Source organism: Meles meles, chromosome 7, assembly GCF_922984935.1.
Source record: "Meles meles chromosome 7, mMelMel3.1 paternal haplotype, whole genome shotgun sequence".
NCBI classification, from domain to species: domain Eukaryota; kingdom Metazoa; phylum Chordata; class Mammalia; order Carnivora; family Mustelidae; genus Meles; species Meles meles.
Genome location: NC_060072.1, coordinates 109377206 through 109664455, shown reverse-complemented (window position 1 = coordinate 109664455; position 287250 = coordinate 109377206). Strand labels below are relative to the sequence as shown.

The window sequence follows — 287250 nt, the reverse complement described above, 5'->3', positions numbered from 1 at the left end:
CGCTCGGACCCCGCCCCCCGCCGCCCGGGGCGCCCCACCCCCACCCGGCTCTCGGGGCTCTCGCGCAGCCGTGCTAGTACCGAGGTTCTCTGGGATTTGTAGTTTTCGCCTTTGAAGCATGAAAGGGATTGGGGAGGAGGGAGCCTACGAATTCCGTGATGCTCTGTGGTTGCTTTAGCCTGATGCCTCATGGGAGTTGTAGTTTTCTTTGGAAACCGCCCCTTCTGGAAGGCTGATGGGAGCGTCACCGTAGGTCGCTAAACCCCATCCTTAAACGCTAGCTAGGAAAATCATTATTTAGGGTTTAATTGTGGAAAAAGGGCCGGAAGAAAAAAAAAAAAAGAGGGAGGCAGAACGAGAGGAGACACTCCCATCATGCTCTGGTGAGGCGAGAGAGCTCTAAGAGGTTGCCATGCGATGAAAGATGATCTGTTGTTCATCTTTAATGGAGAGAACCGCAGTAGTGTTGAGTGACTGTAAGGGTGTGGGGGTGGAGGAGGAAAGCAAAGCAAAGAGAACCAGAACCTGCGCCCAGAGAGCCAGAGGGGCTGAAGACTCCTTCCGTAGGGTAAAAGAAATTTGTGAAGATTGTGCATGGGATTAATAGTGATTAAATGGGTTGGGGGAGGAGACAGGGAGTATTACCTCCTCTCCTCTTACCTTCCATAACAATTAAGGCCACACTCTCAGCTGCAGCCCCACGATAGATATTCTGGCTCTCAAAGATGGGCTGCCCTCCTGAAATCCAGGGTCATAGCGAATCCAGAAAAAATTAACGGTACGGTGAGCGAGGATTCGAGAAAAGAGATCTTTGCGTCTATTACCACAAACTTGAGAGAGCAGAGTTGACTTTTGTTATGTAGCCGGTTGAGCTTCATTTCCATCTTTCATTTGCTTGAGGGCTTAGTAAAACAACATCCCGTTTCTCTAGAGGTACCTAAATGTACACATGTAATTTATACGTGGCTTTGGACATAGAAGAAATCTAGATCCAGGTGGTTCACAGTAATGGAATGCTTTTCTTGAAAGCATCCTTAGGCTATCTGGACCCCTTTGCTCCTCGCAACTACTCGAGATTGTACAGGTGATGAGCACCAGGGGGCACCAGACAGAGTGGGAAGCCAGACCCGTCAGATGGCAGTTAAAAGTAAAGCTCTTATCCCACCGGGTCAGAGCGGGAAGATCTTAAACGTATGCAAACGCCGCAGAACGTCCATAGGCCCCCGCCTCTGATCAGCGCCCGCTATCGAACGAACTCAGAAGCACACTTCCTAGCCCAGCGCCCCGCAAAGAGTATGAGTAGTTTGGAAGCAACCTGACAGAAGATTTGTTAGCACCAGCTTCCTAGAAAATGCCCACAACTTATCGGGATAAACTCCACCTAGAGAAGATTTGCTATATAATTTATATTGATTCATCTGATATGTAAAATAGTTAGACTATTTTTCAATTTTTTCCTCAAAAGCTACACTTTCAGATTTACAAAAAGTTTGTTGGTTCTAAAAACAAAGGCTGTTAGGTTTCATGAAGCTGACAGAATATGAACACTTTAAAATATGAATTCAGGAAGGGCAACTAGAGTACATACTATCAAGGTCCTTGACAATCATGCCTTATCAAAAATTTTTTTCAACAACAAACAACTAAATTCATTGTAAATAATTAGCTGTTGAGGTAAGCCACCCTTACCCACCTGACAGCTTCTCCTACCAGTGTAACATTAGCTTTACTATGAAAACAGGTACAGGGGCGCCTGGGTGGCTCAGTGGTTTAGGCCACTGCCTTCCGCTAAGGTCATGATCTCAGGGTCCTGGGATCAAGTCCCGCATCGGGCTCTCTGCTGGGCAGGGAGCCTGCTTCCCTCTCACTCTCTCTGCTTGCCTCTCTGCCTACTTGTGATCTCTCTCTGTCAAATAAATAAATAAAATCTTTAAAAAAAAAAAAAAAGAAAACAGGTACAACTTTATGTTGAATATAACCACATTGTGTACAATGGTTGGATTTAAAGGTTGAACTGTTTATCATTTGCCAAGTTCCCCTTTTAATGCTTACTATCTTCCAATTAACATGATATTTTCTGTTACTTATTACTATAATATCCCTAATAGTACCTTCCCTTTCTCTGTCATTTCAATGATCAAATAAAGAATTGATCCCCCTGTAATCCATATAAAACATCAAGTGACAGAAATAGAAGCAGCAGAAAAACTCAAGATACCATGGATGCGCTAAGCTCAGAGATTTTAGTTCCTGACAGGTGGATCCCCAGTATTTTATTGTCTCTAACCATGTTCTTTGTTCACTTTAGTCCTTGTTCATTTTCTCAAACTGAATCATGTTTCTATTTCCCATCAACTCACAATTTATATAAACATGGTCCCTGCCATTGGTGTCTGGCTAGTAATGAAACCAGAAACAGCTTTGATTTAGACAGTGGCTGAACATACAAAATCTACCTTATTTTTATGTGGCATAATCCACAGGGTAGCTTCTTGACGTATAGGGGAAAAAATACCATCTTGAGAACATTTCTTTTTTTGTCTCCTTTCGTTTCCCATGCCTATGGATATTTTTAATTTTACCTCGCTGTCCTGTGGAACTCAAGGAAGAAGGAAGAGTCAGGCAGTTAAACAATGAAGAAGAGACTTTTTTAAAACCTTTTTTATTAGTAATGAAATATTGGGGAAGGTAGAACTTGCCCTATATCAAAGCACATTATAAAACTATAGACCAGCTGTATGACATTGAGATAAGCATAGACAATGAAACAAAAGATAATACAGAGTCTTATGTGTAGATAGGAATTTTGCATATGAGGAAGATGGCATCTCATGTCAATGGAGAAAGGTTAAATAGTGTTTGAATAACTAGTTATTCGTTTGAAAAACAAGTTGGGTTCAATATCTACCCCTCACCCTTCACAAGATTAGTGTTCACATAGTTTAAAGACTCACTTTTCAAAATAAGCTCTAAGAATTTTTAGAGTCTAGGAAAACATGGGATAGGAAGGGACATCAAAGAACAAGCCAACAGACATAAAGAAAATATTTGACTATTTCAAAATTGATAGTTCTGTTCAATAGAACACAAACAATGAGCTGACAGAAAAATTTGGAAACCTGTATAGCAGAAGACTAACATTCAAAATATATATAAATAACACCTTAAATCACAAAGGAATACAATCCTATAGAAAAAGGGGACAATTGACACAGGAGGAAATCCAAATGACAAAAATAAGCTTTAAAAAAATGGTGGGGGCGCCTGGGTGGCTCAGTGGGTTAAGCTTCTGCCTTCAGCTCAGGTCATGATCTCAGGGTCCTGGGATAGAGCCCCAGATCTGGCTCTCTGATTGGCAGGGAGCCTGCTTCCCCCTCTCTCTCTGCCTGCCTCTCTGCCTACCTGTGATCTATCTCTGTGTCAAGTAAATAAATAAAATCTTTTTTTTTTAAATTAAATTTAATTAAATTTTAAAATGGTGAAACTCAGTAACTAAGGAAGTGCAAATTGAAACAAGATATATACTTTTCCCTTATAAAATTGGCAAAATTTTTAAGCATTTAAAATATCAAGTACAGGCAAAGGTGTAGAGAACTCGTGCTATTAATGATAGCATAAATTAGAAGAATTTCTAATTTGTTAATACTTACTGAAATGTACAATGTGCACAGCCTTTGAGCTAGCAGTTTCCCTTCTTGGGAAACTTCCCTGCCCTTCCCTTCCGTTCCCTTCCCTTCCCTGCCTTCTAGAAACACTTTGCATGTATGCACTAAGAAATATCTATAAGAAGATCCACTATAGCTTTGCTTATAACAAGAAATTGAAACAATCTGCATGTAGTTAAACTATAGTATATCTAATTTTGGGAACATCATGCAACAGGAAAAGAGAAGGAGGTAGATATATATGTGGTGGCATAAAAATAGTAAGTGAAAAACTCAAGTTGCTGAATAGTATGTACTAGATCATATGTTTTATTTTTTAAAATTTTTATTTCTATATGTATTTCAATGCACACAATAAAAGTATGGGCAGTATACACCAACAGGAAAAGCAGGAGGTTACTTCTGGGGAATACTCTTATCTATATTGTATGAATTTCCTAATATATTCTCACTTATTGCAGACAATTTGAAAAATACAATAGAATATGAAAGTACAAATTCCCAGCAACTCTATTAGCCTTTCAGATATCAGCTTTTGCATTTGACAAAATATAGCATTGGACATTATATTGGACAGAACTATATTGCATACAATACAACATTACATTGGACAAAATCCATTTTTGATTTAAAAAAACCTCAACAGAGTAGGGAGAGAGGGAATTTACCTCAACATCATAAAGGCCATGTACAAAAGGCCCACAGCTAATACCATCCTCAACAGGGAAAAATTGAGAACAAGAACAGGACAGGGATGTCACTCTCACCACTATTATTTAACACAGTTCTGTAAGTTGTAGCCTCAGCAATCAGGCAACAGAAATAAAAGACATCCATATAAACAAGGAAGAAGTAAAATTTTCACTATCTACAGATGACATGGTACTTTATGTAGAAAACCTGAAAAACTCCAGCAAAAAAATTGTTAGATCTGATACATGAATTCAGGAAAGTCACACAAGATATAAAATCAATGTACAGAAATCTGTTGCATTTCTATATACTAATAATGAAGCAGCAGAAAGAGAAATTGAGGAATCAATCCCATTTACAACTGCACCAAAAACCTTAAGATACCTAGGAAGAAACCTAACCAAAGAGGTAAAAGATCTGTGAAAACTTATGAAAGAAATTGAAGATCACACAAAGAAACGGAAAAATGTTCCATGCTCATGATTTGGAAGAATAAATATTGTTAAAGTGTCTCTGCTATCCAAAGCAATCTACACATTTAATACAATCCTTATCAAAATACCACCAGCATTTTTCACAGAACTGTAACAAACAATCTTAAACCACTAAAGACCCCAAATAGCCAAAGCAATCTTGAAAAGAAAAAAGAAAAAAAACCTGGAGGCATCGCAATTCTGGACTTCAGGCTATATTACAAAGCTGTAGTCATCAAGACAGTATACTATCAGCACAAAAACAGAACATAGGTCAGTGGACAGAATAGAAAACCCAGAAATGGATCCTCAACCCAATGGTCAACTAATCTTCAACAAAGGAGGCAAACTATGCAATGGAAAGAAGACAGTCTCTTCAACAAATAGTGTTGGGAACACTGGGCAGCAACATGTAGAAGAAAGAAACTGAACCACTTTCTTACACCATACACAAAATAATCTCAAAATGGATTAAAGGCCTCAGTGTGAGACAGGAATCCATCAAAATCCTAGAGGAGAACATTTGACTTTTTGACTTGGCCATTACAACTTCTTACTAGACACGTCTCCAGAGGCAAGGGAAACAAAAACAAAATGAACTATTGGGCTTCATCAAGATAAAAAGCTTCTACACAGAGAAGGAAATGATCAACAAAACTAAAAGGTAGCCTACAGAATGGGAAAAGATATATGCAAATGACATATCTGATAAAGGGTTAGTATTCAAAATCTATAAAGAACTTACCAAAGTCAACACCCCAAAAAACAAATAATCCAGTTAAAAAATGGTCAGAAGACAAGAATACATAGTTGCCCAGAGAAAACATCCAGATGGCTAACAGACAAATGAAAAAATGCTCAAATTCTCTCATCAGCAGGGAAATATAAATCAAAACCATGATGAGATATCACCTCACACCTTTCATAATGGCTATAATTAACAACTCAGGAAACAACAGATGTTGACAAGGATGCAGAGAAAGTGAACCTTCTTACACTGTTGTTAGGAATGCAAACTGGTACCACCACTCTGCAAAACTGTATGAAGGTTCCTCAAAAAGTTAAAAAATAGAATACCCAGGACCCAGCAATTGCACTACTAGGTATTTACCCCAAAGATACAAAAATACAGATTCAAAGGGGTACATGAACTCCGATGTTTATAGCAGCATTATCAACAATAGCCAAACTATGAAGAGAGAGAGCCCAAATATCCATCAACTGATGAATGGACAAAGATGTGGTACACACACACACATGCATGTGTGGGGGGGAATATTACTCAGCCATCAAAAAAAAATGAAATCTTTCCATTTGCAAAGATGTGGATGGAATTAGAGAGTATTATGCTAAGCAAAATAAGTCAGTCGGAGAAAGAAAAATACTGTATGATTTCACTCATATGTGGAATTTAAGAAACAAAAGAGATGAACATAGAGAAAGAGGTAGGAAGGCAAGCCATAAAAGACCCTTAACTATAGAGAACAAAATGAGGGTTGCTGTAGAGGCAATAGATGGGGGTTGGGCTAAGTGGCTGATGGGCATTAAGGAGGGCACTTGTGATGAGCACTGGGTGTTATATAAAAGTAATGAATTACTAAATTCTTCTCCTGAAACCAATATTATACTAATATGTTAACTAACTAGAGTTTAAATAAAAGTTTGAAACAATAAAAAAATTGAAGAAAGCCAGACATAAAAGAATATACACTACAGGGGCCCCTGGGTGGCTCAGTGGATTAAGCCGCTGCCTTCGGCTCAGGTCATGATCTCAGGGTCCTGGGATCGAGCCCCGCATCGGGCTCTCTGCTCTGCGGGGAGCCTGCGTCCTCCTCTCTCTCTGCCTGCCTCTCTGCCTACTTGTGATCTCTCTCTCTGTCAAATAAATAAATAAAATCTTAAAAAAAAAAAAAAGAATATACACTACATTATTCCATTATTAAATTTTTCAAAAATTGCTAATAATAAAATTATATTATGCAGCTATTAAAACATTTAAATATATTGGAAAGTGCTCATAATTTAATAAAGGACAGTAATATTTAAAAAAATAGATACCAGCCTTTGATATTTAGGTATCATTCTTTTCAGAATGGTAAAAAAAAATCTATAATTATGTTATAAGCATTTCCAATGTCATTAAATATTCTTTAGAAACATTATTTTAAATGGTCGCCTAGGATTCCATCGTATGATGTTACCAAGTTTAAGTTTATTATATCATCTAGAAAGAACATAAGGGAAAATGTTTACAAATACAGGAATCCCTATCATGTTTAGGCCTTAACAAGCTCTCACAGGAAGAGATTTATCAGGATCACCTAGGAAGCTCTTACAAAATATACCTGTTGGAGTTGTATTGTGTTGGTGTTACCACCACTACCCTACCCAACTCAGGTGAATATTTGGAGAGAGAACCCATTGTAAGTAGACCTACACTATAAGAACCGTTTTTTTCCTAAGTCTTCAGGAAAAGAAAATACTAATGGTTGAATTAATAAATTAGGGTTTTTTTAAAATTTTAAAAAGGATTTTATTTATTTATTTATTTATTTATTTATTTAAAGAACACAAGTGGGGATGTGGGGGCGCGGGCAAAGAGAGAGAGAGAGAAGTAGGCTCCCCTCTAATCAAGGAGCCTGATGTGAGGCTCTATCCCAGGACCCTGGGTTCATGACCTAAGATGAAGTCAAATGCTTAACCAACTGAGGCACCCTTAACACCCTTAAGGCACTCTTAAACAAGGAATGAGAGGGCCCCTGGATGGCTCAGAGGGTTAAAGCCTCTGCCTTTTTGATCCCAGATTCCTGGGATCCAGCCCCACATTGGACTCTCTTCTCAGCGGGGAGCCTGCTTCCCTTCCTCTCTCTCTGCCTGCCTCTCTGCCCTCTCTGCCTACTTGTGATCTCTGTCTGTCAAATAAATAAATAAAATCTTTAAAACCAAAAAAAAAAAAAAAACCAAGGAATGAGAAATGGAAAAATAAATATGTTGGGAAATAGAAAAGATATTTTATAGTTATATCTCAATAGATGCTGAAAAATCATGCAACAAAACTCAACAGATATTCATAAAAAACCTCAAAACTTCAGCTGACTGTAGATAAAAGGGAAATTTCTCAACATAGTTAAGTGCATCTACAAAAAAACCTGGTTCCACATGGGTGGCTCCATGGGTTAAGTGTTGCCTTCAGCTCAGGTCATCACCCTAGTGTCCTGGGATAGAGCCTCACATCAGGTTCCCTGGTCAGAGGTCTGCTTCTCCTCCCGCAGCCCCTCCGCACTGCTCATGTTCACACTCTCTCTCTCAAATAAATAAATAAAATCTTTTTAAAAATCCAAAAAACAAACCTAGAGTAACATCATACTTAAAAGTAAAAGAACAAATGCTTTCTAAAATGGCAAACGCAGTAAGACTATTCACTCTTTGGGTGCCTGGGTGGTGCAGGTTAAGGGTCGACTCTCAGTTTCAGCTCAGGTCTGATCCCAGGGTCATGAGATCAAGCCCCCCATCAGGTTCTGTCCTCAGCAGGGAGTCTGTGTGAGTTTCTTTCTCCATCTTTGCCCCTTCCCCCTGCATGTTCTTTCTCTCTGCCTCTCTCACTGAAATAAATAAATAAATCTTAAAAAAAAAAAAAAGAATATTCACTCTTGCCATTTTTCATAACATGGTACTGGCTGTCTGACTTGATGCAACAAGAGAAGGAAGAAGATGACTGACATGCAAACTATAAAGAAAGAAGTAAAACTGCCTTTATTCCTAGACCTCATGATGACATACATAAAAGATATCCTAAGGAAGCTAAAAAACAAACCCACTAGGGGCACCTGGGTGGCTCAGTGGGTTAAAGCCTCTGCCTTCGGCTCAGGTCATGATCCCAGGGTCCTGGGATCGAGCCCCACATCGGGCTCTCTGCTCCGCGGGGAGCCTGCTTCCTCCTCTCTCTCTGCCTGCCTCTCTGCCTAGTTGTGATTTCTCTCTGTCAAATAAATAAAATATTTAAAAAAAAAAAACCCACTAAAACTAATAAGTGATTTAACAATGACACTGGATACAAGGTTAAAATACAAAAATCAATTGCATTTCTATATACAAGCAATGGATGATTTAAAATTTAAAAATATATCATTTGGCTTTCAGACATTAGCAGGTTTTCTGTGGTTGACCCCTCACAGATACATGAGTTTGAACAAATATTGGCACGTCAAAATAACTTCACAAGAGCTAAGGATGCCAGGTGGGAATTATGGCACCTGGGTGGAGCAAAGAAATAAGAAAACATGCATTTCACATTATTCCTGTCACTCCTTCCTCAAGACCAGGCAGTCCAATACAGAGAGATATACCTTTCCAATGGGAGAAAGTGAGTAAAGCAAACACTCATCTTCAGTGTAGATGCCAGGACTGGGCCCACCCCAATGATAGGTGGCCCCATACTCCCTGATGGTTCCCCTCGCCCCAGCCCACAGACACATCCTAGTATCAGAGGGACCCCTGAGGCCCCAGGTTCCAGCAGAATCAGGGCCCTGGACTGCACTAGTAGTCCTTGGCACTGAGCCAGGCTCATAAGCCTAGCTGTAGAACTCTCCCCATAGGATCAGGCTCCAGGAGCATTCCTCCCAATGACTCAGGCACCAGTCTGGTCCCTTTGGACCTAAGCACAAAGCCTGCCCAGCTGCTGACCCCAGCACCAGATCTGCCTGACTAAGGATTCCAGCAGCAAGCCCCACCCACAGACCCAACCAGACAACCCACCCATGATCTCTGGATGGGCTGACTGGTAAAGGGCTTTCCCTGCTGAAGGCAGCCTGCACTTTTTAAAAGGCACATACACCAACATAGGGTCACAAGGATCACAAATAAGAAAACAGGATACCACAAAACTAAACTAGTAAAGCTCTAATAGCTGACCCCAAAGAAATGGAGATCTATGAACTATCTGACAAAGAATTGAGAAAAATCCTCTGAAAGAAATTCAGTGAACAAGAAAACATATATAGGGGTGCCTGGATGGCTCCTTGGCTAAGAGTCCATCTCTTGGTTTTGGCTCAGGTCGTGATCTCATGGGTTATGAGATCAAGCCCTTCGTGGGGCTCCCTGCTCAGCAGGGAGTCTGATAGAAAATTTCTCTCTCTGCCCCTCTCTACACTCGTGTGTGTGCTCTCTCTCCCTCAAATAAATAAATAAATCTTAAGGAACAACAACAAAAAAAAACACAAATAAACAACACAATTAGTGATTTCCTGGATATAACACCAAAAGCACAAGCACCAAAAGCAAAAATAAATAAGTGGGACTTAACATCAAACTAAAAAGCTTCTGCACAGCAAAGAAAATAATTAGCAAAATGAAAGGGCAACTTACAGAATGGAGAAAATACCTGCAAACCATATAGCTGATTAAGAGTTATTATCCAGGGTGTCTGGGTGGCTCAGTGGGTTAAGCCGCTGCCTTCAGCTCGGGTCATGATCTCAGGATCCTGGGATCTAGTCCCACATCGGGCTCTCTGCTCCGCGGAGAGCCTGCTTCCCTTCCTCTCTCTCTGCCTGCCTCTCTTGTGATTTCTCTCTGTCAAATAAATAAATAAAATCTTAAAAAAAAAAGAGTTATTATCCAAATATGTAAGGAACTCACACAACTCAGCAGCAAAGAAAAAAAAAAGGAAAAGAAAAAAATTTAATTTTAATTTTAAAAATTGGCCAAGGATCCGCCTGGGTGGCTCAGTGGATTAAGCCGCTGCCTTCGGCTCAGGTCATGATCTCAGGGTCCTGGGATCGAGCCCCGCATCAGGCTCTCTGCTCCACAGGGAGCCTGCTTCCTCCTCTCTCTCTGCCTGCCTCTCTGCCTGCTTGTGATCTCTCTCTCCGTCAAATAAATAAATAAAATCTTTAAAAAAAAAAAAAAAATTGGCCAAGGATCTGAATAGATATTTGTCAAAAGAAGACATCCAAATGACACACAGGTATATGAAAATGTGCCCAACATCACTAATCATCAGGGGAATGCAAGTCAGTATCTCATGTTAGAATGGCTACTACCAAAAAGACAAATGATAACATGTTGTTGAGATGTGGAGAAAAGAGAAGCCTTGGACACTGTTGGTGAGAATATAAATTGGTATAGCCATTATGAAAATAGTATGGGAGTTTCTCAAGAAAATTAAAAATCGAGCTATATGATCTAGCAATCCCAATTCAGGAAAGGAAATGAAATCCAAAGGAAATAAAAATAGGATCTTGAAGAGATATTTGCACTCCCATGTTTATTGCAGTATTATTCACAATAGCCAAGGTATGGAAACAATCTAAGTGTCCACTGACAAAATGAATGGATAAAGAAGATGTGGTATAAATATACAACAAAATATTATTCAGCCATAAGATAAAAGGAAATCCTGCCATTTGTGACAACGTGGATGAAACTTGAAAACATTATGCTAAGTGAAACCAGCCAGATAGAGAAAGACAAATATTGTCTGATCTAAGTTATATGTGAAATCTGAAAGAAAAAAGAAAAAAAGTCAAACTCTTAGAACCAGAGAGTAGTGGTGTTTACCAGAGTCTGGGGCAGGTGGCAATGGGGAAATGAGGAGATGTTGGTCAAAGGGTCCAAGCTACAGTTTCATAGGATACGTTGGTCTAGAAAGCTAATGCATAGGCATGATGACTATACTTAATAATACTGTATTAAACACTGGAAATATGCTAAGAGAGTAGATTTCAGGTGCACTCATCACAGATGAAAAATGGTAATCATGTGAAGAGAAGATACGTCCATTAGCTTGCCAGTACTCATCATTCTCTATGGATATGTATATCGAATCATCATGTTGTACACCCTAGATATATACAACTTTTATTTTTTTAATGTAAATAAAGAATTTTAAATATCCTTTAAGATCGTGTCAAAAAACATGCTTCAGGAAAAATTAAACAAACTATGCACAAGATTTTTATGTTAAAATCCACAAAATATTGCCAAGAGAAATTAAAGACCTGAATAAATTCAGAGATATTGCCCTGTTATGGGTCAGAACACTCAAAATTAAGATGTTAGCCCTCCCTAAAAGATTCAACACAATCTTAATCAAAATCCCAGCAGTCTTTTTAAAAATGGAAACTGACAAACTGGTTCTAAATTTACATAGAATACAATGAACCTGGTACAGCCAAAACAATTTGCAAAAAGAACAAAGTTGAAAGTCTTTACCCGATTTCAAGACTCAACTATAAAGTTGCAATCATTGAGTCATCTGTGTGTTACAGACATAAAAATTAACAAATGATCATTGGATCAGAATAGAGAGTGCCAAGACACATAGACAAATGTGCTAAGGTAATTCAATGGGAAAAGCAAATAACTTTACAACAAATAATGCTAAAAAAATTGGATGACCATATAGAAAAAAATAAACCTTGATCTTTTCCTCGTGCTATCCACAAAAAGTAACTCAAGATGGATCGTATGCTTAAATATAAGAGTTAAGACTATAAAACTTCCAGAAGAAAACATAGGAGAAAATCATTGTGACTTTGGGTTAAGTGAATAATTTTTTTTAGAAGATTTTATTTATTGGGGCACCTGGGTGGCTCAGTGGGTTAAAGCCTCTGCCTTCGGCTCACGTCATGATCCCAGGGCCTGGGATCAAGCCCCGCATCGGGCTCTCTGCTCAGCAGGGAGCCTGCTTCTCCCTCTCTCTCTGCCTGCCTCTCTGCCTACTTGTGATCTCTGTCTCTCAAATAAATAAATAAAAATCTTAAAAAAAAAAGATTTAAAAAAAATTTTTTTTAAAGACTTTATTTATTTATTTATTTATTTGAGGGAGAAAATATGAGCACAAGCAGGGGGAAGGGTAGAGGCAGAGCGAGAAGCAGGGTCCCTGCTAAGGGGGAGCCCAATGTGGGGCTTGATCCCAGGACCCTGGGATCATGACCTGAGTCAAAGACTTAAGTGATTGAGCTACCCAGGAGCCTCTGGGCAATTTTTATTGTACAGAAGTTTACCTCAATAAAGTAGATTTTTAAGGTGGCACATAATTCTGCCAAGATTACTGAAACATAAATACTCTACAAAGCATTTTATTCTGTTTATAACTAAACAGAATACTTAAAAGTCTACATGAACTAACTTTATGGGTAAAAATGAAAAAACGAGATTACTAGTTCAGTTAGATAAACCTCTAGGCAATGGTATTGTTCATCCATTTCCATTGGTTCGAGGGACAGGGATAACTATGAGGAAAAATACTGAAAAGAATTATGAACATAATCACTGCTCATCTTCTGAGTATCTTTTTACCGATAAATTGGAAGATAAGCTTTACAATTACATATGATCTCTCTTAAGAGTTTGCTTGCATTATTGCATTATTTGGTAATCTATGATCAAAGGAAATCCTGTGTACTACACCAATATCCATAAATTAACATTAGGTGATAATTTTCTGAATCTAAAGGTGATGATTTTACTGAATATACTTGGGTTAGTAACCTTCACAGATTCATTCTGCAGCTAAAAAGAGTATTCGGTAAATTTCCTGACAACAATAATGTTATTGTCTTCCAAATATATCTGCTGAGGCCAATTAAAGATAGCGTCTTAAATGTGCTTTCCTAGAACATCTGAGAATTAGGAATAAAGCTCCAACTTCTACATTGGGTAATGCACTACAGTAGGCAGAAGTATACATTCTAAAACACTAATAATAGTCCTTAAGTAGTAGTCTCATTTTTTTTCAACTTAATCACAAAGTTCATAAAATTATACACAATACAAGGAAACAATAGAGGAAAAAGATGAAGAAAAAGGAACCTGGGCCATTCAGTTTAGTAATGGATGAGACTTTAGCAAATTTCCTTTTGCAGAGCTGGGCCTTTCATTGAACTGAATTAATAATAAGCTGCTATTCCATTGTCAAGAGTGGCAGGTGACCTCAACCTACTCCCTTTGGGACTTCCTGTGAAGTTCCTTTATACCTTCTCTAGGAAAATTCTAAAATGATTATTTCTTTGCTACTCTGCTGCTTTCCCTTCCTCCTCCCTCTTCCTAAGATAGTTCTAAATTTCTTTTGTGTGTGTATCTAGATTATGTTCCCTCTGGAGAGGAAGTACGTTGGACCTTACATTTTGTATGTGCGTGATTTAAATTCTTTGATAAGGGTGCTAAGCAATAATAACAATCATGACGATAATCGGAAGCCAGGTTAGATAAGCATGTGGAATCTAAATTTAGAAGGTAGGGGTTTCCTAGAGAAAGACAAGATAATGTTGCCTTATAGCTTAATACATGTTGGAAGCAGCTTCTCAAAGTAGGTATTTGCAACTCCCAGATTGAAATTTTAGCTCTCTGTCTGAGCATCTTGACAGCTCTTATCACTTAGTTTTGTCACATTAAGCTATGACGGAATAGATTTGTTGAATCTTATCACTTGTCTCTGCCTGTAACAAACCAGGACAGATTGAAGTGTTGGGTTGCTACCCAAAAGAATCAGAACACAATGCTAAGTCTTGATTAGAAAAAATAAAGTCAAGTGTGCTAATTAGAAGGAGACCTGGCCCAAAGACAAATTTAAAATCCTGTAAAGATTTAACTCCTATTAGGGGCGCCTGGGTGGCTCAGTGGGTTAAAGCCTCAGCCTTTGGCTCAGGTCATGATCCCAGAGTCCTGGGATTGAGCCCCGCATCAGGCTCTCTGCTCTGCGGGGATCCTGCTTCCTTCTCTTTCTGCCTGCCTCTCTGCCTACTTGTGATCTCTGTCTGTCAAATAAATAAATAAAATCTTAAAAAAAAAAAAAAAGGTTTAGCTCCTATCTTAGGCTAAATCAATTCTGATTCAATTTTTTTAATGGAAAAAAAAAATGTCCTGCCTCTTCAGATGCCTGTGATGCATGGTGATTACCTAGAGATAGATAATATCCCCCCCCCAGCCCCCACAAGAAAAAGATTAGCTAAGATGTTTTCAAGTGTACCGGTGCTCTCCAGAGGCATCTTTTGGCCATCAACTTACATGAATGAAACATCATGTAATGACTCGTGGAAAAACACATCAGCTAGTCATGATGATTATTATTGATATTTCTGCTGGCTTAAGCCTTGTTTCAACAATCAGATGTAAGCCTTTCTGTAAACAAGATCTGTGCCTCATAATGAGTCTGTCCTCTACAATATCTGTGAGGGGGCCCTGGTCATAGCAGATGTTATCTATTGATTAATTCAAAATGTTAAATTTAACTTTGTGTATCCAAACCACTCCCACATATACAGTCATACAACAAACTACGTTTTTTAAAAAAATATTCTGTTCACTGTAACAGCAAAAGTCATATTTTAAATAATTACATTATTTTATCTCTTTAAAGGCAAGAAACTTTTTTATTTATTGCTGTCTTTAAAAAATGTTATTATTTTATTAGTCCAACAGTGTACATGTTCTTTTTTGAAAATGTAGAAAATAGGGCACCTGAGTGGCTCAGTGGGTTAAGCCGCTGCCTTCGGCTCGGGTCATGATCTCAGGGTCCTGGGATCGAGTCCCACATCGGGCTCTCTGCTCAGCAGGGAGCCTGCTTCCCTCTCTCTCTCTGCCTGCTTCTCTGCTACTTGTGATCTCTCTCTGTCAAATAAATAAATAAAATCTTAAAAAAAAAAAAAGAAAATGTAGAAAATAAAAATAAGCAGAAAAAGTAAAAACCACTCATAATTCTACAACAGAGAGATAACCACATTATCTGATATTTTCCAAAAATATTCTCCAGTATATTATCTATGCTTCTTATATGGTGCTTTATTTTTTTAACCTAAGAATATAATCATATTTGCACATTACCATCAAAACTATCATCAACTTTTATTTATAGTGTTATTTTAAATAACAGCATAGTGTAAACCAAGACTTACTTAAACTCTACTTCATTACTGGACTTTAAAATTGTTATTAATATTTCAGTATTATATGTAGTATGCTTTTGGAAGATTTGTCTCTAAAATGGAAGCTGTGAGCAGTAGGAAAACGAGATCGAGTAAAATGTGAACCGACTACATCCCCCCAGAGGCTTTCTTCCTTTCTCTCCGGCCTGCCCCTCAACACACCTTTTTTAAGAAAGATTTTTAAAAATTATTATTTAAATACTAAATATAAGATCTAGAGCTTCATTTGCTTTTCCTCTCCACTCCAACTGGACTCATCCAGTCATCTGATTTACACTAGTTCATCGTTTTACTCATTCCTCCTTCCCAGAATTTGGTTTCTCTCTTCACACTAACACAATGACTGTTTATTTCATAAGAAAACCACTTCAAAGTCTATGCAACCTGATAATCCTGTTCATTTTAATCATGTGTAGACGATATACAATCGGACTGGATATTATTACTAGAACATTCTCTTGAGGAGTTTAGGGGGAAGATCAAAATGAACATCTTGATGAGATTCTGTTTGTTGGTGCAAGCTTTGTGTTAAAGGTTTTTATTCTTACTGTTAGAAACTCTGTAATGAGCCCAAATGAAATACTTCAGTAAACGTATGTTAACTAGACTTGTTATGGGGATCATTCTGCAATATATACAAATATAGAATCATTGTTTTATACATCTGACACTAATGTTGTATGTCAGTTACACCTTAAAAAAAGAAAAGAAAAATAGTTCAGTAAGAAGGAGAGATGACCTGCCAGTCTGCGTTGTTTTGGTTACATTGAGGCACTCAAACTAATGTATTTTTTCCATGACCATTGAGAATAACAAGAGTTGACAATGGGGAAAAGGTGTGGAAGGAAATAAGTAGGAAATTGTGACAAATAGACACGAGAGCCAAGCTCCATTTTAAAGGTCAACAAATCCATTTAGATATTATGATACCTTGTCAGCTTCTAACACGCTATAAGCTTTTGGTATTTATTTAATATTCACTGGGATTTTTAAAAAGACCTTCCCACTCAGTTTTTATATATAGTTTTTCACGTAAAAATAAAGGCACCAGAGAGTGCATGTTGTGTCCAAATAAAGTTTGACCTGCCTAATCCTGACAACAGTCCGTTCCACAGTTAAAATCCCTCATCAGCAATAATCCCTAAACTAGCAGCTGGCAATTTATGTAACTTGTAATTTAAATGAAGCCAGCAGTCCTAATCCTCACCTTTAATTTAAGATTAAATAGTTTTCTAAGTGGGGGTGCCTGTCTGTGTTTTTAAAGGGTGATGACGCCATGGCCTACTCATACTGGTTATGGTAATTGGTCTTTAAGGGGTTATTGTTCAGGACAGATCAATTTTAACAGCATTTTGTATTTTCCCGGTATCTTTCAAAGTCAAAGCTCTTCTCAAAGTCATACTCGTATTTCCATTTTCCCACAGTCCCTCTGAGGAAGGAGAAGAATGGGACAAAGCAGATGGGAAAACTGCAACACAGAAAGGGAAGAGTTAGGCCACCCTGCCAGTGGTTAAACTGACCTAGTATGTTCTCTGGTGTTCGCATTAGAGATAGAGCCTCCGTGTAGACCAAGTCACTGGATCTTACTGAATCTTAGCATGTTTTCTCCTCATATTTACTGGTTAGAAAGAAATTTGCCTGCCTTAAGACTACTTTCCTGGGCAAAGAGCAAGTGTTAAGGATGCTCTATTCATTCTCTTTGACTCATTCGTGCGGTGGAAGTAGGGTAGAAATCATGAGAGAGGAAACTAAATTCACATGTGAATTCTCAAAAAAAGCAAAACAGAACAAAAACCTATCTGGATTCAAACCCCGACTGCCACTTAACAGCAACTTAACTTGTGCAAGTTCCTGAGCTCCCTCAGCATTCTTCCTTATCTGTAAGATGGGAATGACAACAGTACCCACCTCAGAGGTTGTTAGATCAAATAAATAAGTGAGTAGATACAAAAAAATTCAGAAGAGTCCTAGACTGCTAGTTGTTATTGATATATAATTTGCATAAATCTTCTTAGGAGGGCCACCGCTGCATAAAATGGTAGATATGTATCAACCTTGAAACAAACTCCTTGTAATAATTCTCATTTCATTTTCTTTTTTTTTTTTTTAGATTTTATTTTTAAGTAACCTCTACACCCAATGTGGGGTTCAAACTTACAACCCTGAGATCTAGGGTCACACGTTCCACCAACTGAACCAGCAGGCACCCCATCTCTTTTCCTTTTCTGACAGGAGTACTACCTTGATAAATTAAAAAAAAAAATGCCGTAATACATAGTGTCATTTTATTTTTATCAAAGCTTATTACAAAATCCCTTAGGTTATTTTTACGGACAAAAGGGAGAAATGTGAACGAAGAGGTATCAAAAGAATATAGGTGACATACTGAAAGGAGGTCTTCAGGAACATGCCACACAACTCTGTCCTTTGCCTGTACTATTCAACAATTTAATCAGTGTGTTCTGCAAACACTAAAAGAGACAGGAGCTAAATTTTCAGATGACATGAGGCCTGAAGAGATTGCCGATTAACAACAACAAAAAAGAAAAGGAAGAAAGGAAGGTAGGAAGGAAGGAAGGTAGGAAAGACTTCTTGCCAAAATTGACAAGCTGAATGTTCATTTTTTTAAAAGGTTGTATTTATTTATTTGAGGGAGAGTGTGGGTGGGGTGAGGGGCAGAGGGAGAAGCAGATTCCCTGCTGAGCCGGGAGCCCAACGCAGGGGACTCCAGGATCCTCTCCTGAGCTGAGGGCAGGTGACCAACTGACTGAGCCACCCAGGTGCCCCAACAAGCTGAATAATAGAAACCTTAGAATTTATCAAATATTCAGTTCAGGAAGGTGATGGACCTATTATATTCCATAAATACAATTTAATAACTGGGGTCTGCAGATAAAGGCTTTAGACAAGGCTCAGATTCACCCAACAGCCTGTGCAAATGATGAGTTTTTTGTCTACAGTTTTTTTTAAAGGAGAGTGTGCATAGTTTTCAGTGGAGCCCCACAGGCATGTCTTCGACTTCTCCCCCATCAGAGAAAAAGAGCTTAAGAACCACTAATCTATAATATAGTGTTCAGTTCTGAGCACTATTTTAAAAAAACTGATAAAACAAGTCCCAGTTAATAGAGCCCAGGATGGCAAAAGGCTTGGAAATCATGTCTTATAAAAACAGTGGAAACCTAGGAAACATAGCATGGATAAGAGACTTTGGGGGGGACATGATGACATTCTTCAAATGTCTGAAAGGACTTCTGTGTGTAAAATGGATTAGATTTATTCTGTGTGGCTCCAAAGGGCAGAAGGGTAGAAGTTACTCGGAGACAGATTTCAGCTTAACATAAGCAAGAATTTGGTAATGATTAAAGCTGCCCTAAATTAGAATCAACTGTCCTGTGAGCCAGTGAACTCCTTGTTACAGGAAATGTTCAAGCAGAAGATGAATGACTGATCTTCAGTCAGTGATATTGAAAGGAATTTCCACATTGGACAGTAGGTTAGCCTCGATGACCAGTAAGGACTCTTTCAACTCTGAGATTCTTTGATTCCCTGAACCTTGTCAATGTCAGACAAATTCCCTAGTACCTCTCCCTACCATCCCCAAATAAAAAGGAAAAGTGTTTTTATCTATATTGTGGTTTCTTGGTTTTATTTAATGAAGCATAGAGAATATTATCTTCCCTGAGGAAAAAAATGGACTTAAATAAAATAATAAAACATATAAATAAACTATGACCTAAGGAAACTCAATTATTTGTCCCAAGATTCTGACATTCTTTTACTAGCCAGGCATATTAAAATTACAATACTTTTTTTAAGCTGGCAAATGCTTATTGAATACAGAAAGCTCCCCAGTCCCAACAGTCCCAAATGCCATATTTGCATTAAACTTACTGGAGGGGTGCCTGGGTGGCTCAGGTGTTGGTTATCTTCCTTCAGCTGGGGTCGTGATCCCGGGGTTCTGGGATCAAGCCCCGCATCAGGCTCTGTGCTCTGCAGGAAGCCTGCTTCTCTGTCTCCCACTCCCCCTGCTTGTGTTTCCTCTCTTTACTCTCTCTCTGCCAAATGAATGAATAAAATCTTAAAAAAAAAAAAAAGTTTAATGGAGCCTTGAAGAAGGTTAATGTTTTGGTCAAAATATCTTTTGCTGTTGTTGTTACTGCCAGCACGAAATGGAAATAAACTGATAGCTGGGTTCAAGTGTTTGTACAACACATATTGGGAATAAAACTAGCTCTGTTCCTTCTAAATATTCAATAGGTGACTGAGAGATAAATAAATTTCACAACTATGTGTAAAATATTGGTGAACGACCAGGATGAAATTAGCAAGATGCTTAGTTAGAAAAAAATAAACGTAATGCAGACCAATAGCTGACATCATACTTAATGGTGAGAGACTAAATGCTTTCCTCTAAGATCTGGAACAAAACAAAAATGTCTGCTCTTGCCAGTTCTGCTCAACATTATCCTGGAGGTTCAAGCCAGGACAATTAAACAAAAATGGATAGGAAAGGAAAACTATGTCTATTTGTAGATGGTGTGCCTTACATATAAAAAATCCTAAGGAATCTACTAAAAAAACTATTAGAACTAATACTGAGTTTAGCAAGTTTACAAGATATAAGATCAATGTAGGAAGGAAAAAAAAAAAGACTATCTATTATTGCATTCTCCCCCTGGGATTGTGTTAATCAGGGTTCAGGTCGATCTACAGATTGGTCTTCAATCCAAGAATTGTGATAATTTTTTAGAAGGTTAAGCCTTGGCAAGAGCTGAAATGATTGGATATCTGCCCTTGACTTATAGACATCTTCTTCTGTGGGGATGCAGAGGGAAAGGAGGGTCCAAGTGAAACTCTGGCCTACTTCCGAATAATGTCTGGGAAACAGGTTGGTGGTAAAGTCATGGTCCACCCTTCCTTCAGAGAGGGAGATCTGATTGTGACATTTCTGTTTCCTTTCTGGTCTTTCTCTTGGTTAGAGGAGGAAGAAGTGGAAAGTAATTCTGAATAATGGTTGGTTCATATTACCTCCCTCTTACTTACTGGTTTTTGTTTTTTGTCCTCCCATTATTAGGGCAGTAGCCCTTGACCTGTCCTGGATAGGGTATGAGGGGGGCTAGGTCCAACAGGTGCCTGAGGGAATAACTAAGTCCTTTCTTTTCTGGGGTGCGAACAATCCTTACCATATAGTTGACATGGTTAGGAATTCTCTCTTTCCCTATCTTCCCTCTAACAGCAGAATTCCTTTCCTTCCTTCGTTCCTTCCTTCCTTCCTTCCTTCATCAATTAAGTATGTTGATCATCCTGTAATTCTACTATGTATCTGAGTGTGTGTGTATGGGGCAAAAGGGTTCTTTATAAATTTTTGTGGTTTATGGCTTTTTTACCCATACATTAGTTTCTACTACTTCATGTCCAGGGGTCATTGCCTGGCATTATCACATGCTGGGACTACTGGGGAAGTGTAGTGAAGTTCACCACTGTCCTTTGTTATTGAGATTATTTTTTTGCCTAAGTATCCGTCCTATACAGATTGCTAACTAACTGGGTATTTCCCTTGCTCCTATGGCTGCTGGTGTAAATAGAGAGCATTTCCCTATTGGTAAATGGTACTAATTAAAATTTTTAAATGGCTTTTTTTTTCACTTCAAGTTTTTATTTAAATTCCAGTTAGTTAACATATAGTGTAATATTAGTTTCAGGAGTAGAATTTAGCGATTCATCACTTACATACAATACCCAGTGCTCATCACAACAAGTGCCCTTCTTAATACCCATTTAACCCATCCCCCCACCCACCTCCCCTCCAGCAACTCTCAGTTTGTTCTCTATAGTTAAGAGTCTGTCTTAACTATAACTCTTTTTAAATAATTATTTATGGGGTGCCTGGGTGGCTAAGCTGGTTAAGTGTCTACCTTCGGCTCAGGTCATGATTCCAGGATCCTGGGATCATGCCCCACATCAGGCTCCCTGCTTAGTGGGGAGCCTGGGCTTTTCCCTCTCCTTTGTTTTTCCTCCTGCTTGTGTTCTCTCAAGTAAATAAATAAAATCTTAAAAAAAAAAAAAAAAGAAGTAGAGAGGAGCAAGATGGCAAAGGAATAGGAGACCTAAATTTCATCTGGTCCCAGGAATTCAGCTAAATAGTTATCAAATGATTCTGAATACCAACAAATTCAACAGGAAATCAAAGAAAAGAATAGCAGCAATTCTATAAACAGAGAAGCTACCACTTTCTGGAAGGTAGGATGTGCAGAGAAGTGAAACAGAGGTTATATTTGGGAAGATAGACCATGGGGGGAGGCAGTCTCCATCAGCCAGCTACTGGCAAGTGAAAAAGCAGCAGAGCACAAAATCAGAACATTAAGAAGCAGAGGAGTGGAGCCCTCACAGGCACAGTGTGGTCTCAGGACCCACGGGGTCACAGAAAGACAGGAGCGTCTGAGTGTGGCAGAGCTCCAGGTGTTGGAGCAGGAAAGCCTGCTACAGAGATGGAGCTGAGGAGGGGGTGCTCAGCTCAGGGTTACTTTAAACTGTGATCCAAGGCAAAGTTGGGCCACTACTCTTCAAGCAGGGACCCTATAACTGGCAGATCTGGGGAGACCCCCTCCTTCCTCCTCCAGAAGGAATAGTGTGGGAGCTCACTGTAGGAATCTGTTGGGTTTGGAGACTCCAAATGGGGTCATGCACCAGAGATAGAAATACTTGGTCACAGGCTGGGTGAGCTCAGAGTGTGACCGGAGACCAGGGAGAATTAACCACTTTTCTCTGAGGCTGCACTGAGGAGTGTGGTCCTGAGCTCTTGGCCACTCTGGGACCAGAGATTGGGTGGCCACCATTTTCATTCCTGTCCTCCAAAGCTGTACGGAAAGCATTCAGAGAACAAAAGCTCCCCAGAGCAAACCCAAGCAGATTACCTAGCCTGACCCCTGGCAAGTGTGGTACAATTTCGCCTCGGGCAAAGACACTTGATAATCACTGCAACAAGCCCCTCCCCTAGAAGATCAGCAAGAACATCCAGCCAAGCCCAAGTTTACCAATCAAGGAAAAACTGCAAAATTCCAGTGCTAGGGGAATACAGCACATAGAATTCATGCTGTTTCCCCCAGGATTCTTTAGTCTTTCAAATTTAATTTTATAAATTTTTTCTTTTTTTCTTTTTCTATTTTTCTTGAATCTTTCTTCTTTCCTTTTTCAACCAACATCTTAGCAATTCCTTTTTTAAAATCTTTTTTAATTTTCATTTTTACAGTCATATTCTATCCCTTCATTGTATTTAAACTTATTTTTTGTATATATACTTTTTGTATATATATACTTTTTTGTATTTATTTTTTGTGTATATATATATATTTTTGTATATATATATATAAGTTTTTTGTATTTATTTTTTGTATATGTATGTTTTTCTGTCTTTAAAATTTTGGGATACAGTTTCTTCCAACAGACCAAAATATACCCTAAATCTAGTATATGACTTTGTTCTAGTCTCCTGCCTGATTACAGTCTCTCCTTTTTTTTTCTTAATTTAAAATATTTTTCTTTCTACAATTCCTTTTTAAAAATTTTTTTAAATTTTCATCTTTACAATCATATTCCATCCTGTCCTAATATGTACCCTTATTTTTGTATATATATATATATATATATATATATATATATATATATATGTTTTTTTTCTTTAAAAATTTGGGAGGTAATTTCTTCTAACACACCAAAATACACCCAAAATCTAGGATGTGGCTCTGTTCTATTCACCAGCCTGATCATATTCTTTTTTTTCCCCCTCCCGTTCTCCACCCCCTGCCTAGTTTCAGAAATCTTCTGATTTGTGTAGGGTATATTTTTCTGGGGTCATTGTTACCCTTTTAGTGTTTTGTTCTCTCATTCATCTATTCTTCTCTGGACAAAATGACAAAATGAAGAAAACTCACCTCAAAAAAAAAAAAAAAAAGGATAAGAGGCAGTATTGACTGCCAGGGACACAATCAATATGGACATTAGTAAGATGTCAGAGCTAGAGTTGAAAATAACGATAGTAAAGATACTAGCTGGGCTTGAAAAAAGCATAGAAGAGACTGGAGAACCCCTTTCTGGAGAAATAAAATAACCAAAATCTAACCAAGTCAAAACAAAAAAGACTATTAATGAGGTGCAATAAAAAAATGGAGGCTCTAACTGCTAGGATAAATGAGGCAGAAGAGAGAATTAGTGATATAGAAGACCAAATGATGGAGAATAAAGAAGGTGAGAAAAAGAGAGAGAAATAACTACTAGATCATGAGAGGAGACTTTGAGAGATAAGTGATACTATAAGATGAAACAATATTAGAATAATTAGGCTCCCAGAAAAAGAAGAAAGACAGAGGGAGGCAGAAGGTATATTGGAGCAAATCAAAGCAGAGAACTTCCCTAATTTAGGGAAGGAAATAGGTATCAAAATCCAGGAGGCAGAGAGAACCCCACTCAAAATCAATAAAAATAGGTCAACACCCCATCATCTGATAGTAAAACTTACAAGTCTCAGAGACAAAGAGAAAATCCTGAAAGCAACTCCAGACAAGAGGACTATAAGCTACAACAGTAGAAACATTAGATTGGAAGCAGACCTATCCACAGAGACCTGGCAGGAAAGGGCAGGCATGATATATTCAGAGCACTAAACAAGAAAAATATGCAGCCAAGAATACTATATCCAGCTAGGCTGTCATTGAAAATAGAAGGAGAGATAAAATCTTCCAGCACAAAAACAAAAACAAAACAAAACTAAACTAAAAGAATTTGCGAACACCAAACCAGCCCTACAAGAAATATTGAAAGTGGTCCTCTAAGCAAAGACAGAGCCTAAAAGTAACATATACCAGAAAGGAACAGAGACTATATGCAGTAACAGTCACCTTACAGGCAATAAAATGGCACTAAATTCATATCTTTCAATAGTTACCCTGAATGTAAATGGGCTAAATGCCCCAATCAAAAGACACAGGGTATCAGAATGGATAAAAAAAACAAGACCCATTGATATGCTCTCTGCAAGAGACTCATTTTAGACCTGAAGACACCTCCAGATTTAAAATGGGGGGGGGGGGGGGAGTGGTATAAAACCATTTACCATGTTAATGGACATCAAAGGAAAGCTAGGATAGCAATCCTTAATGTCAGACAAATTAGATTTTAAACTAAAGACCATAATAAGAGATGAGGAAGGACATTATATCATACTTAAAGGGTCTATCCAACAAGAAGATCTAATGATTCTAAATATCTATGCCCCTAACATGGGAAGAGGCAATTATATAGCAAAATCAAATAAACACATTGACAATAATACAATAATAGTAGGGGATTTTAACACCCTGCATCACGGAAATGGACAGATCATCTAGGCAAAAGATCAAGGAAATAAAGGCTTTAAATGACACATTGGACCAGATAGACTTCACAGATATATTCAGAGCATTCCATCCCAAAGCAACAGAATACACATTCTTCTCCACCGCACATGGAACATTCTCCAGAATAGATCATATCCTGGGTCACAAATCAGGTCTCAACCAGTACCAAAATATTGGGATCATTCCCTGCATATTTTCAGAACACAATGCTTTGAAACTAGAACTCAATCACGAGAGGAAAGTTGGAAAGAACTCAAATACATGGAGGCATCCTACTAAAGAATGAATGGGTTAACCAGGAAATTAAAGAATAATTTAATTCATGGAAACAAATGAAAATGAAAACACAACTGTTCAAAATCTTGGGGATGTAGCAAAGTTGGTCCCAAGAGGAAAGTATATAGCAATACAAGCCTTTCTCAAGAAACAAGAAAGGTCTCAAGTACACATCCTAACCCTACACATAAAGGAGCTGAAGAAAGAACAGCAAATGAAGCCTAAAACCAGCATAAAAGAGAAATAATAAAGATCAGAGCAGAAATCAATGAAATAGAAACCAAAGGAACAGTAGGACATATCAACAAAAGTAGGATCTGGTTCTTTGGAAGAATTAAGATTGATAAACTCCTGGTCAGACTTATCAAAAACAAAAGAGAAAGGACCCAAATGAATAAAATCATGAATGAAAGAGGAGAGATCACAATCAACACCAAAGAAATACAAACAATCATAAGAACATATTATGAGCAAATATATGGTAGCAAATTAGACAATCTGAAAGAAATGGATGCATTCCTAGAGACGTATAAACTACCAAAACTGAACCAGGAAGAAATAGAAAACCTGAACAGACCCATAACTGGTAAGGAAATTGAAGCAGTCATTAAAAATCTCCCAACCAACAAGAGCTCAGGGTCAGATGGCTTCCCAGGGGAATTCTACGAAACATTTAAAGAAGAATTAATAGATATTCTCCTGAAACTGTTCCAAAAAATAGAAATGGAAGGAAAACTTCCAAACTCATTTTATGAGACCAGCATTACTTCGATCCCCAAACCAGACAACCCCATCAAAAAAGAGAGTTACAAACCAATATCTCTGATGAACATGGAAGCAAAAATTCTCACCAAAATACCAGTCAATAGGATCCAACAGTACATTAAAAGGATTATTTATCACAACAAAGTAGGATTTATTCCTCAGCTGCAAGCTTGGCTCAACATCTGCAAATCAATCAATGTGATACAATACATTAATAAAAGAAAGAACAAGAACCATATGATACTCTCAATAGATGCAAAAAAGCATTTGACAAAGTACAGCATCCTTTCTTGATCAAAACTCTTCACAGTGTAGGGATAGAGGGTACATATCACAATATCATAAAAGCCATCTATGAAAAAACCCACAGCGAATATCATTCTCAATGCAGAAAAGCAGAGCTTTTCATCTAAGGTCAGGGACACGGTAGGGATGCCCGTTATGACCACTGCTATTCAACATAGTACTAGAAGTCCTAGCCTAAGCAATCAGACAACAAAAAGAAATAAAAGGCATCTGAGCTGGCAAAAAAGAAGTCAAACTCTCACTCTTTGTAGATGATGTGATATCTTATGTGGAAAACCCAAGACTCTACCCCGAAACTGCTAGAACTCATAGAGGAAGTCAGTAAAATGTCAGGACATAAAATCAGTGCTCAGAAATCTATTGTATTTCTATACACCAACAACAAGACACAAGAAAGAGAAATTAAGGAGTCAATCCCATTTACAATTGCACCCAAAACCATAAGCTACCTAGGAATAAATCTAACCAAAGAGGCAAAGTGTGTACTCAGAAAACTATAGAATACTTATGAAAGAAATTGAGGAAGGTACAAAGAAATGGAAAAATGTTCCATGTTCATGGTTGGGAAGAATAAATATTGTGAAAATGTCTATGCTACCTAGAGCAATCTACACATTTAATGCAATCCCTATCAAAATACATCAACTTTTTTCAAAGATATGGAGCAAATAATCCTAAAATTTGTATGGATTCAGAAAAGATCCCAAATAGCCAGAGGAATGTTGAAAAAGAAAACCAAAACTGGTGGCATCACAATTCTGAACTTGAAGCTCTATTAAAAAGCAGTAATCACAAAGATAATATGGTACTGGCACAAAAACAGACACATAGATCAGCAGAACAGAAAAAAGAGCCCAGAAACAGACCCTCAACTCTATGGTCAACTAGTCTTTGACAAAACAGGAAAGAATGTCCAATAAAAAAAGATAGTCTCTTCAACAAATAGTGTTGGGAAAATCGGACAGCCACATGCAGAATGAAACTGGACCATTTCCTTAAACCACACATAAAAATAGACTCAAAATGGATGAAAGATCTCAGTGTGAGACACAGGAATCCATCAAAATGCTTGAGGAGAACACAGGCAGCAAACTCTTTGACCTCAGCCACAACAACTTCTTCTTAGAAACATTGCCAAACACAAAGGAAGCAGGGGCAAAAATAAACTATTGGGACTTCATCAAGATAAAAAGCTTTTGCACAGCAAAGGAAACAGTTGACAAAACCAAAACACAACTGAAAGAATGGGAGAAGATGTTTACAAATGACATATCAGAAAAAGGGCTAGTATCCAAAATCTATAAAGAAATTATCAAACTCAATATCCAAAGAACAAATAATCCAATCAAGAAATGGGAAGAAGACATGAACAGACATTTCTGCAAAGAAGACACCCAGATGGCCAACAGATACATGAAAAAGTGCTCCACATCACTTGGCATCAGGGAAATAGAAATCAAACCTCAATGAGATACCACCTCACACTAGTCAGAATGACTAAAATTAACAATCCAGAAATGACAGATGTTGGTGAGGATGCGGAGAAAGGGGAAACTTCCTACAGTGTTGGTGGGAATGCAAGCTGGTGCAGCCACTCTGGAAAACAGTATGGAGGTTCCTCAAAAAGTTAAAAATAGAGCTACCCTATGACCCAGCAATTGCACCACTGGGTATTTACCCCAAAGATACAAATGTAGTGATCCAAAAGGGCAACTGTACCCCAATGTTTATAACAGCAATGTCCACAATAACCAAATTATGGAAATAGCCTAGATGTCTGTCAATAGATGAAAAGATAAAGCAGATGTGATATATATATATCACATATATCACTATATATATATACATATATGTGTGTGTGTGTATATATATATATATACAATGAAATATTACGCAGCCATCAAGAAAATGAAATCTTACCATTTGCAATGAAGTGGATGGAACGAGAGGGTATTATGTTAAGGGAAATGATATGAGGAATTTGGAAAACAAGACAGAAGATCATAGGGAAAGGATGGGAAAAATGAAACAAGGCGAAACCAGGGAGGAGATAAACCTTTAGAGACTCTTAATCTCAGGAAGCAAACTGAGGGTTACTAGAGTGGAGGGGATAGGAGGGAGGGGGTGGCTGGGTGATGGACACTGGGGAGGGTATGAGCTATGGTGAGTGCTGTGAATTGTGTAAGACTAATAATTCACAGATCTGTACCCCTGTAACAAATAATATGTTAATTTAAAAAGTTTAAAATAAATAAATAAAATTAAAAAGAAAGAATGAATTATTTATTTATTTTGAGAGAGAGAGAGAATGTATGTGCATGTGAGCAGGGTTGACAGAATCTTCAAGCAGACTCCCCACTGAGCACAGAGCCCAACACAGGGCTTCATCCCATGATGCATGAGATCATGACTTGAGCCAAAATCAAGAGTTGGCCACTTAAGTGACTGAGCCACTCAGGGGCCCCTGCCTCCCTCTTTATAAAGTGACTTAAAAAAAAAAAAAGATCAATATAGAAAAATCAATTGTGGGTGCCTGGGTGGCTCAGTGGGTTAAAGCCTCTGCCTTTGGCTCGGGTCATGATCTCAGGGTCCTGGGATGGAGCCCCGCATCTGGCTCTCTGCTCCGCGGGGAGCCTGCTTCCCCCTCTCTCTCTCTGCCTGCCTCTCTGCCTACTTGTAATCTCTCTCTCTGTCAAATAAATAAATAAAATATTTTAAAAAAATTAATTGTATTTCTGTACAATAACAATGAACAAATTGAGAAAATTTCATTTACAACAGCATCAAAAAGAATAAAATAATTAGGAATAAATTTAGCAAAAGAAGTACAAAACTTATACATTAAAAATTATAAAACACTGTGAAAAGAAATCAAGGAAGACCTAATTAACAGAAAGACATCTCATGTTCATTAATTGGAAGAGTTAATATTGTTAAGATGAAATACTCTCCAATTAAACTACAGATTCACCGTCATCCTTTTTAAAACCTAAGGTGGCTTCTTCGAAAAAATTGATAAGCTGATCCTAAAATTTGCATGAAATCTCAACGGAATAGCAAATGATTTTGAAGAACAAAGCTAAAGCACGTGCATTTCCTGATTTCAAAAACATAGTACATAGCTACAGGAATCATCATAGGGTGGAACTGGCATAACAGATAAACATGTAAATCAATGGACTAGAACTGAGAGTCCAAAAAATAATCCCTTGCATTTATGATTAGTTGATTTTTTAAAGGTTTTATTTATTTATTTGACACAGAGAGAGAGAGAGCCCAAGCAGGAGGAGCCGCAGGCAGAGGTAGAGGGAGAAGCAGACACCCTGTTGAGCAAGGAGCCCAATGTGGGGCTTGACCCTAGGACCCATGATCATGACCTGAGCTGAAGGCAGATGCTTAACTGGCTGAGCCACCCAGGCACCTCTGATTAGTTGATTTTCAACAAGAATCCCAAGATCAGAGTGCCTGGTTGGCTCAGTCAGTTAAGCACTTGATTTCTGCTCAGTTCAAGATCTCAGTATCCTGAGATCAAGCCCCATGTTAGGCAACATGCTAGGCATAGAGCTTGCTTAAGATTCTCTCTCTACCTCTTCCCCTTTCCCCCCATATGCATGATTTCTCTCTTTCTCAAAAAAAAAAAAAGAATGTCAAGACCATTCAATGGGGAAGAATAGTCTTTTCAACAAATGTCTGGAACAATTGGATAGCCATGAACAAAAGAATGAAACTGAATATCTACTTCACACCACACACACAAATTAAGTCAAAATGGACTATACACCCAAATGGAAGAGCTAAATCTATAGAACACTTACTAGAAGAAACATAGGAGTGAATCTTTGTGACCTTTAGTTAGGCAAAGATTTCTTACATAGGATGCCCAGCAACAACAACAAAAATGGGTGTATTGGACTTCACTGTTGGTAGGAACATAAAGTAGTGGAGCTGCTTTGGAAAACTGTCACTTCCTCAAAAAGTTACACACAGAGTTATGATGCAATCCCCACAATTGGGGTGGAATTAGGCTACTTATATATTTGATAAATGGAGATCAGAAGGATAAAGAAGTTTACAAAATTTCACTTAAAGGTACATAGCCAAGAGAAATAAAACCCATGTCCACATGAAAACTTGTACACAAATGTTCATAGCAGCATTGTTCACAGTAGCCAACAAGTAGAAACAATCCAAATATCCATCAACTAATGAATAGATAAATTAAATGTGGCCTATCTGTACAGTGAAATCTTATTTGGGCATTAAAAAAAGGATGAAGCACTAATACATGTACAATATGGATGAAATTTGAAAACATTATGGATAATATACCATTAATTCCAACCAGTATAGTAATCATCTCATACATTATAGTTCTCATTTCTAAAAGTTCAGCTTGGTCCTTTAAAAATATCTTTCATGTGTCTACTTGATATACCTGATTTTTCCTCTAGTCTCTTGAACCTACAGAGTATAGTTACAGTAACTATTGTGATGTTCTTGCCTGATAATTCTTTTTTTTTAAGGTTTTATTTATTTATTTTTATTTTAGAGAGAAAGCGTGCACCAGTGGGGATAGGGGCATGAGGAGAAGGGCAGAATCTCTAGCAGACTCAGTGCTGAAGCCAAGTCCAATGCCAGGCCCAATCCCATGACCCTGAGATCATGACTTGAGCTAAAACCAAGAGTTGGACACTCAACTGACTGAACACCCAGGCACCCCATTGCCTGCTAATCCTAACATTTGCATCACTTCTGGGTCAGTTTGATTAATTACTTTCCTCATTATGGTTCAGATTTTCCTGCTCCTTTGTATGTCCAGTAATTTTTCATTAATGCTATTCTTTGTGAATTTACCTTCTTGGGGCGCCTGGGTGGCTCAGTGGGTTAAAGCCTCTGCCTTTCGCTCAGGTCATGATCCCAGGGTCCTGGGATCGAGCCCCGTATCGGGCTCTCTGCTTGGCAGGGAGCCTGCTTCCTCCTCTCTCTCTCTCTCTCTGCCTGCCTCTCTCCCTACTTGTGATCTCTATCTGTCAAATAAAAATAAATAAAATCTTAAAAAAACAAAACAAAAATAAATAAATAAATAAATAAAATCTTTGAAAAAAGAAATTGCTGTGTCAAATGTTCAGACAGAGCTTTTTCATACTGTCAACTTTCCCAGCAAAAAGTTTATACCAATCTACCCTCCCATCAGCACTGGGTATTAGTTTTCATTGTTGCAAAGCTGACAGGTGAAAATGGCATTTCACTGTTCTTTTAACTGGCAGTTCTTTGCTCAGTCCTGAAATCAAACATTTTTTAACAGACATGCATTCATGCAGTGGATATTTACTGAGTGCCAACATGTGACAAGTACTATTCTAGACACTAAATGTTTATCAGCCTTTTGTATTTTTTGTGTTGTGATTTGCTTATCCTTTGATCATTTTTCTACTGAGGGATTTGTCTTTTTCTTACTGATCTGTAAGAATTTCTTATGTAATAATGATATCAATTCTGTCACATAGTTAACAATATTTTAAAATTTAAGTCATCTCTCTTTAATTTTATTTTGACAGTTTTTGATGTACAGTTTTTTAATATGTTTAGATCAGATCCTTTATGGTTTCTCCCTTTGATAATGACATAGTCTTCTCATTTTTTAGCTGGTTACATCTTGCATGTTAGCCAGTTTCTGTTCAAGATTCACCAAATCGTATGTAAAAGTCAGCTTTTGGTACGGATTTCTTCTAGAGCTTAATCTTAGCCTGCTTTGTATAAGACTCCCAGGGCTGCAGGCAGCAATTCAAAACATGGTTTCTCCCAAAAGGCTAATTAAGAGAAGGAGTACATCTGCTGTGTTCACCAAATTCATCACAGACTTGGGTTATAAACTGATGTTCTGGTTGATGATGTTCTCTGATTATTAATTTAGAAAAATCTATAAAGAATGATATTAATAAGTCAGGTAGCAACACATTCACTTTTCTTCTAGAACATTTTAAGTTTTGGTTTGCTCTTATCTGCTAGCTAGTTTATTCCTTGGTAGTCCCAGGAGAAAGGCAAGAACTACTGTACCTACAAATGTAGATTGCAAAAGCTGCTTCTCTTATATAGACTCATTCAGCTAAAACAGAGATCCTTCTACCTTTTAATCTAATAACTTGCATATTTAGTAATAATAATAGCTGGAACATGAAGACTGTAGCTTCCTGGCGTTGTTAGAAGGGGCCAGCTGGGGTGTGCTGGTAGTTTTCCAGCCCCAAATATAATTTTTTTATAACCTATGAAATACACAAAACTTTCCTTCTCTTTTGTTTGGCAAAAGTGGAGTTCAATTGAACTTTCTGCAATGATGAAATGTTCTCTATCTATGCTGCTCAAAATGGTAACCATTAGCCACAAATGTGGCTACTGAGCCCTTGAAGTGTGGCTAGTAAGACCCTGAGATCATGACCTGAGTTGTATATTCTTGCTTCCTGTGTCATAAATTAATTGACCATATATGCTGTGTTTATTTCTGGGTTCTCTATTCTGTTCTATTGACCTATGTATCTGTTTTTAATGCCAATACTATACTGTTTTGATTACTATAGCTTTAAAATACAGTTTGAAATCAGGGAGGATGATGCCTTTGTTCTTCTTCCTCAAGATTATTTTGGCTATTTGAGATTTGTATGGTTCCATACAAATTTCAGAATTGTTTGCTTTATTTCTATAAAAAATGCTGTTGGAATTTTGATAGGGATTGCACTGAATTGTAGGCTACTTTGGGTAATACGGACATTTATACAAAATTAACTCTTCTAATCCATGAGCATAAGATACTTTTCCATTTATTTGTGTCTTCTATAAATTCTTTCATCATTAAACTGATTCAACAATAAATTCAAAGGTTTAAGCACCATGATCTATCTTTCTTTCTCTCTCTCTCCTTCCTTCCCTCTTCCTTCCTTCCTTCTTTCTTTTCTCTGTGGCATCCTTGTCTGGTTTTAGTATCAGGGTAATGTTGCCCTCATAAAATGAGTTTGGAAGTGTTCCCTTTCTTCAGTATTTTGGAAGAATTTTTAAAAAGGTTAAGTGTTAAATCTTCTTTGAATGTTTTGTAGAATTCACCAGGGAAGGCTTCTGGTCCTGGACATTTGTTTTTTGGAAGGTTTTTGACTACTGATTCAATCTCCTCACTAGTAATTGATCTATTCAGATTTTTACATCATTATGATTCAGTCTTGGAAGATGGTATGTTTCCAGGAATTTATCCACTTCTTCTAGGTTGTCAGTTTATTGGCATACAATTGTTCTTACTAGTCTCTTGCGATCCCTTGTATTTCTTTGGTATCAGTTGTAATTTCTCCTCTTTCAGTCTGTTTCTGGAGAGCCTTACTGAAGATGTAGGTTGCTGAAATATCTCTTAAGTAATCTTCCAGATTTTTAGGACAAACTTCTAGCTTTGTTGAGATGGGCTTTTCTATTGCTTGGGAAAAATGTGGCCTGAACTGCCTCTTTCCAGACAGATGGGGCAAACTTCATTGAAACAGGAGACTGAGCAGTTTCTGGAATGTGAGAGGACTTTCCAGGCCTGGTTGCATTAAGTGGGATGACCAGACTGGCAGGTGCCTGCAATTAATCTTCCTATTCTTCAGTAAAATGCAGATGACCCAATGAGATACATAGATCTCTAAATACCCTTGGGCCAATCCATCCTGGCCAACGAAATAGTCACTCATGATAGCGAAGGAATCCCAAGAACCAATTGCACCCTCTGCTAGAAATAATTACTCCTGTTTTCTTCCAGCAGGCCTCTCACTTATCCCTCTTCTCACCAACTTTTCTTGCAAGACTTAAATTTGCTCTTTGGAATCTTGGGAGTGGACCTTGACACCTCTGATTCACAGCCATTTAATCCTGTGGAATTTGACTAACATCTCTCTTATTGCCAGCTGTCATCCATTCATCTCTCCTTTGGCTTTGTGCCTTCTTTCAGCTTAGCTGCGAAGTGGGAAACAAGAGTAGAGAGGAAGGTAGTGCTTATATGCATGGAGTTCTTACTGTGTACTAAGCACTGTATTAGGTACTTCACATTATCTCATTAAACCTCACAGTAATATTAGAAGATGGATAGATAGATAGATAGATAGATAGATAGATATAGATAAAGAGATGGATCTTGTAAACTAGTAAGTACTATCTGAAGTTTAAAATAATACCAAATAGCAGACTCCTGGTGCAAAGTCCTAGAATATAGCATTATGAGGCTGGATGCCCATTGGGCATGATAATGTGCCTAGAAGATCAGTATAGGTTAATACATATCTATCCCACAGGTTCTGCTTTTCAGATGCATCCTCAAGAATCATTCTGACCCAGGCAAGACTTATTCTATCTATGTGACTTTAATCAGGACTAGTTCTGGAAAAGACTTCAAATTAATAACTATCAGCCACAGGTTAAGTGCCTATCATGAGCCCTAAAATATAGGTGTGGGAAATGATTAGAAAAAAATGTGTGCCTCTCTCAGAGAATTTATATAGTCTAGTTAGGAAGATAAGATTAACATACAATATACTTTCTATGACATTTATTGTTCTTTCTCCTGTTATAAAAGCAATATAAGTTCACTGTATAAAATACAAAAAATTAAATAGAAGAAAATAGGGAGCTTGGGTGGCTCAGTCAGTTAAGCATCTGCCTTCAGCTCAGGTCACAATCCCAGGGTTCCCTGCTCAGCAGGGAGCCTGATTCTCCCTCTCTTCCTCTGCCTCCCGCTCTGCTTACTTGTGCTCTCTCTCTGTCAGATAAATAAAAATCTTTGAAAAAAAAATAAACAGACGAAAATAAAAATCATCCCAAATCTCACTACCTAATTAACCACGTTAAAATTCCAAATGATAAATCATTACACACACATGCCCCTCACCAGCCCCCCGCAAACAGAAATATCACCTCTACTCTCCCCTCACACTTAGTCATAGGAGGAGGTTCTTGTGCAAGTGGGTCATAAATTCTCCCATTTCCTCTTTCCCTTCTAGAGATGTCTGCCTGGGAATGTGATTTGGCTTAAAGTACAGAGAGAGATTTTTTTTAAAGCTACTTCAGGTTCCCAGTGTCTCCATCAATCAACTGACAGCCCTGTAAAGTCTCCTGTTTCTTGGTCAGGGCTCCTGTTTCTTAGGGCTTATATTACCATTTAAGGTGAAGGGGAAAGGAAGTGACGGACACCGCTCTGCACCAACAACATAAAGCTATTCCCGTTTGGACAGAGAAGGTCAGTCAATACTATGTCACATATGGGGAAATGGTTTTCTTCCATAAAGTAGCTCCCAGACTATATTTGGGAGTTAGCATTACTCGGGTATGCATGCATGTACGTGTATAAGACAGAGAGAGAGAGAGAGAATGAGATTCTGGATGACTACGAAGAGGTCCTTATTCTACATCTCTCAGTGGCAGTATCTTTTTTTTTTTTTAAGATTTTGTTTATTTATTTGTCAGAGAGAGCGAGCGAGTACACAGGCAGACAGAGTGGCAGAGGGAGAAGCAGGGTCCCCACTGAGCAAGGAGCCCGATGTGGACTCGATCCCAGGACCCTGGGATCATGACCTGAGCCGAAGGCAGCCTCGTAACCAGCTGAGCCACCCAGGCGTCCCTCAATGGCAGTATCTTAAAAGTAAGTCTCACAGCCCACTTTGGACTCATCTGCTGAGGGAAGGCCCCCTGTGGTAGTAATCTAGGCCTAGGTAACCTAGGTCCTAAACTAGGAGCCCCATGTATATAGTGTTGGCCTGTACAGTGTTTAAAATTTAAATTAGTAGTCAGTGTGAAACTACCAGGAGATATCACATAAAATGTAAGCTTTCTAGCTTTTGCTGAAGGAAAGAGAAGTAAATAAATAAAAATAGATCTGACAATCTTGGGCTTTTTCTTTTTTTTTTTTAATTAAGAAGATTAGCCCTTCTGGGTATCATATTTTTTTCCCAGCTTGTTGTCTTTTAAATTTGGGTTTTTTTTTTTTAATTAAAAAAGATTTTATTTATTTATTTGACAGAGAGAGTGCACAAGCAGGCAGAGAGGCAGGCAGAGGGAGAGGGGGCAGCCGGCTCTCCACTGACCAGGGAGCCCAACTTGGGCTCAATCCCAAGACCCTGGGATCATGACCTGAGCCAAAGGCAGATATTTAACCGAGTGAGCTACCCAGGCACTCCTTGGGGAGCTTTTTAATTGTTGTTGTATATTTTTATTTCTGTGCAGAAAATTTAAATGGTTATGTAGTCAAACTTACCAATCATTTCTTTTATGGTTTCTGAATTTCATATCTTGATGAGAAAAATTTTAGTCCCCTGTATTAATTTGCTAGGGCAGTCATAACAAAGTACCACACACACTGTGTGGCAACAACTGAAGTTTATTTCCTCTCAGGTCTGGAGGCCAGAAATCTAAGATTGAGGGGTCGGCTGCAGGGTTGGTTTCCTCTGAGGCCTCTCTCCTTGGCTTGTAGATGGCAGCCTCCTCCCTGTGTCTTCACATGGTCTTTCTTGTCTCTGGGTCCTACCCTCATTTTTTTCTATGGACACCAGTCAGATTGGATTAGGGCCCACTGCAACGACCTAATTTTAAATTAATTACCTTTTTAAAGACCTTACCCCTCCAAAAAAGAGGATCTGAATTTATTTTATTTTCTAGAAGTAAGCTAAATGTCCCAATTCTATTTATTAATCATCTTTTTCTCCCAAGTCTTGAAATTCTTTTTTTTTAATCTTAGGGTCAATTTGCATGTGTACTAGGGTCTATTTCTGGATACTATTTTATACCACCAACCTGTCTATTCCTGTGCCACTACCAAACTTTTAATTACAGTAATGTTATAACATATTTTAATTTTCTAGGGCAAATTTTACCCTGTTATTTTTGTCTTTCAGAATTTTCATCACTGTTTTTGCATATTTGCTTTCAGCATTTACTTTATCATTGCTTTGACTTGTAAAAAATAATCTGACAATATTTTTATTGTGATAGGATCAAATATGTAGATGAATTTAGGAAAGACCTTACATGTTCATATTATTGAGACTTTACATGTCTATATTATTTCTCAGCATTGTATACTTTCTTGTACTGCTTACATTTTTAACCATGTACACGTAACCAGAAAAAAGTTAATTTCCATTCTAAAAAAAAAAATTAAAAGAATACAACAGGGGTAAACAATAATTAGCAGAGATAAATTTATCTGAAGAAGCCATTTGGGAGCTTCTTAAGTCCTAAACCCCACAATTATGTCCTCCTTTCTGTTTATGGATGTCTTGCTTTCTCACGGTTGGACTAGAAGAGATTCAGCAACACATTTTACATCGTCGGCTTGTTGTACTAATGAGAAATGTTAGTTCTCCCTTCTGCTCTGTCTCATTTCTTCAAATTCAGACGATATGCTACTCTCTCAAAGGTCGTCTAGGCTGAGAGAGGCAGACTGTAAACTTGGCAGGCTTCCCTAACATTCCCCAGCCAAGGCCGTCTTTGTCTGACTAAACTGAAAAGGGTCAAGTTTCTAGTGACAAAAGGGCAGCTTCAGGTCCTGCTCCGGCCTCACCAGCAAACAGCTGCTTTTCTCTGGTGAACTCAAGTGTCTTTCCTGCCCCTCCTGAAGGCTCGCACCCCCAAGGAGAGACCTGTGGTGAGCAATCAGGCACCTGAAGTGGGTTGCTATGCCTTTTAAATTCAGTGAGAATGTGGTCAGGTGTTACACTTCTTGTTAAGAGATCATTTCTGGCATTGTTTTTGGTTTCCAGGTAAGTGAAGGCCTCCTCGTTCTCCCATTTTCTTTCTGGCCCCATTTCCTTTCCTCACCTTCTCCCCTATATGGGTGAGGCATTGTCTGGTCACCCTAGCTAAAATGGTAAGCCCTGTACTCCCAGCCGCCCTCCCACCTTCATTTCCCTTCCTACAGCTTACCACTATCTAACATAGTCTAAGATGAGCTTCTTATTTACTATCTATCTCGCCTTACCAGAATATAAGCTCCCAGAAGACAGGAATTTTTGCCTCTTGGTTTTGTTGCATCCCCAGAACCTAGAACAAGGCCGGCTATAAAGGCATTCAGGGGCACCTGGGTGGCTCAGTGGGTTAAACCTCTGCCTTCGGCTCAGGTCATGATCTCAGGATCCTGGGATCGAGCCCCACATCGGGCTCTCTGCTCAGCATGGAGCCTGCTTCCCCCCCTCTCTCTGCCTGCCTCTCTGCCTACTTGTGATCTCTGTCTGTCAAATAAATAAATAAAAATAAAATCTTTAAAAAAAAAAAGAAAGAAACACTTGCTGAATGAATAAACAAATTCATAATCACTCTGTGTTGGGATAAGGGCATTCCTCCATCTTCCAGCTGCCTTTCCCCAAAGTCACAGAGGTTCTGGAGTTTCTGGTTCCGTCTCATAGAACAAGAGTTTGTTCTTGAAAAGAAAGGCTTTCATGAAGCCATTATATTAAGAGGTGGGGATTCCCAGAGGCACCACTGCCCTTAGAACTTTTTTCAGGGGAAATTGCTTTATTTGCAGAGTAAATAATTAAGACCTTTTAAAAAAAGAAAGCTAATAAACAGAATCTAACTTTGCCTACGTTCGAACCTTTCTTTGGTTAATGGGAAAGAAATCTCTTCTAGCCATGATGTATTTATTTATCATGCATTTATTGTCATTTGATACACAGTGCTACTGAAATCTATTTGCTTCTTAGTTCCCTTAATGAGGGTGTGGGGGAGGGTGTCCAGATAATCATTTATTCAACCAGTATTTATTGAGTCTCAATTAGAGCCAGAATCGGTATGCGGTGCTGGGCATAATTCTTTCCTTCTTAAAATTTACAGTCTAATAGGGGAGATAGACAATAAACTGATTAATAAATATATAATCAGAAACTGAAGAAAGCACACTGAAGGTAACAAGCAGAGTACTGTGTTAAATGGTAACTACATGGACCCTCTTAGGTACAGGTAAGGAAGGTTTGTCTGAGGAGATACTATTTGAACAGCAATTTGAGGATAAGGAGCCAGCCAAGACATACATGGAAACAGAGAGTTGGTGTGTTCTCAGAACTGAAAGGAGGCCAAGGTAACTGAAGTAAAATGAACAAAAAGAAAAGGACCCGAGGACGTAGAAGATGTTGAAAAGGCATGGCTAGATCAGGCTGAGGAGCTTAGATTTTTTTTTTTTTTTTAGATTTTATTTATTTGTTTGTCAGAATGGGAGAAAGAGAGAATGAGAGCATAGAAGCAGGGTGAGTGGCAGGCAGAGGGTGAGGGAGAAACAGGCTCCCCATGGAGCAGGGAGCCCAGTGACCTGGGCCTAAGGCAGACGTTTAACTGACTGAGCCACCCAGGCGTCCCTAAGGAGCTTGGGTTTTGTTCCAAGTGCATTTTTTTTGTTTTTAAAGATTTTATTTATTTATTTGACAGAGAGAGAGAGAGATCACAAGTTGGCAGAGAGGCAGGCAGAAAGGGGCAGGGGGCAGGGGAAGCAGGCTCCCTGCTGAGCAGAGAGCCTGATGTCTGGCTCTATCCTAGGACCCTGAGATCATGACCTGAGCTGAAGGCAGAGGCTTAACCCACTGAGCCACCTAGGTACCCTTTTCCAAGTGCATTGTGAAGCCATTTTGTAGTTATCAAGCAAGTGATGACCCAACCCAACTTATTTTAAAAAGATCGCTAAGGGTGGCTCAGTTGGTTAAGTGTCTGCCCTCTGCTCAAGTCATGATCTCAGTGTCCTGGTATCAAGCCCCATATCAGGCTCCCTGCTCAGTGGGGAGCCTACTTCTCCCTCTTCCTCTGCTGCTCCCCCTGCTTGTGCTCTCTCTTTCTGTCAAATAAATAAATACAATCTTTAAAAAAAAATCAGTCTGGTTCCTTGAAGTATGATAGCCACTAACCACATGTGGCTATTGTGCACTTGAATTACAGTGAGTCTGAATTGAGATAGACTGTAAGTGTAGAATATACATTATTTTGTGTATTTAAAATTTTTCAAAATTCAAAATTACATTAAATGTAAAATATTTCACTCATATTTCTATATTGATTGCATATTGATATATTTCATCAAAATTAATTTTGCCTGTTTCTATTTAGTTTAATGTGGCTACTAGAAAATTTTAAGTTACATATGTGGTCACATTATATTTCTATGAGACAGCGCCACTCTGACTATTTATGAAAAACAAGTTGAAGGGAGAGCAACAGAGGAAACGAGAAGACCAGGACTGAGACTATCATTGGAATTTAGAACTGATGAACTAGCTGGGTTAGGGTGTTATTGCGGGGAATGGGGAGAAGCAGATACATCTGTGATATGGTATTTGGCAGGGGTTTCTTTAAAGCTTACTGATGAATTGAGGATGATTTCCACATTTCTGAATTGAGCAATCAGTTACATGATAGTACTATACACTGAGATGTATAGTACTGGCTTTGATGGAAGGACTGGCTTTGAGGGTAGTAAAGGCATGTCAAGCCCAGTTTTGGACACACTAAGTTTGAGCTTACCCCTGAGCCATTCCAGTGGAGATGCCATGCTGGCAGATACTGATCTGGGACTGGAGCTCAAAGGAGAGGATTGGGTGGGACTAAAGAGAAAATTCTGAGTTCTCAGCATATACGTGGTATGTAGGGTTAGGAAAATAGTGTCAACAGAGAAGAGAAGGGGGCCCATGGACTGAGCCCTGTGTGGGTTAGTTAGCTCATATGCCATAGCGACTGTTGGGGTGTGAGTAGGAGACAAGGAGCCTGCAAAGGAGAGCAAAAGGAACAGAGACCTAAGATCAACACAAGGAAGTAATGGTGTCATTGAACCAAGAGAGGAGCTTGAAGAAAGAGTTCCCAGCTATGGCAAATGCTGCTCAGAGGTCAGAGAGATAAGCACTGAGCTGTACTCACAGGTTCAAGGCACAAGGAAGCCATATACTAGGAATAAGCATGACAAAAGCCATTTGTCCATGACAGGTAGGCCAGAAAGCAAGGTAGTAAATGGAAGATGAAATAGCAGTGTGTGAAGACTTCACTCTTTAAAGAAGTTTGGCTCTGAAGAGAGCAGAGACAAGAAATTCGCCCTGAGAGAGATGAAGAATCAAAAGGGAGACAGGAGTGTGGGAATGGTCTACGGCCATACCACCCTGAACGCGCCCGATCTCGTCTGATCTCGGAAGCTAAGCAGGGTCGGGCCTGGTTAGTACTTGGATGGGAGGAGTGTGGGAATGATAATAGATGGAATGAGTTTAATGAAGCAGGATAGGAAAGGCATAACCAGAGGAACAAAGTCCTTGAAAGCTGAGAGGAGTTGAGAGCTGGGACAGCAGTGAAGGGAAAGAAGGATTTACCCCAGAGCTAATGAAGCTGAAGCCTCAAGGCTCCTTACTTGCATGGGCCTCTTTCAAGGCCTAGTTTGTATTTGTAACTTTGAATTCTTTCTCTTAAAAGAGGCCTTCAGCTCCCCCTCCCCAAACCTGGTTTTGCTCTGGAGAGGAAGGAGTGACTTTTGTTAGGAAGAGAGATGGCCCAGTATTTCCCAAACTTGAGTGATGACTATAAAGTAAAACAATGAAACAAAGTCTCAAGACACCAAAAAATTTATCAGAGGAACTCCAGGAACTTGTGTTCCCAGTTTTGAGAATCACTGATCTGCTTGAGACATTCACATACCCGATTAAGAAATTGAAATCTGAGATCTGTGTCTGGCTTCACCTGTACCATGTGTGGGTCTAGCTTCATGGGTATGTGACCTATATAATCACATTGGGCCACATGCTTGGAAGGACCCTGTGCTTGGGTTAATGCTTTACTGTCACCATCTTGAAATTCCTCATAATATTTGAAGAAGGAGTCCCACATTTTCCTTTTGTATTAGGCCCTGCATATTACATAACTGGTTCTGGCCAAAGGTTGCTATGTGACTTTTTCTAAAAATTGAGACATAATTCACATCTGTAAGTACTTGACTTATTTGTGCCTTGGTTTCCTCATCTTCAAGTAACTGTCCTTCCTTCAAGGAGTTTATAAAGTTAATTGGGAGATGAAATCTATATAGTGTACATAGAAAGTTAAAAAGAATATGAGTTTTGGAAAAGAGTTTAGCAGTTTGGCAGTTCCTCAAAAAGTTAAATATGGAGTTACCATTTGATTCAGCAATTCAATTTCTAGGTATTTGCCCAGGGGGAAAGAAAACATATGTCCACATAAAAATTGTACATGAATGTTCACCGCAGTACTATTCATAATAGCCCAGGGTGGAAAAAACCTAAATGTCCATCAACAGAAGAATAGATAAACAAATGCAGTATATCCATAAACTGGAATATTATTCAGTCGTAAAAAGGAATAAAATATTACAGTACAAAAAGAAATGTAGATTTGATCTTTGTTCCTGCTTCCTGGCACAGAGTTCCTAATACCCTTGGAGTTTTCTATGTGATGGGGTGGTAGGAGAGTCTTTCATTGTTCACAACAAATCCCTTTCAACCATACCTGAGTTCACACTGATGGGGTGATTCTTGCTCCTAATACCCTTGGAATTTTCTATGTGATGCCGTGGTAGGAGAGTCTTTTGTTATTCACAACAAACCCCTTTCAACTATACCTGAGTTCACACTGATGGGGTGACTCTTGGTGGGCCCCTAGATAGCTTCACAAAAGGAGCTGGTTGCAAGCAAGATCAGCCATGATTAGAGTTGAAAGTTACAGTCCCACTCCTAACATCCAGGAGAGAAATAAAAGCTTGAGTTTAATCACGAGGTGCTAATCATTTAATCAATTAGTAATGAACGGCCCATAAAAAGCCCCTAAACAGCAGGGTTCGGAGGGCTTCCAACTTAGAGAACACATCAAAGTTCTGGAAGAACTTTGGAGCCTGCTTCTCCCTCTCTCTCTGCCTGCCTCTCTGCCTACTTGTGATCTCTCTCTCTGGGTCAAATAAATAAATAAAATCTTAAAAAAATAATAAAAATAAATAAAAATTTAAAAAGAAGAAGAAGAAGAAAAACCTCAGAAGCACTGACACATGGATGAACCTTGAAAACATTATGGTAAGCAAAAGAATCCACACAGAAAAGGCCACGTAGTCTATGATTCCTTTAATATTAAATGTCAAGAACAGACTGATTTTAGAAACAGAAAGTAGGTTCCTGGCTGGCAGGGACTTGAAGGAAGGGGAGAACTAGAAGTGGCTATTACTGAATATGGGCTTCTGCTTGGAGTGATAAAAATGTTTGGGAATTAGATAGTGGTGATGATGGCATCACTTGATGGATATACTGAAGACTACTGAATTGTACACTTCAAAAATAAACAAATAAGTAAATGGTTTAAAAGAACAAGGGAAGGAGTGTGACACGGATATACGTGAGAAGTTATCACACCAGCTCTGCCTGCATAGAGCAATGCATTGTGAAGGAAGCACTATAATGACATACAGGACAAATTATAGCTTCCAGTCAACTGACAGTGACTTCAAAATAGCTGATTCCATAAGGGCTATTTTCAGGCTGTTGCCTTAGCTTAGCCTAATACAGAAACCAAGTGTTTCTATCTTAATCACGTAGCCAGATCTTTGCTGACTCCCAACATCTACTTTCCTCTTCGTCTTTTTTAACTGGTTTAAGAAATATTTTGTTATTTTTAGCTAAAAATAGATATAAGATATATCAGAAGACTGAGGTTGTTGTATGAGGCTGTGCTCTACCTGGAAAGCAAGGGTTGAGACAAAGCCTCAAGTAAAAGTATTTGGGGTAGGGAACAGTGATCCCATAGAGTTAGGGAGAGTGAAATAGGGAAGGAGAGAAAACCAATACAGAGGTGTAATCTCAAAATGGTTGTTATAGGAAACTGCATCTATGTCTCTTTGGGCTTTTTGAGGAGCCACGTGAAATGACCTCAGACTTATCCACCTTAGATTGGGAAGGATTGGTTCCTGGTCACATTGGTCAAGGTTTGCTTGGTGGGGGTCACAGACTCCTCCTAGGCTGTGTGTGTCTGAGTGCTGGCTGGATTTTGCAGGAATTCCTTCACTTCAGTCTGAGTTCTGGGGCAGAACATAACAATTGTGCCAGAGAGAAGCTGGTTGCTTCTCCATGGGACTTACATCACTGGTTCTCCTGGGTTTTAGGCCTTTAATGTTGAACTGGACCTATACCACCGACTTTCCTGGGTCCCCATACTGCAGACAGTAGATAATGAGACTCCTTAGCCTCTATAATCATATACTCCCTTTGATGAAACTACTAGAAAACATCAAATGTACGTGACATCATGCTTAACATGCATCCTTAACTTGAACTTAAGAGAATAACAATAAGCTGTCCAGCAACTGAGAGATCATAGGAACCTCTTTTTTGGTCTCTTAGTTTACTCCCCCTCGGGATAGTTGGCTACTGTATTGTGAGGACATTTAAGCAGCCCTATGGGGTAGAGAAGACCCTATGGGGAAAGCCGATGTTTCCTACAAACAGCCAACATCAATCTGTTAGCAATGGATAGGGTGCAGTCTAGCAAGTAGACCCTCACTCAACGCTGAAAGTGCAGGCACATGATCTTGAACTCTCCACGCTCCAAAACTGTGAAAACTAAGTTTCTGTTGTTTATAAGCTAAAAAAAGGGGGTGGGGGCCTAGAGTAAAAGGTGAGTCAATTAATAATTTTAAAAATATTATAACACCTTAAATTTACCCAATGTTACTGTTAAATATATTTCGATTAAAAAATTCATGCAAAATTTAAAAAATATTATAGACAATGAAGACTAAGAGATCAGTAAAAGAATCATTTCAGGTTGCCTACATGGAGATTATAACAGAGGTGAAACTTGGATTTGTAACATTAATATAGCCCTTTATCATAGTTATCTGGTTTTGTTATCATATTTACTTAAGTATAATATATTTTACTTATATATTGCTTACAATTTAAATAGTTCTCACTCTCCCTACCATGCAGAAAGAATAAAACCCATGTAAACATAAAAGAAAATAAGATGGGGGAAGGACAGACTTTTCAACAATTAGAACTGGAAAAACTAAATATGCACAAACAAAAGAATGAAGTTGGACCTTTACTTTACACCATATATAAAAACTAAAAAAAAAAAACAACCCCAAAAAGATCAAAGACCTACATATAAGTGCTAAAACTATAAAATGCCTAGGAAAAAAAAACTGAAAAGAAATCATGACATTGGATTTAGCAATGATTTCTTGCATTTGACACCAAAAGCACAGGCAGCAAAGAAAAAACAAATAAATTGGACGTCAACAAAATTAAAGCATCTATGCATCAAAGGACACAATCAAGAGAGTGAAAGGACACCCCATAGAATGGAAGAAAATGTTTGCAAATCATTTATCTAAAGGGGATTAGTATCTAACAACTACAAAGAATTCCTACAATTCAGTAACAACAACAACAAAAAAAACACTACCCAATACAAAAATGGTCAAAAGACTTGAATAGATATTACTCTAAGATGGATACATAGATGGCCAGAAAGCACATGAAAAAATGATCAATATCACTAGTTATTAGAAAAATACAAACCAAAAAAGAAAAGAAAAATACAAACCGTATTAAGATACCACTTCACAGCCATTAGGAAAGCTACTATTTATAAAAACCCAAACAGCTGAAAATAACAAAAGGTGGTAAGGATGTAGAGAAATTGGAACCACTGTACTTTGCTGATGTGTATGTAAAATAGTGCAGCCGCCATGAAAAACAGTTTGAAACAAAACAAAACAAAACACAGTTCAGCGGTTCCTCAAAAGCTAAACATAGAATTACCGTATGATCTAGCAATTTCCCTTCTCGATAGACACCCAAAGAATTGAAAGCAACAACTCAAATAGATATTTTACATCCATGTTATAGAAGAATTATTCACAATAGCCAAAAGATAGAAAGAACCATGTGTTCGAAGATGAATGGACAAACAAAATATGATAAAATATTATTCAGCCTTGTAAAGAAAGGAAGTCGGTACAAAAAGAATGAACCTTAAAGAAGTACTACGTGAGCCAAGCCAGACACAAAAGGACAGATATTGTATGAATCTGCTTTTGTGATGTACCTATAGTAGGCAAATTCACGGAGGCAGAAAATAGATCAGAGGTTACCCAGGTCTGCGGAGGGAGGTATGTGGAGTTGTTTAAGGATACAGAGATTCTGTGTGGGGTCACAGACACGTTTTGGGAATAGATACAGGTAATAGTTAAATGACACTGTGAATGCAATCAGTGTCACTGAATTGCACAATTTAAAACGCTTAAAATGATGAATTTTCTATTCCATGTCCTTTGCCATAATAAAAAAAAAGTACAGGAAGGAAGGGAGGAAGGAGGGAAAAAGGGAGGGAGGAAATAATGCAAAAAGTTCTCCAAAGGGACCACTTCGGTAACATTAAGGGCAAATCTGTACCATCTTAAGTTCATAAAACAATTTTCAGAGGTCTCTGGGAAAGACAAGCAGGGCATTTTTGAGCAGGACAGGGAATTCTCACCTGTGTGTCAAATAGAACACCCATGGCTACAGGGGCTGGTAGTGACAATGCTTTGAGAAAAGTAGTTTCAGGCCAGACAGTTGGCTAGGGTTACTCTGAAATCGAACCCCTACAAGGTTTAGCTTTCCTTTCCACCTGTTTGTTTGGCTCCTCTTTCCCTGTCACGAACCAAGGCCAAGACCAAGGCCAGATAACCACCTGGCACCCAAGGAAGGGAGACTTTGATGCCCTGTCACAGCGTCTCTTCAGCTCCTGCCAGAGGCTGCCAGAACCTTCCGTCTGATACCCCGTCTGTCCTGTGCTGCCACCTTTGCTTTTAAAATGTCAGTCTTCGGGACACCTGGGTGGCTCAGTTGGTTAAGCAGCTGCCTTCAGCTCAGGTCATGATCCCAGCGTCCTCAGATCGAGTCCCACATGGGGCTCCCAAGGAGCCTGCTTCTCCCTCTGCCTCTGCCTGCCACTCTGTCTGCCTGTGCTCATGCTCTCTGATAAATAAATAAATAAATAATTTTTTAAAAAAACCCAAAAGTTAGTCTTCGACTCCTTGCAGGCATTTTTCTCCAGAGCTGCCCAATGGGGCTCAAGAACTGTTTTTCTGGTTCTTCCTGTTTAGCACCTGCTATTCTGATTGTCCTTTGAGATTCACAACAAAAGGTTTTTCCTAACCAGGTCCAGCTGGTTTGGAGCCGTGAACCCCCCCGCGCCCTCTCCACTCTCTTCCTTATTCTGCGTTCAGATCTTCTTTGTGGGACCCAAGAAGTGCCCGTCCTGGCAGCCACCACGTGTCAAATCTTGTGGCGGGCCCCCCTGCAGTTGGCACCATTTCCCCTGAGAACTTCCTGCTTGTTCTTTTCCATGATTCTTCAAGGCTTTGTCTTTCTCTGCTTGTATCCTGTGGGGAAAGATTTACCTCTCTGTTTCAAAGATTCCGGCTGCAGGATCTCAGATCTATGACCATTTTCGGAGAAATGTGTGCACAGGAAAAGTCTGAGCAATGTTCTCTTCAATGCTCCCTTGCCAAAATTTAATTTTGACATCTTACCACATGAAAGTTTTCTTTAACGGTTATAAAATTTATCACAAAAATTACCATCTTAGGGGTGTCTGGGTGGCGCAGTCAGTTAAGCCTCGGACTCTGGGTTTCAGCTCAGGTCATGATCCCAGGGTCGTGAGATAGAGCCCCATGGCCACTCCCCACTCAGCACAGAATCTGCTTAAGATTCTCTCTCCCCAGGCACCTGGGTGCTCAGCTGGTTAAGCGTCTGCCTTTGGCTCAGGTCATAATCCCAGGGTGCTGGAATGAGTCCTGCATTAGGCTCCCTGCTCAGTGGGGATCCTGCTTCTCCCTCTACCCTCTCCTCCTGCTTGTGATCACTCTGTCAAATAAATAAATAAATAAATAAATTATTTTTTAGGGTACAGTTCAGTAGTGTTGAGTACATTCACATTGTTGTGTAATCTCCAGAACTCATTTCATTTTGCAAAACTGAAACTCTACCCATTAAACAGCAACTGCCCTGTGTCATCCCCACCTCCAGGCCGTGGCAGCCACCAGTCTACTTTCAGTCTCTATGAATTTGACTACCCTAGGTACCTCATGTTAAGTGGAATCACACAATATTTGTCTTTTTGTCATTGGCCTCTTTTGCTTAGCATAATGTTTTCAAGGTTCATCCTTTTTCTAGCATGTGTCAGAATGTCCTTCCTTTCTAAGGCTGAATAATATTCCATTGTATGCATATATATTCCTTTTGTTTATCTATTCATTCACCAGTTTTGGCTATCATGACTAATACTGCCATGAGCATGGGTGTATAAATGCCTCTTTGAGACCCTGTTTTCACTTCTTTTTTTTTTTTTTTTTTTTCACTTCTTTTGGATATATATCCAGAAGCAGGATTGCTGGATCACATGGTAATTCCATTTTTAATTCTTTGAGGAATTGCCATATTGTTACATAAAAGTTTTAGAGGATAGCAAAATCACTCAGAAATGATGAATGGCTCCTGGGCTAAAGTGGTGCAAGATAAGCAGTGCCTGGGGGCTCACTCAGCTAAGTGTCCAACTCTTGACTTCCACTCAGGTCATAATCTCAGGGTTGTGGACTCGAGCTCCATGTTGGGCTCCACTCTAGATGTGGAGCCTGCTAAGGATTCGCCCTCTCCCTCTGCCCCTCCCCCCACCACTTGTGTGCACATGTGCTCTCGCTCTCTCTCAAAAAAAAAAAAAAAAAAAGATGTGATGCAAGATAATAAGTCTGGAATCTTTAAAGTTTATCATCAATGTTTTCTTTGTTCTTAGAGTTTCTGTAAGTCTGCCTCTTTCCTTTCATTTTAGTCCACAGAGTGAAGATTTTACTCTTTTTTATGTGCCTGAGGCCTATGACAACAATCTTAGTTTATTAGAGAGTGTCTTTGGGATCAGCAACTGAAGAAGAAAAGGGAAGGAAGTAAAATTGAGTAGAAGGAGAAGCTGAACTGCCATGCAGGTCTGACAACAGCCTCATCCCAACCCAGTGGGGGAAGTGTAGAACTAAGATGGCTCATCAAGTAATTCCATGTTTGGCCAACACAGCAGTCTTTATACTCTTCTTCATCTTTGGATATGGGCTGCCTTGGGAAGAACATGACCTTGAGCTAGGCTCAAAAGAGTTAGGCTCTCTGCAGTTGAGATAAGGTCTGAAACCAGTAGCTGCCTGCCACATTTCCCATATTGGGCCATAAGTCCATCCTTAAAGGGGGGGGTCTGGGAGGCATACCACCATATCCACCACAGTAGTTTTTGTGAAAGTTTGCTGAGGGAAGTTTCAGAAGCACAGAAAATCATGGGCCACAGGCACCAGTGCGAACGTGGCAGTGGGGTGCTAATGGAAGGTATATCATTTACTGTAAGAGGGTCTGTGTGTGGTAGTTAAGAGCATGGACTCTAGAGCCAGAAAACCTGGTTCGAATCCTTGGTCCTATACTTGCATGAGGTGAGCTTGGTAAGGTTACTTAACCTCCCTGTGCTTCAGTTTCCTCCTGGGACTCGGGGTCCTACTAGAACCTATCTCATATAGGTATTATAAGAATTAAATGAATTATTGTGTATCACGTGCTTGGGATAATGTCATGTCCAGAACAAGCACTCTATGGGTAACTATTATTATAGATACACAAAACTTTATAAAAGCTTTGAGTGAAGACAGGGGTTTTAGAACCAACAGAAACAGTGGGAAAGGAAGTTGAGAGATTCAGAGAGCTGGTAAAAAGAATAACAAAAAGAAGAACCAGAGGATGAGAAATGAGATATACAGAGAAAATAATAAAATAATAAATATAAAAATATATTAAAATATAATTAATTATATCAAAAATATAATAAAAATGAGGGAAAGCTGTCTAATTGAATACTAAAATCAAAGGGCAACAAATTAAATGATTTCAGAACATGATTGGGAAGTTGGTTCTCTGAATACTCTGAATATTTAAAGGATCCTACTTTCAGCAAAATTGCTTCTGATTCCCACTCCCTCTTCGCAATCATCCCACTATACTTCACCTTCCTCCTGCTCACTTTTCAAGTCCCAACCCGCTCCTGACCAATTATGAGGAACTGTCCTTGTAGGAATATTTCAAATGCAAACATAGTACACTCTATTAATAGAATGTGAAGGTTGCCATGAAGCAGGTCAAGCAAAAGATGAGACGAGATCAACACATGAAAGATGAGTATAAGTGCATCTTTCCATCAAGTGGTGTTTAAGGGCAAAACAAATGTAAGAGAAAACGGAATTTGAACCCATGAGCATACGGGCACCTGGCTGGGTCAGTCAGTGGAGCATGCAACTCATGATCCCACGGTTGTGAGTTTGAACCCCAGGCTGGGTGTAGAAATTACTTTAAAATATTAAAATAAAATAAAAATAAAAATAAACCAATGAGCATAATGTTGAGGAAATAGGCACTCCAGTCCCTTTCACACTGAGCCATCAAGTAACCCAGAGGAAAAGCTGTACCTAGTAAGAACATAATAGAACAACCAAGAGCCCACAGAATCTGGGTGTATATACATCTGTGTTTATATACATCTGATGAGGTATACAAAAATCACACATTTTCAAGCTAGAACATTAAAAAAAAGTACCTTGTATACTTAACTGACAATGATCTTTAATTGTTCTGACTCAGTGACAGTCCCGTCACCGTCTCATCCATATGGCTGGGCCTCTCCTCCCCAAATATCTTAGTCCTGCTGTGCTTATGCAGAGGACCGTGGGATTACATAGAGCGAACTCCACCCAAACCTCTGAGAAGAGGGTTCTCTTTGTTAAGTACGGTCTGAGTTTTAGGCCAATTATTTGCATTTTTCATATATCTATGATTCCGTGTAATATTGGATACTAGATTTCTTTCCCGAATAAAAGCACAACTTTGAAAAGTGGCTAAGCTCCTGAGAAAACTCAGACCCAGAAGGCAGGAGCAGGAGCTGATCCCCAAGTTCAGAGCTCCATCTTTAGCGGCTCTGCCAACAATGGGAGTATTATTCTCATCCCTCCCTCGGCAGGATCCATTGTTCTCTGGTTACAACAGGAGTGAGATAAATAGCAGCTGTGAGGCCCCTGCCCTTCCTCCCCCAGGCCCGGGTACTGAACATGCGGAACCTCGAATTAGTACAAAGGGTTCTGACAGTTCTCAAAAGACAGAATTGATGAAGATGTGGGCATAAATTCACTTTTTAAACACCATATCTTATCTGCAAGGAGACAGGAGGAGAAGGCTGAGATGTTACAATAACCATCATCACTAATATTTTCCTATATGCTGCATATGAAATAACCAGATAAACAACATCGTTTTGCCTGTAATTCATATACCTGTATTTGCATTTGCCAAGCTTTCCATAGTCTTTGAGCCAATTTTCAAGTTTTTCTCCTTTTTTTCCTTGTCTTGATTTTTATGGTTCCTTCCTGCACCTTACCACCTCAGATTCCTTACACTATATACTTAGTTCTCATTTCTCGTGGTAGATACGCTCTATGAAGTCATTTTGAACGCTGAATTAGTGAATACTGAAATGTCGCTCCTAGGGGAAATACAGGGTTTGGTTCCTGCAAGTTTCTAGTCACAACAGTTGCACTAACAGATCATTCATGTGTGTTTCAAGACATCTTATCTAATATATATTATTGATTCATTAACATTGAGGTTATAGCCAATAGTCGCTATAACTCATGCGTGAATAAGGCTTACCTAACACATTTTTTCTCTGTAAGGCAAGTCATATTCTCCCCGCACTTAGAAACACTAGACAGCACTTCAGCAGTATACTTAGAAGTCTTTTACAACAGCAAAGTCAGGGTGCCTGGGTGGTTCAGTGGGTTAAAGCCTCTGCCTTCAGCTCAGGTCATGATCCCAGGGTCCTGGGATAGAGCCCCCATCAGGCGCTCTGCTCAGTGGGGAGCCAGCTTCACCCTTCCCTCCCCCCCCTCCGCCCGCCCCCTTGCCACCTGCCTCTCCGCCTACTTGTGATCTCTGTCAAATGAATAAATGAAATCTTAAAAAAAAACAACAACCAGCAAAATCACCAACAAAGAGTACAGAACCCTGAAAAACATGGCACTACATGGACCTTGAATAGGACATTTACTTACAGAATGAGAGCTAAAACAAAAAGGAGGAACGTCACATCATTTGAACCCGGCTGGGATGTAACTGCTTCAGGCAGCTCAAATTTTTCACAGCTCTACATATGTGTACATGTGAACTCAAAAACATGGAGAAAGGGGGTAACTGGCTGGCTCAGTCAGTAGAGCATGCAACTCTTGATCTCAAGGTCATGAGTTCAAGCCCCATGTTGAGTGTGGAGACTACTTCAAAAAAAAAAAAAAAAAAGCATTGGTAGAATTGATTTGGAGGTTACAAATCAATTTTGGCAGATACACAAATTCACTCACAAGGACTCATCCTGTAACCGTACACATTAGTGAATGAGAGCATTTTGTTGGTGACATCTTGCCATGGAATCAGATATCAAGAAAACATGGTTCTATATGCTTTCAGAATGTGGAGAATTGTATTCTACATCCACTTTGGGACGTATCAGCCCTCCTATAGGAGAATGACCCTGGCACGTTCCTTAGGGGAGATGCTTTTCTACTCTTGGACATGTATTAACTCTAAGCCAGTGATTCTCAAGCACTGCCCTGAATGGACTGGTGGCAGCATCATCTCCTGGGAATTGGTTAGAAATGAAAATTCTTGGGCCCCATTCCAAATCTGTGGAATTGGAATCTCTGAAAGAGTTCTAGCAACCAGCAAATTGTTGTTTGCTGAGCCCAGCAAATTGTTGTTTTAAAAGACCCTCCAGGAGACTCAGCTGCACCCTCAAGTTTGAGAGCACTGCTCTAAGTTTTGCAGATTATCTGGTCCACCTCCCTAGCCCCCCACTGCCACCACCCACCAGCTCCTGCGAGCTAATGGCCCATTGTCATTGGTGTAGAAAGAGCCAGGGCTTGATAGAAGAACTAGGGTCAAATACCACTTCTGCCTTTTGTTGGGGGGAAGCATGAAGTTACTTAAATACTCTGCCCCCCCCCCCAGTTTCCTCATCTGTAAAACTGTGGAGATTAAAAGAAACAGTAGTAGATGAGAAAGTGCTTAGCACACAAAAGGCCCTCAATAGACGTCAGCATTCTTTTATTTTGCTCCCTTTATTATTCATTGCCGAATAAGACAAGAAGGGTGATGAAAAAAAAAAATCCCAGAGAGACAGTTTTCTTCTTTAGAACAGAACAGAATAGAGCTTGGGGTTTTTATCTCAGAGAAAACAATGATCATTTTCACCATGATCTGTCCTTCATCTCTCTGCCTTCCCTCCCCCTTCTCTTCTGTCTTCTTACTGAAGGAAAGCTGGTACTCTGGTCCCAGTGTAGCCACAGTGGGGAAATCACACAAAAGTTCCTCAAAGAGAACCCGGACTATTTCACTGAGTTCCTATACTTTGATATACTTACTTAAAAAGTAAGTCCTTTGGAATCATTCCATCCTTCTATTTCACTTCTATCTTCTACTTCCACCCGGAGACTTTTTGTTCTGCTCTTCCTTTAGCCTAAGACATGAAGGTTTCCTCTCAGTTGGTTTGGTAGGATCCCTTAAAGACTTTCTTTGAAAAATGGGTGATGAGTATGGGCCGCCAACCAGCCCTCCAACTCCCCCCAGATACAGCTGAGGAACCACTTGTGGTTCAACCTGCCAGATCTTCATCTTGAGTCATGCAGTCATTAAAATCAAAACAGAGCCCAGCAAATTGTTGTGTTAGGAGATTGTAATTCTGCATATTGTTGAAGAATTTTTTTCTTTGAAATTGCCTGTTTCACTTCCTCCCTAGAATTGTAGTTCATCTTCTTTGGCTGCTGGCAGTGACATTATCTTCGTGTAGTTAAGGTCTACTGGAGTCATCTCGTAGACCTGCAGTTGTGGCCAGTGCATAAAAGAGTTTGTCCCAATCTTGATTCCTTTCCCCTGAGCAATTGGTAATGTTCAATGGGTTCATCAACATTACGATGAGGAAGAAAGGGCATCAATACTGGAATTTTAATGGGAAAAAACAAGGAGAATTTAATGGTAAAAACCAGTTATTCTGTTTTACATCAGGGAAATTCCTTAGTGTGGGTTTCAAGACACACCTCTTCAGCTTTCCTCACTCCAACCTACCTTAACTTTTATTTAAAATATTTTATTTATGTATTTGACAGACAGAGATCACAAGTAGGCAGAGAGGCAGGCAGAGAGAGAGAGAGAGGACAAAGCAGGCTCCCTGCGGAGCAGAGAGCCCAATGCGGGACTCGATCCCAGGACCCTGAGATCATGACCTGAGCTGAAGGCAGAGGCTTTAACCCACTGAGACACCCAGCTGCCCCTACCTTAACTTTTTTAATCCTCAACTCAGACTCTGTTTCATCTAGACAAACCTCATTGCCATTTCCATCCCCGTGCAATTTTCTTCTTTGAAAAATGGAGCTGGAAGAAGCTAGGACCCAGAAAAGAGAAATGATTTATCCAGATCATATTTGGTCCAGGGCTCTTTCTCCGGCATAATACTTCCCATTCCTACTCCTAAGTCATTATCTTAGGCCTTCTTTATTACCCCAAAACTTGCTTTTTCCTTTCTACCAAAACCTGTGTTCAAACTTTTCAACTCTTTCTGAAAACTTATCTTCTGCAAGAAACGAGACATTTCTGGTCTTCATCTGGCTCTAATCACCCCATTTACTCTGAGATTTTTTTTTCTCCCCCAGGTATAGAATTATAGACTGTAGGGCCATAGAAATTTCTGACTTAGAGGGCCATCCCAATTTTTTAGATGAGGACCCAAACTAGCTAAGTCATTAGTCTGGAGATTGCTAACCTAAAGAACAGAGCCAAGTCTTTGAGTCCTTAGTTCAAAAGTCTTCTTTACTACATGATAATATCTATTTGTGCTTCTTTTCCTCTATCCATATTTTTACATCTTTCCATGAGGTTCATGCTTCTAATTTCTTTTGTCACCCTTACTATCACCGTAATCATAATCATCGTCACTCAACACATTCCCAGAACTCCTTGCACAGTGCCAGTGGGTACTCTATACCCATTACTGATTCCCAGATCCTGAACTCTTTTCCTTTACATCCCAGATGATTATAGCTTTATCACCCTGTGAGTGACCATCACCCTCAAGCCTCAAGGAAACCAGAGTTGGTACAACGAAAGAAACATTGCTACTGATACAGGAAATCATCTCATTGGAAACACCAAGTATCAAAATAGAACTAGCTGAACTGAAAGATCAGCAAAGATGGGGACCACAGGAAATATAATTTCATGGAAGTCTATTAGAATTCACAGAACCCAATAGCAATTAGTGTGGAGATGTTGGATTTCAGAAGAGCCCCTTATACCTTGGCAGTCATGAATATACTGGACACACTGGACAGCAATGAATTCCTGACTCAAGCGAAGCCGATCTTGTTCTCATATAAAAATTTTTTGAAGGTTTTTTTAATTTAATTGAGAGAGAAAGAGAGAGAAAGCGAAAGAGATCACAGAGGGAGAGGAAGAAGCAGACTCACCAATGAGCGGAGAGCCCAAAGCAGAGCTCAATCCCAGGACCCTGGGATCACGATCTGAGCCAAAGGCAGATGCTTAACCAATCAACAGAGCCACCCAGCTGTCCCTCTTGTGGCAGTTTGTAAATAAGACTTAGAATCACTGGTGCTTGTCCTTTAGGAGCCAGAATTGCTAAGGGTATAAGGCTAGAGCCCAGATGGTCTGATGATGCTCTGAGAGAGAGAGGATGAAGGAAAATCTCAAAGAAGCAGGGATGAGACCCTCAAAGAAACAGACAGCAATCCTGGGTCCTGATCCGCACTCCTGGTTCCACTTCTTTGTGATCTCTAAGAAACCCAGTAAATCCACCAAACCCCCTCTGCTTGTATTTCTTCCTCTTTTTCCCCTTGGCTTGAACCAGTTGAGTATGTTTCTTTTGCAACCAAGAAGTCTGAACTAAAGGCTTCTTCATAGACTCAACTGCATGTAGTTGGGAGATACGCCAGGCACCTGCACATTGTTGGGAGGTCAGGGAGAGGGTTGCCAAGGATTCGCAGGCGTTGTTTCCTTCTCTGTAGGAGGCAGTACTTGCCAGTGTGCGATTTTCTGTGATTCAGATCTCACAATCATAGATATTTTCCTTGACCCCACCCCCATCCCCATCCAGGTAAACACAGCAACCGTTGCCATCATTCAGCATTCACAGAACTTCATTTCCTCCCGTGCACTTCCTTCTGAAGAACCTCCAGGACACTTGTGTTTGGGTGGAGACAGAAACAAGCTTGAAGCCCTGTTACAGTGAATCCAACTGGTCTTTGGCTTTTTGCCTTTAATGTCTCTGTGGGGAGGTAGAAGGGGATAATGCAGAGATTGTCCAACTTCAGTCACTAGAACACTACCTTTATGATTTCTGATGTTTCCACATACCACCTATAACTTCCTTAATATTTTAAAAAATATAACTTAAACTTTTTGGCTCTTCCTCACCTATAATATTCATTAAGGATACCATGGGTTTGCTAGGCATATTATATTTTTCTAATATACATTGTTTATTTTTCTAATTTTCTATTAATTAGAAATTAATTTCTATTTTTCTAATTTATTTTTCTAATATACATTAAAATGCAAAACCATTGCGATACAAAACATCTCTCAGTGCCCACGATCATCCTATGTGCACTGCTTTGGGGACATCAGGGGAGCATGGGCTCCAGAGTCAGACAAGTCTTTTTCAGGTCTTAGCTCTGCTGCCAAATACCTGTATGACTTTGGACGAGTCACTTAATCTTTCTAAACTTCAGTTTTGTCATAATGAATTTGTCTTCATGAGGATTTTGCCGTGGCTTGAATGGGATGAGTTTAAATATAGTTGGTTTTAACTGCATAGCACAATACCTAGCATGGGGTAAGTACTCAATAGATGTTAGTCTTCTCACCATTGCCATACCCTCTACTTCTCCACTTTGGCTGCCCCTCCTTATTCCCCCCTTTTTCTCCTCTCCATATGTATTTGAAACAGGCACCAGCATGAAATGGGTTTGCTTGTTGAAGCGTATGGAATTTCTATAAATCCCTTCAGAGACCAGGAAGGAAAGCTAAGTGTGGAGCATTGTCTGGTCCAGATTTGTTGAATCTAATGGTCTGACTTATTATCCTGTTGAGCTGATGTGGTTGAGATAATGGCATTGTTTCTATAGAACCTAGTTTCCAGGGTGTTCAAAGCCCTCATGGACATTGTCTAATTTCTCCCCGTTAAATGTGACAAGTGCTATCTTCCTCAGTCTTCAGGTGGAGGAATCAAGACCCCAACAGGCCTGGCCCCGTTACTCAGCAACACTGACAGGCCACAGAGCAAGCGGCCAAGATACTGCCTTCACGCAGCATTCCCCACCTGACATGGAAAGGGTAAGTGCAGAAAGCGTTCTGTGCTCAAGTAAGATTTGTACAATGAATCCAGGGTTGAACAAATAGAAGCTTTTCTGCAGGACTTGTCAACCTTTAACGCCCTATGTGCATTACAATTCTCCAGCAGAGATGCAGAGAATACTTACTTTTCTAGATCGACCATTAGGTATATCTACTTAGCAATTCTTAAGATTGTTTTCTTCAGAGGACTATCTTGGAAACAGGGCCTTCGTTCGTTGATCCTACCAGCATGAATTCTACTCCACTAATTCCTCTCAGTTATAAAATCAAGCTGCTCTTGGAATGCTGAAAAATAACCATTTCTGAAATTATTCTGCCCCCACATCACCCTTGTCCCACCCTGGAGACTGAGATTTCATTCCTGTATCACAAGCCATTACATGCCCCGAGGAACTGATTTCCTCCCCAGCCTGTCTTTGACCACGTGCTTGCTCATGTGTCATATTTAACTCTTTCTTTGTTTCCTTGGTTCTTTCTGAAATGTGAATCATTTTTTAAATTTTGAGAACTTAAAGTAATATAAGAAAGCAATTATTCCTAATTTTTAAAGATAAAATCCTGAGAGAAAATTAGAATTAGAATTATATAGGAATGAAGCCAAATCCTACTGCAGCCAAGTCACACAATGAGAGAATCACAGTCCTAGAAATAGAAGTGAGGTACCCTGTCTCCTGGCACTAGGCTATTTGTCACTACTAATGTAGTGACTGCTGATTACTTACATTGACGGGTTAGGTGTCTTACTGAGCCCTTTGAATTATCTTGATTCTGTGTTTCCCATTTGGATGTTTGGTATAAAATACTGTGTGAGGGGGCGCCTGGGTGGCTCAGTGGGTTAAAGCCTCTGCCTTCAGCTCAGGTCATGATCTCAGGGTCCTGGAATGGAGCCCCTTGTCGGGCTCTCTGCTCAGCGGGGAGCCTGCTTCCCTTTCTCTCCCTCTGCCTGCCTCTCTGCCTACTTGTGATCTCTGTCAAATAAATAAATAAAATCTTAAAAAAAAATACGGCATGGGAAGGAAAGGAAGAGATAGTCGTAAAAACATCTGCTTAAAAAATATGAAGTAGGGGGCGCCTGGGTGGCTCAGTGGGTTAAGGCCTCTGCCTTGGGCTCAGGTCATGATCCCAGAGTCCTGGGATCAAGCCCCGCATCGGGCTCTCTGTTCAGCAGGGAGCCTGCTTCCTCCTCTCTCTCTGCCTGCCTCTCTGCCTACTTGTGATCTCTGTCTGTCAAATAAATAAATAAAATCTTTAAAAAAAAAAAAAAGAAGAAATATGAAGTAGACCCCAAAATATCTATCCGCAGAGAGAACCCCCTTATTATACCCAAGTGAGAGACCAGAACTAATCTCAGGTGATAGACTCATCTTGGTTATATTGGGCTTTTACTTAGCATAGTGGTTGTGCTAAGGATTGGTGAACAGACTGCTCCTGCAGTTGGGGCTCCCTTGCTGTAGGAGAAATAAAGCACAGTCAAAAGAAAGAGCCTATAAAGGAGGCAATCTGACAAAGAGAAGATTATTGCTTTTTGTTTTGTTTTGTTTTTTTAGGAAAAAATCTTTTTTAAAAAAATCTTTTTACTAAAATCTTTTTTAAAGATTTTATTTGGGGTGCCTGGGTGCTTCAGTTGGTTAAGCGTCTGACTCTTGGTTTTAGCTTATGTCGTGATCTCATGGGTCATGGGATCTGGCCCCTCGTCTGGCTCCCTGCTCAGTGGATAGCCACCTTGAAGATTCTATCCCTTTGCCTCTCCCCCACTCGTTCACATTCTGTCTCTCAAATAAATAAATAAATCTTTAAAAAAATTTTTAATAAAAAACAAAGATTTTATTTATGTATTTGACAGAGAGAGAGAAAGAGAGTATAAGCAGGGGGACCAGCAGAGGGAGAGGGAGAAGCAAGCTTCCAACTGAGCAGGGAGCCCAATATGGGGCTCGATCCCAGGACCCAGGGATCATGACCAGAGCCATAGGCAAAAGCTCAACCAACTGAGTCACACAGGCACCCCAAAGATTCATGCTTTAATCGTTTTTTTTTTCTGAAGAGGTTTTAGATAGTTTAAACAAAGGATATACATACAATAAAGTTAGTATCAGGATTGTTTTGAAGTAAGAGGAAGACTTAACTTTAAAACACCAGGAAGGTGACCATGCATACTGAGGACACATTTGTCTCTGAGCTTCCTGGCAACCATAGTGAAAAGGGAAACAAGTTAAAAAGAACGGTGGTTGCCTACCAATTATTCAAAATAGAAAAAGATTTTCCTGGAACTATTTTTTTTAAATTCTTTTTCTCATTTAGGGCTTTATTTTAGGGGCTATAATACAATCTAATAGGTGTTGTTGTGGATAGTAGCTTTATAACAAATGCAGAAAATCTTCATAGGACTATGAAGATTTGAGTTGGATTGGAGATTTGAGATTTGGATTGGAGTCAAAATTATTTTAGCAAGACCTAATGGCTATGGCATTTTTTTAAAATTTCAAGTGTTTTATTTAAATTCCGGTTAACATACAGTGTAATCTTAGCTTCAGGTATAGGATTTAGGGATTCAACACTTACATACAACACCCAGTGCTCATCACAATAAGTGCCATCCTTAACCCTCATCACCCATTTAACCCATGTCCCCACCCACCCCACCCCCACCTTGAGTATGTTCTCTGTAGTTAAGTTCTTCTTTCCCCCTGCCCCACCATGTTCATCTGTTTTGTTTCTTAAGTTATACAAATGAGTGAAATCATATGGTATTTGTCTTTCTCTGACTGAGTAATTTCACTTAGGATAAAACTCTCTAGCTCCATCCATGTCATTTGCAAATAGCAAGGTTTCATTCTTTTTAATGGTTGAGTAATATTCCATATATATATGTATATATATGTATGTATATATATATATCTACACTCACACACACACACACACCACATTTTCTTTCTTTCTTTTTTTTTTTTAAAGAGAGCACAGGGATGGGTTGGGGCACAGAGGGAGAGAGAATTTTTTTTTTTTAAGATTTTATGTATTTCTTTGACACACAGAGAGAGATCACAAGTAGGCAGAGAGAGAGGGGAAAGCAGGCTCCCTGGTGAACAGAGAGCCCAATGCAGGACTCGATCCCAGGACCCTGAGATCATGACCTAAGCCGAAGATAGAGGCTTAACCCACTGAGCCACCCAGGCGCCCCACACCACATTTTCTTTATCTATCATCATTCAGTGGACATTTGGGCTCTTTCCATAATTTGGCTATTATTGATGACTCTGTGAAGAGCAAGATACCTATTATTTCTACGGCTCAGTTTCCCCTCCTATAAAAGGAAGGAATATCCTTAGCCATCTGAGAAGTGGTAGGGAAACAGTATCAAATTCATCTGGAGTCCTTCCTTCCTTCCTTCCTTCCTTTTTAAGATTTTATTCATAGAGGCCAGGGTGGTTCAGTCAGTTAAGCATCTGCTTTCAGCTCAGGTCTTTGTCCCAGAGTCCTGGGATGGAGCCCCACATCAGGCTCTCTGCTCGGTGGGGAGTCTGCCTCTCCCTCTCCCTCTGCCATGCCCCCGCTTGTGCTCTCTCGTTCTTTTGCTCTCTCTCTCTCAAATAGATAAATACAATGTTTTAAAGGTTTTATTCATTCATATGAGAGAGTGAGCACACAAGCAGCACATACTCATACTCAAAGTGAATAGCTGTTAACGTTTAGTTATATGGTCTTTAGACCTGAAAAGTAAAAAGAAGGAATAAAACATTATAAGTAAAGTTGAAATCCCTGTACCAGTTAGGATGGGCTAAGCTATATTGCAGTAACATACAACCCCACACTTTTAGTGACTGAAAACAACAAAGCTTTATTTCTCAATTGTGCCTCATGTTCACTGTGGGTCATTTGGGAACTCGGCTATGCATTGTTCTCACTCCAGGACCCCGGATAAGGAAGTAGCCTGAAACAATGAAACCTGAAAAATCGCTGGTTGTTTTAGCATAAGGAAAAGAACAAAGCAAATTCTACATTTGGTTCTTAAATCTTCCACATACAAGTAACACTCTACTCACATTTTATTGGTCACGCCCATTTCAAAGAATGGAAGGAAGTACATCCAACCATGTGCATGGTAGGAACGCCAGAACATTCATGAACAGACCCAGTAACTATTGTAGTTCCCCATGCTTCTCTCCCCAGATAGATTTCCCTCTCTACTCAGAGGTGGCCACTCTCATGAGTCTGGTGCATATTTGGACCTTATTTTGTATTTTTACTATGAAATGAGCACTTATAAATAATATATAGTATTAGTTTGTGCATTTTATGAAATCCTTGTTAAAGAAATTTTCCTTTCATAATGTCCTACAATTTTTTAAATCCACTTTTTTCCCCAAGATTTATCTAAGATGAATCATATACCTGGTTCATTTATTTGAACTGCTGCATAGAACTCTGTACTGTAAATATGCTGTGCTTTATTTATCCATTCCTATGCACATAAACAAACTATTTCCAACTTTTTATTGTTACTGGTAGTGTGGGATTGTAAATATGTCTGAGAGATTCCTCGTCAATCTTTCTCAATTGGATTTAACGAGATAAATTCCAACATCATAATGCATACACAGTATATAACAAATTAACTTCTCTCCTCTGCATCTAGAATGATACTAGTGATGTGCTGTCCTTGGGAGAGTTGGTAAAATTGTGACTCAAATAATTATCTGTGTTTTGTAGTTCAGATGAAGGTTCTCATTTGAGAAAGGATGCTGGGAGAATAACCTAGAAATAGAGCCAAGGTTTTAAAATATGGACATTTTGGGGCACCGGGGTGGCTCAATCATTGGGGGTCTGTCTGTCTTTGCCTCAGGTCATGGTCCTGGGACCCTAGGCCCTGTTAGGTCCCCCCAAAAATGGGTACCCCAATAATGGGTCCGTGATCAAAGGAGCAAGACTGATACAAAGCGAAGGTCAAGCAAAGCTTTATTTCACACCAAGCATCATGAATCAGACCCACCGTCAAACAGACGGGTTGGGGTCGCCCCTTACAGAGGACGACCCCTCCCTGCTTTCCAGCCTAACTTTTATAGAACAAAGGCCATGAGGTTGGGCCTGGCCACACACAGGTGGCTAATTGAATTACGGTTCACTCCACAGTAGCCATGAAAACTAGTCCATTACCTTGGTAGCTAGGAGATGGTATGTACCCCCACTGATCAGATGTCTCCACCTGGCCTGACCCACCCTTGTATCTGGGCTTTGTTACCTGGAGCTGGTTTCCAGGACTTGTTTTTAAGTCCCCTGGGGGAAGGGGAGCAGGGACAGTTTAAGGGTTAACCAACAAAGTTATTGTTTAACCTCAATGGAAGCCTCTGGCTAAAATAAAAATATAAAATAGGTCCTTACAGGCTCCACATCAGGCTCCTGGCTCAGCAGGAAGCCTGCTTCTCCCTCTCCCACTCCCCTGCTTGTGTTGCCTCTCTCGCTGTCTCCGTCTCTGTCAAATGAATGAATAAAATCTTTAAAAAAATAAATAAAATATGGACATTTTCAACTTTTCTAGGTATCACCAAATTACTCTCCGAAACATACCTTGAAATTTCCATCAGATGTGTATGAGAGTTCTCTTTTCCCTACATCTTCACCAACACTTGTTATTGTCAAATGTTTTACTTTTGGCCAATCCCATGGGTGTGAAATAGTATCCTATTTTTGTTTTAAGTCGCATGTCCCTGATTATCAGTGAAATGGACTGTTTTTTTCATAGGTAGCAACCGAATTTCTGTCTTTTCTTTTTTTTAAGATTTTGTTTATTTGAGAGCTAGAGAGAGAACAAGAACACAGGGAGAGTGGGAGGGAGAAGCAGACTCCCTGCTGAGCAGAGAGCCTAACGCGGGGCTTGATCCTAGGACCCTGGGATCATGACCTGAGCCAAAGGCAGACGTTTAACTGCCTGAGCCACCCAGGTGCCCCAGCAACTTGCTTTCTTTTTCAGTGTATCAGCTCTTGAAATTCTTTGTCTGTTTACTTTCTGGGTTGTTTGTGTTTTTCCTGTTCATTTATAGTAGTTCTCTATGCGTTTTGAGTCTAATGATCTATCTGTTACATATGTAGCCGTATTAATCCAGATAATCCTGGTATATTTTCTACATACATTGCCCCCCCTACCTCTTCAACCACCACCTCCAATGTCATTTCTATCTCTATCATTTTGTGTATCTATGTCACGACTCGATAAAAATGTAATATATACCCAAACCTGGGAAATTTTAAACCAAGTTAGGAAGAGTTCTACTAAGTATATAGATGCATTTTATATAGTCCTCTACCCCTAAGTAACCTCTTCCCTGAACAAAAGACATATTCTGAGTTAGCCGGAATGGCAAAGAACTTTTCAATGGTGAGATCTGGACAGGGCTATGTTTGGGTAAACACAGTTATTGTTACCCAAAAATCAGCCAGTCCAAATGGTATCCTCAAAGAGGACTTTTTTTTACCTAGTGGGCAAAAGATCTTTTTAAAATAAGCTGACTAGTCCTTTAACAAAACTGGATTTGTGGTTACTTTCTGACCGACCAAGACAGAGCAGTCAATTCAGGAGCACAATGCCCTGTGCTCCTGAATTGGCCGTAGTGTCTTGAAAAGAGAACACTCGTTTAAAACACGTTCTAAATGCAAAAATAGTGTAATAATTATAGGAGTAAATGGAGAGTCAAATTTTTTCTAAAACATCACCATTATTAAAATAGCCTGTGTGCAGGAATGTATTAAGATCGTGAAGTTAGGGGCACCTGGGTGGCTCAGTGGGTTAAAGCCTCTGCCTTCGGCTCAGGTCATGATCCCAGGATCCTGGGATCGAGCCCCATATTGGGCTCTCTGCTCAGCAGGGAGTCTGCTTCCTCCTCTCTGCCTGCTTCTCTGCCTACCTGCGATCTCTGTCAAATAAATAAATTAAATCTTAAAAAAAAAAAAGATCGTGAAGTTAATTATGGTATATTCCCCCTTCTCCCTAGTGCTTAAATATTCTAGAATAGAATTATACTATATTAATAATTGAGAAATCATAATGAGAACCAAAACCAAAATGTAACTCACTGTGGTTACAAGGATTCTCAGTTTCTCAAGTAGGCGTTCATCTCAAGTTGGGGGAGACATCAAAGGCAGAAAAGTTTAAGGGTCTTTCCTATCTGCAAGCTTTTCAGAGTAAATTTGAAAGTGCTAGGCTTATCTAGGATCAGGGGGAGGAAGTGGCCAAATACTTTGACTGAGGAATGTAGAGACAAAGTACTGGTGGTGGAGTGGGGAACAGAATGGGGTGAGGAAGGAAAATGCAGCTCAGCCAAGTTCAGAGGGACCCGCACATGGTCTTCCTTTAACCACGGTTCATATGTGAGGGGAAGTGTGTACAGTGATAGGCCTTACTCCTTCCCCAGTTCCTGACCCCAGGGACCACACACATGATGGAAGTTTTCATGGAGGAATCAGGGCCTCCTAAGAAATTCTAATTTGTGGTAACCTAAGCTTAGCTCTTGGTTTGGAAATCACTAGCTCTGAGAATTTTAATCACCTAGTATGCCTTTTCTTCGCTACACTGTCAAAGGAGCTCTTGGGCCCTGAGTTATAGATGTGGCTACTGAGACATATTGAGATTAAATAAATTTCCCGGACCACAGAGTGATATATAGTACGGTTGTTAATATTGAGCTCAGACATGTAGCTCAGTGATTGTTGAGGGGGGAGAGGGTGAGTGCATACTCCCTATAGGGATATTTGAGTGTGTGTGTGTGCGTGTGTGTGTCTAAGAGGGAGGTTGAAATATGCAAAGAAATCGTCTTTAAGGTGGAGGACGTTCAGAGCAGGGAAGTAAGGTGTTCATACTCCGTTTATCTGATGGGGGAATATGGGTTAAGTCTCTATAGCCACATGTTTCTGCTTTGGCCCCATTGGTGCTTTATATTTAATATAAACCTGCAATGGAATTATTCTTAGTGCTTTGCCATCTGGAACTTCACTATTTCTTATGAGTAGCCACTATTCTTCTTCTCTGTTTAATGTCAAGTCTATGATCTGAAAGTTTGTGTCCCCTGCCAAATTCATAGGTTGAAATTCTAATGGTATTAGTAGATGGGGACTTTGAGGGGTGATGAGTTCATGAGGATGGAGCCCTTCTGGATGCGATTCGTGCTCTTATAAAAGCACAAATCTCAGGGCACCTGGGTGGCTCAGTGGGTTAAAGCCTTTGCCTTCGGCTCGGGTCATGGTCTCAGAGTCCTGGGATCGGGCCCCGCATCGGGCTCTCTGCTCAGTGGGGAGCCTGCTTCCTCCTCTCTCTCTCTCCACCTGCCTCTCTGCCTACTAGTAGTGATCTCTGTCTGTCAAGTAAATAAATTAAAAAAAAAAAAAAAAAAAAAAGCACAAAGCTCCCCAGCCCCTTCTGCCATGTGAGGATACAAAGAGAACTCTGTGGCCCAGAAGAAAGGCCCTAACCCAACCCTGCTGGCATCCTGATCTCAGACTTCCTGCCTCCACAACCATGAGCAATAAATTTCTTTTGTTCAGAAGCTACCCAGTCCGTGGTGTTTTCTAGACAAAGACGCAGAAGGAGAAAAAGGCACTCATGTTCTAAAATGGAAAATAATGCAATATAAGATTTTATATATATTATCATTTCAATTTATTAAAAAAATTTTTTTACTAGTTTATGTTAGTACCAGAAGCAGTACACTGTAGTTGGAGAAAGCAAGGGCTTGCAATCAGAAGGACTAAGGTGTGAGTATGATTTCCGCTACTGGCTGGCTCTGTAAGTTCAGTGAGCCTTATCTGCCAAATTGGGGGGGGGGGGGGTGAGAATTGCATTTATTTTAGGAAAGCTGAATTAAATTAGAACTAATTCAACTAAAACACCTGACACATGGAAAGCACTCAAAAAATGATTTGATTACTATTTTGAGGAGAAAGCCTAACGAGCCAGCTCTACGGTTGTATGACTGTGTAGTCACACAGGGTGTAAAGCAAATTGCATGCCTGGGCTTTGGAAGGGCTCTGTGCTTTGCCTGAATGCTCAGCTGTTGCCACCTTAAAATTCATCATAACTTTTGAACAAGGGGAGCGATGTTTTCATTTTACAGTGGGCCCTGCAAATTATGAGGCTGGTTCTGGGAAAACACTCACACATGCACATGCACAGGCACGTGCGTGCATGCACGCGCGCACACACACACACACACACACACACAGAGGAGAGATTGAAAAGCAATAAAGCAAAATGTTAAGAGTGTTAACACGTGGGGGGGGTTCTTACAGGTTCTTTTTATTTCTTCCTTGATTCTTCTGTATATTCTACATTTTTCATAATGAACGCATACTACTTTAATCAGAAAAAAAGCAAATACTTTTTTTTTGTTCCTTTAGAAAACTGTTCTCCCCATTTTGCAGATGAGTGAAACCGAGGTAACGGGTAGGAAGTGAGTCACCGAAGATCACAGAGCGGTCGATGTCACGTTATGACAAGGGCTCAGGAAACTGCACTTCCAGTTCTGAGCCCCACTGATGTGGGTCTGAGTTACCCAATGGGTTTGGGGAGCCCAGAAGCAAGCACACTCTGCAGACCTCTGAAGCCCGGGGTCACCCTCTCTGTGCTCATGGGCATGGGCTGACTGCCATGGAGGTTCAGAAGGACAAGCTCCCATCCCTGTTCTGGAAGGGCTTACAAACTAGCTGTATAGGAAATAGCGGTATCAATACTGTTGTGCAGATTCTAAATGTAAGAGGCGTTGGGAGGTGGGGGAAGGGGCAGGAACTGGTCTCAGCGGAGCAACAGAGGGCATTTAGCGCAAAACCTTTTCTCAGTTGGGCTATTTGCTCACAAAGCAAACCTAGGTGTGCTGGAGTTTTGCTCCTTTTGATTTCCCCCAGCTACTCTCTGTAGGGGTTTCCAAAGGTGAACGGTGTGAGGAATAGAGGATCTAAATGTGCAGGATGATTCAGTTGGTGCATTTCAAAGTTCACAGGATTAAAGATCTCTTTGACAGACTCCCACTGAAAAGGTCTCCTCATGGCCCATTCACAGTAGCTCAAGCGACAGCTCATGCAGCCCGATGCCGATACCCGTTGAGTTGATTTTTCCCTTCTGCACTTTCTCTTCCCCTTCTGTGTCTCCCAATCAGAGCCTTTTTGTTCTGTGGTCCACCTTGAGGCTTCTGTGAACATCCATGCCATTTCATCCCTACTTTGCCTAACCCTTCCTCTTTCAAGAACCAAACTTCGTATTTAAGTTCCTTTTAGCAGCACAGAAAATCTGCATGGCTGAATGCCTTTTACCGACATCTAGAACTCACCTCTGGCAGAATTATGTAGGCCCAGACTAGAGGTTCTGGGTTGAAATAAAGGAGCTCAAGAGAAAGACTCAGAAGGGCCATCCAGCCAGACTTATAAGGATGATATTCATATGAAATTTAATATTAGCTCCAGTTTTTAAAAGATTTTTATTCTCTCCACCCAACATGGGACTCAAACTCACAACTCCAAGATCATGAGTCGCGTGCTGTACCAACTGAGCCAGCCAGGTGCCCCAATATTAGCTCCTTAACGAGTGCTTCTTACTCTGTGCCAGAAAGGAAATCTGCTTTATATCCGTGTTCTGATTTATTTTAATCCTCACAATGATCTTTATGAAATAGATACTAAGGTCCCCACTTTTACTGGGGGAAAGGAGGCCAAGTGACTTGCTCAACAGCACAGCTCGTCAAAAGCCATAGGACAAATCTTAGTGTACACTCTGGACTTGGAGAATCATGAATTATAGGTTCCTGAATTATAACAAATGTACCATTCTGGGCCCCCATGTTGATAGTGGGGAAAATTGCATGTGTAGGGTTGCAGGATATTTGGGAACTCTCTGTATTGTCTCCTTGATTTTGCTATGAACCTAAAACTCCTCTATAAAATGGGTTCTATATTTTAAAACACACCCAGCTAGTAAATAGCAAAGCTGAGGGTAAAAATTTGGTCTGTCCCCTTGGGTTGATGATACGTTTTTCTGTTATCAACGGCCCACTCAGGCCCACAGCACGGGTGTCTGCTGAAAAGACCATATGGGCCAGCATCCCATCTGCTGCTGGGATAAGTGGCCATAATTTGGGCTGTGCTTTTTAAATCTTCCTTTCCTTTTATTTTTTAAATATGGCATTTCATGTGACTTATGATTGTGTAGCCCTAACAGACCCAAAGGCCTTGAGAGGCTTATAAACTATGCCACCTGCCCAAGAATACCAGTGGTGCCCCAGAGGTCGCTTAAGGGATAACTTGAAAAATAGTGAGCGGGATGAAAGTGAATATGACTTCAGGATCTGAGCAGCTTCACTTTAAACTGTTTTGTTTTTGTTTTTGTTTTTTTTTTTAAGGGTGGAAGGAGCAGAGGGAGATGGGGAGAGAGAATCTTAGGCAGACTCCGTGCTTGATCACACACCCTGAGATCCTGACCTGAGCCGAAATCGAGAGCAGGTTGCTTAACCAATTGGGCCACCCAGGAGCCCCTCACCTGCTTTATATTACCTTCTGCATAAGATTTTAAAATGAGGAAAGGGTTCCCTTGCTTTAAAATATTGAAGACCAGGGGCGTCTCTCTCCTGTTACTGAGATCAGTCAGCAGCCTCCTTTACGCCACCAAGAGAGTGCCAGGCACCTTTTAACTTCATCACAGAGGTAAGAGGTGGCAAGTGTTCCATAGCAACATGAAGAGGCTCCGTTCTTAACCATTCATCAAAGAGTGAGTCACAGTTAAAATCCCCCTACCCTGAATGCAAAAGCACAAAGGGAAATTTTACTCACCACAACCAAGAGCATCCCCGGGGCTTGTGGGGGCATTCCCATGAGAGCTGTGTGCCCTGGGTTCCTATTTATGTCAAATCAGGCTTTTGCTTGATGTACCTCTCTCAAGAGATGAGTGGCCAGAACGGGATTGTTAAATACGTGATGACTAGAGCTAAGCAGTGTTTTAAATATACTGAATTTTGGCCTAGAGCTCCATTGTCCAATATGGTAGCTGTTAGCTATTTACATGTAAATCCATTAAAATGAAATGGAAGTTAAAATTCAGATCTTCAGCCACGCTACCACATTTCATGTGCTCCCTGCCTACATATGGTTGACGGCTGCTTGGCTGAACAGAGAAGATGTAAATGTTCTTTAACACTTCAGTCACTGCAGAAAGTTCCAGTAGACAGGGCTAATGTCACCCAATCTAATTCTGATTACCATTTGGCCAACCTGGGCCCCTCATCAATCCCTGAATGGGTAGCTCCCTCCAAGGTGCCCCAAAAGTTTCCCTTTCCATCCATCCTGGCCCTAGGGTTCCTGGAGCAGTGAGTCTGGAAGTGGGTGAATTAATGTGTAAATGAGCATAAAGGAATTTGTGTATGAAGTGTGCCTTTACTCTAACTTCTATATCTTGTTTGTTCTAGGTCTGCTCTGCCTGCTCTCAGTAGCAGAGGTAACAGATAGAGATCATTTTTCCTAAAAATTTTCTAACTACATAGATATTCCATTAGTGAGCCTTAACTTTTACGTATCAAAATTCAGACCTGGATCTGGGATGTTCTACTGTCAGGCAGGAAGTGACTAATAGTGTTAATAGAGACACACATTAGAAACAGACTTTTAAGAGCTGAAGGCATCTTAGGACTCATCTTTTTTGACAGCTTCACTTTTCACAAAGGAGAATATAAATAAGACCCAGAGAAGTCAGGTGACTTGCCTAAGAACACACAGTAGCTCAGCACGAAGAGAGGAACCTACATCACCTGGTTTTCACCCTGGGGTTTTCCTCATTATTTACCATTGAGGGATCTTCTTCTTGCCAGTGTCTTCCGTACATGGCCACTCTTTGTTCCTCCTACCTAGTAAGACACCACTAGGGTCCCATCATAGGCCGTGCATTCCATGACCACCTTCTGAGTTGCTGTGAATGTTTATACCTCTATCAGTTTAAGGATATTCTAAAAAATATCCTCCCCAAGAGGCAGTTTCCCTAAAAATGTCCCCTGGGCTTCACACTGAAAAAGTCACCCTCCCAGTGAAGAAAAACAAAAACGTTTTCTATCTAGATTGGATAACCTACAGGTAGGGAGAGTTCCAGTATCACAGCCAAATGTCAGAACACACTTCACAAAGGTTAACTTTCCACGACTGCATCTCACAAGGGCATGTATTTTGTCATTCTGTAGCCCCATGGTTAGTGTTTAACATATTATCCTCACAGTAGTGGCTCAGCTGTGACCTCTCAAGTGGGAATCAGGTTTAAAAGACACGGTCTGGAAGACTGGACATGGCTGTGATAATTAGACCTCCAGATTCTCTTTCCATTTATATTCTAGAACAGAAGTCAGCAGACCATGACCTGTGGGGCCAAATCTGGCCCACTATCTGTTTTTGTAGATAAAGTTTTATTGGGAACACAGCCATACTCATTTGTTTATATACTGTCTTATGGCTGCTTTCATGCTACAATAGCAGAGCTGAGTAGTTGCAACAGAAACCATTTGGCCTCCAAGGCTAAAAAATATTTGCTCTCTGGCCCTTATACAGAAAAAGTTTACTGACCCCTAGTCCAGAGTCACAGTAGATAAACCACTTTCCAAATCCAAATTTACTTCCAAATGATGCTTATGAGGTTAGGAAAGGTACAAATCTGGAAAGGTCTCACCAAACCAAAACCAAGCTATTTCCTTTTGAAATCAATAGGAAATTGGGGGGTGGGAAAAGAATATGTTCAGAGCTTTTCTGTTTGGCATTTTCTTATTCTGATTTCCTCTCTATTTAGCCAGATGCACCCATATTATCTAAAGAATGATTGGGGTCGTCACAACAGAAATGTTGATATTTTGCTTCTGACACCCAAAATGAGATTTTTCCAGCAAGATGATATTTTGGTTGTGTTTTGTCAAGCATGAGAATTTTGTCAGGTTTTGCTGAGAATGGGGATTTTCTAAATTTCTTTATTTCCTCTTAGAATTATTTTAATAGAGCTCCATATAAGACGTGTCCCAACCAAACAGGAAGAGAAAGAAGACAAAATCTGCCTTTTCTGATTCTAGATTATGGGAATCATGGGAAGAACTAAAGTAGAGAAAGAGAAAGCAGGTATTCAGACATGTGTCTCCATCTCTCTCCTCGGAGCCAAAATCATGGATAAGAGCATAGACTCTGAGTCCTAATTGCCTGGGTTCGAATCTTGGTTCAACCTCAGGCAACTTCACCTCTTCATGCTTCTGTTTCCTCATCTGTAAAACAAGTGTAATAATATTAGCTGCCTTGCAGAATCGTTATGGGAACTAAGTAAAAGTTGAGTGTGTGTTAAAGCGCTTAGAATAGCACTTATCCCCTGGTGTAGTTTTGGGGGATGGGAGAGATGCTTATTACCCATAGATCTTTGAAGGAATGCTAAGAAGAGAGTTGGCTCCATCTGTCACTACTGCTTTGGAGTCCAGAAAGAGATCACCCTAAACGCTGCCCTTGTACTAGCTGGAGCAGCCATGTCAAAACAAATTCTCTACCAGAAATGGGGCTGAGCTTGCCTCTCACCAGTGTCTGTCTGTAGCTCTCAGTTCCCATGTAGCCAAGTGTCTGGTGGGAGAGTTTAGAAGGGATCGTCTTAGAGGGGGTGGGCCACTGAACTGGTACCACTGGGACAAGAGCACATGTGAGTCATAGCAGGTCTCTGGAAGATCACATCACCATGAGAGCTGAACAGGGCAAAGTCAACAAGGGAGCCCACAGGGTCTGGAAGAGCAGAGAGCATGGACTATGAGTTATCGGGCCATAGACAGCAGCAGGAGGCCCAGGAACAGACCAGGGACCAGGCCCAGTCTCTCCCCAGCAGTCCCCAACTCAGGAGGCAGCCCAGCACCTCCCCCCAGCAGCTCCAGAGCAGAAATTAGCAGAGGCTCCAAGGTACCTCGAAGAGCCATCACCCCTCCACCTCCAAGTGTATATAAATCATACCCCTTCCCCTGCGCACCCTAGATGCCGTCTTTGGGGGAGAGGATTGGAAATTGGAAAGGTGATGCATTCTCTCTAAACTGGACTGTTTACTGTTTAAATTAAATCCATCTGTGTTTATTAGACTAGACTGAAATGTGATCCTCATCCCGTTGACCGACCCTCCCACTCACCACATGTCTAGCGTGGTAGGGACATTACATCATTTAATAGAAACAAACAAATGCCCCCCCCACACACACACACACCCTGGGCAGCACATTTAAGTGTGGTGAGAGTAAATTTGTGACTGTTACTCTCCTCGTTTCCTTAAACTCTGAATTGGATGATTCCCATTTAACACTGTCCCCGTCCTGTGTGCTCGCAGACATATCCACGCCCACACGTCCACGAGCTAGTGTCTAAAACTAGCTTCAGGGACCAGCCAGAAGAGTTTTAGGCTCTAAGGTAAACAAGAGAAAGAAAAGCTTTCCCAAAAAAAGACTCACTCCCGGTAGTTTTATTTTAAAAGTAGAGAAAAATGCAACCACTTGCCTAAACAGAATTTGAAGGTATAACTTTTTCCTGCTCTCTTCCTGCCTGATCAAGGGAGAAAATGAGGACGTCAAATAACCTGTCAATAAAAGTGTATTGCTTACTCACTTTGTAGCACAAGGCTTATGTTTCGGAGCCTAATAAGTAAACTACATTTTTTTCTTTTTAACTTCTAGGGACAAGGGGACCAAGAGGAAGAGGTCGCTAAGCCTCAATCTTGAGAATATGCTGGAGTCCACCCAACCCTGTGGACTGGGGACCTTATTCAGCTCCGCCGATGCGAAGTCAGACAGCATCCTCAGGCTGTTTTTCAATTTCCTTGATAAATCCACAGGGTTTCTATGCCAGTAACTACAGCTACTAACTCAAAGCAGGCTAAGTGAGCTCGGCCAGCCCTTCTGGGGCTGGAGGGGCATTGGCGCCACTCAAGAAAATGATGCTGTCACTACCATCTCAAAAGGCTACCTATCAGTGTGCTCCCACCAGCCCCCAGAGTGCACACACATGTGCACACACACACACACACACGCCAAGGGTATGCATGTGTACACTTTCTGCAGGGGCTGAGGTCAGGACAGGCATCCCACAGCACATGGGTGAATAGCAGGTCTGTCTTGCCAGCTGTGTGCTCTCTCCCACCCAAAGAAAGCAGGAGAGACTCAGACAGCAGAGCCCGGAGTAGCCCACGCAGTCGGTTAACAGCAGCAGTGCGTGTGAAGGCCGGCGTTTGAGGGCAGCAAGATGGAATCAGAAAGAGAAATCATCGACCTCCAGGTAAGTTCTCTCTGGGAGAGAGCACGAGAGGGTGGAGATGGGGAGCAGAGGGAACATCGAGGGAAGGAAGGATTAATATCTTGGTCATTTGATATTCTCTCCCTCACCTCCCCCTCTCTTTCTTACTCACCCCCTTCTTCAAATATTCCCTAAGCTTTGTCTCTTTACTCTCATTCCCTTTCCCTGTCTGGTTCTTTGCTTGTTTTGAAATCCGCCAGAAAGGGATTGTTTAAATCCCTCTTGGCCTCTGCTTCCTCTTGTCAGTCAAAGAGCTAATTAGATGCGTGTTACCAGAAGATTATTTCAAGTTCGGCATAGCTCTTTCCTCCAAACCCCAGGACAGTAGAGACTTATTTGAGAGCTGCCAGGTGGTTCTCTAGAGACAAGGAGAGATGGGAGTTTCAGAGTTAAGAAGAGAGGCAGCTGGCCAACTTTGCATTTTACAGGTTGGAAAAAGCTAGAACCATTCCTCGGCTCTCTCCACAAAGCTCTCCTGTGTAGGGCAGAGTGTCTCATTTGGCTCAGGGTGAGGGGAAAAGAGAAAGCCAGTGTGATGTGTTAGGAGGAGGCAGAGATGTATGTCCTTGGCTACCTGGGACAGGCTTGGAGGGCATCCGAGGTTACAATCTATCATTGTAGGGGAAGGGGTTGGGTTGTTCTGGTGAGAGGAGAGCCAGGTCCCTGGAACCAGCATTCCCTATCTGTCTAGTGGATGAAGTCAACACTTCTGTAGGGATAATAGAGGTTGTACGGCAAAGTTCCACAGAGTTGGACAGTTACGGAGTGGAGAAGGACTTCTGAGACCAAGGATTTTTGATCATGGCATCTGTCCTTCAGGCAAAAGCTTCAACAACACCGTGGTGTGTGTTTCAGATGAAAAAGGAGTGCGTGGGGCATCTGGGTGGCTCAGTCAGTTAGGTGTCTGCCTTCGGCTTGGGTCATGATTTCAGGGTCCTGGGATCGAGCCCCGTATCTGGGCTCAGTGGGAAGCCTGCTTCTCCCTCTCCCACTTCCCCTGCTTGTGTTCCCTCTCTCTCTCTCTCTGTGTCAAATAAATAAACAAAATCTTAGAAAAAAAAAAGAAAAGAAAGAAAATAGAAAAGGAGTGTGTGTTGGGCAGGGTGTTGTGGGCCTGGCATTAGTCAAACCTCCACCTCTGGCTCCATCACCCCTGATACACGGCCAGGGAAATCCTAGGATCACCAGGAGTCCTGTGTCAAAGCTATTGGTCCAGTACAACCACAACACAGGGCCATTTTCCTTGATTGTCACACAGCCCCAAATGTGGTCCCAACTCAGGGCTTGCTGGCCCTTCTGTCTTTCTCCTAGTACATTCAGATCTCAGCTCGGCTGCTTCTGCCTCAGGGAGACCTTCCCTTTATTCTCTGCAGAGGAACCCTCTTTCCAATATGTCTTTATCATTTGTTCCATTTCTTCCATAGCACTGCTCACTATTTGAAGTTACAGTGTTTGATTACTTATCCAATCTAAGCAATCTCAGAACAGAAACGCCATTAGAAGAGGATCTCCTCTGTTTTTTTTCCATTGCTGTAGCCCCAGTGCCCAGGGCGATGCCCGGTACACAGTAGATGCTCAGAAAATACGTGTATGTGGTTGACTTAAGGAAACCATGAATTAGAGGGGATGAATAATAGACAGAAGGTGACTCAGACCCTGACAGAGTCGGGCCTCAACCCAGGTCTTCTGACGTTAGGGTGTATTTTGTTTTTAAGATTTTATTTATTTATTTATTTATTTGAGACCAAAAGAGAAAGCAGAGTGAGGGGTTGAGGGAGAGGGAGAAGCAGACTCCCCACCGAGCGGGGAGCTTGATGCAAGGCTCACTTTACAATCCCAAGATCATGACCTGAGCCAAAGTCAGACACTTAACTGACTGAACCACCCAGGCGCCCCCCTCGATGTATTTTCTTTTTACTTCCTCTAGTTCTTGTCTCCGTTGGATCCTTAGTAGCTAAAGAAGCGGTATTGCTCAATTTCAGTCTCTGAAGAACAAGTATTCTATGCACTGACGAATCAAACAGTCCTGAGTTATGGGCTAAGGATGCTACATTTGAAAGAACAGTTCAGACAGAAGAGGTAGGTGGAACAAAGGAAGAGAACATTCCTGGCCAGGACTTGATAAATGTCTTCATTTCTAGCAGGTAACTAAATTGTTAGGGTGCCCTTCTCTTCTTTATTAGTTATTCTCTCTTCTCCAATTATATTCTTTTATTCTGGTATCTTGTTCACACCTGCCTTTGGTCATTTAGTTTTTTGGTTGGCCAGAAGATCACCCATGAGTTTCCACATCTTTCTGTCCAGCTCTCTGGATCTGATTAGGTCTTGGACCCTTCTCAGGAACAGTCATTTCGGTCTTCTGGGAAGAAGGCAAGTTTGGATTAAGGAGAGGCAGAAACACCTGTTCCCTAGTAGTGTGATTTTACCCTCTCCTCACATGGCAGCTACCATAAGAAATCCAGAGGAAAGACATATATAAAGTCTCTAGAATATTATATACATAGTAAATATTAGTTCCTCTGTTTCTGAGAATGGTTTTCCAGGGATGGTAAAGATACATGGACTGTAGCTAAGCCATTTCGTCTACTAACCGATATTTACTAATCAATGACTCTCTATTTCCCTCTGTGCTTGCTAGGTCTGGAAAAGTGTTCATTATGGTGGGATGAATTCTACATGAGCTAAATAGTGTTACTCTGGTTTAAAGCCCCAAGACTAATTCTTAAACTTGCAAATGTATTATTTACCTTAAGAAAGACAGCTAGAGGGGCGCCTGGGTGGCTCAGTGGGTTAAAGCCACTGCCTTCAGCTCAGGTCATGATCCTGGAGTCCTGGAATCGAGCCCCACATTGGGCTCTCTGCTATGCAGGGAGCCTGCTTCCTCCTCTCTCTCTGCCTGCCTCTCTGCCTACTTGTGATCTCTGTCTGTCAAATAAATAAATAAAATCTTTAAAAAAAAAAAAAAAGAAAGACAACTAGAAAGTATGTGAATGATTTACTGTTTTCCACTCTAAACACCTCAAAACTCAAGTCCAAATAATGATGGCAGAGTATTTAAATTGGAGCAACTCTCTTTACCATATAAATATCCCTTATAATCCTGATCTTAAAGACATCATTTATATTAAGTATATAGGTTGATTCTTATTCCTCACTATCCCATTACCAAACCAAACCAAACCAAAGGGAGAACAAATATTTATTGAGCTTCAGCACTGTACGAAGCGCCAAATAAACCATGGTTCCTGACCTTTGAAAGCTTATAATTAAGTGGAAGAAATATACACAACTATAATATAGAGAAACTGTTCAAATAAAACAGTATTTCCCAAAAATGGGGTATAATATCACCAATGGGTAGTAAAGGGACTACCACTGGCTAATAATTTTTTATTGGAATGGCCATCTTTATAGTTATAGTGGGTGTTACAAAAAAGGGAACAGATCCATCAAACCTATGATTTCAAAATTTTTATTGCTAAGGGTGAAGCTTAAGTACTTTGGTGGAGGTGTTTCCAAATGGAAATTCCAGAAAATTCCAGTTTGGTGGTGTATATCAAGACACTTAAAGATGACCCAGAATGGGGTACCTGGCTGGCTCAGTCAGTAGAGCATGTGACTCTTGATCTTGGGGTTGTGATTTCGAGCCCTGAGTCAGGTGTAGTCAGGTTACTTTAAAAAATGAAATCTTTAAAAAAGAAAAATGACCCAGTAATTCCACTTCTAGAATGCGCCTAATAGCCAGACATGTGTTCAGATATGTAAGGATGTTCACTGAAATATTGTTTATAATAAAAAGGAGCATCCAACAATGAGGGGATGATTAAATACATTTTGGTACATCTGTAAGTTGATATCATGAAACAATTTTTTCCAGCGTTTAGGAATTATATTTAAAAGAGTACCAAAATGCTAATCATATGTAAATCAAAAAAGTAGGTTACAGAAGTATATAAACACTTTATTCCAATTTCCTTTAAAAATCATATAGAGTAAATATGTGCAGGAAAACTGTTCACAAGAAATACACCAAAATGTTAATACTGGTTATTTTGGGGTTATGAATGACTTACTTTCTACTTTTACTTTACTTTTATTTTTACCTTTTATTTCCTTTGCACATTTTCACCAATGCATATATTTAGAATAGGAAAAAAAAAAAACCCTGTAGTTTAAAAAAGAAAATTAGAGAAGCAGATGTGCCTATATGCAAATGAGTAAATCTGTGAGTATGAGCAGATATATACACACATATATATTTATTTCTGACTCTGATTACCATAGAAAATAAACAGCTGACTAGTCTTCTATGTAAGTAGGCATCTCCTTGTAAGTGGCCATCCCTCATTTTAAAAGTTTTATATAGTATCTCCACCCTTGTTTTTTATGTCTCAGTATGCTTCAAGAACAGACTTTAGGAATCTGAAATCCCGGGAAAAACCTGCAGACCACTGAGTTTCTACGCAGTCCCTTCAGAGGGACACAAGTAGGAGAGGGTGAAGTGGTTGTATCCTGATTTAATTAGATCTTATACCTAACAACTGCAGTAATTTGTCCTTCGATCATTTAAAGAAAAATACAAAATCATTTGTCTTAAGTAGAGAGAGAGATACAAAGATGATAGCTAGCCAGCTAGACAGATGACAGAAGGATTTGGGATGACTTCTTGGAAGAGGCAGTCATTGCTTAGACTTGGAAGGATGAGTAGGACTTTGACCAGTAGAAGATGGTGGTGAGAACAGTGACAACAAAGCCTGGAAGCAGAGCATCACAGGGTGTATTGGGGGAAGGATGAGTAGTCCCATTTGTCTAGGTGGGATGGAGGAAAACAGTGGAATTATGAAGTAGCTTTATAAAGGTAGGTTGGAACCAGGTCACGATGGACAGTGAAGGGCACGTTACTCTCCTCGAGGATGAGCTGACCAGTGACTGATGTTCTTTGCTCTGCAGAAGCACTTGAGCTCGCAGGTGGAGGTCCTAGAAAGGGCTGGGCAAGGAAAAGGAAGGAGGCTATGCCTCTCAAGACCTAAGGTCCCTCCCAGAATTGAGCTTCTTTCTATATGGGACTCAGAGGGGCCATTAGTCTGGTAGACCAAAGGTCTTATTTTATAGGAGAGAAAACAGTCCAGAGTTGTGATGTTTAACTAGGTCTTAGAATCCTTACATATGATTTGCCCAAAGTCAGCCATGACACTGGAAAGAGTATCCAATGGACAACAAAATGCTCAATATATACACTATATTTGTTGACTAATTTATAATTCAATTTGCCATGCACAATGAGAGGCTCTTCCAAATTCATGATGAAATCTAATCTTCCTAACCATCCAGTGGTCATTACTCCACATTTCCTGGAAGAGGAAATGAAGCTCAGAAAGGTCAAGTACAAGATCTCAGAGCAAGAAAGTGGCAGGGCGAGGGATCAAACCTGGTTTTTCCATTTGCTATACTCTAGCTCAGTGGTTTTCTCTCTCTCTTTTTTTTTTCTTCCAATTTTTGAATCTTTATTTTTTTAAAAAAATTCAATTAGATGACATATAGTATATCATTAGTTTCAGAGGTAGTGTTCAGTAATTCGTAAGTTGCGTAAAATGCCCAGCGCTCATCCCGTGCCATCCTTAACACCCATCACCCTCCCTGGTTTTCAAATGTCTCTGGAGCAGCAGTATACCATCACTTGGGAACTGGTTAGAAATGCAAATTCTCAGTTCCTCCTCCAGACCTACTAGATCAGAAACCCTGGGGATGGGGGCGCAGCAATCTGTATTTTAACCAGTCCCTTGATAATTTGATGCCCTCCGAAGTTTCAGAACCGCTGCCCAGAGACATTGCTGATTGCTGTGGGGGGCTGCGATGGAGGCTCCAAGCCTGGGCCCCTTCCTCCCAGGCAATCCTTGATAAGCCGGGGAGTAGTGCTTGTGCTTGCTTGCTCTTGCTTGCGCAGGACCTACAGCAAGGCAGGGACCGGGATCAGGCAGGGTTGCTGGCAAAGCAAGAGACTCAGGCTGAATGGGATGCCAGGCTCGAGGAGCTACCTGTCACTATCTGAGAGCACAAAGGATCTAAGTCTTGTAATATGGGGGCACTGCCACCCTGTCATGGCTACGACTTGCCTGTCACATACCTGTGGGGATTTTTACCCACTCTGATGAGAGGTGGTGTGGGCTGGCTCCAGCCTGGGGAAGAGTGTGTTAGACCAGCCTCAGGAGAGGAAGCATAAGGAAGGGCCCAGGTGAAGATGATGTCCTCACCCGGCCCTGCCTCACATGGAGGGAGAAGAGCAGCTGTGGGCAAGGATGGACCTTTCCCCCAAGGCACAGACACCTGGGGTGGAGGTGAGGAAGTACTCCCTTCCTGTAGGGGTGGAGCAGAGAGAGCTCAGGAATACAGGGCCTTGGGGATGGGAGGAAGCAGGGCAGGGGGCAGCGGCCAGGTGGGAGCAAGTTGCATCCTGCAATTCGGAGCGTCTGGGCACAAAGGCTTATCCGATTCCTAAAGCAGTGAGCCTTAGAGTTGGCAGTCCACCAGGCTCTAAGCCAAGGGATCGGAAAACCCTGGGCCTCTGCAGAGGTGAACTCTGCTTCCAAAGCCCCATTCAGGGAACTGGGACTGTTTAGCCCCAGGTGCAAGAATCTGGCCTTGGTCTTTGCCTGTGTGAGCCAGCCCGGTCTCCCAGGCACCGAGGCCAGGGACCCATCTTCTGCCCAGATACCCATTTTCAGCACTCATCTGTACACAGCTGGGATGGTGTCACTGGCGCGACCACGACCTCCTCTCCCACCGCGCTTCGGGGGCAGTTTCCTAGAAATGTGACCGCCCCTAGAAAGTGACCGCCCAGCGTTAGGATTCAAACAGGGCTCATCCGGAGGGAGAGCAGGGCAGGACAGGGCGGGGCTGGCAGTGCAGGACCTTTAGTGCCTCGCCCTGCCCTGTCTCTGTCTCCCGGTTTTCACCACTGTCTCTGTCATTTAGCACTCATCACGTGCCTTGTGGCAAGCTGCCTTCCATGGGGTTTGGGTTGGGAGTGGGGAAGCTGCTCTCCTGCAAGGCCCGGGACGTGTTCTGGTTGCCACAGCAGAATCTCTGGGAACCAGATCCCAGGCTGCTTCCAGCAATTGCTGCAAAGCCAGTGCCTTCCCAGCCCCGTGGAACCTCCAAGCTGCGAGTCTCCGTGCTTTCAGGGCCTCAGGGAGCAGGAATTGGACAGGAGCTCCAAATCCTCCATCCAAGTGGAGATCTCTCCTCTCCATATAAAAGGAAAACATAACCTGGTGGTTGTGGGAGGACCTGAAGAGGAGGCAGGATGGGACGGAAGGGAACGAAGGAAGACCCCAGCCTCGGTTCCTGCCTAAAGAAAACCCAACCAGGTCTCAGAATAATGGCACTATGTGGTAACAGCTGCTTGGATTCCAGGAGGAGTGTATTATGCCCAATAAGGGGTCTGAGGCTCAGAGAATTTAAATCACTTATACAAAGTCACACAGCTAGCAAGGAGATGCAGTTTCCAGTTCCTGCTCACTGCGGTTTCCAGTAGCATCCCGGACCCCAAGAGTTCAGTATGCCCTGTGGGGTCCCCACACGCTTCTCCCCATAGTAGTGGCCAGCAGGGAACTGCCGCTGAGACTGTGAGATGGAGAGACAGAGAGACAGAGATACAGAAAGGAGCCCTGTTACTTTGTTTTCCATTCTCCACGTGATGTGCAGTACTTTTCCTCCTTCCCATTAGAAGTCGGCCTCCTCCCCTACCATCCTGATGTGACCTACTTATCTACTCCCTTTAAAGGGAGGTGCTCTGGAAAGCATCCCAGTCTAGGGCGGTTCTGTCTGCTTCTCAAAGAGAAAAGCTGTCTCTTTAATAAGGGAAATCCAGAAGATGTAAAATCGGGGGTGGGGGCAAGGTAGTAGGGAGGTTAGGGAAGGTTGGGGAGGAAGGGCAATGGTGGAACCCGAGGAGAGCACGCAGTGGTGTGGCGTTGACCATCACGATGGAGTCGTGCCGTGACTAAGGGAAACAGGTTCTGGACCAGTCAAAGACTGGGATAAGACAGCAGATGCTGACGGCTGGAGAGAGTGCACATGCAGAAGTAAAAATAAAACAAAATGCCAGCTCTTGCAGGTCTCCAACTTTCTGCCCCAAGTTCACTGAGCTATCTAATCTCCGAGCCCGTTTCCTTATCTACAAAGTGGGGATAATAATTTCTACCGCAGAAAATGGATGAAAAGATGAAATTAGTGACCCTAGCCTCAGTTCCCGCCTAAAGAAAACTCAACCAGGTCTCAGAATAATGGCACATATGGTAACAGCTGCTTGGATTCCAGGAGGAGTGTATTATGCCCAATAAGGGGTCTGAGGCTCAGAGAAGTTAAGTCACTTCTACAAAGTCACACAGCTAGCTAGGAGCAGAGCGGAAGTTCACACTCGTGGCTGTCTGATTCAAGGGTGGACTCTTAAACACACCTCCCCTAGACTGTAGCCACCCAGCCTTAATGAGAAAGGATTTAGCAAAACTCTTGTCCCCAGATCTTAAGCAAATCTGGAATGCTGAGTCAGATAGGGACAGGAGGAATCAAACAATAATTGGGTTGTATAAAGCTATCATTTTCCGCTAATCTTGGCACCAAGGAGAGATTGTCTTGCAGTCTGAAAGCCTATAAACGCCTATCTGTCTCCTGCCACTGGCCCTCCAGTCTGGCCTTCCTCCAATCCATTCTCTTCACTGTAGCCACAGAGAACATTTTCCTGCTTCTATCAGTGGTTCCCAGCTGCCCTCAGGATTACATCCAAACCCAGTGTGGCCGGGGCCTATCTTGTCCTTAGTAGGCCGTAGGCTTGGGAGGCCCTGCTCCATTTTTATCAGATGTATTAAAAATACACCCCTATTGTTCACTAAATTTGAATTTTTTAATATGAAGATTTTGAAAGGATTTTTAATGATTTGAATGTTGAAATGACTCACTTAAACATTCAGTTTTTGCGTACTAGTGCCAATACATTTTTTTTTCAGATCTTAAATATTTGGGGGTGTTTGGAAAGCTCATAAATACTATACATATGGTGCCTAATAGGTGAAGCAATCCTTTCCTGCAGCCCCTGGCCCCTTTCCCTGCATGCCAGGCTTCTGTAAATACTGTTTCCTTGGCTTAGGATTGTCTTTCTTCTTCCACAACTGTACCTGCTCCTACCAGTCCTCCTTTCCCCATTGCCTTGCAGTTTATTTATTTGACCTTAGTTCATGCGGGTTTAACCTCTCAGCTGCCTTGTGTATAAAATAGTAATAGTGATACCTACTTTATAATGCCTTTAAGAGGATAAAATCAATTAACACACAAAGCCTTGCTATACAAAGTATGATTCATGCAATCACAGGGGAGCTGGTTAGCAATCATAGAATCTCAGCACCATCCCCCCCGCCCCATGTACTAATCTGAATCCTCCAGGTGACAAGATCCCCAGGTAACTGGAATGCATATTTAAGTCTGGATAGCACTGGACTACAACACTTAGAACAATGCCGGCTACGTAATAAACAATACATGCTAGCCATTGTTATTATTGTTATTGTTGAGCTTCTTAAAGGTCAGTTTTTTAATAATTGTCTCCAGTTTCCCTTTTGACCCTACTTTTAACCTCCAAACTCTAGTTCAGTGCTCTTCAAGTGGAGCCCCTGCTCCAGCCTTGTGTCCTGGGAGCTGGACCATGCCTGGCATTTCAGCCAAATGGTGAGGTTTCAGTCAAGATCGCTTTCCTACACTCAGGTAGCTTCCCTCCATCTGCAGAGGGAGATAGCTAAGGAAATTGCAACAGGCGGTGTCATAAGGACTACCAAAAAAGGCATAGAGGGGTGCTGTCAGGGACAGCTGACCTAGGCTTATGGGGGGGGGGGGCAAGGAAGGTGCTCTCCACTCTAAGACCTGAAAGGGGAGTTGGCTGGTGGTCCCTACAGTGAACTGGCTGCCCCAACAATGTCAAAAGGGCCTGGAAAGGCCCATAACTTGAGGGAATATCTACAGCCCTTGCTGTTTGCTCCCCCAAGCAAACAAGGGAACCCATGGGGGTTTGAGTCTAGATACTACTTGAAGTCCAGTCACTTAGAAAAAAACTATGGCTTCCAGTTGCAAACTTGACCTTCAGTAGTTGTACAATTCTTTCTCTCTCAGAAACTTGTCCCCAACCCCCCACCCCGTTCCAGAAGTAGGATAATGGTACCCCCTCTCCAGGACGGGGTAAGATTGGGAGGATTAGGAGAGAGAACAAAAGTCAAGTTGCAGGCACACAGTAGGGGCGGGATCAAGTATCCCTTCTCGGTGATCTGAGTGGCCGCCTGGCAGATTTACTCAGGCTGGGCTTCTGAAACCGTAAACACCTCTGAGTACTTGCAAATACCACCCTTCCCTCCGCTCCTTCAGCCGGGAGCCGGAGGTTCTGAGGTCCGCTGCAGGCGGCGGAGGTGGGGAGACACGGGGGTCAGTTACGGTCGGAGATGGGCTGGTTTGGGAGGGAAGAAAAGGCGCAGTGTTTGGGGGCAGCCCTCGGTGGAAGCTAGGAAAGCTCCAGAACAGAGCCGGCACAGTGTGGTCACCGCGAGCCTCGGGCAGCCGGCCTGCCCTTAAGAGGTGCGCCCACTGGCAGAGGCCGCCCAGGGAATGTGACTATTCCTTTCATAAGGAGACACCGCGTCCGTGAAGGGACCCCGGCAGAGCGCGCCGTTCCCCAACCCAAACTGGCAGCGGCGGTGGGCGGGGGGCGCTGAAGAGGCCGCGCGGCCAGGTGTCCGCTGATTGGCCGCGGGGGAGGCTCGCGCCGCGCGGACCCCTCACACCCCCAGCCTCGGGCGTGCAGCTCGCTTCGCCGCAGGGTCGAAAGGGCGGGGCCGAGGGCCGAGGGGCGGGGCGGGCTCGCGACCGCGACCGCGACCGCAGGTCAGCTGACTCTCACAGCGCCAGCGGAGAAGGGGGAAGCCGGACGGAGGGCTTGCTTCCCGCTCCGGTCCCGGGGCCTGCTGGGGTGGGGGTTGGCCTTGAGCTTTTGTTACGTGGCTGTCCCTCTTCCTTCCCCCGCAGAAGGCCGAGGGCCGACCTCACCCTCTGCTGAAGCAAAACAGCCCCCTGCCCACCCCGGCTCGGCCCAGCCTCCGGCTCGGATCCTGACAGTCCCGCGGCTTCGGGTCCGGGGAACGCCGAGGGCCCTCTTCCTGCTTCTCCCCCTCCCCGAGCGCACTTGCTGATCTCGGTGGGTGGAGCTGGGTCTGGACTATTTCGGTTCCTTCTTCGCCTGTAGTCCTCGGTTTCCTGCTGAGTTTCCCCTAGGCTTCCCTTATGTTATTAATAATAATAACTACCATTTTCTGAGCACTTTATATCAAGCAGGCACTTTACATATTCATTTTTATATTTCGGAGCAACTTTGTAGTTACCATTAACCCCATTTACAGATGAAAAAAGTTAAGTTCAGAGGAGCTAATCTGCTGAATGTCACAGCTAGCAAGTAGTTCAGCGGGGATCCGCTTCCCAGGCTGTGGAACTCCATCGCTGGTCACTTTCCCCCCTGTCCCCGGGTGAGGCCTTGCCAGGAGCATGAAAAGACTAATGGTGGGCAGCATGAAAAGACTAATGGTGGGCAGCTGAATTCTACCCTAAGGCCACATTGTCTCCCAAAACACTTTTGGGGGCCAGACTAGGAAATAACCTAGCTCTGGGGCAATATTAGAAAAGATTCCCCAAGAGCCTACTTCTTTAACATAGAGATCTAATCAAAGCTAGTGATCTGGAATTCTTTCCTGACTTCCGTGAGAGGCATCCTGGCTTAGGGCACATTCCTCCTCCCTTGCACATACCTCTTCCTCTCCCCTTCATTCTGCAGAGAAAGAACAAGCCATTGCTTTTGTCCAAAGCATCTCCAACTGGAACTGACCTGTAAACTCAGCATAAACAGAACCAGTCTTGAAAGGGGAAAGTGAGGCACTAGGAGCAACTGTGTACAATCACCTTCGGTGCTCACAGTGCTTGAGAAGGACATCAATTTCCCAGGTCCTATCCTTCTTTTGCCCCCCAGAGCAGACCCATCTCATGTCCTCAGAACTACTCCCTCTCAGAGAGAGGGTAGGACTGTTTGAGAAGCAGCTTTGAAAGCCAGAGAGCATTTATAAATGGAAGACAAGGATTTTTGTTTTGATGAGACATCAATAAGTCAAGGGCTGTTGTTCAGTATTTTAAGATAGTACAAGCCAATTGTCACATAATTCCACCTGGTAAACATAATTCCTTAAGTGAGAAGCCTGAAACCCATCTGGAGGACCTATCTCTGAAGATCCCTAGACTCAGGACATGCAAATAATTTATGAAGATCACTTCTCACCGCCATTTCCAAACTATAGCCCTCCATTCCTCTGCTACTGAAAGTGGAAAAAATGTGTAGCAGTGGAGCCAAGGGGGGCGGGGGTATGATTCTTTCTTCTTCTTTTTTTTTTAACATGTGAATAAACACAATACAAACAGGTCATTTAAAAATAAGGAATACCATTAAAAAAGGAGGATGAGTTACTGACTGTAGTTGAGCACAGAAGGTTCTGGAGCCATGAAAAGGGAAGTCTGAGCAGCCAACAGGGCTGTTTCTCTAGGGTGTATTGTACTAGAAGAAACCCACTTTAACTTTTCTCAGGCCAGAAGCCCTGCTATTTATCCTTTCATAAAGCTTCAGTTTCCACATTTGGAAAATAAGGACTCTGGCTGTAAGGGTTCTTAAGCTGCCCCCAACTTTGGAAACTTCTGATTCTGCAACACACAGATATTTTCATTAAATGATGCTCAACTCCTCCATCTCAATAACATGTTAATCATCTGACTAACTGCTCAGCTTTCCGGCTTTATGAGATCATCACTGCCAGTTCCAAGTGCATTTGGCTGCCAGAGAGCAAACATTCCATGTGTGAACTGGGGATACATATTGCTGTGATAATAACTGGCAAATTTGAAGCATGCTGATTTAATCTGAAACAGCACTAAGCTTCAACACACAATTGGGGACCTGGGCCTGGAGCAAAGCCTCCTAATTTGCTTTTAGGTAACATCCGTCAGAATGCCTCAGGGCTTTGAAAAGGTAAAACATGCCTACCCATGACCCTCAAAAAAGTTACCCTGTCCACGCCCCACCTTCCATCAGGTAAGATTCATTATACCTGGACCAACATCAGCCTTGCCTATGAGGCCGGGGTCCCATGTGTTGTGCTCCACAGTTTGGACTACCACCCTCCTTAGGAGGCACTTGCCAAGGAAATCTATGTATATCGCATGACTAAATACAGACATGGCAAATGGTCATGATCTCTCAGTAACAGCTCACACATAGTTTCCAGAAGGCATCAGTAGCTCCTTATAGGTACCTTGAAATTTCAAATCCATTGATGAGGCCATAGCTTAAGGTGGGGAACGGGATTTTTTTTCTTTCCAGTTAATTCTCACACAGTGATCTGCATGTCATCATTGAGGCATACCAAAGATGTAGAAACACAGAGAAGGTAGGAGAGGGGTGGGGAAAGGGGCCATTAACTGGACACCTTTAGCACAGGGGTTAAAAATACAGTCTCTGGAGCTGGACTGCTTGGGTTTGAATCCTGGGTCTTCTACTTCTTTGGGGTGCTGTCTAACCTAAGGCAAATTCCTTAACCTCTCCATCCCTCAGGTTCTTACAGGACTATTAATTCACATAGAACACAAAGAACAATGTCTGCTCCGTGTCAATGCTACATAAATGTGACATTATTGCAGCAAGTCCCATGTATTGTTTGGGTTTTTTAAAAAGATTTTATTTGTTTATTTGAGAGAGAGGGAGAGGGAGAAGTGGACTCCCTGCTGAGCAGAGAGCCCAACGTGGGGCTCGATCATAGACTCTGGAATCATGACCTGAACTGAAGGCAGATGCTTAACCAACTGAGCCACCCAGACACCCGTAGCAGTCCCATGTTAACTGCCGTACTACTCAACATTAACACGAGTTCTTTTTGAAAAGGAGATTACCTAATTCTGTTCCACTAATTATAACAATGTTTGTGACCAGGGGAATATACGAGGAAGGAAATAAACAGATAAGTGGGCCAAACCTTTGTTTCTTTACTAGTCCCTTCTGCATAAAGGGTTTCATACTGTACCTAATAGCTTCTTCTTTTTTTGACACATTCATATAAATTAGAAATCTTTCCATGTCGGAATATGGAGATCCGCCGCAGGATGGATATAGAATAGATTATTTACACAGTCCTGTATATTTCTTGTGTATCTCATGTTTACTGTGTACTGTACAAGATGTGGGAGGAACTATAGGTGGTAAAGTAGCGTAGACCATAGTTTCTCCAAGAAGCTGGTGGGGAAACTAGGGACTTAGATGAAATAATCCCAGGCCAGTACAAGAGGGTATGTAATAAAATACTAAATGGAATTCAAATACAAGTGTCACTGCTTGCCACTTAATAGGAAATAACAATACATTGTATATAACAACAGAGCCTAGAGCCTGCCTCCTGGCAACTTTGGCTGGGACAGAGAGGAAATTCACCCATTAGTTCTCAGTTCTTCCAGCCTTCTTGAAAAATGACTCAAGACAAGAAAGACAAGTCTACATTCCCTTAACAAGCTGCAACAGAGCAGGGCACGGGTGTCTCAGCTGGAGCTGGAATGCGCCAGGCCTACACGTTCTCTTGCAACGCCTTGGGCCTGTGGGCAGCACAAAGGTTTGTTCTCACTTCCCATCTCAGGTAGAGAGAGGCTCACGTTGTTCTCCTTGATTCCCAAGTGGTGCAGATAAGCTCTTTAAGGCACAGCGACTCTGCTCAAGAAACCTAAATGAAAAAAAAAAAAAAAGAAACCTAAATGAGAACTTTTTTTTTTTTTTTTTTTTTTTAAAGTAGGCTCCATGCCTGGTGTGGAACCCAAGGCAGGGCTTGAACTCATGATCCTGAGATCAAGACCTGAGCTGAGCTGAGGAGTCAGACACTTAACCGACTGAGCTACGCAGGTGCCCTGAGAACTCTCTTTCTTGAGATCCTCAGTCCTTTTGTTTGGCTCTGCTTCCTCGGGAAGAATTCACAGGGCTGTGAGAGCAGTTGCCCTATGGGACCTAGTTAGGGACATTCTGAACTTAGGTATTCATCAGCTTTAGCCAAGGCTGTATTTCTTTTACCCCACCCCTAAGCACTAATCACTACCTAAACCAGTAACACCTGGTTGCCACAGAGAATTAGATTGTGTCAAAGCCCACAGTTGATATTCTTTCTGCAAGGCCCTACCTGGCATCATACTAAGATCTTGGTTGGGATAAACCTTTTCCCTCTATCCTTGACCACCTGTACTTCCATGCTTGCCTTTCTGTCTATATTGATGGGAGAATCAATAGTCAATTAATAGAAAAATACTTCTCAGGCACTTACTATGTATTTAGCTCTGGACAAAGAATGGGATCGGGGATGCTGGCAGGGCGAGAGTTCTAAGAAAAGTGAGATGGGGTGCCTGGGTGGCTCAGTCCATTAAGAATCCAACTCTTGGGGCCCCTGGGTGGCTCAGTGGGTTAGGGCCTCTACCTTCAGCTCAGGTCATGATCCCGGGATCCTGGGATCGAGCCCCACATCGAGATCTCTGCTCAGCAGGGAGCCTGCTTCCTCCTTTCTCTCTCTTTGCCTGCCTCTCTGCCTACTTGTGATCTCTGTCTGTCAAATAAATAAATAAAATATATATTTTAAAGATTTTATTTATTTATTTATTTGACAGACAGAGATCACAAGCAGGCAGAGAGGCAGGCAGAGAGAGAGAGGAGGAAGCAGGCTGTCCGTAGAGCAGAGAGCCCGATGCGGGGCTCGATTCCAGAACCCTGGGATCATGACCTGAGCCGAAGGCAGAGGCTTTAACCCACGGAGCCACCCAGGCACCCCAATAAATAAAATCTTAAAAAAAAAATCCAACTGTTGATCTTAGCTCAGGTCTTGATCTGAGGGTCATAAGTTCAAGCTGTGCATTGACCTCCACACCAGGAGTGGAACTAACAAGGAAAAAAAAAGAAGAAAAAGAAAAGAAAAGTGAGACATGGCCCGGTCTTTGGGGGCTTAAAACCCTGAATGCCACACAGTAGATTCTGAAGCAGTGAAGGGCGACAGCACAGATGCTATGTGCTATGGGAGGGCAGAGAAGCAACCCTGGAAGTGAACGGAGGGCCCAGTGTCACTGTTGTTGAGGCACCTGGGTGGCCGGTTGGTTAAGCGTCTGCCTTCAGCTCAGGTCATGATCTCAGGGTCCTGAGATTGAGTCTAAAATGGGCTCCCGCTCAGTGAGGAGTCTGCTTCTCCCTCTCCCTGCTACTTCCCCTGCTTGGGCTCTCTCTCTGTCAAATAAATAAAATCTTAGAAAAAAAAAAAAAAAAAGGAAAAAAGAGTCACTGTTGTCAGGAGCATCTAGTCTCACCTCCCAAATACTCCTGCCAGCTTCTTCTGGCAGTCCTGGGGGGTCAGTTCTGTAAAACAGGATGATCCGATGAGAAACAGATCAACATTTTGCTCATGGATTCATAGAAAGTCAGTGTTTCCCTGATCATTTTGAAAGCAACAGGACTGGATTATATTTTTTCATATAATATTTTATTTTCCAATAAAGAAAAGTAGAAAAACTAGAACAATGAATATTTGGAAACCTTTCCTCTACATTAATCAATTTTGCTGTATATTTACTTGATCTCTTTCTACAGAGGCACCCTCCTCCCCATTAGAAAGGAAGTTGTAGACATCATCCCTAAATACGTCAGCATATATCTTCCAAGAAGTGTATTCTCCCACCTAATATAATTAGAATGTAATTATCACTCAGGAGAAATTTCACATTCTTGTACCATTTATATTCACTTTTCCCAATTGCCACACAACAATGCCCTCTAGAGCTCTTATACAATCAAGGATTAGTCATTGCATTGGGCGTCTTTAATTGGCAACAGCACCCTACTCCCTTTTTTGGTCCTCTCATCTTGACATTTTTGAAGAGTGCAGCTGAGTCGTTTTGTAGAATGACCTACTTTTTTTTTCTTTTCAAATTTTTTATTTAAATTCTAGTTAGTTAACATACCATGTAATATTGGTTTCAGGAGCAGAATTCAGTGATTCATCACTTACATATAACATACGGTGCTCCTCACAATAAATGCCCTCTTTAGCACCCATCACTCATCTAGTCTGTCCCCCATCCACCTCCCTCCATCAACCCTCAGTTTGTTCTCTGTCATTAGGAGTCTTTAATGCTTTGTTTCCCTCTCTTTTTTCTTCCCCCCACCCCCGTTCCCATATGTTCATCCGTTTTGTTTCTTAAATTCCACATATAAGTGAAATCCTGGGTATTTGTCTTTCTCTGACTGACCTATTTCACTTAGCCTAATAACCCTCTAGCTCCGTCAAGGCATTGCAAATGGCAAGATATCATTCATTTTGATGGCTGAGTAATATTCCATTGTATAGATATACCACATCTTCTTTATCCATTCATCAGTTGATGGACATTTGGGCTCTTTTCATCATTTGACTATTGTTCATAAAGTTGCTATAAACATCAGGGTGTATGTACCCCTTTGAGTCTGTATTTTTGTATCTTTGAGTAAATACCTAGTAGTGCAATTACTGAGTCATAGGGTAGCTCTATTTTTAACTTTTTGAGGAAACTCCATACTGTTTTCCAGAGTGACTGCTTCAGTTTGCATTCCCACCAACAATATGAGGGGGTTCACCTTTCTCTGCATTCTTGCCAACACCTGTTGTTTCTTGTGGTGTTAATTTTAGTCATTCTGACAGGTGTGAGATGGTATCTCATCATGGTCTTGATTTGTATTTTTCTGACAATGGATGATGTTGAGCATATTTTCATGTGTAAAGATTTTTTTAAAAAAGTATATTTAAGTAGGGGCGCCTGGGTGGCTCAGTGGGTTAAGCCTCTGCCTTCAGCTCAGGTCATGATCTCAGGGTCCTGGGATCAAGACCCGCATCAGGCTCTCTGCTCAGTGGGGAGCCTGCTTTCCCTCCCTCTCTGCCTGCTTCTCCGCCTACTTGTGATCTCTGTCTGTCAAATAAATAAATAAATAAAATTTAAAATATATATATATTTAAGTAATCTCTACACCGAACATGGGACTTGAACTTACAACTCCAAGATCAGGAGCTGCATGCCCTACCAACTGAGCCAGCAAGGAGCCCCCGGAATGACTCACAATTTGGGTTTGTCTGATTATTTCCTCCTGGTTGGATTCAGGTGCTATTTCTTTCTTTTTAAAAAATTATTGAGGTAAAGTATCTGTACCATGACAGTAACCATTTTAACCACATTTAAGCGTACAATTCAGTGGCATTGAATACATTCAAAATATTGCACAACCATCACTACTGCCTATTTCCAGAATGTTTTCATCCACCCAAACAGAAATTCCACACCCATTAAACAATAACTTCCCATGTCCTCTACCCCCAGCTCCTGGCAACTATCATTCTACTTTGTATCTCTATGAATTTGCCTATTCTAGGTATCTCATATAAAGAACATACAATTCTTGTCCTTTTGTGACTGGCTTATTTCACTTAGTATGATATCTTCAAGTTTCATCCATGTTACAGCCTGTGTCAGAAGATCCTTCCTTTTTAAGGCTGAATAAGATTCCTTTGTATGTATACACCACATTCTGTTTATGCACTCATCTGTTGACAGATGAGTGAGTTTGCCTCTAACCTTAGGTTGTTGTGAATACTGAATACTATGAACACTGGTGTACAATTATCTGTTTGAGTCCCTTTTTTCAATTATTTTGGGTATATACCTGGGACTGGAATTGCTGGATCATATGGGAAGCCCATTTTTAACTTTTTGAAGAACCGCCATACTGTTTTCCATAGTGGCTGCACCATTTTACATCCTTACCAGTCTCCAGTTCTCATGAGGTCTCCAATTTCTCCACAACTTCACCAATATTTTTTGTTTTGTTTTGTTTTAATAATAGCCATCCTAATAGGTGAGAAGTGGTATCTCAATGTGATTTTGTTTGTTTGTTTTTAAAGATTTATTCATTTATTTATTTGAGAGAGACAGAAAGAGCGAGCATGAGGAGGGAGGAGAGGGAGAGGGAGAAGTGGGCTCCCTGCCGATCAGGGAACCTCACATGGGGCTCAATCCCAGGACCCCCAAGTCAGGATCCAAGCCTTACTGAGCCACCCAGGTGTCCCCAATGTGATTTTGATTGTATTTCCCAAATGACTAATAATGTTGAGTATCTTTTTATGTCTTCTTGGCCATTTGTGTATCTTCTTTGGAGAAATGACTATTCAAGTTGTTTGTCTGCATTTGAATTGTTTGTTGTGGTTGTTGTTGTTGTTCTTTAAGTTCTAGAAGTTCTTTCATGTTTTGTGTTTTAATCCCTTATTAGATATATGATTTGCAAATATTTTCTCCCATTTTGTGGGTTCTTTTTCACTCCCTTGATAGTATCCTTCGTACAGAAGTTTTAATTTTGATGATGTCCAAATTGCATATTTTTCATTTGTTGTCTGTGCTTTTGTTGTCATATCCTAGAAGTCATTGCCAAGTTCAATGTCATGAAGTGTTTCCCTTACGTTTTCTTTTAAGAATTAGATAGTTTTATCTCTTAAGTTTAGGTCTTTGATTCATTCTGCCTTAATTTTTGTATATGATGTAGATAAGGGTCCCATTTCATTCTCTGGCATGTGGAAATATCCTGTTTTTCCAGCACCATTTGTTGAAAATACTGCCCTTTCCCCATTGAAGTTTTGTACCCTTGCCAAAAATCAATTATTTCTGGCTTATTATTTCTAACCCTATTCCATTGGTCTATATGTCTGCTCTATTCCATTTTAAGAAGTAATATGGTTTCTTCCAAACTCTTATCCTTGTACCCACTCCATCAAGGGGGGAATAAGGAGGAAAAGTCTTAAACACCAAAGGATTAAGTAACTAATGTTATGGTGCCCTGGATTTGAATGCTAGGAAGAATGCAACATTCTGGAGGTGCCCAATTTTCAGACTAGCATTCAAATTGTCAGTGTTGAGCAAGCATTTTGTTCTATTTTTAACCCATCCCTTGCTATCTTGGGCATAACCATTCTTTACATTTTTTTCCCCTGTGTTACCAAACTTAGAGGACCCAAATACGCTTGCAAGTTGATGCTGTTTTGAAATCCCACGTGATGGGAATGAGACTGATTCTGTGTGTGCATTCAGCCTTTAACTCATGAAAGAAGAATCGCTATTAATCAGCGGTTCTTCAATTGAGCACAATTTAGGTGGGACACTGTAACACAAAATTTTCATCCATTGTGGCTTCCAGTGCAATTAAGGAGGCAAAGCATATATATACATGGATAATCATCTAGAGATAGGAAAGATGAAAAAGGAAATAGTTGCCCAAATCTCCAAATGTAGGGTCTTTCCAGGATATTTAAGAAGGAAGAGTAAATTCAGTTTCAAGGGTTGAAGGGAAACAATATGGGGTATTAAAATGAAGGCAGGAATGAATACGCTAACTGGGGACAGTGAGAAGGCCAGCCCAACTAGATCAGAGGGTGTGTAGGGGAGAGCAATGGTGGATAAGTGGGGGTGGAGCTAAATTATGTAGGATTTTTAAATAACCAGGCAGAAGAGTGTGCACTTGATTTAGTAAGACAATAGGAAGAAAAGTAGAAAACAATAGAAAGAAGAAGAAAAGTAGAAGACAATAGAAAGAAAAGTAGATCTTTGCCCCAAGTCCAATGCCAGATTGAGGTGTGTTTCAGAACACTTGTTAATTGAAATCCACTGTTAGAAAATGCACTGAATCTAAAATCCTGTAAGATCTTGCCCAATTCAAGCAGACCCACTAATCTTTTGTGTTAATGGCCTAAAATTTCCACTCTGGGTTCTGGTTTGGTTTGGCGCTCTCCCCAGATTGCCTCACTGTGGTGCCATGTTTCCAAAGCTACCAAGCTATGGGCAGGGCTGTAATTTTAGTTTCCTCATTTTTACAAAAGGTCAAGTTTTCTAAAGCTATTAGTGGATCAACTAGAATTTGTGTTGAAAAGATCCACAAAAACTGGGAACCACTGCGGTTGACTTTCAGCCCTCTCATCTCATCTCCATTCCCCTAATGCTCAGCGGGACCTAGCACTTTCTCTCCACTCAGTGCTCTCCCTCAGCAACCAAAGATTACCTGTGATGCACATAAGTGGTCCAAGCTGCTCTGTCCCAGACAGGAATGTGGAGCGTTGCCAGTTGACATTTTGGGGGGGGGGGGGTCACAGGAAAAGAGAGGGTAAGCAGGAAGTGTTTCATGGGCTAGAATCATGGGATATGCAAGGACACCCCATGAACATTCCAGAGCTCAGTGCTAGACAATGGCATATGAGGAACCATTAGACTGATTTCCCCTGTGGTCAGAGGCTGGCAGCATTTTTATCCTTCCTCCCCTGCCTGAACACTCCCGACACTGGAATTTCTTCAGATGGCTACTGTGTGTGGTTTTCAACCAGGACAAACAAAAAAAAAAAAAAAAGAAAGAAAGAAAGAAAGAGAGAGAGAGAGAGAGAGATTTGTTTTCCTGTCTGCTTTTGCTCAATGGAATCTCTGATTCAACTTAACCGGTCATGCCTTGGACACCCTGCGGCTGGTTAGGACTTTTAAGCCCTAAGCACACAGAACTAGCTTGAATGACTCCTTTCCATCGCCCAAACCTGAGTACAAACTTCATCCTACCCCTCACCCCCAGCGTCCCTTCAAACTATGGTAATTCTGCAGCCAATTCCCAGCTAATATTCTGCCCACAAATTGCTATTTCAGGGGAACTTCCCCACACTTGAGCATCCTTACCAAATATTTTGGGCTTCCTCATGGTCTAGTTACTTTCTCATCTGTACGCTTTTCTGGTATAATTTTGAAGTGGTGAAAAATCTCCCCTCATTTTAAAAGGCACATAGCGGGTGCCTGGGTGGCTTTGGCTCAGGTCACGATTCCAGGGTCCAGCCTGGGCTCCCTGCTCAGCGGGGAGTCCGTCTCCCTCTGCGCCTCCCCCTGCTTGTGGGTGCTTGTGCACACGCTGTCTCTCTTTCTCAAACAAATAATAAATAAAATATTTAAATACATTCATATACACATACATAAATAAAGGGCATATAGTAAGCTCAGCTCCCCGCCCCCCAAGAGATGTGGCAGAAATCTGGACTTCCACCACTTTATACCTAATTCCAGCCTTCCAGGAGTTTCAGTATGGGATTTTTCAAACCTTTGTGCTTTGGTGTCTTGTTTTTCACCTTCTTTGTCCCCTGACTGAAAATGGGGTGAGGAGCAGGAGAAGGGATTGTGGATCACTGTGATTAAAAAACAAAACACACAGACAACTCAAGGAGAATCTTGGCCCCTCCTATTCCAATCCCAGGGAGCAGGAAGTAGAAGCAACTCTCAGGTGAGTAAATTTGCAGATGCCCATGCATGTCCAGAACATTCCCCAAGGGTCATTAGAGACTGTCCAGCGGGGGCGTGGAGGCTAGCCTTCCGTTTTGGTTTTCTTTCAAAACTTTCGTCCAGAGAGCATCCTGTTCTGTTATATACATCCCCAGTGCTTTCTCCAAATTGCTAAGTGGAGTACAAGACTCAAGTGCCTGACAGTGGATTAGAAATAGAAAATGAGCTGGCAAGACGCTGGTCCCAAGGCTGGGATGGGCTGCTGCTGAGTCCTCCCCCACAAGCCCTCTGTACTTCGCCCTTCCTTCTTCCCCTCCACAGCCCCAGGGCTGAATCCCGTCCTTGCTCAACGGTTGAAGGCATTTTACAATATTTTCAAATATACCCTTGATCCCTGCACACATTTCAGAAGCAGCTGTTTTCCCTCCAGAACACTAAGCAGAAAGTTGACCCCCTCCCTTTCTTCTCCCTATCTTCCCCCGGAGGGAAAAGGCTGAGCTGGAGCCTCTCTGTGGGGAGTCTGTGGCCCAAGGTGCACACACCAGCATTTGAGAAGGAAAAATCAGTGGGGTGGAAAGGCTATGCCCTTTGGGGATTGCATTTTGCAGGCTATATTTATTTAATTAATTAATCTATTAATTAATTCACTAATTTGTTTTTATTTTATTTTTAAAATTTTTAAAATTTGTATTTATTTTTTAAATTTCTTTTCAGTGTTCCAGAATTCATTGTTTATATCAATAACTAATTTTTAATTGAACTCTACTCCCAACATGGGGCTTGAACTCATAACCCTGAAATCAAAAGTCACCTTGCAGGCTATACTTAGAAGCAGTTGTCCTGCTTGTAGAAAGCAGTGGCCCACTCTAGCTATAATTATGTCCCTTTCTCTCTCTTCCTTCCTTCCTTCCTTTCTTTGTTTCTTTCTTTTTTAGTCACCTTCTTTCAGAAACTCAATTTTTAGGTGTTTACCATTTTCTGTAAAATGGAAAAAAAAAAATGTTGCCCTACAGGCAGGTGGTCCCCAGTGCATTCTCAGTCTCCTGAGGGAGGAATGGGGAGCAGTTTGGTAAAACTTCACTTGATGCTGGAGTTACCGGAGGATAGGAACTGAGGTGAGGCTTTTGGGACGACAGAGTCAAGATCTCGTTTTTATCACCTAGACATTGGTGGACTGATTCAGGATTCCTGGGTTCCCATTTTCCCCTTTATCAGACCCATGCTTCGTCCATCCAGGGAACAGCATGGTGACCAGGTTTGAATCCCACCCTACTGGTTGTAGGACCTGCTTACTAGTTATGCGAACTTGGGCAAGCTCCTTGATAACCGGATCTGCCTCATAAGATTACCGTGAGCTTTAAGCACAAAGTGGGTAGGCCAGGGACCAGCATACACTGTGGAAGCATTCCTGTGATTATGGGCTTTTTCCTCTCCTTGGCTGTAGCATGAGGAAGTGCTCGTAACTGTCATGTCGGTCATTCTGCACTCCCGACAGGAAGAACGTCCATTGTGCGCACTCACTCACTGTAAGTGTTGTTCTGAGGACCTGCAGAGGAAAGGAAAGATCTGGCTCCTACCCTCTGGGAGGGGAAGAGACTCCTCAGAGAGTTTCTCAGAGAACACGACTCACAAAGGGAAAGAATCCTGCACCCAGCTTTCCCTTGTGGAAAATGTCAGGACATGGAGGACTGTCAGAGGCTCTGGGACCGGGGTTCGTCAGCAGCGCCTGGGGAGCGAAGAAAGCCGTGGAGGTTGTCTTCACACCTCGAGGCCTCCTTCTGGCACAGAGTGTGAAAGAGGAGCAGGGAGGACAGACAAGACTGGGATTTGGCAGGGTCCCACGAGCAGCTGAGAAGCTCTGCCTCTAGGCCCCAAATCTGCCCCTAGGGGATTCAGGCTCCCCCTTGTGGGCCTAGGCCCACACTCAGAGCCCTGGTTCTGGGCACACTGGTGTCCTCCCTAGTGTGTGTGTGACGTGCCATGGCCATGCCCTTCCAGTCTTCCCCTGCCTCTCCTGAACCCCCGGCCCATTCTAGGCTTTATAATCAGAGTCCTCTTTACTCTGCTTTGTCCATCCAAAGCCTACCCAATCTGTTAAGGTGCACTTCAATCTCACCTCCTCCCTGAAGCCTTCCCTGACCACCCAGCTCTCACTGCCCTAAGTTCCCTTGCAGCGGAAAGTTGAAATGCGGTTAATTACATTCGCCCCAAATATCCGAGCACCTGTTGGATTGCAAGTCTCTGGGCGTGGATGTTGGGGAATCTATGAAAGTAAAGGGCAGGATCTTCTTTTATTAAGAACTTTAGACTCTAAGAGAATGGCCTGGAAAATCCCCATGCTTTGCAGGTCTGTTGTTATTATTTAACTTAATAACAACAATAATAATAAACCATTGGGGGAATACTTGCTATGGGCCAGTACTGTGCCAAGAGGCTTTCATGAACTATCTGACCCTTAATAGTTTTCCTGTAGGGGAAATGCTATTATTTGAGCCAGGCAGCCCGACTCCACTGTTTCTACTCCTCACCACGCTGCGGTAATTTTCCCCACGTGTTTTACCTTTTCTGCTCAACGAGCATGAAACTCTTTGAAGCCAGGCACCTTGTCTCATCCTCCCTCAGCCCCTGCAGCACTAAACACATTGCTGGTTTGGGAGGTCAGCCGCACTCGCCAGTAGTGAGCTGTCTACCAGGTTTCAGGGATGTCTCGGTGAGCAGGCCCGGCGGCAGAGAGGAGAGATTGCCCCAGGTTTCATAGTTCTGGGCAGCAGAGCCAGAAAAAGAGACGAGGAGTCCAGCGTCCACATACCGCTGGGGACCAACTCACAGCTCACTCGCTGCCTCCAGACCTAGACCAACATTACCACCAAGCCAGGCCCCTAGGTACTAGGTGGGCTTTATCTGAGGACCTCTTTACAGACTGCACATAGGTCCATTAGGAACAGGCCCGAAGGTTCATGGTTAATGTTTACCAAGACCCGGAAGTCCCCAACATTGCCTAGAACTAAAAATGTCTTGTCTCGAGGAGAGACTCGTATCATCTTCACATCTACAAGCCTCCAGCCAACCTTAGGATTTCTTAGCATTTCTGCTGAGTTAGAGTGATTGTATGTCCGAGAGCAGGGGCACTTGGGGCACAAAAATATCCGTCCTCATTCAAGGGGACAGATTCCTTGACGTTTAATGAAAATCTTTCTCCCGTTCTAGTTACTCATCTATCATGTTATCTCTTTCTTTCAGAGTTACTGATGGCCTAGATAGTATAAGAAGCTATGCAGGGGAAAAAAAACAAAAAGGGACACCTGGGTGGCTCAGTTCGTTAAGGGCTGCCTTCCGCTCAGGTCATGATCCCACGGTCCTGGGATCGAGTCCCACATCCTGCTCCTGGCTCAGCAGAAAGCCTGCTTCTCCCTCCCACTCTGCCTACTGCTCTCCCTGCTTGTGCTCTCCCTGTTAAATGAATAAGTAAAATCTTAAAAAAAAAAAAAAAAAAAAGCAGCTATGCAGGGGGTACCCTCTTGGCTCAGTTGGTTAAGCATCTGCCTTCAGCTCAGGTCATAATCCCAGGGTCCTGGGATCGAATCCTACAGTGGGCTCCCCGCTCAGCGGGGAGTCTGCTTCTCCCACTCCCCCTGCTTGTGTGCTCTCTCTCTCTGTGTCAGATAAATAAATAAAATCTTAAAAAAAAAAAAAAAGCTATCTAAGACTTAAGGGCGCATACCACAAAACTGGTTTCCCGCCCTCCAGCAGCTAATAATCTCATGAAGGAGATGATTCTAGCTCTATAAACACACGTATCTACAACACAAGTCATATGATGATTATCCTATCAACCGTTTATTAATTGCTTACCCTTTGCTTCTATGCTAATAATGTTTTAGCAGATGTTATCACACTTAATCTTTATAACAAATCTAGATGTAATTATTCCCATTTTAGGTATGATGGATAAAGCTCTGAGAGGCTGATTTGTAACAGAGCTATCATTCAAGCCAAGGTTTGTTGGACCCCAAAGTTGGCTTCTAACAGCTACGCTGTACCGCTCCCCTTGAAAGGTCCAGACAGTGAGCGCTAAGTGAAAACAGAGATCAAGGTCACTTTTGGCTCAGTTAACCAGAATTCTTCTCCTCTAAATGATACTTCCCACTGCCATAGCCCAATCCTTTTTTTCCCCTTCATTTTTTCCCCTACCTAGCCTTCACAGTACTACCAAATTAATATTTTTCTTTCCCTCTCTTTCTTTATGTTCATTCTTTTTTTTCTTTTCCTTCTTTCTCTCTCTCATTCTTTCTTTTTTTTAAAGTGGGAGAAAGAGACAGCGGGAGAGGGGGAGAGAGAATCTTAAGCAGACTCCACCCTCAGAGGAAACCCCAAGATGGGGCTTGACGCAGGACTCGATCTCACAACCCTGAGACCATGAAAGTTGGATGCTTAACCGACTGAGCCACCCAAAGCCTGACATGCAAGGTCTTCATGGGCTAAGTATATCCTGGCTTTCCAGCCTTTGCTCTTTCTACTTCTGTTCCCTATGTTTTTGCCAAATAGAACTATTTGCTATTCGGCATGTAGATCCACCACTATTGCTTCCAAGTTTCTTTCCATGCCTTGATCTAGAATGCCTTTTCCTCAGTTCGTGTCTCCAACTCTTACCTGTTCTTTAATGTCCAGTTTAAATGTCACTTGTCACATGACAGTTACCAAGTTTGGGATATATATATTATTATAGATATTATAGATATAGATATAATTTCCACGTATTATGGTTTATGAGTCTTTTTTCCTCTACTAGACAGCAAGTTCTTTGAAAGCAGAATCCAAATCTCATTCATTCTTATATTTTCCCATATCCCAGTCCCTAGTATCCTAGTACTTCTTTATGTACCTAGAACATCTTTATGGTCCCTCATATCCTCTATACCCTAATTAGATAGTCTCCCATATCCTCCATGTCCTAATTAGAAGTCCATAAATATTTATTGGATGAATTAATTTCTTTAAAAAGATTTTATTTATTTGACAGACAGAGATCACAAGTAGGCAGAACAGCAGGCAGAGAGAGAGGAGGAAGCAGGCTCCCTCCCAAGCAGAGAGCCCGATGTGGGGCTCAATCCCAGGACCCTGAGATCATGATCTGAGCTGAAGGCAGAAGCCTAACCCACTGAACCACCCAGGTGCCCTGGATGAATTAATTTTTTAAATCGAAGGATAAACTAATTAAGTGGAAGGATTTGAATGTGTAGCACCTTCCTCTGCCAATCTTCCTTTGAAGTACCTATACCCTTTCGGGAGCTGTGAAGATAGAGAGCTATAGTTTAGAGTCCTAGAAAGCCAAGATAGAATTGAACCTGGCAGGGTAAGATTCTAGAGAACAATGGATCATTTGCATGGTACATTGTAGAGGAAAAGGACAGGACATAGAGTTCAGGGTGGCGGGTAGAGGAAGGGCTGTAATAGCAATGAATTTCATTCTTTGAAATATTGCCCAACATCCTGGTATTTGGGGAATTTGCCTCCCTTGTCTGGTGCAAACTGTGGCATCCTAGCCAAGTCTAGCAGCCTGGACTCTCACTGGTGGACCTGTCGCTTCCCTGCCCCCAACCCCCACCCCCACCCAGCCCCTCCAGTTATATTGCCCTCCCTGTCATCCCAGAGCAAGTGTTAGGTGCAAACTAAGGCTAAGGTTGGACCCCCTTGGGCCAACTGAGCTTGGGCTCAAGTTGTGTAAAAACCACTGGACTTTCAGAATCAGAATGACATTTTAGGTGAATGGAAAAATCTTCCTTGATTTTGGCTTGCTTGTTCAGAGACTCACAGGATAGAGCAGGCTGGGCAGCCGGCCTCAGCAGGATGGCTTAGAAAAGGCATGGGCACAAAGGATGGGAAGGCGGAAGGACAGTCACACCACCATGGAGAGGGGGCAGGAGGGCTGGAAGCTGGGAGATCCTTCCCAGAGATGAGAGCAGCCTTCCATTTCAAGGACTACAAGTCTGCAGGTCCAGAGTTCCTAGATAGACACTTGTAAAAATGGCCCTGTCTGGAGGGATTCTGGACTCTTAGGTGGTCTCTGTTCCCAAACCCCTTTTATGCTTCCATTCACCTTATCCCAGCTACCCAGGGGAGCCAGCACCCAGATGAGGTCTGCATGAGCCACGCTCTGCCTTACAGCTCGCAGCCTTTTTCTGAACCAGGCTTCCCGAGTCTAAGGAGCCTGTAATGGCAATGGGAGATGGGACACTCAGAGGTCCCATTAAAAGTCTGGTGAGACTTTTAGACCTCCGATCTATAGAACACTAAGAGAAAGTAAACTTAAGCTTATTGAAAGCAACCCACACCAAGAGCAGGATTTCCTGACCTGAAGTCTCCAAATCCCAAAGGTGTCTGTGTGAATTCAGGGTGTGGGTGACCCACTGAAGTGGTGTGTAAAAATTATATATGCATGTATATGTGTGGCTGCCTTTGTTTCTGGAACGAGGGCCTGTAACCTTTATCACATTCTTAAAGGGTCTGTGACCTCCTGAAGTTAAACAAAACAAAACAGCGCATTTTTCTAGAGGATAAAGGTGGGAACTGGGTGTCAGGGGAATTTGGAGGACATTCCAACTCCTCCCACTTCCCATGTGATGCAAACATGTGTGCGCTGGGAAACAGTGACAAACACAGGGAAGTGACAGGTCACTTTGAAAAAAAAAAAAAAAGCCCTTCAGGCTGATAGAACCCCGAGGATGGCCCAGATTTTCTTTAACTCACTGAGCCACCCAGGCGCCCCCCTAGGCCCAGATTTTCTTACAAAGTCTGTCCTTCTCTTCTTAAATGATACGACTTGCTTACCTGTGCCCCCTCTCTTTCATTTTGTCTTCGCTGCCACGGGATTACCTGTTCTAGAGACTGCTATTTGTTCAAGGGCATTGAGCCTAGAAGGGGAGGCCTCGTTTGTTGGGCTGGCATGAAGAGCCACGGTCCGGGCAAGGTTGAGTGTGTCCTTCACCTGTTTCAGTGGAAGCCAAATTTGTCAAGCCCATACCCCTTTAAAACTTCTAAAACACTTGTGGATTCCTCACGGTAATTGTAATTGTACTTTCAGTATCCCTGAATGAGAAACTGCACGCTGATAAAAAGCAACAGTGTGGGTGATATTCCTTTAAATACATATTTGTGTGTTTGAAAAACAGCTCAGCACTTACATGCGAGATGAATTATTTATTGCATCTATAGGCAATGATCGGGAAGCCTCTGGATTCCGGAACTGCTCACTGTGGACCTTTTGAGGACCTTCTCCTCTTCCCTCAAAGAGGGAGTCACTGGTCTCATTTAAGCTCTTCGCTTTATAGATGAGGACACTGTGGTCTGAAAATATGAGTCTCCCAGTGAGGCGGGTGGAGCTCATTTGAGACCTTTCTTACTGCCGCTGGAGGTCTTTGCAGGAGGCCTGTGAGGCCACAGAATGCTCTCAGAGCCTCCAGTCTCCCACTGGCCCTGGAACTCTCCTCTCCCATATCCACACCTCCACACCCTCCCCTCACTAAGAGGACCACCTCTCCAAAGGGCACCTGAGGGAAGAAAGGACGCTGGCCCTCTGATAGGACTGCGTTGTTGCCATCAGGCGCCCCAGCAAACTGTAGAATGGACCCTTTCGTGTGGTTTGACATTAAATCAAGCAGTCAGATTTTCCCCTGCTTACCTGTGGAAGACGCGTTATTCCTTTCAGATTAGCAGACCTGAGAAACCATCAGACAAGTGAGTCAACCGAGGGGCACCAGGCTTTGGCAACAAACACAATGACTGCCATCAGCAGAGGGGCTTAACCCCTGCCTCACGTGGTCCTTACCACACCCCTGTATTATTCTCATCCTCATTTGACAGATGAGGAGACTGAGGCTTGAAGAGGTTAATGGCAATGCCACACACTTTCTAAGGGCTTCGGGATGGGATTCAAAGCCAAACCGAAAGCCAGAGCCGATGCAGCACTCTGTTATGCCAGGCTGACTGGGCCCAGGATTCTTGGGTCCTCGTTAGGACTAAATGATATTTTGACCCCTTTACTCAAGGAATCATTCTAAAGCCAGCCACAATTACCCAGTAATGCAGAAGCCCTTCTCTTCCAAAACTGGGAACCTCTTTGCCACATCTTCCAAGGACCCAGACGGACTCCATAAACAGTGCTCATCCATGAGAACAGAGGCACTTGATCTTTAAAGTTCTGATTCTAGGGCACCTGGGTGGCTCAGCTGGTTAGGCGACTGCCATTGGCTCAGATCATGATGCCAGAGTCCTGGGATGGAGTCCCTGATAGGGCTCCCTGCTCTGCAGGGAGTCTGCTTCTCCCTCTGACCTACTCCCCTCTCCTGCTCTCTCTCACTCTCTCTAATAAATAAATGAAATCTTTAAAAATAAAATAAAATAAAATCCTAATTCTAGCTCACATCTCCTGCACAGAGGAGGTCAGAAAGGGTGGAGTTCCTAGGCTCGTTCCAACCTCTGCCCAGGCTGTGCTCCACCCGGAAGTGTTTCCTCCCTGATCCACTCACCAACTAAGGCCTCCAGGCTGACTCGAAGATTTCCCTGGTCCACGAAGTTCTTCAGAACTATATGAATCCACGCTGATTTGTCTCATTCTTTCTGAAGGAATTTTCTCTTTGGCCTAAACGCAGCTTCTGCCTTTTGTCTCTTTGGACTCCTAGAAAAGCCTTAGTCCCCCAGCAAGCTCCCTGAAAGCAGAGGCCAAACGTATTCCGTATTCCGTATTCCGCGTCCCCTGCCCCCAAGCACCCAGCACGTGGTAGGACTGCTCGTCAGTACTTCCTACATGGAAAGCGGTGATCCTGAGAAATTCCTCCCTCCTGGACCATTCATTCTGGTTACAGCTCCCCTCCAAAGATACTGCTGGCTCCCACCTCCTACCTAATTCCCCTGAGGCTCATGACCTTTGAAAGTGTTGGGATTTGTTTTGCTGCCCTCATCAGAAAGAAGCCTGACCTTTTCTGAGAATCTTTTTGTCTTTGGGGCCCAAGGGGCTCGGCCTGGAAGAAGTGAGACCAGTTTTTCTGCACCTAAGCAGGGCTCTCGTTGAGCTCTAAGAGGCCATTCAAGGCTTTGGCGGCTCAGACTTTTAAAACCACCTGAGTCCAGACAAGGGGTTAAAAAGGCAAGAATCAGAGGAAGGTGTTTGAGTTTTCTTCTCTGCTCGTGTCTCTTAAGCGCTCTTCTTAACTAAGTGTGTTTGCCTTTCGCTACTCTGGGAGGCTGAGAGAGCCTCTTTTTCTCTGCAGACTGAGACAGAATGTCTGAAGCAGGAGGAAATCGAGCTCCTGACCCAATCCCCCCACTGCGGTGGAGCCCAGCACTCTGGCGAGGTGACGAGGCGCTGTTCTGACTGACCTTCACTGGGTCAACCAGGACAGCTCACTGAAGCCTCCTGGAAGTTGAGCCAGCCATACTCCTCTCTGAACCTCAGTTTCTTCATCTGTAAAATAGAGGGACTGGGCATTGATCACTGAATCCCTTCCTGCCCTGAATCATCACTGCCTTCTCAAATTTTTCCCTCCAAACTCTACCCCCACTCTGCCACTGACTTCCCAAAGGACTTTGAACCACACAATAGTCAGGGCTGCACCTTGGCCTTGCCCAGCTAGGAGTTCCTATAGGTTGAGATAGTCCTATTGACAGAACAGGACTGCTGCCATCCAGCGTCCTGGCAAACTGCAGAAGGGAACAAGGGGGTCTTTTAGGCAGTTTGACATTAAATCAAGAAATCATAGCCTCCCCTACTTACCTTTGGAAATGCTTTGTCCCTTTCAGATTACCAGTGTACTATTTTCCACTGAATAATTTTAATAACAATAATATCTGAACTTTTTACCTGTTCTTTACAGTTTATGAAATGGTTTTACATCTGTGATCTCTTTTTTTTTTTTTAAGATTTTGTTTATTATTTGTTTGAGAGAAAGAGAGAGGGAGAGCAGGGGGAGTGGCAGAGGGAGAGGGAGAAGCAGGCTCCACACTGAACACAGAGCCTGATGCAGGACTCGATCTCACAACCCTGAGATCATGACCTGAACTGAAATCAAGAATCGGATGCCCAACCAACTGAGCCACCCAGTGAACCCAGCAATTGCTCTCTTTTTTAATATGTTATATTTAAGTAATCAATACACCCAATGTGGGGCTCAAACTCAGAACCCCAAGATCAAGAGTCTGCACACTCCACTGACTGAGCCAGCCAGGCACCTCCCTATAATTCATTTTTAAATTCTCACAACAACCCCACGTAAAAGACAGGGATTATCTTCCTATGTTGCAGACCAGGTAAATGGAATGATTTACCTAAATTATCCAACCAGAATGACAAAGCTGAGAATGAATGTACTGTGTCCTACAGAGAAACCACAGGCATCTAGAAGCCAGGAGCAAATGCAGACCTGTTTAACGATGTTTACCTTACCACGATAGGACTCAGTGTGAACATGTGAAGGAGCAATATCTGTAATATAGAAAATATATGCAAATGATATGTAAATCTTCCTCTGGAGATTTTGAACCAAGAGTTTGCTTGGCGCTTTGCAAAGGAACACAACAGCACTCGTTCGATTCCTTCCCGTGAGCAAGAACCAGAGAAAGCAGAGGAGATGATGATAGGACAGAGTCTATTGGGTGATTTCCAGCCTGCTTTTTCTTCCTTCTGCTAATTTTTGTTGGGGAGGCAGAGGGTGGGAAAGAAGGTAAGGAAAGGAGAAAAGAGCTCCCTATGTTTGGCCCCATCCCCTTTTCAGGTCACAGCTCCTGCTCAGAGCTAGACAGGATGCGAGAGCCCTCTTGAGACCCAAGCTCCCTTCCTGCAGCCCCAGGGCCTCCCCCTTGGGGAGGGCAGTGATGAAAGCACGCAGTGGGAGGGAGACACAGGCTGTAATCTCTCCCACACGGTCCCACCTCTCTGAATCATGTAGGTCATGCCCTGCTGCGCTCTGAGGCTCCTGGTGGAAAGTGGCAGAGTGTAATTATTCTCTCCAGAAAGGGGAGGCTTTGGAAATGGTACCCAAATTCAGCAAGATCATCACCCATCAACAGGGCAAAGGAAAATGAGGTGATCCTTAAGGAGTTACAGCGAGAGCTTCGTACCTACAGCATGGTCCTGTCTGGAGAGGTCAATCCGCTGTAACATGGAAACCTCTCCTGTCACTTTACAGCCTGTCCCCTGGGCTGGGTCAGAAAGTACAGCTCCCCCGAAGCAGGAAAGGCACAAGGTCAGGCAGGAAAAGCGGTTCATTTGGGCTCTCCGAGGAAGACTTACAGATCAGAACCCAGGGCCCTGTCGACAGCATTTCTCAGAAAAGGAAACCACTTGGTCTGAGCTTACCAAAGCTGGGGCACTTTGGACAAATTCTCTCATCTGATCCTCACATCATCTCTGTAAGAGGGGAACTATTCTGAGCCTCATTTCATGCAGTATCAAGGTCACACGGCTAGCCGGTGGCAGGTCCAGGATACATACACAAGGATTCCGCACCCTTGACAAGAGCATGACACTGTCTCTACCGGGGCTCCGGGTGCGGACGGAGGTGCATGAGACCTCTGAATGACAATGCCCAGAGAAAGAGCGCTCAGGGAGCCGGGCAAGCAAAGGCCCAGGCTTTGGGTGACCAAGGCCTCTGGAGAGCAAGTGACTTCAGATCAACTTGTGAGGGAGCAGCCCTTTCCCGGGAAGCTGGGCCCTGGGCCGGCTGCCGCACGGTCATTGCCTAACCTCTGTGGCTAAACAAAGAGAGCTGAGGTGAGGAAATCAGAACATCCTGGGGAAGGAGCAGAGAACAGAAAACACACTGACGCCATGGGGCCGGGGGTGCCCAGGGGCCAGGGAACCCTGCGAGCCTGGCTGAGGGCCCTGGGGTGGGAGCCGCCTTGCTTGGCCAGCCGTGGGAACCTCCACCAGCAATAACCACCTTGGAGAGCTCAGGGAACCGTGAGAAACTGGTCCTTTTATCCCAAGGAGCTTGAGAGCTTCACAGAACCCCTTAATTACAAGCCCAGGAAGAAAGGGAGGGAAACGGTGCTTTGGCCAGGACACTTGCCTCATCGGCTATTGTGAATGCAGGGCTGGGAGGCCAGGGGAGGTTCAAACAGAGAGGCGGGCATCAGCAAGAGGGTGGCTCAGCCCACGGCCAGAGCGTTCATCGGAGGGAAGAAGCCTGCAAAGCCTCAGCCAGAGACACTGTGCTCGGACTTCTGCGTGCTCTCCCCCAGCGTCTTTCTGCCGATGTCCTCCTAGTTTGTGCCAGTGTCCACCATGACAGCCTTGGTCGCGCGAGGGCAGGGGGCTCAGCCCCACAGTAGAGGGTGACTACACCCTTTTAATGAAATGCGGGCAGTTTCAGCATCCCATGTGCCAGAGACTTGCAGCGTTTATTCTGGAAGGTAAAGTAAGGATTTGTAATCCTTTATGGGCCTAACTAGGAACACTTGTCTCTAGAATCAGGTCACCTAAGGGCTGCTGTAAGGAAGCCTGTTCCATTTTGGACAAAGCTTATAGGTATGAGAAAGGAGATTGTTATGCAGTTTCCTTGTATCACGCAGAAGTCTGGCTTCTAATTTATAAGCTGGTGGATAGACCCGTTTCATAAGTCCCCGCTCCTGGCATCTTGGCCTCCTGCCTATTTGGAGAGGGGGTGGGAGTGCTTTTCCTGATGAAAGCTGTAGCACTGTCCTTGTCATTGTCCCTCGGACAGGAGCAATCACGTGTTTCACTGTAATGATAAGAGCACCATGCAGATGTTTTCTGGCATTCCATCCCTTGAAAACCTTATGCTGCTATCACCAAGGGTCTGGACATTTACCCTCCCAAGATCAAGACCCCCCAGCCTACATACATTCCTTTCTTCCTTCATGCCATCTATAATTAATCAGCACAATGCAAAAAATCTTGAGGGATAAACCATAGAGAGCTGAGTAATTTATAGGTACGCAGCAGTCTGGTTATTCTGGGCATGTTGACAGTTAATCCCAATGACCAGGTTATTACCATTGCCTCCTTCCCTTTCCTCCTCTACCTTCTATTCCTGGTGAGGTCCACCTCTGCTCTTGCAGCTTTTTTGTTTGTAGGCCTTTCTTCAATCTAGGCCAGGCAACCAATCAGAATAGCAGGGTAGTCTTGGTTTCCCACCCTCAGAAATTTCCTGGGACATCTGGGTGGCTCAGTCGGTTAAACGTCTGCCTTTGGCTCGGGTCACAATCTCAGGGTCCTGGGATAGATCCCCACATCAGCCTTCCTGCTCAGCGGGGAGCCTGCTTCTCCCTCCCCCTCTGTACCTCCCCCTGCTCATGCTCTCTCTCTCTCTCTCTCCCTTTCTCTCAAATAAATAAAATCGAAAGAAAGAAAGAAAAGAAAGGAAGAAATTTCCTTGAATCAATCCTTTACCTTCCCAAGAAATTCCTCTGCTCCCAACAAAATTCTCATTAGGTCTTTCTAACCAATTGAGCATTAGCCCATTGAAAGTCCTCCTTTCTGAAGCCCTTCACAGTAGATAAAATCCCCTGTAACCTACACCCTCTCTCTCAGAGAATATTCCTCACTTTTCTCTTCCATCCTCTCGTCCCACATGCTTCCTATGCCAGCACCAACTCTCTGCCAGTCAACAGGATCTTCTCTTGCCTGTCGGTTGACCCTGAAATGGGTACAGGAAGTCACGTGAGGTGCATTTCCGGTGCTGGGGGTGGGGGGCAGCGTGCAGCCCATGGTGTAACGGGCTCTCACGTAGCCCTCAGTGATAGCTCATGGTACACGCTGTACTAGTGGGATGAACCAGGTGCTTCGGGAGACCTGAGAAAGCAGATAAATTAAGCCTATGGGGCTGAGGAAGGCTTCCCAGTTGAGTTGGGCTTCTTCAAGCAGAGAAAAAAACGGGAAGCAGTATGCCCTCTGTAAGGGTAGAGTCTGTCCTTTAAAAAAATCTTGCTCCTGGGGTACCTGGGTGGCTTAGTGGGTTAAAGCCTCTGCCTTCGGCTCAGGTCCTGGGATTGAGCCCCGCATCGGGCTATTTGCTCAGCAGGGAGCCTGCTTCCTCCTTTCTCCCTGCCTGCCTCTCTGCCTGCTTGTGATCTCTCTCTGTCAAATAAATAAATAAAATCTTAAAAAAAAAAAAAAAATCATGCTCCTTTGGAGAAATACAAAATGTTCCCATTGATTACTCTGGTCCCTGAGATTTGAGGAAACTTCCTAGGGGTCCTGCACTTTTCCTCTGAGAAGCGCTCCTTCACCAGAAGTAAGCGCTAACTACAGATTATTGTTTCTACAGTCCACAAGAGATCAGGGGTTTCCCTGCACGGCCCTTGGTACACAGTTACATAACCGTGCACCCTCGATTCTTCAGGGAGACCGTGGAATTGCAGAATCTTTCTGGAGTCCTGGCAGGGCCTCTGCAGGCACTATAGGGGACGTGAACTTGTACACTAAGTGGAAAAGGTCAAGACCTCAGACTTGCTTATGTTTTCCACAGCCTCTCCAAGCCTGGCAGCTTCCTCATCTGTGCATGACAGCTGTTTGTTTTCTAGAGGGTGCTGACCATGCATGCCACCCGGCATGTGGAGACACAGTCCTGCCCTCAGGCCTTTGGGAACCGGAGCTAGAGACTCAGCTCTGGATGCAAACACAGCTTGAAAAGCAGACAGGCTGAGCCCGAAGGTGTGAGGCCTTTGTTCCCTCCTCTGAGGGGGAAAAAAAAATGAGCAGGCTAGAGGAATTCTCTGAAGAAGGGAGCACACAGGGGTACCCAAGAGCTCCATTTGTGGAGGATAAGAGGGGAGGCTGGAATCCTGTTAGTGTCCAGGCACTAAAGAATGCCTAGGAATGGAGAAGGGCAACACAAGCCTGAGGCAAGTGGGAAACAGATGGAGGCCAGCAGTGAGGGAGGATGGGCCCCAGAGGGGAAATGAGAGGCCACCCTGTGAGAGGAGTGCCATCTGCCAAGCCTCCCTTGGCCCCACAGGCCTCACCGGGCATACTGCCCCTCCCCCACTAGGCCAGGGGCTCACAGCCCCACACCACACAGATCTAAATCACAGATGTAAATCAAGCCCTGCTGAGCAGGTGCCCATGGAGAAAGCTGGAAAGGAAAGGCCAAAAGGACTGGTAAAGATGGAACTTCAGGAGGCAGTCTGGTGTCGTGTAAAAGACACAGGGCTTTGAGCCAGACCAGCCAGGATTTCTTCCTTCCCTAGTTCCATTCCTACCAGCTGCGTGTCTTTGGCCAGCTGATTAGTCCTTCATAACTTCACTTTCCTCTCTGGAAAATGGCGTCGTGTAGGGCTTCAGTGACACAGCAGTAAAGTGTCACACACAAGTGCCTGGTACACGTTGAGGTACACTCGTTACTCTTTCCATGGAAGAGAAGACGTTCATTCTTTAAAATCCACAGTGAGATTTAGAATTAGAATTAGAATTAGAAAGAATGAGTTAGAAAGAAAGAGAAGAGGATCATTTTGCCTTCTTCCTGGGAGCCACAGAAAGGACAGATACGATATAGCTGCCCTACGGAGTTTGCTCATCAGCACGGGGGAGCTGTTTCTGGTGTGTCAGATTACCCCCAAAATCAACCAGCCTGATGGCAGGGGAGGTGGAGTGAGACTGGGGGGTCCAGGGCCAGGCGGGGTTCCAGTCCAGGCTCTGCCACTAAACCTCCGTGGCCAAACTTAGCTTGGTGCTTTTGACCCCCCCTTTACCCCTAATTCTGAGATACTACAAGGCCTGCTTAGAGTCCCTTGGAAAGTCCATAGACTGACCTGCTAGCCAATCAACCAGGCAATCAATCAACCTGACCATCCATTTAGTTCACCTCAGATCCCTCTATTATAATGATTAAAGGATCTAACTAGCATACCACCGAGTGGGCCACAGAGGAGGGGGCCCCTGGCTTGCAAGGATACATAGGTCTTTACAAGGATCGGAAGACACTTAGACACTTTCAGTTAGAGGTAACAGAAATGAACCTCAAGTATCTAAAACCAAAAGGGAGAATTTATTATAAGATGTCAGAGTCTCTCCTAGGAACCATAGGCAGAGTGATCAGCGAGGCCATACAAAGAAGTTCTGGAACCAGAAACCAGGAAGCCAGTACCAACCTAGGCAGCTTCTTTCACTCTGCCTTTCCAAGGATGACTGGACTTTCATTTCTGCTTCTCCTTGCGTGTCTTGTTTCATGCCATCATCACCGGTTGGATGGCAATAGTGAATCTCATTTGCAAATTTACAGGAGAGAGAATCTGATTGGCCCTGCTTGGGTGGGATGCCTATGCCTGGTCCACTCAGCCAACAGCCAGGCATTCACAGACCACTAGGATAAGCTCTCATAAATAGAACTCTCTAGGCTGTTCCTGGGTGAGTAGAGTTGGGGAATCTCAGAGAAGAGGAGGTTGTGAATGCCCTTACACCTCAAAGGGTGTTGTGTTAGTTAGAATATAAGTTTGGCAGCTCTGTCAAGACCCAATATAAGAAGGGCTTAGACAAGATGGAAGTTTATTTCTCTCCAGTGGGAAGAGTCTGAGTGTAAACACTGCAGGGATAATATGGTGGCTCCCCAGGGTTAGGAATCCAGGCTACTTCTAGCTTGTTACTATATTCTCAAGGTGTTGGTCTTAAGCACACAGTTGAGGATGGCTCACCATTATGTCCAGTCTAACTGGACTGGCCTTCCTTTTAAGTGCATGATTATTCTTGCTCTTTTCTTTTCTTTCTTTTTTTTTTTTAAGATTTTATTTATTTATTTATTGGGTGGGGGGCAGAGGCAGAGGGAGAGAGAATATCAAGCAAACTCCTTGCTGAGCACAGAGCCCAACTCGGGGCTCGATCTCATGACCCCGAGATCATGGCTTGAGCTGAAATCAAGAGTCATATGCTTAGCCGGCTGAACCACGCAGGTGCCCCTCCTGAAACTTCTTATTAGCCAGAGCGTGATCGTGTGGACATACCGCAAGAGAGATTGGGGAAGGTTGACTTTAGCGAGGTGGTCACGTGCCCAGTCAAAAATCCCACCCCTCTGTGAGAAGGTCAAATAGATACTGGGGGACGACCTCCTACAACAAACAAGAGTGGCCTTGCTTCCTGGAAGTTCACGGAAGTTTTCGTCCCTCCTGACTCTAGCCTGGGGAGGAGGTTCTTGCCCTGGGGGACAGATATGGCAGGCATGGAAGCATGGACACGGGAATGGCGAGGAGGACAGAACAGGACAAGTTTAGACTAAGCGACATCTAAAGCCCTTTGCCCTCTTAATGCCACTTCGAGAAAGCATGAGGATGACGGGCCTCTTCCCCTGTCTGAACTTAGAGGATAGAAACGGAAGTTCTTGAGACAGATTGCAGAAGTGAGCTGTCTAACATGGAGTTCTTTAAAGAACACATCTTCAGAGCTGCGGTTCTCCTGGGCAGAGCTCAGCTTGGCTAAACAAGATGGAGCTGAAGTCATTTCCTTTCGGCACTAGACCCACATATTATGCCCCTGCCTAGCAACCCCATCCTGCAGCTGTGCTGGGCGGAGCAGCTCAGAAGAGCTAATCCATCAGGAAACCGTGCTGGGCACCTACTGTTTGCAGGGCACAGTGCTGGCTGCTGCAGGAGACCCCACGGCAATGGTGGGGGTGCGTTTAGCAGAAAGTTGCGCTCACCAGCCCCTTCCTCTCTGCCACCAGACCGACCTTATCTTTAGCTGAGGACTTCCTGCCCACTGTCAAGTAATGACGGGGCAAGAGGCTTCAGTTCCGAGTCAGCGGGATGCATATGGTGGCTGCGGCTTTGCTGACTCTGCACTCAGACTCTCAACTCTGTGCTCTGCCCCAGAAAGGAGGGCTGCCAGAGGGGGCTGACTGTCAGCTACTCCAGCATTGACCTTGTGTTTTTCGGGGGTCCAGCACCAAACGTGTGTGCATGTGCGTGTGCGTGTGTGTGTGTGTGTCTGGACTTGTCAGGATGGGGAAGGCAGAACAGAGGTACCACATGACTGGGGGAAGTTAGGAACTCAAAGTGGACTTCGTAGCTTTTAGTCCCAGTGACGTCAGGATGAAGTGGGAGGGTCGGGAGCAGAGAGAGCCCAGAGCTAAGAGTCGACCTGTGCTCACACTCTGTTTGGCTACGACTGAACTGAGTGTTCAAATATCATTTCCCCCATTTTCAAAAACAGGGGTAATGATCGCATTGCTCAACTCCAGAGGATTTATAAAATGAAAGAGAATTGGCCCGGGAGCCTTGCAAAGGCGAGGTCTCTACTTCATTTGTCTGTGCCCTTCAGCACCTGGCACGGCACCTGGTACCTCTCCAGTGAGTCTTGTCCAGACCAAATCACTGAATTCACCTGTTCCACGTGACGTGTAAGGAAACCGAAACCCAGGGAGGGACAGCGACGGGAGATCAAACATGGAAAGTGCCCAGTACCTGACCTGTGTTGAGCACCCGATCCACGTAAGTGGCCTTCCTTTTGAAACGGCGGCACCAGGAGTAGACTCCAGATCTCTGACCTCTGACACCTCCACTCTTACCCCTCACCATGTTGTTCTGAGTTATCTGGCTAAAATCAGATCGTTTGTTTAAGGGTGAGGTGGGATCTGTTTGCAAGAGAGCCATTGCGGACACCTGCACCCATGATCTAAGTACGATGCACTGTTAAGGAACAGGGTCCCTGGAGCCAGACGGCCTGGGTTTGAATCTCAGTTCTGCCATTTACTACATGACCTCGCTTACTCTCTTTCTGCCTCAGCTTTCCCATCTGTACAATGGAGACTGACATTGTATTTAAGATCGCAAGGTTGTAGTGAGGATCAAATGAATTAAAATATATAATACACTTAAAATACATGAAATACACTTAGAAAAGTGCCTGGCACATAGTAAGTATGTTCTCGCTGCCAGTCGCAGGAAATGTTAGGCTCTGGTCACCATCATGGTGGCTACAAAGGTGGTACCTACACTCAGTCTTCACAAAGACGTCCATTTAATGATGGAGTTTGCTATTTCTGAATAGAATAAGGTTCCCATGGTTATTTTAAAGGACTGGAGACTCTGTTGTGTAAATTTTTTGAGGGCTGTGGTGCGTCTCCAGTAAGGACTCCCAAGGACTGAGTTCAGTGCCATACAATTGGTGGGCAATTAGGAAGCAGTGATCAGCAGGAACTCTCGGGGAGGTGCGGGCCTGGAGTCATCGTACTCGATCCACAGCACACTGATAGCTGAGATAGGACGCAGGTTTTCTACAAGCACATCTCCTTCTCTTAACATCTTTCCAGTCCCAGGCTTCATTCAGGTTTACTCAGCATTCCAAAGTCCCTGGAAGCCCCCCAGCATGAAGAAGGTGGCTGAACGCCAAAGGACCAGAGCCAGGAAAACTATGTGAGAGGCAACGTTGCTTCTGCCAAGAATGGGATGCGATTTCCTACCTCTACCCCCGCAGTGGGCCCCCCAACCTCCTGTCATTCCCATTCCCTATCCACCCACATCCCTATGGGCCACGGATTTCTGCCTGAAAAAGCAATTCAGCATTGCTCACTCAGGATATTTCCTCCTGACCTACTTCCTGAGTGCTGGGGCCGAAGGCTTGCCCTGCTGAGAAAGTCTGGGTTAGCTCAGCATTTCCCCTGCCAAACGTCACCCAGATGCTGAGTGTCTGTCACTCACTCCTAGTCAATTGCCACACCTGAGAGGTGGCTTTTCTTACTGGTTTCCCATGTTGACACCTGGACTGACTAACCTGACAGGTTCCCGGAACAGAGCTGAAACCTGTTTCCTGGTAGAAACGTGCTTTTGCCTTTTCTGTTGTGTGCCTGTTTTTGTAATTTGGTTCAGAACCACCATTTACTGTGGACCCAGGGACTGAGATGGTCATTCCTAAGTGTTCCTAGTTCCTTCTTCTCCCTCTTCTTTGTCTCCTTTTCCTTCTCCTCCCCCTCCTCTTCCTCTTCATAATCAATACCTTACAGGGCACCTCCTATGTGCTCAGGGATTCTACATATTACCTCTAATATGCCCAGTCCTTGACCTTATGAAGTAGATATATTAGGACAGTGTTTCTCAGACTTTAATGTGCAGAGGGAAACCTGTTATGATGTGATTCTGTTGAGTAGGTCTGGGAGATGCCTGAGAATCTGCATTTCTAACAAGCTCCACGTGATGTTGGTGCTTGCTGGTTCTAACTCCTTGAGTAGCAAAGGAATCAGGAAGGCTCTTTTGGTTGCAAGTGACTGAAATCCAGGGTGAACTAGTTAAGCAAGAAGAGGAGTTTGTTACAAGGATAGTGGAGTATCCCACAAAGCCAAGTATAGGATTAAAAATGTGCCTCAGGAAGAGTTGGAGCCAAAGGGGACCCCCTTGGTCTCTTGCCTCTGCTTTTTCCTTGCACGCACTTCATTGCTTCATTCTCCCTCCATCCCTTCCTTCCTTACTTTCCCTTCCATCCTGGTTAGGGTTAAGGCAGCTTTCCCCACAGTCCTGTGGCTTCCACATCTGCTTCCTTGATTTCCTGTCTTGGCTTGGTGGTGCACATCTTCCAGTAACTTCCTAAGAAAGTGAGCAAAGGAAGTAAAATGTTACTTATTAATATAACTGAAAATGTCTTTATACTGGATTGATAGTTTCCCCAAGTATAGAATTCTAGTTTCCAGAATGGCTGTTATAATACCCAATGCCATGTCAACCGTCTGTCCTCTTGAAGTTTTCGATTCTTCTCCCTGACCTCTAGTATTCTGGAAGTTCACAATGCTGTGCCTTGGGATGGCTCCTTCCTCAGTCATTATACTAGGCATTTGATGGGTCTTTTTGACCTGGAAATTTATATCTTTCTGTTGTGGGAAAAAAAAATTCTTTCGATTATTTCTTAAATGATTTCTTCCCCCCTCTTTTTTTGTTCCGTCCATCTGGACCTCCTGTTGTCAGGATATTGGTTCTTCTGACCTGATTCTTTGAGTTTCCTAGTTTCTGTATCTAATTTGCCATCTCGTTATCTCTTTGTTTTACTTTCTGGAAGATTTCATAACCTATTTTTTCTAACTTGTTGAATTTTCAATATTTATATTTTTAAATTCTCAGAGTTCTCTTTTTGTTGTTTGCTGAATATTCCTTTTTCTAATAGGCTACCATTCTTCCATGAGTGGAATATCTTCTCTTCTGTCTCCAGGGACATTATTCTTTTCCTTTTTTTGAACTTTTCTTCTCTCTACATTCTTTTCTCTGCACTTCTTACTTCTTTAATTTGTTTTCCGTCTTTCATATAGACTTCCCGTTTATATTAAAGAGTGAGGTACTAAACAGTTTACCAGCAGAGAACAAAGAAATAGCTGATGGCACTCTTCATTGCACCCTTTTGAATCTTTTGAATTCTGAACCATATTAGTATAAACCCTATTCAAAAAACAAAACAAACCTTTTAGAAGTTTATTTTAAGCTTTAGGTGCGTGGGTATAACTTATCCATCGAAGAGCTTCGCTGTAGAGATATTGAGATGGGGTGTCAAGCAGCTTTTTATCTGAAGAGACTTCAAAATGTCAACGTTTCAAAGTCTCTCTGGGCCATTAAGTCTTTGCTGATAAGAATCTTCTAGATGCCTCTCTGCGGATGGGTGTTAGGGGAGGGTGTAAGCCTACCTGACAATTTTCTTGAATGAGTGTGGGAGGAAGGCTGGATATCCTATTGTTGAGAATGAAGTTTGTTAACCAGGAGCCTCAACCCTCTCCTAACCATACATACAACTGGTCTGTCAGCCTCTAGGGGATGCTTCTCATGCTATCTGTGGTGAAGGACCAGTTTTTAAATCTGATCTTTCAGGGACTCACAAGTAGTTCTAATGTGCATGGCTAGTTCACATCTCCTACCACACATGATTTCCAACTGGAGTTCAAACATCCAAACTGGTCTACATCCTGTTCAGCAAGAAAACTCCACTGAGAACTCACTTGAATGTTGAGGCGATTTTAATTTTCTATGAAAATTCTAAACACTTATTTGTATTTTCTGTACTTATCTTATTAGGGCCAGTAACAAAGTCTGTGGGCCTAAAGCAGTTCATGGACCATGATTTAAGAGCACTGCTCTAGAAAAGAGCAAATCTCTAATCTCTTGCCGTGAGGAGGAGCTGTCACCAAGCTTTGAAGCAATGTTGGGGGGACATCAGAAGTATTGGACTTCTCTGAGAATAGGCTTTTAGCTCATCCCCCATTTCAACTCTGCAAGTCACTCCCACGTTCCTTGGTACCCTGTGTTTCCAATGATGTTTATCCAACTGAGCCACCCAGGCACCCCGAGAAGCCAGCAAGATTTTGAAAAGCATTTTTAAAAAAGATTTTATGTAAGAGGACCTTCTTGAACTTCTCATGTCCCATTATTGGTTCCTTTCTGCAGGCTTCGGGCCACAGCTTCTACTGCTTGGTCAAATCATTTACCCCTCCTTACTCTTTTTTTTTTTTTTTTTAGCTCTTTTACCTTTTTTTTTTTTTTTTTTTTAAAGCAATCTATACTTTTAAAAATTCCTTTCAAGGGCACCGGGTTGGCTCAGTTGGTCAGGCATCTGCCTTTGGCTCAGGTCTCAATCCCAGGGTCCTGGGATAGAGTCCAGAATCTGGCTCCCTACTCAGTGGGGAGCCTGCTTCTCCCTCTCTCTCTACCCCTGCTTCCCTGCTTATGCTCTCTTTTGCTCACTCTCTCTCTCAAATAAATACATAAAATCTTTTTTTTAAATGCTTTTCAAAATCTTGCTGGCTTCTCAGGGTGCCTGGGTGGCTCAGTTGGATAAACATCATACTCTTGATCTCAGCTCAGGTCTTGATCTCAGGGTTGTGAATTCAAGACCACACTGGGCTCCACATTGAGCATAGAGCCTACTTAAAAGAAAAAACAAAACAAAACAAAGAAAACAAACTGACTTCTTTGCACGGTTCATTGTAGAAATATGGAATTTCAAGGACACAGAATAGCCAAAATAATCTTGAAAAACAACAAGTTTGGGGGACTTATATATCTCAATTTTTAAACTTACTTCAAATCTGCAATAATCAAGCAATCAAGTGTGATACTGGCATAAGGATAGATCTACAGATGGATGAAATAGAATTGAGAGTCATAAAGAAACCTTTATATTTGTGATCAGTTGATCTTTGATAAGAATGCCAAGACAACTCAGTGGGGGAAAGAATAGTCATTTCAGTAGGTGGTGCCAAGATAACTGGAGATCCACATGCAAAAGAACAAAGCTGAACCCCTACCTCACACCACACCAGAAATTAACTTAAAATGGATCATAGACCTTAATGTAAGAGCTAAAAATTTAAAACTCTAGAAGAAAATATAAGAGTAAATCTTCACGAAGCAAAGCTTTCTTTGATGTAATACCAAAACACAAGTAACAAAGGAAAAAATAAATTAGTCATGAAGATTAAAAACTTCTGTTTCCAAATGACACCATCAAGAAAGTGAGAAGAGAACTTTCACAAGAGAAAATATTTTCAAATCATATATCTGATAAGGGACTTGTATCTGGGATATATGAAGAACTTTTACAATCTATAATAAAAAGGCAAATAACCCAATTTTTAAATGAGCACAAGATCCAAATAACATTTTTCCAAAGAAGATAAACCTATGGCCAGTAAGCACATGGAAAGATGTTCAACATCATTAGCCATCAGGGAAAGACAAACTCAAAACTACAATGAGATGCCACTTGATACTCACTAGGAGGCTAACATCACAAAGACAGATAATAACAAATGCTCTTAAAGATGTGGAGAAATTGGAACCTCACATTGTATTCATGGGAATGTAAAATGGTATAACCATTTTGGAAAACAGTCTTTCAGTTACTTAAAAAAGATAAACATAGATCATAGAACCCAGCAATCCCACTCCTGTGTATATATTCACACAATGAATGAATGTTCAAAGCAAAATTATTGATGGTAGTCAAAAAATGGAAGCAGCTCAGTCAACAGCTGAAGATGGATAAGTCAAATGTGGTATATCCATACAATGGAATTTTATTTAATGATAAAAAGAAATGAAGTACCCATACATGCTACAACATGAATTTTGGAAACATAATTCTTAGCAAAAGTCACAAAGTCACAAATGCTTCCATTTACATAAAATGTCCAGAATAGGGGAATCTATACAGAGAGAAAATAGATCAGTGGTTGCCTAGGATGGAGTCCAGGGGATGGGGAGGAGATGGTTATGGAAGTTTTTTTTCAGGGTGATAAAAATGTTCTGAAATTGATCATGGTGATGGATGCACGACTCTGTGAATATACTAAAAGCCACTGACTTTTGCACTTTGGATAGGTGAATTGTGCGGTGTGTGAGTTACATCTCAATAAAACTGGCATTTCTAGAGTCAACGCAGCTTGTCTAACTGCAAGTCTCCAGCATCATCACTCTTGAATGTGGAAGTCTCCAGCTTATCTTATGCACAGTGCTCTCACTTTATCAACGCATTAGATCCAACCTGAGGTGTCAACACTTGCTCTCAATCTGATAGTGACTCAAGGGATTGCTGTTGGCTCAAGGGATGTACCGAGAAATGGTGTTTATTGAGGTAGACAAATTAATAAACTGTGCCTAACTTGACACTCTTATTCCATAGAAAATAATTTCTTTGCTTTTTAAAAAGATATCTCCTTTTATTAACAGCCAATAGTACAAAAAGCCCCTCCCTACTTGCAAGGCTCAGAATGTGTTCTAAATGAGGGTGCAAACCCAGTTTGCTCATTTATTCAACAAATATTTATAGAGCATTCACCATGTGTTGGCTGCTCTGGCAGGTTCTGCAAATGCAATAAATGGCAGGCAAATTACAGAGAGGAGAGCTAAATAACTAAGCCTTGGTCCATGTGGACCTAAACCAGTCTGTCCTGAATCTCAAAGGGCAGAGGAATCGGGGGTGGTTAACTATTGAGGGATTCGGGGAAATGTCTACATATCTTTATTTCTCTTTGAGAACTCAGGGTGGGTTTTTTTAAAAATTACATAAATATTAGAACAATGCTAACAGAAATGGGGAACAAAAGAAGTTTAACAACAGTTCTGCCCCCCGCCCCTCCGCCAAATGATCTCATTTCAAACCCTTTCTCAGCTCCTACCCAGGGCTGAAGATTCTCACTCCATCTCTCCTTTGCTTTGGCCACCTCCATTCCATGCCTCTCAGAGGACCCAGTTCAGAGGACCTCCTAAGACTCGCTTTGAGAAATTCAGACCTGAGGCGTTGAAGCCTCTGGCAGCCAAGACCTCCCAGTTGCTCAGGAGGTAAAGGAGTAGATGTGAGTCCCAGTGCCAGTTTGCTTCGGGGCACATTCCGCAGAAGTCGGGCAGGGGAGGGCTGCTGAACTTCAGGCCTCTGCTAGCCTGGCCAAAGGACGGGGGTGGGGTGTTTCCTCAACTGTGTAAACCTTGGCACTGGAGGTGTCCCATGTTCAGAGACCGGCCATGTGAACAGTGTCACCATTAAGTCAGCAGGTGACATCTTAGGAATGTGAGCCCCCACTCAAGCTTGTTGGGCTGCAAGTCTGACCTCACTGATGAGAAGAGGCAGCAGGCTAGCCCCAGGGACACTTTTCCACACTCAGGGGGTGCTGGGGGTCCTCGTGCCCAACCCTGCTGCGGAGAGTTGTGTCCAAATGCTAGCAAAGCCAAGAATGTGTTGTGAGATCTTGATGTGTCTCTTTACCTCTCTGAGCCCATTTGTTGGTCTGTAAATGGGGATAATGATCCTCACCCTGAGGAATGCTGTAAGGGTTAGAGATGGCGAGAAGCCTAGCACAGTGCGTGACTTGCCACTGTGTCTAGGACACCTACCTATTCTTGTGGGCTACAAGCCCCCCTGAACTTCTAGGATTCAGCTTTGTTATTCTCATCTCTCAGTGAATAGAATTTTTTCAATATTAAAAAGTTTATTGTAAAATATGACTACAATGTAATGTACATGTTTATTATGCAATCTTTGAAAATTTCAGAAAGACAACACAAAATCAAAATAAGCCAGTAATCTGACTCCTCAGAAATAACCATAGCTAACATTTTCATTTTCATTTCAGTCTTCTTTTTTTTAAAAATAGCTTGTAATTTTAATAGTCGTTCCAATGTAGGAATTACTTAATTACAAAGATACAGCAATATAAGATATATCAATATACTCTTATTCTAAAACGAAGCAAATTCAGGGGCACCTGTGTGGCTTAGTTGGTTAAGCATCTGCCTTTGGCTTGGGTCCTTGTCCTGGGGTCCTGGGTTCAAGTCTGCATGGGGCTCCCTGCTCGGCAGCAAGTCTGCTTCTCCCTCTCCTTCTGCTCCTGCTCCTTTCTCTCTCTAATAAATAAATAAAATCTATAAAAAACAAAACAGAGCAAAAAACATAGCAAATTCAGAATTTGGAACTTTTTTTATAGTTTCAGGGGTAGAATTTAGTGATTTATCGGTTGCATATAACACCCAGTGCTCATTATTAGCAAGTGTCCTCCTTAATGCTCATCACCCAATTATCCCTCCATCCAGTCCCCTTGCCTCCAGCAACCTTCAGTATGTTTCCTAGAATTCAGTGTCTCCAATGGTTTGCTTCCCTCTCAATTTTCATCTTATTTTATTTTTCCTTCTCTCCCCCTCTATTTATCTCCTTTGTTTCTTAAATTTCATGTATGGGTGATCATACATATTTGTATTTCTCTGACTGAATTATTTTGCTCAGCATAATACCCTTTAGTTCCTTCCATGTTGTTGCAAATGGCAAGATTTCATTTTTTGTTGGCTGAGTAGTATTCTATTGTGTATATATACCACATCTTCTTTTTTTTAAGATTTTATTTATTTATTTGACAGACAGAGATCACAAGTAGGCAGAGAAGCAGGCAGAGAGAGAGAGAGGAGGAAGCAGGCTCCCTGCTGAGAAGAGAGCCTGATGCGGGGCTCGATCCCAAGACCCTGGGATCATGACCTGAGCTGAAGGCAGAGGCTTTAACCCACTGAGCCATCCAGGTGCTCCTATACCACATCTTCTTTATCCATTCATCTGTTAATGGACTTCTGGGCTCTTTGATTTATGTACGTAGTGTCATGAAGTACACACATTTACTTACTGACTTGTGTTCTACTCTAAGTATCTGTCACCACAATTCTCATACAATAACATTTAAAGTAACTAGCATTTAAAATACTAATAGCCCATAGTATGATTATACCATAAATCTTTAACCAACCCCCTATTGTTAGTTATGGCCTGTTCTCGCTCTTATAAATGGTATCCTCATGAATATTCGTAAAGCTAAATTTTTCACACATTGCTGATTATTTTTCTAAGATAAATTTCTAAAATGAAACTACTACCTCGAAAGGTAAACACGTTTTTAAGACTTTGAGACCCACTGACAAATTAACTAGACAGGAAAGACTTTTTAAATTTGTGTTTTATCTATTTTTTAAGATTTTTTATTTATTTATTTGACAGAGAAATCAGAGGCAGAGAGGCAGGCAGAGCGAGAGGGGGGAAGAAGGCTCCCCACTGAGCAGAGAGCCCGATGGGGGGGCTCAATCCCAGGACTCTGGGATCATGACGTGAGCCGAAGGCAGAGGCTTTAACCCACTGAGCCAAAGGCAGAGGCTTAACCCTCTGAACTACCCAGGTGCCCCTTATCTATTCATTTTAATATTTCTCTTTTTCTGCTTGTAAAACAAATACATTCTTGTCCAAAAAAAAAATCAAACATTATAGAGATATATACTAAAAAGGATTTCAAATTTCCCTTAATTCTGTTGTCCAGAGATCATTGCTATTAACAGTCTGGTGTACACTAGGAATACCTTGAATGAGTCCAATTAGATACTTAGATTCAGTTGATGACCATGTTTTAAGCATCTGCCTTCCTTTCTCTTCATTTCTTACAAGCCCAGGCTGAGTCATGAGTGATCTCCTTCTCTGAAGGTGGCCTGTGGCCAGGTCTACGCCATTCACACCCTTGGCACAGCCCAGTCTGGTTATCACAGGCAAGCTCAGGCAGCCACCTCAGCCTCTCTCCGGAATCCACTGTGGGTACCCTCTCCCTGGAGAGGAAAAGCAAGAAGGGGGTGCCAGAATGGAGCTCTAAACGTAGGTTCTGGATGCCCAGGAAGTGAGTAAAAACACCTGGGATGTAGCCAAGTCTAGAATCATCCCTGGGCATTCTAGAAACAGGTCATTAGCAAAGGACTATCTGAACATATCTACACACACAGGGAACAAACATCTGTGAGCTCACACACAATTCGGTGTGCCAGCAGCGGTCTCTGTATCCATGACCAAGCTGAGTTCTCTACCGAAGGCTTGTCTGCAGATGCTTGTGAGATGTGTTTACATATGAGAGAGTAAGTTGTTTCTGGAGGGGACCTCCCACTGCCACAGGAGCCCAGAGTTACAAAGAAAATCCTATTGGTGATAGCAGAACGTCCCTTATGCTAGAAGGGTTCAGCGGTATACTAGAGGGGTACGACAAGGCAGCATTCCACCCAAGCTGACCACACCCAACCCACCCACACCTTCCATTCAGGGCTAGCTCTATTTTCAGAGACACGGGCTCCTACGACACTTCTTAATGCTGACTGTTCATGGTAATTCCAGCCAATAAATTATCTTCTGTGGCTGCTACGATCCTTAAAAAAAGATCCATGAAATCTTCCTGGTCATTGGCAAGAGAAGTAGGAATTTCACTTGGCTCTATTTTGTCTCAAGGTAGATTTTTTTTTTTTTTTGAGACTCTGGTTCATCACATGTGTTTGATAATTCCTTGACTTTACGCAATGTGAATAATATGCATTAACTTTATTCTTTGAGTTGTTGGACCTATTTTCACATGTCCATTCCTTGTAACGTTTGTCTGTTGGTGTCAGTGTTCTCGTGCGTTACAATCCTTAACATCCTGGGTCACCAAATGGAAGCTCCAACAGCCCATGTGTAAGGAAACATATGATAATAATAACAATACTGGGGGGCTCTGGGGGGTTCAGTCATTAAGCATCTGCCTTCAGCTCAGGTCATGATCCCACAGTCCTGGGATTGAGCCCCACATCGGGCTCCCCGCTCAGCAGGAAGCAGGCTTCTCCCTCTCCCTCTGCTGCTCCCCTTGCTTGTGTTCCCTCCCTTGCTGTCTGTCTGTCTCTCTCTCTGTGTCAAATAAATAAATGAAATCTTTTTAAAAAATAATAATACTGGGATTTATTGAGTGCAGACCACGTGCAGGTCTCTGTTGTAAGCAGAGCTGGCATCAATTCATTTAGTCCTCACAACAATTCTGTCGGAAGACACTATTGTTATTTTCATTTTACATATGAGGAACTTGAGGCACAGAGAGGTTAATGACTTGCTCAATGTCACGCAGGTAGTAGAACCAACCAATTCTCATAAGCTCACGGCCTGTAACTGTCAACATTTTGCTCTTCAGCATTGTGTTTTTTTTGCCCTGGGTATGGAAAGGCACTTTGTTTTGCTTTAGAAAACTGAGGTCATAAATATATAAGTTTATTTACTTATAGACACACGTTAAGTGTGTCTTTGTTTAGGATATAAATTTGAAATATCTGTGATGTACCTTTAGATTTTATTTGCTTGTTTATTGAAAGAGTGCTCGAGTGCACAAGTGGGGAGAGGGGCAGAGGGAGAGGGAGAAAGAGAATCCCAAGCAGGCTCCGTGCTCAGCACAGACCCCCCCTCAGGACTCCATCCCACCACCCAGAGATCACGACCCGAACTGAAATCGAGAGTCAGATGCCCAACCAACTGAGCCATCTGGGCACCCCATGTACCTTTTAATTTTAAGAAGTTTTTCAAGTGGCAGAAATTTAACCTTTGTGATGTCTATTAATCTTTTCCTTTGTGATTTCTGTCACTTTTTTTTAAGATTTTGTTTATTTATTTGAGAGAGAGAGAGCACATGAGCAGGCGGAGGCACAAAAGGGAGACAGAGAGAGAACCTCAAGCAGACGCTGCATTGAGCTTGGAGCCCAACTCAGGCTCAATCTCACCACTCTGAGATCAGGACCTGAGCGGAAATCAAGAGTCAGATGCTTAACCAACTGAGCCACCCAGGTGCCCCCACATTTTTTATGTTTGGAAAAATCCTTCCCCATTACAGGATCACTATCTTGTCTTCTGTTTTTATTGTTTCTTTTTGACCTTTAATTATTATATAAGTTATTTGAAATTTATATGATGAACAATGTATCCCTCGCCCTGATAAGTTTGTGGTATTTCCTTAACATTCATTACGTTCTTATTTATTCTAAGATCGGTTTCAAAGTTGACTGATCTGCTTATTTAATAAATGTTCTTTTCTAGAGCAAGTCTTCCTCCTTTTTTCCTTTTTTCTTAACTATCATGCCTTAATGTTTTGCCAAATAAACAGTAGAATTACTGCATTAAGCAATATTATTGTTGGTTAACCTAACAACTTAATTTGAGAAGTTGATTTATTTAAGATATTCACATTTCTGGTTTTTTTCCCATTTTATTTTATTTTTTTAAAGATTTTATTTATTTATTTGAGAAAGAGAGAGAGAGAGAGAGCACAAGCTGGGGGACCAGAAGAGGGAGAGGGAGAGGCAGGCTCCACACTGAGAAGGGATCCCGATGATGGGATCAATCCCGGGAGCCAGGAATCATGACCTGAGTGGAAGACAGACACTTAACCTACTGAGCCACCCAGGAGCCCCAAATGAAAGCATTTAGCTTTTATTTTTTTTTAAGATTTTATTTATTTATTTGACATACAGAGATCACAAGCAGAGAGACAGACAGAGAGAGGAGAGGAGGAGAAGCAGGCTCCCTGCTGAGCAGAGAGCCCAATGTGGGACTCGATCCCAGGACCCTGGGATCATGACCTGAGCTGAAGGCAGAGGCTTTAATCCACTGAGCAACCCAGGCACCCCAGCATTTAGCTTTAACACAGCTTTTACTACATTCCATATTTTTTGATTCCCATAATTCCCATTACTAACTATGAAATCTATAATTGATTTTTTAAAAACAACATTTTTGGAATGTATATATCTATGTGTGTGTGTGTATATATATGTCTTATTCACCTGTTTAAAGCGTATAGTTCAATGGGTTTTACTATATTTAGGAAATTGTACCCTGAAACAAATAATACATTATATGTTAATTTAAAAAATAATTTTTTGAAAAGATGCTAAAAAAAAAATTAAAAGAATTGTGCAGGGGCACCTGGGTGGCTCAGTGGGTTAAAGCCTCTGCCTTCGGCTCAGGTCATGATCCCAGGGTCCTGGGATCCAGCCCCACATTGGGCTCTCTGCTCCGCAGGGAGCCTGCTTCCTCCTCTCTCTCTGCCTGCCTCTCTGCCTAGTTGTGATTTCTCTCTGTCAAATTAAAAAAAAAACCATTGACCAACCCAAGGTCACGAAGATTTACTCCTATACTTTCTCCTAAGTGTTTTACAGTATTAGTTTCTTAATTTAGGTCTATGATCCATTTTGGGTATTTTGTTTGTTTTAAGTTGATTGATTGATTATTGATTCATTTAAGAAATGTCTACACCTAATGTGGGGCTCAAGCTCACAACCCCATGATCAAGAGTTACATGCTTGGGGCACCTGGGTGGCTCAGTGTGTTAAGCCTCTGCCTTCAACTCAGGTTATGATCTCAAAGTCCTGGGATTGAGCCCTGCATCGGACTTTCTGCTCAGTGGGGAGTCTGCTCCCCCCCTCTCTCTCTGCCTGGCTCTCTGCCTGCTTGTGATCTCTCTCTCTCTCTGTCAAATAAATAAATAAAATCTAAAAAAAAAAAAAAAAAAGAGTTACATGTTCTACTAAGTGAGCCAGCCAGGCACCCCTCTATGATCCATATTGAGTGAATTTTTGTATGTGGTGTGAGGCCAGGTTTCAACTTCATCCTTTTACATATAAATTTACACTTGTCCCTGTGTCTTTTGCTGAAAAGATCATTGAATTGTCTTGGCATCCTTGTTAAAAATCAATAAATATGATCATTTATTTCTAGACTCTCAATTCTTTTTTATCGATCAATATGTCTATCCTTAAGTAAGTACTATGCAGTCTTGACTATTGTATATTTGAATTTTTAGTTTATTCTTTGGAATATAAAGGTGTATTGAAAGCATTATTTTTAAACTTTTAAGTTTTTTAAAACAGTTTTTTAGATTTTCTTTATTCATTTATTTTAGGGAGAGAGAGTGAGTGGGTGGGGGGCGGGGGGCATGGGGTGGTGGTGAGAAGCAGAGGAAGAGGAACAAGCAGACTGTGTTGAGCACGGAGCCTGACGTGGGCCTTGATCCCACAACCTCAAGATCATGACCTGAGCCAAAATCAAGAGTCAGGCACTTAACCGTCTAAGCCAACCAGGTGCCTCTAAAGTTTCAAGTTTTTAAACACTTAAGCTTTAGTGTTCTGTTTTATAGCATGTGGTCATTTAAGGCTTAATTTGCAGTTCTATTGCACTTTAGCTTAAAAAAATAAAGGTAAGAATTTCATGAAGTACACTGCCCCATTTGTAATTACTAGGCGTATGAATTATAATACTTAGAATTGCCCTGTCCAGCACAGTAACCACTAGCCACATGTGACTATGGAGCAACTCAAAATGTGACTAATGTAACTAAGGAACCGAATTTTAAAATTTTATTTGACATTTTCATCACCCTCAAAAATTTCCTCATGCCCAGCTGCAATCAATTTCCATTCCGCCCTTGTGGCAGGCAATCTGCTTTTTGTCTCAATAGACTTGCCTATTCTGGACATTTCATAATAATAGAATCATACAGTTTGCAGTCTTTTGAATCCAGTTTCTTTCACTTAACATAGTATTTTGGGGTTCATTCATACTGTAGTATGTATCCAGGCTTCATTCCTTTTTATTGTTGAATAGTGGTCCATTATATGGATATACCGCATTGTATTTCTCCATTTACACGTTCATGGACATTTGGATTGTTTCAACTTCATGAAATTTTAATTCATTTAAAATGTAAATACTGAAGCCGGTAAAATAGCTCTCCTTCAACCACCATTCTATTGCATTGGGAAGACTACATTTCTCTTGAACCTCTGAAAATTTAATGTACGAATTGAGATGTGCTTGTAAGTGTAAAATACACACTGAATTCTTCAGACTTAGAATTAATAATAGGCTTAAAAACATAAAGTAAAAGATTGAAAGAGGAAGAAGGAACAGAGACTATGAAGATAAATTTGAAAGATTATCAAAAATCACAAAACAGAGTTTGTAGAAATGAGGGTGGGTGGGGGGGTAAGCATTAAAAACTCACCTCTGGGGGCGCCTGGGTGGCTCAGTAGGTTAAGCCTCTGCCTTCAGCTCAGGTCATGATCTCAGGGTCCTGGGATCGAGCCCCACATCGGGCTCCCTGCTCAGCGGGGAGACTGCTTCTCCCTCCCCCTCTGCCTGCCTCTCTGTCTACTTGTGATCTCTCTCTCTCTGTCAAATAAATAAATAAAATCTTAAAAAAAAACACCTCACCTCTGAATACTTCTAAGGGTACCCCCTCGTATTATTTACAGACATTGCGCTATTTTACATGTATTATCTCTTTTCATCTTCCTGGTGACACTATCATTTGTTCCTATTTTGTGCTTGAAGAAACCAAGGCTCAGAGGGACTGAGCTTGTCCAAGCTCACTGGGCTAGCATGTAAGAAAGCCAGATCTGGCACCATTCAGACTTCAAAGACCGCCTTTGGACCCATTACAGATCAATGGAACGTTCACCAAGAATGCAAACCAGATGTGCCTTTGGCTCCAGCCTGGCCTTTAGCTTTAAGGAACAGTTGGCACAATGAACAGACCAGGAGAGGCAAGAGGATGACTTCGTAAAAATAGGGGGGCTCTTTGCTCAAAAGTGACAAGTTACTTCACCTGCCGTCAGCCAATTCAGTCTTTGAGAAGGATCTTCTGTTACAATGAGGCTCAGACCCTGCCCCCCTCATCCCTGAGAATTTCCAGAGCAACACCCTTGGCCTTCAGAGGCGGCGCCCACAAAGCCCGGCAGCACCCCCCAGCCCAGCTGGTCCATAAGATAACCCGCCCAAGGGACGGCGGGAAGAAGCCAGCCTGGTGACACCCAGCTGCTCCCTTGCTGATGTCTATCCCAGCAGACACCATGCCTCCAGGGCGTCCGGGCTCAGCCCAGAGGCCTCTGGTTCCAAGACCAGCTCTATGGAGCTCTCATAACACTGCCTTTCCAGAGCCTTCTGCAATCAGAATGGCCCCCAGCCTTCTGACCGAGGGTACAGCCCAGTCAGCATTCAGTCCCCGGCGGGAACTGGGGTGCAGGGGTACGGCGGGCGGGGGGGGGGCTGTCTTTCTTAGCAGAAATGACTGACAGCAAGAAAGGTTCTTGCCTCCCGAGAGTCAGCAGCCCCAGACTGCTGACCCGTGCGGGGCTGAGCACCGTGAGCCTAGCGGTGCTGTTTTTGCCCGGCAGAGCACTGTCAGCAGGCAGGAGGCGACTGGTGATGCCGCTGGGCTTGAGGACTGGGCACAAGGCTTTCTGAGCCTTGCTGAGGGCTGCAGCCCCACCAGCCTGCAGAACATAGGCCCGCCTTCACTGTTGGTTCACAAGAACCCCGGGAAGGGTCACGGTGACCTTTTTTTTTCCTCACTGCTTCGCTGTCATCTTGATCAGAACGCATTATTCCACACCTGCTTGGAAGAGTTATTGTTCACGGTTATGCTCGGCGGTGAGCATCCGTCAGAGAGGACTCTTGGCCCTGACAGACTTCCAAATGCCCTGCAGCAGCGGCCCGGGGTCGCCTGCCCTAATGGGCACTGTGCAAATAGATCTGTGCACCAGAATACTGGGGGTCCTCTCGCTTGACATAGGAGCGAGATTCCGGAAAAGTCGTCCTCATTCCACTGGGGCAAGATTCCAGATTATGAATGCACAGGAGTTGCTACCCTACCAGCAACACTGATGTCAATTTTATCTTTATATCTCTAAATATTTTATCTACATTTAATTTTTATTTAATTTATTTAATATAATTTGTTTTGTTTATTTAACTTAATGTTTATTTATAAAATATAATTATTATATATGATATTATAGTACATATTATATAATTATTGCATATTATATATTATAATAATTTTACATTATATATGTATTATTGTAATTATACTTATAATTATTATGATTATATAATATATAATTATATAAGATCATATAATTATAATTATATAATTTATTTCTATTAATATAGTATATATACTATATTAATATATTAATATTTATTGATTGATTTAATTACATTTTATCTTTACTTCTGTTTTTCCTGATTATAAAAGAATGACCTTCCGGTTGTCAGAAATTCAAACTGAGGGGGCACTGACTCAGTTGGTAGAGTGTCCAACTTTTTTTTTTTTTAAGATTTTATTTATTTGACAGAGATCACAACTAGGCAGAGAGGCAGGCAGAGAGAGAGAGGAGGAAGCAGGCTCCCTGCGGAGCAGAGAGCCCGACGTGGGGCTCGATCCCAGGACCCTGGGATCATGGCCGAGCTGAAGGCAGAGGCTTTAACCCACTGAGCCACCCAGGTGCCCCGAGTGTCCAACTCTTGATCTCTGGGCTGGTGAGCTCAAGTCCCACCCTGGGTGTAGAGAGATTTCTTTAAAAATTCAAATTAGGAAAATACATGACTTAGGGAAATTCCTTATCGTGACACAAATTCCTTCCATATTTTTTCCTGTGCTTTACAAATGTATGGTAGTCTAAAACAGTCTGAATTTTTTGTTTAATTTGTATCAACACAAGATCATAATCCTATTCGTAATGACTTTTTCCTCCACTAGATATGATTTATATACCTTGCCATGTTTATGCATAAGGATCTAACTCATCCTTTTTCTTTTTGATTTTTTAAAAGATTTTACTTATTTATTTGACAGAGAGAGAGACACAGGAGAGAGGGAACACGAACAGGGAGCGTGGGAGAGGAAGAAGCAGGCTTCCTGCCACCGAGCAGGTAGCCTGATGCAGGCTCGATCCCAGGACCCTGGGATCACCACCTGAGTAGAAGGCAGACACTTAACGACTGAGCCACCCAGGCACCCCTAACTCACTGTTTTTAAAAACATACATAATATTTCATTGTGTGGATGAAATGCACTCGGGAGAACATTTTCTGTGAGAGAAACTCCCACAAGTGCACATTACCTTATTAGGTAAATGGATGAGAATATTTTAAATTTTAATAGATAATTTCCAAATTGTCCTTCAGAAAAGAGTGTAGGAATCTGGGTACATTTGGTAGTAAATTACATTTGCATTCCACTATGTGTATGAAGATGCTTGTTTATTCACATCATCACCAACACTCAATGTTATCAAGTCAGTTAAATCTTTGCAACCACCGTAATGGGGACACACACACACACACGTGCACACACACACACACGGGCATGCATGCGTGCGCACACTTCAGCCATCTGCTTCCTCAGTGACCTGTTGGTTAGCATCCTTTATTTTTCTGTTGGGTTCACTTTAAAGACCTCTGTGTATATCAGAGAAACCAGTCCTCTGTCCTATGTGTTGCAATCATTTTTCTCATTTGTCTTTGTCTTCTGACATTTATGGTGGTGGTGCAGGGAGTGGCTAGCGCACGGGGTCTGAAGGCCAACTCCAGCTTCATCACCAACAAACGAGCCAAATGACCATAGTTTCATTACTCAACCTCTTGCTCCATGTCTGTAACTGAGGAATCAGAACAGCACTCAGCTCACGAGGTTGTTACCAGAATGAAATGAGTGCAGACATATAAAGTGTCCATCCTAGTGCTTGCGTGAAATCAGCACTAAAGTCGTATATACCATTATTATTATTATTATTATTATTATGCATTCCAATAGTTTTAATTTTATGCAGTCAAATTTATTGATCCTTTATGGTTTCTGGATTTCCTGTCATGCTTATGAAGGCTTTTCTCCATCTAAGATTAGAAAAATATTCGGGGCAGCTGGGTGGTTCAGCGGGTTAAACAGTAGATTCTTGGTTTCAGCTCAGGTCATGATCTCAGGGTTGGGAGATTGGGTCCCACTTTGGGCTCATGATCAGTGTGGAGTCTTCTTGTCCCTCTCCCTCTCCCTCTACCCCTCTCCCCACTCTCTCTCTCTCTCAAATAAATAAATAAAATCTTTTTTAAAAAAGAAAGAAAATTATTCATCAAGGGTGCTATTGAAAGGAGTCTTCAGGAGTCCATTCACAATATGAATTCCCCTCCCCCATTTTGTTCTCTTGTAAATTAATTTGGCTGTTCGCATACCAGGATTTTTTTCCCCAGGAAGATAATTTAATTTAATTTTACTTAAAATGGAGGCTAAAAGTCCAAAATCAAGGTGTCCGTGGGGCTTGCTCCCACCCAAAGTCTCTAGGGAAGACTCTTTCCTTACTTCTTGTATCGTCCAGTGGATGCTGGCAATCTTTGGCTTTCTTTGGTTTGGGATGGCATAAGTCTGATCTCTGCCTCTGACTTTGCATGGCCATCTTACCTCTGTGCGTCTAAGTCCCTGTTCCCCACCACCACCCAGTTTTATTGAGAAATACTTGACTCCCTGTATAAGTTCAAGGCATATGACACAATGGCTTGATTTATATACATTGGGAGATGACCACCACAATAGGCTCAGCTAACAGCCATCCTTCCGGTGCAGTCTGTCTTGGTCTCTGTGGTGCAAGGGAGTGCTTCAGACCTACCCCATGGTCTCGAATCCTCTTGGCGGTGTCTTATTCTTGAATAATGGTTAGCTGTTCTTCTTGGGAGAGGGAGTGAAGTCAGGAACAACCTAGATCACCATCTTGGGGACATCACAGCTCAGGAGTTTTTTTAAAGGGGAGCCCTGTTGCATTCAGCATGTGTGCAATGACCAAGTCGGGCTGTCTTTACAGTGTCTTGGTTTGGGAACAGACTGTGCTCGCTTTGTAATTTTATGTCCAAACAGTGCACCTGGCAGGTCATACCACCCACTCCCCCTTCATAAACTAAACAACTTGTACTTGTCAAAAGTGCCAGCTCCGTGCCAAGTCCCCGCCCTGAAGGACTTCACAGTCCAATGAGAGAACAGAAAAGTCATCAGAGGGAAGGTGTCATCAAAGGCCTTATGTTAGAAATAACATCCCTGATGGAAGAAAGAGCTCACTGGGTCAATACCAAGGAGGGGAGCAGAGGATATTCCAAACAGTGGGGACAAGATGTTCAGTTACTACTCTACAAATCTGTGTCTGCCTCTAACGGATCAGACTCTCTTGCTACCCACTCCACAAAGGCATGGAGAACGGGAGGATAACCTGTAGCACTGGAAAGAGGTGAGGGATGGAGAGTAGCTAGAGGCCAGATCCCAGAGCTTCAGACTCAGACTTCCTGTCCCAGTTATAACCTTAGAAAGCGGCTTCCCTCCTCTGGGGCTCACTTTGCTTGTCCTTAATGTGCAGCCTGAGCTCATGTCCTCAGGCAGCTGTGGAAATCCTGTAAGATTACACATGTGTAAACATTCTGTCCTGCACAATGTAAATATTTGACACCCTCAGGTTACTTTGATCTGCAAATTAATAACTGGAGTGGTTCCTACTGAGGGGGCTTCACTGTGGGTTCAGCCTGTCTGCATTCCCTAGGCCTCCCACACCTGCTGCCCGCAGAGGGGACAGCTTCCAGTGGGATCCCAACTCCCTGTCTACAGTCCGCCCTGGTCTCCTGAGTCTTGATTCCTGCCTCTCCTAGTCTTGTTGTTGACCTGGGTCAGGACCCCAATACCCTTTAACCCTGACAAAGATACCCCACAGGAAGGTCGAGCCTCTTCACCTGCTAGGTTGTTAGTAGCGGGATGGGAATCTGCGCCCCCACCCGGGGTACCTACTGTGTTCCTTTGGCCTTGTTTTCCCCAGCATTGGCACAGGCACCTCCCCGTCACTGGCGATTCTACCATCTGCTGATGAATAAGAGTTAAAGGCATAGACGTAGGTCAGATGCACATCACCCAGCCAGACCTCAACTCCTCCCCATGCTGCGAGAGCCCAGAGAACTGCATCATTCTAGCGATCTGAAGACCACTGCAGAGCACAGCACCCCGCAATCCTAGTCCTGTGCAGAGAGCACAGAAAGGCAGCTGGCCGCTAGAGGGTCTCTGATGGGAGTTAGAGAAACCTGTGATCCATTTTCAGCACTGTCTAGTTAATGGGACCTTGGACAAGTCCCTTCTTTGCTCTGGTCTTCAGGTTTCTCCATTTATAAAATGAGAGGGCGGGCCATAGGGCTGTCCTGTTGGCAGAGGGACATGTGCATGGTTTGAGGCTGAATGCCTTTAGGTGCAGCTGGCACTTCCCAGTGAGAAGCATTTGCCCCCACTTTTACTGCTGAAGGCATCTGAATTTGTGTTCTTTGCCACTCCGCAATCCTGGCTCTTGGGAAAGGAGCCAACAGCCCTGGGCTTTCGGGCACCATTATTTAAGAGGCAGAACACTGCAGTGGCCGCCAAAGGGAAGAGGTAAGTACAGAACCAGATCAAGCTAGGTTACCTCACCTTTTGGAGGTCAACCTTGACCCAAGATGCAAACAGTGAAGCAGTCACTGGGTTTCCCAAGGCCTGTGGTCTTCACGGCAACAAGAAATGTATCGTGCTTTTCTCCCACACTTACTAAGAGGCTGGCCTGGCTTCATAGGACCTGCTCAGAAGGACAAAGCACCACAGAGGGTCCCCACCTGGTTTAGTGCTCAGCTGTCGCCATCTTGAAATTCTCAATAATTTTGAACTTGAGATCCCATATGTCCATTCTGTACTGGGCCCTACAAATTACTATGGGTTACATTATACCCATTTGGCAACCTTTTATCATGTGTCTATGAGCCCCTCCCATTAGGGTACCGGTTCCTAAGACAGACTCCGTGATTACCAGAGGAAGAACATTCTGAAGGATTCTTCTTATCCTTCAAGGTCCGGCTGAGATGGTATTGAAGCCCATCAGGTCTCCTCTGACCTCCCCAATGGATGCTCTCCTACTTTCCCACTTTGTCCATATCTCACATGGCACCCATCGCTCTCTACAATTGATCACAAACTCCCTGTTGGAATTAGTCATTTCCACAGTACGCCCTCTGTGCTCTGACTTGTCCCCAGTGGATGGATGCTCACTAAGTAAGTGTTTGCTGGCTGACTGGAGAGCAAACAGAGCTATCTATTCAGTACAGAGTACGGGGCACTGCATACAGTGGGTGCTCAATCAATGTGCTGACTCATGCTCTGAGCAGGCCTGGTGGTTACATCCCATGGCCAGGCCCTCCACCAAGGTGAGAAGTCCCATGGACAATCACTGTCTCCCTTTCCTACATAGTGAGGCTAGAACCCACGAGGTCCAGAGCGGGACTTCTCAGATACAGCGTCTCCTGGTGTGGCAGTGGAGGCAAATTATCCCCTACCCACCTTTGCTGTTCCAAAAACCCCAGACACTTGCAAAGCACTTCGAAGTCTGCAAGCCACTTTCATAAACATTATCCTCAAACTGTCCTATAAGTCGGGACAAACACTTCAACCCCAGTGATGTGGTGGTTGTTTTAACATTTTTTTCTTTTACTGCTCATTGTTCATTCTCTTTTATTGTTCGCTGAGGCTCATTGAGGAAAAATTTTAAATTACAGAGAAAACAAAAAGGGAGAAATACTAGAGAGGACACTGTTCCCATTTAGTCCATAGTTTCTCAGATTCACCTAAAAATCGGATAATGCTAGCACTGTTTTGTGATCATGTGATGCCTGTTTTCATAGGTGGCTAACCGAGGTCCTGGGTCCCAGAGTGAGGGAGGGGCAGTGCTGAAGCCTGACTCCAGGGGTTATCAGAGGCCACTATCCTTATCCTGGAATCCGGCTGCTGCTCCAATTCTGAAGGGGCCAGAGAGACTGATTGCCCCTCTATTTGATGGCCGTAGGAAAGGAACCCTAGCAACAAAGTGATTGCTCTATTGGACTGAGGGGAAAAGACACCACAAGTGTCCCGGTGCCCCACCATTCACCAGGGGTGAGGCTGGGCGGGGCCTAGGCTGCAGAACTGGACTTTGTCTTGCAGTAAACAGCCCCAGGGATGACCGGGGTCGGCTCTCGGGCAGGGGGCCCAGAGGAAGCGGTGCTGGGTGGCAGGATCAAGCCCGTATACGACTGACCCCAGAGAGCAACTGGATATCTGTTTGGTAGCCTTGAACAGCCCGTGCCCTTTGTATTTTTAGAAAGGGAGTGAGGGCACAGCAGTGACCCAGCGGCTGCCTCATTGCCCTGGGGCATTGCCCCGGGCTCTGAAAGGGTCCTTCCAGGATGGGTCTGGGCCTGCGGCTCAGGGCAGGGCTAGCCCACCTGCCTGTCTTTCCTCCTGCCATCCTCCCTTCTTCCTTCCTTTCTTCTTCCTCCTTGCCCCAGCACACACTACTGCTATGTCAGGCACTAGAGGAAAAATTTCCTCAGCGATCTGGCCTTCCAAAGCTAAGCAGAAGCTCACAGAACAACACAGTGTTTAAGAGTTAGAGCTCTGGCCTCAGACCTGGGTTCCAATTCGGGCTCCGCTCTCTCTAGTTGTGTGACTCCATGTGACTTAGTACCTCTGAGCCCGTGCTTCTCCCATAGGGTTTCTATAAGAAGGGAGAAAATGCTTAGAAACACTCAGAAGGGCACCTGGGTGGCTCAGTGGGTTAAAGCCTCTGCCTTCAGCTCAGGTCATGATCCCAGAGTCCTGGGATCGAGGCCCACGTCGGGCTCTCTGCTCAGCGGGGAGCCTGCTTCCCCCTCTCTCTCTGCCTGCTTCTCTGACCACTTGTAATCTCTCTCTCTCTCACTCTGTCAAATAAATAAATTAATTAAAATCTTTTTAAAAAAAAAGGAAAGAAACACTCAGAAGAGTGACTGGAACACGGTGAGTTATGAACAGATGCAGCTCTTAGGAAGGAGGCCATAAATCTGGAAAACTTCTGGAATTTGGGCTGTTTAATCTGTTCAGCACCCACAGTGGATCTAGTTCTAGAGAATGCCTGAGGGCGGGGTGAGAACCAGCCTGGACCCACTGGACGTTTTTGCTAAGGGTTTGGCAGAGTTTGGCAGCAGTTTGTTCCTTCCACGTCTGTAGACCGGACCAGGAGCTGGGTCATCACAATGAGGGAGGAGGCGGGGAGCCTCTCCTTCTCCAAAAGAGGAAGCTGGAGAAACAGAGAGGTGGTACAACTGGCCCCAGGCCACGGAGAGAAGGAATGTCAGCCAGGCTCCATTCTGCTCCGAGCTCAAGGCCAACCATTTGCTCAACCTCTGTTTCCCCAGCCCCTGGCCCCTGGTGTCCGAGCTGTCGCTCAGAGTGCAGGAGCTGGGAATGGTGAGAATGTGTGATGCTGGCTCCTCCCTTCTATATTCAGACCTTGAGGATGGAAGGGAGAGCAGGTGTGAGAAGTCAGGCGGGGTCTGTTGCACCTGCAGGGCCTGAGCAGCAGAGCGGGGCTTCCCGGGGGCTCGGGCTGCAGGTCTCCCAGAAGGCTGGGAGACCTCTTTGGACTGGCTGAAGCCATCAGGGTGCAGTGACGCAGGGCTGGCAGACTCCTGACGGTGGATTCCACCCTAGCTGGGGTCCCTAGGGCTTTGCTCTGGGGACTCCTGTCTATATGCTGATCCCATCTGCCTCTGGGGCTGTAGGGAGTGTAACAGCATAGTTCCTTGCGAGCAGCTGGTCTCATCTATGCCAGGACCCAAGCACTGCAACCACAGGGACAGCAGACACACACACACACACACACATACACACACACACACACACACACACACACACACACAGGTGTACGCTAAAGTTGTAGGGAGGACAGAGAGGGGTAAGGAATCGACATGCCCATATAAGGGGCTCCAAAGAAGAGAGAGACCCGTGGAACACAATTCACCATGCTTCTGCCTCTCAAGCCCCACTGAATGAAGACAGGGGTGACGAGAGCATCATTTGTTCATTTGCCACACGGGGCTAGGTGCCAGTCTCGGGATATAGCTGGGAACAAGACAGATTGAGTCCTCGTTCCCATGACGTTGATCTGCTGGGGTGGGATTGAAAAGGTCTTTTTATCTCCTGGCTTCCCTGCCACCACCCCTCCACCCCCCACACCACCTTTATACACTTTACTCTCTGCTAAGCCCTGTCATTTTAGGGATTAGGAGAACAAGGATACAGGGAAGACAGGGCTCTCTGCTGTGTCCTAGATGCCTGGCATGTGATAGGGGCTGAAAACATGTTTGTTGAACTGAACTGAGTAGGAATATTGGCAGGCTCTCCCGGCAGGCCTGGGTGGGGTGGGAAAGGCACCACCTTCCCTTTTCCCACCTTGATGTCAGATAGGATCTGCTTCATGAGGTCTCCTCACCTGGACTGTCGCCAGATTGTGGGCACAGCTTTTACTGCTTCTGACTCTAATCGCCTGAAAGCCCAAGGAAATCATCCTCACCTTTGGGAAGCTCATCATCTAGTGGGGACAGGGGCGCCTGGGTGGCTCTGTCGATTCAGCGTCTGCCTTCGGCTCAGGTCATGATCCCGGGGTCCTCAGATCGAGCCCCAAGTCAGGCTCCCTGCTCAGTAGGAAGGCTACTTCTCCCTTCTACCTCTGCCCCTCTCTCTGTTTGTGCACTCTCTCTCAAATAAATAAATGAAATACTTTTTAAAAAAAAATGTATAATCTAGTGGGGACCTTAAAAACGCACACACAGGGACACCTGGGTGGCTCAGTTGGTTGGGCGGCTGCCTTTGGCTCAGGTCATGGTCCCAGCGTCCTGGGATCGAGGCCCACATCAGGCTCCTTGCTCTGTAGGGAGCCTGCTTCTCCCTCTGCCTCCGTCTGCCTGTGCTCACTCTCTCTCTCTCTGACAAATAAATAAATAAAATCTTAAAAAAAAAAAAAAAAAACCGCACACACACCATCATGTGGAACGTTGATACTTTGCTTTAGGATTCATGGTTCTGAGAGTCATTTTCACTTACTTGTGTTTAGGCTTCCAATCCGGATATATGACCCACCACAAAATCCAAGGTTCTACAAGACCAGGAAAGGCTCAATAAATGTTACTGAGTGAAGACATAAAGGGAACTTAAGGGTAAACCTATCAGACTCTTATAAATGGGCTCAGGAGGAACAGCGACTGGGCAGCAGTGAGCACTGGGTAGCCAGGAGCCGCCGGATATGCCGGCTGCCGGCGTGAAGTACAGTGGAAAGATCTAAGTATGTTATTTCTACATACTTCAGTGTCCATTCTTGAGAGGTTTATAGGGCCAATGCTGCCAGAGACTGCTGTCGCGGGTAAGCACCTAGACTCCAGAGCCTGCCTGGGTTCAAATCCCAGCTCTAATACTTAACGGCTCGGTGAGCCCGGGCAAAGTCACTGAATCGTTCCGAGTCTTGATTTTTTCCTCTGTAAAACAGGTACTGTTAAAAGAATTCAGGGGCAGGGGCGCCTGGGCGGCTCAGTCGGTTAGGCGTCTGCCTTCAGCTCAGGCATGGTCTCAGGGTCATGGGATCGAGTCCCGCATCCAGCTCCCTGCTTGGCGGGGAGTCTGCTTCTCCCTCTGCCCCTCTACCTGCTTGTGTGCTCTCTCTCTGTCTCTCTCTCAAATAAATAAAAATAAAATCTTAAAAAAAAAAAAAATTCAGTGACAGAATCAGTACCGAAGTGTCCAGCACCGAGCTTAGAAGACAGTAAAGACATTTGCCAGCCCGGTATAGACCAGTGACCATCCAGCCTGAGCTCGAGGGGGGGAAATCCCTTGAAAATACAGATTGCTGGGTTCCGCCCCCGAGTTTCTGATTCAGTCAGTCTGGACTGGACCCCAAGAGTTTGCATTTTTCACAAGTTCCCAGGCAGTGCTGCTGCTGCTTCCCCAGGGACCACCCTGGAAGAACCACCGTACAGAAGAGAGAATATCGCTCTAGGATTTTGACCATAGGACCATCCCGTACGTAGTATCCAGTGACTCTGGAGCCTCAGTGACTTCACCTGTAAAATGGGACTGTTCCCACCCACATCATGGGGGTCATGTCTAGCCCACAGCATTATCACTATTATTGTTCACATTTCAGCTCGATTTGTTGGCCCTTGAAAGATGAAGAGGCTTACAGGAAGTGGAGAGGGGCGGGGTAAGCCTGGGGAATGCTGCGGAGAACCCCAATGTCAAAGTAGGGCCTAGAGCAAATGTCTGGAAGCCCCGGAGCAAGGTGCTAATTCAGGAAGTACTCTCGTCGAGGGTATTGGGAGAGAGCAGAAAAATTCTTTGGAAATTTCTATGTGGCAAAGCCACGATTAACTTTGGACCCTAACTGAGATGACAGTGTTTCCTGAAAGCCACTGACAAGGTGACCTCTTACTAAGAAAGAGCAAACAGGCCCCATGGGGTTCCTATCACAACCTCTGTGCCTTCCTGTCCCTCCCTGTACACTCTCTTCCTTTTATATATAGCCCCCTTTTGTTAGAAAGCAACCCTGTCACCTCCTGAACTCATAGAGGGATCAAAAAGCACTTGGGCTCCCGGCACCTGGCAGGTGGAGCTAGCCTAGGACTCCTTGAGCTATTTCCTGGAGGGGGGCCCCTCGTGGTCAACAGTGGTACTGCAGAGCCAGGGGCGAGGTGGGGGCGCTCTGCCCACGTGGCCAGTGTTTGGGTTCTAAAGCCCTGGTTTGCAGCCTGGGCCAAGGGCTGGAGCTTCTCAGCAAGCCTGCGCCCAAGGCTTGGAGGAGATTTCTGGGTCAGTTGGGTATTATTATTATTACCGGAATAGCACGCAAGAGACACCCCACCCGAGGTGGTTTAAGACACTGTTGATTTTTAAGAGTGAGAGCCACTGCTCTTGGTACAGGACGCCCTCGGTCAGAGCGCTTGCCCCAGACCAAGGCCTCAGGGGTCTGGACTTTCGCAGTTTTGGCCTGAATATCAGTGGCAGCTTCCAATCTGAGTCATTCACTCCCTGAGGCCAGATACCAGCCTGGGGGAAAGGGCTATCCCTGGATTGGGGGCTTTTCTTTTAAAGGTCGATTCCCTGTCCAAACACTAACTCCTCTGCCCTCCCTGCCCAGAAGTCACTGTGCATGAAATCCCACCCTCAAAAAGCCTTTATTTTTACCTTTTAGGGGGAAAAAAAAAAGCCAAACCCTTTCAAATAAAAAATTCAATGTTCTCATCCTTTATTGTGCATTGAATGCAGGCAAGTCACGGAGCTAGGCCCTGGGAGACCCAGGTATACCTAAGATGAAATCCCTACAGTAAAGTAGGTGGCCAGAGGAGCCATCTAGAAAGGTCTAAACAAAGCCTAGGCCAGTATGGAGCAGGCCAGCCTTTGTCCAGGGTCTGGGTAGAGCGTGCCCAGGGACAAGTTCTAGAAGGGAGGGGAGGCTTGGGTGGAGAGGGCATGGGAAAGAAAGGCCTTACGTCCCAGAGCTGAGCAGGAGCAGGCCGGGAAGGGTGGGGTGTGTTCAGGGAACAGTGAGTAATCTGGTGTGGCCCAGGGCTGCTGAACATCACTGTGCCTGGCACCGGCAGGCCGGCCAAGTGAGTGGTCATAAGTAAGGGTTAGCTCTCTGCCCCCTCCTGGGGGTGGGAGGAGGAGCAGGCCACCAGCCTAGAGAGAGGGGTAGATGGAGGCCAGCGGTGAGGGCCTGCCCCACTGAGTCCCAGCAGAGACCCCAGAGACCCAGGGGAGGTGGGCTTGTCTGAGAATTCCCCTCCCAGATGGATGGGGCAGCTGGAAGGTGAGGCTCACTGGAGTGAGGACAGAGGTTGCCAAGTGGGCAGAGAGAGGCATTTCAAAGACCTTAGTGGTGGCTGGGAAGAAGAGTGATGCCTTCCTTGGAAATTTGGGCTGGGACAGGCCCTGAGTCACAACATATCATTGAAAAACGCCTCTAGGCCCACAGGTGCAAGTGTAATCCTGAGTGGGAGAGATTTCTCTCCCATCTCTTATTTGACTACGAGTTTCAAAGCCCACTCACCCACTTTATCTCACTGATGTTAAAATTGTTAAAAAGACAGCAGCTTTGTGCTAAACAGGGCAGACATTATTCCCATTCCACAGAGGGAGAAGTTTCCCCTTTGTTTTAACCATTGCCCTAGTTAGGGTGAACATTCGTTTTTGTCTTAAATTTATTATTATTTGTTCGATAGTTCAAATATGTAAATGGTTCAAAATTCAAAAGGTATGGGTGCAAATCTCTCTCTCTCAACTCTACCTTCCCCCTCTGCCTGGGTCACCTCTTGCCCGTATGAACCCAAGGCTTTTGACTTCTGCCGCACTGGGCAAAGGCTCAGGGACACTGTAGGTTCTAGAAAGCTGAAAGGCCAAGTCTCACTTGCTAAGGGTGTTCTACCTCCTCCTAGCAAGTATGCATATGTATCCTTAGGGACAAGTTGTCTTCTTTCCTCTTCATACACATCTTTCCAACCTAAACTCCTTGGAGGTAGGGAGTTTGCCTTCAACTTCTGGGAGCTGGTGGAGTAAGGATTTACAGTATAGGGTCTGGCACATAGAAAACGTGGACACAAACTGTGCTGTGTGACCTTCTGCAAGTTACTCGGGCTCTCTGAGCCTCCAGTTTTCAACTACACCGATCATGCCCTCACCAGCTTCCAGGGGTTCTCGTGAGGACTCGTAAGATGACTCATGCCCCACATTCAACCTTCTGCCAGGCGCGACGTAAGCCCTCTGTCAGTGGGAACAGCTAGGGTCCCCCGGGGAACTGAGTTTGTGCACAGTTAAGACGGACCCGAGGCACCCTCTCAAATTTAATTCTGACAGAGGCATCTAGGGCATCTAATTTAAAGCAAACTGGGGTGGTAGGTGACCCCAAGCCAAATGTTTAAGCAGTTCATTCTTCCTGGGCCGGCATCTGCTCTTTCCCAAACCAGCCTTCTGGCTCATTCCCATCTGCTTTTCAGGAGAGGCCTGGTCTTTCTGGACCATCAGTCCTTTTGAGACCAACAGAAGGGCCAACAGGCAAGGCTCCTCTGGGCCTCTTGTCTGCAGCATTGAGTAGGAGCGGATACACAAGGAGATGAGACAGACATGCATACGGCTTTTCTCAGGGCTGACAGGAATGACTCACTGGCGGGTCACCAGTGCCCTTGAGCTGCCTGGGGCAAAGTGACTCATTGGCTGCCTCTGGGCCTTGCTCCACAGCTGCCTGACCTCTGCCTCTCTCTCCGGGGAACGTCCTCAACCCCTGAGACTCTCAGACTGGGGGCTTCCCCACTCCGAGACATCACTCTGGGTTCGGAGGGACCCAAGAAATTGCGTATTCTAACCCTCCTCATCTCACAGATGGAAAAAAGCCGCCCCATGGTGGCGATTGGCTTGCTCATACCTCCAGCTTATAGTAGCACCAGGATTTGAACCCGGGGCCAGGGTGCCCTCTGTGATACTCTCCTGGCTGCCACAAGGCCGTATCTCCCGGCCCACTCCTTCCCTGCAGGGCATTCCCTGCCTGCCTCAGGCTCCAGGTCCCAAACATTCCTTTGTGGTAGGACAGTTACTTACCCCTTTGAAATCTTGTTTCTATGAACGGACAGAATGATCTCTTGGAGCCTGTGGTCCCCACTGACCATAACGTCAATGAACAACGTAAAAGTTTGTTTACTTTTCTGTTAAAACAGGCCTTCCTTTCCTATCCAACTCCAGTTTTGTAAAGAAACAAAAAGATAGGTCAGCAAGGATGAAGGTAGCCATAATTGTCTGGCAGAACAATGGAGCGGTCGGTGACTTCCAGGGCTGGAATCCACACCAGCCTCAGGAGCTGGACCTGGCAAGACAAGAAGGACAGTCCGAGTGGAAACAAGAGGGGAGGACAAGGAAGAGAGAGGAACTGATTGTGCTGGGACAGGCCCAGGAAGCCGGCAAACTGGGAAAACTATGGAGTGGATCTGGGCTGTCCCTCAAGCCCCCCTGCTCCATCCCACCTGGGTCAGCAAATCCACGTCCTCTTGGTACCCAGACCCCCATGGTGCTCCAGCATGGGACTCTGGATCTAACCCCATCTGTCCCCACACCCACCCCTGTTCCAACTTCCTACCAACCCCCAATCTCCTGGCGTTCAGGTGTCATTGGCTGGCCTGATTTTGATGGGTTGCCTTTCCCACAGGTATCTGCACTTTAAGCAGGGACTCTGTAATCTCTGGTTCGGTCTGCTGCTGTCCTCGGGTTGAGTGGGGTGGGCTGGAATACGACAGAAGATACTGAGAGGGTCACTGAAAGTCGCTGAGATTTTTCAGACTGAAGGAAAACATGAGAAGAGCTTGAAGTTCTCTTTTCTTTGGGAAGAAACAAGATGGAATGAGTTCTGTCTCCCCATAGCCTCCCCAGCTCCAGAGATGGGATTTTCCTCTTCTGTCATAGATGCAGAAACTGAGGCCCAAAGTGCCAGGCCTTGAGGCAGAACTGGGCCCCAAGGCCGGGAGCCCTAACCGCCAGGCCCTGGCCCTGCTCTGAGGAGCCAGAGAAAAGGGGCCAGGAGCTCGGTGGAGGACAAGCGGGCAGGAGGGAAGGGGAGGCTCGGGGCAGCCCGGCCTTGCGGGTTGCAGCAGGGGGCCAGGAGCGCAGGGGGCCAGGGGCGGCTCCGGGAGGGGGCTACGGCTAGGGCCAGAGGACCGTGGAGGCAAGAGCCAGGGATTCCCAAGTCCCAAGAAATATAAATGACTCACGCTGGGTGGCTCTGCAGGCCGGCCCAGCCCACATTCCCGGGTCTTTGTTCCCAGCCAGCCTGGGCCTGGCCTTAAAGGGCCAGCTCCTCGGGCAGCGGCCAGGCCGCCCTGCACCACCCCAAACTCCTCTTTAACCCTGACCCTTCGCGGGGCTGCTCCTGGACTCCGCGCTCTGGGTAAAAAGGGTGGCGTCCCGCAGGATTCAGGGGTTCATCCAGTTGAATCCTCAAACTGTAAGGGAGGGCCGTCAGGTCATTTCATCCATTCCTCTGCCTCTGCACCTGAACCAGCCAAGAAGGATTACGAAAAACCTTGTCCTGCTTTTTAAAGGTGTTACCTTGAGGGGACCCTTTTCAAAGCAACTTTTCCAGAGTCTCAAAGCAACTCCCCTCTCACACCGTCCCTCAGGCTGCAGCTTGGGCTAGAGGTTCCTCTGGGGGGCAGGGGTGGGGAGTTGGGGGAGGGACACTCTGTGCTCCCCTCACCCACCCCACCCCATCCCACCCGGGGCCCTGTCAGTATTGGTCTTTTCCTGAGCTCTCATTTGACACACGTGTTTGGTGGCTTTAGGGTTGGCCCATTCACACTTGTGAACCCGGATCCCCGTACTGGGCCTCCGAGGGCTCCGGGCTCCGGGCGGGTCCCGCGCAGCCTGCCGATTCCTCAGGGGAGAAACACGGTCCCGGCGCTGGCGCTGCCGGGGTGCCTTCAGGAACTTCTTTGGACCTCGTACGCCACCATGTGGACACTCTGGGGATTGGGAGCCTTCTGGGGCTTCCAGGGGGCACCCTGCAGACGTGCCCAACGCCACCCGACCAGACACTGGAAAAGCATCCTTAGGTAGAAAGTAGCCCGGAATTAGGACACATCAAAATAAAAGCAGGCCCTAGGTTAGAGGGGGAAAGATAGGCCTGCACCCTCTTCTGCTCACCGTGACTCATACATCCTCTGTGAAATGGCTTTCTTAGAGCCATTTAACCACAGAAGCCTCGCAGCTCTGTGAAAACTTAGAGATAGCGGTATTTTTTGTTAAAGCTTGGGGAGATATTTGTGTCCCCAAGTAAACGGCTCCTGCTATCCCCCAACCCCTCACCCACTTTTTGGGCAAAGCTCAGAACACAACACTAGAGCTGTTGGGTTTAAGCTTTTGTCCACTGTGTTCATAGGCAATTTTAAAAGAAGGGGGTCTCCTCTGAGGCTTTCACAGTAATTTCGAAATTTCTCAGATCTCGAACTGAGAGCCGGCTGCGGAGGGAGCAGAAGGTGCAAAGCTTGTGGCTACCGGGCACCCTGGAGGGTGGGATAAGGAGAGGAGGAGTAGACGTGGCCCACAGGAAAATCCGTGGGCTGGGAAGGCCCACTCACAGTTGCTCCTCAGTCAGAAGCACTGTGAACAGTGGAGAGGCCTGGGGACCGCTCCATAGACTCTGTCACTTAATAAGTGTCTTTTGTACCCTGAACAGACCTGTACCAAACGGGCCAGAGCCACAGGCTATAGCTTTGAGGCCTGGTCTTGGCATCCCTGGTCCTAGCCAACCAGGCCAGCTGGCTCCAGACAAGTCCAGCATCCAGAAGGAGCTTCCAGAACCCTCTGAGACCTGCCCCATCCACCCAACTACCCATCCACCCACCCCCCCAACACACACACTCAATAGATCACCTCTGAGGTCATCTGCAGGTCAGTTTCCCTACCTCCAGGCTGTAACATCTTCCAAATCCCCCTTTCCTCTCCTCTCTCACTTGCTCTGGTTCAGTTCCTTGTCCCTGGGACCCCAAATCAGACCATAATCTTTCAACGGGTCTCCCTGCTTCCGGGCCCTTCCGGGCCAATCCACCCCGGGTACCACTCCTAAATTAATCTCCCTAAAACATACCCAGGTTCTCTCGAGCGACCACAGATAGCCTGCAGCAACCCGTCTAAATTTCTGGGCCCAACCCTGAGGCCCCGTCCGTATGTTCTGTCTCGTCACTCCATCTTTCATAGTGATTGACATCTTGAGAACATGAGCTTTGTTTTCTTTTTCAAAGTCAAATCAAGGGTAAATTATGTGTTAATAAATCCTAGCAAAAAAATAAAAAACAAAAAACAAATTAAATGAGGCTCTTTTCACTAGTACACATTGCCATGTGGCCATACACACAGTCAGACACGCATTCTGACGAGCACAGCTGTGACCTCAGTGCCCTTGGCCACAGAGTTGAGTGGGCCCCAAATACAGCTCATGACCCATGTGCTAAGCCGTGCACCCTCCCTTGGGGCCACAGCATTTTGTGAGAAGAGGTGCCTTTCCCATTCCACGGGAGCCTCAGAGCTCCTCCTATTGTTTTCGAGATGCCTTCCTCTCAGAGGGAAAGAGAGGGGCCCGAGTGCCTGGCTCGGACAAAATAGACAATGAAATGAGGGTGCGGCGTCTCAGAAGCAGCTGAAAACTCCCCACCACCCCTCACCCTTCCTCAGATAGAACTGGGGAGACCCTTGAGAACCATAAATGACAACATACCATAATTTCAATGTTCAAAGGTCCTTAAGGGCTTTCTAGTCCATCCTCACTCTTTCAGGCTGCAGAACTGAGCAGGTGTTACTTGTCCTCAGTTTTTCACCCAGTTAAGGGAAAGCTTGAGAACCTCTCTCCTCTTTCCAGTCTCTCAGCGGCTTCCCTGCAGGAGACTCCTGGGTCAGCCTGCACTTTTTCTCTGTTTCAGCCTGGGAACCCCAACCCCCGGAGGAGCCAGCCCATCAACCTGAACCACTATGCCACCAAGAAGAGCGTGGCAGAGAGCATGCTGGACATGGCCCTCTTCATGTCCAACGCCACGCGGCTGAAAGCGGTGCTGGAGCAGGGACCGGCCTCCCATTACTACACCGCCCTCGTCACCCTCATCAGCGTCTCTCTGCTCCTGCAGGTGGTCATCGGACTCCTCCTCCTGGTCATTGGTGAGGATCCCAGGCCTGGAGGGGGCCTCGGGGCCCCCTGGTGGGAAGAAAATCCCCGACTGCCTCCCTGAGTCCCCCCTACTCTGGCACGCCAACATCTCAACCGTTGGTTAAGCTGGTGGTAGCCCTCCGCAGCTACAAACGCCCAGCTAACAACTCCTACACAGTGAGAGCAGGTCCCTGTCCTGCCTCCTGGTCTCCCACATAGTGGTCCCTCCACCATACCTGCCAAACGACTCTCTTCACTTACTTGTGGCAGAGGTCCTTATGGCCCTTAGCATGAGCGTGCGTCCCACTCATAAGATGCGGTGGAAGTTTCCAAATCCCAGTGAGGGGGAAGGAGGCTCAGCCCGATGCCTGCCACCTCCCTTGCTTTCTGCCACATGGATCTCCACCGTGCCAGACTTTCTCTGGCCTCTAGTGGATGCTGCGGGGGAGGTTTTGGGCTGTGAACCCACACTGACCCTTAGCTCCCCACTTGGTCCGCAGCACGGCTGAACCTCAATGAGGTAGGAAAGCAGGGCCAGCTTAACCAGCTCAACAACACGGCCACCAGCCTGGTGGCCATCACGGTCGTCATCAATGTCTTCATCACAGCCTTCGGGGTACAGAAGACGGGCTCCCTGGCTGCCAGGACCTCAAGGAATCCTCTCTGAACACAGCCTTGGGACCCAGGTGAGGGAGGAGGGGAAGCCCCCCCACCCCGATTCCAAGGGCTCCAAGTGACCCTTCTCCCGGCTCTGGGGGTTTGGGGTAAGAGCGAGATCTTTGCAAGCAACAGGGAAAAGATAGATCTGAGGGAAGGAGGGGATCTGAGAGAAGCACTTGGATTGGGGCCCAGAAAGGACCCTCCTGCTGCTAACAGGGGACTCTTCCTCAGCGGTCAAGCTGGGGTTTTTCTAGAGCCTGGGATGGGTGGGAGGCAGTGTGGTTAGTGCTTGGCTCTGCCCCTCTGGCGAGAGGAAAGATGCCGTATGGGATTCCTCCCTGGCACTGCCCAGCAGTCCCTGCTGCTCAAACTGGGGTCTGTGGACCAGCAACACCACCAGCTAGAAGGTTGCAGGACACGTGGGATATCCAGCCCCAGTTCAGATCTCCTGAATGGGCGCCTGTGTTTGGAAAAGTTTGCTAGGGGAATTGTGTGCACAGTCAAGTCTGAGGACCGCTGGTCTGGCCTGCCCTCCTCACCGTCTCGTCTCTGCTTCCCCCTACAGGTCCTAGGTCTGGGACAGCTTCCGCCTCTCTCCTACCCACTCTGCTAGGCTGAGGGGCCCTTTCCACAGCCCCTGGGAGAGCTTGAGAAGGGCAATGGAGATGCCCTTGCTCCCTACCCAGAGTATCTGAATGAAGATGTGCTATTTCACTGGTCTGAGTGAATCCCATCTTGGGCTGGAGTCCTGAGCTCAGAATGGCGTACTGCTGACCTCTCTTTCTGGTAGTATCTCCTGCACCTGAGGCTTGTCTACCTCAGGCCAAGCCTGCCCAGCTTCAGGGCTTCTTACTCCACCTCATTCCTTTCCTCCATCCTATCCATTCCCTCTGCTCCAGGTCCCAGTTCTCCCTTTTTGTAAAACGGAATGATCTCTATCTATAAAGTTTTCTGCAAATGCACTCTGAGTCAATCTTGATGCCTCCGGGCTGGTCTCTGGATGCCCTCTCCAGCTGTGTTCTGGAAAGGACTCGACTCCCTCTCCTCTGGGTCCTGCTCTGAGTCAGTTTTTCTGGCCGCACATACCTTGGGCTAATTACCATCTGCTACATCAATGGCAGATTAGTTAGTTCTGGATTGACCCATGTTTATGCACAATACTTTCTGAAAACCTGTTACAGCTTTCAAATTAGCACCTTCCCTTAGGCATGTGCTTAAGGCATACAAACTCATTTTGATCTTTGCCTTAGCCAATAGAACGAGGAAGGTAAATTTGTACCTGTAAAAACCCAACCAGGCATCTCTAGCTCACACAGGAATGATTTTTAGAGTGTCTTTTTTTTTTTGGTCTTTACCACCGCTCGCCAAGCCATCCTGGCCTGCATCTAGCTATCGTCCCCCAGGGTAGCCCTTCTCTACTGAAACCACCAATCTCCCACTAACCTGCTGAGCAGAAAATGCCCAGTCCGCTCTCAGATGGTGAACTCAGGCAGCTCCCCACAGGGCAAGACCAAACCGATGGTGAACAGTGGAGGGTGGTGTGGGAGCGTCCTGACGACTGAAGGACGGAAACATGCAACCTAGCCCCTCAGCCCAGCCCTCTCCCATCTTGATGGGCGATGAGAAGAACACATGAGCCACTTGGTTTTCTAAGAAGATGCTGTATTTAATCACTCCCCCCCCCCAACCCAACACATTTCCCTACAGAGTAGGGGCCCTCCCCCTTAAGGCAGATGGTGTGGAGGTAACAAACATTGAAGGAAAGGCACTGGCCAGAGTCAGAGGGGGTCAGAGCAGGGCAGGGGAGGGCCAGGCAGGTGGGGCTGGCTCGTCTTTAAAAGCATGGAGGCAGCAGAGCTGTCTCGGTCGGCTCAGGCCTACCAGTGCCACACCCAAGGGTGGCCCCAGAAAGCAAGCTGCCCGCCCCAGCCAGCTAATTGGAGCTCTACCTGTTCCATATAGTCCCTTCCCACAGGCAGTAGGCCTGAGCAAGGGCTGTGTGAAAAGCCAGGGCCCAAGGGGCGGGAATGGCATCCAGAAGCCACCCATTCATTGGAAAGTTTTGTCCTTCCTGATTTTTTAGAGGGGGATGAAGCTCTCTTCAACCTTCAGAAGGTTCTCAAGGCTTGATTCTCCTAAATGCCAAGCGTGTGCTCTTGGTGAATGCAGGGCCCACCAGGTAGATACTGGAGCTCTGAAAGCTGTGCCTAGGACTCTACCACAGCATGGAGCCTGGGCTCAGTGGCGTGGCCTCCTGCGCCCCGCGGCACCCCCACGAGCGCTTCCTCATAGCAGCGAGCCCCGGGCTCCCCTCCTTCCATGGACGCTGGAGTGCCAGAGCCAGCGTCCAATGCACCACTGGTCAAATCAGCAGCGGTGGCAGAGGCAGCAGCAGTGGCAGAAAAATCCCCAGCCCCGAAGGCACCTGAGGACTTTTAGTGCAAGACTAAGTGTGTGACCAGCAGGTGTGAGAAAGGGCAGCCAGAGGCTACAAAGGCCAAGGGCTAGCTTCCTGAAATGGCTCCACTTTTCAGTTCCTCCTGGCCCCACTCCTCTCCAATTAAGGAAGAGATCTCAGGGCAATGCCCTTACCTCCCCAAACCCATGGCCCTGCCCCTCCGCACCCTGGTCCCTGTTCCTCCTTGTCCACACCCCTTCCTCTTCTTCCGGGCAGGCCGGGGCTGGGGATCTCCCTGAAGGAGGCCAAGTCTGTTCAGGAGCAGGACTGTGGGGAACTCTGATTTTCCACTTTCCTTTCTCCCCTTCCTGCTGGATGCCCAACCCCTCTCCCCATCTAAGCCCAGGGCTTTGTTACATCTCCATCCTCTTTCCTCTCTGCTCCATGTTCTCTCCAAAGCTTCAGCCTGCAGGCAGGCCGGGCAGGGCCAGGCCAGGGGCTTCTCTTCCCTCCTTCTCACTGTGCCGGTCTGGCACCGCCTCTACGCCAGACACCCAGGAATGACGAGCCCACGGTCCACCAGCCCTCTGTCTCCCAACCCCGCCAAGGCACCATGATGATGCCAGTCTATGCTGGGCTGGAGTTAGCACCGCCCAGAGGAGAAGGTTAATGCCCTAATTGGCAGCCAGCTGTTCTGTGGCTCCCTGGGAGAGATGTGCATGTCTCTGGAAGGCAAAGCTGGGGTAGAGCTGAGAACGGATCCACGCTGTGCCAGCTCCTCTGGTTATAAATCAGCTGCCAGACCAAGGACTGAGGGACACATTGCGCTACACAGAAGTGGGTCTGAGGTATGCAAGTGGGGACGTGCCCTAAATGCATGACTCCATCCCTCTCTCACAGTCAAGGCTGGGTCTGGACAGGTACGGTTTTGGTTTTCTGTTAGAAAAAATAAAAACCCCAATAGAATATGTCCAAGAGAAGAGTTTCCAGGTCATGGTCACTGCTCCCCAGGAGGAGCCTGGTGGGGGTGCTGGAATGCACCTCACGGATAGGTCAGCAGCACTCAAACAGGTCTTTCCTTCCTTGACTGCACTGTGCTGCCCTTCCCAGGAGCCAGTCCATCTCTGTCAACTGAGTGAACGGCCCCTCCCGGTCCCTCTCCCGAGGTCCTCCGTTCAGAGGCCCCGAGGGTAGAGAGAGGGGCCTTGGCAGCTGTCTGCGTGAGGCAACAGCTCTGGGTGGTGATGGTGTTAGCTCTGAGGCCTCTCGGGGCTCAGCCATGGCTTCTGCCCCCCTTCCCCACTCCCCAGCGGCAAGCAGGGGCACTGGGGAGCCAGCACAAGTCAAGGAGCAGGAAGCACTCAGTCCAGCGGGCCGCCCCTCGGGATCACGGCATCTTCATCTGGCGGCGGTTCCACATGCCTCGCTTGGAATGGAAGTGATGGAAGAAATTCCTGAGGGAGAGACGTTCCACTTCCAGGCCCGCTTGGAGGATCCTAAATGGAGGAGGGGCGGGGTGAGCAACAGAAGCACAAGAAGCAAGTGGGAGAGACTCAGGCCCCTGAGGACCTCACCTCCCGCACCTACGTCACCCCCGGTCCCTGTCTTCCTCTGTTTCCTCCCCACAGGGCATGGGAGGAGGCTGCAGTTGGGAGCCAGCCAGCCTAGGTCTGAATCCCAGCCCCATACCTTGTAAAGCATGTCACCTTCCAGAGTCTCAGTCTGCCAGTCTTTTTCTCCTTTAGGGAGAGAGTGATACACAGCCAACCCTGGTCCTTTTTTCCTTTGATGTCTCTCTCCCAATCTCTCCTCTGCCTCCTCCCTTCAATCCAAATCTCAAGGTATCATCCTCTTTCCCTCCCCTTCTCTTGGCAACAAATTTCTTTCTTTCTTCTGTAACTTTTATTTATTAAAAAACCTCTACCCCCAATGTGGGGCTCGAACTCACGACCTCGAGATCAAGAGCTGCGTGCTCTCTCTATTGAGCCAGCCAGGCACCCCTCATGGCAGCAAATTTTTTTTAAAAAGCAAATTTCTTGAAAGAGGACTCTACTAATAGAGCTTCCGCTCCCTCACCACCCTACAGCGGAGTCCTGGCCCACCTGTGCCTGCCTCAACGCTGCCGCTACTTCCCAAGTCTGTGGCCTTTCCAGTGTTCGCCTTTCTTCTTCCCAGGGACTATTTCTTGCTCCCTGAAACGCCCTTCTCCCAGGCTTCCAGGGCCCCAGGACCTCCTGGATTATCTCACTGCCCTTTAATGGCCTTAATGTCTCTTATGCTGCCCCCAAGTCTTTCCTGACCCTTCATCTCTCTTGTCCATTCCCCAGCCTCAGCTGCCCCGCCGGGCAGTGGTGCAGAGGAGGAAGGCTCTGATCTGGAGAACACCCGGGCTGTGAGCATCAGCATTTACAAGCACACACCCGCGAGCTTCTACTTTACCCTGACAGCTCACCATGCACTCTAATCTCCATGCCAACCCTGTGACCCAGGTGGAGGCAGGATCATCCCCTTCTAATAGACACAGAGACTGAGTCTTGGCTAGGCGAGTAATAGGACCCCTGGTGAGGGGCAGGGCTTCCTTTGAGCCCAGGCATCAGGAATCTGCTGCCCCATGGCCCCAACCCCGGCTGATCTAGCCCTGTTCTCTCCCCGCAGTCCCTCTCAGACACCCTCCTCCCCCAGTCACCGGTCCAGCAGCTCCCAGTCTTCCCCGCCCCAGCGGTCTCGGAATTCCTTGGTGTTCATGCCGCCGATTCTGTCCAGGTCTGACTTGTAGATGCCAAGCAGTCCAAACCCATTCACCTCCCAGTAACCTGTGGCCAGACAAGAAGCCCCCCGTGAGATGAGCCAGGGGCCAGGAGGAAGCAAGGAAGGCTGCTGGGCTGCATTCCCAGAGCCTTCTCTGAAAGACAGGGGACGTAGGTGCCTGATGCTGAAAACCGTCTCATGCGAACAAGTCCCTGCCGGCACTCAGATTCAGGGTCCGACAGAAGGTGCGGTCCTATAGGGGGTGACTATAGGCCCTAAAACAGGATCTCGCAACGGCAGCCACTGAAGACAGCCGAACATGCTTTCCTTGTCTGTTTTCCTCCCAGAAGCAGGCAGCCTGTCTTCCCGTTTCTCTATCTGCAGAGGGCACAGAATCTGGCACAGAGTAGGTATCTGATGACTGAAAGAAGGGAAGATGGGGAGGAAATGTTCATCACTGCTGCTGCTGCAGCTGAGCACAGCCCTCAGGCACCTCTTCAGTGGGCTGTCCGGGGGCAAGAGGAGCAGGAGGGAGACCGCCATGGTAGACATGGATGTTTCTAGGTCTGGGATAAAGAACCAAGGCCAGAGAGGGCTCACCTACCCACCCTAGCCCAAGGCAGGGCTCACCCTCAGGCCATTGGGGGGTGGCCCCACAATGTAGCCTCATCACCATGGGGGCGAAGGCCATCTTGCCCTCCACACAGTGCTTCCGGATGGTATCGATGACTCCGGCTGGGAAGTGGATGTGAAGGTCACAGAGGAAGATGATGCTGTGCGGGTCCTGAGGACAGATTGGGGAGGCTCAGCGGACCTCACAGACCAGGGCTGGGGGTCAGGCCCCTCCCGAGGACAATCCTTAGGGTCCTTCCCATTAAATTCCTGGACAAACTTCCACCAAACTATTGGACAGACTTCCACAGTCCTGGGCATCAAGCACACAGTTCTGAGTCTGAGAATGAATTCTGACCCTCTCCTTCACGCTTTCGGGACCGCAGGCCTCCGGACAAATGCCCCACTGTCATTTGCTCGGTCTCACCCAGCACCCGCCCCGCAGCAGAACAGAGAGGACCTCCCGTGTCCTCATTCCTTCCTCCCTGAGGGGCTGGCTGCCTCACACATCCCAGATGTCTCCATCTCTTAACCAGTCTGTAACCGTGTCTCCCAGGCCCCTCCCAGGATATTACCTTCACCAGGTCTATGCCAGCCTGAAGCCCAGCCGAGCGCTCGAAGTTTCCACTCAGCTTCATATACTGGTACCTGCAGGGAGAGGAGAGGAAAGAGGGGCAGAACATGAGGCTCAGCGGCAGTGGTCCCTGGAGGACACTGGCGGGCCCAGAGGAAGGTGATGTGGCTTCCAGGGTGGGATCATACGCAGGTGAGTCATCTGGAGAAAGCCAGCTGGGACTTCAGGCTCTGCCCAGCACCCAGAAGTCCTGGGACTCCAGAAAGCGGGTGGTTCAGGCTGGGCACCAGCCGGGGAGCCCCCTCACCTCCGCAGCTTGGACCTCTTTAGGGCCATCTCGACGTCCATGTCCTCACTGCTGTAGTCAGTGATGATGATATTGAAGTGTGGGTCACCGGTGGCCTGGAACAGCTTTTCCATGTCTCTGATGAACTGCTGCACCCAGCGTGCCTGGTTCTTTACTACCACAGTGGGCAAAAGGGGGAAAGAAGCGGTAACACCGAGAACCGCAGCCCCACTGCCAGCTCCTGCAGGAGTCAGGGCCCCCCATGGACCTCCGCCACTACCGACCCATCGGCAATGCAGCAGGGAGGGGGAGGGGGAGCTGACCCATGAAAGGGGCCTCTGCACCCTGCCTCCCACAGAGCCTCCAGGCAGGGTCCCATGGGAAGGCCTCGGACAGGGGTTTGTCCTCGGCTCTCTTGTAGTAACCTGACCGTGCTCTCACACTCAAACCCCATTATCTGCCCATCCTAGTTGCACCCTTGCTCTTCTGTCTGTTCCCTGCTCTCCTTTCCCACTACAGATACCAGCTAAGCCACTCTATGTCTTGTTCCCAGAGCAGTTGCAAGCCCCGGTACAATGTTGTGGCCACAATCGCACCCCACCCTGAAATCTGGAGCAACAGGGAGCACCTGGCCTACTAGTTGGCATCTTTGCCAACCACAACACTCAGCCATGTGACCTCAGGTCTTCGACTGTCAAGTGGCCTCTCCCATGGGTTCTCGTGAGATCACATCAGTGAGCAGAGACCTGGGTGCTCACGGTGACTTTTAGGATCCCCTCTCTTCTGATAATGGCTGGGCTCAGCTTGAGGCTCACCAGGCACAACGAAGTGGACCACGGCTCGGTGATTCCAGGAGAAGCCCTGGGGCCAACACAGTTTGGGCTCCGGGGCCCGGACATTCAAGACATGTCTCCGGCGGTTGTTTGAGCCCCAAACCAGGCCCTGCAGGTTCCGGGCCTCGACCTCTTCCCCACCAGCTGGATCGATGCCCTGCCAGCCTCGTGTAGACACATACTCGGAGAGCCGCACTGGGCGCTGGCCTTGTTCCAGCAGCTCAAGCTCCAGGAGGTAGCGACCCCCTCGTAGCTGGTCCTGGCGCTTCTCCACATTCACGATGCGCTGTAGCTGGTACTTTCTGTGGCAGAGAGGGTGGGCAGCTTGAGTAACTCCTTCCCCACTGTCGGGGGTAACATGGTAGGTAGAAGCCTGTGAGGTCAGATGTCAGGGGACCCTGTTTTTTGTCCTAGTGTTGCCATTAGCTAAGATGCAGGTGCACCTGGCTGGCTCAGTCAGCAGAGCACGTGACTTGTGATCTCAGAGTTGTGAGTTCAAGACCCACGTTGGGTACAGAGCTTACTTTAAAAAAAATAATAAATATGTAAATAAAAAAAAAATAGAAAATAATTAAGATGCTTCCACCAGATGTTTAATCTCTAGTGTTCACTGTCTCCATCTTTAAAAATGCACCCATTGGGGCACCTGGGTGGCTCAGTGGGTTAAAGCCTCTGCCTTCAGCTCAGGTCGTGATTTCAGAGTCCTAGGATCGAGCCCCTCATCGGGCTCTCTGCTCAGCCAGGAGCCTGCTTCCCCCTCCCTCTCTCTGCCTGCCTTTCTGCCTGCTTGTGATCTCTTGTCAAATTAAAAAAAAAAAAAGCACCCACTGACCTGGGATGATCTCTAAAGTCTGTTATAGCTCTAAGATCCTAAATATATAAGGTGAATGTGTTTCCTTCAGAAACTGACCCTTATTAATAAACTACTCTGCTCACTCACAGTCCATAACATACTATGAGTTATTAGAAAACTACTGACTGGTTAGCTCAGTACCATTAATCACTAGGGAAATGCAAATCAAAATCGCCATGTGATATCATTTCACACCCAGGAGGATGGCTATTTTCAAGAAAGGAAAACAACAAGCACTGACACGAGAAATTGACACAGCTGTTGGGACCGTAGAACCACGCAGCTGATTTGGAAAAGAGATCGGCAGGTTCTCAAAATGTTAAACACAGAGTTACCATATGACTCAGCAACTCTACTCCTAGGTATACCCCCAAGAGAACTAAAAACCTGTTCGTGCAAAAAAATTATACACAACTGTTCAGAGCAGCATTGTGTTCATAACAGCCCCAAAGTGGAAGCAACCCAGATGTCAACCAACAATATGCGGAGTATTACACAGCAGTACCAAGGAACGAAGCGCTCAATACCTTCTGCAACCTGCAGAGGCCTTGAAAAAGTTTTGCTAAGTGAAAGAAGCTAGAGACAAAAGATCACATATTCCATTTACCGGAAATTTAACTCCGTTTGCATGAAATGATTTTTACAGGTCAATCTATAGCGGGAGAAAGTCAGGTAGTGGATGCTAGGGACCAAGAGCAGGGAGAAACGGAAGTAATGCTAACACGTGCAGGAGTCCTTTTGAAAAGTGATGAAAACACCTGGAATCAGATAGTGGTGACGGTTGCACAATATTATGAATAGGCCTAAAAACCACCAAATTGTACACTCTAAAACCATACACTCTAATATGGGGCATTAAATGTTACGTGAATTGTGTCTCAATTACAAGAATGTTGACTGGTTAAGCGAATGAATGCAAAAACAAGGAAGTCAGGCCCTGCTTTCCGCTCTCCCACTCCCTTCTGGCCCACACCTAGGGTCTCACTCCCTTAGATTCAGTTCTGTCATATCGCTTTGTTCCAGCTCCTTCCCTGAGAAAGGGGACCCCACCTGCCCAGTGCTCAACACATGTCCTAGGCCAGGTACCAAGGGATGTCAGAACCTTGCCCGAGGCTGGACAAAGATCTGACAGGTAGAGCTCATTCTCAGGAACAGGGGGTCCCAGGTGTGTGATCATCCAGAGAGCCTGTAGCCAGGGAATGGGTGACCACCCCCAGGTTCCTCCCCCCAGGCTAGCTGGCTGCTGTGCCCTAGCCCCGGTCCCAGAAAAGCCCTTTACCTTACCCCCGGCTCCTCTGGTTGAGCTTCTTCAGGAAGACCCGTGTGACCTCGAGAGCCTCCTGCTCCGGAAGCAGCAGGTTGCCAGATGTGTTACAGTTCAGATCGATCCAGTCGGTCCGCAGGGCTTGGAAGTCAAGGTTCCGAGCACTGAAGGTCTGGTCCCAGTTTACCACTGGGTCAAACATGGGCACATATTCGAACACCTCACTCATGTCCTCTTCCTCTTCCTCTTCTTCCCCCTCTTCTTCTCCCTCCACCTGCCCTTCCTGGCCTGCAGCAACCACGTCTTCCTTGCCATGCCAACCCCTCCTAGGGGCTGGGGGCTCCATCCTGTCTCCCCTTCTCTGCTCTGCGATGTATGTCTCAACTTGATTCAGCCACTGGGACTGCCCTAGAGTTTTCCTGGGACTGTCACCAGTGGGCCTGGGCCCCTTGACAGGAGGCAGTTTCCCTGCCAGATGCCCTAGGGGCCACTTCTGAGAGTAAGATGGATCCTGGCTGGGCTCAGGGCTGGGTCTTCGCTCCCTCTTCTCTGCTTGCTGGACTAGGACATCGCTAGTCCTTGCAGGGAAGGGAGCTGTGGAGTTCTGCTTGGAAAAGGGTGCCAGCAGACCGTCCCGGGGCTGAGCCAGGAGTTTCCGCAGGCTCCGGAGGTGGTAGTCAGTGACATCCTGCCCAGGGGGAAAGGTAGGCACTTGTCTTCCCTCTGGCATCCTGGCGTCCAGAACATTGGAGGCAAGGGTCTCTTCTGGCGCTTCTCCATACTGGGATTCTTCTAGAAGACTTTCCTCAAAGCCTGTTGTTAATAATAACAACCATTGCTCACATCAGAGTTTCTAGCCTTTCCCAAACAAGATATACAAGACAGCGGCTGATCCTATGAATGACACACTGAGTGTCAGATGGAGATTGCACCTGGGCTCTCCCACTGGCTTACTGCGGGACCTTGGGCAAGTTACCCACCTCAACCAATCCCAGTTTCTTCCTCTGCATAAAGGGAATAATCACGCATCTTCCATAGGGCTGTTGTGAAGATGGAGTGATATAAAATACCCAAAGCGCCTAGCAGGTGCCTGGCACACACGGGACCCAACAAATGGCCCCCGGCATGCCCTAATCCCTCCAGAAAGAAGGCCACAGGACGACAGTGTTTCTCTACAGCAGAACTTCTCCAGCAACATGCCAGAGAGAGCAATCCCTCCAGCAGTCCAAGTAATCTCCTCTGGGGCTCTAACTCTCCTCCAGCTGACCGCAGCATGCTGTTAAAAACAGTATCACTTTCCACATATGCGTGGGATGGAGAAGGAAGGAGTGCCACTCTCTACTCTTTTGGGTGTAGGGGAGGGGCTATGTGGGTCAGATTTTAAGCTCGTCAGGGGCAGGGCTGGCCTGGTCTGAACTTCCTGTAGAAACAGACCATGCTCACCCCTCCCTGCCTGACCTGGAAGCCTCAGCTGTCACACTGTACCTGGTTGCTCTGGCCCCTGCTTCTCTGGCTCGTCAATCTTGATGTACTCCTGAAAGCTGAACCTGCAGAAGGAAGGGAGAGGCAGACTGGCACCCAGAGCCCCGCAGGCTGCCGTGTGAGGCTCTGCAGGGAGCACCAACAGAAGCATGGAGTCATGCCCCACACTGGAGGGCAAGAATGTGTGTGCGTCTGTGAGTGTGTGGCATGCCTGGGAAGGGCCAAGACTACTTAGGCTAGAAGGGCATTTGTGGCCCCTCGAGTCCAGGCAGCTCTCTCGGCTCCTGGAGAGCCCCTCTGTAAGGCCATTTTCTTGCTCACCTATCCTGGTAGTACGAGTTTTCCTGGTAGAAGCATTTATTATGGGTCTCCATGTGGCTCAGACGGGTATAGTCATTGGGGTAAACGAAGGACAGATGCACCTGGAGGCAGAGAAAGCAGCAGGAATGAGAGGGTGGGATCTCAGTAAGAAATCAGCCACCAGGGTTAAGCCTGAGCCTCACCAGGAACACAAAGGGCTCTGAGGGCCCTAACCCTGGTGAGGGGAAAAGGGCTGCTTTGAGCTCCAGAAGAAAACATTTGTTCCACAGACCAGGATTCCCTTCTGCTCTTCAGGGCTCCTCTCTTGAGCTGTCTGGACCAAAGGCGACCCGACTCAAGCTTCCCAGTGCACACACCCCTCACTTCCAGTCCTAGCTCCTTCTGCCCGGTCGCAGCCAGTACCATTCCCTCCTCCTCCTGCTGTCTCACCCTCTCCTGCTGCCTCCAGACTTTACTTCAACCTCCCACGTCCCTGGAACAACCTCCTTCTGCTACCCACTCCACCGCTTCCTGCCCTCCTTACAGCTTCAGACAATGCCACCAACCAAATTCCCAGTTAGAGCCCACCCATTCTCTGACCCAGAGGACGAGTCCTGGTCACCTCTTCCAGCCTCAAGCACCCAAATCATTTCTAGATCTGGATGTATAGTGTGCCTTCTGCCTCTGCAGTTTCCACCTGGGCTACAGGTTCTCTACAACTAAGCTTCGCTCCACAGTTCACCTCCCCCGGTGCCTCATCTATGAGTTTAAGAACTGCTGGCTGATCGCTGGGTAGGACAGACGCAGGTAGGACAGGGTTGTGTGGCTCAAGCAGCCAAGAGCATAGGAAGCCTCAGGCCAACCCACCTCCCATCATCCTCATCACCGTGGCAGAGCTGGAGGCCTTCCTAAGGCCAAGCATTCATTCTTGCAGGTTATAGGGTGGTCCACTGGGCCGTGGACAACTTGGAATGCAAGTTCACCCAGCCCATGGACTGTGAGGCCATCCTGTCTGCTGCTATGTGGCCTGGGGAGGAGGAAGAGTCAGGGCCAGCACCTCTCCTTCTTAGCCCCAGGCCGCAAGCCCTCTTGACTCTGTCCCCACTGCCCAGCCTCAAGACTTACAAAGCGGAGTCCCTGGTAGCGCTGCAGGGGGAGCCCATCCACCAGGTAGCTGGGTTTGTAGGGACAATCGGGCAGGACATGGCGGAGATGAGTCTTGGGGATCGGAGGCACTGAGGACAGTAATGGAAGAGGGATGAGGGTAGGGACAGGAATCTGGAACAGGTTGGCTTCAAGGCACAAAGCTCTTGGCCGCAGGGGGTGGGGTAGGGGGGCAGGGGCTGCAGGTCGCAGCTCTGAGCAGGTACTTTTTTGTAATTCACTCATGGCAGACATGGGCAGAGTCCAAGTTCATCAGCTGAGGTTGCCAAACTAAGACTGGCACCACTCTTCTGGGCCAGGTGCGTTCAAGGAGCCTTGGAGGCCAAGGATTCGGATGCAGTCCCTGGTTTATGGCATGGGACTGCTGTACAGGACTAGCCTCAGGAAAGGTTCAGAAACATCCAAGAGGCCACTGAGTCTCATCTTAGTGCAGGGCCAATAACTGAACTTCCTCCCAGTTGTTGTGAGGGTTGCAGGGGGGCTGGGGAGGTTTTCTCAGCTTTTAAAATGTAAACGCTCCCAAGAATTTATGACTCCAACACCTTGGTGGGAACATACTTCTCTCATTGGGTTAGAAGAGTTGGGATCCACTAGGAAACTATGATATATGTGATTGTAAATGGACACGCAGGGGATTTCTGGGCTCTAGTTCTACTTCCTGTCCTGGGAGGTGGTTATACAATGTTTGCTGTGTAATGATTTGTGTAACTGTAAAATTGTGCATATATATTTTTGTACTTTTCTGTGTGCATATTATATTTTACACTCCTAAGGGAAAATGAAAATTCTCTGACTTTGGGATACCGTGGTAAAAGTGACAGATCTGCAGAGTCTCCTCTACTAACACCCATGGGCCTGAGTGTGTGGTCCCCAGACCTGGCGAGAAGTGTGTGGTCATGGTCTTACCTCGATAGAGGGTGTCCCGAGGGTCAGGACGCAGCATGTCTGCAAGGGGCGGCTCCTCTCTGCGAAGAGAGTCTTGGGAGCCTGCGTGGCTGGCTGCTGTCTGAGGGATATGGCCCACATCATCCATCCTTAGGACTGTCTCATCTGGGCTCAGGGAGGAAAGAACAGAGGCAGCTGTGAGTCCTGGAGTAAACCCGGAACACAGACCGCTGCCCGCCAGAGCCCAGGCTTGTGTATCCACCCCCCCCCCCAACTCCAGGGACAGTATGAGGTGTGTGTGATCCCTCTCCCCTCTAGCCCTGCCCCCTCACAAGTTGGGGGTTTGGCTACTGATCTCCGTTAGACCCACTCTACTAGCCCCATGGCTACCACACACCAGAACTTTGTGTAAATTGGGAAAAGACACCACTTCCTCGAAAGTGTTACTGCTCTCTGCTGGAAATCTGTCCTTGTAAGTCTGCTTCATTTGTCTCACAAACATGTATAGAGAACTTACTAAATAACCAGCCAGGCACTGTTCTAAGCATCTTATCTAACCATTTCATCTCCATAAGCACCATATGCCTTAGGTACTTATTAAGTTTTCCTACTTTACAGAATAGGAATTTCAGCAATGAGAACCTAAGTTATTTGTCAAAGATCACAAAACTGGTTGGGGGCAAAGCTGAATCTGGACTTAGCCAGTGTAGACTCAGCCTCCAGGTCATGCCACGTCTCAGACAGATGAGCCAGCAAGGTGGACCACTGTACGGCACTCCCTCCCATTCTCTGCAGCCCTGTTCCTCCTCAACGCCCCCCACCTCGACCCCCCCCCCCAACACACACACACCCCATGCCCCTGACCAGTATTCTCCCCTCCAAGTGGGACAGGCCTCCTCCGTCTGCTAAGCGCCCCGGCCACGGCTGCTCCCTGCTGTCTGGATTCATGTCTTCAGCCCCAGGTGGAGCTCTCCCTCTATACCCTGGGCCGGTTACCTCTGGCTCATCTTACTGGTTTCTTCCCTGAATTTTACTATGGGCCTCTTTCTTCTCATTTCACATTGCATCCGTGGACTCCAGCTCTGCCTTCTTCCTCTTGTACCTCTTCTTCCTCTTGTACTTCCTCTTGTACTCAGCAGCTCACGATCTGCCCCTTCTGCCTTGACCTCGTGGCCTCTAGCTTTGTTCACCATCAACCTCCTCCCACCTGTGTGGCCCACGCCACACCGCCCCTGTCCAGTGAACCCATACTTTCCTGGCCTTCTTGTCTCTCACACACTCCCACTGCCTTCCCAGTCTCCTCCCAGCATTCCTTGGCTTTCTCTTCCTCCCTTGGGGTTAGGGCCCTGCCTGCTCTTCCTACACCTGGGCCCACGTGGCCCAACCTGCTTGGTGGTGATTTCTCAGTGGGACCTGCAAATGCATAGGAAGTCATAAGCAATATACAGTACAACTGAAGAGTTCATTTACTGCAGATCTAAAGCAGGTAGAAAGTTTCTTCATGGCTGGTCATGGCTTTGCAAAGAACCATGGGACCCTCAACTGTGAAACAGAAAACTGGCCTCACTCAGAGGTTTTTCATCTGGAGTGAGCCTCATGGTCTCTGGAGGCCCCTTAAATTGTACACAAAATATTGTGTGTGCATGGACAAGTGCATTTTTTCGGGAGCGAGGTCTCAGCGAGCTTCTAAAGTGGTCACTAACCCTTGAGAGTTAAGGATCTCTGACTTAAGCTTTAAGTTCTGTTCCTTGTTCTGGACCCCCTTTCCACCTACGTTTCAAGCACCTTGAGCTTTAGCCTCCACCCTTCTCTTGACCAAATACCCCCCGCAGACTGAGCCCCGCCTGCCACCTGCTCACTTCTGTCTCCAGGGGAGGGGCAGAGCCTACTCACTTGTGAAGAGGGACAGAGAAGGGGAGTCAATAATGGTGAACTTGGCTCCAGGGTCATTCCGTCGCCACTGAAAGAGGAGAGAGGGTGGGTGTGGGTTGGAGAGAGCTGGATTTATTTATTTATTTATTTAGATTTTATTCATTTATTTGACAGAGAGAGATCACAAGTAGGTAGAGAGGCAGGCGAGTGGGGTGGGGGTGGGGGTAGCAGGCTCTCCGCCGAGCAGAGAGCCCGATGTGGGGCTCAATCCCAGGACCCTGAGATCATGACCTGAGCCGAAGGCAGAGGCTTAACCCACTGAGCCATCCAGGTGCCCCGGAGAGAGCTGGATTTAGAAAAGGGTTCAAGGGACAAGGGGTGAGGAGTGGTTCTGAGCTGAGCTGGGGGGCAGGAAAGATGGAGCTCTCACCGCAACTTCCACATGATCCGTGCCCTCGTCGTTCTGTTTGTGCAGAACCTCAAAATAGTACCTCTGGGAGGCCGCCAGGCTGGCAAGAGAGAGCAGACACAGAAGGCTATCTTCTCGGGTCCTGCGGTCACCCCAGTAACCCACTCTTCTGCCAGGCCACACCAGCTCCCACCTTGATCCTGCCACCCCCAGACGTCCTTGACCTTTTCTCTCTGCTCCCAGCATTCCAGGAGCTTTGGTTTTAATGCTGGCCTGGAGTCCCCACACTACTTCTTACTCACAGCGTGACCTTAGTTTTCTCTTCTGTGAGGTGGTGGTAATAACAGTATACACTTCACAGAGAAATCAGGACAATCAAAGGATATACAGATCTTCCTCAACTTACGATGGGCCTATGTTCTGATACTCATTGTAAACTGAGGATATTGTTAGTCGAAATGCATTTAATACACCGAACCTCCCAAATATGATTGCTTAGCCTGGCCCACCTTGAACATGCTCAGGACACTTGCATTAGCCTGCAGCTGGGCAAGACCATCTGACGCAAATCCTAATTGTAACGAAGTGCTGAATACCCTATGTCAGTTACTGAATGAAAATGGAAATGCATGGTGGTATGCATACAAAACGGTTATAAGTATATCGGTTGTGGACCCCGTGCTCAATCAATCACATAGCTGACTGGGAAGTGAGGCTCACGGCCACTGCCCGGCATCACAAGAGACTATTGTATCCCTTACCGCTGGCCTGAAAAAAAGCTCCAAATTCAAAATCTGAAGTACAGTTTCCACTGAATGCATATCACTTCTGCACCACTGTCAAGTCGAAACACCGTAAGTTGAACTATACAAGTCTGGCCATCCGTAATAATAATGCTTACAGAGTTGTTACTATGTGCCAGGCACTGTTCTAAGTGCTTTACACATACCAACTCACTTAATTCTTATTCATAGATGAGAACACTTGAGGCCCAGAAATCTTGAGCAATTTGCCCCCAAATCACTGAAGTAGTAGATGGTGGAGCTGGGATTTGGACGTCTGTGTCCACACGTCAGCTGCCAGGCGGAGTTAGTTACCTGTAAAGTGCTCACCACAGAGACTGGCTCACAGCAAGCGCTCTTCACGAACTACACTGTCTTACCGCTACTGACATCCCTGCTACCACCATCAAGCCGACGCATGTTCTTGCCTGTGTGTGCCGGCCACCAGGTGGCACTCTGAAGTTAGGCTAAGTTCCTCTTCCAGCCTGTTCAAGCAATTCCAGCCACTAAAGGCTGGGAACGGCCTGGTCTCCCTCCAGTGTCCCAAGGGATCACAGTGGTGAGGAACTTTCCGCAGCACAGGCAGAGAGCCAGTGTACAGGCTGTACCCCTGTGGACATCTCCAGGGATGGAGCAAATGGGAAGGGCAAGGACTAGGAGAATAGACCTATTTTGTTTTCTAGTCCTGAGTGTCACTAAATAGCTGTGTGACCTTCACCCAGTCACACCCTCTCAGTTTTCCCATCTGTAAGATGGGGAAGGATGGGCCAGACGGTTTCTAAGTCAAAGACTTCATTTATCAGAACACACGGGTGTCCAGGCACACTGCACCTCTGGGATAAGGAAAGCTGGAGAGCAGGGAGGGTACGACTGGCTTCCCTGACTCTGATTTGGCCTCAGCACTTGAGGTATGTTGGGTTTTTTCTGTCACTCAAAAGAACATCATGAGACTCCAAACTCACCTCACTGGCTTAGAAATTTGGCTCCGAAATTTCCCAAACTCTCCAGGGGCGGTCCACTCTTTTCCAGTCTAGAGATGCGGGGGAGCGAGAAGAGTCGGAAGGAGGAAGATGGACAATATGAAGGAAGGGAGGTGGGGAGTGCAGAGACAGGAAGGGGAGGAGACATGTGGGAGCAAAGAAGAGCAAGATGGGAGAGAAAACAGGAGAGGTGAGGGGAGTGACAGGTGACCGGGGCAAGAAGCACCTGTGCCTTTCCTACTCAGGCCCCATGGCATGCATACTTGGCACCATGCTAAGGACACTGGAACCCAAAAAGGGGATGTGGCCCGGTTCCCGCCCAGAGATGAATCTTCCTGAGGTCTTTCTGTGGCCTCAGACTAACTCCTCACTCCTCCCCAGTTTACACTCTTTCTATCCTTTTGTAAAACGGGGCATGAGAGAGAGGATGCTTCTCTTTTACACCTTTCCCTGGCTGTCATGACAGAGTCACTAAGGGTAATGAGGGTTTCCTGATGCAGGCAGGTGCCTCTTCCATGTCCTGGCTCCCGGGCTGGGCAGACCCTACCTTGCCCACACTGGCCAGCAGCTGAAGGCCTGACACCTGGTCGTCCCGGCTGAGCCAGAACTCAGCGTTGTCATCTGAAGCAATGGCAAACTGGATCTTCCCTGGGCAGTGGGGGAGAGAGTTTGCAGATGAGAGCAAGAAGGGCATTAGCATGCAGGGCTGAAGGCCTGTTTTATGTCTTAGCAATTACATTCTCTTCAGGGGCCTTGGTGCTGTGGCTTCCCTCTCTGTAAAGTGGGGGGGGGGGGGGTCCTCAACCTAGGAGACACCGCGAAGATGGGGAAGACTCACAGGGAGAGACAAGCTAGTGCCAGACTCTGTAAATCAGGGTGTGAAGCGGGAGCTGGGGGGGAGGCACCGGATGACACCTCACCATGACAAAATTTCCCCTCTAACAGGGTCCAGGGAGCCTAGTGTGGACTTACTTCTCAGCTACAGGCTTATGTTCTCTGGGTATCGTAAAGAACCTGGAGCAGGAAGCAGGAGGATGGGACTTTGGGGCTGGCCTCACCATCAGTGAAGGGGTGCAGGTAGCCAAAGATGCGGAGGCCATAGTTGGTCCATTTGGGGGACACAGCCAGCTTCCTCACAGTGGTGCGAATCTATGCCAAGAAAGGGGAGGGAAACCATTACCCAGAAGAGGGAAGAGGAAACTGAAGAAAATGGTTCACTCAGGGCGGGTGAGAAGACCGGGGAGGGGGAGGGAGACAGAAGGGACTGGGGCATGACTTGGTGAGTGGAGTGTAGGCAAGATTTCCACTCCCACTTGCTTCTTTGTCCATGTGACCTTGTACAGTGTACAACCAGCCCGACTGTATGTGGTGGTTCTGGCTAACCTGTATCATGAGCCACAAGGAGAGCCTAAAGCTGAAATGATGCAGAAGATGGCAGAGAACTCAAAGGAATCCTTGGGAAGGGAGCAAGAGTAATAATCATAGGCAGGAGAAGAGAGGACCTAAGATATAAAAGAAAGAAAATGAACTAGGAAAGAAGTCAGGCCAGATGAAGAATAGAGTAGACTGAGGGAGATGAGAGACAGGAGTGGGGCGAGAGACGGAAAAGAGGCGCGCCCAGCAAACACTCACATGGGGGTACAGTGGGAAGTGGAGGTTCCTCCTGAGCTGCTGAATGGAACTCCCACACCAGTCCTCAAACACATGCAGGTTGGCACGGCCCCGGAACTGTGCGGGGCAGAGAAGCAAGCAGGTGAGTGTGCGCGCGCCAAACCGGGCCAGCCCCATGGTGCCCCGCAGCTGGAGGAGGCTGGGTGGAGAGGCGACGCCCAGCTCCCTGCAGCCCCAGCCCCGGCGTTCTTTCACCACTGAAGGTCCACTTCAGTCCCATCCCAGCCGCACACCCACAGCTTTTCCAGCCTCATCGCCCTGCCCTGAGGCCTGGGTGTTTTTCTGGCCATACTTTATGTGTGCGCGCATGCGCCCGCGCGCAGGCACGCACGCACACACGCACGCACGCTGTCCTGGCTCTTTTTCTGCGGGAAGGGGGCTGGTGTAGATTCTCCAGGCAAGGGGGAGTAATAGCCATAAGAGAAAGGCAAAGATGAGAGAAAGAACTGGAAGGAGGGCCCGGCTGGGGTTTCAGCTAGACTTGCTCTCCTCCCCTCCCCTTCTGCCTAATAGTAAGCTCCACAGCTGTCTGCTGGTGAAACCTTATCTACCCAGTAGTCTTCACGCTTCTGGCTTCCCTTGTGGGGAAGCAGCTGGGAAAGCGCTGCAGGAGGTCTTTGGGGGGCCCATCCGGCAGGACCGCCTCCGACTGCTCCCTTAGGAGCTGGAAGCCTCTCTCGCTCTCGCTCTGCTCCTGCCTCTCCTGGCATTAACTACTCAGGTGCCTGGGACTTGGGCAGCCCTGGGAAGGTAGTAGCAAAGGATGTATGCACTCTCGTCCCTGGCTGTGGCGTCCATGGGGCAGAGACCCAGCTTAGAGGCCAGCAGCAGAGGGCCCCCTTCAGAAGACAGGGCCTTACAGCCAGCGCTGTGAGTGGGTGGGAGTGCTGGGAATTTGAGAGGGGAGGGGAAGCCTGGGGATCCTGTCCCAATTTATCCTGACAAAGAGTTTCAGATTACCCCATCTCAGCAATTTTCTCCTTCCCCTCCCCCAGAGCTTAATCTCCAGGTTGTGGGAGGTGGGGCCTCAATTACTCTACACAAACAGGCCCTGCCCTTCCCTCCCCACTGTGGGCCATCAGATATCAAAATCTGAGCTGCCCAGAGGAAAACAGAGGAGGAAGGGACACCCAGACTGGAAGCCCAGATAAAAGGAAATGGCATAAGGTCTTTAGCAAGAGATCTGGAGGGACGGATGATGGGGGGAGAAGTCCTGCACACCAAGGCCAAAGATCTGAGGTGCGGCCTCAGAGGAAACACGGCCCCACAGCTGGATCCAGAAAGGACACAGGAGCCTGTCACTCCCCGTCCCTTCAGCAGCCTGGCACTTCCTGGGCACACTGGCCTGGTCAAAGCTGAGCATGTGGGGCCTTGGGAAGCAGCCATCACACCGGGGGGAATATAAGTTGGGGGCAGGGATGGGTGGGAGAGAGAATGTGGGCTGGGTAGGTCGGGGGCGGGCTGAGGCTTCTTGGAAGGAAAGAATGGGGGCATTGTGCTACTTCTGGGGAAATTCTTTAAGTCCAGTTTACAAGACTCAGTTGTCTCCTACGAATGTCCTCCTCTCAGCCCCTCCCTGGGAGACTTTCAGGGCAGTGTGCTCAGATCCACAGCAAACTGGGGAGGGAGGGCATGCCACCAGAGAAATCTGTTGTGTTCAGCCAGAAGGCCAGAGGACACAGGGGGTTTGGGCAGGGGAAGGAGGAAGGAGCTGGGCTGGCTGCCTCCCACCTCCCACTCAGGGCTTTGCTTGCTATAGCAAGGGTAGCCTGGGATGCTCCAGGGAAGGGAAGGCAGGGAATGTGGGGGTGTAGGAAGAGGACTAGCCCTCTCCTCGGAGACCTAGGCCCTCACTCGGCATCGTGGCAGCCCTCAGACCATGCTTCACCCACTCTCGGGCTGTAGGTGGGGGGGTCTCTGCAGGACCAGTGGCCACAGTCTTCCTCCCCAGGCCCAGATTGGCAACCCCCATCAAGATTTGCATCTCTCCAAGGTTTGGAGATTTTGTATGTGGCAGGGATGAGGGACTCTTAGCTCACTAGCACCACCCTTTGCTCACTCCCTTCATGCTCCAGCTGGGGCTAAGACCCAGGGAAGGACACTGGTTGCTCCCATCACCAGGGTATGTCCACAGTCAGTGATGGATTTGGAACTTTCAGCTGTAAGTAGTGGAGAAAATATTTGTTGGAACCCTCTCATTTTAGAGGTGAGATTATTGAGGACCAGACAGGTAAAGTGACTCCCCCCCCAAACACACAGCAATTAGCCCTAGGGAAGTGGGGAGGGTGTATGGGAATAGGGATGCAGGAAGATAACGTCAGCCTGGTGGGTCCTCAGATGGGAATGTCCACTGTATTCCATTCCCACCACACTGGCTCTGCCAGGCCTCACTGGGCTTGCCAGACCTGCAGCAGAGCCTCTCACTGGAAGGAACCTTCTCCGCCTCCACTGATTCTTCACACTGCCTGCAAGACTGTCTTTCTAAAGCATAGATCTGATCATGTCACTCTGCAGCTTCAAACCTCAGACGACTCCCAGGAGGCTTCAGGACAAAACCTTACCCTGGCAAGTGAAGTCTTTTCGGCTGACCTATCTTCCCAGCCTCACCTCCTGCCACTCCCTGTCACACACCTACGTGCCACCCACACCCATCTCCTTGCCTTTGTCACGCTCCGCCTCTCCAAGTCTTTACTTCCCAGTGGGAGGGCTTTTTCCTTTCTCCCCCACCTGCCAAATCCTGCCTCATCCTTCTCTGACTTCCTCACCAGAGTTAACAGCTTCCCTCCTCTGTGTTCCCAGAACATCTTAATTATTTGAACAAACACATGCTTGCGGAAGCTAAGCTTGGAACCGTATGTTCCTTCATTTATTTGATAAGCGCCAAATGTCTGCTTTGGACCAGTTAAAGATGAAAAGAGATGTGGTCCTCCAAGGCGAGAGATGGGTTAACAAATGGTATCCCCTGTGCCAGGGGTTACTGCCGGGAAGTCGGGGGGCACCTGGCATGAAGGCAGGAGCAAGTCACCTCTGCCCACCAGGAGAGGCAGGAGCTGATCACAGAAAGGATCAAGAATGGATAAATAAAATGTGGTACAGCCATACAATGGAATAGTACTCAGCCAGAAAAAGAAATGAATTGCTGGTACAGGCAACCGCATGGACGAGCATGGAAAACGTCATGCTAAGTGAAAGAAACCAGACACAAATGGTCACATTGTTCATTTATATGAAATGTCCCGAACAGGCAACCCAGAGAGACAGAAAGCAGGCTACTGTGTGCCCTGGCTGGCTCAGTCGGTAGGGCATGTGATTCCTGACCTCAGGGTCCTGAGTTTAAGCCCCATGTTTGGCCTGGAGCCTACTTAAAAATAATAATAAAAAGGGCAAAAAAAAAAAAAAAAAAAGAAGCATACCTTAAAAAGAAAAAAGGAAGTAGATTATTGTTTGCGTAGGGCTTGTGGGTTGGGGTGGTGAGGGCTGATGGCTAATGGGTATGGAGTTTCTTTCTGTGGTAATGAAAGTGCTCTAAATTAACGGTCATGGATGCATAATTCTATGAATCCAGTAAAAGCTACTGAATTACACACCTTCAATGGATGACTTATATGGTATTTAATTTACATGTCAATAAAACTGTTACCAAAAAAAAAGTAAGCCTGAGAAGATGATTCTGGGTCTCAGCCCTTTCCTCAAGAAACCCCAGCTTGCCAAAGCCAGCGTGGCATGACCCAGGGAAATGATGACTTGCTTCGATCTTATTTTGGAGTCACCAAATTTCTTTCTTATAACTATTTTGGTTTTTCCAGATGGAACACCCTGGGCATCAGACAGTGTTTTGGTCAATGGACGTAAATAATAAATTGGCACTGAGGTCTGTAGTCATCAGCGGGGTTTGTGAACTAGCGTCAGGATTCGGGGTGCCATGAATTAAGTTTCTGAGGGCAGTTACCCCATGAAGCCCAGCCCCACAGCCATCCACTCTGGCAATCTCTCTGACACAGCAAAGAGAATGTCGATGGCTGCTTAGCTTTCCAGGGTGACTTCTGGCCTCAGAGACCCTGCACTGCCGGCTAAAGACTGGGTCAGGGAGACAAAGAAGAGACAGCTGTCAGCTTTCTTATCCTCTGTCCTTGCTCACCTTCAGAGCACGGCTGTGTCCTAGTGAGGCCACCTGGAGTAAGTGAACGATTTAACCCCTCTCTGAGCCATTACCCAAAAAAGGGGGATAACAGTACCACCTGACGGTCCTTGACAGCTAGATGTTCAATAAATGACATTTATCACTAACCTGCTGAAACGGTCTGTCAAAAGGGCAGGAGTCAGGTAAGGAGATGGGAAGGAAAGGCTCCAGCGGTGGGGGCAGGGACCACCATGCAGCTCTGTGGGGCAGACGTTATTTAGCCTTTCCAAGGGGCCTTGTTTCCTTTCTTGGGGAAATAAGATGATTGGATCAGTGATTCCCTGAAGATCCATGAAGTTTGTAATGAGGACTTTGTAAGGTACTTTTTTTTTTTTGGTAAAAGCTACTTTTTTAAGTAACTTTTTTTAGAAGAATGTATGCTTTTTTTTAAAAAAGATTTTATTTATTTATTTGACGGAGAGCAGAGCGAGAGCAGGAACACAAGCAGGGGAAGTGGGAGAGGGAGAAGCAGGCTTCCCGCGGGGCAGGGAGCCTGATTCCAGGCTCAGTCCCAGGACCCTGGAATCACGACCTGAGCTGAAGGCAGATGATTAATGACAGAACCACCCACATACCCCCAAAGCTACTTTTTTAAAAAGGATTTTATTTACTTGAGAGAAAGCACAAGAGAGCATGAGCTGGGGGAGGGGCAGAGGGAACAGGAGAAGCAGGCTTTGCACTGAACAGGACTCTGGGATCATGATCTGAGCCCTGAGTGGAAAGCAGATGCTTAACCAACTGAGCCACCCTGGTACCCTGGTAAAGCTACTTTTAATATTAAAAAAAAAAGTCAACAGAAATCAGTCATTTATCACCAAAAGGCCACACACACTTATGTAAAAATCAACTACTTTAAAAAGTTCATCCTAAAAAAGAAAGTTAATCCTATTTTAATCACTGTTTACTATTTGTTGACTGTTTTAATGTCATATATATCTCTCTCCTTGACTGGCCAAAAAAAAGTGGGAAAAATAATGATTAATAAATGCAGAATGTTATGCAGTCATAATCTTTTGAAATAATTGGGCTATTAAGAAAAATGATCTGGGGCGCCTGGGTGGCTCAGTCGGTTGAGCATTGGACTCTTGATTTTGGCTCAGGTCATGGTCTTGGGGTTGTGGGTTCAGGTCCTATGTCTTGCTCAGCACGGAATCTGCTTGGGATTCTCTTCCTCTGCCCCTTCCCCCCTGCCCTCGCTGTCTCTCTAAAATAAATAAAATCTTAAAAAAAAAAAACCCAGAAAGGAAAATGATCCCAACCATCCTCAAAGAATTCAAGGCTGGGGCACCTGGGTGGCTCAGTGGGTTAAAGCCTCTGCCTTCGGCTCAGGTCATGATCTCAGGATCCTGGGATCGAGCCCCGCATCAGGCTTTCTGCTCAGCGGGGAGCCTGTTTCCTCCTCCCTCCCTCTCTCTCTCTCTCTCTCTCTCTCTCTGCCTACTCGTGATCTCTGTCTGTCAAATAAATAAATAAAATCTTAAAAAAAAAAAAAGAATTCAAGGCTAGATCATCATTGGACCAATGGTCTTTAAGGTAACCGCTTTCAAAACACTCCAGGTGGGGTGGGGCATAATCACCTGATGACATCACCTAGTACAGGTGTGCCAGTGTTGTACTCTGTCCTCTCTCAGGGCTTTAAACAGGGGCAATTTCACAGCATGGATAACCCGACATCATATTTGGCACGATACTGCTTCCTCTTCTCCGGCCCCACAGCAAACGGGTGGATTAGAAATAAAATCACATAGGCTGAAGAGCTCAACCTGTGATAGGTAAGGATAAAGACTGGGCTGGCCAATGCCACCCAGCCAAGAAGAGGAATACATGTCTACAGGTTTTGGGACTAAAAGGCACTGATTTATGGGCAGGATGTAAAATATGAAGCCCATAAACTTCTCACCCCCAAAGCACCATGCTACTTACGGAGTCTCGGCATAAGCATTTACTCAAGGTAATCTGACGATGTCAATTAACCGCTCTACCCCTCAGTTTATTTACTGAAAGAAAAAGAATCTTTCAGATCCTATATAAGTGAAAGGTATCATAGCAACTCTTATTCACACGTTAAACCACTTCCTATAAAAGTTTTCTAAAGCAGCATTTCCTAGAGTATGTTCCTTAAAACACTAGTTTCATAGAATATTAAGAGATAGTTCACAGGATAAAAAAGGCAGAAGACCTATAGCTTTGGCACCTGGGGAGCTAAACCAAGTTAAACAGCTTACTGCAGAACTTCTCAGAACCTTTCCTATGTGAATGTGTATTTCTAAGAACTGAATGTAATATAAAGGTGTTTAAGCCTTCTTTGACAACGGACTCCTTTCTTCCTGGAATGCCTTATGAGGCTTGCTAGTCCAAGAAGAACAGTTTGGGAAGCCTATCTTTAAGAATGATGTGGGTGTAAAAGTCATGTAGCTTTCCTGAGTCCTGTTTTTTCTCACTTATAAAATGAGAACAATGACAATTACCTTACAGGGTCATAAAACTGATAAGGGATGAGATGAAAAAACCAGCACACAACAGGCTCGGAGCAAATGCTCTCCTCTAAAGGAAGAAAACTGAATGAGCCTGAAGCTCTTTTTATTTTTTCAAATTAGGTGAAACAAATTTTCAGGGGGCATGGGTGGGGGAGTAGAGAGAGAGATCGAGAGAGCGAGTGCCTGCAAGTGGTGGGGGATGCGGAGGAGAAGACGGGCAGAGGGAGAGAGAGAATCTTAAGCAGGCTCCAACCCCAGTGCAGAGCCCAGCCTTGGGGCTCAATCTCATGACCCAGAGATGGTGACCTGAGATCATGACATGAGTCGAAATCAGGAGTCAGACACTGAACTGAGTAGCCATCTAGGTGCCCCGGGTGAGAATTTTTAATAATAACCACCAGATGAAAATTGTCTATGGTCTCTGGAATTACCTGTGAAAACTGTATTTTGACTGTCTCCAAGAACAGGAAGAGTGGAGAACCCCTTACCTCTGAGAGCCAGGGGACAGGCTTATTCCACTTCAGGTAGCTGCTGTTACCACTCCCACCTCGCTCCAAGTCTTGGTCCTGGTGGAAGAGTGAAGAATGAACTTGGTGGGAACATTAGGATTGGGGGCCCCTTGAAAGTGCCTGTGGGGAAGTAGAGGGCTGGGAGATACAGTCCCTGCCTCCGGGAAACTTATCACTATAAGGGACACTCCCATTTATTATTCACCCTGTATCCCTCAGAAAGACACCCCTTTACAGTTTCATCAATGCATACTCTCCTAGGGTTCTTTTACTTTCCTGAATTTTCTGTCTTCCCATATGGAAAAATTTTTTTTTTTTTTTTTTTTTTTTTTTTTTTGGAAAACTAATTTCTATTTCGATCAGTCTTCTGAGAATAGGAACTTGCCTCAGTCTTCCTCTAGGACTCTGCCCAGGTCTGTCACTCATTTGTCTAACAAGTGGAAGCCCCCTGGGGACCTGTCAGCCCTTCCCTACCCACCGTGTAGATTCATGGGTTCAGTCTGGTTCTGGCCCAGCCTTGGAGATCCATGTCGGTTCTAGGCTCAGAGGCTCAATCTTAGGGTTCCAGACTGAATTAGACCCCAATTTCCCTAATTCCCACCCAGAGATCCTCCTGCCTCCATAGGACCACTGCCTCCTGCCTCCACAGGACTGACCACTGAAACACTATAGAAAAAATGCTCCATCACAAATCTGTCCTCCAGCCATTTGCAACTATATATGATGTCTACCTCCTCATCTCTACCTCTTAGCAGTGAGCATCTGGGATCATCACTAAGGCACCAGCCTAGGCCTCAGGCCAGCAAGAGGCAGGATGTGTGGTTCTACCTTAAGCCCTCTGCTACTATTGGAGATGAAGGCCACATGCCTGGAGCAATTCAATTCTGGGCCTCTTGAGCTTCATGAGGAAGGCTTTGAGGAGGACAGGATGGACATCTCTACCCCTCCAGCAAATGAGATCCTGTGATGTCTGAGTACCATTCCAGGAATTCTCTCCTTGGCCTCTCTTATCACCGAAAAGTAGAGGAATTCCCTTAAGGTTATAAGGTCATGGACAGCTGAGGACCCATGCTAATACACTAGAAGGGAAAATGGGCTGGCCCCACCACATACCTGGGGGCCCAGCCTCGGCGGATGATAAAACTGGAGATTTGGATCCACAGCTGGAATGTTCCTGTTGGCCAGAGCCTTGGCCAGTTCTCTCCAGCTGCCATATCCTACGGAAGGGAACGAACAGAGAAATAAGGTCAACAGAACATGAAGACCTCATAGGTCTGCAAGGTTTGGGGGGCGGGGAATAAAAGAGGTAAGCTCCTTCCCTTCTACCACTCCTCACACCTCTTCCTACGGTGGGCATGAAGTTGGGGGAGGGTCGAGAGAGAGTTACAACTTGGCCAAGGTCAGTAGCCCAGAGGGAAAGGAAATGAGCTCCTAGCCCATTAAAATTTGCTGTCTTCCATAATCAGAGAAGGAGCCAGGCCAGGTGAAAATGGGAGCACTATCCATTTGTCCATGGAGGGTGCCCAGCACTACAGGCTGACCCTTCCAGCCTTTTGAGGCCAATTTCTCCTGAAAGCCGCTGTGGGGAAATGGGCATTGAAGACAATGGAACTAAGCTTGCTCCCTTTCCAGCTCAGTCCCCTTCCTCCGAGCCCAGGAAGACAGCAGGATTGTCTTGCTGGTAGGGAAAGGGACATTGTTGGGGTGCTGGGAAAGAGTCATGAAGCAAAGCACTGTGTGGGTCAGAGCCCCCCACGCATCAAGGGGGCCACTTGGCCATGACTGTCAGACTTTGAACATGTGAAACCAAACCACTGCTGGCCAATGAACCCATATCACAGAGTTATCAGGAACTAGGAATGGCTTTCAAGATCGTCTGGTCCTCATTTCAGATGAGGAAAATGGGACCCTAGCTGGCCAAATGATATCTTTTGGCTCGTGTAACAAACAGTGACAAGGCTGAGACTGGCACCCAAGTGTCCAGATCCTCCACTGGGCTACTACTCTGTCTCCAACAGCTCCATCAAAATGCTCCCAGTGTGGTGGGCGCCGCACAGAAGAGGTTAGACTCAAGCTCGCGGACCCTTGGGAGCCAAGAGCTGGCCCAGAACAGAAGTGTTGAGAACCCCAATGTGAGTCCAGTCGAGACACAGCCAACCAGCCACAGAAGAAAAGAGCACAGTGTATGAATGTGAGCCCGCAAGCACGTGTGAGTGTTTATGTAATTGACTCCAGGAGGGGGACTGCAGTGGGGAGGTCGGGGATGCCTTTCTTCTGGTTCTGTTTGGTGGGGCTCTTTAATGCTTACTTACCATCTCACAGGAATTATCTCCTCTGAGCCTTATAAGGCTCTTATGAGAGGGGTGCCTGGGTGGCTAAGTCGGTTAAGTGTCCGACTCTTGATTTCGGCTCAGGTCATGATCTCAGGGTCATGAGATCCAGCCCTGGATGGGGGTCCACGCTCAGCACACAGTCTGCTTGAGTCTGCTTCCCTCTCTCCCTCTCCTTCTGCTCCTCCCCTGCGTGTGCTTGCATGCGTTTGTGCCCCCCGCCCCATAAAATAGATAGCTAGATAAATAGATAAATAGATAAATGAATGAATGAACGAATCTTATGAGATAACCCAGGTCTGATTACCCCCATTTTGCAGATGGGGAAAGAGCAGACAGACTTTAAAGTCACAGAGGGAGTTGTTTCGAAGCCAGGATCAGAACAGAGAGCCTCCCTGTCTTTTAAGCCAGCGTTTTCTCATTCCGCCTACATTTTTTCCTGTGGGCACTTTTTGGCACAAACTTTCAAGAGTCCCAGGGGCAGAGGCCTCAGCTGGGGATCTGTGCCTCTCTGGGTTTCTGCACAGACCTTAAACCTCTGCTCATGTTATGTTTATGGGACTTTTGCGGGTTTATCCCTCTGCCATCAAGGTCTCTCCTGTTTCCATGGCTGGCCAGCCAGCAGGCACGGACAGGTCAGACTAGCTCAGGGCGGGGGGATGTCCCAGGGAAGCAGGATTCTGGAGCCAGTGAAGTGAGGTGAGGATATGGAAGGGAGGAAGAGAAAGAATGCTCCCAGACCTACACCCTGCATTTCTGGATGAACTCAGGAGAGAGCAGTTTGTTCATCTGTTAATCCCAACTCAGACACATCTTATTTAAGAGCCCCCACCCTTCCCAAGTCCGAGAAGTGCTGGCTAGTGTTGGGGAGCTCAGGTGCTGGGTGATGAATGAGTCACACGGTGAGGAGAGGTGGGCAGGCTCTGCCTTGCTTCTGCCTCTGAATGATCAGGTTATTTCTTCCTTGACTTTGCTCTTACAACCAAAAGCCATCTACTTCTAGACAAAGTTGTGCGGAAATAATAAAACACTACTTCCCCTTTCGGTGGGAGTTACAGTATGTCTCAGATGCACATTCTATCTCATAGACTAGTTTTCAGCTCCAGAAAAATCCTTTGACTCTTGGAAATCACACCAAAGGTGAGTCAACCCAAGGTCAATGAAATGTCACTGGCATTTGCTGGGAATTGATGAAGACTCTCCTTTTTTTTTTTCTTTTTTTAAATTTTATTTATTTGAGAGAGAGATCCCAAGTAGGCAGAGGAGAGGGGAAGGAGGAAGCAGGCTCCCCTGCTGAGCAGAGAGCCCGATGTGGGGCTCAGTCCCGGGACCCCGGGATCATGACCTGAGCTGAAAACAGAGGCTTAATCCACTGAGCCACCCAGGCGCCCCCCCCCCTTTTTTTAAATTTTATTTATATGATGAAGACTCTCCTTGACCAAATTGTAGACAGGCTCTTCTGAGCCCTCCTTCTGAGTAAGCCTTGTTCTTGGGCCCTGTGTTTGGCTGGCCCAGCCCCGTGCTGAGGAAGAATCCTATTAGGTCTTTCTAGGACGAATCCCTGCCACCTCTGATACCTGATCAATTCCTCCTCTTCCCACCCTTGATATGTAAGTCCTCTGCCAACTTCTGGCAAGAATCCCGTTAAGCCAGTTCAGCAAGAATCCCCCCCACCCCAATGTCTCCTCTTGGTAATTTTCCATCTCCTGGCCCCCTCACTCTGCTTGCTAGCTATAAATCCCCAGCTATCTTTGCTGTATTCAGAACTGAGTTCAGTTCTCTCCTGAGCTCTCTTTCCCATATCATGATAGTACTGAATAAAACCCGTCTGTATCACCTTTAACTAGTGTCTGCCTCTACTTCTCTATAAAAGAAGGTAAGAGGTGGTTCTCTCCATGAACAAGCACAAATCCACTCGTGGGGGTTCGGGGGGGTGGATATCTGTGAGGTTAAAGCCAACCAGGCGCTGCACCTGGCACAGGTGTTGAGATGGCTTTGAGACACTTAAGAGACTGGGGTAGTCAACAGCCAAGCCTTAGTTAAGTTCAGGAGTAGGAAATTCCCTGTGCAGACTTCAGAGTATAGGAGAAAGATAAGCAAGGCTTTAGAGTCAGATCTAATTGTCTATCTATCACTTATAAATGGTGACTGCTTGAGGAAGTACTCTGACATACTGTAAGCACTCCTTCCTCAATGAGTTTGGGGTTCCAGACCTCGGAGTCAGATATGAGCTTAGGCCCCTTTATAATTTTGTAAACTGCAAATGGCCAGTAGTTGTCTTACTCTCTTCTTCCTTTGCTTACTGACCAGAGGAGAAAGCAGACTGTGGGCCAGCAGGGACTCAGGGGTAAAACAGCAATGGGTAACACACTCTTCTTGTCTGTTTCCCGGGTATTACTTTCCAGTCCTCCCCTCTGCCCATCCATCCCTGCTGTGAACATTCACTGAATGCGTATCAGGCATCAGGCAGCGTGCTGGGCATCTGGTAATTCCTCTTCCCATTTCTCTGGCTCTGTATTAACCCTGTGAGCAGATCCCCAGGCATTGCTCAGCCACCCCCCCCCCGGGGGGGGGGCAACTTGGCGCTAAAGACTGTGCTGATTTAACTATTGACACTTGTCACTTGCCCTCTGATAAGTGAACTGCTTCCTGCTCCTGGCCAGACCTCTCCTCCCAGAGTGCCAGCTGCCAGGGCCTGTTTCTCCTGCAACAGGTGTCACATTTGTGCCAGGAGACAGACACCCCGATCTCAGGTGACAGATAAAGTGCCACCATGGGCCTCACATTCTGCCCTCACAAAGCTGGGCTATCAAATTCACCATCAGCTGGAATTTCGCCAACATCTCTCTTCTGTGCAAGGTGAACTCTTCAAAGGCCTGAAGATGATCATGTCGGCTCTTTGTGGAAAATATGGGCTACATATAACCCTTGGTGCTTTTTTCAAAGACTCTCACGTTCACCATTTCACTGGATCCTCACAACCTCCCCATGGACTGTTGTCATCTCCGTTTTAGAAATGAAAAGACAGAAACGGACAGGTGAAGTCATCAGCCCAGGGTGACACAGTGAATAAGATAATCCACGTAAAGGACTTAGTACCTGGGACATAATCAGCAACCAGCCGGTAGCCGCTGATGGTTTTATTATTCATCACAATGGGACAGATCCGAAACTTACATCCATTTCTCCTGACCTCTGGCCTGATTCCCTTGGCAGGGTGTCATGTGGCCAGCAGGGACATTTACAGCGGGAGGAAAGGAAGTCCCTCAGGGCTCGGGCAGCTTTAGGAGAGATTTTAAAAGTACAGCTGACTCACTTTGTTCATGGATTGGATATAAGGAGAGGAATCAAGAACAATTTGAAGATTCTGACCTGGGCAGCTGGAAGGCCAGAGTTGCTAAGATGGGGAGCCTGGGGAGCAGGCGGGGGCCATGGAAATAGTATTTCTGAAGCCTGTCTCCAGGCTGGAGCAGGGCTTGCTCCACCAGAAAGGGCTGGCACCTTCCCTGAATCAAACACTCTTTGCAAGACAGGAAGAAGACTGACACTGACCCCCGCTCCGGGGCAGTGGGATGTTGGGGCTGAAGGAGGAGCCTAGGAGGGCTGGTCCCACGGGCTCCATCAGATGTGAGGGACCCAAAGATCCAGGGTGAATGCAGATCTGCTTAGAAGCCCAGCGTCTGTCCAGAGAAGAGGTGATGAACCCAGAGGACAAGAGGTTGCCAAGGGAATGCGAGGTCGTGTCACCCAGGGCACGCTTCCACAAATGCCAGCAACCAGCCCTGAGTCCTAGGACAAAAAAGCAAGACTGTGGCTCTGTGGCTCTGACCTTGGAGTGCCCTTTAGGTCCAGTCACATGTCCTCAGCACAACAAAGCCCCTATGTCTAGAAGCCAGCAGGGCCTGGAGACCCCTCCCCACCCCCCATTCCACCTCCAGCCAGAAACCTGCGGTGACACAGCCAATCAGGGATGAAACCGGGGACTGTCACCTGGGAGGAAGTCCCTGAGGCAAACAGAAAGCTCCAGTGGAAGAGACAGAAGGCTGTGCGGCTTAATCTTTCCTTCCCAGCTCGTGACACCATGATGCAAGAGAACTTATTATTCACGAAAGCTTAGCAGTTAATACTGATGTGTGAGGCATATATATATTCATATTAGATGCAATATAAAGTATTTCAGGAAAACAAGACTTGGGGTTTAAAAGTTTTGCTGAAAGCCAGGGGTCATAAGTGAAAGAGGCCAGTATTTGAACCGAGGACAAAAGCCCACGTCCTTAACTCCACTCGTCTCTACTGAATACACTTGAGAATTTCCACCACCTCTACATCACCATCATTATCACCTGGTGTCAGGCACTCATTTAGTCACCAAAGTGTCCCGTCCCTCATGACCTCCCCCTCACCACCCACACCTGCAAACCACCACCCCACCTCCCCCCCCCCCGACTATTTCCTTACTCTTTCTAACTTGGCCACAAACACCTCTCCATATAAGCCAAAGGAAAGCAAGAGGGAGCATAGAGACCTGGGTACCCCCAAACAGCTGAAAACTAGACATGAAAGCATCTTCATGTAGGCCTGCTCCCCTCTTCCTGGTCTCTGAGCCTCGTCCTCCAAGCCTGAAGGTAAACAAACAATCCAGCACTGTATCTGCGCGCAGGGTTTGGTTCAGAGGAAGATTAGAAGTGGTTTGCTCAGGGGGCGCCTGGGTGGCTCAGTGGATTAAGCCACTGCCTTCGGCTCAGGTCATGATCTCAGGGTCCTGGGATCGAGCCCCGCATCGGGCTCTCTGCTCTGCAGGGAGACTGCTTCCTCCTCTCTCTCTGCCTGCCTCTCTGCCTACTTGTGATCTCTCTCTCTGTCAAATAAATAAATAAAATCTTTAAAAAAAAAAAAAAGAAGTGGTTTGCTCAGGCTGCTCACCCTCCCTCACAGCACAGGTGTGTGCTAGGGGCCGGGGGTGGGGTGGGGGTGGGGGTGGGGGGAGGTTAATGAGGACCAGGCGCAAGGTGGGGTCCAGGTGTCTCCCCAGATCCTCCTTGATGAGCCTCTTCTCCTATTGCCCTCTACCTCCAACCCTCCCCTGCCCCCCCCCCCAGCTGCCGCTGCTTAGAGCGGAGCTCAGGAACCAGAACGGCCAGCTGCTCCCCAGCTCCCTGCCAAGCTAGCACCTGAGCTGCTGGAATGGTTTTGGCTTCTGGCAGGCTGAGGCTTGCCAGTAAGACACAAGGGACTGTACCTACTGCCCTGCTGGGTGCCACCTAAAGGGGGCCTAAAAGAGGGCACTGGAGCTAAGCCAACTACGTGCTTGTGTATTTCAGCTCTGCGTCAGTACTTCCTGTTCACTCAAGCGTCCAGACTCGAGCAAACAACTTTAAGGGGGTAGATGAGGAGAGGAGACAGAGAGGGTAAAGGCCCTTTCCATGGTTCTGCCACTGCTCCAGGAACGTAGGGTCTGTCTGCACACAGCCTAACTCGTAACTTTCCATTCCCGGAGCCACAGATTTGATCGGTAGAGGTCCCAGAAGGTTTGGCCAGGTCCCAAGGCACCCTTAGGATACTGTCATCATCATTATTATAAAACAAAAACAAAACCAAAAACCTCGACAACATGTAAGGCCCTATTTGCTAGTCAGTGTCGACAGGACAATTACAGCCACAAACACAGTTTGTGGTCCAGGACTTCTAAGACTGGTCCAAGCCCACTGCAGAGGTGTTTTCATCCTCTGGTGGACCTAGACAAGGACCATTTAGGTAGTTTCAGGGCCCCTCAGATCATGATGGAAGCCACCGGGACTGTTTCCCGTCTTGATTCTGGACTGGGACATGGACAAGATTATGAACATGGAGGAAAATGGGGAACAATCCTTTTCCTTCCTGGCAACTTTCAAAGAGGAAGTTTAGTGGTACTCAAGAAGAAGCAATTAGCAGGTTGGGAAAGAGTGAATAAATGAATCAGTGGACCAACAAATCAGTGGCATGTATTGAGCACTTGTTGTATACTCAGAACTCTGCTAACTGCCCTAATAGACAGAAAGGTACAAACTGAAGGGTGTCTGGCTGGCTCAGTGGGGGGAAGCATGCGACTCTTGAGCTCAGGGTTGTGAGTTCGAGCTCCATGATGGGTGTAGATTATTTTTCTTTCTTTTTTTTTTTTTTAAAGATTTTATTTATTTGTCAGAGAGAGAGAGGGAGAGAGAGCGAGCACAGGCAGACAGAATGGCAGGCAGAGGCAGAGGGAGAAGCAGGCTCCCCGCCAAGCAAGGAGCCGGATGTGGGACTTGATCCCAGGACACTGGGATCATGACCTGAGCCGAAGGCAGCCGCTTAACCAACTGAGCCACCCAGGCGTCCCGGGTGTAGATTATTTCAAAATAAAATCGTAAGAAACAAAACAGAAGGTAAAAACTGAGACATGAGGACCAAAATGTTTGTGGACTCGTGTGTGTGTTCCGGCACTCACACCTGTGCGTACATGCAGGGCACGTACGGGCCAGTCCTGCTCTATGCAAACAGACCCACATTAGACAGCTGGGCTAACTGGAGGTGAGTGATGGGTTACAGCTTGATGATCTTCCAGATTTGCAGGAACCTCAGGCAAGACGCTCTGCAAACCATTCTGGAATAAGGCAACTGGTCTTTAGGATCCCAGAGTTCAGGAGAAGCAGCACAGGTATAGGAAAACCCTGGTTCTGTAAAATGGCAATGGAGTCATTTTGGCCGAACTCTCCCCAGGACACAGCTGAAGGCTGACATTGCCTATGGAAGCCCTGACAGGTGGGAGCCGTAGTGGAACAACAGTCCAGGAGCTAGTCAAAAGACAGTGCTCTTTCTTCTACTTCTTTTCGGGAGGAAGGAGGGAGCAGCAGAGGCCCAGGATCCCTGAACTCTTTCCCAACTGGGTGGAGGTGGTGGGTGGAGGTGGCCCCTCCCCACAGGAGGGAGAGGCATGGTTTCCATAGTTATGGGTCTTGGAGGACCTTCAGGCTCATGGAAGGTGTTCTAGAAAGAAAAGAGTTGGAACCAGAAGGAAAAAACCCCCAGCCTGGGGGGAAAAAAAAGGCTAGGAGGGGAGAAGAGCTTTGAAAAAGAGAAGAGCGAGTCCCACCCAGCCAGGTAATGAGACAAGAGGGGAGAAGTGGGAATATTTGATAATAACTATGTTAATTATAAAGACTATGGGGTTACTACAGTAAAATGCCGAAAGGGACCTGGGAGGGGAACAACATTGTTGACAAAGCCCTCCTCCACGCATTAACCCACTCAGCCCACTAAACAGGTTAGTACCAAGTGCATTTAACAGAGAATAACTACAAAAGCTAATATCTGTACACTTGTTTAGGCTAGTCAGCGTGCTAAGCATTCACTCATTCACTCTTCATAACCATCCCTTCAGGTAGATAGTAATATTATTCCCATTTTACAGATGAGAAAATGGAGGCCATGGGCAGTGAGGAGCTTACATATCTGCCCAAACCTCACAGCCTCTAGATTGGAGAGCTGAGATTTTCAAAACCCAAGCACCTGACTCATCAAAAAAATTCTCTTAACAATTCTCTTATACACACCCTTTGATTTGGTGAGTGAAAAAAAAAAAAATGGGATCCAAAAGAAGCAGGAAGAGAGAGGAGCCCAGAGGCCAAGGAAGTTTTCTAAGGGCCACACAAGGACTGGGTTTGGGAAAAGAAGTCAGGAGCCACCTTCCACCTCCCTCTCCACCCAATGTCTCCTCTTAGAACACCACACTCTTTTAAGCATCTCATTGAGCCCGTTCTCTTTTCTGCACCAGGCCTGAAAATGAATCAGACGCATTATCTGATCTGACAGACTGCCAAAGGCTGGATTTGGGAGGGCTGATGAAGGTGACTTGCCAACGCCAAGTTGAGGTTGTTACGACCTGCTTGGGAGAAGGAGAGGTAATGAATGGGACAGGGAAGGCATGGGGGACAAGAGAGGAATCCGGGGACTCGACTCTCCTCCTTTCCACAACACATCACCGTTAATGGAGCCTCACAGGTTGGACCAACCGATGGCAGAGGCCCGAGTTGTATGTTTGTCCCCCTCCCCGTGTCACCATCCCACCACAACCATCCCAGCTCACGTTTTATATCAGAGCTCTTTCACACTCTTGGTCTCATTTCTACTTTCACCCCCATCCTGGAAGGCATTTCTGTGAGGCTGAGGGGACACGGAGACCCACAGATAGGTTAACAGACTTGTTTAATGTCAAATGGAAGCCAGTGCTAAGGCCAGGCTGGAGCCTGGGCCTTTGATTCTTGCCTCCAGGCTGCTCCTTCATGGCGTGGTGTGGGCCTGCAGCTGCTGGCGTTCCGTGGCACTCTGACGGAGGCCACGCGAGGAAAGGGCTGGAAATTAGCACCGTGCTGGCGGGGGCTAGGTCTTATTCTTCGTTGTCTTCCCACCGTATAAATCAGCTGAAAGGAGCAGTTTTAACATATGCCTGCTTCAGAGAGGGGTTAAACTACCTGGGCCTGATTTTATGTTCCCATTATAGAGGGCCGGCACTTCACTCATGCGGAGTGACTGACTGGCCGACTGACTGACTGGCTGACTGACTGAATGACTGACTGACTGAATGACTGACTGACTGAATGAACGACATGGAAGGTACAGGAAGGACCTGGCGTGTTTATCATCACAGAACTATCTAGGGGTTTTCTGGACTAAGGCTTGAATGAACTGACAGACACCAGCCCTGACATTCTGAGAAGCTGACCCACTGAAGGCTTTCTCAACACCCATGGGCATACGAGGCTACCTCTGAGAAAGCTCTCTTCGGGTGCTCAGTCTCTCTTTTCAAAACTTCAATGTCCAAGTCTCTGTATGTATGTGATGAAATACAATTAATATGAAATTTGCCATCGTAACCATGTTTAAGTGTTTCGTGGCATTACGCACATTCACACTGGTATGCAACCACCACCACCATCTCCAATATTTTTTTCTGTCTTCCCAGACTGAAACTCTGTACCCATTCAGCACTAACTCCCCATTCCTCTCTGCCCCAGGTCTCTGGCAACCACCGTTCTACTTTCTGTCTCTATGAATCTGACCATGCTGCGTATCTCATATGAGCGAAATCATACAGTATTTGGCCTTCTATGTCTGGCTTACTTAGCACCATGTTTTCAAGGTTCATCCAGGTTCTAGCATGTGTCAGAATTTCCTTCCTTTTTAAGGCTGAACCATATTGCATTGAATGTACAGACCACATTTCGTTTCTCCACGCACCCATCAATGGACATGTGCGTTGTTTCCACCTTTTGGCTATTGTGACTAATACTACTATGAACACGGATGTACACATATCTGTGTGAGTCCCTGTTTTCTTTTCTTTCATAAGGCACTCTCTTTTGAACTGCTAAAAACTTTTTCATTCTTCCAGAGATACGCCAATGGAGCTAGGCTGCTGTCCTCATAGTGGAGACAAGGCTGCAAACTTCTTGTTCGACTGTTGAGTTGAAGGAGGAGGAGGGGTGGGTGGGTGGGATCAGGTTGGAGCACTCCCAGCCAACAAGTTAGGAGGAAAAGCAGAACTTCTGAGTGGGCCCAGGGTAGGGCTTTCTCTCGGAACTGAGTACACTAGCCTATGTCGAAATCAGCAGCTTCAACATATCCCGACTTCAGAGTGAAGTTAAGTTTCCTGGGCCCCTAGAAACTCCAGCTCAGTGCTGATCCTAGTCCTCAGTAAGACAGGCACAGAAACTCAGAGTAAGCATTTAGAACCTTTTTGAACATCAACATGGGATAATGGAGTCATCTCACTGAACATGGTATAGGTAATTTTTGGATGTTCTGAATCCACATCCTGGAAAAAATGTAGCATGACCACATCAGTCAGTGACAGACTGGGAACTAAAAACAAAAACTGGAAAAACTGGTCCTTCACCATAGTTTGTTCCGGTTAGCATCATAGACCTGCCTGTCTTCCTTCCTTCCTAACTTACGCTACAGGTAACTCTGGAAAAGACTGGAGAGTAGCTCACAGAATCAGAGAGAACGACACAACCAGATCCCAGAAGGGCCGAGAACCAGGTAGTGGCTGCAATCTCCGCAGCCAGCCCAAGACTCTGCTCCAAACACCTTCCGTGTGTCTCTGCTCAGAATTCAAATTCCCAGGAAAGAGAACCTGAGTGATTTTAGCTTGGGTCCGGTGTCTGGGGGTGGTGGACGTGGGGGGGGGGCATGTTGTGTAGAGTAAAGATGAGACCCCAGAAAGCTCTGTTAGAACAGGTAGAGGGAGGGGGCAGATGTAGCATGGGGATTTTTCTGAATCTTCCACGTGAAAACAACTTAGCTCTGAACAACTGACTATTACTCCTTTATAAAATTATTTATTTATTTAAAGTAGGCTCCACGCCCAACATAGGGCTTGAAATCACGACCCTGAGATCAAAGGGTTACCTGCTTTGCCAACTGAGCGACTTACCGAGCCAGGGTCCCCTGACTGTTATTCCTAAGACAAAAGTGGAATTTGGGGTGCCTGGGTATCTCAGTCGGTTAAGTGTCTGCTTTTGGCTTAGGTCAGGATCTTGGGGTCCTGGGATGGAGCCCCGCATCAGGTTCCCTGCTCAGCAGGGAGTCTGCTTCTCTCTTTTTCTCTGCCTCTTCGCCACCCCCACTTGTGCGCTCTGTCTCTGAAATAAATAAATAAAATCTTTTTTTTTTAAAGTGGAATTTTAAAAAATTTCAAAAAAATAAAAAGTGGAATTTGTCAGAGAGTCATTATATTTTTAAAGCAGGGGCACATAAAATGCAGAGATAGCCGAAAGTACACACATGGAGTTAGTTTTCCAATACTTAAGAGACTTTATAGAATATGTAAAAGATGAGAGAGTTGATTATTTAGAATATCCTCAGGAAAAGTTCCAGACTCATACAGAGAGACAATGTTCAAAAACACATTTCTCAGAAAGAGAGGTAAAACAATCATTTGTCAGAGGCTTTGAAAGTGATACTCCATCTAATTCATTTTAACCTTAGTTTAAAAAAAAAAAAAAAAACCTAGGGAGAGAGAATGCAAGAGTTCTTGGCCTATGGGGGAGCTTAGAGATCATATTTGCTGGAGCCTCAACATTGTCCACTCTAGAGCGGGGAAACCTTGAAGACTGGGCCACTGGCTGAAGTGGCAAAGCAAGTTAGAGACAGAACCAGGATTGAATCCAGGTCTCCTCTCTTCTAGATCAGGAGTCTTCTGTTCAGACCACAGAACTAAGCTGCTAATGTGGGAGGTGGTTCCCAGGTTTTGGGCCTTCTGAACACAAACAGAGGTAAGGGTTCTGATGGGAGACCCTTTGTCATTTGGAATCCTAGGACCGAGCACAGCCACTCTTGTGCAAGCAGGGATGTGCTCTAGACAACCTGGGGAACAAGTTTCTCCGAGTATCTGAGAGCCTGCTAGTTTGGCTCCAGACCATTCTAAATCCAGAATGTGGCTGTTCTATAATGGAGGGCATTTGAGCTTTTCGGAAACAGAGGCTGTGTCACGCTTACCTTTGTCTCTCCTGTAGGCACACGTTTAAATATGGTGAATGTTCAATAAATGACTAATGGATTTCACTGAAATACCTTTTATTGTTTTTATTATATTTTGTTCTCTATTTTAAAAAAATTATTTATTTATTTGACAGAGAGAGAGAGATCACAAGTAGGCAGAGAGGCAGGCAGAGAGAGAAGGGGAAGCAGGGTCCCCGCTGAGCACAGAGCCCGACATGGGGCTCAATCCCAGGACCCTGAGACCATGACCCGAACTGAAGGCAGAGGCTTAACCCACTGAGCCACCCAGGCACCCCTGTTCTCTAATTATTTTTAAGTTTTTATTTATTTGAGATTGAGAGAGAGCATGCACGCATGCATGCATGGGGGCAAAGGGAGAAGGACAAGCAGACTCCTCCGCTGAGCAGGGAACCTGATGCAGGACTGAATCAGGGCCCTGAGATCACGAACTGAGCCAAAGGCAGATGCTTAACCGACTGAGCCACCCAGGTGCTCCTGTTCTCTCATGATTAAAAAATACTTAACCTACATATATATATATAACCACAAGCACATTAAATACTACCTTGTCATGCTATCTATTAAAACTCTACATGGAAGGGAAAAAATGTTCTTCTCTTGGCAAACAACTACTTTTAAAATAAATGGACAAATATATTTGGAAATAGGAAAAAAATTTCAACTCAGGAAAAGGCTGAGTAGAAGCACCGAGAGCTCACTTGGTATTACCTGTCTTCTACCTTCACAAATAAAAATCTGCTCCCTGGAATGCAGTGTCATGATTGAAATAGCTACTTTAGCTTAGACACTATTGGTCATAATCCCATACAACACCATACAATTTCCACCAGGCTACTCTTATCTCCACAAACGCAATAAAACACTGACGCTTAGGACGGCTGATTAAACTGTTTAGTATATGGTTTTTATAGCCCATACAAAGTACCAGCTCTATGTCTAAAGGGAAAAGTGCAGTAAGTAGAAAAGTGAATATTTGATTAAATCGACTGGTTATTTGATGTGTCAGCGACCATATTTTCTGAACCCCAAATCAGGATATGCGGTGTAACCAAGGCAACAGTATGTTTGAAACAGTTAATCTTTCCTGGAAACTCAGGCCAAACAGTCACATTGTTTATCTGACACTAAATCATCAGTTTCACAGAACTCTATGGTCCTTAGCCTCACCAAATTTGCTAAATTCACTAGTGAACTGGCCAAGCATGGCTGATCCATACAATTCCATCGAGCCCACTTACACCGGATTAATGAGAGGACTGCGTAAAGACGCCCAAACACTCGAGAGGATAAAAGGTCATTCTAAGGTCCTCCATCTCACGTCTTGCCTGCCTTTGACCCTACCCCCCAACAATTTCTTCCACCACTCCCATTCCCTGAGCCAACAGGCCAATCTACCACCATGTCTGGACACAAGTGACTTTGACCTAAACCATACACATTAGTGGAGATGACAGAATCGCTGCTAAGCCAAATATATTTTGAAATCCGCCCCCCACACAGAAGACATATGGAGCCAAAAATATGAAAGGGACCAACCTGGCAAATCAAAGAAAACTTTCAGCATTATCACGAGCACTACTGAAAGTTGAGTGAGGGCTCAACTTACCCACTTTTTGCCGAGTAGGCTGTGCTAAGAAGCTGGTCACTCAGCCTGAATGTGTGCCTGATTTAGCTCAAAGAACCTCCGTGAAAGAACCAATCAATGGGGTCTGGTGGAAACCAAAGAGGAACTCAAAGATAGCCAAAGAGATGAGCTGATAAAAACTGCTGAGAAATCCGGCGAACAACTCTGATCCTTTACCAAAAAAGAGAAAAGTCACAGATCCCTTTGGAGAAGCCGATGTTACAAGAAAGCTCCAAAGATTAAAAAGCAAGAGGGAGACTTAACTACCATCGAGCCGCGTGCTGCTAACAGTTTAATATTTCCACCTTTCCCATCTGTGCGGCTCTCATTTTACCTGTGTGATACCCGCATGGTTTCAGGAACATTCTCTTACTTCGACTATTTGAGAAGACAAGTGAGGCACAGAGAACTTGGATTATTTTTTGGCTTCCTGAGCATAAACTTTGATATTTAATGACCTTGACCTGCGATAGTGGTCGGTATCCTGGTAATACAGAAAACCCTTGGGAATCCATTAACTGTTTCGCATTCCCTGGTCTTAGGGGAATATGCTTTCGATCTTTCAAAGAGCCTGTTGTAGGCCGTCTGTGGAGGAAGATGCAAATATTCCCCAGAGCGGGCGGAGGCAGCGAGTTAGGTCTGCCTGGAGCTCACCCCTGTACAAAACAGAGCCGATTTCTCACAAAGCCTGCACAGTCTGCTGTTGGTTTTGAACTGGCTTCTGGGATCCGATTCTTAAAGTTGTGATGGCTGCACTAAATGGACCGTAGCGGGAAGGAAGCCTTAAAAGAGAGACCTAGGGATGGAAAGCGGAAGCTGCATGAGCAGTCTGTAAAACTAGATTTTACTGAGCATCTAGTATGGACATGGTGAGGCTTCACCTGGCTCTGGCTCTGGGCAGGTGGCTGACCATGCATTCATTAAAGAACCATGTTCAGCATCAGAAAGATCTAGAAATGAATCCTGGCCCTGCCACCTTCTGTCTGTGTGACCTTTGGCAAGTCTTTTCACCTCTCAGAGCTTTAGCTGTCTCATCTCCCTGACACCTCCCCCCACCATTTCCATTAGAAAGATCAATTCCGACCATGAATGAATTAGGCATCTATCTGTTCCCACATTCAGGCTCACAGGCAGCTCCTTGAGTAATTGGGGTAACAGCTACTTACTGACTGACCAAGCACTGACTCTGCCAGGCAATTTACATGGGTTAATTTCCAAGGGACAATAACCCTATAGGGTAAGTACTATTTCCCCCATTCTCCTCATAGTACATCTGATGTTTATTTTTTTTAATATTTTAAAAAGATTTTATTTATTTATTTGACAGAGATCACAAGTAGGCAGAGAGGCAGGCAGAGAGAGGGGGGAAGCAGACTCCCTGCTGAGCAGAGAGCTCGATGTGGGGGCTCAATCCCAGGACCCTGGATCATGACAAGAGCTGAAGGCCCAGGCTTTAACCCACTGAGCCACCCAGGCGCCCCACATCTGATGTTTAAAGAGTTTACATGATTGGCTCAAGATCCTGAAACAGCTGAACTGGGGTTCAGACTGGTTCTTTTGAGTTCCAAAGTCCACAGTCTTTCTCCACTGCTGCCCAGTTAATCCTCACTGCCACCCAGCACAAACCAGTATTCTGGAGACCCATTTACAGTAAGGAGATGCAGGCAAATGAACTAACCCAGGTCAGGAGTGAGAGGTCACTGCCGACAGCTCTGCCATCGAGGCTGATGTACCCTGAGGTGGATTTTCACATCCAGGTCTGTGTCCCCCCACCCCGCTGTGCTTTTTTCCGTGACACAACACTGCTTTGTACACGCAGGAAGGTTTGGTAACAGAACATGATGCGCAGTGAATCACCAAATAAGGCTCCCGTCGAGAGGAGGACTCTGGCGGTCAGGGAAGACTCGGTGATGAAGCAGGTCCAGAGCAAGTGTTTTGAGAAGCAGGTGGAGTTGCTGCGTCTGGGAATGGAAGTCAGTCACTGCTCCTGCAGAGACCTAGATTTTACAGGGCAATCTGGATTGTTTCCATTGGCCCTCTCCAAGCCCCACCCAGTCCCCCGACTGGAACGCAGAAGCGTTTTCTGAAGTAAAAGTAACGTATGAACACCATCCTCCCCCAAGGTCACAGCACAGACGTTCATGGAGCAGAAAGTGACCATCTCTGGACTCCCCACTCTCCTCCCTACAGGCCACCCCTCATTCCTCTTGCTAGGTGCTCCTCATTTGCCTACCTTTATACATGGTGTAAGCTACCTCGGGGCTCAGTCCGTGGACTACTTCTTTTTCCTGTCTACATTCCAACCCTTGCAAATCTCTTCTGATCTTTTTGAATACCATCAATCAGTCTGTCATGCCTTCCTTAGTTTCAGCCCTGACCCTCCCCAAGCTCCACATTGGTAGGATCTGACTCACTCACTCATTTCCCCACTTGGAGATCAGAGAGGCATTTCAGACTTCACAAGTCTTGACTTTTCCTGCCAAACCTGCTCCTGCCCATTCTCCCCATTCTAGTGAATGGCCAATTCCAGCCTTCCAACTGCCCAGGGTAGAAATCCGTGAACCATGCTTGATTCTTCTTCCCATATCCCAGTTCATCAGCAAGTCCTGTCAGCTGTACCTTCAAAAACGAGCCCACATTGGCCCACTTCTGACCCCTCGACTTCTCCTGCCCTCATCATACCCACCTCTCATCTAGTCCCTGAGCACACACCCTCAGACCCTACAGTCTAAAGCAGGAGGGACTCCACTAAAATGCAAGTCAGGCCATGGCAATTCCCTGCTCAGAATCCTGCAATGCCTTCCTAGCACACCCAAATTATAATCCAAGAGTCTCTGATCACCTAGAAGTGAAGTTGGCTGGGGACAGACTCAGGTCAGCGGCTGTCCTGGCAGCCTTATTAACAGCCAGGACTCACTGTCATTGGTGTCCCAGTTTGGACAACAAATGATACAGTCACCCATCTACTGGGGCCCTATCGATTAGATTAAATCCTTGCCCTGATCTCTTCTCCTGTATCTCTTCATCATCCTTCCACTCCAGCTGTTCCATGCCAGGTACACAGTACCTCAGGGTCTTTGCACTTCCTCTACCTGAAACACACTCCCTCATGTATGGCACACTTGCTCTTCTCACTCCAGTCTCTGCTCAAACATCAGAGGCCCTCCTGATCATTCTACCTACAATAGATGCTGTCTACCCCCAGCCCATCTTTCTCCCTTACCCTGCATTATCTTTCTTTTTTTTTTTTAAGATTTTATTTATTTATTTGACAGACAGATCACAAGTAGGGAGAGAGGCAGGCAGAGAGAGAGGAGGAAGCAGGCTCACTGCTGAGCAGAGAGCCCGATGTGGGGTTTGATCCCAGGACTCTGGGATCATGACCTGAGCCGAAGGCAGAGGCTTAACCCACTGAGCCACCCAGGCGCCCCCCTGCATTATCTTTCTTAATAGCACCTACTACCAGTTGACATTTTATGCCTGCATATGTATAAAATCTACCTTCTCCCTACAGTATTTTGTTCATTATGCCTAGCACAGAACAGACACTTAAGAGAATGAATGATGTCACTGTTAATAGCATCCATGTACTTTCACACGAAGGCTAAAAGCAAGAACTCTATGGGCAGACGTGGTAGTACCTAGGTAGGTAACCTTGACCTCTAACTTTGATTTTCTACTCTAAAATAGTGACATTAGTAGGATTTACCTTATTGGGGTTATTATGAAAATCAAATGAGAGCAGCATACAGTAAGTGCTCAATAAATACTGGAGGTAATAATAATATTAATAGTTAATACATTTAGCATTGACTATGTGCCAGGCAGTATGCTAAGCATTTTACAAATATTGTCTCATTTTAATTCTCATAAAAACTCTTTAAGATAGGTACTATTATTACCTCTCTTTTATAGATGAGGAAATTGAAATTCAGAGAGGTTAAGTCACTTCCCAAGGTCACACAGTTGGTAAGTGGCGAGGGAGGATCACAAGCCAGGGTCTCGGGCTCCAGTGTCTGTCCTCATCCTCTATTCCGCTCTGATTACAAACTCTATTGCATAGTTCCTGATTTCCTAAAAATTCCAAGTGTTCACCACAACAAGTGAACTACAGAGACATATTTCTTTTAACGTATCCCATCTCCTACCATCCCTCCCCACCCTAACTGATTAGTTAGATAAACATCCATACCTTTCTACTTGCTCACACACTAATAGAATTTCTTTGTTTTTTAGTTTTAGAAAATAGGTTCATATTGCATACGTACTACTCCAGAACTGCTTTTCTTACTCGCAAACACAGACATTTCTCTGGGCCAAAACATAATTCATTTTTTTAAAAACAGCTGCAAAAATATTCCATAGTATGGCTTTAGCCATACAATTTAGTAAACTAGTTTCCCGCTGATAGACATCCCAAATAATGCTTCAAGCATGTATGGCCGCTGTGGTTTCTACAGGTAAGTTCCAAAGTGAGATTGCAAGGTAAAGTGCATTTTATTTTTATTTATTTATTTATTTATTTATTTGTCAGAGAGAGAGAGACAGAGAGAGAACGATCACAAGTAGGCAGAGAGGTAGGCAGAGGCAGAGGGAGAAGCAGGCTCCCTGCCGAGCAAGGAGCCCGATGTGGGACTCGATCCCAGGATGCTAGGATCATGACCTGAGCCGAAGGCAGCCGCTTAACCAACTGAGCCACCCAGGCGTCCCTAAAGTACATTTTTAAAAAGTAAGTAATTGAATATTACTTTTTTTGGTTTAAGATTTATTTATTTATATAAATAAAGAGATATGAGAGAGAGAAAGCAACAAGCAGAAGGGGCAGAGGGAGAGGGAGAGAGAATCTCAAGCAGAGACTGAGACATGGGCTTGATCTCATGACACACTGAGATAGTGACCAGAGCTAAAATCAAGACGCGGATGCTTAACAGAGTCAACCAGGCACCCCTGAGTATTACTTTCTAAAACGGTCTGAAAACAACTCATATTGTCGCCAGTGTTATTTACAAGTTTCGGGACAACTTCACCAGCACTACATATTAATTTAAAAAATTTTTGCCAATCTAATGGCAGTGTCCATTTTTAAAACCTAGATGGGCTTATACTATACATCCTATCCTGCAACTTGCTTTTTTCTCCTTAACAATGCATCTTGGGCATCTCTTCAATAGCTTAAAAATGTCACTATTTATGTCCTACAATTCACCTCTTTGACCTGGAGCACATTTCTCTCCCACCTGGAACAGTTGATCTCTGGAGGAAATGGGGATGACAATGTTGACCTTCCTGCACTGACCAGAGAAGGTAGAAATTATTTCAAAACAAGTACAGAAGCACTCCATACCCACTAGGATAGCTATCATCAACAAGACAGACAGTAACAAGTAGCAAGGATGGCAAGGACGTGGAAGAAGTTGGGACCCTTGTATAGTCCTGTTGGGGATGTACAATAGTGGGACCTCTTTGGAAAATGGCCTGGCAGTTCCTCAAAACATTCAATATAGAGCTACCGTATTTCTACTCCTTGGCATATACCCAAGAGAAAGGAAAACATCAGAGCACCATTCTTTATTATAGCCCCAAAGTGGAAACCACCCCACTATCTATCAGGTGACGAATGGATAAACAAAATGTAGTATATTCACACTAAGGGATATTATTCAGCCATTTTAAAAACTGCAGCACCAGTACCTGGATGAGCCTGGAAAACATTGTGCTAAGTCAAAGAAGCGAGACACAACTTATCACATACTGTGTGATCCCATTAATATGAGATGTTTGCAATAGGGCAAATCCAGAGAGACAGAACGCAGAGTATAGACTGCCAGTGGGGGGTGAGGGAGAGGGTTTGAGAGGGTGAGGGAAATAGGGAGTCACTGTTAAATGGGTACCAGGTTCCTTTTGGGAATAAGACTGTTCTAGAATTAGAGGGTGATGATGGGAATATACTAAAACCACTGAGTTTTATACTTTTATCAACAAATAACACCCCCGCAGCCTTCAATTCTCTTTCCACCTCAAACATCTGGGTCTCTCTATTCTCCCTTCTCCCTCCAGCCCAGCCTCTCCACCTCCAGTTTAATTATCTTGATCCCTAGAGAGCAGGCAACAAGTTTCTTTTCAAAGCCGCCTAGGTTGGGTTTGTGCCCTGCCCCTCCCTCACAGACCCAACCCCCTCCTCTTTGTACCCAGATCCTTTACTTATTAAACCAATTAGATTAAATGACTCACAGTTGCACCCTTGGGCCGGAGGCGGGATAAACAGCTCACCAGAGTCTGACTTACACTGGAAGGGCCTGTTTCCCTCTCCTTCCAGGTTCCATCCCCTGCCCACTGCTCAGACTGCCCCAAGAAACCGGAGGGTAAGGGGGTTGCTGCTACTCCTACCTATTGAGCTTTCTCACCCAAGGAAGGCCAACACCAACCCCTCGAAGAGCTGACACAACAGTCTTCTTAGTTTATGGCTTCCAAGGCCTGCAGGCAACCGGCTCAGCATCCGGGCAAATGTTTGCAGAGTTCCTGGTTCATCAAAGACTTGTCATGTGCAAGATTGCCAGAAGGGTATCTGGAACCCTCCTGCCTGCCCTTTGCTGCCACATCTTAGCCTCAAACAGTGGTATCCCACTCTGGGTGCTCTGTGTCTGCCCGAACTCACTTGAGATGAATGCCTGGGAGATGCCATGCAGCTAACTCCTGAAGTAACCTGGGTCTAAGTGAAAAATAAGGGTCAGGATCTAGATTATTTCTCCAGGCTCTAAGACTGGTGAATTTTCAGTTTAACAAGCAAAGACTAAATTCTCTAGGTCCTGGAGGGGAACGGAGGTCTGTGCAGGGAAGACTCACTGAGCCAGGAGGGCAGGAGAGGACTGACACATAAGTAATCATTTTGATGTCATGCAGCAAGGGAGGAAATAGAGTACAGAGGCTCTCCAGGAGTGCGGAGGAGAAAGGTTTCCGGGTGTCCTCTCCTCCCTGCTCTGCTCCTACCACCCCACCCACAGTGCACGTTTCTGCCCCTGCAGCCTCAGGCGCTGGCAGGACACACATATCAAAGCTGTCAGGAGCTTCTCTGGGCCACAGTTAGAACTTCGAACGACTGGCTCTGCTCTCACACCTCCTTCCAAACACCACCTCGGAGGCATCCCTCCCGACAGCCTGGAATCCAGGAGAGAGGTGTGATTTGAGTCAGATCCTGTCCTGGAGAAGAACCACATCCTCCTGCCACCACCCCACCCCCCCACCCCCCCACCCAGGCATTTCCGTCCTTGTATATTTATAAGACTCTCTTAAAATAGGTCCCAGCAAACAGGAGCAGAGACCTGATTTGGGTCGATGAAATCAGCATTTGGGAGAGTGAAGACTCCCTCCTGAGAGCAAAGCTGCTATTTTTTTCTCCTATCCCATATCCGGGTTTCAGTATCATCCAAATCCCCCAGGAAGCCTCCCCTTCCCCCTACTCAGTGTTGCTTCCTGAGTTTCTCCTGCCATGGAAACCTCCCTCTCTCCTGTCCTCTCAGTGCTGATGAGTCTCCCCAAACAGTGACCCCAGACCACCTTCTAATGCTCTATTATTATTATATTACTTATTATTATTATTATTATTATTAAGAGAGGAGGGTGTGAGGGCGAAGGAGCAGGGGAGGGGCAGAGGGAGAGAGGGAGAATCCTAAGCAGGCTCCAGGCGTGGGGCTTGATCTCAACGACCCTGAGATCATGACCTGAGCCGAAATTAAGTCAGAGCCTTAACCCGACTTAGCTACTCAGGTGCCCCTAATGCTGACTTATTAAGCAATGGCACTTTGCAAACTACTTGTCGGCTATCAACCCTTTTGCTCAACAAGCCCATCCACCCACTCCTAAATGGGGTCCGAGTACCATAAAGGAGGGGGAGAAAGGGCACAGCAGAAGGTCTGCAGGTTGCAGGGGTCCTGAACCTACACTATCTGCCCCAGGACAAGCTGCCACCATCTGTGAAGAGTTGGAAAGCAGGCAGAGGTGGGGAAAGCAGTGTCATGGGAGTGTGTCCTAGATACCTGTGGAGACCTGGCAGATTCTGTTGTTGGGTGAGAAAAACCAGCTGAGTGTGTAGTGTCTACACCTTTCCCAAGTGGAGCACCTCCCTCGCAAGGCATTCGGAGCCTAGCACCTCTGCCCAGCTCGGGTCACACGCTGTCCTGCGGCCTCCCTGGGCTGCATGACTCCTTTCTGAGAACGGACTGATTCTAGTTTGCAGTGTGGGAAGCCTGCTGGGGGGGGGGGGGGCTCTGTGTAACAAGACAAAGAGGGCCGTCTAGGGGTTTCCTTCCTCTGGCTTCAGTCAGAGAAGGCCAGTCCCGGGAGTGCGTCTGTAAGCCCAGGTCCAGGGAGGACAGCCCTGGAGCTCTGTTGGGGTCAGAGGCAGAGAACAGGGGGACCGGATGGTGGTGAATGTTTAAGTCAGAAGGTGGGAGGCAGATCAGAGGCTACGCTGTTCCCAGGGACGTCTGCAGAAAACCAAGCCTCAGTGAAACAGGCAAAATGCTAAGATAAAGCAGTTGTTTCAAACTAGGGACAAGCCCTTCTGAGGTGACAGAACAATCTGTGAAGGGTGTGTAAGCTTTGTCTTCATCAGCTCCTATTAACGGGATGTCTAGCCTGCACAGCAGGGGAGAGCCCCCCCCACTGGCTGTGGGACCACAGGCTGCATGATTTGGGGGATCTTCTCTGGTTATAACTGATAACCACCAAAAATTTCCCTCACAGGTTTATACCAGCCTCCTACTCAAGCTCTCCTGACAGGTGACCACCAGAGCCACTGCTAGAAATAGCCAGTGACCGGGAATGTTCTGCCTGCCAAGGTAGCTGCCCCACTGTTGGTTCACATTGTTAACCAAATTCTTGTGTTTTGCGGGGCCTCCCAGAATAAGCCCTTCTTCAGCCAGAAGGGTCAACTCTCACACCCCCACCACACAGAGGCACGCGGTGGGGGGTGGGGGGGGAGAGGCGGGTGCCTTTCTCTGAGCTCTGTCAGTCCATTCTACCCAAGTTCTCTGCCTTCGAGCATGTCAGAACTCTGAGATAGCAGGAAGTGTCTGTCTAAGTCACGAGACAGCACCTAGGCTCAAGGACACTGTCAGACAGGTGCTCTAAGCCAAGGGCAGTGTAAAATGATGGGGTAGAGCCCTGCCATGGTGATTTTAAAGGTGGGTAAGGCCTCACTCGCTAACCCTGAAACATGTTCAAAACATATGGTTATGTGAAAAAAACGGCCATATAATGTTACCAAAGTGAAGTCATCTAAAAAAGTGTGTGTGTGTGTGTGTGTGTTTTTTAACTGTCACAGCGAAGAGGCGGCTAAGGAGACAAAAGTTAATATAATGGAATGACGGGGATGAGATCCTAAACAGGAAAAGGACATTTGAAAGGGAATAAGAATGAAGTATATACTTAAGTTAATAATAATGTATCAATACAAGTTTATTAATTGTAGCAAATGTTCCACACTAATGTTAAGACATTAATAATAGGGGAAACTGGATATAAGGTAAATAAGAACTCCCGGGGAGGGGAGGCCTGGCTGGCTCAGTCAGTGGAACATGCGGCAACTGATTTCCGTGGTGCTGAGTGCCAGCCCCACACTGGACTTCAAACAAACAAAAAATTCCTGTACTATCTTTGCAATATTTTGTGAATATAAAACTATTCTAAAAGAAAAGGTGTATTTAAAAATGTACTTATGTCAGGGCGCCTGGGTGGTTCTGTTGTTTAAGCGTCAGACTCTTAATTTCGGCTTAGGTAATGATCTCAGTGTCGTGGGATCGGGCCCCAAGTTGGGCTCTGCACTCAGTGTGGAGTCTGCTGATCCCTCTCCCTCTTCTCTGCTCGCCCACTCTGGCTCATGCTCTCTCTCTCTCTCTCAACATAAAACAGTAAAATTTCTTTTTAAAAATGTACTTATATCTATGAATATGGGGGTTTATATGTGTACGTGTATCATATAGGCATAGAGGAAACTCAGGAAGGCACATCAAACTTCTTATGGTTGTTACCTCTGGGAAACCACTGTTTACATTATACACTTCTAAATATTTAAAAAATGTATTTAAGTGGTAGAGACAGGAATGAAAATAGGGGAGAATCAAAACTGGAACATTCTGCCATATTCTGTTGTTCCTGTGATAGGAAGTGCACAAAACTAGGTGTCAGGAGGCCAGGGTTTTTGGTCCTTATTCTCCCTAAAGCTTTGTGATCCCAGTGACCCTCTCAGAACCTCGGTTTTCTCACCTATAAAATGATGACATTTAGGGGCATTCCAAAAGTTACCTCTGTGATGATGAACACACACAAAGAAAAGCCTCATGTGTTGCCAGCAGATCCATCATGCATTCAAAATATTTCAGCCCCTAAAAATAAAATCTGAACCACATAGAATTTTTCCAGGATGTATCTACAGGTATGCTGTAGTTTTCGAAGTTAGGGGGGAAAAAAATGAGGGAGACAAATTGGGTTACAGACTGATTTTTAAGAAGAGTACTGGCTGATGCTTAACTGGCTCGGATCTATGCAAATGAAGGAAGACAACAAAAGATGGACGGAGTTGCCGGTGGCAATGCTCCCACTTGTCATTGATCTAGGGCGCTTCATGGGAGAGGGTTGAAAGTCCTGGGCGAGTTCCACAAAGCTTTGTTTCCAGTTTGCCATTCACCTCCCCCAGCTCCTATCAACTCCAGATGCGGGACAATTTGAGAGGCAGACCTATTCAACCCCTATCTCTCTGAAGATAGCAATCCTGGACCTGGTAACGTGAAACAAGGGTCTTCAGGACACCATCCCCCATGACAGCAAAATGTGCCAGGGAGACAGTATCTCACCCATTGCAAACATTCCGAAAATGGGATGAGAAAGAATGAGAAAGGCCAGGAATTACAAAAGCCAAACCTAGGGATGGGGGCAAATATCCCCTCCAGGCAAATTTCAGCAAGAGCCAAGTCCTGACTTGGGTCCTTGGCAGTGGGGGAGGGGAAGAGGAGTAGGCCTTTCTTTATCCAAAGAAACTGTCCAATCCAAGAAGGATGGGGATGAAGGGGGCAGTGTAGACAGTACCCTCCTTTCCCTGGCTGGCCTCTTGGGAGCCCAAGGTTGGAGGCTGCAGTGGGAACCAACAGGGGAGAAGGCTATTCGAAGCCACTGGTGGTGGTGCCATTCTTCTGGGGAAAGTCGGCATGGTGGTCACCCGTCTCTCTCTCTCTCTATTCTTTCCCCGATGTTAATTTATTCCAGGAAGACAGCCAAATCCCAGGTTGTCTCAAAGCACAGCTACCAAATAATTAGTTAATTCCCTGGTTACATAGTGTAGAATATCTGTTAAATCCTATGACAAAGCCTTCCTAAGACCAAAGGGATGTGTATATGCACATGGCAGGAGGGGTGTGGGGTTTGAGGGCAGAGGGTAAAGAGAGAAATAGAAGGTTTAGGAATTTATCCCAACTTTATTTTATTTATTTATTTTTTTAATATCTTATCTATTTGACAGAGAGAAATCACAACTAGGCAGACAGGCAGGCAGAGAGAGAGGAGGAAGCAGGCTCCCTGCAGAGCAGAGAGCCCGATGTGGGGCTCGATCCCAGGACCCTGAGATCATGACCTGAGCCGAAGGCAGAGGCTTTAACCCACTGAGCCACCCAGGCGCCCCTTATCCTAACTTTAAAGAGTTTTTATATCCTCAAATTTAAGAACACTAGACTAATACAAAGGAAAAAAATAGATTTTTACAAAAGCACCAGCAAATACAAGTTAACATAGCACAAACTAGTAAGTCAAAGTACACGTGGAATAATGGAGTGATTAGTATTGAATGGAAGTATCTGGCTTCCTGAAAGTAGTAAATTTTTATAGGAGCCCAGCCTAGGCTCTCCCTGAGGTGAATGTCCTAACTCTGGCATTCAAGGCAGACAGGACTTTGGATCTGTCAGTCAGCCCCACACTTTCCTTCTGCTACTGCCACTCACCCATGCTGCCACTTTTGGTGAGTGCTGGGTCATTTTCCGTTTTGGCTTCATGCCATAAAATAATAACTACTGCCCTCTCCAGAATGTTACAAGAATCAATAAAATGCACGCGCGCACACACACACACAACCATTACATATATAATTTGTGCTCTGAGGTCCAGGGAGGGAAAAAGTGCCAAGATCAATTCAAACCAGGTCCGCTTATTAGTTTCCAATATGAAATAAGAGAGGTTTCAAAAGCAAACCCAACAGTGGCCCATGTAATGTAGTCCACGCTTGTACGTATGTCCAGCCAGTTCATATGTCACACGTACATGTCAGCAAACACAATACACCTATCAGTGAGCCACTACTTGGCACAAAGATGGGAAGAGACCAGCTTGGCAGGAAGCCAGTTCTACCCACTATCTCAACAAGCTTCTCCCTTATCTCAGCAGGACACCCACAGCCTACTCCTCTTCCCCTCCCCCGCTGCCAATGATTTTACAACTGTGGCTGGGCACAGCCTCTCATTGCCTCCTTCCTCCCATAAAAGCTATTGCCTTCTGGCAATTTTGGGGATTTCAAAGATACCAGAGGCCTACAGCTGTAGCAAGAGCCTTCTCTGGAAATCCTTTTCTGTCGGTACTTCCGGTCTTCCTCAGCTCCCTTCCTTCCCCAGCTCATCTCCTTCTCTAATTGTTTCTTTACCTTTCCTTCTTTCCCTGGGGTGGCATAGAAGACTCCCCCAATTTCAGACTAAGGGGGTCCAAAGGACAGAGGGAGGGGTATGAGGACAGTGCTGTGGGCACGGAGACATGGCTTTGTCTTATCATCTTTAGCTTCTGCGCAACACGTTAATTTTCTGTACCTTTTCACCGTAACTAACTTGGCAGGTTGGTGGGGGGGGTATTAAAACTTCACTGTTCTGGGTGCCCAGGTAGCTCAGTCAGTTAAATTCTGACTCCTGATGTCAGTTCAGGTCAAGATTCAGATTTGTGAGATCAAACCCACATAGGGCTCCACACTGAGCATGGAGTCTGCTTAAGATTCTCTCTCTTCCTCTCCCTCTGCCCCTCCCCCAAATAAACTTAAAATAAAAATAAACTTCAAATCTCAAAAATAAAGTTCAAATCTCATTGTCTAAGGGCTGCCTGCTCAGCTTTAGGCAAGTGGTACTTGATAATACAAGGCAGGCTTAGCTGTCACCTTGGCCAAACTTCCTGGGGTACGAAGAAATGGGCCACATTTAATGATCCTTGATTAGTGACCAGTGACCGGCTGATAGGGCCTCCAGGCAAAGTGCCAGAGAAAGGGACATGACTCAGTGAATGGGCTTTACAGTCATCCGGACCTGCATTTGACCCTTGGCTTTGCCACTTATCGGGTATACATCCTTGGACAGATTCTGACTCTCACTGAGCTTTGGTTTTCGCAGCGGCAAACTGGAGTTAACAAGGCACAACAGAACGGAACTGAGAGCAAACTGCAAGTGGAATCATTAAACCAGACAGTATTTTTTTTTTTTTTTTCAGACAGTATTTTTTTAATTGAAGATCACAGCTCCTCAGTGGTCCATGAAATCAATTTAGTGAATTGCAAACAGTATCTTTAAAAAAATGAAAAATATCACAGTATCCCCCAATAGTCGCAGTAAGCATTGTGTCGCTAAATTTTCGTTCCAGTTATAACTATGATGCGTAAGTGTGTGTGTTTGTACTGGCGATGTAAAGTGTACTGTTTTGGTGGATCACAGTAACCAGCTGGAGTTCCTGACACGGATGGGTCAGCAGAGATCTGGAGAAGAGGCAGCCGGTGATGTCGCAACTGCCTCCCGTATGGAATAACCTGTCTGAGCCTAGAAAAGTTGACCTAGAACTCATTCATTCATTCCCCCCAAACTAACAATCCAGCCTGCATCCCCACACATACTCCTGGAAGCTCTCTTCCTGTGTCCTCCTCCTCTGTATCCCTCTCCAAACGCTGGGCCTTTGGCTCAGCACATGTACTGCAGGTCCACTGGGTGGGGCTTGCTTATGTCTCCCCAGTCAAACCAGAAGCTCCCCAACAGCAGGCTGGTAACTTCTTAGCCGTTAGATAACCAGGAGCCCAAGCTCTACACAGTGGGAGTGTTCAACGCCTGGGGGGGTGGGCCCAGGTTTGTGCAGGGAGAAGGGCAACGGAGTCCCTTTAGAATCAGACTCAACAAGCACCGAGCTGATCTTATTTCTGACATCATATTTAATTTCAAAGCAACCCCAGGGGGCAGCAGGGAGGTCATGAATTTTATTCCAATTTTATTTATTTTTTTATTAACATGTAATGTATTATTTGTTTCAGGGGTACAGGTCTGTGATTCATCAGTCTTATTATTCCAATTTTAAAGGTGAAGAAACAGAGGTCCACCCAACCAGGAAGCAAAGATTTGAATGCAAGTCCAATTTTCTTATTACGAACTCATCCATTCCTTCATATGGTAGGCATTATGCCTGACAATGAAGACATACAGATGAACAGTCACTGACCTCAATCAAATAAGAGGAAACAGACATTTAACACTCGATTATGGTAAATGCTTTGAAAAGGGGATGGAGAGAGGGGACCAATGGGAGACACATTTCATAACCATATGGGGGAGATGAGAGGACTAGTAGTTTTTATACTTTACTTAAATTCAAGTCCACAGTGTTGGATTTTCTTTTTCTTTATTTTTTTTTTTTTAAACAATGAGCACGCATTACTTTTATAATCTTAGAAAGGAAGTAGGTCGTCAACAGCACCAAATGCTGCAGGGGTGAGTGGATGAGGTTGGAGAACTGGGGTCTACCAAGGTTCACAGACCTCAGGTGTCTTGCTTTGGTAATCAAGGGCTCACCTGCCTGGGAAACACTAAGGGAAGGGCAGGATTTGGTTCAGGGGTAGAGGGGAGGTAAAGGGGAAGTGGGGGGAGGAAGAAGAGTAGAGGCGGCATCTTTTCATCTGACAAGCTCCGAGCTCCTGAAAGACGCTAATTCACTGCTCCATAGAGCAGGGAGGGGTTAGCATTGTGCCCGAGGTTCATTTCACAGGTCAGAAACCTGAGACACAGGCAGGAAGGAAGCTTGTGCAAGACCTGCAAAGGATTCGACACCTGATGGAAGAGAAGTCATGGCTCCCAGGAAACTTCGAGGGAGGTGGAGGTTGGATGGAGGGAAGAAGATGGGTGTGTGAGTGCAGTCAGGGCCCTGCCTGGTGACAGAGGAAGCTCGGTTGAGGACCTCTGGGAGAGTGGGGCATGGTCACTGAGTGGGGGGTGGATAGGTGCGCAGGTGAGAGAGAACAGGTAAGCGAGGCCAAGGCGGTAAAGCAGGGAGGTCTTGTGGTCATGTGAGTCACTGCACATACTCCCTGCAATTCCAAGGATCTCCCTGCTGGGAAACATCCACCAGAGCTTGCGAACCCCAAACATCCTAGCTATTGCATCTGGTGAGTCCCTGCATCTGTCTCGGGGTGCCTACTTAGGAACTTATTTAAACAAAAAGGAGATCATGCTCACAGATGTCACTCCTCCTCAATTAATGCCATTAAAAATAATGGCAAGGACTTTCACACGCTGCACACGTGTGCTAAGAATACTGCTCACCTCTTCACTGGCTTCCCAGATTTTAACTTCCCTCCTGAGGTCTTTTTTGGCTTCTCTTCCTGAGATTTCTTCCCCATCACTTCCCCTTTTTTCTGTCTCTGGTTTCTCATTTCTTCTTCTTTGGATCTCTCTACCTCTGTCTCTCAGCCCTCCCTAGGCCACTTTCCACATCCCTATCATTGGGAACCAGTGCAACACTGGGAGCAGAACTCTCAAGGCGGAGCTATGATTTTCCACCTCCAAGGAAGCTCTCCAACCAGGGGTACGATGATGAGGCACCAAGTGCAGCTGCCAGGCAGAAGGGGTACTCAGCAATGACAGCTGCTACAAGTCAGAGCATCTGATGAAGACAAGGGGGCAGGCGGGTGCTGGAGGCCCAGCTCAGGACATAGGAAGCCCTGTCAACAGGTGGTCTGAACAAGGTCAGCCAACTGGGTCCAGGCCCTTAAGGGGATGTGATGGAGAAAACACTCACCAGCAAGCTAATCTGCCTAGACCGGATCTTCACTCCTGGGGTGGAAACCCAATCCTCACCCTGTGTTTAGTTTATCTGGAAGCCCAACAAGATCCCTGGGCTTCTTCTCCCCCTTGTCCTTTGCTCTCAACCTTAGGGAATGCCTAGATCCCACTGGGGGGGATGGGACAAGCTCTATGACAGAGGAAGCAATAAAGCGTGGGGTAAAGGCCTCCATCCCAACTGGCTAAGGAACACTCATCTCTTCCCATCCCAACTGACCCATCACGTGCTCGCTTCAGCAGCACATATACCAACTGACCCATCACTCAGTCCTGTGCACTGAGCCCCTGATGCAGGTAGACTGTGGCACTGGGTTCTATGTGAAGAGGCAGAGGCAAGAGATGACACTCACCTTGATGACAGAATAGGATAGTTCCTGCATCTGGCTGCCAATCAGGATCATCTAAGAGTACTTGAGAAAAATAATGATTCCAGGACCCCACCATATCTACAGAATTAGAATTTCATGGGAGGGGGGCACCTGGGTAGCTTAGTCAGTTAAATGTCTGCCTTCGGCTCAGGTCACGGTCTCCAGGTCCTGGGATCAAGCCCCACATCAGGCTCCCTGCTCAGTGGAGAGTCTGCTTCTCCCTTTCATTCTCCCTCTGTGCTCTCCCTCTCTCTCAAATGAATAAATAAACTCTTTAAAAAAAAATGTCATGAGGGACCTATAGTTAACCTCTCGGTGATTCATTAGCACCACCAACTTTGGGGACCCCACAGGTCACACCACTGTGCAAACCACCAGCCTCTAGTCTCTGAACTCTACTTCTCTAAGCTTTGTGTAAACATAAGGTTAGAAAGGATGCTGTTTCCTGTTAAGAATATGGAAAACAATAGTAATAGCAGCCTGATCTCAGTTAATTTTCACAACAACCCCAACAACAGGGTAGTGTGAGTAGTAGTATCCCTATTCTACGGATAAAGAAAGTTAAGGGGAAAGAGGTTAAGTAATTTGTCAAGAAATACTCAGCTAAGTAAGAAATGGAGCTCGGATTTAAACTCCAGTTTACCCAGGGCTGAGTTCCAAATACTTACAAGTGCTAGGTCACAGCCCTCGTTCCTGAGACTAGATGCTGGCCCTGGCAACGGAGCACAGTACTGGGACTTGCTAATGGCCAGGCATCACCTTTTTGGTTGTTAGGCTGCATGGAGGCTTAGAGAATTGAGGGGGAAGGTACGGGAGGGGAGCGGCACCCAGGGGATTCAGACCAGCATCTATTTACTTCCCAATGCAGAAATACTTCAATATTGGTGCATATCAGCTGAGTATCCATGCTCCAAATCCCAGGCTTCTTCCACTCCCATCATTCTGCCCAGTTCAGTTATCCCGGGCCCCTTCACCTACCACTGGAGCTTTTTTCCAGGTAGAACTTGATTCACACAGGAAGACATGTCAGGAACCCAGCCACAAGTACAACTTAAATAGTCAAAATCTTATATTCACCTCCTCCCATGAGTCTCCTCATTTAAATTTGCTCTGAGAACCTTTATTCAGCTTGACAGGTGCATGCTAACATTTTGAAGAGATACTTCTCCTATAACCTTGTGCATTTGCTAAATCAAAAGCTCTAAGTTAGGAGCTGCAAACTCCTTAGAGTTCACGGTGCTTTAAATAAATTTGAGCCAATACTTAAAACTTGGAAGACTTTACATAAACTCCGAATTTCTAGTCTCTTGAAAAGGAGGATAAACTGGCAGAACAGGACCCATAACCAATGGAAATAAAGGGTTGGAGCCAGCTGAGTAGTGGCCACCTTCCTTTCTTTGTTCATTTAACAAATGAATTTTTGAGTGCCCACCACAGGCAAGGCACTATTCTAGGTATAGGGAGAGAGGGCTCTCCATTGCACGTGGAGTATGGCCCATGTAACTCACCCAAAGTGTGTTTGTTCATTTACTGAAAGTTACCTGCTTGGACACCAACCCCCACACCCTGAGCTAAATGGACAAAGGTCAGAATGGTCACCACCAGGTAGGCAACTCTCATGATACTATCCCTGCACCAGTCAAGCTTCCTGAAGGAAGACTATCAGTCCCTAGAAGCTTCTCCAGCCCCCTCAAACAGTACTGTCCTCAGATTTTACATTGTTGGGGTCTCTGGGCTCTGACCCAGACTCCTAGCAGATTTGGGGTCTTCTCTCCACACCAAACCTCCACCATTGTGCCTCTAGATTCACCAACTTGCCATTTGTCATTGGATTTCCCAGTTCTGCTATCCAGGTGACACCATCATTGAGAGTCTTTTCAGGGCGGGGCAAGCTGTCCAGCTTACTGGAGGGAGCCTCTTTAAGGACAGACTTGGGAATATCCAAGAAGACAAAGTTATAAATGCTGCCTTACCAATATAAATTCCTCTACTTTGCCATTCTGGGTCTTTTAACCTAGCCCCACATCTCTGCTTTCCTCAGCTTGTTATTCCAATATGAAAATTTTATTTTTCTGTACCTGCCATCCAGTCATACCTGCCTCTTTGGCCTACCCCAAGCATGTCGTCTTACGCATGTACGAACCATTGCTTCCTGAGAACTAACTGAAACTGACAACGTGGGTATATATAAACATACAAGGAATATATCAAGAACAAAGTAAAATCAGGAAGTCAACATCAAATGGGACCATAGATACAGTTATGTAAATTCAACACGAGTCAGAGAGCTTCATTCTAGTGCCTGGGAGGGGGCAATGGTTTGGAGCATCCAAAGCAGTATAGTGTAATCTTGCAGTGCCTGTAGCCTGAAGTGTCTACTCTTTGGGTGGCAACTGGACCTGGGTAGAAATTGTGGTATGGGAGCTGGCGAACTCAGCATCTCATTCAAAACCACCTCTGAGCGGTAAGAAACATGAAGGTTGGCTTCATGATATTCAATCAGAAGCAGCATCAAATAGGAAGAGGGAAAAACAATCTCTCTTCAGGTCAAATGCAGGGCACTGCTAAGGTATTAATAAGTCCAGGAGAAGGCACAGAAGACTTGGCAAATGGCCAGGGCAGTGGCGGTGAGGAGGGCCAAAAGCTAGAAGGTAGAGGCAGGTCTGTTTACTGTTTAGCCACTACAGGGGAAATCTGGGGTGGGTGTGGAAGAAGAGGGGCAAGGGTGGGAAGAGCTAAGTAACCCAACATGCACCGTCCCCAGGAGGGGACTTAAGGATCTCAGTGACTTTGAGGATGGTTGTGTTACTGAACAAGAGGCACGACAAGACGATGGCAAGGACAGCGTAGGGACACTGGGTTTGGGAATGCTGGTGATGAAAACAAGAAAAATTAAAATGTCTACATCCTGACTTGGGAGATAAGGTGAGGTGCAGGAATGGAGAGGGAGATGGGTGGCTGGGTGGCTCAGTGGGTTAAGCTCCTGATTCTTGGTTTTGGCTCAGGTCACAATCTCAGGACATGAGACCAAGCCCTGCATTGGGGTCCAAGCCCAGTGGTGAGTCTGCTTGAGATTCTCTCTCCCTCCCCCAAAGCCCCTTCCCCAGCTCAGGCACGTACTTGCTATTGCTCCCTCTGTCTAAAATAAATAAATAAACCCTTTAAAAAAGAGAGAGAGAGAATGGACAAGGAGAGACCAAGCATCAAGCATGACAGCGAAGAAGTTACCACTGGGTTCAGTGCAACAAGAATGAATCAAGGCAGTTTCGTCAGAAAATTAAACACACATTTACCATATAACCCAGCAATTCTACTCCTAGGTGTATCCCCAAGAGCTGAAAATGGGGATTCAAAGAAATATTTGTACATCAATGTTCATAGCAGCACTACTTACAACAGCCAAGGTAGAAACAAACCAAATGGAGAACAGATAAATGGATAAACAAAATGTGATCTGTCCTGCACGTGGAATATTATTCACTCATAGAAAGGAAAGAAGCACAACTAACACACTACAATAGGGGTGAATTTTGAAAACATTATGCCAAGTGAAAGAAGCCAGACAAAGAAGTCATATATGATATGGATTCATTTATACAAAATATCTAGAATAACTGAATCCAAAGAGACAGAAAGCAGATTAGAGGTTGTTAGGGGCTAGAGGTAGAAGGAATGGAGAATGACTGCTTCATGGGTACAGAGTCTCCTTCGGGGATGAGGAAAATATTTTGGAACTAAATAACATTGTCAATGTTTTAAATGCCACTGAACTGCACACTTCATCATTTTTTACAGATTTTATTTATTTGTTTGTTTATTTATTTATTTGACTGAGAGAGAGAGTATAAGCGGGGCTGGCGGGGAGGAGAGGGAGAAGGACAAGCAGACTCTGCACGGAGCATGGAGTCTGACACAGAGCTCAATCTCATGACCCTGGGACCACAGCCTGAGCCAAAATTAAGAGTTGGACACTTAACCGACTGACCCACCCAGGCACCCTCTGAACCGTACACTTTAAAAGGTCAATATTATACGAATTTCATTTCAATTTTTAAAAATGAACGAATGAACCAATGAGTGAATGAATGAAGGCAGCAAGGGATTCTAGGGAACAAGGCTTAGAAATATCAAAACAGAAAGGCAGGAACCAGAGATGGGTAAGGGACAGAAATACTACCATCTGTTCTTTAGTTCTGTAGCTCTCAATCCTTTCTCTGCCATGATCCTTACAGGTGACATGGCATGACACATCTATGGACATTTTGGAGTCCTTGGCAATTCTCGAGAACCTAACAAATTTCAACCTTTTCTCTATCCCTCAAGAAAGAGTTCTGGAATACACGTGAGGGACAAGGCTATAAAATTGCTTTTACATTTATAGATACATACACAAACACAAAATGTATACTATCAGTAAAATACAATAAATGCATACTTTTAAAATTTAAATCATTCATGGGCACCTGGGTCTCTCTGTCAATTAAGCATCTGCCTTTGGCTCAGGTCATGATCCCGGGGTCCTGGGATCAAGCCTCACATTGGGCTCCCTGCTCAGTGGGGAGTCTGCTTCTCCCTCTGCCCCTTTCTTCATTCGTACTCTCTCTCTCCCTCTCAAAAATAAATAAAATCTTTTTTAAAAATGTAAATCATTCAGGAATGCTGATATTCCTATAATTCTTTTTTCTTATTCCTATAATTCTTTTTTTTAAAGATTTTATTTATTTATTTGTCAGAGAGAGAGAGAGAGAGCACGCACAAGCAGGCAGGGTGGCAGGCAGAGGCAGAGAGAGAATCAGGCTCCCTGCCAAGCAAGGAGCCTGATGCAGGACTCGATCCCAGGACCCTGGGATCATGACCTGAGCTCAAGGCAGCAGCTTAGCCGACTGAGCCACCCAGGCGTCTCCTTATTCCTGTAATTCTTAAAACCAAATGGCCCCTGCTTCCATTAATTCATGGGGATACAATTCTAAGTAAAGATAAGATAGCTACCCAAGAGCAAGACTCAACCCTGAACAGCTCTAGCATAGTCAGGGCCACCATTCATCTGTTTAGTGCCTTTGTGCCCTTCCTCCAGGCATACAGCTTAGTAAGAGGAGCTCGTGCTAGATTTTGGTTCCCACTCACACCCTGGCAGGCGAGTACCTATGCAGTATACAACCTGCACAACTGTACACAACAACCCCTGTGCACAGGCCTGGAAATACAGTGGGTACTCCCAACTGCTGAAAATAGGAAGCAACCCTAGAGGTAATCATATCTCATCGAAGGAATTTTTGAGGTCTATATGACTCTTCAGTTTCTTATCTCAGATAGTGTATTCCGGAAAGGGCACATTGATCAATTGAATTAAGGTTTACAATGAAAGTGAAAGTGACTAAGGGGAAAGAGAAAGTCCCCAAGAATTCAGAAGAGAATGAGGAACCTCAAAGAAGGCACCTGGAAAGCCTCCCTCAGTAAGGTGAACCCCCAAACCAAAGGTAATCCAAAATCACTTTAGAAGAGCAAATATACGGAAGTTAAGTAGGAGCATGGGTTCTGAAGTCAGACAGACCTGGTCTCAAATCAGGACCTTTACAGCGTAACTATGTAACTTGGGGCAAATTACTCAACCCTTCTGATTATCAATTCACTTAGCTGTAAAAGAAAAAGAATACCTACTTTGCAAGGAGCCTTTAAAGATTTTAATGGACTACTGCATGCAAAGTACTTCACACTGTGCCTGCACGTAGAAAGTGCTCCACAAACACTTCTTTTTTTTTTTTTTAAGAGACAGAGAGTGTGTGAGCAGGGGGAGGGACAGAAGGAGAGGAAATGAGAGAATCTCAATCTCCACACATAGTGTGGAGCCTGATGCAGGGCTCAATCTCATAATTCTGATATTAGGACCTGAGCCAAAATCAAGAGTTGGAGGCTTAACTGGCTGAGCCACCCAGGCACCCCCACAAGTACTAATTATTACTAAAATTCCAGTACCATATTTGTGCCAGAGCCTGAAGCTAATTAAAACTCGACATCTCCTTTTATACCTCCAGATTTTTTAACTCCTAACCAAAGGGGCTAGGTAGGGGCTTTCACAATATCCTTAACATAGCAAGTAAAATCTGAGTCCAAATCCTGAAAATGCTCCAATTAATGACTATCTGTTAACAAAGAATAAAGACACTGGGCACTTGGGTCCCCCAAGGTCATGAGCTCAGGGTCGTAGGACTGAGCCCTGCATCAGGCTCCCTGCTTAATGTGGAGTCTCCTGGAGACTCTCTCTCTCCCTCTCCCTCTGTCCTTCCTCCCATTCATGTGTTCTATCTCTTTAAAAATAAAATAAACTTAAAAATCTAAAAAAAGAACAAAGACACCCCACCAACATCAGGCCATAGTCTGTCTTTCCAGTGTACTCTCCCACTGCTGCCCTCAGGAGCTCTGAGTGCTCCACTTTTTGCTGTTCATGCTACTTCGTCATCGACATGCCTGGTGACAAGGGGCCAATTTATAGGGTTTCCTACATCCCTGTACTAAAGCCTCAGCTTCTAATATTACCCATCAGTTTCTGAAACAGGAAAACCACATCCTTCAGGAAGTTCTCCCAAGCTGTACCTGGGTGTTGTTCCAGTACCTTAAACTATAGTCTCTTCCAATCCTACATGGCTGCTATGGAATGATGGAAAATGAGAGAAAAGAGAGCAGAAACTCCAGAGCCCAAACACTCACTCTCCTGAACTCTTGCCTCTTAAATTCAGGTTGAGGGCTGGTTAAGGAGAAATCAGTTTAATGAAAGGGGTTTGTTGTTTGAAATACCAGAGCCGGCAATGGAACTTTCTGATGGACAGGGCTAAGATCCTTTACATTTTAAGGAACAGATAATAAGGCCCTTTTCTAAAAATGACCTCTACCCATGAAGATGAGAACTTTATTGAGAAGGCCTTCAGATGAGTGATGTATGACCTATGAGGACTTAGCTAATACTGAGTCATCAGTTCCAAGAGATACATAAAACCTACCACCCATATCTATGGCTACTGTTACTTTTTATTACTTACTTCCAAATCCTGGTGATTCATGTTTAAATGAGATGGAAAATGTACCCAAGGTTATATAAAAAGCTAATGGATGGGGTGCCTGGGTGGCTCAGTTGGTTAAAGCCTCTGCCTTCGGCTCAGGTTATGATCCCAGGTTCCTGGGATCGAGCCCTGCATCGGGCTCTCTACTCGGCAGGGAGCCTGCTTCCTCCTCTCTCTCTGCCTGCTTCTCTGCATACTTGTGATCTCCGTCTGTCAAATAATAAAATCTTAAAAAAAAAAAAAAAGCTAGTGGATAAAGGCAGGAACTGCTAAGGAAAGTGGCTGAGATGCAGACATAGCTTTTAAAGTCTTGCTAGAGGGGCACGTGGCTGGCTCAGTCAGTATAGCATGTGATTTTTAATCTCAAGGTCATGAGTTCAAGCCTCATATTGGGTGTGGAACCTACCTAAAATTTAAAAAAATTTCTTGCTAGAAATAATGGTGAATTATTGAATGCTTGGTGAATTACTGAATGCTTTCCCTCTAAGATCAAAATGAAATTGTGTTTCAACATTGTACTGAAGGTCTTCGCCATCACAATAAGACAAGAAAAATAAAAAACATAATGATTGAAGAGGAAAGAATGAAACTCTTTCATTCTTAATTTAAAGATTATGTGCTTACCCAAAGAAACTGAGAAAAGTACTGAATTAATGAATTACTTGGGAGGATTCCAAGATACAGGGTCACTAAACAAAAATCAATTGTATTTTTTATATACTATTAATAAATAACTGAAAATGAAATTTAAAGCAGTGCCTGGGTGGCTCAGTTGGTTAAGTCTCTGGCTCAGGTCATGATCCCAGCGTCCTGGGGATTGAGCCCTGCACTGGGCTCCCTGCTCAGCGGGGAGACTTCTTCCCCCTCCTCTTCTCCTGCTCCACCTGCTGTGCTCTCTCACTCTCTCTGTCAAAAAAAATCTAGGGGCGCCTGGGTGGCTCAGTGGGTTAAGCCGCTGCCTTCGGCTCAGGTCATGATCTCAGGGTCCTGGGATCGAGTCCTGCATCGGGCTCTCTGCTCAGCGGAGAGCCTGCTTCCCTTCCTCTCTCTCTGCCTGCCTCTCTTGTGATTTCTCTCTGTCAAATAAATAAAATCTTTAAAAAAAAAAATCTAGGTAAGTAGAGAAACATCCTATTTTTATGGATTGGAAGATTCAATATTACTTAGATGTGCATTCTTCCCCAACTTCATTCCATTCAAAATACCAGCAGAATTTTTCTAGAACCTAATGAGCTGATTCTAAAATGTAATGGAAGGCTGAAGGACAATAACCCTGACAATCATAAAGAAAAAGAACAAAGCTGGAAGAGTTACACGATTTCAAAACTTACAATAAAGCAATAACAATTAAGACAGTGTGATAATGGTGTCAAATCTGGACTGTTTCAACAGCCTAAGAGAGAGTCCAAATACACACACACACACAACTGATTTTCAATAAGGATTCCAATGCAATTCAATGGAGAAGGGACAATAGGAAAATCTTTCCAACAGACCTGGTACATATCAATATTTGTTTAGAAAAAAATTAACCTTAGTCCATACCTCACATCATATACAAAAATAAATTCAAAATGGTTCGCAAACCTAAACTCAAAAGCTAGGATGCTGAGTGACTCAGTCAGCCAAGCATCTGCTTTGGCACAAGTCATGATCCCAGGGTCCTGGGATCAAGCCCCATGTTGAGCTTCCACTCACAAGGGAGCCTGCTTCTACCTTGCCCTCTGCCCCTCCCTCCCCCACTTGTGTGACCTCTCTCTCTCCCAAATAAAGAAACTCTTAAAAAAATAAATAAAACAGTCTTCAAAAAAAAAGAACTACTGATATAAGCAACAACATGGACAAATCTTAAAACCACTTCTAGTGAAAATCCAAGACAAAAGAGTACATACTGTATGACTCCATTCACATATGAAGTTCAAGAACAGGTAAAGCAAATCCACTACAGAAATCAGAAGAGTGGCTGCCCCAGGGAGGAAATTGTTAAAAAGGGGCTTTAGGGAATATTCTGAGGTAGCTGAAAATATTCTAATTTGGGTAATGGTACATGGTATCTACGTGCATTATTACTGCATGTAAATTATTCCTCAGTAAAGAACAAAGAAGGGGCACCTGGGTGGCTCAGTGGATTAAAGCCTCTGCCTTCAGCTCAGGTCATGATCTCAGGGTCCTGGGATTGAGCCTTGCATCGGGCTCTCTGCTCAGCGAGGAGACTGCTTTCTCCCCCTCTCTCTGCCTACTTATGATCTCTGTCTGTCAAATAAATAAATAAAATCTTTAAAAACAAAAAAATAAAGAACAAAGAATACAGGAATACTCAGAGATCAAATGCAAATGGGTCTTTTGATGGGTAGGATTTTATTGGGAAAACAAGAAGGCCTCGTGGAGAAAATAAGGATGTAAGATACACATAAATCAGACCAGGGTACCATGAATCCTCAAATCACTAGGGGACTGAATTCCTTGCCACTTAAACTTGTCTTGTTTTTTAGAAAGAGCTATCATATTTAAAGAATGGAATTTAGATGAGGTTAGTCTAAGAGTCTGAGAACATAGGTATGGTGCAGCCTAACAGGCTTATAAGAGGACAGGTTATGGAGATTGAGGATAATGGCTGCAAAAAATGTCTATTAGGTTTGGTCAATAAGAAGCTTCACTTTCAGTCCACTTACATATTTGTAAAACACAGAGGTTTGCCCAGATGATCTTTGATATTCTTTCTGCTCCCAAATTTTTAACCTACAAGTGGAAATCTTAGCTGTGGATAATAATAATCCAAGAAACTTTTAGAAAATATGCTAAAGCCTGGGTCCTTCCCAGACCAAATAAAGTATCTGGGGAATGGTGGGGATGGTAAACAGCAAGTTTATAATAGGGTTACTAGTGTCTCTCTCGGCATTGTACGTTATGGGTTTTGACAAACATATAATGACATGCAGCCACCACTGTGGTTATCACACAGAATAGTTTTACTGCCCTAAAAATCCTCTTTGCTCTGCCTATTCATGCCACCCCTCCCCCCAACCCCTGGCAGTCACCGACTTTTTTCTTATGGGCTCCATAGTTTTGCCTTTTCCAGAATGTCAACTAGTTGTAATCATACAGCATGTGGCCTTTTCAGATTGGCTTCTTTCAACTTAGTAATGTGCATTTAAGGTCCCTCCAATGTCTTTATAGAGCGTGATGGTTCATTTCTTTTCAGTACATTGCCTGAATGCACCAGTTTATTGAACCATTCACCTACAGAAGGACATCCTGATTGCTTCCAAGTGTTGGTAATTACGAATAAAGCTGCTATAAACATCTGTGTGCAGGTTTTTGTGTGGACATAATTCTCCAACTCCTTTGGGTAAATACCAAGGAGCATGATTGCCGGATTATATGGTAAGAATATGTCTAGTTTTGAAAAAAACACCCAAAGTGCCTTCCAAAGTGACTATACCGTTTTACATTCCCATCAGTACTGGATGCTCCATATCCTTGTCAGCATTTGGTGTTCTCCATATTTTGGATTTGGGCTATTCATACAGCATATCCAGTGATATCTCACTGCTGTTTTTACTTGTAATTTCCTAATATCACATGACATTGTACATATTTTTCAAATGCTTATATACGTCATCTGACTATCTTTAGTGAGGTATCTGTTCAGGTCTTTTGCCCATTTTTAAATCAGGCCATTCTTTTTCTTATTGTTGAACTTAACAGTTCTTTGTATATTCCGGGTAGCAGTCCGGTATCAGAAATTATTTTACTTATTTTCTCCCAGTCTCAGGCTTGTCTTCCTATTCTCTTGACATTGGTTTTTACGGAAGTTTTTAATTATAATACCGTCCAGCTCATCATTGATTTCTTTTATGGTTTGTGCCTTTGGTGTTGTATCTAAAAAGTCATTGCCATACCCGAGGTCATCTAAGTTTTTTCTCTTATGTTATCTTCTAGGGGTTTTACAGTTTTGCTTTGCAGATTTAGTTCTGTGATTCAGATTGAGTTGATCTCTGTGAGAAGTGGAAGGTCTGTGTCTAGATTTGGTTTTATTTTTTGCATGTGGATATCCAGTTATTCCAGCACCATTTGTTGGAAAGCTATCTTTGCTCCATTGTATCACCTTTGCTCCTTTGCCAAAGATCAGCTGACTATATGTAGGTCTGTTTCTTTCCCTTTTTTTTTTTTTGGGGGGGGGGTGTGTGTGGGGGCAGCAAAGCAAGGCCTATTGAACAATAGCAAAGTGATAGTACAAAGTTCCCAAGGAGGGAGGGGACCCTAGAGGGTTGCCCTATATGGGTCTGTTTCTAAGATCTCTATTTTGTTTCACTGATTTGTCCATTTCTTTATTTTTGTTAAAAAAAAAAAAAGATTTGGGGCACCTGGGTGGCTCAGTGGTTTAAGCCACTGCCTTCGGCTCAGGTCATGATCTCGGGGTCCTGGGATCGAGTCCCACATCCGGTTCTCTGCTCTGAAGGGAGCCTGCTTCCCTCTCACTCTCTCTGCCTGCCTCTCTGCCTACTTGTGATCTCTCTCTGTCAAATAAATAAATAAAATCTTTAAAAAAAAAGATTTTATTTATTTATTTGAGAGCGAGAGAGAGAGAACAAGCAGTGGGGAGGGAAAGAGACAGCAAGAGAGAGAGAAGCATACTCCCTGCTGATCAGGAAGCTTGACTGGGGACTGGATTTCAGGACCTGGAGATCATGACCTGGGTTGAAGACAGACATTTAACCAAATGGGTCACCCAGGCACCCCTGATTTGTCCATTTCTTTTCATCAACACCACACTGATTACTATGATAGCTTTACATAAAGCCTTGAAGTCAAGTAATGTCAGTCCTCCAACTTTGTTCTTCTCCTTCAATATTAAGTTGGCTACTGTAGCTCTTTTGCCTCTCCATATAAACTTTAGAATCAGTTGTCAATATCCATAAAATGACTTATAGGAAAAGCATACATAATCAAATACACTGCTGCTATTATTTTGAACCACTATTTGTTAAATTAATGAATATGAAAAATTAAAGTTTTTATCTTACCTTCACATATTCCTTCTTCAATGTTTTTCCTTTCTTTATATAAATCTGAGTTTCTGACTTATATTATTTTTCTTCTCTATGGAGAACATTTTTTTTATTTTTAGTTTTAAATTTTATTTGAGAGAGAGCAAGAACAAGCAGGGGGTGTAGCAGCAGGAGAAGCAGAGGGACTCCCCTACTGAGCAGGGAGCCCAACATGAGGCTCCATCCCAGGACCCTGGGATCATGACCTAGCTGAAGGCAGACACTTGGCCGACTGAGCCACCCAGGCACCTCTGGAGAACTTTTTAAAACATTTTTTGAAGTAGGTCTACTGGCAATAAATTCCCTCAATTTTTGTTTGTCTGGAAAAATATTTTTCCTTTGCTTTTGAAAGATAATTTCACAGGGTACAGAATTTTGGGTTTTTTTTTTTCACTTAACACTTAAAATACTTCACACCACCCTTCTTGCTTACATGGTTTCTGAGATGACAAATATAATTCTTATCTTTGATCCCCTATAGGTGAGGAGGGCCCCACCACCACTTCTTTCAGGGATTTTTCCTTTATCTTTGATTTTCTGAAATTTGAATGTGATTAGGGTAGAGAGGCATTTGCCTGTATACTGTTCTCTAAGCTTCCTGGATCTGTAGTTTGATGTCTGACATTAATTTGGGGAAATTATCAGTCATTAATACTTCAAATATCTCTTCTGCTCCTTTCTCTCCTTTGTTCTCCTCTGGTGAATATTATGCATGTGTTATACCTTCTATAGTTGTCCCACGGTTCTTTGATAGTCTATTCTTTTTTTTTTCCAATCTTCATTTGTTTGTTTGCTTCTCAGTTTCGTAAGTTTCTATTGTCATATCCTCAAGCTCAGAGATTCTCTTTGACCATGTCCAGTCAACTAATGACTCATCAAAGGCACTCTGCAGGGGTGCCCGGGTGGCTCTGTAGGTTAAGCAACCAACTCTTGATATCAGGTCATGTCATGATCTGAGGGTTTTGAGATCGAGCCCTATGTTGGGCCCCACACTGGACATGGAGCCTGCTTAAGATTCTCTCTTTCCTTCTGTCCCTCCCCAACCTCCCTCTTTTTTTAAAAAAAAAAAAAGACATCTTCATTTCCACTGCCATGTTTTTGATCTCTGTAATTTTTCAGTCTTGGGATTTCTATCTCTCTGCTTAAGTTATCCATCTGTTTTTGCATGTTGTCTACTTTTTCCATTAAAGCCCTCAGCATATTAATCATAGATTTTTTTTTAAAGTACTGGTCTGATACTTCCAACATTTCCACATATCTGACTCTGGTTCTAATGTTGGTTTAGTCTCTGAATTCAAACTGTGCTTTTCTTTTTTAGTATGCCTTGTGGTATTTTTATTGAAAGGTAGAGACAATATATTCGGTAGAGAGGACTGCAGTAAATAGGCCTTTAGGGATGTGACAGTAAGGTGTGAGGGAAGGGGAAGTATTCTATAGTCCTGTGATTAGGTCTCAATCTTTTGGTGAACCTGTCCATCTGGACTGTGACCTTCACTGGTGCTTCTCAATTCCCACTCCCTGCCCTTAGGTGGGACAGTATAACTAGAGTAGGCTGGAGCTGGGTATTTCCCTTCCCCTAGGTAGGTCAAGCCCTGGTAAAATAGTTTCTCCTTAGGGCAGACCTTGTTGAGAAGAAGAGACTGCTCTGGAGTATTTAGTAGTTCCTTTCTCTTCCGGGGGTAGAAGCACAAGGGGATTTTTCTCCAGTATCCACTGTGAGGACCTGGTAGAGTTCCTAGAAGTAAAACACAAAAGTGCGAGGGCTCCCCTATGAACGGGTCCCCCTGAAATTTTTTGTTTTTAGAGATATAACTGGCTTACAACATTGTGTAAGCTTATTTTTTTTTTAAAGATTTTATTTCTTCATTTGAGAGAGAGGGAGAGCACAAGTGCAGGGGAGACAGAGGAAGAGGGAGAAGCAGGTTCCCTGCTGAGCAGGGAGCTGGATGTGGGGGGCTTGATCCCAGGACTCTGAGATCATTACCTGAGCCGAAGGCAGACACTTAACTACCTGAGCCACCCAGGAGCCCCGCATTGTGTAAGTTTAAAGCATAGAATGTGTTGTTTTGATACACTTACACACTGCAATAGGATTACCACCACAGTTAGCTAATACCTCTGTTGTGCCACATAATTATCATTTTTTTGTGGTGATAACAATTAAGATCTAGTCTTAGTAACTTTGAAGTTTATGACACAGTACTGTTGACTATAATCACTATGCTGTGCATTAGATCTTCCCCTTGATGTTTTTAACTCTCAGACTTGTCCACACTGAGCCTCTAGCAATTTGTCAATTACAGTTTGGGTTTTCCTGTGCTGGCACTGGTTCCCATGGAAGTTTCTGCTCCAGTTAACTATGCTTAAGGATAATTTGTATACAACAAAATGTACCCATTTTAAGTGAACAGTCCTGTGAGTGTTGACAAATGTACACACTTGTATAACCTCCACCCTTTTTGTCAATTATTTTTTAAGCTTCCGGGATGACCCAGTATGCAGCCAGGGTTGAGAACTACTGCTCTGTCATTCTTCATTGCCAGCCGAGGCACTGGGACTGCGAATCCTGAGGTTATTCACTCATTTCTGGATCATGGTTTCCTCACATCTTTTGTTTCTAGATGGAACACCTGTAAACACCTACCCGCCACAAGGGGTCTCAATTTGCTGATCGCTCATATTATAGAATCAGGCTCAAAATGGAGACAGAAAATTTATTTAAATGATCAAGTAATTCACCTATCCTTCATGTATCTATTGAGTCTGTCCCCATTTCCCACAGCTGGTTCCTTCCTCCCTCTCTCTCAACTTGAGCTGCCCTTGGACTGTAAGGACCTCTTTCCTCTCCCTGCCCACCTTCCCTAGGGAATATAGTAGCCTCTTTTTATCAGACCAGGCTCCTCTTCATGCCCATGGCACATCCTTGCTCATTCCCTCCATCTTCAAGCTCCTTTATCTCCATCTAAGCCCTCTGCACCATTTAAGTCCTAATTCAAAGCCCATCTCCCCTGCAGTCTTCCTCTCCTAGCTAGATTTTATTTCTCTTACTTCTACCAGGTGCTTGAGCACATAACCATGTGACCAATGCCCTTACAGCTCACCTTGCTTTAGCTGTTTCAGATAATCAAATGCTTTAAACAAATGTGGAATCCGTTGAGAGCTTTCTTTGAAGTGGGCATAATGCCAGGTTCTGGGTGATAGAGTGGTGACTAAGACAAAAAACAGACATGTTTCTTGCCCTTACATGACAGACTCTAAACAAGTGTAATAAGCTCTACCCAAGGTGAGAGAGTTTCTGAACGCTGGAGAGAGTACTGTCAAGGGAATGCATTGTTTCTGATATACACATCCACCTGTGCAAGAACATCATAGCTCTTGGAATACCAACTGGGTGCAGTTGAAACTCCTTTGTATCTCCTGCAGTTCACACAATCCACATGACTAAATATTTATTGGGTGAAACAACTCATGAAACAGGGATCACTGGGAAGATAGGGGGTCATGATAGGGGGCAATGTAGCATCCTCCAACACCAAGCATTTTTTCCCACTTTCTCCTCTTTCCTTTCTACTTCATTGTCTCCTTCCTCCTCTGTTACTTGTCCCATTTCCAGTCTTCACTGGCCTAATCCTGTATCAGTCTGAGGCCCAGGGCATTCTGGGTCACTGCTTAGCTATGTACTTCTTTATCTCTTCATCATCCTTTATTTCTTAGCTCTTCCCATCTGGAGAGCAAGCACAGACCTAAGTTTTTTGTTTGTTTGTTTGTTTGTTTTAACCTTGGCTACCCATGAAAATCACCTGGAAAGCTGATGTTTCGGTCCCCCTCTTCTCATATCTAATTGATTGACTTGAGGTGATGTCTTGGTATGGATAGTTCTTAAAGCTCCCCAGGTGATTCAAATGTGCAGCCAGATTGAGAACCACGGGGATAAATAAAGGATTTCAAGGCCTCCACCTTCTCAGTGGAGGGTGATGGCCCCCAGAGATAACCATGGAACCTGGCATGCGCCAACAGTGGCATTGCTTGCACTCGGGGTGGGGTAAGGACACATGCTTTGTATCTGTAGCATCTCAGCTCTGGAATGACTGCCACTGACAAAGTGGGACACCCGGGGGAAGGCAGGGAGATGAGATTTGTTAACAGAGGAGTGCGGAGAGCAAGGAGGCAAACGGCCCTGTGTAACAGCAGTCATGGGGTCTTGATGGGGTCAAGGGAAGATAAGAGGTGAATAGTATACTGCTGGCATGGCATTCGTTTTCAATAGACGCCACTTTTTACTGTGATACGGTACTTTTATATTCATACTCAAACTGTTTACACAAGAAGGAGCAGCAAGTAAAATGAGTTCCATTTTACAGATGGGAAGTCGAAGTTTAGAGAGATTACCCCGGCCCCTGCCTCCAGGCCAGCTTACTGAGCCCGACAGCTCACTTGCATCACAGCGTACACCGGCTAAGAAGTGAGCGCTCTCCCTTAACTTGACCGTGAAGACTATTCGCCACGAAACCCTAAACAAGGTCGGTAACCTCTCTGAATCTCAGTTTCCTCATCTGTAAGTTGAGGACAGGTTCCATGCTTTCTGGGTTTCTTTTCAGTTTAAGTCTCCAGTGTGTCCTGGGGCTGGGACTTGGCATGCTGCTGACAGAATACGTTTCCTACCTGCTGCACCATGCCCTTCTAGCCAGCTTCAAATGGGTACCAGATGTGCTCAGTATCAACCCCTTGGGGTCCTGGGGCAGCGGAACTCCAGGGCTGGCTGTATTCACCCACAAATACCTTTATCTCTTTACCCTCCTGTGGGACAGAAAAATATTTTCCTGTCACTCTCTCTGTCTACCGGTAAGAAAAAAGCTGACAAGCCCTAAATCCCATCATTCACTTGGTGCTGAGTGGGAGGCTGGATTTAGTCTACCAACCCAGGACAGTGTGGGGATATGCTCTTCTACTCATTGCCCCCAGCTGCCCCTTTTCAGAAGCCACCAGCCCACTGTGGAGGCGCGGTATCAATCACCTGGAAAGGAATAAAAGCTAGAAATATCTTAATGCAAGAGGACTTGGAGAAAGCGGCAGCTTCAAGGCCCCACCCTCCATGTGGAGGAACCCATGTCCTAGGCTTTCCCAGCAGCAAAGGCAGAGGCAGGAATGTGCCCGAGAGCAGACCTGGGGGGCTGTGTCCCATGGCTCCCTGCAAGGAGACTGAGAACACCCCGCAGGCGGCCCAGCCCCGCTGCCTGGGCCCAGCCACAGCTGCTGGCAGGGAGTCTCCTGGTCTAAAATTAGCCTCCGGCTCTCCACCCAGGCAGTTCCACCACTCACTCTGGCAGGCCAGGCCCTGCGGTGAGGTAATGACTGGGAGCCTGTCTGGCCCAGGACAACAAGGGGTTAGGAGGAGGCAGCATGGAGCAAAGTCCCACTTTCCCATCATGGTCAGCCTCAGGCTGGAACTGGGGAACCAGAGGAAGCAAAAACGCCATATATGTGGGACTTGACTTTTGCTTTGCTTCTGCTTTTCCTCCACGTCTGCACCTATGGGGTATTCTTTTCTTTACTCGAGGGACACCAAGGAAAGGAAAACAAACTTCCAGCAAGTTTAAGGTGTGCCAGGTTTACAATCTGCCACCACAGCCTTCTGAGGTCAGGATCATTCATCCCATTATACTGAACCCAACAAGGATGCTCATCAAATTAGCTGACCTAAGTCAGTGACCCTGTGAAGAAGAATCCAGAAGTATCAGTCCCCTCCTTTTGGAGGGAGAGTCTGCTTCCTGGAGGGGTACCTCTAGAGAGGACTCACTCCCTGAGGCAGAGCCTGAGCCCATGACTCATTGACCCCCACCTCTAGGTCCCTCAGCTTCTGACGGTCTGTTCAGGAAGCCTGTGGTTGGAACTGCCAAAAAAAGCAGCTAAGCCCAGGCCCAACCCCTGGGCACAAGTCTCTCCCACCCTGGGCTGAACTGCGGGGGCAGCGGGTCCGCAGCTCAGAAGTACACAGGAAGGATAGGTGGGAGGGCTATGGGAAAGATGACCACAGTCACTAGGGCTCATGGAGATGTCCCACCAAGTCACTAAGACTCTCCAACCAAAGGCTTCCCAGAGACTCCAACGATCATTCCCCTGGGCTCATGCCTCAACTCAACCTCTCCTTTACTGTCCCCCCATCTATGGAACCTGTCCTTCCCAAATCAGTGGATGAGGAGAGAATGCTAGAAGAAGGTGGAGGTGGGCATCGGTCCCTGGGATAGGAGCTGGATCCAGGACCCAACTCCCAGCGCTAACTGAATGAGAAGGCAAGGTACTATACCTAGCAACTGGAGCTGGGATTTGAATCCAGGCATCTCTCCAAATCTCTTTTTCCCAATCTTTCTCTAGCCACTTCCAGCTCGGAATCCTCAGTGCTGGTGCGAATACTACTTTCTCTGGAAATAATGCTGGAGCCGGGGCGCCTGGGTGGCTCAGTGGGTTAAAGCCTCTGCCTTTCGCTCAGGTCATGATCCCAGGGTCCTGGGATCGAGCCCCGTATCGGGCTCTCTGCTTGGCAGGGAGCCTGCTTCCTCCTCTCTCTCTCTCTCTGCCTACCTCTCTCCCTACTTGTGATCTCTATCTGTCAAAAAAATAAAATAAAATAAAAATTTAAAAAAAAAAATAATGCTGGAGCCAGAGGGGACCTCAAGGACCAAGTAACCAAGCCTTCTCATTTACAAGTAAGAAAATTGAGGCCCTGAAGCAGCTGGATGGCTCAGTCAGTTAAGCGTCTGCCTTCGGCTCAGGTCATCATCCCAGGGTCCTGGGATGGAGTCCCACACTGGGCTCTCTGCTCAGCGGAGCCTGCTTCTCCCTCTGCCTACCACTCCCCCTGCTTGTACTCTCTCTCTCTGTCAAATAAATAAATAAAAATCTTAAAAAAAAAAAAAAAAGAAGAAAAGAAAAAAAGAAAGGAAAGGAAAGGAAAAGAAAATTGAGGCCCAGATGGCAGAAATGACTTGTTCAAAGTCACAGAACCAGTTCATATCATAACCAAGACTAGAATCCAGGTGCCCTGACTCCCAGCCCAGGGTTCTTAGCCCTAACCATGTACCTAAAAGAAAAAGACATCCAAGATCTCTTCTAGCCCAAATACTCTATGATTCTATAACCTGGCTTTTACTTTCCCCCTTCAGTTATGACAGAACTCAACTGGCCATGCAATTCACCAGTGGCTCTCCCTGCTCCTTGGCCAAATACCCGAGTTTCCTCTCAAGTCTCATCCTTCTGGATCTTTCATCTGCACCTGACACTGTTGCTCACCTTTTTCCTTATCAAGACTCCTTAAGAGCGCTCAGTTAAGCATCTGCCTTCAGCTCAGGTCATGCATGATCCAGGGGTCCTGGGATTGAAACCTGCACTGGGCTCCCTGCCCAGTGGGGAGTGTGCTTCTCTCTGCCTGCTCATACTCTTGCTCTTCCTCAAATAAATAAACAAAATCTTTTTTTTAAAAAAAGCCTCCTTTGAAGAATGACCCTCTCCTCCACATTTCCTTAATTGCTCATTTTGTCTCCCTCACTGGCTAGTTGCAGGCAACCAAGGGTCCTCCTTGCTCTGCTGATGACTAGATTCCAATGTGTGCTCTCTCTACCCCAGCTTTGACAGTCCAACGAATGCCAGCTCACTGGTCTAGGGCAGGGTTCTTTGGGAGGGCCACAGCCGTGAAACAAAATACCCTCAGTGAGAGTTAAGTTACTCAAGAGAGATTCTAGACTGCATACTGAGGCCTGCTAGCTTCTGAGCCATCTCGTAGCCCCCAGCCCTGACAGCCAGCACACCTGAGTGAACGCCCTTCCTCAGCAGGCTTAATAGGTTTGTGTGTACCTCTTGCCCCCTCTTGCTTGGTTTTCTCTCTATATAAAGTGGGCAGCAGGCTGCACCTTCTGTCTTCCAAGTGAACGCCAGCATTCACGATGCTGGGTGAATGTCATTTCCCACCCGCCTTGCTCCATATGCATCCTTAGACTGCGGCAGAGGACACCTTCACAGACAGGTCGAAAGGAGCAAACTTCCTTCCAGGAGAAGTAACAATCTCTGGTCCTAAAAGGTGGGTGCAGCCTAACTTGCTCCAAGTTCCCAGGAGAAAAGTTCCTGGTGAAAACAAGGTACTATTGTTCTCCCTCGCCTTCCACTCCTTCCCTCACATGATTGGATCGTGAAACCCCTGCCAGCTGGGGAAAGTGTTCACGACTCTGGAACTTTCCAAACCTTATTAGAGACAGAAAGGGGCAGAAAAATATAGGAAAACAACTTTTTTTTGAGGGCTTTTTTTTCTTGGTTTTAGAAGAAATAACTTTGGTTTTTTTTCTTACCCCCTGCCTCTCAGGCTTTCCAGTTTCTAAATATACCAAGCATAATCGTTTTGAGCAAACCAAGTTATGTAAGATATATGTTTATCTTGCTAAACTGACAAAACAGCTTTAGATCTGTAAAGGGCACTAAAAAATTTCATAACTGTTTCCCTAAAAATATTACAATATATTGCCATTTCCCAGACATTGAATCTCTCTAATTTTTGATATCAATAAGTCTGTTAGGCACTTTATCATGCTCATTTCTTTTTCTCAAAGTAAATACCAACTTCCAATTTAATACCTCTTGCTTTGATAAATGTTGTCCCATGACAGACAGTTGGTATTTCCTGAGAAACATAATTAAAGCTTCACTATTGTCGAATGTTCCTTATGCAAATATTTTTCCAGCCTTCATGCATCAGAGCAAAGTTGAATTCTTATTCAACAGGTTAAATCAAACTTGAATATTAATTTTTTCGCCTCCTCTCTATAGGCTTCCAAATGCATTCTGAACCCCCTTACTACTATCTCTTTGCAATTTATGTTTAATTTGCCATCCATTTCATTTCCCTGCTCAGAATTGCTGGCGGTGGACTTCCACTTGCTAACGAGGACTATGATTACGAAAACATTAACCCTTATCGTCTTGTATCTTTCTCCAGAGATGAAAATAAAGGAGATGAGAACATCTTTTAAAAATATGTACTTTTGGGGGCTCCTGGGTGGCTCAGTGGGTTAAAGCCTCTGCCTACGGCTCAGGTCATGATCCTGGCATCCTGGGATTGAGCCCCGCCTCGGGCTCTCTGCTCAACGGGGAGCCTGCTTCCCCCTCTCTCTCTGCCTGCCTCTCTGCCTACTTGTGATCTGTCAAATAAATAAAAAAATCTTTTAAAAAAAAATGTACTTTTTACCGAAGGATCTCATGATTTATATGTTTCAAGAGTCTTGATTTACCTTGATTTTTTTTAAAGGTTTTGTTTACCTATTGAGAGAGACAGAGTGAGAGAGCATGGGCAGAGAGAAGGAGAAGCAGACTCTTGGCTGAGCAGGGAACCTGACGCAGGACAATTGCAGGACCTGGGATCATGACCTGAGCCAAAGGTAGATGTTTAACCAACTGAGCCACCCAGGTGCCCCTGAATTTTTTTTCCTCTAAAAAAGCTCTTTATCCCTTTCCTAGAAGGGGCTGTTCTGAGGATGAGAGGGTGTGGGGAACAAAAGGACCTACTGGATGAGAAATGTTACGTCTTGGCCTGCCCTTTGCAATATGAGAATTCAGCATCCACAAGATCCTCTTTGCAGGTTACCCTCAGCTATTGATATCAACGCAGAGTGTCCCTAGAGAAGTTTCCGAAAACTCACAAGTCACCCCCACAGCAGCTGAGGTGGGCCCACGATCCACCCCCCTGCTAGGTGACAGTAACTTCTACTCCTTCACTGGCAAGTGAAGATAAACCTGAGAACGGGTTATATGCCTGCTTCATACACTGTCCGACTGCTTGGATGGGTAGGAAAAAAAGACGTCATGAAACTCAGACACGAAAAGAAAGCACTCTCAGCAAACAAAATGAGGACAAGTAGTGGCAGCATGATGAGTGGCACGGTGTGCGGTCAAGTGCACTGCTCAGGCCTCAGGAATTCTAAGCCCAGCGCTGTGCTGTAGGCAGGTTGCTTAAACTCTCTAGGCCTTACACCCTGCATTGGTGAAACGCGGAGTTTGAGCAAACAGATTACACTTGAAGAGGCAACTCGCCACTGCCTGCCTGACGAGCTGCGTTGAGAAAGATGTTGAGACTGCGTCTGGGCTTAGTAGAAGAATTCCATGTTCTACTGAAGATGTCTGCCATTGGCCTGGAATAAGAATGCAGGTATTTTCCATCTCAGAATTTAAAAATCTCTGAGATCCATTCTGCCCCTGGATCCTCTACAATATGTGAAGGACAGCTCCCAAAAACCAGACAAAAGAGAAACAAAGGGGCTTCAGGGACACCTGAGTGGCTCAGTCAGTTGAGCGTCTGCCTTGGGCTCAGATCATGATGCCAGGGTCCTAGGATAGAGTCCCACACCAGGCTCCTTGCTAAGCAGGGAGCCTACTTCTCCCTCTCCCTCTGCTGCTCCCCCTGCTTGTCTCTCCTCTCTCTGCCAAATAAATAAAAATAAAATCTTAAAACAAAACAAACAACAACAAAAACAAAGGAGCTATAAAGGCTGATTAAATGATTAAAAAAACAAGAATAATTTAAACATAAGACAATAATAAAAACAAGCAGCTAACATTTATTAAACATTATATATTCAGAACTGTTCTAAGTAGTTTGTGTGTCTTATTTCACTTAACTGCCGCAACAAAAACCCAACAAGGTAGAACTATTGGTTCCCATTCCACAGACAAGTAACTGGGGCATTGTGAAGCTTAGTACTCTGCTCACTAAAGCACCGATTACTGAGAACCAGAGCCAGGATTCAAACCCAGGCAGTCTGCCTTCAGAAACTGCTCCTGACAGCTATGCTACAACAAAGGAAGAAAAGGAGTTGGGGCGGGGGGAGACGATAGCAGATGGCACAGAAGACAGAACAGCAACGTCCAGAATTAAGGTAGAAGGGATGGCTGTGTCCACATGGGCAGAGCTCTGAAACACGGGCACAACGAAGCCTGTGCCCACTCAATTCCGAGTTCACCTCCCCAAGCACTTCATCGATGCCTGTGGGGAGGGTGGAGCAAACCACCATCCCCGGGTCCTCGGGACCCATCATCTTTGGCTTCTCTAACAACCCTTGCTGGAGTACATAATGTCCACCTGGATGACGCAGAGACAAAAGAAAACATCTAAACTAACAAAAGAGGGGCACCTGGGTGGCTCAGTCCCTTAAGCACCCAACTCCTGATTCCAGCTCAAGGTCACTACCTCAGGGTCGCGAGATTGAGCCCCGTGTCCGGCTCCGTGCTGGGTGTGGAGACCGTTCAAGATTCTCTCCCCTCCAGGGGTGCCTGGGTGGCTCAGTGGGTTAAAGCCTCTGCCTTCGGCTCAGGTCATGATCCCGGGGTTCCGGGATCGAGCCCCGCATCGGGCTCTCTGCTCAGCGGGGAGCCTGCTTCCTCCTCTCTCTCTGCCTGCCTCTCTGCCTACTTGTCATCTCTCTGTCAAATAAATAAATAAAATCTTAAAAAAAAAAAAAAGATTCTCTCCCCCCGCCCCTGTCCTTCCCTACCTCCCTCTCTCTCTCTAATAAATAAATAAAACAAAATACCAACATGTGAGTTGCAGACAACTTAAGTGCAGCAGACGTTGCAGAAAGGGTAAAGTCAGCTGGCACAGAAATAACCGAGGAAGGCTTCAGGGAAAAGATGGGGCTGAAGGAATGGGCAGAGCTTTGAAAAGCAGGCCCAAGGAATAGCATGAGGCTGGACAGCAGCATTTAAGAGTCTGGGAGACCAGCGGGAGAGGAAGGAGACACCAACTCTGACTCTGCAGGGACAAGAAGCAACAGTGAAGCGGTTGCTCTCTGGACTGCTACTTCTGGTCTGTACACCCTCTTCTGGGACTGCTTCTGCCTCTCTCCCACACAACATCCACCCCCTACAGCCAGAGTAATGGGATTTAACTGGGAGGACGCCCCAAATCAAACTCTGGGAACTTAACTGTGTACCAGGTGTTGGGCAAATCACTCAGGCAGGGTTCCTGACTAGGGATCCACAGATGGGAGTCAGGGGTCTGGGTACTTCCCCAAAACAGCATGCAAAACAGACAAGGTGGCAGGCAAATTTCTGTGCAAATTTCCAGTTTCTTCTTCAGATTCTACAAGTGTATAGGAGCCACAAAATGTTAAAAAACCTCTGCCCTAGGGAGACAAAGGGAGAAAAATGCCCAGGTCCAGCACTCTAGAAATTCACTATCCCGTGGGGGAAGACAAACACAGACATAAATAACTTTGATGGAAGGCAGACTTTGATAAGTGCGCTAATGGAACATACCAAAAAAAAAAAAAAAAAAAAAAAAAAAAAAAAAATCCGTGAGGGAAGGGGGAACAGAGGTGGATTCCAACCGTGCTGTGCTTAGGACACCCTCTGCCCCCCCATTTCTGGTTTTGGGATCCAAGTTTGTAATGAGGAAAAGCAACAACTATTACTTCTCCTCAGGCCCAGACAGAGAGAGCCTTTGGCTAGCCCCTCTTTCTCAGGGACTCCCAGTGAAAACTGAGTCTAAGGCTGACCCTGTTCCTGCCAGGGAGGTGAAGGAGAACATTGTTTTCAGGACAATGGGAGGCAGTAGCCAGGAGAGTATCTCCTGAAAATGAGCAATGACTCTGTTCTACATTTTGTCCCTCTTCTACCCAGTTCCCATTCTCTGAACTCCTGAGGTACTCACTCATTTTATGCTTAATCATATCCTTTACCCCTAGTCAGCTATTTCAGGTAAGTCACTTCTCAGAGAGCCCCCTGACTCTCCAAGCTAGTCTTCCCTCTCACCCCTCTGCCTAGAAATTTTGTGCCATCACCACATTTCATTTTCTTCCAAGAACTAATCACCATCTGAAATTCTTATGTTTGTTCACATGTTTTGTTTTGTTTTGTTTTTCATGAAATGTAAGCACCATGACAGCCTTGAATTTCCGGTTCCCTTCAGTATTCTAATACCTAGAACGAGCATGCAATGAATACTTGTGGAATAAATGAGTGTCTGTCTCCTCTCCCTTTGTATTGTCCTTCAGGACCAGCACAACATCTAAATCCCAGAGAGGAAGCTGTACAGAGACATGAAAGCCCTTTTTTTTTTTGTCATGAGAACATCTTTTGTGACGCTGGCTGTGCAGGGCTGCCCTTAATTAAAATGATCACAGCAGTGTAGACAGAACCATGGGTGAAACTCACAACCCAACATTCTGTCACCTTCTACATCAACTCTTCCACCAAATTCTGTCATTTCTTTCTTTGACAGGTCTTAGCTATTCTTGTCACCCTTCTCAGCTAGACACTTGCTGCCTACACTTTAGGTCACTATGAGCCACAGTTCCTAGGATGTAAAAGGTCTTCAACAAGTGTCTGAAGAATCAAAGTCAAGTCAGTGGATGAAAAATAAGAAAACACTGCCTTCATCACATCAAATCCCTTCTTTAAAAAAATGTATGTTGTGGGCCGCTTGGGTGGCTCAGTTGTTAGGCATCTGCCTTCGGCTCAGGTCATGGTCTCAGGGTCCTGGGATCAAGCCCCACATCGGGCTCCCCGCCCCATGGGAAGCCTGCTTCTCCTTCTCCCACTCCCTGTTTATTTTCCCTCTCTCGCTGTGTCTCTGTCAAATAAATAAATAAAATCTTTTAAAAATAAATAAATAAATAAATAAAAATAAAAAACGTATGTTGGGAGCCCCTGCGTGGTTAAGCCTCTGCCTTCAGCTCAGGTCATGATCTCAGGGTCCTGGGATCGAGCCCGGAATCACTCTCTGCTCAGCGGGGAGCCTACTTCCCCCTCTCTCTCTCTGCCTGCCTCTCTGCCTACTTGTGATCTCTATGAAAAATAAATAAAATCTTTAAAAACAAAACAAAACAAAAACAAAACCATATGTCGCTCCACACCAAATCCAACCTCAGCAGCCTGTCACTTGGAGAAAACACAATCATGTCACAACCATTGTCCCAACCTCATCTTCAGACCACGTGAGACTCTGTGCTACAGGACTGGCATTCCCTCAATGTTTACCTAGCTTCTACTAGATTCCTCAAATGGGAACATTCACCTTTGCTTACACACACAACTCCCAATAATTACAGGCTAGTGGGGCTGGAAATTTGGTCTTAAACATTCAAGCCAAAGGACTTCCTTCTGGGAAATACAGTGAAATACTAAGAAAGGCTGGACAAAATATGACAAATGTCTTTTTCTGGAAATCTCCAGGAGCCAAAATATAAAGCAGTGAGGGGCTCCTGGCTGGTTCAGCCAATACAGCATCCAACTCTTGATCTTGAGGTTGTGAGTTCGAGCTGCATGTTGGGTGTAGAGTTTACTTAAAAAAAAAAACAAAACAAAACTGAATATCCGGGGCGCCTGGGTGGCTCAGTGGGTTAAGTCTCTGCCTTCGGCTCAGGTCATGGTCTCGGGGTCCTAGGATGGAGCCCCGCATCAGGCTCTCTGCTCAGCAGGGAGCCTGCTTCCCCCTCTGCCCGCTGCTCTGCCTACTTATGCTCTCTCTCTCTCTCTCTCTCTGTCAAATAAATAAATAAATAAATAAAAATCTTAAAAAAGAAAAGAACTGAATGTCACAGCAGCAAGCAGACACTAACACTTTGGCAGCCTCTTAGTTTGGGGCAACCAACAACTTTAGATAATAGATTAGAAAAAAAATAAATGTTTTACATTAATTTTATATCAATTAATTTTAATTACTTAATTACATTAATTTTATGTTATTATAAACAGAAGAACAATATAGTTTCTAAGTAGTATGTTAAAAGGAACCAAATGTAAAACTGAACCAGATAAAACTTATATCTTTGGGGGCGCCTGGGTGGCTCAGTGGGTTAAGCCTCTGCCTTCGGCTCAGGTCATGATCTCAGGGTCCTGGGATAGAACCCGGTGTCAGGCTCTCTGCTCAGCAGGGAGCCTGCTTCTCCCTTGCCCTCTGCCTGCCTCTCTGCCTACTTGTGATCTCTCTCTCTCTGTCAAATAAATAAAGTCTTTAAAAAAAAAAAAAGAGTACACTTATTAAAAAAACCTTATACCTTTGAAAAATATAGTCATTGAATCAACTGCAAAAATAGGATAATGTCTCTCTCCCACCTTCTCCCCTTCATTGTGCGTACACTTCACTGCCTTCTGGAAGCTGTTCACCTGAGATCTGTTCCCCATTGTCCTCTCCCTTTTTCCAGGCCCTCAACTTGGCTGGAAGAAAAAGGACAACCAAGAACTGGGATGCTCCATTAACACTTAGTCCCTGGTGTGTGAAGAAATCCTCAATGTCCTCACTCCTCCTGCCAATCCTTGAGTCATAGGTGGTGGTGTGTGGTCAGGAGACCAGCTGTTTGGGACAGGAGGGTGTGTATGTACACATGCCTGCATGCATCCATTTGAACCCGGGTTGGCAGGCAGGGTAGAAAGGAGTGGATCAGAGGATTTGTAAGAAGATCTCAGCAGAGAGCCTTTAATCTTTGAGGCAACTGCTTGTATGGAGACCACGTTGTCAGATATGACCTTGGAGACCAAGTGGCCAGAAGCCCTGGGATAGCTGCCACCTCTCAGTTCAAGGCAACTGAGTCATGAAAGACCAGTGCCAGAATGGCCAAGACTGACTGTCCCCTTGACATTTCAGTGACACTGCAGAGGTTCCAAATCTACTCCTGAAAGAGGCATCTCCTTCCAAAGATTATGAAACTGAAACCCTCACAAGAAAAGGCACTTGCCCAAGGACCCTCGATAAGTCCATTACAAAGCTAGGATTTAAACCAAGATGTGTGCCCAGTGTTTCTGCCTTCCTGTCCCAGAAATGCTCAGAGTGTGCTCAGGGACACACAGCAGAGGGACCGGCTACCACGTCCCAAGCACAGAGCTCTTGTGCCCTGACTCATCCCCAACAGATCTGTCATTCTCAGCAAAATCCTTGACTTCTGATCCACCCCTCGCTCCCCCTAATGCATATCTTTGCCTGAGATGGGGACAGAAAATCTTTGCCTGGGATGGGGACAGAAAGATGGAGGCAGTGCTGGGTGCCTGGGTGGCTCAGTGGGTTAAAGCCTCTGCTTTCAGCTCAGGTCATGATCCCAGGGTCCTGGAATCAAGCCCCACATCGGGCTCTCTGCCCCGTGGGGAGCCTGCCTCCACCTCTCTCTCTCTCTGCCTGCCTCTCTGCCTACTTGTGATCTCTGCCTCTCAGATAAATAAAATATACAAGCTTTAAAAAAAAAAAAAAGATGGAGGCAGTGCTGAATATCAAAGAAAAAAGGGTGGTTAAAGACCATGTATTTGCTGGCAGGTGCTGGACATAGATAGGGACTGCTGAGGACTAGGCACAGCTGTGTCACAGACTGAGATGCCGAAGAGACACTGGCAAAGGGCTAGCTGAGGAATGTATCTATTCCCTCCTGCCTGCCAGCCATTTTCCAATTCCTACCAGACTGTAAACTCGCAGGGGGCAGAGATGGGAACCAACATTCACTGAGCTCTTAATATGTGCAAGGCTTATGTTAAATCTAATTGGGCACCTAATATGTGTTAGGCTCACATCTTACGAAATCAGAGGAAAAGCTCTATAGGAAGGGCATTATAACCCAACCTGCCCCTCTCCCCTTACCCAGAAAAGCATCTGAGTCTTGAAAAGGGCTAAGTAAAGTCCTGCAACCAGTGAGTAGCTGAGCTCGGATTTGAGCCCTGCCTTGTCTTCAAAGTCCACCATTTTTTCCAGGAACTATCAATGCTTTTTACCCCCCAGAGTCCCCCACAAGAAAATAATGCTCCATGAACATTTTTAGTTTGAAAATGAATCACCTCTGCAGCCACTCAGGATTTGCAAAATAAATAAAAATGGAAAAATACACATCACTCAGCTTCTGGGCATTGACAGATAACATCCTCGGTCTGTTTGCAGCACTGCTTCTCTATTCCCACCCCCATTTTTCTTTCTCGTCTTCCCATCCGTGGGCCCTTTTCCCAGGTCCTGATACTGTAAAGCACAATTCTATCTGGGATAAGGTAGGATGAGTGCCTAGGCCCTGCTAGGCACCACAAGAATTCGGTTTAAAAGAAATTAGTAGAGGAGGCAGATAACATCTTTTCCCTGGGCCTAGTTTCTCATCTGTTAGTAAAGGGGCTGGATCTCTGATGTTTGTGACTTTACGCACAAAAGCCATACACAGGCTTGGGGGCTACAGGTCTTCACGCTTATGGTCTCACTGCTGGCCTGGCAGGGCAGGAGTCCACATGACCAACTTGAGGTTCCTGGCCTTCTGGACCAGTCCCCTCAGTTACCTGATCAGTGGTGATAGGGTTCCCCAAGGTTTTCTGAATTTTCCTTGTATTTATGTCTCTGTTCTCAGTGACCCTGGCTCAGGCCCCACCATCTGTCCAGTAAATTCTAAGTTTTTAATGATCCTCATAAAGAGGTGAGAATTTATTTTTGAATGCCATTCGACTCTGAACACCTAAATAAACTAAAAAACCAAAAGAAAAAAAAAAAGACTGGGAAGATTATTTTTTGGCTTTTTTTTTCTCCAGAATTCTTGTTTAAAGTATTCCAGAATCCAGCATCTGGTGATCACAGCTTATTATACTTATTATTTTTCTTTCAAACAATCCCTAGGTCAAAGTAGTGGGATTATAGGTGATTTTTAATTTCTTCTTCATACTTTTATATACACCACAGCATTTCTATTGATTCTTTTATGCCTTGATTTGCTCTGAAAAAGAATGTAAGATGACATAAACTAGAAGTCATTGTTTGGGCGGGGGAGGGGGTAAAAATATGGGAGGCATATAATTAATACCAAGAGGCAGATCATAAAGCCTTTTACGTTTTTTTTCCAGATGAACCAAAAACTGAATTCTAAAGCTTTCTAGTAACCAATACAAAGGGAAAAACCTGGTAGTTACACAATTTACCATGGCCAATAAAAATTTAAACAAATTGCTCAATAGAAGCACAGCTATTTCTAAAATCAAGACCAGAGAAACCTTTTTGGACAGTTCTCACACACATGATAAGCAATGCTTCTCAACCCCACCCTGGCAGCAATTCGAACGGAGAATTTCACAGGGCTCTATCTCAGAGCTTTTAGGTCCTGGGTCTTCACTACCTACTCCTTAAGCTATTCTATCAGTTGTTTGGGGGGTACCGGCAGCACAAAAATTTAATTTTGCAGGGATTAATGTGGTCCAGCTATGAAGCTGTCATCTGGTATAATAAACATTCATTATTTTTATAATCATAAATATCAACTTTAAAATAAAGCACAAATTTTTATACAAGAAGTATAAAAATAGGCAAAGCATATCTATCCTAAGGGTAGTGACTGAAAGGGAATTTAACAGGGGCTGCTGGGGTGCTGGCAATGTTCCATTTCTTCATCGGGGTGCTCGTTACATACGTATGTTCAGTTTCTGATAATTCAAGCGCGACACTTATACGTGCGCTTTTCTGAACACAGAAGATATTTCAAAGAAAAGCTACAAAAAAACAAAATAAAACCCACATGCAGCCAGGGACCTCGAGGATAATTTGTGGCTTTACTTTCTAAAAATGTGGGTTAGTAGTTTTTTTAAAAATTAGCATAAAAAATAAATCACATACAAAAATATCACAAGGATAAAAATAATATTCATTTTTGCTTGTCTCGTGGATACTGGTAACACTGAAAGCAGCACTTGTTAGAACCTAAAAGTCTGCAAAATTTAAGGAGCTATCCATCATGCTTTGCTCAGAATATATAACATATCCAGCCCAACGCCCTTTATATACACCCTCCCAGCTGTTCTCACCTCCTCCAGTAGTATTTTTTTTAATATCGGGTAACACAGAAATCTATTAATTGTGGATCACAAGGTGAGAGGGTTCTGAAAGCAAACTACAGAGCTGGCCTGGTTTAGACCTCACCATTCTTGGATATAAGGCAAAGTATTCGTGGAAAATAAAAACGGTAGACTTTGAGACCGGTGGAACTTGGTAGAGAACTAGGCTCCAAGAACAGCCTCTAGGCCCCCTTCCAAAGCAAACTCCGCTATGGCGGCTGCTCCGCTCTGCTCCATAAAGCTCAGCTCTAGAGGGCAAGACCAGCAGGCTCCGTGGCCTGGAAAATTACTGCAGTGAGAGCACCAGCAGCTCCTAAAACCAGCACAGAAGTGGTTGCTTCGAAAGACCTGGTGCTCGGAAGCAGTTCTACCCAGGCAGGGAGTCTGAACAACTCCCAGAACAGGGAGCTGTAAGAAGCCTCCACACCCCTGAGCAGGCAAATGGGGGCTGGGGAGCAGGGGCCTCAACTCCAGACCAAGGGCGCCCGGGGCGGGGTGTGGGCAAGGTAGATGGCGAGGTGTGCTCCTGCAGCTGTCCTGGCCACATCAGAAGGAGAACAGAAGAGACCAGGGAAAGGAGATGCCAAGTCTGGGTAAGGTCTCCTACTCCCTGTCACACGCAGCATTCTGGGTCCAGCCGTGCTGGGTCCAAAGAAAATACGCTTATGTAAAAAGGCATTGATGGCTTAATTCTTACCCTTTGCATACGTGTGGAAAGGCTATTGTTGGTGTGGAAAGGCTATTGTTGTTTATATGCGCCACGCTACAAGGAACAAGAATTCCTAGGTTCTATTCTTGGATCGGTCACTGATAAACAAAGTATCTGCCAGTGGAAAATATCAGGTGCTTGGAAATTCAGAGCTTACCATCCATAACCAGGAGGTATTTAGTCAAGCGCCTAGTGTGTGCCCGGAGTGGGATACTGATCTGAATATACACACAGCAGCCAGGTGCCCAGGGTGGCAGCAGAAAAAGGGGCGTTAAGTAGGACACAGGAACCAAGGTTCCACGGGAAGGAGGGGCAGCGGAGACATGGTCCCTAGCCACACGGAGCACAGAAGGAGGTGTGCTCCTGTCCAACACTCAACTCTGCTCTGAGGGTCGGCCCTAAGCCACAGCAGCCCGTTCTGCCCACACATCTGTCTGACTTGCTCTCCCTCTCTCTGCCTGTGGCTCAGACTCCTACCTCTGCTAGGGAGGGTCTGTATCCTTTCCAAACCAGCATGACTGTGGTGACCCCAGGAGCTGAGGTGCCTGGCTGCTTTTGGTGGGTATGCCCCCCACCGCCCACTAGGAGTCCATCGAAAGTCACAGAGGCCAACTGGAAAGGTGTGTTACAGATGTAATGCAGCAAAAGTCAATTCATTCCTGAGCCTGCGGACACTCTAGGGTTCAGCAGGTAAACCTGACACTGAAAAACAGGGACACGCCGGAACCAGCCTTGCGAGATCTAGAAAGGGGCCGCTGCATGCTATCATTCTGTCCTGGCTCTGGGCCCAAACGCAATCTCTTGGCTCCAGCACCAAGTTGGTCCCAGCAGTAGGTCAATTATAGAGCAAAGAACCTAGAAACCATTTTGGTCTAGACCTCTGCCCTCCGGCAGGATTTAACTAATCCTATCTGAACGAATGGGTATAACTTGTTAAAACCTGCCAGGATGGAGAGTCTTTAACTTCCAATAATAGTCTGTTCCCAGGGCTGCTTCTCAGCGGGTACACTTCAGTATGGCTGTACTAGTTATTCAACTACCAAAAGACTTCTGAACATGCTGGCATAGAATGACTGCCCCAAGCCCTCTGAATGCCCCTGACCACCCTGACCTGTCCCCAGGAGAGCTTCATGACTCAGCAGCTAAAGGGCTCGTGCCAGCCACAGCAAGGGACCTTCAGAGCCCTGTTTAGGCATCCTCCAGGCCAAAGTATCGCAAAACTGCTTGATCCTGGCCGGCTCCATTCTACAAGGTTACCTACCCTATTCCCAAACTGCCTTCTCTTATCTACTGAATAAATGCAAGTCTTGAAGGTTGCTTTCAAAGTCTTTCATAATATAGCTCCATCCTATCTCCTCCCTCCTACTCTCTGCTTCATCAAACCCAGATGCTCGACATTCCCAAACACTAACTTTTCCCTGGTCTTTGTTTATACTGCCTTCTGCCTGGAATAGCCTTCTCTTTCCATATCCGTTAAAATCTTACCAACTTCTCAAGCTCTCCTGAAATGTCACCACTTGCATGAAATATTAGTTGGAAGAGTCATATCCCCTTCCCAGGAGTGTCACAGCAACATCTAGTGTCCCCAGTTGTAAAACTTAATGACTGTTCCATAGTAGTTATTTTTTTATATGTACTTCAACTCCCCTCCTAGAGAGAAAGCTGTTGAGGGGCAGACAACATAATCTGCTCACCATTATATCAAAGTGACCTAGCACAAGGCTTTGCTAAAGGCATGTGCTCAATAAATATTTGTTTAAATGAGTGAGTGAACAGTTCTAATTCTTTTGTCCAAGGGACCCATTTTCTATCTGTTAAAGATTTGGGTTGTTTTTCTCTGAAGTTACTTCAGTTGTGGTTGTATCTCCTTCTACATACGGAACCCAAACTACATATCATCCATATCTTAAACTACTGGGTTATTCCATGGAGATGAAGCAGGAAGCTTGCTCCCCCTGTCATTACTTTACCACCCTAGAGTTTGGGACTGCCATTCCTCCGTACACTTCTTCCAGCGTCAGATCGATGTACCCGTCACACAGGGACAGGCAAATGAAAGGTTCTTGGTAAAGGAGGACGGCCTTACAGAGGACAGGAAGGCTGATGGTAGAGTGAGTTGGCAGGGACTACTAGGGAGAGGAGGCAGGGTGGCTTGCTGGGAAGCAGAGCCAAGCTGGGACTCTGGCTGCTGTGGTCAAGGCCGCGGGTACAGTCCTGGGAGGGGAAGTTCTATTGCCTGGTTGCTGTTGGTATGCCGGAGTGTAAAGGAGGGAATGCCAGGAAGCCTTTCCTTACCTCTATTCTCTAATTTCTCCTCCCCTGCTCTCCCTCCAGAGAAACAGCGAAACAGCTCTGAGCTGGGAGTAAGACCTATAGGACAGGAGAGGACTTTGATGAAAGATGTCTGGCCTTCTTGAAAACAAAGAAGGATGGGAGACAAGGAGCCAGAAACCACAGCCACTGTCTAAATTTCATTCCAAAAGGAAATCCAGGCAAGAGTAGAATGCAATGAGACAGCCTAGCATTAAAAGTCACTCTGCAGAGCAGATGGGTTTCGGGGTTCTAGGAAGCTGAGACAAGCAAACGAAAGACCCATCAGTGTCCAGGCCTGCGCTCTCATTAAAAATGATGGTTAGACAAACAAAGACATTGCTGGAACTGGAAGCTGGGAACATCTTTCTGGAGAAGGGTCAGTTTGGAAAAAGAAAGAATATGGAAACCCAGTCAGAGTTAAGATTCATCTAGAAGGGAAACCAAACAGCCCCACGAATTGATAGCTAAGGATGAGACAGCCAACAGGAGTCAGGGTAGGAGCCAGAGTGTGAGATTATGATGATGGCAAACTGGTTCTGGTCTCAGGAAAAAGCACACTTGCGGTAAAGGGAAAGTGTGTTGGGGTGGGGGGAAGAAGAGACATCACTAATTTCAGGATCACAAAGCAACTGCTTTCCTCTGTTTTTAATCTATGCAGAGGATCCCACTGGCTACCACATTAACAAAATGGTGGTCACCTTGAGAAGGGGTGTCCCAAGGAGGAAAGAAGGGAGCTCCCACCTGCACACACTCCAAGGGGCTGAGTGGCCACAGTATGGAAGAGCACTGTCTTTCAAGGCTCAGGGGAGGGAAGAACTAGCTATGGGAAGGCGAGTTTTGGTCACCATAAGGAAAAACTCTCCTATTTGGAGCTGTGGAGCTGTGGCTAAGCAGAGCCCTCCTCGAGCTCTCTGGCCCTGGAAAAGCCCAAGAGGCAAGATCACACAACCTAAGCATCCAGACTCAGAGGGACCTTAGAGATCATTCAGTCCAACTTTCTCCTTCTACCTGAGAAGCTGCCATTTTCCCTTTGCTCCCCCAACTCGCTAGTAGCAGAACCAGGACTGGAACCCCACTCTCCCTACTTACAGCCAGAATTACTTCAACAGAGAGGTTCTGCCATAAGTATGTCTCTACCCTGAACCAGCTCAATTACTGACCCTAGTAATTCCCTCTCTTTGGCCACAGGAGGAGGCAAGGCACCACACCCAACTCTGGGCAGAGCAGTTGACAGGAGGACATGTCAAAGCATCTTCTCACCAGCAATTTCATCACCACATATACCTTCAGAATTTCCTCAAAGGGGGAAGTGAAGGCATGGGAGACAATGTGCTCCAACTATGAACCTCCACTCCTCAGGCTTGGGCAGGGAGCCTCCTCTCTGGGAGCTTCTCCACTTTTTCCTGCCGTTGTTGACCTTGTACTTTCCGAATTTTACTTTGTTAGCTCCATCAACAGTAAACCATAAATGACGTCGGATAGCCATGGCTGATGAAGGAAAACGAGAAAGAGACCGTTCCCTCCCATGTTCCTAGCAGGAAACTGAGGCACAGAAAAAGTAAGCGGCTCTGGCTACGTTAAACAGAGAAGTAGGGATGCAGCCACTGCCTGGTGCACTGTGCCATCCATTGTCTCCGTGCCCAGGGTCTGGTGAGTTCAGCACGTTCCGAAGAGTTCCAAAAAGAGCTTCGGATAACCAGCTGGAGGGGTGTTCAGGACTAGGAGAGGGGCCCGGCTCAGTGAGGAAGAGGAAGGGACCGGGTGGGGGGTAGTGGCGCAGAGGAAGGGGGAGGTGTAGGGACTCTCGGAGGTATGGTTAAAATAAAGAACCTCAGAAAGCGCAGCGGGAGAGGAAACGGAGCGAGCAACAGAGCAAAAGTTTGGGTCGCGCTAAGCGGAGCGTTCCTCCTCGGGGGGCACACGACCGAGAGCACCCTGGGCACAGACCCCCAGCCCATGCCTGGACCGCGCGTTTCCCTTGCTGGGGCGGGGGGGGGGGGGGGGCTGCAAGCCTAGCGTGCGGGAGGTGCCCCGCGTCTCCGCCCGCATTTTCGCGGGGGGTGGGGGGGACGGGAGCCTCTCTCCACGCCGTCCTCCGAGGGGAGCAGCAAGCAGCCCCGAGGATGCCCCGGCCCCACACGGCCCGGCGGGCAGGCCCGGTTTCGGAACTCGGCGACCGGCCCCCACGCCCCCCTTCTCTTCCCGGAGTAGGCAGCGGGGCGGCGCCGGGCAACTGGAGTCGAAAAGGAGTTGGAAATCGGGTCTGAGGATGAGAGGCGGGTCTCCCCAACCCGGGAGCCACCGGTCTTGCACCTCCCACCTCCGCGCCCTCCCCGTGCCCTCGGCGCTCACTTACTCCGGTTCAGGGGGTTTCCGCCGACCTGGGCCGACGCCACCAGTTCCAGATAAAGAGTCCAGAGCCCCACGGACACCAGGGCGAGCGCCAGCAGCAGCCGGAAGCGCCTCCGCAGCAGCTTGACCGGGCGCAGGAGCAGCAGGAGCAGCGCGGCCCGGGGGCTCCCCATGGCTTGGCGCCCCGGCGGCCGCCGCCAGCGCGGGGCGCTCAGCACCCAGCCCCCGCCCCCCTGCCGGGCCCAGCGCCCCGGGCGCGCGGTGCCCCAGCCCAGCGTCTTAGGGCTGCGCCGAGACCGTCTCCCCCCGCCGCTCTCCAGCCGGCCGCCGGCTCATGCTCCGCGCGCAAGGGGTCCCTCCGGCTGCGCGGGCGCCTAGTGCCGCCGCCTCGCAGGTCTCTCTCCGCGAGCAGACCCGGCGCCTCCTCCCCCGAGTGTCCTCGGCGCCCGGCTCTCCTCTCCACGCCTCTCCTCTTCGCAGGCCCGCAGCCTCCCGCCCGCCCGCTTGCCCGCCTCCTCGCCCGCTCGCCCGCCTGCCCGCCTGCCCGCCTCCTCGCCCGCTCGCTGGCTCGCTTTCACACTGCCCACAGGGAGGCTTCCCTAGGTGCGCGCCCGCCGGCCTCTCCTCCGCAGCCTCCCGCTCCGGCTCTTTGGCCCAGCCCTTGGCGCGACCGCACACCCACCTGTCCCGCCCCCGCCCCGGCCCCGCCCCCGGGGCCAGGTGGGCTCCGCCCCTGAGAAACCCGGGGGAGAGGGGTAGGGAAGAACCCCTTTTGGCCTCCTTGGGGCAGCAAGAGATGCGGCCGAGACTGACTCGCGCCTTCGTCGACTCAGACAGTTGGGGTGTTGGAGGGGGCGAGTTCTGATCCGAAATCTGTGTGACTGAGGGAAACTGAGGTACCGCCCAGGCACTTAGCGGCGTGGGGCCTCAAGCAGAAGTGAAGTAGAAGCTGGGTTGAAGGGGGGCGCGGAGTGGGGGAGTGGGGGACCGGTCACCCTGGGGAAGAGCTGGGGGGCGAGGGGTGACTGACGCCTGAGGTTTTGGCTTCAGGGCCTCTCGGGGCCAGGGACGACCCTCCTTCCTACTTTAATAATAAGAGTAGACGTGGTGTTAGTTGGGAGCCAACGACCACTTCTGTCAGCCACAAATTCCTCGTCCGGGTTGGATTTGAAGACCTTTCCATCCCGGCCTCAACCACCACGTCAACCAGAAAATCTGGGGAAGTTATACACACCCCAGATCGAACCCCAAGTGGTTTTTCCCAGACTGGGATGAAATAGCTATTGAGGGAAAGCAGATGTTGGAGAGTTCTGAAGAATTAAAAATGGAAAAGAGGGGTGCCTGGCTGTTTCAACTGAAAGATGGAGCGACTCTTGATCTCCCAGTGGTGAATTGGAGCCCCAGGTTGGGTGCAGAGATCACTTAAAATAAATAAATATTAACACACACACACAAGAAAGGCACTCAAAGAGTTGAAAAGATCACCAAGATATTCCGTACTCCAGCGCTCTGCCTTCCGGCAGGTAAAATTATGATCATCTGATTTATGAGACTGACGGGCTACCTACTGCGCTAACGAGGCACCTTGATCATCTGATTTAAATGAGATAATGAAGGTCCAGTGGAGCCCAGTGAGATGCCTGAGGACAATCAACAGGTAATAGGGCAGTTTTCTTTCCACTTTCCTGGGGAAAGTGGTCAGGAGACTGTGAAGAAAGCAAGGGTCAGAGAGGCATTCCCACCTATTTTTAATTCAAGCCAACAACATGCAAACAGTGTTCCAAGACAGAAGTCCAGAGAATTGAGTGCTGTGCTTCCCATTCTCTGCTACAAGCTTAGTTGGATACTCCATAGTCCAATAATCTCTAGGGACTGTTGTGACTTTTCCCAGCAAGCACACCACCCCCACCATCATCTCCAGTACCAATTCTTTGACCCATTCATACACTTGCTCACAAATATTTAATGACTTCCTGGTGCTTACTGATTAAAATGCAAACTGTAAATCTGGAAGTCAAGGTTTTCCAAAGCCTTTTCCAACTTTATGTGACCATATGAAACCTGCTAAAATGAAGTCATTTACTGCACACAATACATTATCTTTTTTTGGTTACTCAGATTTGACCCTTGCTTCAAGATCCGTTTCAGGTTCTATGAAGTTTTCTCGGACCAACCCCCTCTTAGGCAACCCTATCCTGGTTGGAGTTTCTGTAGAACTGATAACCTGCCCCACCCGCGGATGCATACAGACTCCCCAGCCTCACCGCTAGGCTCGGAAAGTGGGAACTTTGCTTCCTCAAGAGGTGGCACAATGTCCCTTTTAGCACTGGGTAATGTTTGAGGGTGAAGATATCGCGTGGAGCAAACAACCGCCAGAACTTCCGGTGTAGTTCTTTAACAAAAGGTAGATCTAAAGAACAATTCTCTAATAGACCCAAGGAAATATCTCTGCAAAGTTCCAAACCGAGACGTGTACATTTCCCATGCTCTTCTGACCAAGAGGCTGATAGGCAAGAGCAGTCAGCATGGACAAGCTTGACTGAGAAAGGTGCCAGGCGAGCCTGGTCTCTGTAAATAGAGTCTCTCTCTCTCTCTCTCTGTCTCTCTCTCTCTCTCTGTCTCTCTCTCTTTCTCTCATTGGGAGAACCAGATTGACTGTTAGGCTGAGTCACTCTAAGGTACTTTGTCATGGAAACATGTAGCAGCCCCTACTACAATCCTCTCCTCAAGATAGTTCTTCCTTTCCTCAAAAAGTTGAAAATAGAGCTACCCTACAACCCAGAAAATGGCACTACTGAGTATTTACCCTAAAGATACAAGTGTAGTGATCCAAAGGGGCACCTGCACCCAAATGTTTATAGCAGCAATGTCCACAGTAGCCAAACTATGGAAAGAACCTAGATGTCCATCAACAGATGAGTGGATAAAGAAGATGTGGTATATATATATATTTATATTTATATTTATATATTTATATATATATATGCCAGTCATCAAAAGAAATGAAATCTTGCCAATTGCACCACCTGGATGGAACTAGAGGGAAATAAAGTCAATCAGAGAAAGATAATTATCATATGATCTCCCTGATATGAGGAATTTGAGAGGCAGAGTAGGGGGTTAGGGGGGTAGGGAAGGAAAAAATGAAACAAGATGGGATCAGGAGGGAGACAAACCATAAGAGACTCTTAATCTCACAAAACAAACTGAGGGTTGCTGGGGGGAGGGGGGAGGTGAGAGGGTAGTTGGGTTATGGACATTGGAGAGGGTATGTGCTATGGTGAGTGCTGTGAAATGTGTAAGCCTGAAGATTCACAGACCTGTAGACCTGGGGCAAATAATACATTATATGTTAATAAAAATAATTAATAAAAAAGGGGCGCCTGGGTTAAGCCTCTGCCTTCGGCTCAGGTGGTGATCCCAGAGTCCTGGGATCGAGCCCCACATCGGGCTCTCTGCTCAGCAGGGAGCCTGCTTCCCTTCCTCTCTCTCTGCCTGCCTCTCCACCTACATGTGATCTCTGTCAAATAAATAAATAAATCTTTAAAAATAATAAAAAATTAAATTAAATTAATTAAAAAGATAGTTCCTCCTGAGAGGACACATGTAACCACTTCTATCAACCAAACCCTTGAAGTATCCACTGTGTGGGAACTGGGAGCAAGATAAAACAGAGAGCATGCCATTTAGTTGAGGAGAAATGATATTCCACAGAAAGAGAGATCTGACAACATAAAGACTAAGTTTCTGGTCCTAATAGTAAATTCCAAAGAAATTCGGAAAGGGAAAGAGATCACTCTGCACATCTCATTTCTTTGCCCTTCTCTTCCCACTCTGTGTTTTATACCTTAAACAACTCATTTCTGGGATGCCAGCCTGGCTCAGCTGGAAGAGCATGTATGTGACTCTTGATTTTGGGGTCATGAGTTCAAGCTCCATATTGGATGTAGCGCTTACTTTTTAAAAAGTAAATAAATAAAATTTTTTAAAAAAATCTTTTTTTTTCTTTACTTATGGTGAGAGGGTGCATGGATGGCAAGGATAAGGAGGCCAGGAAACCCTTGTGGCTCTCCCTCTTCTCTCTCCTCAGCACTGAGATTTCCCTCCCATCCAGATGCTGCTTTCAGACAGCTTGCTCCAAATCCCCTTTTGACTCCTCTAATATCACAGCAAGGCAGCAGCATCCAGACTTTGAGACCCAAATTCTTTTTTTCAATCAATGGGAGCTAGCTGTCCTTCTCCCTCAGGTCCAAAGCTAAGTCTATAGGTTAAGGTATAATTTTAGTGGCACAATAGATCTGTTCATTGTCATGTCAATTTTTCTGGATACTCACTGGTTCTTCTGATGATTTTCATTGTCTTTTCACTCTCCCACTTTAGTACTGGCCCCTGTCCACAATGGCCCAGGGTCATGTTGCACAATTCACACCTGAAAAGAAAGAGCATTTCCATCATGTCACCTGTAATTTGGATGGCATGGGCTCTGGTCTTTGGCTTGGCTAGGATGTCAGCATCAGGTCAAACCACAAAATCTCTTCTCCTAAATTGCAGAGGCTTTGTGAGAGAGGTCAGTCGAAGCTTTCTAAAATGGGACGAGGCTAGCACAGGGACCAGAAAATTCTGGTTTGTAGAGAATTCAAAAGGGAAATGTGTACAGTGACCAGTAGGTGTGGTAGCAGAACTCTTGTGTCCAGAGCCATATGAATTCTAGTCATAGGGATGGCAGCCTTTACTATGTAACTGCCGTGATCCCAGAGTCTCCCCTTCCCATTTCCTCAAACCTAACACCTACACTAGAATGTGGCACCTTGAACTTACATCTTCATCATATGTGTTTTCTTCCTCACAACTACATGAGAATAGTAGGAAAGATACTCTCCTCTATTGACAGATGAACTGTGCAAACCTCAGTTTCTTCAAGGTGATCTATGCAAAGGTCAGATAACCAGTGCAGTGATGGAACCAGAACTAGAACCAGAACTTTAGCCTCTGGTTCTCTTTCCATCTGACCCAAACAACTCCTCTGGCCTGAGCTTCCACATTGCCTTCCGCCCATATAGACCCTCACTCTTGTCTTTTACTTCAGGGACTTCTCTGCTATTCAAAAGTATTTGGCAGACATGTATCTTGGTTAGTGGAAATTCTGATAATAGTTCAGTGAGGGTTTCTGGGCCATTGCTAAGTCAATGTCTTAGACTATGACAATGCAGAGGGCCGAGTTCCTTTATTTTGAGAGAATTCCTAAGAGAGAAGAGGACAGTCGTGAAGCTATCTCCCAGTGCCGTGGCCATCATGACTAGCATTTATTTGTTTTATCTCTTTCAGCTCACGTATCACATCCACGGCTACAGATTTCACTAGTTCCATTTCACAGATAAGGAGATGTTAAATAGCTGGTCCAAGGTGATATAGGTGACTTGTATCTTAGATGGCACTCACACTCAGGCTTTCTAACTTCAGATCCAATGCCTTTTTTTTTCTCCCTTTGCACATATTTCCCTGGAAGTTTCCCTGGAGCAATATATTCACCCTGGAAACTCTGAGCTCACTCTCACACATCCATAACTCACCGAGCCACATGATAATTCTTCTCCTCCTCCTCCTCCCCACCCTCTTCAGTGCTGCTGCTCCGCTCTTTACAGAAGAGGTCGCTTTTTCCTCTCTCTTCCTTCCACAAGCCCATCTTGTATAAGTCTTTCTGCAGAAGTTTGCTACGATGGAGGCGAATCCCAGGAGAAGGTGGAAACCCTCACGGAATGCATGTTATTGGCTACTTCTCTTGATTGCCAGGGCCCTTCTGTGCAGATGGTGCAAAGAATTGTATGAACTCTGGCCAAGCCCCAAGCCTTAGTTGCCCTCCATTTGTGGTCCTAAATAATTTTGCATACTTGGATTGAGAAACGGATGGATATTTACCATCGTTGTAGAAGATTGTGTGCAAGATTACATCATAGTCAAAGGAACCAGATGAGAAGAGTCAAAGGAGGAACGCCTGGGTGCCTCAGTCAGTTAAGCGTCTACCTTCAACTCAGTTCATGATCTCTGGGTCCTGGGATCAAGCCCCAAGGCAGGCTCCCTGCTCAGCGGGGAGTCTCCTTCTCCCTCTCATTCTTCCTCTCTGCTTTTCCTCTCTCACTCTCTTTCTCAAATAAATAAAGCTCTCTCTCTCAAATTAATAAAAAAAATTTTTTTAAATATCATGTCTAGAGAGGAGTCAAAGGAAAGATGAACAGAGGGCAGAGATGTTATGGGTCAGAGCAAAGCTCTTTAGCTTTCAGGAAAGGTTCCCAGGCAGTTCACAGGCTGAGAGCTTATGGCTTCATCTCCCTCCCAAGCAAATAAAGTTGTTGATTCCATCTTGAGCAAATGCAAGGCATGACCCAGACTGGAACTATATGCTTCGAAGCTTAAACTTGGCATCTACTGCTGGGTCTTGCTTCTCTTTCCAGTCTGCAGTGTGAATGCCTCCAAATTATCACAACCCCTCTTCCTGCCTTCCTCCCCCAAGGAAAGGGATTCCCCAGCAAGTCAACAGACAATTATCTAAGTCAAAAAATTAACTTCGACTTGTTTAGGCTTTTCAGCTGAATAACAGCAATTATTCCCCTCCACTCAGATTTGCTTTGTTGCTGGGAAACCCACAAGGAGAAAGGGTGAGCAGCGCTCTCCATTGCTCATTAGTTAGTGCTGAAACAGAAGCTATAAGAGCCTTCCCTGGCAAGCTTCCCTTCTTACCCTTAGCTACCTCCCTTCTCTCTGACCACTAAACCTCATGAGAAAGACATGTTCTCACCCTTTTGTCGAAAGACATTCTTTCCTGTCTGCATGTTGCGATCTGCTACCGCAGATAATGGTGAGGGGCTTTGTAGCTAAAGCTAAAGCGTAGTGACCCCCCAGCCCCAAGAAGCTTCTTCCCCACTCCCACGTCCTGGCAGTGTTTGATGTCTGAGAGCTATGTAACTTGCCATGGCTTGAACCCCATGACCCACGTCCCTCTGAGTGAACCCTTGGTGCTTTCTTCTCCTCTCCCAGGACACACCCCACAGGCTTGGTCCCCACAAGTACGGATACATACAAGGTGGACCCACACTGTACAGAGGGTAGTCTCAGAGGCAGCTTTCTTGCCTGACTTAGCTCTCTGGCACCACCTTCTGCAGCGCTGAGGGTGTTCTCAGCATTTTCAGAATAAATTGTGGGTCTCCGAGCCTCTGAGGGAAGCTGAATTTCCTACCTCTATTCTTTCATCCTGAGGAAACTCTTCCTTACACATCTACCACTTCCCAGCTTCTCCAGTCACTAACAGGGCTTGTCAAGGACCACATCCGTTCTACACGCTACAAGCTGTACTCCTTCTAGAGCTTCCAGCCCAGAAGTCACTCTGTAAACACTCTGTCATAAGGGGAAGTGTTCTTACTCTTCATCCCAGGAGGCTCTGCCTCCTCTTCAGCCCCCTCATTGAAGGACGTCTTCCTCTATTAAAGCAACAGTGGAAATAGGGACGTTCCTTCCCTTGCCACAAACATAATCGAATCCCCTCACCTTCTGGGAAAGTGGCAGGCAACCCAGGCCTGTGGACAGCAGGCTGGATGAATGTACTGAATGGCTTTGCTAGGGAAGAACAATGATCCTAACGGCTAGTACGTGTGCAGAGTGCCACAAAACAGCTCCAGGGCTCCAGCCCCAGACAGACTTTCTGAAAACCTTCTTTGTCTAAGTTCAGAGGTCCAGGCTATAAACTCTGGTGAGAGAACCCCAGCCATGCTACTTAACACTCAATCACTGTGGCATCTCAGCGGCATGTCTCCGTTTCCAGACGGTGATGCTGGGCTCCGATGGGAGTCCAGGCTGTTGGTTTCAGGTTTCTCAGCTGTGTTATCTAAGGACCGGCTGCTTGGGATTTGATCAGGGCTGGTTTGGGAGAGAGGCAGACGCCGTCTTTTCCCCAGAACAGACTATCCTTTGAGCTCTGCCGCCACCCGGACTGGGGATGGAAGAAAGAAAACAAAAATCCTCACTGTATGTGGTTCTCCGGAATTTAACTTGGCTCTGGAGAGGGAAAATTGAAGAGCAACGCTGCTCATCCACTCTCAACGCCCTCTGCAGGCAGCAAACCTCGTGAACATTGAGGCTCATCAGGAGCAGGAAGCGGATAGGGTGAGGACAAGAAGGATTTCGGCCCCTCTTGGTGGCGGGGCGGAGGGGAGGCTCCTACCACCTTCCATGGTAAACGCTAAGGCGTTGAGTAGGGGAGTCTGATTTAATGTCAGTTTACAAGAACCAGCACTTTCATGAAGAAGGCACCGGAGGTGACGAGGAAGCCCCTGCCCCTCCCAAAGCCAAAGCCAAAGCAAGGCCAGGACGGGGGTGCCGGAAGGTGCCCACAGTCACAGAGAAAAGATCTGCACGTCACTTACCTTTGATGGCCCAAGACGCTGCGTCTCTGAAGGCAGCCCAAATATCTTTGATAGAGCACTCCCAGGAGAAGCAAGCTTGGCCAGTCTGCCATCATCAGGAGCCCCCTGACCACCGAGTCAGCCATGAAGAAATAGAAGACAACAGCACACTTGCGTTCATTGTGGATATCGCAGCCAACAAGTACAAGATCAAACATGCTGTGAAGGAGCTCTATGACATTGTCGTGGCCAAGGTCAACACCCTGATCAGACCCGATGGAGAGAAGAAGGCATATGTTCCATTCAGCTGGCTCCTGACTAGGATGCTTTGGATGTTGCCAACAAAATTGGGATCATCTAAACTGAGTCCAGCTGGCTAATTCTAAATATAAATCTTTTCACCATAAAAAAAAATAATAAAGTCAGTTTCCAAGAACCAATTGAAATAGAACATTCTCATTGGATGAAGCTATGAAGAGAGGAGATAAACCCCGTCTAGTGATTTGGGACAAGGACAGCGCAACGTCACATGATGTTTTTTCTTTTGTTCTCCTGGCCCTTCATATATTCATCAAATACCTGGTGTGTGTTTGGTGGTAGTGGAGGGTGGTCAGGGTGGGCGTTGGGTGGGCGTTGGGTATAAGGAACCACTCTTGGAGAAAGTGAAATGCTGAGGTCTGCCTAAACATTTTTATTCCCTAGAGTTCTAAAAAAAATTCTTCTGCCTTGACAAAGATTCTGCTCTTCAACTTGACATCTTATCCTCAAAAGAGGGCTGTCAGTGCAGGTCAGTGAGAGATATGCATGGGAAAACCTTGCATTCCACCATCCCAGATCTTTTTCAGGGACATTTCATGCTCTCAGTTTTTCTTTAGATTATTAGAAAGTGAACTTGGGAACTTTACATCAGTCTCTGAGGGGTGCCTGGGTGGCTCAGTGGGTTAAGCCTCTGTTCAGGTCATGATCTCACGGTCCTGGGATAGAGCCCCGCATCGGGCTCTCTGTTCAGCAGGGAGCCTGCTTCCTCCTCTCTCTATGCCTGCCTCTCTGCCCACTTGTGATCTCTGTCAAAAAAATAAATAAAATTTTTAAAAATAAATAAATAAATCAGTCTCTGATTTATTTTTCTCATCTGAGTTCAGTCACCCTTTGCTATACATTTTCCCAACCCAGTGCAACCTTGGCTTACAATGTGGAAAGTTTTGCTTTCAACTAAGTTTTCCCCTAAATTCTATACTGTTCACAGGGTGCCTGGCAGGGTTGGTGGGTAGGGCATGCAACTCTTGATCTCAGGGTTGTGAGTTCAAACCCCACATAGGGTGTAGAGAGTACTGTATAAAATAAATAATTTTTAAAAGTAATAAAAGTTTCTTTTAAAAATTCCATACTGCTCTCAAGGGAGATTACTCCTGCTTTTTGAGATCTCTAGGAAAAGAAATCCCATAACATTGTTGGCATGATAGAAAAGCACGAGATCACCTAGGGAGGATCATGTGGGTCACAGAGTTCTGGGGATACTGACATTGTTGGGATAAGCAGAAGAGAGTCAGACAAGGAGTGAGCAAACTCAACAGACAGAGGAGCTGGGACAGAGATTGACAAAGCAGGGAGAACAGGCGAGGACAGGGTGGCATCCTAAGATGCCAGTGTTCAGGAGGTGAAGCTGGGAGGCCAGGTATGACACACAAGGAGAAGGTGCAGGATGAATTCCAGAGGGTTATGGTCAGACTGAGTAGAGGTGAAATACAGAATCCCAAAGATGTTATAGAGGATTTGAGCAAAGAACATACAGAGAAAGAGAAATTTTATGAGGTCGTTTTTGGGGGAAAGGAATTCATTGCTTTGACACGAAGCAAGAAAGAGAACACAGCTTTTGGCACATAAAGAACATAGCTATTTTCTGCAGGAACTTATCAGGTGCTGGCCTGGCCTAGGGGGCTGAAATGGAGAATCACTCTAGCTTAAGTGAAAGAACTTCAGACAGACCAGTTTAATCTTTACTGATTATGGAGCTTGGGGCCCAATGAAATTTTATAGAAATCTGCCTGACAATACTATAATACTACATTACTCAGATTTTAGATTCCTCCATTTAAATTTCATTATCTCTTTCTAAATGTCAGGGCAAAGAACCGTCAACATAGCAATATCAAGATTGTACAAATTTAAAATTAGCACTGATAGGGTTAAATACCAAGATGCTTAGTGGGTAGGACAATCGTGAAGCAAAAACGGGCGGGGTGGGGGGGGCTCACAAAACCAACACAAGGCCCATCAGAAACCTTGTGGTCCTATTCAGAGTTTGCTGGGATGCAAAAACTGTAGTCTAGCCGTGTCAGAATGGAGTGCTGGGGGAAACTGGACATAAAAGGATGTCTCTGTATGATTTCTTACAACCACATGTGACTGCAATTATCTAAAAGATATTCTGGTATAGGGGCACCTGGGTGGCTCAGTGGGTTAAAGCTTCTGCCTTCGGCTCAGGTCATGATCCCAGGGTCCTGGGATCGAGCCCCACATCCAGCTCTCTGCTCCGCAGGGACCCTGCTTCCTCCTCTCTCTCTGCCTGCCTCTCTGCCTACTTGTGATCTCTGTCTAAAAACAAAAAAGGGCGTGGCTGGCTCAGTTTTCAAAAAGAAGCCACGCAGTCCAAGAAGCAAAGAGGAAGAGATACCAAACAGATCTGCAAACAAAAGCGGTGACGCTGCCATTTGACAGGCAAGTTCCCAGAAAGCTGCTATGGCAAGGGCAGTGGGTTTCACGGTAACAGTCTTACTCCATACACTTAGGTTCCACTTAAGGTGTGAATATTATCATCTGGTATCTCAGAAATAAATTATGTCATTTCCAAACTGAGAGCTACCCCAAACATGGTAACAGGGAAAGACTGTGATGTCACCTTAGACACGAAGTAATCAAGGAATCAAGGAAGTAAGTGCTCCAGAGGGCTTTGTTATGTTCACATTTGCTTTTTTGTAGGACTAACTGGGAACTAAGCTACTGGTCAGTCCAGGAGTGGACTACTTCACAGCTGAGACCCATAAAGCTATGTAGAGGTTTAAAAAAAGACCTTTTGGGGGCACCTGGGTGGCTCAGTGGGTTAAAGCCTCTGCCTTCAGCTCAGGTCATGATCCCAGGGTCCTGGAATGGAGTCCCGCATCAGGCTCTCTGCTCAGCAGGGAGCCTGCCTCTCTGCCTACTTGTGATCTCTCTCTCTGTCAAATAAATAAACTCTTAACCAAAAAAAAAAAGACCTTTTGGAGACTGGTTCATTTGGTAGAACATGTGACTTTTTTTTATTATATATATATTTTAAAGATTTTATTTACTTGATAGAGAGAGATCACAAGTAGGCAGAACAGCAGGCACAGAGAGAGGGGGAAGCAGGCTCCCTGCTGAGCAGAAAGCCTGATGTGGGGCTCAATCCCAAGACCCTGAGATCATGACTTAAGGCGAGAAGGGAGAGGCTTAACCCACTGAGCCACAGAGTCACCCCTCTTTTTTTTTTTTTTTAAAGATTTTATTGATTTATTTAAGAGAGAGGGAGAGTGAAAGCAGGGGGAGGGGCAGGGGTAGAGGTAGTGGCAGACTCCCCATGAAGCAGGGAGCCCATTTTGGGGTTTGATCCCAGGACCCTGGGATTATGACCTGAGCCAAAGGCAGCTGCCCAACCAACTGAGCCACCCAGGCACCCCAGAACATGTGACTCTTGATCTCAGGGTCATGAGTTCCAGCCCCACACTGGGCCTAGAAATTACTTTAAAAACAAACAAAATGTTTTGAAACATTTCCTTTGGGGCACCTGGGTGGCTCAGTGGGTTAAAGCCTCTGCCTTTGGCTCAGGTCACGATCCCGGGGTCCTGGGATGGAGCCCCACATAGGGCTCTCTGCTCCGCGGGGAGCCTGCTTCCTCCTCTCTCTCTGCCTGCCTCTCTGCCTACTTGTGATTTCTCTCTGTCAAATAAATAAAATATTTAAAAAAAAAAAAAAAGAAACATTTCCTTTGTGGTATCTCCCTTTACTTGGCAGCTAAACCCTCCAGCCCTTTCTCCTGCCCATCTGCCTGTTCTAGATCCATTTGGTTCTGTGCCCTTACCTACCTGGGAAGGTAGGAGGGCACTTGAAACAGATTATGACTTGCTGGAATGCTAGACAGGTTTTCACTGGCAGTCAATTCAACTCACTAAATTCTTCAAGACCTCCTAATGGCTCTATTGCTTGTCCCTCACCAGCACCCTCTCATCTTTCCAAACATTCCCTCTTCTCAAGCTCCCAATCACAACAGTGCCCCACTCCACTCTCAGTGGAAGGATTTGCTTTTATTTCCTCTGTGAAAAATGAGGCAATCAATCTTTTGGGATTATCTACTCATTTGCTCTTCCTGCTGCCCACCAGGATTGACTCTCAATCTCCTCCAGTACTTTACTTCACCGACATCCCTTCTCATTCATCTCTCTTCAAGTGATAGAACCAAAGACAGTGGCACTAAAACCTTATCTGTTTTTCCATCTATATCCTTTTTTAAGCAAATTGCTGTGCATCTGGGGCAAAATAATTGCAAATGTCTCTGGACAGCCTCTGGAAAGCCAGCAGATCCTATCTTAGTATATAGCATCATTCTAATTCACCCAGGACAAAGGAAAGAACTCAGCTTTTCACATTTGTGTTAAAGGAAAATGGTGACTGAACTGCCAGTAGGAGATGCTTTTTTTTCTTTTTTAAAGCCTATGATAACAGATTACAGTTTTTTTCACTAATAAATTATAAATTCAACCCCAAATTCCCAGAGGGATCAGTCTTGGGCTTTAAAGGGACATATATAACGATGGTTCTTCCTTTTGTTCTAACACTTAAGGAACTGACTTTTTATTAGTTACTGTTTTGATGTTAGGCATCAAACAAAAAGGTTATTAAATCATAAAATTTCAGAGTAAAACCTTAAAAATTGTACAAAACTACAGAGACCATGGAACAAGTAAGTAAACCGAGTCATTAACAAAGTTATAAATGTGGTTTTAACAAGAATTATAGAAACTAGAATCTTTTAAATTACATTTTTATTGAAAAATAGTTGATTTATACATTATTTTTTTAAAAGCATTTTATTGGTAAAATAATGATCTTTCATATAAGGATCACTAAAGTTTCACTCACTCTTACCAAAGTGGCACCTTTATTTTCCTAGATGAACATTTTGCTTAAAAATAGCGTCTCTAAAAGAAAAAAAGAAAAGACAAAGACTAGGGTCTCTAGTGCCCTCTGGTGAAACTTACTGAGACTGGGTATTCCAAAAAAGTAATTCGGCTCACAATGGAAGAGTTAAATAGCAGAATTACTATCTGTTTACATGTGACAAATTGTAATTTGCTGCCTTGGGCAACTTCAGAGGATGCCTTGATCTCAGGCAGAGTTTCGACTTCCTACACCCAGTTAGGCTCATAGCAAAAAATACTTCCTTCTGGAATTTTCATCATCACTGCCTTCTTAAAAAAACAAAAACTGTCATCATATTATAAATGGGAGAAATGATGTGGGAAAGTCTCTAAGTGATTCAGGTTATAATCCAGACCAAAAACACAAAAAAGGTTAATAGGACAGCAAAAATGATAGCTAAAGCTTAGCATGCAAGAAGGGCTCTTTTAGCTGTCCCCAATTCCTAGCCCCATCTTCTTAATAACGGATATCACGATTCTAGCCGGCTCTGTGTATAGTTTCTGGGAGAAAAGGACCTTTTCCTTAGATTTTAGGAAGCAGACCTACTCCAGATGAAGGCGATGGCTAAACATAAACATCAACAGAGTCTAAGTTCATTCTCCAGACCAAAGACTTTGGACTTAAGGTTCTTCAGTTCTCCTTGCAGCTTATGTGCCCGTCTATTGCTGTCACGCACCTCACACAGAATGGCAAGATCCTGGTTTGCCTGGGCATTCAGTGTTGCCTAGAGATTGGGGAAAAAAGAAGAAATGATTACGGCACATTCCAGGAGAAAGAAACCAGTCATAAAGACTAGGCTATGCTGACTCCTTTTTGGCAGACTTTTAGCACATAAGATAAATTCAATCCTTAGCTTGCTAATGACTAAAAGAAAGAAAATGTAGAGTAGAATTAAAGCAGAAAAGGCACGAGACTCTGCTTTTTCTATACGATAGTAAAGAAGCCATAAGATAGAGATCAACAAACAATAATGAGTAAAAACAGAGGCTAATATAAATGTTACTGGTAAATTTGCCAAAGAATGGGGAAAAAAGCTTCTCTTCTGTAACTAACCTCGTTTGGCACATAGCAATCATTTAGGATATGTGGATTACTGCTTAAATCTAAGGATTCTGAGGCAACCTGAACTCTAAATAAAGGTGTGTTTGAGGGGAAACACTACTTCATTCCTTACTCACTCGCTCTCTCTCCATTGGTAAAATAGACACAGTTCTTTTCATCTGCTTCTTGATCTGGGAAGGAGGAAGCTTTCTGCTAAGTTTAACTCAGATGGAAGTACAATGGTGCAGACTAGCAATGATTTCAGTCTACTGTGTCCTCCCTCTGCTGTGTACTTAAGCTGCTTTTAATGAGACTTAAAGGATGTCGATCTGCTAGGGTCTACCACCAGGGAAACAGCTCATCTTTCTTCTGAGGAGCCCTCACGACCATGCTTCCTGACCTGCACCCCTATACCCCCTCTCGGTAATTCAGAATCAGTGATTACCTTATAGAGGATTTGCTCCAAGTGTTTCAGCTTTTGCCGAAGAATCTTAATATCCGTCTTAAAGCCTTCTACTTCCAGGACGCGCCGATTCTCCAAGGCCTCATAGCGTCTTGTCATCACCTGTAAACGCTTCCCCATCTTGTTAGTGCGATCCTAAATATAGAGACATGGCAAGGCATTTGTGAAGAGAGGGACACATTCCCGGAGCATCTGCGCTTCCCACCCCATCAGAAATGGCAGAGAATTTGTACCTTGAAGATCTCTCTCCTCACTCCCTCTTCCTCACGAATTCGGGCAAGTTCTTCTTCTAGGGAAATGCACTGCTCTTGATACATGTTGGACAATTTTTTCTCTTGAACTAACTTATCCTTTAGGGACTGCAGGTCAGAGGGAAAATAAAATTACAATTTTGGTAATTCAAATAGTCTTAGGCAACAAAAGAAAGGAAAGAAATGATTTCCATTAAGTCTAAAACGAGCTAAGGAACAAGATGGCAAGGAACGGGGGTGCCTGGGTGGCTCAGTGGGTTAAAGCCTCTGCCTTTGGCTCAGGTCATGATCCCAGGGTCCTGGGATTGAGCCCCACATCGGGCTCTCTGCTCTGCAGGGAGCCTGCTTCCTCCTCTCTCTCGCTCTGTCTCCCTCTCTGCCTACTTGTGATCTCTGTCTGTCAAATAAATAAATAAAATCTTTAAAAAAAAAAAAAAAAGATGGCAAAGAACGTTGGAGAACATCTGAAAGCCTCCTATTTCTAGATGATTCTCTTAACCTTTTCCTGAAGTGTCCACAGTAGAAATTCTTTAAAGTAAAACAAGTATTTTTGGCTCTGAGAAGGGTCAGATAATGGAGTTTAGAACTATATCAAGTAGGACATGACAACATATGTTTTGACACAAATTTGCTCTTCTTTAAAAAGAAACAAGAACACATAATATACATGTTCCATTAAGCAGAGGGAATGATGGATAAAAACCTTAATCAGCTCATGTTTCTTCCTTACACACAATCCTTCAAAGACATACAACACTAAATATTCTTAGCAGGCATGTAAAGGCCCTGGAAGGCCCTCCACGACTGTCTGCTACCCACCCTCCAACCTCTCTGCTTACCACTTCCTTCTTGCTTATCCCTCCATGACCACAATGATATTCCCTCTCTTCCCTGAACATACTTTAGACTTGCTCTTCCCTCTGCCTGGAATGTTCTTCCCCTAGGTCTGTATGACAAGCTCAGTACCATTTTATAGGTCTCAGCAACAATATCAGACTTCACAGAGGGTCCTTGTGCTTTCCTATAAAAGCAGACTTTCAGCAACTATACAAAATCTTCATATAATCTTTTCAATTCCTTAACACCATTTTTTAAAATAAGCTATCATTTTCTCTGTTTTGTTTCTGTACCCTCTCACCCATGAAAGTTTTTATTTATTCATTTGTTTCTGTACCCTCTCACCCGTGAAAGTTTTTATTTATTCATTCATTCATTTATTTAAATAGTCTCTACACCCTATGTGGGGCTTGAACTCAAAGATCAAGAGGTGCATGCTCTTACCACTGAGCCAGCCAGTCCCGTCTTCCCTCCCCACCCCCCACCCATTAAAATGTAAATACCGCAAGGCAGACCTGGTCTAATTTATCTACTACTGTAGAGCCTAGCCCACAGTAGGAGTGCAATAAATATTTGTTGAATGAATAAATGAATCAATCAATAGTTCACTTTTCTAAATCTCTCAACACTATAATGATAAGCTATTCTTTGAAACCAAGTTCTTGCGGCTGCTGCTACAACAGCTTTCTGGACTGAATGGATCTTATATTTCAATTCTCAGGTTCTTTGGAATTCTCTGAGTTCTTTCAACTTTTCCAGAAAAATTAACAATTTCTGTAGGACATAAGAAAACTACCTTAATATATTCATTTTGGTTATGATGAGTCTCATGAATGACTGGCCAAACTTTTCCAATTTTTTCTTCTTTCTTTTTACACTGCATGCTGTATTGCTTAATCTTCGACATCAAATGATCCTTTTCAAGCATCCACGACTTCTCTTTATTTTGGCTTTCAAATCTGAGTTGCAAAAAGTCTTTCGTGCTCTCATAGAGAAGTTCTTGGGTGTGATGGAGACTATGACGGAAAGTACAAATGTGGACACCATGTTTAGTGGTATATATGGTACATAGTTACTCAAACAAAGGGAAGATATGGGTTCTTTAAAAATTGTGCAATATAGGGAACCTGGGTAGCTCAGTGGGTTAAGCCTCTGCCTTCAGCTCAGGTCATGATCTCAGGGTCCTGGGATCGAGTCCCACATAGGGCTCTCTGCTCAGCGGGGAGCCTGCTTCCCTCTCTCTCTGCCTGCCTCTTTGCCTAGTTGTGATCTCCCTCTCTCTCTGTCAAATAAATAAATATTTAAAAAAAATTGTGCAATACATAAATTCTGTAAAATATCACTAGCAGTATTTAAAAGACACAATCTAATCACTGGTAAACTTACATGTTTTACTGGACAAAGTGTAATGTACCTATCCATGCACACTAGTTCACAGACTTGTCTTTTTTTTTTTTTTTTTTTTAAGATTTATTTACTGGGTACCTGGGTGGTTCAGTTGGTTAAGCCTCGGCCTTCGGCTCAGGTTATGATCCCAGGGGCCTGGGATTGAGTCCAGTACTGGGCTCCCTGTTCGGCAGAGTTTGCTTCTCCCTGTCCCTCCCACCCCGCTCATGATCTCTCTCTCTTAAATAAAAACATTATTTTTTAAAAAGATCTATTTATTGGGGCACCGTGGAGCTCAGTGGGTTAAGTCTCTGCCTTCAGCTCAGGTCATGATCCCAGGGTCCTGGGATCGAGCCCCACATCAGGCTCTCTGCTTGGCAGGGAGCCTGCTTCCCTTCCTCTCTCTGTGTCTGCCTCTCTGCTTACTTGTGATCTCTGTCTGTCAAATAAATAAATAAAATATTAAAATAAAATAAAATAAATTTATTTGAGAGAGAGAGAGAGAAAGAGCATGTGTGCATGCATTGGGTGGGAGGAGGGGCAGAGGGAGAGAGAGAATCTCCAGCAGACTCTCTGCCGAACAATGCAGGGCTTCATCTCACTGCCCTGAGACCATGACCTGAGCTAAAATCAGGTTAAGTTGCTTAACTGACTGTGTCACCCATGTGCCCAACGTAGACTGGTAGACTGGTCTTTATATTTTCCCAATGCTAATTCTAGTTTATATCATTAAAGATTTACAGAAATATCTACAGAGAGCCTGCACAAGTATGGAATATATTCCCTGACTGAGGGTGAACATAAGTTCTAAAATGTCAAAAATAGTTTCGGTTTTGTTATGCTGTACTCCACATGCAAACTGCCTGGTATCAAAACTTGTCCTTTCCTCAACATCAGTTTCCTCCATGGAGAGATCATGACAACTTTAGCCCATTTAGTTTCTCCATTCTCTGACTGTATCAGTTTAAATTTCTACCCCTGTGTTATAATTTGACACTTGCTCATAGACTGTGTCATGTTTTATTTATTTTATTTTATATTTAAGATTTTATTTATTTATTTGAGAGACTGAGTGAGAGAGAGAAAGCACAAACAGGAGGGGAAAGGGAGAAGCAGATCCCCACTGAGCAGGGAGCCTGACTCGGGGCCCAATCCCAGGACCGAAGACCATAACCTGAGCCAAAGGCAGATGCCTAACTGATTGAGCCACACAGGTGCCCTTGTCATGTTTTAACTGTCAACAGGCATAATTTCTTCTCTTTTTTTTTTTTTTTAAAGATTTTGTTTTTAAGTAATCTCTACACCCAACGTGGGTCTCAAACTTATAACCCCAAGACAAAAGTTGCATGCTTTCCCAACTGAGCCAGCCAGGCACCCCAAGATGCATATTTTTTCTAACCTGAATGAAATCATTTCCCTTATTTATCATTTACTTTTGCCTTGCTATCACCATATTGTCAAGAACAGTACCAAATACTAAACATACACAGAGTACTAAACAAATTCCTGCTGACTACTGAGATTTAGGAATAGGCAAATGATGTTTCTATCTTCAAAAAAGGATATCCCTAAGAAGTTAGCAACTCATCAGTTCAACATCAATACTTTCTGGAAAAATACTGTATCAAATGATCAAACTGCTTGCAAAGAATATTAAATACCATGAGGCAATCACTGTAATTTTCCACTGGCCAAATAATGTCAGAGAAACTTAGTTCTTTTCATGAGTAATAGGATACACAGATAAGGGGAACATGAGAGCATAATGCAGGCACAAAGCAGGGTAACTGTCACCAGACGAATGTATACATATACTCAGATATATATGTATGTGTATAAAGAGAGACTGATTCAGTTACCACAAGATCTCTCGTGCTTTCAATGAGTTATTTTATTCTATTTTACATTATGTTCTCGATTACAAACTGAGCAAGAAATAGTCTTGTTAATGTATAAATGGTATGAAAATGAGACCCAAAGGACAATCATTAAAGGCCTTGGATTTCATGCCATTCAATATCCTTGGGATGATCTATCTAATGTAAGGGACTGATTATATGCTCAGACGGGCAGATAATGCTAAACTAGGATGGTTATTAATCTGCTAGAAGACAGATATAAAATTACAAATTACTGTGACAATTTAAAAACACTGCTTCCTTAAAAACAATTAAAATCCAATGAAAAGTGAACATGCTATGTATAAGCACAAAATACCAAACATGAAAATGAAGATGGAGATGTGCTAGCCACATGAAAACATATTATACTGTGTTAAAAGAAACAGAGTCTGTGAGGCGCCTGAGTGACTCAGTGGGTTAAGCCTCTGCCTTCAGCTCAGGTCACGATCTCAGGGTCCTGGGATCGAGCCCCGAATCTGACTCTCAGCGGGGAGCCTGCTCTCTGCCTGCCTCTCTGCCTACTTGTGATCTCTGTTTGTCAAATAAATGAGTAACATCTTAAAAACAAAAGCAAAAACAAAACAAAAAACAAAAAACCCGAGTCTGTAAGAGGCAGAAAGCATTTTCTAGCCTGTATTGGTCAGAGATCTTAATTTAAGAATCATATCCAATTTTAATCAACACACTTTTTTTTTTTTTAATAGACTCCACGCTGGGCACGGAGGCCAAGGCAGGACTTGAATTCATAACCTTGAGATCAAAACCGGAGCTCAGATCAAGAGTCAGATGCTTAACTGAGGCCACAGCACGGCCCTGGGGAACAGACATAACTCCAATAGGTGGCGATTAGTGCCACGAGAGGGAGGCAAGTCATCAGAGGAATGCGGAGGAGGAAAAATTAAATTCTGCCGGGGGAAGTGTTCAGAGAAGAGATGACCATGCACAGCAGAGTGCCTGCCACACAGCAAGGATCCCATAAGCAACAGACATCAGTGGTCAGACAGAAGGACAGGTTAAAACACAGCAGTAGAGGAAGAGCTGAGACTGAAAAGGTTAATTTGGTGTCAGATGACAAAGATTCTAATAATTCATGCTGAGGCAGCAGGACTTTATCATGAGATAAACGGGGAGCTATCGTATGTTTCTGAGCAGTTGGTAACTCCTAATGGAGCAGCTGGTAACTTCTAACTCATAACAGTGAGGAAGACTGTAGAAGGCGGTGGGATCAGTGATAGGAAGAACAGTTAGATTACTGCAGGAATGTAAACAACAATAGAGCTGGGGGACCCCTGACTGGCTCAGGAGGGGAGAACATGACTCTTGGGTCTCAGAGTCACAAATTCGAGTGCTATGCTGGGGTTAGAGATACTTAGAAAATATATAGAATCTTAAAAAAAAGAATAGGTTGAACCAACGTGAGAAGAATGAGAGGGAGAGAACGGCCTGGAGAGGCTTCCCAGGCTCATCATACTCATTAGGGCTCGGAATTCAGGAATAAGAGAGTGGGGAGTTCAAGATAACTCTAAGGTCTAGAAGCTTGGGAAACAGGATGGATATCTTTAAAGAATGTAATAGTAGGTTTGAGATGGGACAACAAGATGTTTCTTGGGAAAGAAAAAGTCTGTTTTAGTCGCGGTAAATTGGAGGCATTCGAACATTACGGAAGAGATCTGTACAGCACAGTCTGGCCACTGGAACCGTTAAAAAAACTGAGGAGGGTCAGACAGGTAGAAGAATCAAGTGAGGTGCTACAGAAAGCAAAGAGAATTAATCTCAAAGAAAGGGAGCTCAGAGGTACTGAATATGCGGAATGATACTAGTGACAAGAGGCACTGTAAAGAGATTATGAAGTCAGTGATGACCTTAGAAAGGGCATGCTTGGTAAAAGATTGCAGATGAAACCCAACTGCAGAAAGGTGAGGAAAGGCAGGCAGGCAGGTGAGGAATTAAAGCAGAGAGGACAGAGAGTTTGTGGTTTTTGTACAGGTATGTAGTCATTTTCCCCACATTCGTGAAGGGACAAACAAAAGAAAAGGTCCCTACCGTACTGGGCTGCACTGGATAACCTGTCGGTGGATAAGAGAACATTTCTTCACCACTAAGGTCAAGCTAAAAGTCAAGTGGGTTAAACAGAGCATGGGGGGATACTTGGCAGCTATTCAAGAAAAGAATCAACAGCACTCCCAGAGAAGCCCGGACACCCACCTACATAGAAGCAGGGGTGTCTGACGAAGACGAATTTTCCAGATCCCTTTCAATTGCACAGTGCTATGCTGCTTAAGGACAGAACTGTTAACTTCCAAGCCACTCAGAAAAATTTACAGATCTGTCAGGTGCAGCTTTCTTGAACACTCACTTTTTGGTAAGCTCTTTGATTTTGTCCTGATTTCTCTGGTGATGTACTTGTATTTCCTCAATGCGAATCCGTCTGTCCTCCATGAGCCCTTCAACTTGCTCTCTAGAAAGCTTGGTCTGCTCTTCCAGCTGAGCCTGCAGTGATTCCACCTGGACAGGCCAAAAGGGGTGAGGTATCCACTCCTGTCTCACTTCCACTTATTTCTTACCTCGAAAAGCGAGTCTTTCTCCAAAAAACTTTAGAAAACAAAACAAAAAATCCACAAACAAAAGCACGGCAGCAAAACAAATAGAAGAAAAGTCTTAAGTGTACTCCTTTTTATTTACTATCTTATACATGGGGTTAGGCTACACAAGAGCAAGCTCTGTTCACAGCACACAGGATCTGCATCACACACAAAAAGCTAGAAAATCCAGTTTCCTCTACCCTAACATTTTCAGCTTTTCACTATCTCCCTTTTGGGATTCTTAGGACTATCTCCCTTCTAAAACTCCCTAGTTGCATAGAAATAAAATGACTCTTTTCTTCATCTTTTAATTTAAAAAGTGGAGAAAAATCAGTATCATATTATTTCTTTCTCTGATTCTGGTTGTCATGACTCCCAGTGGAGATACTGGCCAAAGGCAGAAACTGTCATTTAAAGCAACAGACCCTAGTAAGGACAGAAACTTGAGTGCACCTAGGAAAAAAAACCATGGTTGCAAGTGTTACACAATTACCAGTTGGTAAAAGGATGATTGGTGACTTTAGAACACATGCACTAAATACATGAATATACCCCTACTGGTCAATCTATCAGCAGAGACAATTGTAACTCTCTGAGTATCCCTTAGGCCACAAAGGGAATTCTTACTATATGATAGTTTTGTTGGGTAGAGCTAAGAACAGCACTTCTAGAACGGCTGAATAGAGAATAATGGTTTTAAAACATAAACTCTCAGAAATCAGGAACAACCTAAATTTTCTTAATCACTTGATGCCTAGATATATGTGTGCAAGGCCATAAAAAAATGACATCTTGCCATTTTTAACAACATGGATGGAACTAGAGGGTATTATGCTAAGCGAAATAAGTCAGTCAGAGAAAGACAATTATCATATGATCTCAGTGATATGAGGAATTTGAGAGGCAGGCAGAGGATCATAGGGGAAGAAAGGAAAAAATGAAACAAGACGAAACCAGAGAGGGAGACAAACCATAAGAGACTCTTAATCTTAGGAAACTGAGGGTTGCTGGAGGGGAGAGGTGGGGGTTGGGGTAATAGGGTGATGGACATTGGGGAGGGTGTGTGTTGTAATGAGCACTGAGTATTATATAAGACCAATGAATGACAGACCTGAACAAATCATATATTATATGTTAATAAAAAATACACACACACAAAAGGAAAAAAAGAAAAAATAATATGTGTGCAAGGAGGTACTTATATGATAACAAAGATATGTTATACAAAGCTAAACTTGTGGACAGAAAACTGTCCTGCTTTACCTGTAGGATAAGTGTTTGTATGTCTCTCTGATATTGCTCAGAACTTTCTTCCTTCTCTCTCATTGCTGGTTTTTTTTTGTTTACTTTAGAATCTAAAATAGAAAACAAAAATTAATCAAGACCTTTACTTAGTTTTTCTTTTGGCTCTTCGAGCATTAGCAGACTTACGCAGAAGAGCCTGATTTCATTTACCTAGAAGAGAAGGAAAGGAAGAAAGGAAAGCATACAATGACTATAGCAATATTTTTCAAATGGGAATCTCTCTAAAGGAACTCTGCTAGGATGTCTCCTGAATAATAATATTCATCTTTCTAAAGAATATACTAAATTTTCCTTTGAAGTTTTATCCGTTTTCTTCATAAAATCATATTTAATCAGAAAAGATAAGGAATAAGGAAAAGTAAGTCTAAATATTTGGTTATGATGGATCACCCAATTTTCAAAAGAGAAGATTATTTTAAAAATAAGAAACACTAAAATTACACTGAACAAAATTCCTAGGATGATTCAAGAAGCTCACACTAAGAGAACAGATCTTAAAAGTTCTCATCACGGGGCGCCTGAGTGGCTCAGTGGGTTAAAGCCTCTGCCTTCAGCTCAGGTCATGATTCCAGGGTCCTGGGATCGAGCCCCGAATTGGACTCTCTCCTTAGCAGGGAGCCTGCCTCCTCTCTCTCTCTGCCTGCCTCTCTGCCTACTTGTGATCTCTGTTAAATAAATAAATAAAATATTAAAAAAAAAAGTCCTCATAACAAGAAAAACAAATCTGTGACCACTGTGGTGATGAATGTTACCTAGATTTATTGTGGTGATCATTTCATAATATATGCAAATATTGAATCCTTACATTATATACTTAAATGTAATGTTATATGTCAATTACATCTCAATTTTCTAAAAAAAAAAGGTAAAGAAAGAAATAAAATTGGGATTTCCATTAAAAAAAAGGGGTAGGGGGAGACTGAAGCTTAGAAGCTAATTAACATTCTGTGATCCCAGAAGTTATCCAAATCTGTTTTTATCACCTATAAGCATGTTTATTATGTATTCTTTATTCTCCTTTATTAAAACATCATGGGAAGGTTAAAGGAAAAAAAGCTCATTGAGATCTTAAACCAGCAGAGACATCATTATGAACATTCATTCTTACTACATAGTAGAAACAAAATCTAATTATTTGACTGTGTTTTTGAATTCTGCATAAATGAGAATTTAGAGCAATACGGCTGGTACCTGTTCTGAAAGCTGAGGAAGATTCATTCTGTTCACATATGCCTACAGCCTGGATAGTCTTGGAGTGAATGCTGACCTGAAGAAGCAAAAAACCCCAAAAAGTATAGAATTAGCTTTCCTATAAATGTTGTATTTCTTTTTAGCTTTACTTCTATAGATCAAAACACTACTCACAAATACAATTGGTCGGAATTACCATAATCATATAAGGATGTCATGCTTGAGGGACACCAAAGTGGACAAAACTCAGAGCTAGTGAAATAAGCTAAAAAATTAAATTTCAGAGTTATTTAATACTATCTGCTAAAAGAAAGGGGTGGGGCATCTTTGGCAAGGGCCTTTAGGAAAATAACAGGAACACAAAAGCATGCATGTGTAGATATGCACGAAGATGCTCGCTGAGGCAGTTTATAGAAGAATAAAAATTTTAAAAAAACTATATATACACATAAATATTTCTATATGAATGGGAAAAGAGCTTTATCTCTGGGGATAAAAGAGACTGCCACTTTTATATGATAGATTTCTGATGTTTTTCATAAAGACCATGTAGTACTTTATCATCAGCATAAACTAAGATAAAAAAGAAATCTGAGTATTAGGAATTTGCTCCTACACTAAGTCAGCTCCTGCTTTCCTCTCTAACCTCACCCAAAACATCCACTCCTCTGTGCTTTAAGGTTTCCCAACAGTGAAATGATGCCACTTCCCAAGATTTTTTGGGGGGAAAAAAGTAAATGAAAGCACAAAGCTCTTTGTATTTATAGAAAATGCTTTGAAGAATTAGGGACTAAGACAGCTAATTCTCCTTCTATCTTCTTTAGCAAGTACCAAAATTGCTCTTATTATAGACCCCAGCCTATTTTTTTATAAAAAGTAATGCTTACCATGCCATACCAAAGATTACTTACTTTGTTTGGAGGCTCCTTATAAAAATAGGTCACTTCTCCAGTGTCTGTGCCCACAAGAGCCAAGAGATTCTGAATCTTTTTCTTGTCTTCTATCTCCCTGCAATTCTCAAAGAGAGTAACCACACATTGTGTTCAGAGGAAATAAAATTTTCTGTTTAAAGGATCTCCTTTCTGATTTATTTTTAAGACAATGGCAACATCAAATTAAAATTGAATAAGATTTATTGAGACCTTGGCTCTAATTTTTAAAACATCAGAGATTTATATCCAGAAATTGAGAGAGGGGACCATAAAAAAATTTCGTAGTTGGTTCTAGAAGAGAGTTATAGTGGATGCTGGGGTACCCTGCTCAGATTCCCCTCTTCAGCACTAATGGGTTCATTCCTCCAATGGCCAGCAATGTTGCAAATTGTGGCTCCCAGCTGAATCTCTCTCCAGAACTGTCCTCAGTCAAGAGGGACTGCCTTAACTAAGTGTATACCCAATGGACAGACTGGACCAGGGCCTGGCTAATGAGAGGACAGAGAAGTCCAGTTCCCTGGCCTTAATTCAGAATACTTCTGACGGGCCATCCCAGCCTCAGTGAACCCTGTAGCACTGGCTGAGGTCTTCTGTAATTAATTAAATAATTCTACTGCTGCCCAGTCAGACTTTATTCCTTCATAGGTGGTTATCCCTGAAGGGACTCTCCAAATAATCTCCTGCAAGCAAATATCCATTACAGAGTCTGTTTTCTGGGGAACCCAACCTAAGATAGTTATATCAGAAATGGACCAAGGAAGCAAACTCTAAAACAAGATTTCAGAGTCTGTGATATGGAGATGGTTTATAGAACACAGTGTTCTTGCGGTGCCTGGCTGGCTCAGTCAGCTGGGCATCTGACTCTTGATTTGGGCTCAGGTCATGATTTCAGGGCCATGGGATCCAGCCCTGTGTTGGGCTCTGTGCTCAGCACAAAGTCTGCTGGAGATTCTCTCTCTCTCCCTCTCCATTGGCCTCACCTCCCCTTGTGCTCCTTTTCTCTCTCTAAATAAATAAAATCTTTAATAACAAACAAACACACTGTTCTTAGGGGCAAAACAGATGGGTGGTTAACAGGGTACAGCTTAAAAAATTAAAATAGATCAAAGATGGGCTCCTGGGTAGCTCAGTTGGTTAAGCGTCCAACTTTTGATCTCAGCTCAGGTCTTGATCTCAGGGTTGTGAGTTCAAGCTCCACACTGGGCTTCACATCGGATATGGAGCCTACTTAAAAGAAATAAATGAATAAATAAAATAAAATAAATCAAAGATGAAGGGAGGCTAAGGGCAGCACCCTACACAAAAGCACAATTTCTGATCCATTTTCCACACCTTAGCCAGCATAAAGATTATTACTTGACAAAGAAGCTGGGTCCCCAGGAGGTAAGACTTAGTGACACCACAGCAAGTACATGATAATGAGTCCCCTAGTCTTTCCCCAAAAGACCCATGGCCATTTATTTAAGTAATTATACACTGGAGAAAAGGAAATACACAGGTAATTCAAGGACTGATGGATCCAGGGTCTGAACTGACATTGATACCTGCCATTATCATGGCACTGGAGTATATAGGAACCATGTAATCAACAGAATTTTGTACCAGGCCCAGCTCACAGTGGGTCCACTGGATCCAGACCCAATCAATGGTTAGTTTCCCCATCTCTAAATGTATAACTGGAATAGACATATTTGGTAGTTGGCATAAGCCTCCAAACTGGTTTCTTGGCATCTCGGTTAAGGTAAGAGGAAGACTCTGAAACTGCCCCTCCCCACCCCTGCCAAGATGGAAGATAAAGACTTAAAAGATGTAGGGGTCAAAGTCACCATCAAATCCCCATTTAATTCACAGTATGACCTATGCAAAACCAGGATAACAGTGGACTACTACCAAGGAGGTCAAGGAGGTCCCAATTTCAGTCACTGTCCTAGAAGTAGTGTTTTTGCTATTGTAGATTAACTTGGTTTTAGGTACATGGTATATGGATACTGATTAAGCAAATGCATTCCTTTCCATTCCTAACAGGACCATAAATAGTTCTCATTTGTGTGGGGTGAACATAGTATACTTTTACAGTCTTTCCATAGAACCATGTTAACTCTTCTGCATCCTATCAAATAAGTCTGAAGAGACCTGGATCTGGCAATACCACAGATTTTATTAGTTCATTACTAATGATAACAGATTAAATTAGATTGGATAGATAAGAAATGGCAGATGCATTAAAACCCTTGGTAAGATACATGGGCTTGAGAGGGTTGGAGTAAACATTTCAAAGCACATCAGTGAGGTTTTAGGGGTCTGATCTAGGCATGACCAGACATATCCTTCAAAGTAAAGGACAAATTACTGTGCCTTACCCTTACCACGTAGAAAAAAGGACTCTTCAGATCTCTTAGAGACCACATCCCATACTCTGGGATACTGCCTTGACCCATATATCAAGTGACATGAAAGATGAGCTTTCAGTGTGGCCCAGAGTTGAAAGGAAATTCTGCATTAGGTCAAGGCTAAAACTATTAAGGAGATTGAGTTGATAATCAAAAACCTCCTGACAAAGACAAACTCTGGACTCGATGTCTTCACTAGTGAACTCAACCAAGTATCTAAAGGACAATACCAATAATTCTCAAACTTTTCTAAAAACTGAAGAAGAGACAACTACAGACCAATATCCCTCAAAAACACTGATGTGAAAATCCTCAACAAAATACAAGCAAACCAAATTCAGGAGCATTAAATGGATTACACACCATGATTAAGTAGAATTTATTTCTGGAATCCAAGCATAGTTCAGCATATGAAAATTGATCAATGTAATATACCACATTAGCAGAATGAAAGGAAAAAAAAACCACAATCATCAATTGATAAAGAAAACTCATGTAACAATATTCAAAACCCTTTTATGACAAAAACACTCAACAAACTAGCTAAAGAAGGAAACAACCTCTATCCAATAAAAGCCTTGTATGGAAAACCCATAGTTAACATCATCCTCAATGGTGAAAGACCAGAATTTTTCCTCTATCATCAAGAACAAGACAAGGATGCCCATTTGCACAATTTCCATTTAACACAGTATTGGAAATCCTAGCCAGGGCAAGTAGGCAAGAAAAAAGGAAGAGACATCCAAAGTAGAAAGAGAGAAGTAAAATTATCTTTGTTCACAGATGACATAATCTTATATGTAGAAAACCGAGGGCTTCCATAAAAACAACAAAAGCCAAACCAAACAAACCAAGGAAATCCCATTAGAACTGATAAAAGAGAATTCAGCAAAGTAGCAAAATACAAATTCTTCATGCAAAACTCAGGTGCATTTCTATACACTAATGATGAACAATCTGAAAAGGAAATTAAGACAATAATTTGCTTTATATTAGCATCAAAAAGAATAAAATACTTGGGAATTAAAAAAGAAAGTGAAAGACTTGTATACTAAAAACATTGCTGAAAGAAATTAAAGAACACATACATAAATGGAGAGATGCCATGTACATGGATTGGAAGACTTGATATTATGATGTCAATATTATCCAAAGCAATCTACAGATTCAGAGCAACTCCCATCAAATCTCAATGACATTTTTTTCAGAAATAGAAAAATCCACCCTAAAATTCATATGGAATCTCAGGGAACTCAAAATAGTTAAGACAATCTAGAAAAAGAACACCATTAGAAGACCCACACATCTTGATTTCAAAACTTACTACAAAGTTACAGTAATCAAAACAGTGTGGTACTGACATAATGACAGATCTTTAGACCACTGGAATCAAATAGACAGCCCAGAAATAAGTCCCACATGTATGGTTAAGTGATTTTCAACTTTCAATGGAGAAAAGACAGTCTTTTCAACAAATGGTGCTAGGGAAAACTGGATATCCAACATGCAAAAGAATGAAGGTGGACCCTTACCTACTATAATATACAAAAGTTTACCTTAAAATGGATCAAAGGCCTACCTGTAAGAGCTAAAACTCTAAAACACAGTTGGGGGTGCCTGGGTAGATCAGGTGGTTGAGCACCTGACTCCTGATTGGGGCTCAGGTCATAATCTCAGGGTTTGAGATGGAGCCCTGTGTTGGGCTCTGCGCTGGGCATGGAGCCTGCTTAAGATTCTCTCTCTCTCTCTCCCTCTCCCTCTGCCCCTTCCCCATACCCACTCACAAGTGCTCTCTCTTAAAAAAACAAACAAGCAAACAAACAAACAAAAAAAAACTATAGTGATACTGGATTTGGCAATGATTTTTTTTTTTAAAGATTTTATTTATTTATTTGACAGACAGAGAGATCACAAGTAGGCAGAGAGGCAGGCAGAGAGAGAGGAGGAAGCAGGCTCCCTGCAGAGCAGAGAGCCCGATGCGGAGCTCGATCCCAGGACCCTGAGATCACAACCCGAGCCAAATGCAGCGGCTCAATGCACTGAGCCACCCAGGCACCCCGGCAATGATTTTTTTAATATGAATTTGAATTTGAATATGGCCTTAAAAAGGAATGAAATTTTGATACATGCTACAACATGGATGAACCCTGAAAACATCATGCTAAGTGAAATAAGCCAGTCACAAAGGGACAAATAGTGTATGATTCTACTTATATGAGGTCAAATACATAGACAGAAAATGTAACAGTGGTGACTAAGGCCTGAGGAGGGGTGGTGATGAGGAGTTATTGTTTAATGGGGACAGAGTTTCTATAAGGGATGATGAAAAGTTCTAGACCTGGATAGTGGTATGGCCAATATAAATATACTAAATGCCACTGCACTATGCACTTGAAAATGACTAAAATGGTAAATTTTATGTTAAGTATATTTTATCACAATTAAAAAAAAATTTAGTAATGGATCCTGTGGAACACTGCTCAGATGCCACCTTCAGGACCAAGACATCCATCACCCAAGAGCTGAGTCCTTCTCCAGGAACTGCCCCAGGCTGACAGGGGCTGCCTCTCTCAAATTTACATCCCCTCCCTGGTGACAGCTGACATCCAATAAGTGATCACTGTGGGGTACAAATGGTCAACCCCTTTGCCTCTGAATGGTGTCCTGGCCTTAGAGCTCCCTGTGCAGCTGGCTAAAGCCTCTGCTACCACAGAATCACAGTTCAAATTCTCCCTCTGCCCAAATTTGCTCATAGATATTATTCCCGAGTCCCCCAACTAATCATCCTTGTATCCATCTCAGAGTCTGTTTCCTGGAGAACACAACCTAAGAAAAATGTATCTTGTTTAGTGTAATTTAGAAATAGAACTCTAATATTTCCCTTCTCCCACTGGGTACCTGATTCTCAGTCGGTCGTTTTCTGAGTAGAGGCGTAAAACATGTTCCCGCTCCTGGAAGAGGCAGACCTGTATATCGCTTAGAGCTTTCTGCAATTCGGCAATCTCTTCCTCCCTCTGCTGCAAATCCCATTCTAGTTTATGCTGAAGGGGGAAAAAAGGTAATTGAAAAGATACTGCACTTCATGGGAGTATCTCTGATTGGATCTGGTGGATCAGGTCATGCAGAAATATTACAGAGTTGGGGGCGCCTGGGCGGCTCAGTAGGTTGGGTGTCTACCTTTGGCTCAGGCCATGATCCCAGGATCCTAGAATCAAGCCCTGCTCAGCAGGAAGCCTGCTTCTCCCTGTCCCCCTGCTTGTGTCCCCTCTCTCCCTGTGTGTCTCTCTGTCAAATAAATAAAATCTTAAAAAAAAAAAAAGAAATATTACAGAGTGAATGGTTTCACCAACATGGAATTCAAATGACAACAACAGGTTGTGTACAGACTTGAGTTTAACAGCTGCAGGATGAGTGTGATGTTTGCCCACAACATCAAAGCTCTCATATCTTCCTTTTACAGATTACAGAACCCCGTAACGCCATATGATTTACCTGTTCTAGTCACACTTTTTTTTCTAATGCTTTCTATGTAATAAGGATTACAAAATTTTGGAAAAACACAGATAAAAAGGTTGATTCTTGCCCATGGGGTTGAAGAGTTTTGTTGGGGGGGAGAGACATGCAAACAACTAAAACAAAATAGTTATTTCATGAAAGAGCATGCATAGTAAAATGGTAGACGGGAAAGTACAGCAGAGTAAAACCTGGGCAGGTTTTGGGAAGTCAGAGAACACAAGCAAAGTTGGAACTTGAAAGATAAAGACTGCTACAGACAACCAGAAGACAGGTACTCTTGGGAAAGGGAGAGAAAGATCGAACAGAGCCCTAAGTGTCTGGGTAACCCCAAGTATTTCAGTGTTGCTGGAGTGGACAGCAAGAGGCAGAGTGGGGAAGTATGAGGCCCCAGGCTGGATACTGGTATGGAGGACACTGTAATAGTTCGGGGGAGACATAATGAGAGTTGGAACCAGTGTTGAGGGAACAGTGATTAAGTTGTTGGAATGGGTGCAGTGACATTTAGGAAGCAGAATCAAGAGGACTTGCCAAGTGACGGAAGTAGGAGCTGGGGAGAATTGCAGGCAATGATACCATTTACGGGACACGGAATAAAGAAAAAGCAAAGAGGTAAGGAATGGAAGGAGGGGAAACATCAGTGGTACACATCATGTGTGGGTAGGGTAGGAAAGAGAGGGCAGTTCAGACACGGACGTGTTAACAAGGAACTCTGGAGAAAAGTGAGTCCACATAAGTTATTTGGTGTCATCATCTCATATGTGGTAGTAGAAGGCATGAATACAACGAGACCATATATGGTGGAATCTGGAACTTTGATACTTAAGACTAAGGAAAGGGGGGCCGTTGACAGAGACTGAGAAGAACCGGTCAGAGAGGTAAGACAGAAACTGGGAAAGGAAATCAAGAAAGGACAAGTCTGCAGAAAGGAGAGATCAATAGTAACAAATACGGCCAAGGCCATGAAGAGAAGAGATCATTTTGACTAGCAGGTCCCAGAGACCACAGGGGGTGACTTTTAGTGGAGCAATGAGGACAGAGACAAACTGCAGTCAAGAGGTCATTGAGTGGGTGACAAAGTCAAGCTATTCTAAAGGTATGGTTGAGAAAGAGCCACCTACATAAGAGAGAAGTTAGAGGGGAAAGTCAACTACTAGAAGGGTGTTTTTTAAAGTTGGGAAAGACCTGAGTAGGTTTATATACTGAGGACCAAAAGCCAATGTCAGTTAAAAGTTAAGTTAAAAATAGAACACACAGAGAAGAGAGATGATGAAGCAGGGTTTCTGAGGAGGAGAAAGGGTTGGGGGTCAGGGGAGCTGCTGGATCAGTGCAGCTTGAACAGGCAGAGACAGCTCGTCCCCGAAGCAGTAAGAGAGGAGACATGGATGTAGACGTAGGTAACTTGCGTGGATGGGCAGGAAGGGAGGACATGTGTGATAGCTGGTGTTTCCTCCATGAACTCAGAAACAAGATGGCCGGAGAGAAGAGGACTAAGAAGGGGTTGCAGGCTGGTGGAGGGTGAAGGTATGGCACAGGGGTGCACAGGCCAAGAAAACTGCTGTACAGTGACTAAGGATACAGATGGACAAGTTTACCATGAATTTATTCTGTAATGATGTATAACTGTGTTAGGACAATGGTTCTCAACTGGGCGCGATTTTGCTTTGATGGCTCATGAACTGGGGATGGGGGGGATGGGAGAAGAGGTGTGCTACTGGTATCTTGTGAGTGGAGGCCAAGCGTGCTACTTCAAATCCTACAATGCACACAACAGTCTTCACAACAAACAAGTACCAAGCCCAAATGTCAATAATGCCAAGGTTGAGAAATCCTGCTCCAAGAGAAGAGGTGGTAGGGAACTTTTTTTTTTTTTTTTTAAAGATTTATTTATTTGACAGAGATTACAAGTAGGCAGAGAGGCAGGCAGAGAGAGAGAGAGGAGGAAGCAGGCTCCCAGCCAAGCAGAGAGCCCGATGCGGGGCTCGATCCCAGGACCCTGGGATCATGACCTGAGCTGAAGGCAGAGGCTTTAACCCGCTGAGCCACCCAGGCGCCCCAGAGGTGGTAGGGAACTGGGTGAAATTCTAGCTAGGGCTTGTGTATGCAAGCAAGGCAGAATAAGCAAGGGGTCCTCCATGTAGTGAAGTGAAGTGAGTTACTGAAGTGAAGCCCAGTGGAGTCTGGATTAGAAAGGAAGGATGTGAGTCCAAAAGCTGGCAGGCAATGCTTAGAAAATTGAGCTGTTAAGGAGCTACAGAGCTAACAATGAAGTTAAATGAAGTCAGGTGTCAGGGGGTGAAAGATCTAGAAGTATACAAGAGACCAAGATATAAGAGTTTTAGAGGTCCAGCAGCTGGGGGAGATTATGATCTAGTGAGGGACCCAAAGGGTGGATAGGTAGCTAGGCTGAGGCAGAAATGAATAAAAAAAGAATTTCTTAAATAAAATATCTGCTTATGGTATGAGCTGGCACTGCTCTCAGAAACGAACAGACTCAATCAGAGCCCTAGAAGGGTACAGCGCGTCATCCCTTTCACCTGTGCATCACAAGCTGCTTTGTAGAGTTCCAGTTTCTTCAGCAGGTCCTCATTTTCTTCCTCACACTCGGCCATCTTCTTTTGGTAATATTCCAGAAGCTCCTGAGAAGGGCAGAGGACAGCCAGACGATCTTCCGTGGAAGGCAAGGGAGTCGACTCTATCGAATCCAAGAAAGACTTTCTCTTCCACTTGTTAGGACCACTGAAGCCAGAGGGAACATCGTGTTTGGAGACAGTCGTCGGCCTGTAAGAAATCAAAAAGGGCATAGTCATTCAATGATATGAACAGTTATGAGACACTATAATTTCTTAAATAAAAAAAATTATGTTTTGAAATGCCATAATTAAGGTGCTCATAAGCCTTCAAAGTTTGATGTTCCAGGTTAGTAAGTAGTTTTATGAACCGGTTTCCTAGTATTAAAGGCTTAAAGCTAGATTCAAAATATATGTTAAAAGAGTAAAAAGATCATTAGAAATGAAATATTACCCAAGTAAGACCCGGTAATAACAGAAAATTTAATACTATTAAGACACAGAGCAAAATAACACATTCCACAGCTGGTGGGGTCTAACTTGACACTACAGAGAGTAATTTGGCAGAATCTAGTAAAACCGCCATCCCTCTTGTCCTAGAGAAACTCATGCATATGTGTACAAGGCAACACACACGAAAATGTTGATAGCAACATTATTTGTAATAACAAAACCGGTAAACCTTCCAGACATCCACTCAATAGGGTAATGGATAAACTGTGGTATATTTATATAAATGGAACATTACTCAAAGTCATTAGAAACAATGGATTAGAGATATTCAAATATCAATGAATCATTCAAACAACATTAAGTGGTAAAATGTACGTAGATGCATATGTAGAAGATATTACCATTTAAGAATGGAACTTGCCATATGAAACTGTGTTTAGGAATAGGTACATGTAAGTGGCAAAATTATTACGCAAGGAAATGACAAATTTAAGATTCAGGATTAGAAGATATAGCCTTAGTTAGTAACCATGCAATCACACCAGCATCAGAACGTATGAATTACGCAGACCAAGACGAGACTAGACCAAAGGCTAATGAAAGGCTAGGCAAGAAGTTCTATTTGTTCGTTTTTAGCAAACAAGAGCGTTCAGCTGAAAGAATGCCAAGTCAGAAAATAAATGGTGTGGAAGTGGAAAAACCCTGTGAAAATTAATCCACTTTGGCTAACTCCCTGCAGAAACTTTATACTGGATTCCCAAAGTTGTAGTTAACAATGGAGACAGTCAGCACCTTTAATAAGTGTGTATAGAAGAAATATTAAAATTCACTTTCAGCTAGCATGAAGGGAAAAAAAATCCTAGTATTTTCTCAATCACTAAAAGCTCGTGACAGAAATGTTCTTTTACTTAATGTTTCACGTCTTCAAAGGGAGTGGCCTTGTAAATACTCTGGGAAATAGACCAGTGAATGAACTAAGAGGTCCTGCTGAGATTTTGCAGAGGAGAATTGTGGTGAAAAGGATGAGAAGGAGGATGTCTGTTGCACGGGAAGCTGAGGGCAGAACCAAAATTAAAAGTCCCCTGCTTATGCATGCTGGTTGTTTCCTCTGTAATCCAGGATCCACCGGCACTATACCAGGCCCATTCAAACTGCCTGGATTTGGGTATCAACATTTAATATGTCCCAGCTTTGAATCCTAATGGCACTTAATAAGAATAGATAAATGACATGTAATATAGTTCAAATCCAGAGGTTGGAAACATGCTTCTAAAACCTGTCTAGTTTCTCGGCTCACTTGTGCTTCTGGCTACAGAACTCTTGATTCTTTAACAACTCGCAAATAGGCAAATGTCTTACTTTCTGCAGACGGGGGTACGCACTGGGGTAAAGTTCATGCTGTCCTTTTCACACCTGTCAAATACACAAAAATTCAGAATGAAGGGTCAGGAATAGACCAAAAAAACAAAAACAAAACAAAAAAAAAAAAACCCCAAAACAGTACAGGATACACAGAGAGGTTCCCTTTCCACCATCACATGCTGGTGAGAATGTGATGCTCTACAATGTAGGATTCTTTAAAGTGGTTCCAAATCCTGAAAATCTATGACTTTGGAGTCTTCATAAGACATTCGTCATTACTGTTTTTATTAAACATTTTATTTACTTATTTGACAGGCAGAGATCACAAGTAGGCAGAGAGAAGGGGGAAAGCAGGCTCCCTGCTGAGCAGAGAGCCCGATTCAGGGCTCTATCCCAGGACCCTGAGATCATGACCTGAGCCGAAGGCAGAGGCTTTAACCCACTGAGCTACCCAGGTGCCCCTTTCATTACGTTTTTTTTTTTTTTTAAAGATTTTATTTATTTATTTGACAGAGAGACCTAGAGAGAGCATGAGAGGGAGAAGCAGACTTCTTGCTGAGCAGGGAGCCTGATGCGGGACTTCATCTCGGGACTCTGGGATCATGAGCTGAGCTGAAGGCAGTTGCCCAACCAACTGAGCCACCCAGGCGCCCTTCATTACTGTTTTTGAATAAAATCATTAAGGCATCTAATGTTTGGATGGAGAAACACACACAAAAGAAAAGCCTCCTTAACATGAAGGTTGTCTGCAACAATGCAAAACCAATCGACAGTCCTTTTGCTGAAATAGGAAGGAGATGCAGAAAAGTTTCTAACAAGGAACAGTAAATGGAAATTAATTTAATTACACTAAATTTAAAATAAATACAAAGCCACTGACATCTGGTAAACTTCATCTATTGTTTCATCTTAAAGAAAGAAAAAATTACTTACAAGCTTTGTGAGGTCCACTTACAATCTCTATTCCAATTGCTAACAGAGGGCTTGGGTTCCTCTATTTGAATAATCTTATCACAGAAATTTTCATGAAGATAACCGGGAGGGAGGGAACAGAAGAGAAGGAGAGAAGAGGAGAAGAAAGGGAGAGGAGGCGGGAGAGAAGGATGGAAGGGGAGAATTTATTTTATTGGCTTTGGGGAATGCCGGCTTATCAAGCAGCTTTGTCAACCCATTCTGATCTTGAGAACGATGATGTAATATTCTGTTCTTGTGCTTTCTAATCTATATGCATCTGCTTTTTTTTTTTTTAAGATTTTTTATTTATTTATTTGACAGACAGAGGTCACAGGTAGGCAGAGAGGCAGGCAGAGAGAGAGGAAGGGAAGCAGGCTCCCCACTGAGCAGAGAGCCCAATGCGGGCCTCCATTCCAGGACCCTGGGATCATGACTTGAGCCGAAGGCAGAGGCTTTAACACAGAGCCACCCAGGCACCCTGTATGCATCTTTTTCAATCTTCAGTCCTTTGGAGAAGAATTTTGTGCACAAGCGTGAAGAGACCATCACTCTTGTTAATTCTAGATCAGTTTCCCAGAATGCCTCTGCACCTCCTCCTTAAAACCTTTCTTCATTTGCCTTCTAGGACACCAGAGGTTCCTGGTTTTCTTTCTTCCTTACTGGTCATTAATTTTCAGTCACTGCCTTCTTCTTTTTTATCTATACTTAGGGCCTTGGTGACTGTATAAAGTGTCAGTTTTAGGGGCAACTGGGTGGCTCAGCCAGTTAAGTGTCTGCCTTCCGCTCAGGTCACGATCCTGGGTCCTGGGATTGAACCCCACATCAGGTTCCCTGCTTAGCAGGGAGACTGCTTCTCCCCCCCCCCCCCACCGCCTTCCTCATCCCTCCCCTAACTCGTGAACTCTCTCTCAAACGAATAAATAAAAAATCTGGAAAAAAAAAAGTGTCATTCTTAAATACCACGTACACACTAATGGTTTCCAAATTCCTACCTCCAGGGCTGACTCTGGCCTCCACTCCACTCATACCTATCTCACTGACCTATTTCTTATCTCCACTTGGATGTCTTACAGGTCTCTCAAGCTTCTCAAGTCCAAAACCAAGTTCCTGATAAATACCTACCACCAAAACCTGCTCTTCTCTCAGAATTCTACATTCCAGTAATTACTACCTCTATCTTGCCAATTGCTTACGACCAAAAACTTGGAGAAATTTTACTCCTCTTGTCCTACATGCTATGCTCAACCCAAGAGCAAATCCCCTTGGCTCTACCACCAAAATATCCAGAATCTGACAATTGCTCATGCCAATGCTGCCCTGGTCCAACCCACTACAATCTCTTGCTTGGAGGACTAAAATAGCCTCTTTATCGGGTCTCTTTGCTTCCACTTTCAAATTCAGCCCCTGTAGTCTATTTTCAACACAGCAGTTAGATTATCTAAAATGTTAAGTCAAGGGAGGCCTGGGTGGCTCAGTCACTTAAGCATCTGCCTTCGACTCAGGTCATGATCCCAGGGTCCTGGGATGTAGTCCCACCTTGGGCTCCCTGTTCAGCGGGAAGCCTGCTTCTCACTCTCCCACTCCCCCTGCTTGTGTTCCCTCTCTCGCTGTGTCTGTCAAATAAATAAATAAAATCTTTTTAAAAAATTAAAAAATAAAAAATAAATAAACTGTAAGTCAAAACACAAAACTCCTCTGCTCAAAAACCTCCTAAGACTTTTAATATTAGTCAGAAATGGCTTCTAAGCCATTCTTAAAATGGCTTCTAAGGTCCTACATGATCTGACTACCCCAGGACTTCTGTGGCCTCACCTAGAACTCTCCCCCTGCTCAATGGGCCACCAACACTGGCCTCTGCTGTTCTTCAAACATGCCAGATAAACATTTACCTCAGACCTCCACCTCCTACTTCATTTATGATGTTCTTTTCCCATTTACCTATATATGGCTCGCTCCCTCTCCTTGAGGGTTTTAATGTCACCTTCTTAGTGAAGTCTTCTCTGACCAGCTGTCATCTCCTTACCTACCTTCTCTGCTTCACTTTATCACCATCTGACATAACTAGAAAATCAGTTTCTGCTTCTGTCATTCCATTAGTTTCCTTCTGCCCACCAACCCTTCAAGCATGCCATCTCTTTTTCTCACTCTCTCCTTTAAAATGACTACTCTCCTCCTTTAACTCACTTCCTTCTACAAAGCTTCTTCAAACTGGGTGAATTTGTCTCTTGTAAAAAACAACCTATAAAATAAAAATGGTAATTGGGTATGGTAGGATTATGAGCAACATTTTTTTAACAGCTTTATAGAGATATAATTATATAATTCACATTCCATACAACTCAAAGCGTACAATTCAATGATTTTAGTATATTCAGATATGTGCAACCCTCACAATTACAGAACATTTTCATCACTTCAAGAAATCCTATATCCTTTAGCCATCAGCCCTGTGTTCCACCTCCCCCCAAGCCCTAAGCAACTACAAATCTACTTTCTATTACTTCTTTTTTTTTTTTAGATTTTATTTATTTATTTGACAGAGAAAGAGAGAGATCACAAGTAGGCAGAGAGGCAGGCAGAGAGAGAGGGGGAAGCAGGCTCCCTGCTGCACAGAGAGCCCGATGTGGGGTTCAATGCCAGAACCCTGAGATCATGACCTGAGCTGAAGGCAGAGGCTTAATCCACTGAGCCACCCAGGTGCCCTACTTTCTATTTCTATAGAGCTCCTTATTTTGGACTTCTGTAAGAATGAGATCATATAGTATGTGGTCCTTTTGTGGCTGGCTATGACGGATTTCTTTCACTTAGCATGATGTTTTCAAGGTTCATCCATATTGTAGCAGGTGTTAGTTTTTCATTCCTATATATGGCCAAATAATATTCCCTTTTATAAATACAGGTGACATCTTAAAGATGAATGTCACTGTTCTACAACTATTTAAAAGTAATTTGGAACTTTTTAAAAAAATAATCTTTTGAGTCATTTGTTTGTTTGTTTTTAAAGTAATCTCTATGCCCAACGTGGGGCTCAAACTCAAGACCCCAAGATCAAGAGTTGCATGCTCAGGCCACTGGGTGGATCGGTGGGCTGGCCAGCCAACTTTTGGTTTTGGCTTGGGTTATGATCTCAGGGTCCTGGGACTGAGCCCTGAGTCAGGCTCCTTGCTCTGTGGGGAGTCTGCTCAAGGATTCTCTCCCTCTCCCTTTCCCACTGTTTGTACATGTTCTCCCTCTCTCAAATAAATAAATAAATCTTAAAAAAAAAAAAAAAAGTTGCATCCTCTACCAACTGAGCCAGCCAGGCACCACAGAATATCTTGGAACTTTTAAAGAGCCTTCTAAGAACCTGTAACTTCTCTTCTTCCTTATAATAACTATCCTCATTCCTTCTCTTGCCTGTGACTACTGCACGTCAACAAAAACAGTATCTACATTCACATCTCATTTAGTTTTATAAACCTCTAACAGTCTGACTTCTACAACATCTGGAAGGCATCTATGCTCACCACTATACTACCAATGCCTACTATAACATCTGAATTGAAGTTATTTTCTTGGTCATTAGACACCCAAATGAATGAATTCAGCTGCTTTCTTGGTTTCCCATCCTCTACCCAGCAAGTCACTCCTCGATTTATTTATTTATTTATTTTAAAAAGATTTTATTTATGTATTTATTTGAAGGAGAGAATAGGCAGGGAGATGGACAAAGGGAGAGGGAGAAGCAGGTTCCCCACTGAGCAAGGAGCCTGATACAGGACTCGATCCCAGGACCCTGGGATCATGACCTGAGCCAAAGGCAGGCGTCCAACCCACTGAGCCACCCAGGCATCCCCACTCCTTGATTTATATGATTACTTTGACAGTACTGATCACCTTTTTAAAAATATTGTAGTTCAGAGCTTGTGCTCTGAAATCAAACAGGCTTGGGTTTCAGTCAAACTCTGTCCCTTATTAGACGTGTGACAAGGCAAGTTACTTCACCTCTCTACACTCTGGTTACTTATTAAAAGAGAGGGAGAATAGCATTTATCATAGGGTGGTGTAAGGATTAAATGAAATAGTGAATAAAAGGGCTGAGCACAGTGTCTGACACGCTAGTGCTCAATAAATGGACATCATTACTATTTTTGCTGATAATTTTCCTCCCTTGGTTCAAAAGGTTCTGTCTTCAACTTTCTTTTCTACTTCCTCTAACCATTTCTGCGGGAACATCATTATTCCCACTGCGTTTATGACTACCTCTATTATCTAAAACACAACCTGGCACAGAGTAATAATTACTCATTGAATGAACAAATGACATCTTTCAATATTCTGGCTTGAATTTTCAATTATATACCCCCCACAACAACTCTGTCAAGTATTTTTATTATTCCTTAGTTCTACAAATGAGGAAATTGAGGGCTTAGACTATCCTGGAATGAGGGAATAGTGGAACCCATTTCCAGGACCTCCAAATTCTACACCCCGTTTTACATTTCATCCCGCTGTTGACTCGCTCTTGCTATGGCTCCTCAATCCTCCAACACCCCCCCGAAACCTTTCACTTTGCACTAACTTCCCTCTTCCGGTCCCCGCACCTACTTCTCCCTCGCTAAGTTTTTTAGCCTATGGCCCCACTCCCCAATCCCAGCGTCCTAAACCCAAAACTCTGTACTCACGCCACACTAAGCCTTCGAGTCAGAGACCCCAACCGAAAAACAAAACTTAAATCCGGTAGAGAAGCGGCGCCACTGAGCGTGCACGAATCTGTCCAATCGCCCACGAGATTACACGACCCTTTGGATTGTGCACCAATAGGAAGGCTACTCACACAGAGGCACGCCCCCCCCCCCCCCCGCATTCCCCGCCCTTTCTCGCTAGGGGCCTAACCGCGCAGAGATCGCCGGGAAGTGTAGTTTTACTTCGGCACACAGCTTCCCTGGGTGGAGGATGTAAACGGATTGCAGCCCAGGCCATCTCAGTACTGGCAGTGTGCTGTTTGGGGTCAGAATGCACTAGTTCTGGGCACACTCAGTTTAAGCTTGCTCAACTACTTTCTTTTCACGAAAAATTATGCAGGCACGCGATGCGTAATTATGGAATGGATCACAGGATTATTATATGTTGCAATTTACAAGCTTATATCAAGGTGAATTTTCTAAGAAAATAGTTTCTTCTTCAATGACCTGGTGGCCTAGAGCCAAGATAGGACCTGTGGTTCAATTTCTACAGAGAATTATGTATATAATGCTACTATTTTTGTCAGATAGCAGACACTACTTCCTTTTCCTGAAATCTGTGAAAAACTGGCTTTAATAATATTAAGTTAGTTCAAAACTCAATTGTAATCTCATCTTTCCAGGAGAGCAAGGGGTAGGGGTAGGGGAAAGGTACTTCATCTCAGAGCTGCAGCTACTGCTGTGGAAAAGCTGGGACTTCTCACCGGTGTCACTTGGCGTCTCCTAAATTTACTTTTTTCTGTCTTGTGATTTTTCTCTGTTAGTTATATCAAGATCTTCCCAGACATTAAAAAAAAAAAAAATAGATCTTCCCAGACATATGAACTCAGTATTTTTGTCTCTCTTTTGGGCCTTACATTTTGAAAAAGCAAAGCAAAGGACACCTGGTGGCTCAGTGGGTTAAAGCCTCTGCCTTCAGCTCAGGTCATGATCCCAGGGTCCTGAGATCGGGCTCTCTGCTCAGCAGGGAATCTGCTTCCCTTCCTCTCTCTCTGCCTGCCTCTGCATACTTGTGATCTCTGTCTGTCAAATAAATAAATCTTTAAAAAAAAGCAAAACAAAATCATGGTGATCTTATTTTCATACTGACTCTCAAATATTATATATTCTGTAAGATATTCTATTTATTTCTACTCTGTGTCTTATTACCTTTCACTTGGGCTACTACAATAGGTTTCAAACTGGTGTTTTTTCCTTTTCCAATCCATTTATAAAAGGTGATTATTTTTTTTTAAAGGACACTTCTGAACATGTCACACTCCTGCTCACA

General features: G+C 44.7%; 4 protein-coding genes across 7 annotated transcripts; 2 read left to right on the top strand and 2 right to left on the bottom strand.

Annotated features, from left to right (window-relative positions):
- Positions 1–74147: 74147 nt before the first annotated feature.
- NINJ2 (ninjurin 2) lies at positions 74148–151162 on the top strand. Of its 2 annotated transcripts, none has more exons than XM_046012792.1 (4): positions 74148–74257; positions 149103–149334; positions 149824–150009; positions 150549–151162. In XM_046012792.1, the coding sequence occupies exons 1-3, from the start codon at positions 74225–74227 to the stop codon at positions 149988–149990; spliced, it is 432 nt and encodes a 143-aa protein (XP_045868748.1). In that variant the 5' UTR covers positions 74148–74224; the 3' UTR covers positions 149991–150009; positions 150549–151162. The 2 variants fall into 2 exon arrangements, with proteins under 2 accessions (XP_045868748.1, XP_045868747.1); XM_046012791.1 differs by lacking the exon at positions 74148–74257 and adding an exon at positions 114807–115156.
- Positions 151163–151647: 485 nt separating this feature from the next.
- Positions 151648–244942, bottom strand: B4GALNT3 (beta-1,4-N-acetyl-galactosaminyltransferase 3). The gene is made up of 20 exons (XM_046014055.1): positions 244523–244942; positions 177376–177479; positions 176242–176319; positions 169058–169153; positions 168484–168574; positions 167973–168073; positions 167408–167475; positions 165685–165763; positions 165276–165342; positions 163404–163547; positions 162459–162568; positions 161355–161455; positions 161037–161098; positions 159572–160364; positions 157417–157736; positions 156623–156776; positions 156317–156389; positions 155760–155913; positions 155068–155194; positions 151648–153877 (listed from the first exon to the last, which is right to left on the bottom strand). The coding sequence occupies exons 1-20, from the start codon at positions 244689–244691 to the stop codon at positions 153769–153771; spliced, it is 3000 nt and encodes a 999-aa protein (XP_045870011.1). The 5' UTR covers positions 244692–244942; the 3' UTR covers positions 151648–153768.
- Positions 244943–252778: 7836 nt separating this feature from the next.
- LOC123946473 (60S ribosomal protein L23a-like) lies at positions 252779–255896 on the top strand. Its single transcript, XM_046011848.1, has 2 exons — positions 252779–253201; positions 255891–255896. The coding sequence occupies exons 1-2, from the start codon at positions 252779–252781 to the stop codon at positions 255894–255896; spliced, it is 429 nt and encodes a 142-aa protein (XP_045867804.1).
- A 2054-nt stretch (positions 255897–257950) lies between these two features.
- Positions 257951–285993, bottom strand: CCDC77 (coiled-coil domain containing 77). 3 transcript variants are annotated; one of them, XM_046014065.1, is made up of 13 exons: positions 285921–285953; positions 283441–283495; positions 280300–280353; positions 278455–278698; positions 275303–275355; positions 269994–270090; positions 269083–269158; positions 267850–267941; positions 266361–266509; positions 261514–261733; positions 259863–259988; positions 259612–259764; positions 257951–258849 (listed from the first exon to the last, which is right to left on the bottom strand). In XM_046014065.1, the coding sequence occupies exons 3-13, from the start codon at positions 280335–280337 to the stop codon at positions 258703–258705; spliced, it is 1395 nt and encodes a 464-aa protein (XP_045870021.1). In that variant the 5' UTR covers positions 280338–280353; positions 283441–283495; positions 285921–285953; the 3' UTR covers positions 257951–258702. The 3 variants fall into 3 exon arrangements, with proteins under 3 accessions (XP_045870021.1, XP_045870019.1, XP_045870020.1); XM_046014063.1 differs by having other exon boundaries at positions 275303–275445; positions 285921–285951; XM_046014064.1 differs by lacking the exon at positions 283441–283495 and having other exon boundaries at positions 275303–275445; positions 285921–285993.
- Positions 285994–287250: the final 1257 nt, after the last annotated feature.

Coding starts and splice junctions, on each gene's coding strand:
- NINJ2 (XM_046012791.1), top strand. CDS start 115,112: ATGGAAAGTGCCCAGTACCTGACCTGTGTTGAGCACCCGATCCAC. Junction 115,157..149,102: donor GTGTTGAGCACCCGATCCAC/GTAAGTGGCCTT, acceptor TCTCTGTTTCAG/CCTGGGAACCCCAACCCCCG. Junction 149,335..149,823: donor ACTCCTCCTCCTGGTCATTG/GTGAGGATCCCA, acceptor CTTGGTCCGCAG/CACGGCTGAACCTCAATGAG.
- B4GALNT3 (XM_046014055.1), bottom strand. CDS start 244,691: ATGGGGAGCCCCCGGGCCGCGCTGCTCCTGCTGCTCCTGCGCCCGGTC. Junction 168,575..169,057: donor ACTTCCCACTGTACCCCCAT/GTGAGTGTTTGC, acceptor TTCTTGGCATAG/ATTCGCACCACTGTGAGGAA. Junction 157,737..159,571: donor CTCAACCAGAGGAGCCGGGG/GTAAGGTAAAGG, acceptor TCTCTGCCACAG/AAAGTACCAGCTACAGCGCA.
- LOC123946473 (XM_046011848.1), top strand. CDS start 252,779: ATGTCAGTTTACAAGAACCAGCACTTTCATGAAGAAGGCACCGGAGGT.
- CCDC77 (XM_046014064.1), bottom strand. CDS start 280,337: ATGAACTTTACCCCAGTGCGTACCCCCGTCTGCAGAAA. Junction 261,734..266,360: donor ATCAAAGAGCTTACCAAAAA/GTGAGTGTTCAA, acceptor TTTCCGTCATAG/TCTCCATCACACCCAAGAAC. Junction 259,989..261,513: donor ACCAAAATGAATATATTAAG/GTAGTTTTCTTA, acceptor TCTGACCTGCAG/TCCCTAAAGGATAAGTTAGT.